A 238,101-nucleotide genomic window follows, 5' to 3' on the forward strand; every position below is an offset into this window, starting at 1 on the left:
TAAGTTTCTTTCTGTTGCCGATATTACTTTATTTTTATACAGTTCTTCTACTAGTTTATTATTCGTTTTAATAAGATTATTTGTTGGGCCCTTATTTATACGTTGATATGTCATAATGTCCGATAAAATAATTAATAATATCCTAGCAAAATTTGAAGGAAGGGGTTCTATGCGATGACGTGATTTCATGGCATATTTTGCATTGGTTCAAAGCAAGTCATGATAGATCCGATCTTTTCACTAGCATTTAAAACCATGCAAAGGAATTCGTGAAAGATCCGATCTTTTCATCAGCATTTAAATCATTTGTACAGATCACTATAAACAAACAAGTCGATTTGTTCATCCCTAGAAGTAGCGACATCAAAACAAAAGAGTATACATTTCCAAAATTTTTGTTATAAAAGTACAAAATTACAAATTAAATGTAGGTTCACGAACTAGAAATTCTTAAAGAAGTGCTGTGGGAGTCCATGTCGAAATCTGAACTGGTGATGAGAAGATAATAGAAAAGCTTTTGTAAGATGAAACAAAATCAGTGGCTGAGAGTGGACGAAGTAAACTCTGTTGGGGTGCAGCGGCGGTGATTAAATTGAAAATTTGGGTGTAAACTTTATGCTGATAAATTAGTTCTAGTTATTTCATGAATTAGTTTGAATTAATAAAGAGTTTGGTTTGTCATGAAAATCATATTTCAATACAGAATTTTCCATTTTCCAAACAAGAGATGAAAATGTCATGCCAAAGGGTTGGTGAAAATGACATGTTATAGCATTGGTCAAAATGTCATGCTTAGGATCCGACAATGAATGTCATCTTATGATCCGAAAATGAGTGTCATCTTATGGTGGTCACGCTCATATAAAACTCATGAGTGAAAATGCTAAAAAGATGACATGCCGGATCACTTGCGCTCATGATTCAATAGCATACTTGGCATCGAACATTTTGCTGGGATACCATTGGGAAAACTGTTTCTCAGCAATATATCTCTGATTTTTTTTCGCATGGAATTTCGTGTCGCTTGTAGTTAATACTCTATGCAATAAATTCTGCGCAGTGTTGAAGATTTGGCGTGTTTAGAGTAGTAGTTCATAATTCGTCCTGAAGCTGACGGCTTTTGATACCAGTCGATTTCCAATCGTCCATTATTTCTGTAGATAATAGTATCTAAATACGGTATACATCCATTGCATTCGTCGTCTATCGTGAATTTTATATTTTTGTGGAAGTTGTTTAATGTCACTAGTGTATTCGGTATTGCATCATTCTCAAGTATCACAAAAAGGTCGTCAACATATTTCGTTATTACTACTGGTTTTGTCGTAAATTTTCCCGTACAGGTGTCAAGAAATCTCTCCAAAACACATCAGCTATTATAGGAGAAGCTGGAGAACCCATTGGCAGTCCTTTTTTTCTGCTTATAAACCTTCTCATCATATTTAAAATATCGGCTGTCCTTAATGCAAAACATAAGAATACTGAGAAATATGCCTTTCGCCATATCTGTGTATTCTTTTACATTTTCCCATCTCTCCTCTATTGTTTTTATACCTAAGTCGACCGGAATAATCGGGAACATGCTTACGAAGTCAAATGATATCATCTTTTCGTTATCCTTGATTTGAATGTTACTTAGTTTGTTTTTGAATGTTACGGAATCTTTTACATTGTACTTTGGGTCTTTCGTTAAATGCTTTAATATGTTTACCAAGTACTTACATAATTTTATTGATGGGGAGTTTATTGAGGAATATATCGAACGTAAAGGGTAATCCGCTTTATGGATTTTTGACAATCCATACCGTCTAGGTGTTATTGCCACGTCAATTTTAAGTTTCTTTCTGTTGCCGATATTACTTTATTTTTATACAGTTCTTCTACTAGTTTATTATTTGTTTTAATAAGATTATTTGTTGGGCCCTTATTTATACGTTGATATGTCATAATGTCCGATAAAATATGCATCATCCTCTGTTTGTAGTCTTCTTTATACATAGCTACCGTAACATTGCCTTTGTCAGCATTCATAATCATAATAGCGCTACGTGCCATATGGCGAACGCAACCATCGACTTATTGAAATCAAAATTTGGCGATAAGTTGATTTCGAGAAGTGGACCTGTCAATTGGCCTCCAAGGTCGTGCGATTTGACACCTCTCGATTATTTCCTGTGGGGCTACGTGAAGTCACTGGTTTATGCTGATAAACCAGCAACAATTGATGCCTTGGAGGCCAGCATTGTTCGTGTTATTAGTGACATACGGCCAGCAGTGCTCGAAAAAGTGGCCAAAAATTGGACGTCCAGAATGCACTTCGTCAAGAAAAGCCGCGGTGCCCATATGCCCGAAATCATTTTCAAATGTTAATGTCAAGTATTGATCTTTCGAATAAAAAAAATTTTTGATTACAATTTAATTTTTTGTGTTATTTTTTACAATTTTAAGTTCTATCGGGCTTAAAAAAACACCCTATATTTTGTAAGTTTTTTTTCGACACTAATATATTAAATATATATGAAATAATGAATATATATCAAAAAATATAGAAAACATACGACGGACCTTGTAAAAATTTCATATTTTGAGTACTTTAAGCTGTTATTACATCATCGGGGGAAGCCATAGGATCTTCATGTGGCATACCGGATATGCATAGGGTGTCTACTATATGGTCCAGTATTCAAATATATAATATAAAGTTCATAGCGCCCATGATTCGGTCATAACCTAAAAATCATCATGAAAATTGCATTTACAATATTGCCCAAAAAACTCACAATACTCTAAAAAAGTTAAGAAGGATAAACACAATTTAATATACAAAATTGAATGTGACGGCAACAGTAAAGAAAAATGTGGGAAAATGTAATGTAAATGTACCAAAAACAAATTAAAAACACGAATATCTTCGCACAAATTGGACATTAAACAGAACATGGCAAAAACAACAACCCCCTGGCAAACTTAGACAAAGTTAAAATTCTCCAAACAGAGAGCAATTACAATAGAAGAATGATGTTAGAAATTCTTCACATAAATAACCTGCCAACAACAAAGAGAATAAATTTCAAAAGTGATACAGAAAATGCAACGTTTTGCTACCGTAATTTAACACAGAGGAGAATGTGCAACCAGCAAGGAAAGGATCATAGTCGGGCGGGGCCGACTATATGATACCCTACACCACTGTGAATATGTAAAATATAGGAGATATATATCAATTTGAACTGTTTCTATATAATATGGAACACTTATTACTAGACAAAATTCCGTCACACATTCTAAATGTCATCAAGATTGGACACATCGGGCGAAAATATATATGGGAGCTATATCCAAATCTGAACCGATTTCGATGTAATTTGACACATTTATTTTTATACCGAATTCAGTCACACATTTCACATTTCATTGAAATCAAACATATATAGCGTGTTTGGTGCAGCAAATACATGAAATCGGTCGAAAATATATATGGGAGCTATTTCCAAATCTGAACCGATTTCGAAGTAGTTTGGTACATTTGTTTTTTGATCGAGTTCAGTCACACATTCCAAATTTTATCAAAATCAAACGTATATAGCCTGTTTGGTGCAGCAAATACGTCAAATCGGTCGAAAATATATATGGGAGCTATATCCAAATCTGAACCGATTTTGATGTAGTTTGGCACATTTATTTTTAGACCGAATTCAGTCACACGTTCTAAATTTCATAAAAATAGGACGTATGTAGCGTGTTTGGTGCACCAATACGTTAAATCGGTCGAAAACATATATGTGCGCTATATTTCACCAAAAGCAATAGCGTTCTTCCCAAGGGTTAAAAAAAATATATTACTAAATTTTCAGCTGAATCGGACAAAAAATGCGACCTGTACGTTGCGAACAAAAGTACATGGACAGACTGACGGACGGACATGCATAAATCGACTCAGAAAGTGATTATATGTAAGTTAACACAGACTCTGTCGTCTCACCCTAATTTTCCCGACGGACTATGGTGAACGATCAGAATACGCTGACTGCAATGTCAGCGAAAGATATAATAATTGTTTGTCAATATCCAACAGAATGCAATGCAATACTCCACACGAATAGCAGTATCAGTATTGCATCATCCAACATAATGCAACACAACACTTCACACGAGGCGCAATGTCAGCAATAAATGTAGTCTTTCTTAAATGTCTTTTTAGATTAAGTTAGTTTAGTTTGATAAGAGAACTCAAATAAAGTGGTTTGACAACACCTACCACAACGCATCTTTCGTTAATTGGCGCCCAACAAAAAGGGGAAAACGGATAAATTAAAAAACTTTTCTGTTGCTTTTCGGGACAAAAAATAAATAAAAAGTGCAATGCGCAAAAATGCAATCAAAAAAATATTTTTGTCATCTTACTGGACAAAGTAACAATTACAAAATAAATTAAATACAAGATTTATTTTTTTTGCCTTACGGAACAAAAAAATAAAAGTGCAAAGCGCAAAAGACAAGTTAGCAAAAAATATTTCTGTCACCTTTAGGGACAAAAAGAAAAATAAATAGTGCAAAAAGCCAAATTAGCAAAAAACAATTACAAAAAAAAAAATTAAATTAATAAAAATTATATTTTTGTTGCCTTACGGGATAAAAAGTAAATAAAAAGTGCAAAGCAGAAAGAGGCAGTCCAAAAAAATATTTTGTCATCTTACGGGACAAAGCAAAAATGACTAAATAAACTAATTCAACAAATTATATTTTTGTTGCCTTACTTACGGAACAAAAAAATAAAAGTGCAAATGCAAAAAGACAAGTTAACAAAAAATATTGTTGTTACCTTATGGAACAAAAAATAAATAGGGCAAAAAGACAAATTAACAAAAAAAATTGTGTCGCCTTACGGTCAAAGAAAACTTACAAGAACCGAGTATTTTGACACACACTGTAAAATTGCAGAGCGCGAAAGGAAAAATAATAAAATAAATATTTGTCGCCTTACAATTACAAATATTTTAAATCGAAATATTCCAAGTCACCAGAGCTTCGAAATAGCCTGGGCAGCGAGTTATAACGACAAACAAAAGAAAATTCAAGACACCAGAGCTTCGAAATAGCCTGGGCAGCGAGGAGAAGGAAATCAGTCAGTCTATCAACCGAACTACCAGGCTGTCAACTCGTCCAGTCATCTACTCAGTTATATAATGTACCTAGAACATTATACTGTACGTAGAGTGATAAGTTTTATGTAGTTTTATGTATTCTGGAAAAAAAAGGTAGATTTCTAAAAAACATTTCAGTAGTCAGGGAAATGTCGACAGCAGATCCAATAAGACACATGTAGATTCGGTCATTCATGCACCATTCGTTGTTCAAAAGCAGACATTCGAAAATGAATTGAGACAGATTGAAAACAGATTTATTGATTTAACACCAGAGGTTGAAACTTATAAAGAAATATCCATTGTACAGGGAGTACAGTGTGACGAATAGTTAGATATTATTAAGTCGTTACCGGACTTTGATGGCAGGCATGAAACTCACGTTTCATGGCATCAGCCAGCCTACACGGCCTACAGAATTTTCGAAAAAGACGATTCAGCTCGTTTTAGGCAATCAACAAAATTCACAAATCAGTACAGTGATATGGTCAAACATCGAAGAGACCAAATAGTGGTACAGCAAGATTTACTGGGACGAAGCACCAGAGTGTCAATCTTCTGACCAACAAGGATCAAAAGTCAGACCAAGACTATGAAACTCTTGCGGATAATGAAGCAAGTGACGTTGACGGGGCGGACGAATTTGATCAGATAATTTTTTTAGAAATAGCTACCTGCTACCGTTCATAGAGAGGACTGTAGTGGGGAAGACAATAAAACTCTTAATAGACACGGGGGCTTTAAAGAATTATATAAACCTATGGTTGGTTGGTTGGTTCCCGTAGATAATCAATTCATAGTGAATTCACGGTTTCATTACAATTGGCAAAAATTGTGTCATTAACATATTCGACACCAATAGCTCTTTCTATATTCTTCCATCACTGTCAACATTCGACGTAATAATTGGCCTGGATCTGCTCACGCAGATCAGAGCTACATTGGACTTTAGTAATAAAGAAATAAAAACTAAATCAGGAAAAGGAAAAATTCCTAAGATGTGCAAATGTAAATCTCGCAAAAATTGAGGACGTTCAGGTACCTCAGGTAATATCGGAAAAATTTAAGGAAATGATGCGAAAACTGTCGGGAGTTTTTGCAAACCCCGACGACTCATTTCCATACAATACCAATATCGTGGCCACAATTCGTACGACTACGACTGACCCAACGTATTCCAAGCTCTACCCATACCCAATGGGTGTGGCGGACTTCGTTAATTCTGAAATAAAAGAATTGTTAAAAAATGGAATAATAAGGCCTTACAGTTCTGCTTACAATAATCCTATCTGGGTTGTTGATAAGAAGGGAAAAGACGAGCAGCAAAACATAAAAAACGTTTGGTCATCGACTTCAGAAAACTGAATAGTGTTACAGCCGATGATAAGTATGCGAATCCGGAGGTGAGAGTTATACTATCAAACCTTGGTAAATCAAGGTACTTTACAACACTCGATCTCAAATCGGGATTCCATCAGATTTCTCTCTCAGAACAGGATTCATTATCGGTATTAAAATGGAAAATACGAATTTTGTAGACTCCCTTTTGGCCTGAAAAATTCTCCTAGCTTTTTTCAAAGAGCCACTGATGATGTTTTGAGAGAACAAATGGGGAAGACATGTTATGTTTATGTGGACGATGTTATAATTTTTTCCGAAAATGAAGAAGACCACGTTAGACACATTTCGTGGGTCTTGACTAGATTACTTGAAGCCAGCATGAGAGTTTCTCGTGAAAAAATCTCACTTTTATAAGGAAATGTTGAATATCTTGGCTTCATCGAATCTAGTGACGGCATCAAAACGTGCCCAGAAAAATCTTGAAGCCAACATGAGAGTTTTTCGTGAAAAGTCTCACTTTTATAAGGAAAGTGTTGAATATATTGGCTTCATCGAATCTAGTGACGGCATCAAAACGTGGCCAGAAAAAGTTGAGGCGATTTGCAATTAGGAGCAACCCTCTACACTCAATAATATTAGGTAATTTTTAGGCCTGACTAGTTATTACAGATGCTTTTGAAGGACTTTATCTCAATAGCAAAACCTCTGACTGACATTTCAAAAGGGGGAAAGTTGAAATGAATCTTTGTCTCTAAAGATGTCTTGCTATTTACTATCAAAAAACCATTTGATTTCGACAATGATACTATCCATCCGGGAAATGATAACATTAACGGACTATTCCAACAGTAAAATCAATCCCATTACAGACGGCAAAGTGATTATTTGGAAGGATTTTGATTACTTGAGACATACAACAAACTTAATATTCCCCCTTATTACGGTTGCATTCAAATGTCGTAGGCGTAGTCGTAGTTAGCATTTTGTATATGATGACAAATTATATACTACGAACATTTTTTTATTTTACAGTATCATAGATTCTTAAAATATCGAAAGAAACAAATTCATCATTCCCTGGACGGCGTTGAAATGCGAGGAAAGAGTCGTGACCGATTTTGTTAACGGCTGCATATAAAAATAAAAACAAATCAATTTCAAAAGAATTTTTTGGCAATGATTTTACTTCTTTAATTCATTTTCGTATGACAACTTTCTTGTTTTTATCAGATGACAAACTAATTTTGTATGAGAAAAAAATTGTCGTTGTCGTAAATTTTTCGTGATACCATAAAATAACCCTACGACAACGACTACGCCAATTACTACAAAAACGTCTACGCCGAACAATTATTTTGATTGCAAAAACTGTAGGGTTGGTTTTTCTTCTGGATTAAAAGCTTAAACATGATCTACTAAAAATTCTATTAATTTTTTTATTAAAAGAATTCTTTAAAATGTGATATTTTAGCTTTTAAGGACGAATATATTCATTATACCAATCAGTCGTTTCGACACGTCAACTTGCAATTTTGGTTACGACTACGCCAATCGTAATAAGGCTGATTGTATTCTGAGATAGCAGATGAAACCGAACGACTAACCAAACATTTCCCTTTATCACACATGATTAAACTATTAAATTCCGAAATGCGGATAAGAGTCCTTTTAACAACTTTAGAAGTTCACCACAGACATGCAAGGATCAACGATGTGACTTTGATGACTTAGAGGGATTAAAATTTTAACAACAGGAAATCACAAAGGCTATGAACAGACAGATATCAATAAACATAAAAACACTGGAATAAATTGACTGAAACAGTGAACAAAATTATTTCAATGACAATTCCTAAACAAACTAGCACGGATCACTTGTATGAGACCCTACTTGCCAGTAATTTAATAATAATTAATGAAATCGAGTTATTAATATTGCCAGTTACCTTAGCAAAAATAGGAATAATAAACCTTATACTTTTAGACTCGGAGGATTTGAAAAATGTAATTGAAATAGACAATATGAACTTAACTATTACAGATTTATTGGAGGTATCCATTGTTAAAGTCCTTTTAGAAAATAAGCAATTTAATTTTATTATAAAATACCCTAAGCCTAGTTTAGAATGTAAGAAAATCATTATTTTTCCTGTTCAACACAATGGAACAACAATGCACCTCCCTGACAACAATGTTGCAGATTGCGAAACCCAAATTTTGGAAATAGTAGCACTACTCTAACATCATAATTTTGCCAAGAACTATTAAAAACAACATGCGCCCAACTGCTTTATTCAGGCGTCCAAACCCATTGCAGCACACGACCTAGTCACCTTGAGTCTTTGGTAATTATTGATGACGGTGCCATGATTCTTAACGAGAACACAACGGTAATTAACAACTACCAGGCTTCTACAACCACAGTTTGTGGCACATTTCTAATTACCATTGAAGACGAAGTTATTATTATAATGAAAAAACCTATGTCAGCCTCAATAGTGATTCTCAATATCACGGGTCATTAAGACATTCTAAGTCTACCTTATCTCCAACGATAAAGCATAGAGAATCGACAGCATATCAACAACGTAAAAGAAGAGGCACTGATAGGTCCTGCAATTTCAGTGCTAGCAACTTCAACATTAATATTTGGTCTTTTCATGGTTCTAAAATCGACATTGAAGCTGTCATCGAGAGCAACAAGAGGTCCGAGCACGGCCCTCACTTAAGTGTGGGAGGAGTTAACACAGTCTCCGTCATCTCACCCTAATATTCTTGGCGGACTATGGTGAATGCAATGTCAGCGAAAGATATAATAATTGTTTGTCAATATCCAACAGAATGCAATGCAATACTCCACACGTGTAGCAGTACCAGCATTGCATCATCCAACATAATGCAACACAACACTCCACACGAGGCGCAGTGTCAGCAATAAATGTAGTCTTTATTAAATGTCTTTTTAGATTAAGTTAGTTTAGTGCGATAAGAGAACTCAAATAATGAGGTTTGACAACACCTACCACAACGCATCTTTCGTTAATTTGTATATCCCCAAAAGGAACTATGGGTCTATTTCGTTTCCTTTTGTATGTTACATACAAATGAACAAAGCCATAATACCCCTTGCCACAGTGTAGTGTAGGGTATAATAAGTAATTCAACTCAGTGCAATATTTACAACCGACGATGATGGTGAACTTTATCATAGTTTTAAGTTAATTTGAACTCAAGTTACTTGTAAGCAAACTTCTGTGGTTATTTATTTGTTGGTAGCCTTTTTCAATATTCTTTGTTGAATAATTTGCTGTGATTCAAGTTAAAACTTTTTTTTAATATCCATGTATGTTTGTAGATTTTCCCTGAGGAAGCAATTTAATGAATTGCGAAATATTGGAAAAACAAAATAAAAACAACAACCAAACGGACCTCAAGCTTGTATTTTTATTGCCAATAGAAAGGTCGAAGAAATCATCTAAATGTATCAAAGTGGGCGGCAATGTATTAGTTAGATACACTGAATGCTGATTGACATCATCTGGCATCACCTCGGCAATTTCCCTCTGTGGAGACCGTAGAGTGTTGATGCCAACGGGCGGCGGAAATTATTTGTAAATGTAGTAGAAAACGACAACGATCCTCTGCGATCACTGCAATCCTTGATTGCAAGAACCTCTGCGTTCACTTGTCGTGCAGAATTGAAAGCGAAAGCACAGAGGCCTCTGTCGCCCCCACAAATTATAAAAGTAATTTTGTTGTTGTGTTAGAAAGAACATACTTGAACTCAATAAAGGCAAGTATGATTTTATACAAAATAATTGATACCTCTTTGTTTTTATTTATCTCTTTTCAATTTTCCCCACCACCGCTCTACATAAACAGGGTAAATAAATATATAAGTATTCAAAAACAAAAATGTGCATAAAGATAGATTAAAGAGGATCGACAGCGTGGTCTTCGCGTGGTGCAGATTAATATGCATCACTGCAAGGCCCTCACCGAAGCCGAAATTGACGTCGCTTTCGTTTTTCTTTATTCTTCACCTCCAATGGGGAGAAGGTAAGAACATGTATTGTAGCCAAGAAAAGTTGAAATCTTATTCAACTCCACAATTGCAGTGATGGTGATACGACTGTAGTGAGACTAGAAGAAAATACAAGAAGGGCCAATGTGAGAGGTGAGTCCCTATTTGATTTTATTTTAGCTAATAATCTGCGAGTATGTAATAGGGGAAATACGGCAACCTTCCACAATAGGTTAAGGGAAGAGGTAATTGACCTCACCCTTACAAATATGGAGAATACGTCTATAGCGGACTGGAGGGTAACGGAGGTGTGTTCCTTCTCGGACCACGATATACTTTCAAATCTGCTTTAAAAGTAAACGGCAGCCGCCTCATCGGAATTCAAGGAGTGCCAACTGGGAGAACTATAGCTCTCTCGTTTCCCCGAGGTTGTGTGAACTCTCATAACTCCACGCAACGGAGGAAATCGATAGACAAGTTGAAAATCTCACATCTGTTCTCCGGGATTGCCATGGGAAGTCTTGCCCATTAACTAATCCTGGTAGGAGAGCTGCCTGTTTGGTAGAACAATGATTTGGCCAAACTTGGAAGAACAACAGGAAAGCATAAAATGAAGCTAATAAGACGATACCGATTGGGATAATCACAAAGGATCTCTGGAGCCTTAAGGGCTTGTCACCTACTCAGCAAAATGTTAGATGCCAAAGGTTCTATTCAAGCATGGGTGCAAGTGAAATTGAATATCATTTTTAGCACTTTCACTCATTCTTTTTACAAGAGCGTGAACCCCAAAGATGCAATTCATTTTTAGATCCTAAGCATGTCATCTACACTAACTCGGTGAAATGGAATCTTCACCAAACCTTTGGCATGGCGTCTATACCAACCCTTTGGCATGGCATCTTAACCAATTCCCCAGAATAGCATTTTCACTGAACCTTTGACATATCATTTTCACCAACACTTTGGCATGACATTTTCACGTCTTGTTGGGGAAAAATGAAAATGCTATATTGAAATTGAAACAAAAAGTTGTACGAACGTGGGATAAAACGAACGTGTTTCTCATTGCAATTCGCTTATCATCGTTTTTCATATTATCGTTTTGGATTTAACTTGTTCAATTTCTAGAGTTTTATCGAACTTAAAGCCATTAGAAATATAACAAGTTAAATGAAAAACGATCATATTGTTATTCAAAACGACATCTAAGCTCAAACAGATTAAATCAAAGTGTTTTTCTTTTGCATTAAAAACTATATATGTGAAACGTATGGATAAGCAGTGCATAACAAAAATATAACAAAAACATATGAATTAGAGAGGAAAGTGCTACTGAGATTTAGCAAAAAATACCAAGAAATTTTAAGATAAAATTAAATAAAAATGCCTAAAAAAACTGGTCAACGAGTGCGATAAATGCTCCAAAATTTTCCATGTAATATGCACAAAAATAAAAAGCAATTCGAACATCTGGTGAGAAATACCGATGATTAGTATTTTTGTCATTTTCGCAAAATCCAAGTATTAAACAGCAACTTCAACGTATGGAAGAGGAACTTAACAAAATTGATCGAATGACAGATTCCATAGAATTTATGCCATCAAAATTCGAAGACATTTTTAAAAGCGTTAAGATTAATGCAAGGAAAATTGAAACAATACAAAAAGAAAATTCAAAGCTAAAATCTGAAGTGAAACAATTGAAAGAAACTGTAAAGATGTTGAACGATCATCGAGTTAAAAATGATTGTGTGATTAATGGTTTATGTGAAGATGGGAACAAAAATGCAGTAGAAACTGTATTAGACTTTCAGAGTCTGTTTGTGTGCAACTGAGTGAGGAATAAATAGATGATGCTCAGTATGGTTTTCGGCGTGGGCGTAGCACTACAATGCATTTGTTGTACCTAACAGACTTAATCAGGGATGTTTTCAATGGCTCTGAAGTGGGTATGTTAGTTGGCCTTGACGTGTCCAAGGCGGTTGATTCGATTGATCATGCCCTTCTGTTGGATAAGTTGAAGCTTAAATTTGGGTTCTCTGTTTCTCCATGCAAGTTGGTGGGCACGTACTTATCTGGAAGATCTCAATTTGTACACTCCGTTTCATTACAATAGCACTGTTTAATTACGAATTAAATTCACTTTTCAAATTGTAAGGTTTCATTTCTTCAGTTAGAACTTGACCATTTACCAGAAGTGCAACTTTGTGTTTTCGCACAAAGTGCGTGATGTCAAATTCTAATGAGAAGGTACTAAAAATTGGCGTCACTTTGCAGTGTCCATCGTTTTGTTTTTATTCTCTCTTGCTAAATAAAGAGTGGTCATTCGATCTTCGTCGATTAAAGATATAAGTTGGATTTTCGTCCACCACAAATTTGGATATTCGTCCACAACAACTTTGTAAACAAAAGGTACAGATATTGTTTATACGAACAATATTTCTTAAATAAAGGATTAATCATTTTCATTATAACGAAGTTGATACTGCTGTTGTTTTGTTTTCTTTGGTCCTAGTCAAGCCGGATAGATTTGGTTTTGTGAAGCAACAACAATTTGGTGTTTCGTTTTTTTGCAAAGGCGCTCTGACTCCGTCAGCTAACAACAAATTCATAAAGAAGCATCATCATTCCTTATAATAATTATCTTCAACATCTTCATTATTTTATGCACCCTACAATAGGTTAAACATTATTAAAAATTTGTGGATTTTTATCCATTTATTTAAATTTTTGGAAAGTTTTGATTATTCGTTTGTGTTTCTCTTGAGAAATAATTTGTTTGTGTATTATTCGATACACATATCCGAAATTTAGTGCACTGAGAGAAATTTTTAAGGCTTTCAGTACACAGTGAAAAATAAAATTTTCCGTTTCTTGTCAATTTTGTTCTTTTTATTGTATTTTTCGGTACAATAAAATAAAAATAGTAAAAATATTTTTCGATACACTGAGGAAAATTTTGTGATTTTTCGGTACACTTGGAAGAGAATATTTTGTAGTTTTTTGGATTTTGGTGTATTTTTCGATACATTAAATTAAAGTTGGGTATTTTTCGATGCCGATTTTCTCAATTGTTGGATTATTTAAATTTTTTGGTATTTTTGAGAAGTTTCCACTATTTTTCGTTTTACATTGGTAATGGTACGTTTGATTGTATATTTCGGTACATTAAAATAAAAAAATAGAGATACACTTTTTACAAACACTTTGAATTTGGCAGATTTTAAGGAAAATCAACCTAGATTTTCGACGTTGGCTTGCTAAACTTTAGTTCACAAGTTAATATTTTATATCATTTTCGTGCATTGTGATTCTGTTTCTTGAAGTCAGGTTGTTTTGGTCAATTTTGGAAAGGAAATTTTTCGATTTCATTCAAATTTTATTTCGATTTTCATCGTAATGTCGGTTACTCCTCTAGACTTTTTCATCCGAGCTACAGATGCTCTCATTACGTTTGATTCCAACTACACTTCTCTCCGAGATAAAGATCTGGATATCTATATTCTTGATGATAATGTTGAAAAAAGTAAAAGAGATGTTTGACGAATGTCTTAATTTCTTTAAAACTGCTGATAAACCCGATCCCAATGGCATTACATCAGCAAGTGTAAATATCAGGTAGCTTTCAAGGCGTATATAAATACAATTGCAATAATCAATCGGAAAATTGATGAACATAGAGCTAGGTCGATGAATTCTTCTCCCACTTCTGGCGTAAGATTTTCTGTTCCTGAAGGTTTGAATATAACTAGATCATCAGCTGAAGTATCCGCTGCATACAATGATGTTTTCCATAGTTTAAACCTTCCACCATGTGATATTGACATTTTCAATGGCGATTTTCTTTCATGGCCTAAGTTTAGGGATCTTTTTTCTGAATTGTTTATTGACAACAAGCGCTTGAGTGACATAGAAAGGCCATGTCACTTATTGAAAAAAACTAGTGGCGAAGCAAAAGATATTGTTTCAAAATTCCCTTTGATGAATAGGAGTTTTATTTTGGCTTGGAATGCTTTGAAAAAGACGTACGACAATGTACGAATTCTGGTAAATAACCAATTAAAGTTATTGTTCGACCTTCCGGTCCTTAATATAGAATCATATTCAGGATTGAAACAATTACAAAGGGGTATAAATAGTTGCATTTCGACGAAAGATTGGGATCCGATTCTTGTTTTCATTTGCATCCAAAGATTACCCACAAACACTGTTCAATTGTGGGAGCAAAATATTCAAAAAAAATCGGTCCTGTCTTCATGGAAAATTTAGATTCCTTTCTTACAGAAAGGATTCAGACACTTACTTGTCTTCGGGATGTCGGGGGAATCGAATCCACGACGAGGCGTGAACATTCTAAAGTAAGTCGGTTTTCCAAACTAAGCCCTTCCAATTCCTCAATCACCTCTTCAGGTAGTGTTTAGCTGACGGGGTGGGGGTGCTTACAATTTTGATTCAACAATTTTGACTTTAATTTCTATAATCTTCTTAGTTTTGTTTATATAAATGTGTTCACTTCAATTTTTCTTGTGTTGGTATTTTTACTCTTTTGGTTATTTAGTTACCCAATTGTTGTTATGTTCCTTTTGTGAAATAAAGATTTGGTTGATTTTGTTTTGTTGTGTTTTATTTCGAATTTCAGTTCACAACTTTTTTATACTATTTTTAGTTATGTTTACAAAATTATGTTCTTTTTGGTTTTTCACAAATCAAGGGTTTTGTTGTTGTCGTTTTTATTTACACGTTAAATTCACAATTCAGTATGTTAAATTTAGATTAGGTTTGTCAAATTATTTCCAAATTCACATTGATTGGTTTTAGTTTAATAATGATTTAAAATATTTGGTTGAATTATAACTTCCACTTGTTTTCTTTTTTTGTTATAATTGATGATGTCTGCTGCTGATCTTTTTATTTGCAAATCTCACGATTGACTAATAACTTCTTGTTTATCCCTATTATGTGGAAGGGTAAACGAAGAAGTTGAGAAAAAATGACAACAACAACATTAATGTCTATTGATGTGCAGCGACATTAATGTGTATGTATGTCTGTATGTTTATTGAGTTAAAGAGCGCAACATGTTGGGAGAAAAGAAACAAGTGGAAGTTAGAAATAGGAGGAATGCAAAAATTTAGTACATAAAGAAATTCAAGTTCAAGGTCGGTTATGCAGATCAGCTGTTCTCCGCTTTACTGCAAACTGACGTAAATCGCAAATTATTAAAATGAATTTAAATGATAATACAAATTTAATATATTTGAAAAATTAAATATATGGTTCAATCGAATATTGAACATGCCGCCCCGTCGTGATGACTCATCATATGTGTTCATTCAATAGCACCCACGAAGACATAGCCAAGGGCGGTTGGTTGTGCAAAGACACCAGTCACATCCGTTTCGACACATCCGTTGCGAAAGACCTGTCTTGAGGCTGCCTTAGATTTGGTTGGTTTTGTAGGCGATGGTTGTCGGTGAGATTTGCTTGACTTTGGTTGTGAAGCTGCCTTTGATGTTGTTGGTCGTATTGGCGATAGTGATGAGGATGAAGATCGGGCTTTAACATTTTGTCGAGGTCTGCTTGATCTTGAAGCTGACTTTGAAGTTTTTGGACGTGTTGGTGATGGCGAAGAAGGTCGAATTTTCGATTGTTGTTGTGGGCTCGACGATGAGGATCGTGCTGGTGTTTGCTGTCGTTGTTGTCTAGTTGACGAGGTTGAACGAACCTTTGGCTGCTGTTGGATTCTATTGGATGATGGGGATCGTCCTCTTGGTGCCTGTTGACGAGGTTGTGGACTGGCGATTGATGGAGATCGTGCTCTCAATGTTTGTTGAGGTTTTGTTGACGACTGAGATCGTGCTCTTGATGGTCGTTGACGGTGTTGAGATTTTTCTAATGACCGAGACCGGTTTGGTGGTGGTTGCTCTCGCTTTGGTACAGATGCGGACCGATTTGGTACTGGTTGCTGACGCTGTTGCGAAGGAGGTGGTAGACGTGTGTTTTTAATTTGAGAAGTGTCGTGCAGCAAGAAATTGTGTCTGCCGCCACAAATGTTGCATCTAGCTTTGGCTGTGCAATTTGGCCGGTTATGAGAACACGCCAAACAATTTAAACAATAAAAGTGTTGGCAGGCTACCTCGTACCGCTCGTCTGGAGTAAGGCTGAGAAATTCTTCGCATATTTTGATCAGATGATCCTCCATACATAAACCACAACCAAGGTCGTGGTCGATAGTAACTTTTGCGAGCTGGGTTTTTTGGTGGCATATCTGCAAAGAGCAAGAGGTAATAAAATTTGGTTTTTATTTTAAGATATATGAAGTGATGGAATGTTAAAGAGTTATTCAGAGAAGAGCGGGATAAGATTGATTATTGGTCGTCGAATAACTCCGTTCGAGGTCCTAAGGTGAACTACTCGGATGTTTTGGTCTGATCCTGGACATAGTTTAATGATTCGGCCTAACTTCCACTCATTTTGAGGTGTTCTGTCGTCCATAATTATTACTAGGTCATTGAGTTGTACATTATTTTGCTGTCTTTTCCATTTATAGCGACGCTGTAGTTATTTTAAATATTCATTCTTCCACCGTTGACATAACATTTGAGAAAGAATTTTTAAACGTTTCCAACGATTGGCGATTGTTATGCTTTCTTCGGATATGTCGGGCTCAGCTGGAGTTAGCAAGGGCGAATCGATGAGGAAATGTCCAGGCGTGAGCGGTGAAAGGTCGTTTGGGTCGTCACTGTTTGGACATAGCGGCCTAGAATTAAGGCAAGACTCGATACGTGTCAGTTCTGTGGAGAATTCCTCAAACGTAAATGTCATATTAGGTACCATTTTCTTTAGGTGCATTTTGAATGACTTTACGTCTGCCTCCCAAAGTCCCCCATATGTGGGGCTCCTGGAGGAATGAATGTCCAATTTAGATTTTGGTAGGAGTACTGATGGGTAAGGTCATTTTTAATCTGGCGCAACAACTATAATCGGTCTTTTTTGAGCAGTTCCGCTGCACCGGTAAAATTGGTCCCATTGTCAGAGAAAATTTTTGCAGGACAGCCACGTCGTCCTATAAACCTCGTAAAGGCAGCTAGGAATGCTTGTGTGCTAAGGTCACTTGTGACTTCCAAATGCACGGCTTTGGTCGAGAAACATGCGAATATACAGACATAGCCCTTTGTGATGAGGCATGCACGTCCTGTATAGTTTCTTATGCTAAAAGGTCCTGCAACGTCAACTCCAGTGTTCAAAAAAGGTGTAGTGAACTGGGTACGCTCTGGAGGCAAAGACGACATTATTTGATTTTGTGTATGTTTTTTATATAGGATGCAGGGTTTACATCGATTTACGACCATTTTTACAAGAGGTTTTAGTCTGAAAATCCAGTACTCAGATCGTAGGATACGTATCATTAACTGGTTTCCTCCATGTAATGTGGGTTTGTGCGTATGTTCTATCAATATACGTGAAAATTGGGAATTATGGGCTAGCAAAATTGGATGTCTTTTATTATGCGTTAACATTGGAGAATTTGAAAGTCGTCCGTTTGCTCTCATGATTCCTTTATCGTCAATGAAAGGATTGAAAGGAAGAAGTGGACTGCTAGGAGGTAGCTTTTTCCTTTCGGCTAATAGACGATATTCTACTGAGAAATAGTGGGACTGAGTAAGTAATATCGCCTCTGATTTGCCAATATTTACTTCCTCTGGCAGAACATCATCAATTAGTTTGTTCGGTTGAGGTCCGATTCGATGGATGATTCGTATAGTTCTGGCGACACATCCGTTGCGAAAGACCTGCTTGAATAGATTCGCCCCCAATTCTATGTTAACTGTTGAGTTGCACTGGGGTGTGGGATCGACAAGACTGTCTTCCGGAAAATCAGTTGTTGGATTCTCTTTGATGGGACCAGCGTAGGGTTTTTAGGCAGGTCATTAGTCACCATTGCGTCTACCTCTTTTATCCATTTCTTGCATGGAAGTCTATGTCCAATGAACAACCTGGCAAAGCGGGCATTTTGATTTCAAGGTTGAGTTTAGACTGCAACCCGATTCGAGAAAATGGGGAATTGAAATTGATACTGGATCTACATATATGCCATACACCTACTTGGTCAGGTATGGCAATACGTATTTGTGCTGTTGGTATGAATACGGACCAAGCAATAGGCACATATGGTCTTGGTTGCATTACAAAATCGCTGTTCTTTAGCATCGGTCTTGAGGCTGCCTTAGATTTGGTTGGTTTTGTAGGCGATGGTTGTCGGTGAGATTTGCTTGACTTTGGTTGTGAAGCTGCCTTTGATGTTGTTGGTCGTATTGGCGATAGTGATGAGGATGAAGATCGGGCTTTAACATTTTGTCGAGGTCTGCTTGATCTTGAAGCTGACTTTGAAGTTTTTGGACGTGGTGGTGATGGCGAAGAAGGTCGAATATTCGATCGTTGTTGTTGGCTCGACGATGAGGATCGTGCTGGTGTTTGCTGTCGTTGTTATCTAGTTGACGAGGTTGAACGAACCTTTGGCTGCTGTTGGATTCTATTGGATGATGGGGATCATCCTCTTGGTGCCTGTTGACGAGGTTGTGGACTGGCGATTGATGGAGATCGTGCTCTCAATGTTTGTTGACGACTGAGATCGTGCTCTTGATGATCGTTGACGGTGTTGAGATTTTTTAAATGACCGAGACCGGTTTGGTGGTGGTTGCTCCTGCTTTGGAGGTACAGATGCGGATCAATTTGGTACTGGTTGCTGACGCTGTTGCGAAGGAGGTGGTAGAAGTGTGTTTTTAATTTGAGAAGTGCAGCAAGAAATTGTGTCTGCCGCCACAAATGTTGCATCTAGCTTTGGCCGGTTATGAGAACACGCCAAACAATTTAAACAATAAAAATGTTGGCAGGCTACCTCGTATTGCTCGTCTGGAGTAAGTCTGAGAAATTCTTCGCATGTTTTGATCGGATGATCCTCCATACATAAACCACAACCAAGGTCGTGGTCGATAGTAACTTTTGCGAGCTGGGTTTTTGGTGGCATATCTGCAAAGAGCAAGAGTTAATAAAATTTGGTTTTTATTTTAAGATATATGAGGTGATGGAATGTCAAAGAATTATACAGAGATGAGCGGGATAAGCTTGATTATTGGTCGTCGAATAACTCCGTTCGAGGTCCTAAGGTCAACTACTCGGATGTTTTGGTCTGATCCTGGACATAGTTTAATAATTCGGCCTAACTTCCACTCATTTTGAGGTGTTCTATCGTCCATTATTATTACTAGGTCATTGAGTTGTACATTATTTTGCTGTCTTTTCCATTTATAGCGACGGTGTAGTTCTTTTAAATATTCATTCTTCCACCGTTGGCATAACATTTGAGAAAGAATTTTTAAACGTTTCCAACGATTGGCGATTGTTATGCTCTCTTCGGATATGTCGGGCTCAGCTGGAGTTAGCAAGGGCGAACCGAGGAGGAAATGTCCAGGCGTGAGCGGTGAAAGGTCGTTTGGGTCGTCACTATTTGGACATAGCGGCCTAGAATTAAGGCAAGACTCGATACGTGTCAGTAATGTAGAGAATTCCTCAAAAGTAAATGTCATATTAGGTACCATTTTCTTTAGGTGCATTTTGAATGACTTTACGCCTGCCCCCCAAAGTCCCCCATATGTGGGGCTCCTGGAGGAATGAATGTCCAATTTAGATTTTGGTAGGAGTACTGATGGGTAAGGTCATTTTTAATCTGGCGGAACAACTCTAATCGGTCTTTTTTGAGCAGTTCCGCTGCACCGGTAAAATTGGTCCCATTGTCAGAGAACATTTTTGCAGGACAGCCACGTCGTCCTATAAACCTCGTAAAGGCAGCTAGGAATGCTTGTGTGCTAAGGTGACTTGTGACTTCCAAATGCACGGCTTTGGTCGAGAAAAATACGAATATGATGAGGCATGCACGTCCTGTATAGTTTCTTATGCTAAAAGGTCCTGCAACGTCAACTCCAGTGTTTAAAAAAGGTCTAGTGAACTGGGTACGCTCTGGAGGCAAAGACGACATTATATGATTTTGTGTATGTCTTTTATATAGGATGCAGGGTTAACATCGATTTACGACCATTTTTACAAGAGGTTTTAGTCTGAAAATCCAGTACTCAGATCGTAGGATACGTATCATTAACTGGTTTCCTCCATGTAGTGTGAGTTTGTGCGTATGTTCTATCAATAAACGTGAAAGTTGGGCATGATGGGGTAGCAAAATTGGATGTATTTCATTATGCGTTAACATTGGAGAATTTGAAAGTCGTCCGTTTGCTCTCATGATTCCTTTATCGTCAATGAAAGGATTGAAAGGAAGAAGTGGACTGCTAGGAGGTAGCTTTTTCCTTTCGGCTAATAGACGATATTCTACTGAGAAATAGTGGGACTGAGTAAGTAATATCGCCTTTGATTTGCCAATATTTACTTCCTCTGGCAGAACATAATCAATGGGTTTGTTCGGTTGAGGTCCGATTCTATGGATGATTCGCATAGTTCTGGCGACATACGCGAAAGAACGATATGCTTTTGACAAGGTCGAAAAGTTTATTAAGGGATCAGACTTTATGAGGTCCTTAATCGAAGGGACTGCTAATGATTTTATTGGTTTTTGTTCCAACAAAGTATCAGTGATTTTTTGAGATTGAGGCCAGTAATTCTCTGGTTTTCGAAGCCATGAAGGTCCATGCCACCATAAATGATTGTTTTGAAGGTCGTCAGAAGAACATCCTCTAGTTGCTATGTCAGCTGGATTGTGTGTTGAGTCCACGTGGCGCCAATTTGATGTTACGACCTTATCTATAATGTCAGACACTCGATTCCCGACGAATGTGTTCCATGCACATGGTAGTTTTCGAAGCCACGCTAGGACGATTGTCGAATCTGTCCAAAAGTACATGTCATGTTGTGGGAGATTAAGATTTGGTATAATTGAAGATGGTAATTTTGCCAGAAGGACAGCTCCGCAAAGTTCCAATCGATGTAGAGAAATTTTCTTTACTGGAGCAACACGGGTTTTTGCAACGAGGAGATGGGTTTGTATGACGTCAGCTTCTTCGAGTCGAATATATAGGGTCGCAGCGTACGCTTTCTCCGAAGAGTCGCAAAATCGGTGAATGTCGATTTTACATGACGGAGTATATTGTATCCAACGTGGGATCCTTTGATGTTGAATGTCTGGGCAATTTCTGAGAAAATTTTCCCAAGCAAGTGATGTTAAAGGTTTAAGTCCATCATCCCATCCGCTCTTGTCGAGCCATATCTACTGCATAATAAGTTTGGCAGCTACGATAATAGGCGCTAGCCATCCACAGGGGTCGAAAAACCGCGCTATTACAGAAAGAACTTCCCTTTTAGTAAAAGACGACTTCTGCGTAATGTCAGGTTGAGGAAAGGAAAATGAATCGCTACTGATATTCCATTTGATGCCCAATGTCTTTGTTGCAACATTTTCAGATAGCTGCAGGCAATCGCCCGACAAAAGCTTTTCAGGTGAGATATCATTGATTATAATCGGATTGTTGGAGGCCCACTTTCTAAGTTCAAATCCCGCTGAGGTCAATGCTTTATTCAATTGATTTCTTGAAGTGATTGCTTCTTCCACAGTATGTCCTCCTGCCAGGATATCATCCACATACATGTTGTTTCTTAATGTCTGAGAAGCCAAAGTCCTTGATGTCTTCAGCTAGCTGAAGCACAGTCTTGATTGCCAGGAAAGGGGCGCAATTAACTCCAAATGTTTATAAAACCTCCATTTTAAAGTCTGGAGTATAAGGTCCTGTTGAAGAATTGGTCCTGGGAATAAAATTCATTCAGGCTCTTTTTGTTATCAGAGGGAGATGAGGCGTTAAAAACCACTCTGAGTTTGGTGGTCACGCGGTCTGGTTTTATTACCGCATGATGTGGGAGGTAATAATTAGGTCCATTATTGATGTCTTCTTTCGAAATTTTCTTCATGTGCCCCAAGTCCAGGTACTCCATGATAGTTTTATCGTATAAATCCTTGACATCTGGTTTTGAACTAAGTATTTTCTCCATGCGAAGGTATTGTGCCATTGCCCAATTGGTAGGAGTACTGATGGGTAAGGTCATTTTTAATCTGGCGGAACAACTCTAATCGGTCTTTTTTGAGCAGTTCCGCTGCACCGGTAAAATTGGTCCCATTGCCAGAGAACATTTTTGCAGGACAGCCACGTCGTCCTATAAACCTCGTAAAGGCAGCTAGGAATGCTTGTGTGCTAAGGTGACTTGTGACTTCCAAATGCACGGCTTTGGTCGAGAAAAATACGAATATGATGAGGCATGCACGTCCTGTATAGTTTCTTATGCTAAAAGGTCCTGCAAAGTCAACTCCAGTGTTCAAAAAAGGTCTAGTGAACTGGGTACGCTCTGGAGGCAAAGACGACATTATATGATTTTGTGTATGTTTTTTATATAGGATGCAGGGTTAACATCGATTTTCTACCATTTTTACAAGAGGTTTTAGTCTGAAAATCCAGTACTCAGATCGTAGGATACGTATCATTAACTGGTTTCCTCCATGTAATGTGAGTTTGTGCGTATGTTCTATCAATAAACGTGAAAGTTGGGCATGATGGGGTAGCAAAATTTGATGTATTTCATTATGCGTTAACATTGGAGAATTTGAAAGTCGTCCGTTTGCTCTCATGATTCCTTTATCGTCAATGAAAGGATTGAAAGGAAGAAGTGGACTGCTAGGAGGTAGCTTTTTCCTTTCGGCTAATAGACGATATTCTACTGAGAAATAGTGGGACTGAGTAAGTAATATCGCCTTTGATTTGCCAATATTTACTTCCTCTGGCAGAACATAATCAATAGGTTTGTTCGGTTGAGGTCCGATTCTATGGATGATTCGCATAGTTCTGGCGACATATGCGAAAGAACGATATGCTTTTGACAAGGTCGAAAAGTTTATTAAGGGATCAGACTTTATGAGGTCCTTAATCGAAGGGACTGCTAATGATTTTATTGGTTTTTGTTCCAACAAAGTATCAGTGATTTTTTGAGATTGAGGCCAGTAATTCTCTGGTTTTCGAAGCCATGAAGGTCCATGCCACCATAAATGATTTTTTTGAAGGTCGTTAGAAGAACATTCTCTAGTTGCTATGTCAGCTGGATTTTGTCTTGAGTCCACGTGGCGCCAATTTGATGTTACGACCTTATCTATAATGTCAGACACTCGATTCCCGACGAATGTGTTCCATGCACATGGTAGTTTTCGAAGCCACGCTAGGACGATTGTCGAATCTGTCCAAAAGTACATGTCATGTTGTGGGAGATTAAGATTTGGTATAATTGAAGATGGTAATTTTGCCAGAAGGACAGCTCCGCAAATTTCCAATCGATGTAGAGAAATTTTCTTTACTAGAGCAACACGGGTTTTTGCAACGAGGAGATGGGTTTGTATGACGTCAGCTTCTTCGAGTCCAATATATAGGGTCGCAGCGTACGCTTTCTCCGAAGAGTCGCAAAATCCGTGAATGTCGATTTTACATGACGGAGTATATTGTATCCAACGTGGGATCCTTTGATGTTGAATGTCTGGGCAATTTCTGAGAAAATTTTCCCAAGCAAGTGATGTTAAAGGTTTAAGTCCATCATCCCATCCGCTCTTGTCGAGCCATATCTACTGCATAATAAGTTTGGCAGCTACGATAATAGGCGCTAGCCATCCACAGGGGTCGAAAAACCGCGCTATTACAGAAAGAACTTCCCTTTTAGTAAAAGACGACTTCTGCGTAATGTCAGGTTGAGGAAAGGAAAATGAATCGCTACTGATATTCCATTTGATGCCCAATGTCTTTGTTGCAACATTTTCAGATAGCTGCAGGCAATCGTCCGACAAAAGCTTTTCAGGTGAGATATCATTGATTATAATCGGATTGTTGGAGGCCCACTTTCTAAGTTCAAATCCCGCTGAGGTCAATGCTTTATTCAATTGATTTCTTGAAGTGATTGTTTCTTCCACAGTATGTCCTCCTGCCAGGATATCACCCACATACATGTTGTTTTTTAATGTCTGAGAAGCCAAAGTCCTTGATGTCTTCAGCTAGCTGAAGCAAAGTCTTGATTGCCAAGAAAGGGGCGCAATTAACTCCAAATGTTTGTAAAACCTCCATTTTAAAGTCTGGAGTATAAGGTCCTGTTGGAGAATTGGTCCTGGGAATAAAATTCATTCAGGCTCTTTTTGTTATCAGAGGGAGATGAGGCTTTAAAAACCACTCTGAGTTTGGGGGTCACGCGGTCTGGTTTTATTACCGCATGATGTGGGAGGTAATAATTAGGTCCATTATTGATGTCTTCTTTCGAAATTTTCTTCATGTGCCCCAAGTCCAGGTACTCCATGATAGTTTTATCGTATAAATCCTTGACATCTGGTTTTGAACTAAGTATTTTCTCCATGCGAAGGTATTGGGCCATTGCTATGTTCCTAGAATGTCCAATATTTTCCTCGGTACTGAAGGGTAGATTTTCAGGTTTTGACAGAAAATGTCTTCTTTGGAGCGCAAAGTCTCACTTGGCGTTTCCTCCACCTCCCAAAATTGTGTCAGCAGATGATCAAGAACAACGGCGTTGAATTGTGAGACATGGCTAGGTGAAGGTGACTGGGTGGACCGCTCTACAGGTCCTCCCACAATCCACCCAAACACAGTTTTTTGAGTCAATAGGGAACCATGTGAACGCATCGGAACCGCAAAGTCGAAGATATTTGAACAAATGTCGAGACCAATGAGGATGTCAACTGGTCTGCTTTTGTGGAAGTATGGATCGGTAAGCGGATGAATTAGGTCATCATAGTTGTCTATATCCAAATGTCGAGGTTGTAAGCTGAATGACAAAGTTTTCAGAACCGGGGCCCAAACGTCAAGTTTGAATTCAGGTTCTAACCGCGAGCGTATGGTGAAAATACGAGCTTGAGTCGAAGTTTCCATCATAGCTGGGTTGAGACCTGAGACATATACTAGGTTACGTTTGGTTGGAAGTCGAAGTCTATTTTTCAGTTTCTCAGAAATGAAGGTCGATTGCGAGCTGGAATCGATGATTGCGCGGGCTTCGAATCTCTGACCATTCGATTCAACTTCCACTAAAGCCGTGAAAAGCAAGATCTCTTCGGATTTCGACTGAGGTCTATTCTCATCGCGAAGAGCAAGTGAAGTGAGATTTTTGGGTTCGATATTAGGTGTGGACTGTAAGGTTGTTGTTAAGGCTTGAGTACTTGTGCTAGGTCGTACGTCAAGCGATGTTTCAAAAGGAGTTTGTGGTTCACTTCCTTTGTTCAAGAGTGTGTGATGCCTAAGGTTGCAATGTCTACAATTGAATTTACTTTTGCACTCGCTAACTCCGTGGTCAGTTAGTAGGCAATTGTAACATGTATTTGTCACTTTGACGACATGAATACTATCATTTATATCAATGGTGGGCAAATTGCGAGAGACTCATGTATTTTTTACACTTTTGTGTATGAGGCCGAGCATTTCTGCCCAACAGTGATTTATATTTTTAATGGGAAATTTGGGTCAGTTTCTTAACAGATGAGGCTTTTGGCAATATTGACATTTCATATTAATTGATTTTGAATGTCTGTTGGAAGCTGGTGTCAAGTTATTCTTCGAATTATGTTCAACCTTCGTTTGAAATGAGTTGATTCTCTTATCCTTTTGAGATCTGTGATTTTCTTTATTAAGTTGAGCTGATTGCGAGGTCGAAGGTTGAATGTTTCCAACAGATTCTAAAGTCTTGAATCGTTGCGTAAGGAACTTATCGAAGTCTTTCCATTTTGGGATTGTTGAACTATCGCTTAATGTATTTTCGTGGTAACTTTTGTGAACATAGATAAATGAGAATTGGATCCCATGTTGCAATATCAATGTCCAAAGTCTTCAATGTTTCCAAACAACCATTTACAGACCTTTGCAATGACTTTAGTGATGAACTCGAATCAACAGTTACCGTAGGTAGACTGAACAAAGTCTTCAACTGCTCATTCACTTGCATGCGCTTATTCTCATACCGGTCGGTTAGATTTTTCCACGCTAGTTCGAAGCCGTCATGTGTGAGTGGAATATGTGCTATAATGTCCCTTGCTTCACCGCCCGTTTTCTGTTTCAAATGATATAACTTTTCAACCTTGCTAATCAACGAATTTTCCACATAGATAGCAGAAAAAAGGTCTCTAAATGTCGCCCACGTCTTGTAGCTACCATAGAAAACATCGGTATCGCACGGGGGAAGCTTTATTGAACGACGTACGGAATTGTCCTGTACAGTCGTTTCAAGTGGCTCTGTTGCCTTATTGGTAAGAGCATCTATTTCTGCATTTATTATTCCAAACGTGGATTTGTATACCGAAATAGCCGTTCTGTAATGTGTTCTAAAGAGATACAATTTGAGTTGCGATATTTAGTTTATCGGCGAATTTCGTATGCAAACTCTGAGAAAATTCGTGCTTAAACTTCAAAGAAGTCGACAAAAATCGCTTTAGAAATGTTCAAATATTAAGGTCACAGCGAAAAAACGAACTCCAAATTGTTGTATAATAATGATTTTTGAAAGGAACAGCAATTTACAGATGAGAATACAAAACGTTAAAATTTGTTTCAAATGTCGATGATATTGTTTGATTGTCAGCGATTTCCAAAATGTAATGTCGATAAATCCGACCAAATTCGTAGAAATTGACCAAAATCCTAAAATGTCTATGTGAATCGCTTCGGCAACTGTATAAAAGCTTTCAACTTTGTTTTTGTGTATTGCAGAAATGTTTAACTCCGATCAAATAAAAATATTGCAAAAAAGTCAAAAAATTACGAAAATATTCGAAAAACGCCAAAAAGACGACAATTATTTACAACGTGTAAGTCAGGTACGTATTTTTCCAAAATGCTTTTATGACGTAGATGATTGACAAATAGCAAGAAATACACAATATAATATTAAAGCACTGCAAAGTTCTTCGAAAATGTTGTATTCGTTATGATGGTTAACGCAAAATAACAAAAAATGTCGACGTAAATTTGATGTCAAAAATCCAATTTATTTGTTATTCTATGATCAGCCGCAAATAAGGTGTAAAAACATGGTCGTACATTTCTTATATTCATGTCCTGAACTTTCCCAAAAAAATGTCCAAATAATTTAAGATGGCAACCCTACGCGTTCCCAGAGATGTGAAGTCCAATTTTGAAGTTTCTCTCTCTCTTTCTCTTTATTAGTACATAACATAGATGTGTAAATATATGTTCTTGTACTTACTGCTTTTCTGTTCTTATTTACTTGCAATTTTATGTTAGGTCGTTGCCTCCAGTTATTGGTTTCCGATATTTGAAAGAGAAGAAAAATATAAAGTCGTTGCCTATGTTCAAGGTTAAATTTTGAACATCAGAATCTGGGTCCGTTAGGATAGCGGTAATTTTCTCAACTTTTTCTTATTGTTGAAGAAAACAATTTGAAAATACACTTTTAAAAGAAGTTAATGTCGTTCTTTTCAAGTTCAATAGAGCACAGATGATAGAAAAAAGTTATGCACTATTTTGTTTTATTCAAATGTTGTTGTTTTTGTGAAGTCTTATTTTTTCCACGGAATGTCACTGGCACACTTTAGAATAATGCACGGTTTTATTTTTTACACGATTCGGATCGTGGGGACCAAATAGTTTAGCTAAGGGGGTGGGGATGCTTACAATTTTGATTCAACAATTTTGACTTTAATTTCTATAATTTTCTTAGTTTTGTTTATCTAAATTTGTTCACTTCAATTTTTCTTGTGTTGGTATTTTTACTCTTTTGGTTATTTAGTTACCCAATTGTTGTTGTTCCTTTTTTGAAATAAAGATTTGGTTGATTTTGTTTTGTTGTGTTTTATTTCGAATTTCAGTTCACAACTTTTTTATACTATTTTTAGTTATGTTTACAAAATTATATTCTTTTTGGTTTTTCACAAATCAAGGGTTTTGTTGTTGTCGTTTTTATTTACATGTTAAATTCACAATTCAGTTTGTTAAATTTAGATTTGGTTTGTTTTAATAAATGTCAAATTATTTCCAAATTCACATTGATTGGTTTTGGTTTAATAATGATTTAAAATATTTGGTTGAATTATAACTTCCACTTTTTTTCTTTTTTGTTATAATTGATGATGTCTGCTGCTGATCTTTTTATTTGCAAATCTCACGATTGACTACCCAGTGGGAAAATGGAGAATATATTACATTGATAATAAATAATTTATAGCTTTATATGATTTACATTATAGAATTTGTCAAAAATAATCGAGAATAGAATGCAATTTGAGCAAAAATTAATTATAACACCGTTGTTATAGGATGCATTATATTATTTATCCCAATTGAAGCGAAATGGTAATTTCATTTGACGAAATTTACAGATTGATTACCGTCTATATTCCAGAATCTGTATATGATGGAATGTGTAGTTTTATACTTTGTTTTTTTCTTGATTTTGTGTCCCGTTATTTTCGGACGACTTTATGTCGCGTCATTGTTAACTTTGTAAATTTGTTTAGTTTTGTTTCATTCGTGTGACAGTAAAGATGTACGTTTTTTAAATGTATTCAAAGCGACATTGGAGGCGTTTAATACCAAATAAAAAGAAACGTTGTGCAAGTACATACATCAAATGAAACCAAGTAAAATTGTTTAACATTTGCAAATTAAATACTTTTATAACATAAATATTAATATAAATTATTTTTTACAGAAGTGTCAAAGTGCGAAGGATATGACGAGAAAGAATACATAAAGGAGATTAGAAAGACATTCCATCTGACTAAATTAAGACAGTTTAATAGTTGGTTTACTTTTAAGAAATCCGCTCAATTTCAATTGTCAATTCCATTGCTCAAACGTCAAGTGAAAGCCAATAGATTTCGGATGAGTTTTCATTTGACGTATACGCAAAGGAATTATCAGTTGAAATCCACTCGATTTTGTTTTTGTATTCTAAGGATAGGTGCATGTATTTACTAACCTTTGTTTATTACTAATAAAAAAATAATAAAAAATTTAATTAAAATATATATTTTTTAAATAAAAAATATATAAATTTAATCTATTATGGGGGAATAAATTAAATAAATAATCAATTATATAATGTATTCTTGAAATAGTGTCCAAACATGTATTATATTGAATGCATTATATTATGAATCACTTAGGCAAACAAAAGGAATGCATTATTTTCCTAGGACATGCACCGTGTTAACAATAATGTGTTCTGGAATCAATAAATCATAGTGTTTATGCATTACCTCCTCGTTTGCCATTGCTTCCATTTTCCCACTGGGTAATAACTTCTTGTCTATCCCTATTATGTGGAAGGGTAAACGAAGAAGTTGAGAAAAAATGACATCAACAACAATAAAGTCTATGGATGGTCATCGACATTAATGTGTATGTATGTCTGTATGTTTATTGAGTTAAAGAGCGCAACATGTTGGGAGAAAAGAAACAAGTAATAGGAGGAATGCAAAAATTTGGTACATAAAGAAATTCAAGTTCAAGGTCGGTTATGCAGATCAGCTGTTCTCCGCTTTACTGCAAACTGACGTAAATCGCAAATTATTAAAATGAATTTAAATGATAATAATATAATTGTTCCACAAACATCCCATACGGGACAAGGGAGACTTCTCTCATATCAATGAGTGCACCCCGATTCATATTAGCTCAATGATAAGGGACCTACTGTTTATTGCCGAGTCCGAACGGCGTGTCTAAGACACCACTTGTAGAGAAGTTTTTCAAGGCTGAAATACTCAGGAAATGTCGCCAACATTACTGAGGGGTATTTTGCCACCGTCGAAAAACGTTTGATGTTGACTGGCCGGGGAATCGAACCCACGACCTTCAGCGTGCAAGGCGGGTGTGCATACCATTGCACCACGGTGATAATACAAATTAAATATATTTGAAAAAATAAATATATGGTTCAATCGAATATTGAACAGGTCGGTTTTGTATTCTCTGTCCCAACCTTGTTCGCCCTTTAAGATTTTGTCCCATGTTTATAAGATTGTCTATCGATAGTCGTTTTTCGGCACTTCGACGCCACAATTGTTGTCTAAATTGTTTAACTTCTGGTCATGAAGCATATAAATGCCACAGTAAACATAACTGTTCAAAATGTAACAGGCGACATCACACGCTGTTACATCGTGAAAATTCTTTCCATATGGGTTCTCCTAAATCGACTTCGTCAAATTTTAATTCAAGTACGCAAAATGTATCAGGTCAAAACCCAGACCTCTCTTCTTCTTCGTCTGGTAACATTTCAACAAATAGGCAAGTGTTCCACGTTGCAGCAAATAGGAAAGTCCTATTAGGAACGGCTGTGGTGAATATCGTTCACCAGGGAGTTTTACACCCAGTTCGTGCCCTTATCGACCCAGCTTCCGAAGCTTCTTTCATTACTGAGGAGTTGCAACAACGGATTGGTATTTCTACCACATCCACAGCGGTAACCATAGCAGGGGTTAATCAGACCGTTTCAATGAGATCAAACAAGAAGTGTTCATTCAGTATTGGTTCCACAATCGGTGATGAATTTCGCATAGACCTTAATGCTTTGGTAGTTCCAGCATTTCCAACAATTTGCCTTCCACTTCCATTGGTACTGGATTATATTCGCGTCTTCCAAATATTCGTTTGGCTGACCCTCAGTTATTTGACTGTAGACCAGTAAAAATTTTGATAGGTGCTGATCTATATCCTTTTGCAAGGAATTAAGTTTAATATTTTGGGTTCTTTGGTTGCTCAAAATACAGTTTTCGGTTGGATTATTACTGGTCCACTTTCCCCAAATCTAAGAGTTTACGCTAAGCACGAGGAATATCAAAGTTCTAAAAGTATTTCTTGCAGGAGAAGAAATATATGAAGTTATTTTCTCACATTTTCAGTTGAAGCATTCGCCCTTTCTGGAATTTATTGTTATTGACTACGTCAAATTACTTTGCTACAAATCTTGAATCTCCTTGACTATCTTTTACCAATTTCAAAACTGAAAACATTCATGCTGTTATACAAATACTATCTCCTAGAGGTGGAATAGTATTTGAATGAAATTTTCAAAAGGACATACAGTTATTATCGGACCACGATTTTCAAATGGACGATTTCGTGGTTCTTTTGATCGAACAATTCTCGCACTTCGTGTAAATGAGTCGTTTAATATAAAACGTTTTTTTCGGGCGTTAACCGTGGTATTCAATTCGTGCAAAAGTAACACGGTGTTGTAGGACGACGAAGAAATTAGTTAATCATTCTAATTAAAATGAATTAATTGTTCGTGATGAACATAAATTGGTTTCTTTCTTTTTTCATATAGTAGAAAAATTGTATAAGAGAACCTACTCTCAGCTATTACTAGTCTGGCGAGTAAAAATGTATGAATATTTATAAACCACATGTAGTTGGAAGCAGATTTGTTGGTCGATAGCGCCCTTCAGGCGAAATAAAACGAAGAATTTCCTATCCGGGATATTTAACAATTCTTCGTTTTTGATTTTAATTTAGCTGGTCGGTAGCGCCCTTCTGGCGAAATAAAACGAAGACGCTTTTCCGGGAGATTTAAAAAATTTTCGTTTCTTTCAGTTACAAGAAAATGTTATTGAATCGAATCGCTCCTATCCAGGAGGTTGAACAACGCTTCGGTACTAAGTAGTAGTGGATGTGGCGCCAATGGAAATTGGCATGAGTCCTCCGGACCACATGGGCTTTCCGAGCCATTTATATTATAAGAAATGTACAAAAAGGAAAGAAATTCCTAAAATGCTCACTATTGACGGTTCCGCCGTTTAATGTAAAATATTCGTAAATATGTACTCATAACTAAAGAACTAGAAATTAAGTTGAAACATCGCTGGATATTCCAAGGTGGCCGGCAATGTTTAATTACGAATTAAATTCTCTTTTCAAATTGTAATGTTTCATTTCTTCCGTTAGAACTTGACCATTTAGCAGAAATGCAACTTTGTGTTTTCGCACAAAGTGAATGATGTCAAATTCTAATGAGAATGTACTAAAAATTGGCGTCACTTTGCAGTGTCCATCGTTTTGTTTTTATTCTCTCTTGCTAAATAAAGAGTGGTCATTCGATCTTCGTCGATTAAAGATATAAGTTGGATTTTCGTCCACCACAAATTTGGATATTCGTCCACAACAACTTTGTAAACAAAAGGTACAGATATTGTTTATACGAACAATACTTCTTAAATAAAGGATTAATCATTATTCATCTTCTTTTGTTTTCTTTTTGGTTTTTTTCTTTTATTGCCTCCGCAAACAAGCACATTTCAAAAATTTTTTGTTACTTCATTTTAGATGGAATTAGGATATGTTTGTATATCTTGTTTTGTACACTTATGAAGCATCTTTCCACAAAAAGTGTTGCTTCGATAAAGTCTCGTTATATTTTTTCATAATTTTCTTTCAAAAAGCCCAAAATTTGTACGGTTTGAAGTGTTTCTCCGAAATAGCACATACTTTAATAATTTGAGTACGACTTCAAATTTTGAATATTATTGTTCAGATTCTTTAAAATTGGAACGAATAAAAGCGATTCTATGTTTAAAACGCTAAAATTAGTTAAACGATGCTGTATGGTCACGGACCATACTTTATAAAAACAATGGGAAGAATTTAGTTTCTCACTGTCTTGTCTTCAAAAATAAGTTTTTGGTTAGCGGTTCGCCAAAGAGTATATATGTACCTACAAAATACATACATACGCCCGCAACTGCTCTCATAAATTCTAGTTGCAATTCCAGTAACATTGGAAAACATAAGTCGGGCTTATAAGCATTCGCGGCAACAAGTCTCGCTCTTGTCTTTTACCGGTATTCAAAGCGTCCGTATCCCCCGCAGTGACAAAAGTACAAGTTTGAACAAAATCACAAGTTACACAAAAATAAAAATTGTAACATACATTAAAATCATTAAAACATAGAATTTGTTAAAACCTAACAAATTGTTAAACACGCACAAATTGTTAAAAAACACAAAGTGAACATAATTTACAAATTGTTAAAGATCTAAACATAAAAGTTCACAAAGCACACATATACATATGTACATACAAACACACAATTACATTAAAAACCTACCAAAATTGAATTGAATATACTTACCACCTAGTTAAAATAATACATAATATAAAAAAGCTAAAAATACTTACCTAAATATTGCACCCCCTATATTGCCTAAAATTCACCTAAACCTAAACTTAACCTACAAGAAGAAATTTGCCTAAAGTTCATTGTAAAAACTTAAACTAATTGTTTGCACATACCCCCGTGAGTTCCTAGTTAATTACCTACCGAAAAACTATTGTACAAACACATTGAATTACACCTACAAATACATAACATAAAAATTAAAAATAACACTTATCAATCTAAAAGGCTAAAAAAAGGTTTGTAGCGAAACATTTGGTCCATGCGACCGAGATAAAGTGTTTTTTAAAATATTTAAAAAAATTCACAAAAAGAAAAATATTACCAAAAATAATTTTTTAAAATACATTAATAAAGTGGCTAACAGTAGAATTGCAACCTACAGCTCATTCGAGTGAACACAACCGTTGAACGAACCAGCAGTGAAAATATAAGCTGTGTTCCAGAACTAAAAAGTTTTTAAAATTTTTACGACTTTTACACATTTTACTCGAAAAAGCGTTCCCGTACACAAAAAAGTTGTAAAATGTTCACTTCTCTTTAAACAAAAATGGCGCAGAATGACGCTCTCTTTAAAAACTTTTTACACGACAAATTTGGGCGAGTAAAAAAATAGTAACATGGTTGCCGGCGTCTGATTGGCTGATACACCGACTTTGACATTTGTTCCAGTTTTTTTGACGTATTTTCCATTTTTCCGTTCCCGAACTATTTCAAAAAACTTGTGTGTGAGAACAATTTTTTTGCAGTTCTCTCTTTTACGAGTTTTACCATTAAAAAGTACGGGAACGAAGCTATAAACAAACAAGCAGAAACAGTGTTAATTAGACGGGACAGTGAAAAGGTGAAAAAACCCTAAAAGTTAATGACAGAAAAATAAATAAATAAAAAGTGAAGACAACAACAACAAAAAGTGAAAAATTGCCATTCCAATACATAAACCAACAAGCAGTAAAAAAACGAAAAAAGAATATTTTATTGGAAAGGACAAAAAATTGCAACAAAAACAAACCGGTGAGATATATTGAGAGAAAAAAGAAGAAGAATCAAGTGGAAATAAATACAGTGGCACACACACAAAATTGAACAAATTAGAAACAACATTTACTTCAAAAAATAATTTAAAATATATAAAAAAGTGAACAGTGGAAGTGGTGCATAAAATTTAAGACAAAGTAACAAAAATATACAAGTCTATACACGACAAAAAGGTGGTACAACAACAAATAGTGCACAACATACATTCAGTACAATAAATAACATTGAACAGTGGAACCGTGCTAAAACTAATGCGCCAAAATAATTTTTTTTTTTTTTTTTTTTTTTTTTGAAACAACAAATTAACACATACGCATAAAACAAATCAGTGAACATTGGAACAAATACAGTGGGTTATCAAACAAAAGAACAAACGTTTATATTTTTCCCAAACCCAACTACAACAACAAATATTTAATAAAAAAATTACAACATTTTTACAAAAACAAAATAAACAAAAAATCGGTACGGGTCGCTAAACCACAAACCATTACAACAACAATATCGCAGAACAACAATCACAAGATCAACAGTCAAGCAGGAAGAAGAAGACTAGCCACTGGATCAAACCGAAAGAGGGGTAACCACACAGACACAAAAAAACACATATCCCTATATTACAAAACAGACAAAGTGAGTACTCATGCTTTTTTGTTTATTGGCGTGATTCAAAGGATACAGGGTGCGGCAAAATACGACACCGACTCTGTAAACCCCTTGATGACGCGTCTAAATTATGGATAATTTGACGCATTGACCCAAATACCGAATTTCAAGCAATTTTTTTTGGAAAAAAGGACAGACATTGACCCTTTTTCAATCACGGGGGAACACACATACAAATTCAATTTCACACACACACACAAAACCTTGAATTCTCTCTCTTTTTCGTGAAATCTTGGAATCTCGCTTTAAATTTGGAAAAGAAAGACACATATGCAAAAGAGAGGAACTCTTGTGGAAAAATTTTAAAGTTTTTGTCTCTTTTTGGAAATTGCTTGCCTTTTTGTGGGAAATTGGAAATCCTTACTCTTTTTCCGTCTGTCCGAATACAGGGGGCACTTTAAATATCGAACCGCAACAGCAAATCTCACACATACAACTACAAATCCTTAAATATTTTGCTCTTTGGGAAAAAATTTGGAGTTTTTGCAAAATCTGAGGAAATTTTACGCGCACTATTATACAAACTATATTTTTTGCGGGAATTTTGTACTAACTTTAAAGGAAATAGACACACATACATACAAAAGGGAAGTCTTTGCACCAAACCTTTGATTTTGCTTTGGAAATTTTTGCGATTTTTTTTTTACTTTCACTTTTTCCGTCTGTCCGAATACAGTGGAAACTTTGGAAACTGACCCGTCATTACTGAATTTGGTGCGTAACAAAGTTGTGAGCCATTTTGGGTGTGGAACTTACTCTTTTTGGAAAAATCTACATAAATTTGGAAATTTGCCATCTCATTTTGTGGAATTTATTACCTTACATACAAGAACAAAGTTTGCATGACAATTTTAGCGCTATTTTTGGCATAATAGCTGTACAACGACAACTTTTTTCTCTCTCTTTTTTGGAATATTTTACAAAATTACATACACCAATACATAAGCGTACATCTGAAATCTATGGCGCATTTTTTGGCGACATAATTTCACAAATTGATAATCTCACGAAAACATATAAGCTTTTTTTGGAAAATTAAAAATCCTTGTTTTGAACTCTTGCAATCCAATATTGGGAATACTCTCGAAAAATTCATAACCAAACCAAATTTCGGCAATTTGGCCCAAATTTGAGGCGTCATTTTGATGACACAACAACATCTTCATGAATTTACATAAAATTAAAGCATATTGTGTTGGAAGAATTACAAGAACTTACAATACAAACGCAAGATAAACTTCTATTTGATAATTAACGCGCATTTTTTGGCGTCATTTATACAAAAACAAACATAACCTTACGAATCTTTTTTGCGGAATTTTTTGGGAAACATTTTGCCTTTATTTACACATAAACCTATAAGGAAAATACTTTACATAACCGCCATATTATATTACCCTATATACAACAACCGATAACTTTTGGAGAAGCGTGGCGTCATTGTAATACACAACAAGCCTAAACAATTGGAGGTTAGATAACCTCAATATTTGAAACTCAACCTTTATGAACATTTTTATCCCATATTTACCAAATTTTTAAAAATTTACGTTGCTCATTTAACCACCTAAAATATTTCTTTTCTGGAACTCTGTGATTTATCCCCAATATATTTTCAATTGTGAAATATTTTGCTGGGATTAGTTGAGTACATGTATTGTCTCAACAAAAACCTTTACCCTGCGTTTACAAAAGACAGGACAGTTGACTCTATGTATTGATTGTCAAAAATCCAAAACTTGCCTCTGTGACGTAGGCGTCCAGACAACTGCAAAAACAGTTGTAAAATTATGAATGAAAACCATAGATTTCCTTTTGTTTTCCGTTCACATATTTTGTTTTTGTACATATTCTTTTGTTTTCAACACATTTAAATTATCATCTCACTTCTTTTTCACAAAAATTTCAAAAATTTTTTAACCCTGCTGTCTGTGAAAAACTGATAGACAGCCGACCAATGTATGTATGTGTTAGTAAATCAGAGTTGTATTTGAAGACAAACTGTCTGGTGTAAACGCCTAGTTAAAACTTTGGAACAATCTAATTTTGGATAATATACTGCCTCAAATAAAATCCTCCTGTAAGTGGAATATTAAGTGATTTTATAAAATTTTGATAAATTTTGCGGCTGAAAATTGACACGTTGCTGAACTCATGAAGTGACAACCCAACAAACATTTTTGGAACAATCTCTTGTGGAAAAAATTTATTTAAATTTTTACATTTTTTTGCTCATTTGAACTTCTTATCGTGTTGTGGAACATCAAGAGTTGCCTTTTTGTCGTATTTTGCACATTTCTGACTCAATTTGGAAAAATTTATTCAACCTTTTTTGGAACAAGTGCATACATTTCTATTGCTTTTCTCGCCTCTAATCTTTATGCTCGTTTGGAAGAATTTATCTTGTCGAAGTTAAATTTTTTTGGCGGTTTTAAGAGATATTTGATTACAAATATTTCTTTTTCCCTCACAAAAACCTCGTTAGTGATTCTAAAACCATTTAAGATCATTTTGACTCCTCAAATTATTCGTCGTTGATTTTATAATTTGGAAAATAACATCCGAAATTTTGAAAAATCAAAATTTTGTTGGATTTGTTGTAAAACCAAAAGGAACAAATTTGTCCTCGTCATTGGGCGACTTTGTCAAATTCTTGTTAAGCAAAAATCTGTTTGAAAGTTGGACCCTTCACTTATCAAAATGGACAAATCTTTATGCGAATTGCGTGAATGATCTTAGTGATTACACGTCAATTTTAGCAATCGCGAACCAAATAGACGACATACATTCACTGGAGTCATCACGAGTGAAACTGGATGCGGTGTTCGATCAAGTCAAACGAGCTTATGAGGAGTGTCGAGACTATGTTCCTGAAGCCGAGGAAAAACCGATCGATAAAAATAAATTAAGGAAACATTATTTGGAAGCCATAGACGTCTACAAAAAGGCAATTGGTGCACTTAACGGACAAATACAAACGGTGAAACTAAGTGAGAAGGAGGAAAGAGCCAAAAGAGAATCTCTAATGGAACAAAAAGCTAGCGGAGAGCCCAATTTAACCCAGATTTCGAGATTGCCACCATGTGATACGGAATGTTTTAAAGGAGGATACGCTGGCTGGCCAACTTTCAGAGAATTATTCACAGCAATCTTCATAACAAGTTCGAAATTGAGCAACGTGGAGAAACTTTTCCATCTTAAACAAAAGACAACAGGCGAAGCTCGAGAAATCATCAATCAGGTGCCCTTAACAAACGATGGGTTTGAGCTCGCCTGGAAACTTTTGACAGATCGATACGAAAATCGGAGGATGCAAGTGAACGAGCAGCTTAAAGTACTCTTTAATCTCCCAAATGTTACCACAGATTCCAGTTTCACGATCCAAAAATTACAGAGGACAGTCAGTACATGCGTTTAAACTCTGGAGACTCTAAAAATTAATGTTTCTGGCTGGGATCCTCTTCTGATTTATCTTTGCTCCAATAAATTACCCAGATCCTTTTTAGAGGAATTTGAAAATTCTTTGGAAGATTGTAAAACCCTGCCATCTTGGGAAGATTTTAATAAGTTTCTCACGCATAAGTTCAAGACTATGGAATCGGTGGGGAATATCAACCCAAGCTTTTCAAAATTCAATCAAGGAAAACCAGATCCAAATAAGAAGATGAGATACACCAACAGTTTCCAGACAAGTACTTTCAGAAACCTCAAAATCAAAGCGCTGTGGGAAAAAATAAAACTAATTTCTCTCAACAATCCAAACAACAGTACCAAAATACTTGCCAACTTTGCAAGTCAAATCATTTTATTCGAGATTGTCAACAATTTTTGGCTAAGAACGTGAATGAGAGAATTCATGTGGTCAAAAACGCTCATTTATGTTATAACTGCCTATCTGCCAATCATGGAGTAAAAGAATGCAAGAGTCGTTTTGGCTGTAGGAATTGCAGTCAACGACATCATACGATGCTACATAAGGGTACAGAAAACCGAACCGCAACACAACCCGTAGAACGAGATGAAGTACGCCCTAGTACGAGTGCTTCAGCTCTCACTACGTTCATACAGTCCACATCGAATGAAGAATCACAAAATATTACTACTTTGACTCTCCAGGATAATGGAAATAACAAGCAAAATTCAGGAGAAACATTACTTTTTACAGCGGTTGTACAAATTGAAGCAAATGGCCAATTTTATGACGCCAGAGCAATAATTGACTCTGGGTCTCAGTCTACATTTATTACAGAAAAGCTCAAAAATCGATTAAGTTTGCCAACAAGAAAGAACCTTGTACACGTCTCAGGCATAAATCAACTTGTTGCAGAAACATCAAATAGATCTTGCGTTTTTACTTTACGATCACGAGTCGAACCCAGCTTTAAATTGGAAGTTTGGGCACCCGTGTTAAAATCGTTACCATCTAATTTGCCGCCATATACTTTGGATAAGACTCAACTTAGAGATGCCACGAATATGGAGTTAGCAGATCCTAAATTCTATATCAGTCAACCAGTCGATCTGTTAATTGGAATGGATATAGGACCACTTATCTTTACAATTGGAGCTCCGATGAAATCAATTGGTACTCTATTAGCCCAAAAAACAGTTTATGGATGGATTATTGGCGGACCATTGTTAGATGAATCACAGAAACAACGGCAAATTACACTTTGCAATACAGTTTCCTTGGAAAAAATATTGACACGATTTTGGGAGGTGGAAGAAACCTCAAAACAGGTTTTGAGGTCAGAGGATGATGTCTTTTGCGAACAAAATTACATGGAAACCACTCGAAGAAATCCAGAGGGTCGATACGTGGTTACACTACCCTTTAAAAAATGCGAAGAGCTTGGAGATTCGAGGAATATAGCACTGGCGCAATTCTACAGGATGGAAAGAAAGCTAATGAAAACTCCTGAAATCAAGGATCTCTATGATAAAACGATCCTGGAATTTCTTGAATTAGGACATATGAGGAAGATTTCTGCACAGGATATTAGCAAAACTCCGGACTATTACCTACCTCATCATGCGGCTATCAGACCCGAGAAGATAACGTCGAAACTCAGGGTGGTTTTCAATGCCTCAAGCCCAACATCAAACAAAAAGAGCCTGAATGATAACTTATTTGCTGGTCCAATATTACAACAGGATATTGTGTTACAAGTACTGAAATGGAGATTTTTCAGATATGTCTTTAATGCCGATGTGACAAAAATGTACCGGCAAATATTATTGAACCCCAAGCAAACCCAATTTCAAAGGATTCTATTTAGAAAATCTCTCAATGATCTTGTTGAAGACTACGAATTACTGACGGTCACTTTTGGAGTGAATTGCGCACCTTTTCTAGCTCTGCGAACTCTAATACAATTGACAGAAGACATAAAGGATACCCACCCTCTAGCATCGAAAATAATATTGGAAAATTTATATGTCGATGATGTGTTTGCCGGAGGGCACACGTTACAAGATACAATAAACTCTCGAAAAGAACTCATTTCTGCGATGGAATCTGCAGGATTCGAGCTAATGAAATGGACATCAAATGATCCACAGATTATTAATTATTACCAGCGGAAAAATTACTTTCCGTAAACTTACTCGATATTTCTGAGGATGCCTCTACAAAATCCTTAGGAATACGTTGGAATATCTCAGGAGATTTCTTCACATTCAACCCTCCAGACATGGAAAATAAGGATTCTTACACAAAAAGAGAAGTACTTTCAACGATCGCGAAATTATTCGATCCATGTGGTTGGCTCGCGCCTATTGTAGTGGTAGCGAAGCTAGTCATGCAACAAGTATGGCTAGATAAAATAACCTGGGATGATATTCTAAAACCCCTTACAATGCTAAATTGGAAAAACTTCGTCAAAAATAGTTGCGAGATAGAACACTTGAAAATACCAAGATGGATTCATTTCTCACCAGACACAAACATCGAGATACATGGATTTTGCGACGCCTCAGAGAGTGCCTACGCAGCCGCCTTGTACATAAGAGTTGAAAAATCGAATAACGAAATTGAAAGTTTTTTGCTAACGGCCAAAACTAGAGTTGCGCCTATTAAAAAAATCTCTCTTCCACGGCTGGAACTATGCGGAGCCGTTTTACTGTCGAAGTTGACCCATACAATCTTAAAAAATCTTCAAATCTCAAACTGTTCATTACACTATTGGACTGATTCTACAATAGTCCTTGCCTGGCTCAAGAAACCGTCGTGCCATTGGTCAACTTTCGTCGGAAATAGAATATCAGAGATTTTAGATAATGTGGGGAACAAAAATTGGCATCATATTGACTCAGAGGATAACCCAGCAGACATTGCTAGTCGCGGGTGCTCGCCTAATGAACGAAATAGTCATCAGTTATGGTGGCATGGCCCACACTGGTTGAAATTACAGTAATTCAGTTGGCCACTAAAGGAAGTTAATGAAGAAACTAATATAGAAGCAAAAACTGTAAAAATTCTTGCAATTAACATCGTTGAAGATCCCTTGAAGAATTTTTCCTCTCTATCAAAACTTTATCGAACATATGCTTATGCTCTGAGATTTTGGCGGAATACCGGTGAAAATAGACGGCATCTTCGAGTTTCATCGATGGAGCTTACAGCAGAGGAAATTCAAAGCGGAAAACGAGCCGCCATTATACGAACCCAGAAATTTTACTTTCCCGATGAGTACGATGTTTTACAAAAACGCTCTCGAATATCATCAGGCAGTTCTTTGCTAACCTTGAACCCTTTTCTAGACGCAAAAGGCATTATGCGTGCAAATGGTAGGCTCGAACAATCGCCGGCTCTCACCTACAATGAGCGGCATCCTATTATTCTGCCCTACAATGCGAAGTTGACACATTTGCTTTTGAATTTTCACACAAAGTAACGTTACACGGTGGAAATCAGTTACTAACACGTATTCTGAGATCTGAATTCTGGATATTCAGACTAAAGCCGTTGATAAAAAAGGTTATCAACCACTGCAAACCATGTACATTGTACAAAAAACATGCTCAAAAGCAAATAATGGCATCTCTGCGCCCCGAAAGGACGTTATTGTCAGGCCCATTTAACACAACAGGGGTTGATTTCGCTGAACCATTCAACATCAAAAACTTCACTGGTAGAGCTTGTTTGATCACCAAAGGCTACGTCTGTGTCTGTTTCGCGACAAAAGCTATGCACCTCGAAGCCACCAGCGATTTATCAACTCAGTCATTCTTAGCAGCATTTTCGCGATTAATTGGGCGCGGCTGCCCATCATGTATTTACTCAGACAATGTTGGCATTTTGTGGGAGCTGCGGAAATTTTGAAAAAGGAAAGACTCGTTTTTTTTTCAAGACTCTACAAAACTCTGTTATTCATCAAAACATACAACAAAATCTTAATTGGAAATTCATTCCTCCTGGAGCTCCCCATATGGGCGGTCTTTGGGAGGCAGGTGTCAAATCCTTTAAAACCCATTTGCGTAAATCAATTCCGAAAATGAACTTTACATTTGAGGAACTTTCTACTATTTTAATACGGATTGAAGCATGTCTGAATTCTAGACCCCTCAGTTCTGCTAGCGAAGATCCAAACGATCTATCCCCACTAACACCCGGTCACTTTTTGATTGGCACGCCAATTCTTGCTCCACCCGAACCTGATTTCTCAGATTGCGACATAAACTTAGCAAATAGATGGAAAAAGCTTAAGATTATTTCACACAGTTTTTGTCAGAGATGGAAATTAGAGTACTTGAGGGAATTACACCGTAGAACTAAATGGAAATATCAGCAAGATAACTTAAAAGAGGGGGACTTAATAGTCATTAAAGACGACAGACTGGCTCCCAATGAATGGAAAATGGGAAGGGTAGAGAAAACTTATCATGGTGTTGACTCAAACGTTCGAGTTGTTGATTTACGTACAAGTGGAGGGACAGTTACTAGACCCATCAAAGAACGAAATATGGAAGTCAACAACCGAGCCCCAAGACCAGCCCAGCCACGATCCCATTCACCAGATCGCCGACGCCAGCAGCAGCCTTCAAGGAGCAGATCGTCACAGCGCCAACACCGCCCCAGTTTTTGGCAATATGCCTGCGGTCTTTGCCAAGACGACCACGCCATCAGTTCATGCCGTAGATTCTTAGGCCTATCTCCCCAGCAGCGTTACGAGACGATAGAGAGAAGAGGTTATTGCAGAAACTGTTTGGCGAGAAGCCATTTGGCTCCGGATTGTCAATCACTCATCGGTTGTCGCAATTGTAATGGCCGTCACCACACTCTGCTCCACGATGCCCCACAAATAGAGGAGCCTCTACCACTACTATTGGACGTCCAAACCAGATTCACTTGGGATTTGGTTTTTGTTCCCACCGCCATGATACGCGTGATGGGCACTGGCATGGAGACGTACGCCACCCTCAGATCGCTAATAAACCAAGCTTCGGTGATGTCTAGGATATCATTCTCGTTCTTTAGAAGACTTGGCTTAAGGTCCTTCCTGCATAAGGAGCGCAGGTTCACCACGTTCAAAATCATGGGCCGAAATACAAATGATACGTGGGCTTTAAAAGTGAATGCTCTTATCACGAATGAGCTCTCTTACCGGCCGTACGATGACCCAATAATTGAAGACCCAGCCCTGGACATTCCTAGCAACCGGCTGGCTGATGTGGACCCCAGAGGCAATACCCCAATAGAGATTGAGCTTGGTGGCGATACTTACTCAACATTAAGGCGGGAAGGTCGATTATTTACTGGTCTAGGGGATGTCTATGCATACGAGACAGCTGTGGGCTTTGTAGTGTCAGGGCCTATCAAAAACCTGCCGAGAAATTAAACAATGTATGTAAACACTGTGTCACTGTGGGGGGAGAATGTATGGTCACGGACCATACTTTATAAAAACAATGGGAAGACTTTTGTTTCTCACTGTCTTGTCTTCAAAAATAAGTTTTTGGTTAGCGGTTCGCAAAAGTGTATATATGTACCTACAAAATACATACATACGCCCGCAACTGCTCTCATAAATTCTAGTTGCAATTCCAGTAACATTGGAAAACATAAGTCGGGCTTATAAGCATTCGCGGCAACAAGTCTCGCTCTTGTCTTTTACCGGTATTCAAAGCGTCCGTATCCCCCGCAGTGACAAAAGTACAAGTTTGAACAAAATCACAAGTTACACAAAAATAAAAATTGTAACATACATTAAAATCATTAAAACATAGAATTTGTTAAAACCCCACAAATTGTTAAACACGCACAAATTGTTAAAAAACACAAAGTGAACATAATTTACAAATTGTTAAAGATCTAAACATAAAAGTTCACAAAGCACACATATATGTACATACAAACACACAATTACATTAAAAACCTACCAAAATTAAATTGAATATACTTACCACCTAGTTAAAATAATAAATAATATAAATAAGTTAAAAGCTAAAAATACTTACCTAAATATTGCCCCCCCTATATTGCCTAAAATTCACCTAAACCTAAACTTAACCTACAAGAAGAAATTTGCCTAAAGTTCATTGTAAAAACTTAAACTAATTGTTTGCACATACCCCCGTGAGTTCCTAGTTAATTACCCACCTAAAACCTATTGTACAAACACATTGAATTACACCTACAAATACATCACATAAAAATTAAAAATAACACTTATCAATCTAAAAGGCTAAAAAAGGTTTGTAGCGAAACAGATGCCTTTAATACTGGGGAAATAAGACGTTATGAAGGCTGCGGCCTTTATTTGTCTATAATATTTTAAAAATTTGTAAGTTGACAATTTTTTGTTAAATTTATAAAGAATTAATGAAAAACTAATGTTAGAAGGTTGATGGTGCAAAATAAACTTGAACTTCTACTGAAATTTGGGTACAGTTCTTCGTGAAACTTCGAATTCCTATGACACCTACTCCATAATAGGGACCAATGTTGGCATTAAGATAAGTTGATCGTTAAAATATCAGGCGATTTTTATTGCTTTGGCCTAAGCCAATATACTATAAAAAAACCACATCCTTCCTATACACAGAAAGAAAATAGGTTGGATTTTTGAGGCAACTATAATAAATAATATATGGAAAAACAAGTAGTCGTTTCCCGAAGCAAATAATGATTATTTGCAGGTTTCCGGTGACTAAACCTATTACTTCTTGCATCTCCGGAATGAGAAGAACTAAATAGACCATCAATATTGCGGAGTTGATCGCCTCATGCAATTGAAAGGTACAAAATATTGCTGCACTAAATTTACGAATATTTCCAGTTTATGTCTGCTCCATAAATTCAAACTATTTTCTTCCTGTGTATAGGAAGGATGTGGTTTTTTCTTTATAGTATGTTGGCTCAGACCCAAAGCAATAAAAATTACATAATATTTTAACTATCAACTTATCGTAATGCCAACATTGGACCCCATTATGGAGTAGGAATCATAGGAATTTGAAGTTTCACGAAGAACTGTACCCAAATTTCAGTAGAAGTTCAAATTTATTTTGCACCATCTCTCTTCTATCATTAGTTTTACATTAATTCTTTATAAACCTAACAAGAAACTGTCAATTTATGCTAATTTTTTAACGTATTATAGACACTTAAAGGCCAAAGCCTTCGAAACGTTTTATTATTTTTATTTTTTATTCATACATTGTAATGCCAATAAGTAAAATAGACCCAAGGTAGCATCACCATTAATACAAGAATTAAGCTTATACACATGACCAGATAATAAAATCATTCACTATTCCGTATAATTCAAATAATTTAACAAAAATCTATATAGCAAATTCAAAGTATAAAGAAAAAAAATCAAAAACCTATGAATGTTTTGGCTCCCCAGCCAATAAAAATTAAAAAAATGAAATAAATATTGACAACTATACCCTCTACTGTGGCAATCAAAATGTTACTATTCAAATGAATGTGGATGACGAAGATACAATAAATAACGTTGCTTGAAAGTATGAGGCGAATTAGCAAAATTACGCAGGCTAATCGGAAGACTATTCCACAACCTAGCTACTCCTTAATATGAAAGATATCGTTTGACCAATTTTAGCGTTTTAAACTTGACAGTACAAATTTTGGGCTTTTTGAAAGAAAATTATGTAAAAATATAACGGGACTTTATCGAAGCAGCTCTTTTTCTGGAAAGATACTTCATAAATGTGCGAAACAAGATATACAAACGTATCCGCAGATATTCGACTAATGTCGACTAAAATGAATTAACAAATAAAAAGTTGAAATGTGCTATGGAGTGTATCTCATAATGGTGTTTGGCCTGAGTGTCGTAGTGTTCGGTGTGGAGTTCCCCAGGGCTCTGTCCTGGGACCCTTACTTTTCATTATGTTTATTGATGATATTGTTCGCTCTGTTTCTTTGGAGAGATGTAAATTATTTTTGTATGCAGATGATGTGCATGTGTTTTTTAAGTGCGGTAGCCTTTCTCACCTAGAGGCATTGGTGAACGCAAATCTTAACTCGTTGTCCCAGCGGATTGATTCTAATGGGCTTGTAATAAATTGGTCTAAAACTAAAGCAGCAGTTTTTAATAAGACGTTAATTCTGTTTTAAGGATCTCGGTTAATTCGATGGATGTTGAGCTTGTTGATTGCATAAAATGTCTGGGTGTTGTTATTGACAGTAGATTGGATTTCAATGTGCATATTGATATGCTCGTATCTCGTGTGAGGTTCCAGCTTCGGAAATTGTACAGCCTTAGTGTATATTTGCCTTTGGATATTAGGGGGAGAGTGGCTCAGTCGCTTTTGATGACCCATGTTAACTATTGTTTTGAAATTATATCTGGTGCATCTTCTGGCCAAGTCGAACGAATTTCTAGAATTATTATTGGGACCATGTAACTCTGTATGTTGTTGATTTTCTTGGATTGTCCTTTGAAAATTATATAAATTTTTGCCTTCTTCAGTGTCATTATACTATAATGAGGAATATTTATATCCCACTACGTAGTGACTTTGTAATGTTAAGGCCTTTGCGTAACCCTCAATTATTGTACCCCAGATTTTCGTCCCGAACTGCTTAGAAATCATTTGTTGTTTTGGTTGCTAGATTATGTAACCAGTTGCCGCTAGAGCTTCGATGCTTTTAATGGTTTGACAGGAGAATATAGAGCAAAGTGCTTTGAGTACTTGCGGAATAACTCGTTATGATTTTATGAGTTGTGTTTTTACTTAATTATGGGTTATATTTTTAAAATTGTATTTGTTTTTGTGGGCTGGGGAGCCGTATTTGCATTGTTAAATTTGCCTTACATTTATTTTTATATTCACTTTGTGTTGTAGTGCTATACTTGTTCCATGTTTGTGGAGCGAATTATAGGGAATGATTATTTCTTCCTGATCCCTTCTCTTGCTCTACTTTTCTAAGTATTGGCTTAGGAAGGTACAGTGGTGTTGGGATAGTCTCAGGATGCCTATTTTGTTAAATTTATATTTTTTATATATATGATAGGTAATTAATTTTAGTTTTTAATTTCTATTTTTTTTTTTACTAATTTTATTTGAATTATATATTGTTAACTAGCAGACCCCGGTCCGCGTTGCTGGCCCGTCGTAATGAGTTTTAATTCAAAAGTAGGTATTTTCTACCTCACTTCTTCGGTCCATTGTCAATCCGAGAAGGATTTTAAATTTATCAACAGATTTTGTCTGTAACCTATCTCTTCTCCTACGGACTTTGTCGGATTTTTCGCCAATTTGTGCCTTTTAGGATTTATTATCGATTTATTATCCTAAAGCGATCTAATAATAAAAGTTAAAAAAATCATTAAATCGAATTCTCCTGTTTATTTTGACCTATATGTTTTAGCTTTTCATGGCTGATGGACCGTTGAACCTCACCATTTAAGTACATTTGTAAATATTGTTACGGAATTAGATTTAACTAATCTCCGTGTAGACGTTGTTTTATTCCCCGATACGATTTGTACCAAATAAAACAGGGTTCGTTTTAGATTACGTTTCTACAATGCTTTATTTACTTTATTACACTTATTCGGAACTGACTGTTATAGCTAAGTACACAGCTTTACTTTACTTCTTTACTAGTCGATGTTTACACTTCGGTATAAAATTCACAACTGCTCATTGTTTGGCCGGAATCTCATATTTATACCCAAAATCTCCTTGGTCTAGAATTATCTAGAAATCTGGCAACATCTCGAATCTGTGCAACGAACACACAGACGCACATTCGCAATAAGCGAACAACCACATTCACATACATACATGGGTGAAATACGAGTGACGTAATTACAACAACAAATTTAAGAAATAAGGAAGTAACAAACTAACAATAAGTACATGATTGTTGCAAAACAAAACAAACGCACATTAATAAAAGGTAAAGTAACATCCGGAATAATGAAGAGAGTTCTACATGGTAGTTGTTGTTGCTTAAATAAAGTAACTGCGTAATAAAACTTTACGTTACAATTCAAATTTTTAAATTAACGGAAATTAAACTAAACTAACTTAAACCTATCAGTTACATTCGTAACATTGCCTCCCGCTTAAGCCTGTTCGTCCCGAATAGGCACAGTTCCCTCTCTGTGGTATGGGCATTGGTAACACACTGCCTCCCGCTTAAGCCTGTTCCTCATGACCTGGCACAGTTCTCGTTCCATAGCGGGCCAACCGTTCTAGATGTACCACCTTCATCTTTGATCTAGGGCTGTCGCTCTTCTGTATGCGATACACGACGTCATTTATTTTTGTGACTACCTTGTAGGGGCCTTCCCAGTGCGTTTGTAATTTGGGGCATAGTCCTATTTTCCGTTGTGGGTTGAACAATAGTACCAGTTGCCCTTCTTGGAACCCATCAGTATTTGCCGCTCGATCGTACCTCGCCTTCATGCGATTGCTGACCATTTTTATCCGATGGCGTACTGCATCGTGGACTTCACTGAAAGAGTTTTGACTGTTTTCATCGTTATCAATTTCGGGGTTTGGTGTGGCACCGAAGATCAGGTCACCAGGCAGCTTCAATTCATTCCCGAACAAAATTTTGGCTGGGGTTCGAGATGTGGAGTCATGATTGGCCGACCTATAGGCTAGTAGGAATTTTGGAATATGCTCATCCCAGTCTCTTTGGCCGCTATCTACCACCTTTCGTAGATGCTCTTCCAGGGTGCGATTAAATCTTTCCACCATGCCATCTGATTGTGGATGCAGGGGCGTCGTCCTCGTTTTCTTGATTCCGTAGGTGTCACACATTTCTTTGAAGATCGCTGACTCAAAATTTCTTCCTTGATCGGAATGAACCTCGGATGGGACACCATAGCGACAAATCCAATTCTTGCTGAACACATCCACTATTGTCTTGGCTTCCTGGTTGGGAATGGCATAAACCTCTGGCCATTTGCTGAAGTAATCCATGACCACTAAGACATACCGGTTCCCAGAGTCGCTTATTGGAAACGGTCCAGCCACATCCATTGCGATTCTTTCAAATGGAGCTCCTGAATTATACTGTTGCATGTGGCCTCGACTCTTCCGGGTTGGACCTTTAGCTCTTATACACCTCTCACAGTTGGCAATCCAGTCTGCGATGGATTTCTGACAGCCGACCCAGTAGAACCTCTGCTTTATCTTTTCAGCAGTCTTTGTCACACCAAGGTGTCCCCCACTTGGCCCATCGTGAAACTCTGACAAGACATCTTTTATTTTGGAGTCTGGTACGACAATCAAGTTGCGGTGAGTTTTTCCATCGTCGCTCTCCCACTTACGATGTAGGCACCCATCTATTAGAAGTAGACTGTTCCACTGGGCCCAATAAGATTTCAAAAGTGGGTTTTCGGGCGCTATTTCTTTGCGACTAGGGCGTTCGCCCGTTTCCATAGCAGAAATTATTTTGCCTAGGGTGCGATCTTTTCTTTGTTCCGCCGACCAATCCTCGCCGGATTCAACCTGCAGTAGCCGGACATCGATGATACTTGCTTTGGCTTCAGCCTTCGAGCAATGTCTACATTCAATTCTGCATGGCCGACGAGACAGGGCATCAGCATTACCGTGTTTTCCACCTTTTCTGTGCTCGATACTTAGGTCATAACTCTGAAGCCTCTCGATCCAGCGGGCCAATTGACCTTCCGGGTTCTTAAACTGGAGCAGCCATCGCAGAGCGGAATGATCGGTTCTTAGCAGGAAGGGCTGTCCATACAGGTATTTGTGATAGTGTTTGATACTCTCCACAACTGCCAGCAGCTCTCTTCTCGTCACACAGTAATTCCTCTCAGGCTTTGACAATGTTCGGCTGTAGTACCCGATGACTTTCTCTTGGTCGTCTATTTCCTGGGAAAGGACACCACCGATCCCGTATGCACTGGCGTCAGTGTCCAACACAAACTTACCGCCGGGTACAGGATACGCCAAAAGAGGGGCTGTGCAGAGCATGTCTTTGAGTTTTTGGAATGCCTCTTCCTGATCGTTGCTCCACAGAAATTTCTGCCCTTTTTGAGTCAATCGGTGTAAGCTTGCGGCAATGCTGGCAAAATTGGGGACAAACCGACGGTAATAGGTACAGAGACCCAGAAAACTTCGCAGCTCATGGAGGTTTTGAGGCTGCGGCCAGTCTCTGACGGCTTTAATCTTCTCGCTATCCGTCGATATGCCCTCCGTCGTCACATGGTGCCCCAGGAACTTCACCTCTCGCTAGAAGAGGTTACACTTCTTCGGGTTAAGTTTTAGACCCGAAGACGATAGCTGCTGGAGTACATTCCTTAAATTCGTGAGGTGTTCGTCGAAGGTCTGTCCCATGACTATGATGTCATCCAAGTATATAAGGCACGACTTCCACTGCAACCCTTTCAGCACCCGCTCCATCAGCCTTTCAAAGGTGGCCGGAGCGTTGCAGAGCCCGAATGGCATGACATTAAATTGCCAGAGACCGCCGTTAACGCCAAACGCTGTCTTTTCCTTATCTTTTTCGGCTATCTCTACCTGCCAGTAACCACTCTGCAGATCGAGGGTAGAGAACCATGACGTCCCGGCTAAGGTGTCTAGTGTGTCATCAATTCTTGGGAGCGGGTAGCTATCTTTCTTGGTGACATCATTTAGTTTTCTGTAATCCACACAAAATCTGGTACTTCCATCTTTCTTCTTGACCAGTACTACTGGGGAACACCAGGGACTCGACGATGGTTCGATCACACCACTCTCCTCCATTTCGCTTATCAACTTCTGGACTTCGTCCCTTTTCGCCAGTGGAACACTTCTTGGGGCTTGTTTTATTGGTCTTGCGTCTGCCGTGTTTATTTCATGTTTCACCACCGATGTTCTTCCTTGATGCCCTTTTGTAGACGCAAAGGTAGAGGCATGTTTCCATAACAGCTGCTTGGCCTTGTTCTTCTCGGAAGGTGATAAGTTGTGTGTCCACTCTTTGATGTAACAATCGAGGTGCTTCTTCTCCATGGCTGCCGATTTTTCGGTGTTACTTTCCAAATTGATTACAGCTTCAGCCGGTGTACATTGTCCAACATCGGAAAATTGACAAATTTGTTCTTGTTTGTCTGACAGATTCAAAACTCTAACTGGAATCAATCCATCATCGTTGCTTTTCACCAGGGCATTCGCTATTAAGATGTTACTATTTTTGTTTTCTGCTGGTCCCACCACCCAAAATTTTCCGACTCCACAATCTCCATCCATTGGTACCCATATCAATGTTTCGGCACAAGGCGGTATGATCTCTGGATGCTCCGTAGTCAGACGTCTAATAGGTGTGTTTTCCTCGTAACCCATATTTAATGGAATTTCCACATTGGACCATGTCATCACACGTTCTTTCATATCCAGATTAAGACCAAAGGCAATCATAAAATCTGCGCCTATTATAACTTCGTCTACGATATCAGCAACTATAAACTCGTAATCGACCGATTTATTGGCAATAGTAAGTCTCACGGTTATCTTTCCATGTACTGCCGCAGGCTCCCCTGTTGCTGTGCGCAGTCTGACTCCATTTAGTGGCGTTATCTTTCCCTTGGCCAGATCTGATCTGATGATGGACTTTGATGCGCCTGTATCCAAGGTCAGAATTCGCTTGTCTCCATTGATATAACCAGTTGTTGTAAGGTTGTGGTTTTTCTGTTGTACTATCGCTATGGAGATTGTGGGGCCGTTGTCGATGGGAGCCAGTTCACGCCCCGCTGGACTGGCTCGATTTAGTTTAACGGTGACTCAGTTGCAGAACGTTGAGCCACTCTTTTACTTTCTTTTGACGGGGATGGTGACGATGACCTCGATCGCTTGCGCTTCTCTCTACATTCACGCGCAAAATGACCCAGTTTGTCGCAATTGTGACACCTGCCCTTGGCCTGAGTTGGTGCTGCCGTATACCTTCCTTTTAATACCCGCTTCATTGCTGCCTCGATCTCGTTAACACGATATTTGGGTTCATCGAACTCGGTATCCAGTTTGCGGACCTTGTGAGTCTGGGGATTGGTGATTATTCTTGCCGTCTCTTGTGTAAGGGCGTACGACACGGTTTCAGCAAATGACGATTTTGGTGACGCATACGTTGCACGTTTGATCTCGGCGTCACGTATACCATTCACAAATGTTTCGATTTTCATACGGTCCAACAATGGATGGTTTTCTCCTGGATACGTCATTAGCACCAAACGTTCTACTTCCGTTGCGAAGTCCTGTAAGGTCTCATTTGGCTTCTGTACTCTTCCCCTTAATTCCATTAGGTAGATGTTTTGCTTATGCTCGCCACCGTACTTGCGTTCAAGAGCAGCCATTATATCTCCATAACTGTTTCTAGAAGCGGCGGGAATACTCTGTAATACGTCAGCAGCATCACCCTTCAATGCCATAAGGAGTGATACCGCCTTTTCGTTGTCGTTCCAAGAATCTCTAGCAGCCACTGTCTCGAACTGTAATTTGAACACATTGAAAGAGGTTGAGCCGTCGAACACAGGAGGCTTGATTTTTAACGTGCTATGAATAGCTCTCACTGGGCCACCTTTGATTTCCAGTTCCGACATTTTCTTTTCTATGCCCAGAATCTTCTCATCTTGAGCCAGAAATTTCTCGTCAACAGACAAAATCTTTTTATCCAACTCTTTAATTTGTACCTCCACGTTTTCTACTCTCTTTTCAATCACCATCGTGATGTTCTCGAGTTTCTCGTTAATAGTTCTAGAATTTGCCTCTAATTTCTCTTCCATGCCCTTAGCGATTTTTCTAGAGTTCTCTTCTAACTTTTCCTCTAATTTTCTGGAATATTCTTCACTCTTTCTGGAATTTTCTTCCATTTTAGCATCTAATTTCTCCATCATTTTACTGGAATTTTCTTCATTCTTTCTAGACATCTCTTCTAACATCTTACTGTTGTCAGATTTCATTTCCAGCATCATCATAGCCAGCATTGATTTCAAATCGTCACCCCTGGCAGCTACCGACGAAATTTCCTCAACGCTGGATTCGCCCTTTGCCGATAACTCGACTTCCTCCTTACCGTCGAACTCATATTCATCGATGTTCATTCCACGGCGCTCGAACTCTTCCAACAAGCGTTTTTGTAGTTCGGCCTTGTTGCCAGTAGAACACAACTCCAACTTACTTAGCTCCTTCTTCAAGTCTTCCACTCGTAGATCCTTAAACTTCATTGTAGGATGATCGTAATCTCACTGCTGACACCAATTGTTACGGAAATAGATTTAACTAATCTCCGTGTAGACGTTGTTTTATTCCCCGATACGATTTGTACCAAATAAAACAGGGTTCGTTTTAGATTACGTTTCTACAATGCTTTATTTACTTTATTACACTTATTCGGAACTGACTGTTATAGCTAAGTACACAGCTTTACTTTACTTCTTTACTAGTCGATGTTTACACTTCGGTATAAAATTCACAACTGCTCATTGTTTGGCCGGAATCTCATATTTATACCCAAAATCTCCTTGGTCTAGAATTATCTAGAAATCTGGCAACATCTCGAATCTGTGCAACGAACACACAGACGCACATTCGCAATAAGCGAACAACCACATTCACATACATACATGGGTGAAATACGAGTGACGTAATTACAACAACAAATTTAAGAAATAAGGAAGTAACAAACTAACAATAAGTACATGATTGTTGCAAAACAAAACAAACGCACATTAATAAAAGGTAAAGTAACATCCGGAATAATGAAGAGAGTTCTACATGGTAGTTGTTGTTGCTTAAATAAAGTAACTGCGTAATAAAACTTTACGTTACAATTCAAATTTTTAAATTAACGGAAATTAAACTAAACTAACTTAAACCTATCAGTTACATTCGTAACAATATATAGTTTTTCTTGATCGGGGGACAACCACCGTTGTATCGAAAACTAATTTGCAACCTGATGCACTCATAAGTTTAACAAATACACCGATTATAAAATAATAGGCCCCGAAATTCGCCTACAAATATATAGCATTTTGGACAACGGGACATTCCTGAATATTTTCTGAAAATTAGGTTCAGTAGTTTTGGAAAAATAATGTTTTGAAAAGAGTGGGCGTGGTCATCAGTTTTCAAGATATAACATATTAAAAAAAGTGGGCCTGGTCCGGTCCTAGGGTGCACACAACTTCATTGCCTACCAAAATGTATGCTGAAACCGATATAATCATAAGTTTAGCTTATACATATAACGTTTAACAGAAAGGCATGGGGAAGGTACCCCACATAACAACGGCAAACATTGAGCTTTTGCTGCAAATTTTATGGAAATCCCTTCTGTAGTATTGGAGTTATGACATACTAAAAAAAGCAGGCTTGGTCGGGCCTATATGCCACAAAGAAGTACCTAGATTGTAGATTAATCCGTAAATTTTTATTCCGATACATACATAATTTTTGCAAATATAACGTTTTTTTTTTTTTTAAATATCGCATAGGGGAGGTACCCCGCCCCCTCTGGAATTCAATCAAATATGTAACCTGTTTTCGGGGGCGTGGTAAACTTTTCTTTCCAAAAAACCTAAGTTGGGTTATGACAGCATTTGATTTTTATTCATAAAGGTAAGGCGTTTTTTTAAATATGCCCTCATCAAAATTCAAGAAAATATGCCTGTACATTCCCTGACATTTTCACGAATATCGGTTCAGTAGTTTTGTAGATGTAACATATTTTAAAAAGTGGGTATGGTCAAGTCTGTGGTTCCTAAAAAAGTAGGTAAGGTCGGAGACACAACCACAATTGTCTCGCAAATTAACTTCCAAATAGATACATTCGTAATTATTGTAAATATAAAATGTTTAAAAAAAGTAGGGTACAGGGGATGTTCCCCGCCCTTTCCGAAATTCAACTGAATTTGTAGCCTATTTTAAGCGGGGACCATCTCTGTACATTCCCTGGCAATTACAGGAAAATCGGTTCAGTAGTTTTTGTAGAAATGATAAAAATAGAAAATTGAAAAAATTGGGCGTAAAAGTGGGGATGGTCAAATTTTCTTTGCATAAAAACCCAGGTCGAAAATCGGTCCGGCCGTTCTCAACTGATGCCATTACCAACGAATGATATTTGATTTTTATTTATAAAGATTTAAAAGTTTAGACAAATCGCGATTTTCTTGAAAATCCCCTGTAGATATAACCTAATTAGAAAGTGAGCGTGGTCGGATCTTAAGTCACAAAATAAGTACGTATGGTTGGAGACACAATCGCCATTGACTCGCAAATAAATTCCCAAACCGATACATTAATATTTGTTGCAAATATTGAATTTTTACAAAAATAGGGCGTAGGGGAGGTACCCGCCCGATCCGAAAGTCAAAAAATATGTAGCCTATTTCAACCGGGGGCCATCACTTTACGTTCCCTGCAAATTTCAGGAAAATCTATTGAGTAGTTCCGTAGATATAACATATTTAAAAAAGTGGGCGGAAAAGTGGGCGTGGCCAATTTTTCTTTGCATAAAAACCTAAACTGGACTATGACTAACATTTCCACAAAAAATTATCCAAATCGCTCTATCCGTTTTCAACTGATTCAATTACCAACAAACGACAATTGAGTTTTATATATAAAGACTAGCAGACCCCGGTCCGCGTTGCTGGCCCGTCGAAATGAGTTTTAATTCAAAAGTAGGTATTTTCTACCTCACTTCTTCGGTCCATTGTCAAACCGAGAAGGATTTTAAATTTATCAACAGATTTTGTCTGTAACCTATCTCTTCTCCTACGGACTTTGTCGGATTTTTCGCCAATTTGTGCCTTTTAGGATTTATTATCGATTTATTATCCTAAAGCGATCTAATAATAAAAGTTAAAAAAATCATTAAATCGAATTCTCCTGTTTATTTTGACCTATATGTTTTAGCTTTTCATGGCTGATGGACCGTTGAACCTCACCATTTAAGTACATTTGTAAATATATAGTTTTTCTTGATCGGGGGACAACCACCGTTGTATCGAAAACTAATTTGCAACCTGATGCACTCATAAGTTTAACAAATACACCGATTATAAAATAATAGGCCCCGAAATTCGTCTACAAATATATAGCATTTTGGACAACGGGACATTCCTGAATATTTTCTGAAAATTAGGTTCAGTAGTTTTGGAAAAATAATGTTTTGAAAAGAGTGGGCGTGGTCATCAGTTTTCAAGATATAACATATTAAAAAAAGTGGGCCTGGTCCGGTCCTAGGGTGCACACAACTTCATTGCCTACCAAAATGTATGCTGAAACCGATATAATCATAAGTTTAGCTTATACATATAACGTTTAACAGAAAGGCATGGGGAAGGTACCCCACATAACAACGGCAAACATTGAGCTTTTGCCGCAAATTTTATGGAAATCCCTTCTGTAGTATTGGAGTTATGACATACTAAAAAAAGCAGGCTTGGTCGGGCATATACGCCACAAAGAAGTACCTAGATTGTAGATTAATCCGTAAATTTTTATTCCGATACATACATAATTTTTGCAAATATAACGTTTTTTTTTTAAATATCGCATAGGGGAGGTACCCCGCCCCCTCTGGAATTCAATAAAATATGTAACCTGTTTTCGGGGGCGTGGTAAACTTTTCTTTCCAAAAAACCTAAGTTGGGTTATGACAGCATTTGATTTTTATTCATAAAGGTAAGGCGTTTTTTTAAATATGCCCTCATCAAAATTCAAGAAAATATGCCTGTACATTCCCTGACATTTTCATGAATATCGGTTCAGTAGTTTTGTAGATGTAACATATTTTAAAAAGTGGGTATGGTCAAGTCTGTGGTTCCTAAAAAAGTAGGTAAGGTCGGAGACACAACCACAATTGTCTCGCAAATTAACTTCCAAATAGATACATTCGTAATTATTGTAAATATAAAATGTTTAAAAAAGTAGGGTACAGGGGATGTTCCCCGCCCTTTCCGAAATTCAACTGAATTTGTAGCCTATTTTAAGCGGGGACCATCTCTGTACATTCCCTGGCAATTACAGGAAAATCGGTTCAGTACTTTTTGTAGAAATGATAAAAATAGAAAATTGAAAAAATTGGGCGTAAAAGTGGGGATGGTCAAATTTTCTTTGCATAAAAACCCAGGTCGAAAATCGGTCCGGCCGTTCTCAACTGATGCCATTACCAACGAATGATATTTGATTTTTATTTATAAAGATTTAAAAGTTTAGACAAATCGCGATTTTCTTGAAAATCCCCTGTAGATATAACCTAATTAGAAAGTGAGCGTGGTCGGATCTTAAGTCACAAAATAAGTACGTAAGGTTGGAGACACAATCGCCATTGACTCGCAAATAAATTCCCAAACCGATACATTAATATTTGTTGCAAATATTGAATTTTTACAAAAATAGGGCGTAGGGGAGGTACCCGCCCGATCCGAAAGTCAAAAAATATGTAGCCTATTTCAACCGGGGGCCATCACTTTACGTTCCCTGCAAATTTCAGGAAAATCTATTGAGTAGTTCCGTAGATATAACATATTTAAAAAAGTGGGCGGAAAAGTGGGCGTGGCCAATTTTTCTTTGCATAAAAACCTAAACTGGACTATGACTAACATTTCCACAAAAAATTATCCAAATCGCTCTAGCCGTTTTCAACTGATTCAATTACCAACAAACGACAATTGAGTTTTATATATAAAGACTAGCAGACCCCGGTCCGCGTTGCTGGCCCGTCGAAATGAGTTTTAATTCAAAAGTAGGTATTTTCTACCTCACTTCTTCGGTCCATTGTCAAACCGAGAAGGATTTTAAATTTATCAACAGATTTTGTCTGTAACCTATCTCTTCTCCTACGGACTTTGTCGGATTTTTCGCCAATTTGTGCCTTTTAGGATTTATTATCGATTTATTATCCTAAAGCGATCTAATAATAAAAGTTAAAAAAATCATTAAATCGAATTCTCCTGTTTATTTTGACCGATATGTTTTAGCTTTTCATGGCTGATGGACCGTTGAACCTCACCATTTAAGTACATTTGTAAATATATAGTTTTTCTTGATCGGGGGACAACCACCGTTGTATCGAAAACTAATTTGCAACCTGATGCACTCATAAGTTTAACAAATACACCGATTATAAAATAATAGGCCCCGAAATTCGTCTACAAATATATAGCATTTTGGACAACGGGACATTCCTGAATATTTTCTGAAAATTAGGTTCAGTAGTTTTGGAAAAATAATGTTTTGAAAAGAGTGGGCGTGGTCATCAGTTTTCAAGATATAACATATTAAAAAAAGTGGGCCTGGTCCGGTCCTAGGGTGCACACAACTTCATTGCCTACCAAAATGTATGCTGAAACCGATATAATCATAAGTTTAGCTTATACATATAACGTTTAACAGAAAGGCATGGGGAAGGTACCCCATATAACAACGGCAAACATTGAGCTTTTGCTGCAAATTTTATGGAAATCCCTCCTGTAGTATTGGAGTTAAGACATACTAAAAAAAGCAGGCTTGGTCGGGCATATACGCCACAAAGAAGTACCTAGATTGTAGATTAATCCGTAAATTTTTATTCCGATACATACATAATTTTTGCAAATATAACGTTTTTTTTTTTAAATATCGCATAGGGGAGGTACCCCGCCCCCTCTGGAATTCAATAAAATATGTAACCTGTTTTCGGGGGCGTGGTAAACTTTTCTTTCCAAAAAACCTAAGTTGGGTTATGACAGCATTTGATTTTTATTCATAAAGGTAAGACGTTTTTTTAAATATGCCCTCATCAAAATTCAAGAAAATATGCCTGTACATTCCCTGACATTTTCACGAATATCGGTTCAGTAGTTTTGTAGATGTAACATATTTTAAAAAGTGGGTATGGTCAAGTCTGTGGTTCCTAAAAAAGTAGGTAAGGTCGGAGACACAACCACAATTGTCTCGCAAATTAACTTCCAAATAGATACATTCGTAATTATTGTAAATATAAAATGTTTAAAAAAGTAGGGTACAGGGGATGTTCCCCGCCCTTTCCGAAATTCAACTGAATTTGTAGCCTATTTTAAGCGGGGACCATCTCTGTACATTCCCTGGCAATTACAGGAAAATCGGTTCAGTAGTTTTTGTAGAAATGATAAAAATAGAAAATTGAAAAAATTGGGCGTAAAAGTGGGGATGGTCAAATTTTCTTTGCATAAAAACCCAGGTCGAAAATCGGTCCGGCCGTTCTCAACTGATGCCATTACCAACGAATGATATTTGATTTTTATTTATAAAGATTTAAAAGTTTAGACAAATCGCGATTTTCTTGAAAATCCCCTGTAGATATAACCTAATTAGAAAGTGAGCGTGGTCGGATCTTAAGTCACAAAATAAGTACGTATGGTTGGAGACACAATCGCCATTGACTCGCAAATAAATTCCCAAACCGATACATTAATATTTGTTGCAAATATTGAATTTTTACAAAAATAGGGCGTAGGGGAGGTACCCGCCCGATCCGAAAGTCAAAAAATATGTAGCCTATTTCAACCGGGGGCCATCACTTTACGTTCCCTGCAAATTTCAGGAAAATCTATTGAGTAGTTCCGTAGATATAACATATTTAAAAAAGTGGGCGGAAAAGTGGGCGTGGCCAATTTTTCTTTGCATAAAAACCTAAACTGGAATATGACTAACATTTCCACAAAAAATTATCCAAATCGCTCTATCCGTTTTCAACTGATTCAATTACCAACAAACGACAATTGAGTTTTATATATAAAGACTAGCAGACCCCGGTCCGCGTTGCTGGCCCGTCGAAATGAGTTTTAATTCAAAAGTAGGTATTTTCTACCTCACTTCTTCGGTCCATTGTCAAACCGAGAAGGATTTTAAATTTATCAACAGATTTTGTCTGTAACCTATCTCTTCTCCTACGGACTTTGTCGGATTTTTCGCCAATTTGTGCCTTTTAGGATTTATTATCGATTTATTATCCTAAAGCGATCTAATAATAAAAGTTAAAAAAATCATTAAATCGAATTCTCCTGTTTATTTTGACCTATATGTTTTAGCTTTTCATGGCTGATGGACCGTTGAACCTCACCATTTAAGTACATTTGTAAATATATAGTTTTTCTTGATCGGGGGACAACCACCGTTGTATCGAAAACTAATTTGCAACCTGATGCACTCATAAGTTTAACAAATACACCGATTATAAAATAATAGGCCCCGAAATTCGTCTACAAATATATAGCATTTTGGACAACGGGACATTCCTGAATATTTTCTGAAAATTAGGTTCAGTAGTTTTGGAAAAATAATGTTTTGAAAAGAGTGGGCGTGGTCATCAGTTTTCAAGATATAACATATTAAAAAAAGTGGGCCTGGTCCGGTCCTAGGGTGCACACAACTTCATTGCCTACCAAAATGTATGCTGAAACCGATATAATCATAAGTTTAGCTTATACATATAACGTTTAACAGAAAGGCATGGGGAAGGTACTCCATATAACAACGGCAAACATTGAGCTTTTGCTGCAAATTTTATGGAAATCCCTTCTGTAGTATTGGAGTTAAGACATACTAAAAAAAGCAGGCTTGGTCGGGCATATACGCCACAAAGAAGTACCTAGATTGTAGATTAATCCGTAAATTTTTATTCCGATACATACATAATTTTTGCAAATATAACGGTTTTTTTTTAAATATCGCATAGGGGAGGTACCCCGCCCCCTCTGGAATTCAATAAAATATGTAACCTGTTTTCGGGGGCGTGGTAAACTTTTCTTTCCAAAAAACCTAAGTTGGGTTATGACAGCATTTGATTTTTATTCATAAAGGTAAGGCGTTTTTTTAAATATGCCCTCATCAAAATTCAAGAAAATATGCCTGTACATTCCCTGACATTTTCACGAATATCGGTTCAGTAGTTTTGTAGATGTAACATATTTTAAAAAGTGGGTATGGTCAAGTCTGTGGTTCCTAAAAAAGTAGGTAAGGTCGGAGACACAACCACAATTGTCTCGCAAATTAACTTCCAAATAGATACATTCGTAATTATTGTAAATATAAAATGTTTAAAAAAGTAGGGTACAGGGGATGTTCCCCGCCCTTTCCGAAATTCAACTGAATTTGTAGCCTATTTTAAGCGGGGACCATCTCTGTACATTCCCTGGCAATTACAGGAAAATCGGTTCAGTAGTTTTTGTAGAAATGATAAAAATAGAAAATTGAAAAAATTGGGCGTAAAAGTGGGGATGGTCAAATTTTCTTTGCATAAAAACCCAGGTCGAAAATCGGTCCGGCCGTTCTCAACTGATGCCATTACCAACGAATGATATTTGATTTTTATTTATAAAGATTTAAAAGTTTAGACAAATCGCGATTTTCTTGAAAATCCCCTGTAGATATAACCTAATTAGAAAGTGAGCGTGGTCGGATCTTAAGTCACAAAATAAGTACGTATGGTTGGAGACACAATCGCCATTGACTCGCAAATAAATTCCCAAACCGATACATTAATATTTGTTGCAAATATTGAATTTTTACAAAAATAGGGCGTAGGGGAGGTACCCGCCCGATCCGAAAGTCAAAAAATATGTAGCCTATTTCAACCGGGGGCCATCACTTTACGTTCCCTGCTAATTTCAGGAAAATCTATTGAGTAGTTCCGTAGATATAACATATTTAAAAAAGTGGGCGAAAAAGTGGGCGTGGCCAATTTTTCTTTGCATAAAAACCTAAACTGGACTATGACTAACATTTCCACAAAAAATTATCCAAATCGCTCTATCCGTTTTCAACTGATTCAATTACCAACAAACGACAATTGAGTTTTATATATAAAGATACTAGCTGACCCGGTCCGCGTTGCTGGCCCGTTGTTTGGGTTCTCCGTGTAACCTTTAGTTATCTGTCCAGCATTGATACAGCCATAATTAGGCATCCCTCTAGAAACTTCATAATATAAATCAATGTTTTGACATAAATTCCATGTAATGGTATCCCCAAATGTAAGATATAAAATTTCTTTTATTATACCCTTCACCATAAATTGACAGTTTAAAGCACTTTGTGACCCACATATAATGATCGGTGCACGTCAATTAACATTGCTATATATTGGATTGTTGGTCTCGGTTGGGGTCGTAAATATTACTGCAGAGAATTGTCAGTATAGGTCCACGTTTTGATATAGCTCCCATAGAACGGCACCGGCTGATTTTCACTATTCTTTAGGATTTAACATCATTATCACACCGAAATGGCTGTAATCTGGTTTTGATATAATTTAAAGAAGAGAGCATAAATATTCGGATCGACCGAAAGACACGCCTTTTTTTTGCGCTCGGTATGCAACCGTTATAGGTGCACGTTTTGATATATCTCCCATAAAACAGTACCTCCCGATTTTCGATAGTTCGGTGATAAAGCCACTGTGGGGGGTCGTAAACAGTCTTGCAGAGGATTTTCAGTATACCTCCTCGTTTTGATATAGCTCCCATAGAACGATGGCGCCTGATTTTCTCTATTTTTGGCGGATTTAACCTCATTCAGCCCGATCGAACGTAACGACATTTTTCTTCGCGCTCAATATGCCATAGTGGTAAAATACCCCTCAGCGAAATGTATGTTCCTTCGGTATATGTATGGCACAATTTATATAATTCATAAAAAATTTACTTCTATAAACTGTAGAAGTTATTATCGAGATTTTGCTGTATTTAAAAATGTATCTTTATCTAGCTATTTTAAGGATTGAAATCAATGATCATGAAGTTTCACTTCCTAAATTTTGAGATTTTATCCGTAATTGTAATATTTTTAAAAATCGGACACTATCGCGGTATTCTGATTCTAATGATGATATTGTATTGTATATCAATAATTTTGTCTGATGTCCAATCATTTTTCTGGAATTTCGATCAAGTGACATCTCAAGTTATCGGGATTTCACTGTATTCCAAAATGTGGAGCTGATCGCGCTATCCCACTTATTGTTTAGTGTTCAGCGTTTTTAGGCACACTTACAAAATTATGTATATTATCTGAAATAATAAATGTTTGAACATTTTGTGATGACCATTATATTTCACTTCCGCGTAGACCATTCAGGGTCAAGGCGGTAATTACAATAGTATTGTAAACAATACGTTCAAAAATATCATGGACATGAACCTCGGGCCGTATTAAAATAGCTCACAACCGCGTTATGCCACTTGTTCAAGCTAGTGTTTATATCATTTTTGTGTCACGCTTACTTAAATTATGTATATTAATTGAAATAATACATTTTTGATAACTTTGTGATGACCGCGATTTCAGATTTTATTAAAAACATTGTTGGGGAGGACCACCGGTCTCTACTCTTAGTCGTATAAAAACAGCTTACGACCGTTCTAATTAATTGAAATAATACATTTTTGAAACTTTTGGGAAGACCGCGATATTTCACTTCCGCGACGACCATTCAGGGTCAAGACAGTAATTACCATAGCATTGCAAACAATTTGTAAACAATATATTAAAAAGTATCTTGAATTTCGCGGTTTTCCTAAAAAAATTGTGGGGAGGACCACCGGTCACTACACTTAGCGGGTTAAATAAATAGATTACGACCTATTCTCAGACCTAAAAACTCCACATACAAAATTTTATAAGATTTCCCAATCGATTTTTCGGAATTGCTATATGGTGACATCTCAAGTTATCGGGATTTTATTGTATTCCAAAATATGGCGTTGACCGCGTTATCCCACATATAGAAGCCAGTGTTATAGCGATTTTATAGTCACGCTTACTAAAATTTCGTATACTATCTGAAATAGTACATTTTTGAATAATTTAGGATGACCGCGATATTTCACTTCCGCGACGACCATTCAAGAAAATATATAGCCTATTTTCACCACCGGTGTTCCCAGTGCATTATCGGAAATTTTCCAGAAAATCTATTCAGCCGTTCTTGAGTCTTTTCGTTTTTGAATAATTTGGGATGACCGCGATATTTCACTTCCGCGACGACCATTCAAGAAAATATATAGCCTATTTTCACCACAAGTGTTCCTAGTACATTATCTGAAATTTCCAAGAAAATCTGTTCAGCCGTTTTTGAGTCTATTCGGAACATACAAACAAACATACTAACATACACACATTGCCTTTTATATATTAGACTAGCTGACCCGGTCCGCGTTTGGGTTCTCCGTGTAAAACTTAGTTATCTATCCAGTATTGATACAGCCATAATTAGGCATCCCTCTAGAAACTTCATAATATAAATCAATGTTTGGCTTAAATCTAGTTTAGTAAAAACTCTCCGATTTTTTCGAAATTTTTTCCATAGGTAGATATTTTTACGCTGATTACGGGAATGTAAAATTTTCTTGGGGGACGGACCCGGTTACCCGGTTATTCGACCCGAAAGTCCGGGTACCCGGTACCCGATAGACCCGGTTCTACTGAACCGATTCTTACAAAATGGGTATCGTTGGAAAGCTTATGAAAATACCTATCCAACAAGTGGTCATATGATGGGGTTATCTCCAGGGGTTCAGAAGTTATAACCAAAATACCTCTTTTTGGACCCGGGTTTTTCCATAAAACCCTCAAAAAGTCGAAAAAGGGCCCATTATGGGTGCTCAATTAATTCACGTAATTTTATAGCTCATACTTCAACCTTTCCAAAATGGTGCCATTTGTTATAATACCTTCACTGGGTCCAGAGATATTGACCTTAGAATGAGAGAAAAATTTAAAATTTAGAAGAAAATGTTGTTCCCATTCCCTAGATTTGAACCTGTCCATAGGAGAAAGTCTTAAATCCCCGGCCGAAGGCCGGCTACTTAGAGAAAATTTATAATTAAAAAGAAAATGTTGTTCCCATTCCCTAGATTTGAACCTGTCCATAGGAGAAAGTCTTAAATCCCCGGCCGAAGGCCGGCTACTTAGAGAAAATTTATAATTTAAAAGAAAATGTTGTTCCCATTCCCTAGATTTGAACCTGTCCATAGGAGAAAGTCTTAAATCCCCGGCCGAAGGCCGGCTACTTGAGAAAATTTATAATTAAAAAGAAAATGTTGTTCCCATTCCCTAGATTTGAACCTGTCCCTGGGAGAAAGTCTTAAATCCCCGGCCGAAGGCCGGCTACTTAGAAAAAAATTTACTTAAAAAAAGTGATGAAAGTGGTGGGTACGATGGTTCTAAGGTCAATATCTCTGGACCCAGTGAAGGTATTATAACAAATGGCACCATTTTGGAAAGGTTGAAGTATGAGCTATAAAATTACGTGAATTAATTGAGCACCCATAATGGGCCCTTTTTCGACTTTTTGAGGGTTTTATGGAAAAACCCGGGTCCAAAAAGAGGTATTTTGGTTATAACTTTTGAACCCCTGGAGATAACCCCATCATATGACCACTTGTTAGATAGGTAGTTTCATAAGCTTTCCAACGATACCCATTTTGTAAGAATCGGTTCAGTAGAACCGGGTCTATCGGGTACCGGGTACCCGGACTTTCGGGTCGAATAACCGGGTAACCGGGTCCGTCCCCCAAGAAAATTTTATATTCCAGTAATCAGCGTAAAAATACCTACCTCTGGAAAAAATTTCAAAAAAATCGGAGAGTTTTTACTAAACTAGATTTGTTCCCAATGTTTTGACATAAACTCCATGTAATGGTATCCCCCAAATTTAAGATATAAAATCTCTTTTATTATACCCTTCACCATAAATCGACAGTTTAAAGCACTTTGTGAACCACATATAATGGTCGGTGCACGTCAATTAACATTGCTATATATTGGATTGTTGGTCTCGGTTGGAGTCGTAATTATTACTGCAGAGAATTGTCAGTATAGGTCCACGTTTTGATATAGCTCCCATAAAACAGTACCTCCCGATTTTCGATAGTTCAGAGATATAGCCACTGTTGGGGGTCGTAAACAGTCTTGCAGAGAATTTTCAGTATACGTCCTCGTTTTGATGTAGCTCCCATAGAACGGTGGCGCCTGATTTTCGGTCGAACTTAACGTCTTTTTTCTTTCATAATTTTTTCAAAAATCGAACACGATCGCGGTATTCTGATTCCAATGATGATATTGTATTGTATATCAATAACTTTGTCTAATTTCCAATCGATCTTTCTGGAATTTCGATCTAGTGACATCTCAAGTTATCGGGATTTTACTGTATTCCAAAATGTGGAGTTGATCGCGCTATCCCACTTATTGTTTAGTGTTCATCGTTTATAGCGTTTTTTATGCACGCTGAAATAATAAATGTTTGCAAATTTTGTGATGGCCGCGATATTTCACTTTTCGCGATATTTCACTTCCGCGAAGACCATTCAGGGTCAAGACAGTAATTACAGTAGTATTGCAAACAAATTTGTAAACAAAACGTTCAAAAATATCATGGACTTCAGATTAAAAAAAAAAATGAAGGAGAACCTCCGGTTACTATGCTTAGCCGTATTAAAATAGCTCACGACCGCGCTATCCCACTTGTTCAACCTAGTGTTTATATCATTTTTGTGTCACGCTTACTAAAATTATATATATTAATTGAAATACAGTTGAACCTCGATTATCCGGGAACCTCCATTATCCGTGATAGAAAAGAAAATTTGGACTTTGTTCCATTTCCTCTATTTTTCTTTATAAACTTCATTACCCTGCATTAAAAGAACACATTCCAATTAATTTTATTAAGCAAACAAAAGGTAAACAAACAAAAACTGGAAATTCTCCCGTATTAAACAATTTGTGTATTTATGGTATCACAACCATGGCACAAAGTCAGTAATAAATTTTTAAAAACTTTGTGATGACCGCGGTCATTCAGGGAAAACAATCTGTAAACAATACGTTCAAAAATATCAAAGATTTCAGATTTTCTTGAAAACATTGTGGGGGAGGACCACCGGTCACTACTCTTAGCCGTATAAAAACAGCTTACGACAGTTCTAATTAATTGAAATAATACATTTTTGAAAATTTAGGGATGACCGCGATATTTCACTTCCGCGGCGATCACTCAGGGTCAAGACTGTAATTACCATAGCATTGCAAACAATTTGTAAACAATATATTAAAACGTATCTTGAATTTCGGTTTTTTTTTAATTTTGGGGAGGACCACCGGTCACTACACTTAGCGGGATAAAAAAATAGATTACGACCTATTCTCAGACCTAAAAATTCCACATACAAAATTTCATAAGATTTCCCAATCGATTTTTCGGAATTTCTATATAGTGACATCTCAAGTTATCGGGATTTTACTGTATTCCAAAATATGGCGTTGACCGCGTTATCCCACATATTGAAGTCAGTGTTATAGCGGCTTTGTAGTCACGCTTACTAAAATTAGGTATATTATCTGAAATAATACATTTTTGAATAATTTGGGATGACCGCGATATTTCACTTCCGCGACGACCACTCAAAAAAATATATAGCCTATTTTCACCACCGGTGTTCCCAGTACATTATCTGAAATTTTCAAGAAAATCTATTCAGCTGTTTTTGAGTCTATTCGGAACATACAAACAAACAAACATACTAACATACACACATTGCCTTTTATATATTAGATAAGATATTGGCCATATTGGCTTGTTCATATTACATAGTAAATAAATGAAATGAAAATGAAGTACAAATTAATGGATTAGGGATAGGTAAATCGATTTTCGATTAATCGACTTTTGCAGTCAAAAATCGTAGTCGACTTTTGTCTGGAGGGAAAATCGCATAATCTATTATCTTGTGATCGATTTTCGAGTTTGCCCATAGATTATTGACTTGCCGGTTTTACAGCTTTGGTGATTTTCTGCGGTTATGAAAAAGTCGAAAATCGAGTTTTAATTAAAGGCACTAAATCTGTTTATGTAAATGACTTTTTAAGCAAAGAGTCATTAGAACTTTTTAATTATGCCAAGACATTAAATACTCTCTGATATCAGTTCATCTATAGTAATGCAAACAACATTTATGTGGAGAAAAGCGCTATAAACTAGCCAAAAGTAAAACGTAGAAAATAGGAGGTAGGCGACTTGTTGATAGAAGTAACCACTCGAAATGCCCATGACAGAAGTTCTATGAGACTTTTATCACTGGAACAAGAAGATGATACTGGTGATAATTAAAATGTTAGTTTCTAGTACTAACCTACGGCAAGATGATATCCAGACTTGGAAAGGTTGTCCGTGTTACCCGAGTCACACACAAATCACACTCAAATCACAACAGCTTCCATGGGCCAGAAAAATTAAATCGATTTAATAACATGCTTCACGGGGGCAGGGGAACACGTACATTCGGATCACTGAAACTATTCCTAAATTTCGGATGAAATAAATCACGCACGCACTGTGAAGTTGCCACGGATGGTTCGTCAAAGTTTCTACCGATCACCAAATAATAATGGAGACACGGAACAATTTAAAGTTTACAAAGATTATTTATTTTTGTTTTCAATTGGTCGTTTCGTTTACACATAAAATTCATAAGCGTTAGAATAAACTCAAAGTTGACTACTTTAGGTTATCCGCACTTCTCACTGAACTGCCGCTCTTTTTTCTAATTTGTTTATAAACAAAATGACAAAGATGTTTAAAGAATAAGGAAAAAGAGACGTAGTTGACAGATTACATCAGTGACGACATGCAAAAGATTTACGTTCACAGGCAAGGGAATGGTATTATTAAGAGCGTGTTTACACATAATATTAAATTATTAATTAAATCAAATAACTTTAAAAGTAAGAAAAAAAAAATAAAATGGAATTCAAAGTATTTTACATGTTCAATTCAATATACACCCAACAGGGGTAGAGTTAGTTAAATATATTATATGCGTATATGTTGATACTCTAATAACAATTAATAACCATCGCCCTCCTGGGGCAGCAAAGTACGTATTTCATGGAAATATTTCATAATAAACACCCCATCCGGGACAGTAATGTAAGATTCGTAAATTACCGGAAAAAGGCGCTCACTCTCTCATGTTTCTCATAGAAGTCCTCTACCATTCTCGTGCTCTCATGGTTAGTTTCGATTGGGCCAAAAAACGCTAAACCGAAAATCGTATTTTGCACATACGGTATCTCCTTATTCTCTTGCGACAAACCAAGATAAATGTATTTGGATTAATCTCTCCCAAAGACAACTGAACAACTTGCTGGAATTTAGAATGACGTATCGGCGACGTCCTCAATGTCGTGCCTTTTCCAGAGAGCTCCTGGTACACCGTGGGCTTGCGGCGGGTAAGATGTACACCAGCTTTCAACTTAAGCTTGAGAGTGAGGGTCCTGACCTCACTGTGTCGGTCTGTTACTTGGATCTCGTATTGCGGGACGTTTAGGTTTACGTCAAAGGGCAGACCGACATCAGGAACGAGGTAGCTATCGGGGCTATTTGGATCCAACAGCATCCTCAAGATGCGTTTTTTTTTCGTCGACTCCAGGACGGTGAAGATGAGCTAAAGCCGTCATTTGAAGGCATTGGTACTTTTTTATGTCCAGTGCGTGGTGTAGAGTGTGATGACCATACCAACATATTTTACAAGCTGAGTTGCTTCGGCCGTCCTTTATCTGATGCGATATTCCCAAGCAATTTTCACAGGCACCACTATCCCTAATAAATGTTATCCTGGCGTTGGGGTGCATAGTCAAAAACACCGGCACAAACGGAAGGAATGCCGAGTTTCGCATATTGGGCACCGGTATTCTTCCAAGTAGTGGTACGAGTAAATTTTTCCTGATAAAAATAAAGCTAAAACAAATAGGCAAAGATTATACATAGTCGGACGGGGACGACCATGTGATACCCTTCACCACTGTCCCTGGGAATTAGCTTTCAGCAAATCAAAATTCCTTTATGGAACAAATAAGCTTATTGTTAGAAATAACTCAGTCGATTCTGCCACCTTATCACATAAAGCTTGGGACCTACATAAATTTTCTTTGATTATCAGGTTCTTTTTTGGAATATACCTAATGTAAATAAATATATAAGCCGCTGCAAATATACCCAATTACAATGCAATTTGCCATATCTGACCGTGAAATTTTCGACAGACGGACACTGCTCCAATTTTATTAAACACTACAAACGCTATATGAATTTTTAAAGGGAACATTGTGAGTGTATTGAAAAAAGTGAACTTCTACCATACATATGCTTGGAAATGCACACGATTTTGTGATTGATTGGAAATGCACACGACTTTGTGTATTTCGAACATAGTTCATTGTAGATATACAAAAATATATTTTAGCCAGTAAAAACAAATAATAATGGAAAGAAATTCAAATAATTTTCATGCAAACAAATTTACGACTCCCAAAAGTATTCATATTCAACTAAACGTCAGGAGGGGTGGGTGCCTTCACCAAAATTAATATTTCAAAAGGAAAACTTTAAAAATTAAAAAAGCTTTAAAAGGTGGCGAAGCGACCCCATGCTGCAATACAAATATGCATAAAAAATTCAATTGGACAATTAATATCCTTGGGCTCCACGTAATTTGCAATAATGCTGGAAATTTCTCTATCATGATAGAGACAAATTGTAGCATAGAAGGAAAATGTTGTATTCTACTCAAAACCTGATATATATTAGCCAGTAGGCCCGTTACCCAGGTCGGAGGTTCTTTTTCCATATGTAGGTTACTTTCCTAGTATATGCCCTCCAGGAAGTAAAATATGAACCAAATTTAAATTTCTTATATTTTTCATACAAAAATAAAGGTCCATTTAACCCACTAGAAAATATGATATCATCATCCAAATTTGTAGGCGTGTTCTTCGACCTAAATCGTGAAAAATTTCGTGACTATTGATCTATAATTGCGACCTCTAGCGTGCTTCTGATTACACTACAAACAAATAACTGGATATATTAGGCTGTAACTCTGTTATCTGAGCACGTAAATCAACCTAATTAGCATCAATGGAAACGTCAATAAATGGCCTTCCAAATGTTATTTACGTTGGCGGAATGTATCTTCCAGGAATACATATATAAGCTGTATATTAAAAGTTTCACAATTTTCACACAAAAGTTGTGGTTAATATAACGCTCTAAATATTATCTGATGACTATCTCAAATTGCAAGCTTCTTCTTTGTCATATATTTTTACCTTAGTTAAAATTTTGAGACGATCGGACTATTATTGCGACCTACAGAGCAGCTACAAAATCGGATAAAAGTTATGTTTTTGGTCCATTCCATTTCACGATCACCACCAATAATAGTTGTCTATTCTGGTCTGAACCCGACCTCCATGCAAAATTTCGTGAAGATCGGTCCATAATTGCTGCCTGGAGTTTGATTACAATTTTTAATGGACAGACACAAATCTCAAAATCGCTTAATCTCGTCGAGATATGAAGATTGGTATACCTTATTGGGGGTCTAGGACCGATATTTCGCGGTGTTACCTGAATTTTTCCCAAAACAAACTTATAATATCCTTTCCACATAGTAGGGTAGGGTATAATTAGTAGTAAGTTTGAGGCAATAGTGATGGTAGAGGAGGAAGGATTGACGTCTTATTACTCCTGCTGCTGTTTTTAGGTCCACAACCCTAACGCACCCATCTGGGCCAGGATATAATTTTATCACGCGCCCTAAACGCCAGTCGTTAGGACTTCCCAGCTCCTGGGACAGTACAACGAGATCGTTTTCCTTCAAGTTTTCTGAGGGACGTTTCCATTTATTTCTTTTGTGGAGCTCCTTTAAATAGTCGGACTTCCATCTGCGAACGAAATTGCTACCATTGTCCGAAAATATGTTGTTGGGACACAGTCGTCATTTGACTGCGAAACGAACAGAACGTGTCAGCTCCGCTCAGTGACTGCTTTTTGAAGTGAATATTAATCAAACATGAGTTCTACAACAACTAAATCAGCTATGTTTGAAGTTGATAAAACCAAAATCTTCAAAAATATCACAATCGGTCCTAAATTCTTGCTAATGACAAGAATCAATAGCGACGAAACTTTACTAAACGTGTCTCCGTTTTTAATAAAAAAAGTTATTGATAATGTATGTGGTGAACAAAAAACGCAACACAAGCAACAAAACTGATACAATTGATATCTCTCTCTGATGAGATAAAAGTAGAAGTCAAATAACATAACCGGCTAAACTGTAGCAAAGGTGTCATATACAATAATGATCTCCGTGGAATCTCTGAGTGACGTAGGGGATGAATGATACCAAGCAACGGTCTTGACCGGCTTTAACATGGCAAAGCCCAGGATTTATCTTGGTCTCTCTTTCATCTCAAGTGGACACTGACCTCCCCGTGGTGTCACCTGGGGAACTGCCTTTAACACCCGTTAAAGGTAGTGAGCTAACATGTGCCGCGCGTTCACCCATAAGAACGTTAAAAACTTGGGTTTGGGCGTCGGGTTAGTAACCCTCCCCTAGAAAAAACATCCTACTATGAAAAAACGAAAGAAAAGAAAAACAAACCCCTCTAAAGTTGACGAACCCCGCAAACGTTTTAAGGACCATGATCTGCGAATCTGCACCTGGAATGTTCGCACTCTTTATAGAGAAGGTGCAGTCTTCGCATTGGCAGACGTACTTGAAAAGTACAAGGCCGATATTACTGCCATACAGGAAATACGATGGATTGGGAAAGGCGTCACAACAACACCTAAAGGTGACCCACTGTATTATAGCTGCCATGACGTAAAGCATGAGTTTGGTTGCGGATTCGTAGTTAGTCGGAGACTAAAACATCTAGTATCCAGCTTCACCCCAGTGAATGAAAGACTTGCTGCAATTCGAATAAAAGCTAAATTCTTCAACATCAGCTTTATTTGCGCTCATGCTCCCACTGAAGAAAAGGACGAACAGACCAAAGATATATTTTACGAGCGCTTAGAAGAAACATATGACCGTTGCCCTTCCCATGACATTAAAATCATTCTAGGCGATTTTAATGCCAAAATTGGAAAGGAGAATATCTTTGGCCCAACAGTCGGGAAATTCAGTCTCCACAGTGAAACATCTGACAATGGTATGAGACTGATAGACTTTGCAGCTGCAAAAAACATGGTAGTTAGCAGTACCAGATTTAATCATCTCGATATTCATAAGGGCGCCTGGCTGTCTCCAGATCAGAAAACAAGAAACCAAATTGATCATGTTGTGATAGATGGAAGACATTCATCGAGCGTGTTGGATGTACGATCGTTCCGAGGCGCAAACATTGATTCGGACCACTACCTTGTTGCAGCAAAGGTACGTACCCGTCTAAACGTTGCAAATAAAGCACGAACAGACTCAACGCGGAAGTTGGACATCGATAGGCTGCAAACACAACAGATAGCCACAGCATATTCCACTCAACTAGCCCAATTGCTTAACGCGAGCACTCCTTGTCCCGATAACATAACAACACTATGGCAACATATTGCCCACTCCATGCAAACAGCCGCAAAATCCATACTTGGATTCCAGAGACCTCCACAAAGGAATTCATGGTATGACCAGGAGTGTCGTGCTGCTACCGAAGAGAAAAATGTGGCATATAGAGCTACTTTGCAATCAGTAGCAACGCGTAGCGCCTGAGAGAGATATCGGGAGAAAAGGAGAGAAGAGAAACGTCTTTTCCGCAAGAAAAAGAGAGAAATGGAAAAGCGGGAGTGTGAAAAAATCGAGATGTACAGGAGCCAGAATGAAGTCCGAAAATTTTACCAAAGAGTGAAACATCAAACAGATGGCTTTGGTACAGGCACATCCTCCTGTAGAGACCAGCAAGGTAATCTGGTAACAGATACAGATAGCGTGCTCAGGATATGGAAGGAACATTTCTCCAATGTGCTGGTATCCAATAGTAGCGAAGTCGATGATACCACAGATCCAATCCCAGAAGATGGTATAGAATGTATACCGCCCGGTCAAGATGAGGTAAAAACAGCAATCAACCGGCTGAAGAATAATAAAGCAGCAGGAGCCGATGGCTTACCAGCCGAGCTGTTTAAAACCGGAGGCGACGCGCTGATAAGGTGTATGCATCAGCTAGTTAGCACCATCTGGCAGGAAGAACGCGTACCCGACGATTGGAACCTGAGCATCCTATGTCCCGTCCACAAGAAAGGAGATAAGACTGTATGCTCAAACTATAGGGGCGTAAGTCTTCTCCCTATTGCCTATAAGATAGTGTCAGGGATATTGTGCGAACGACTAAAGCCAATGGTCAACGAAATAATTGGACCATACCAATGTGGCTTTAGACCTGGCAAGTCCACCATTGACCAGATATTTACCCTGCGGCAAATCCTAAAGAAGACCCAAGAGATGCAGATCGACATATTTCACCTTTTTGTCGATTATAAAGCAGCATTCGACAAAGGTATTCCACGCAATGTCTGAATTTGGTATCCCCGCAAAGCTCATCCGGCTTTGTAAGATGACTTTAACTGATACTAGGTCCTCAGTTAATATTGGAAAGAACCTCTCCGAAGAATTTTGTACCAAAAGAGGTTTCAGACAAGGAGACAGCCTTTCGTGTGACCTATTCAACATTTTGCTGGAAAAGGTAATACGAGATGCAAATGTCAAAAGAAATGGCACAATTTACACCAATAGCCACATGTTACTTGCCTATGCTGATGACATAGACATCATGGGACGATCAGTAAAGGAAGTAACTGATACCTTTATGAAGGTCGAAGCAGAATCTGCGAAAGTGGGTGTGGCGGTAAACGGCGAAAAGACCAAATTGATAGTGTCGACGCGCAAAGCGTCCATAGAGCTTGGACCAACTGTGGAAGTTGGTACCTACAATTTTGAGGTAGTTAAAGACTTCGTCTACCTCGGCACTGCCATAAACACAACAAACAACATCAGTTGTGAAATAAGAAGAAGAATTGTATTGGCCAACAGATGCTACTATGGTCTAAGTAAGCAATTTAAAAACAAAGCCACATCTCGTCAAACAAAAATAACACTATACAAAACGCTGATACTACCCGTGCTAATGTATGGCTCCGAAGCATGGGTACTTGCGCAAGCAGATAAGGCAGTGCTTGGTGTGTTTAAGAGGAAAATTCTTCGAAAGATCTACGGGCCGATTTGCGTTGACGGTGAATATCGACGCCGTATGAACCACGAGCTATATAAGCTATACAAAGACATGAATATAGTTAAACGTATCGAGATGCAACGATTGTGTAGGTTAGGCCATATCATGAGAATGAGAGATGATGAACCCGCTAAAAAGGCGTATGAATACATGCCCCATGGCGGTGCACGCAGAATCGGCAGGCCTAAGCTTCGATGGAGCAAACAAGTGGATGAAGAAATGGAAAGGCGCGGTATTCCAAAAAGTCAAGCGAAAAACAGAGAGGAATGGAGATCTTTTCTTAGTTCGGTCTATGGAACAAATGTTCTGTAATGGGCCAACTAAGTAAGTTAGGAATCTCTGAGAGTCAAATATTAAGTGAACTTAAACCCCAAAACATAATTGAAGTTAGGAAAATCTTAAAAAAGGGTGATGAAGGATTGGTTGAGACTGGTCTCATCATATTAACATTCTCTTCAATTAACTTACCTGACAATATAAACATAGGTTATGAAAAGGCTTACATACGTCCCTACATACCTATGCCTATGCGATGTCGCCATTGTTTCCAATACGGTCACATCACAAATTTATGCAAAAACAATAAACTCTGTGTAAACTGTGGTGAAGAAGAACACTTAAACGATGATGAATTATGCCAAAAAACAACTAAATGTATTAATTGTAGTGAAAAGAATGGGAGTGATACCAACCACTCCGTTCTCAATACAAAATGTCCAGTGTTTCTCAAATACAAAGAGATACAAACAATAAAAACTATGGAAAAAGTGGATAACAAAACAGCAATTGAAAAATATAAGCAACGTCATCCCAATGACAATACTCTCACTAGAGAAGTACGCAGAATTGTAAAATATGACGATCTAACAACGAAAAAGACAAACAACAAAATAACAGAAACAACAGAACAAAAGAAAATAAGTGAACTTCCAACAACATCAAAATAGTATCGACAGTTACCATTCTCCCTAAGAACATATCCAATCGCACTAGAATTGTATTTGTATTTTTAAAATGAGTTTCTTGCAAAGATATGATGTTAGGTTTATGCATTTTAATGAGATTCTGAAGCTCGTTGTAGTTGTTGGTATAACCTTTAATATTCCACTGAATAATTTTTATAGCCATAATATAAATAAAGAGGAAAAGGATATCTTTATTTATATTATGGCTATAAAAATTATTCAGTGGAATATTAAAGGTTATACCAACAACTACAACGAGCTTCAGAATCTCATTAAAATGCATAAACATAACATCATATCTTTGCAAGAAACTCATTTTAAAAATACAATAAATGTTCCAGTCCCTGTTAATTTTTGTATTTATCACACAAAAAATTCAGCAGTATTGATCCATAATTCTATACAGCACGAATATATTGGTTGTGATGAAAATATGGATTTATGGATACTTATTTAAACCCTTCAAAATCATTCAATATTAATGATCTTGAAAATCTTTATACTTTGAACAATCCTATGGTTATCACCGGAGATATGAATGGTTGGCATCCCCTATAGGGATCTACAACTAGTAATGGTAGAGGGAAAATTTTGTATAAATTCATTACTCAATCAAATTTAATGATTTTAAATAATTGTTCTCCAACACATTTTTAACTCATAAAACCTTCACACATATTGACCTTACTGTAGTCTCTCCATTTTTGTCAATGCATGCAACATGGAAAATTGAAAGCGACCTTTATGGCAGCGATCATTTCCCCATAATAAAAACTCTATTTACTGATAACTATGGAAAAAACGTGCATTACATCAAAACCCTTTTCAATACTAAAATAGCTGACTGGGATCACTATAAAAATCTTTCAGATAAAATAAACTCAGAAAAACCATACAGTAACAACATTAATAAGGAAACGTCTAATATTAAAAAAAAAAATATTCTGCAGCCTGCTAACGAGTCTATTCCTCAATACAAAATTCCGACTAACAAAAACGTTGTCCCATGGTCGAACAAAAAACTGGAAGATCTTAAACGACAAAGAAATCGTCTTTTAAATATATTTAAAAGAAATATCACTAACGAAAATCTCATAAATTATCGCAAAATCAATGCTCTCTACAGAAGAGAACTGAAAGTTTCGAAGAAGTTATCTGTTCAAAAATTTACTTCATCTATCAATAATGCGAGTCCATCAGGCAAAATTTGGAACAGTATCCGCAGATTCTGTGGAATTAACACTAAAACGTCTATACACTGCATTTCTGATACTAACGGCAATAAAATCTTAAATCATACGGATATAGCAAATCAGTTTTGTAAGCTTTGGTCTAATCTATTCCAACTGAATTTCAATCGTCTAAGAAAAAATATATACAAAGCCCCACATTTCTTGTGCCTAATAAAAATGCCTGTGATCTTGAGAAAAACAATAGCATTTTCGAATTTAATATGGCCTTAAACCAACTTAAAGGCAAATCCCCAGGAATCGATAGGATAAATTATCAAATGATTAAGAATCTTGGGCCCGACTGTAAATATCGTTTATTTTCTCTTTATAATAACATTCTGAATTCATTCATCCCTCAAGTTTATAAAAACAGTCTCATCATTCCAATCGCAAAGCCCAACACTGATAAAACGTCTGTTTCCTCATATCGAAAATTATTGCTAAACGCCTTTGGTGGTTTATTTCTGCTAATAATCTTCTAAGTCACTTCCAGTTCGGATTTAAAAAAAGGCAAATCAATCTCTGATCCCCTCTTACTTTTAGACTATCACATTAACATTTCCCTGAATAGTAACGAAGCACATCTCAATAATATCCTTTGATTTTTCAAGAGCTTTTGACAAGGTTGGCATTCACGCCATTCATAGTCAACTTGAGGAATGGGGAATAGGACCAAAGATGCACAATTACATCAGGAACTATATGATTAATAGAAAAATAAGGGTATGAGTTAACTTTTCGCTTTCGCAAACAGAAAACCTCTATAATGGCATACCTCAAGGCTCTCCATTGTCGGTAGTTCTCTTCTTAATATCTTACAATAAGCTGTCAAAACTTTTGGAATCACATAAGAACATCAAATTTGTATCTTATGCTGACGATTTCGTTATTCTGAAAAACTTGCGTAACAAAAATCATTCGACAGTTAGCCTAGGTAGTCTTTTTTCTGAAATCATAATTGGTGTCATTTTTCGGGAGCACAACTATCGTTAGATAAATGTAAACATCTCGATATTTGTCGTAAACGAGGTTGCTCCCCCGAACTAATTTGTAATAATATCACAATCCCCATAGTAGAATCTTTAAAAATCCTTGGCATAATATTCAACAATAAATACCATTGGAGTTCTCATATTGAACATTTAGTAACTTCTCTTCACAGTAAACTTAAAATAATTAAGTGCCTTTCTTATAACAAATTTCAATGCAATTCATATACTTTAATTTCCATAATTAATTCCCTCATCATAGCTAAAATCAATTACGGAATCTTTTTATATGGATATACCTCAAAGTCTACTCTGAATAGGATTAAAACAGTATTAAACTCAGCTGTGCGCACTGCTCTAGGTGCCCATAGCACAACTAGAATAGCTAATATGCTTTTCGAAGCTGGCCTATTGACGATTGAAAATTATAGGGACCTCTCCTCCGCAAAACTCGCTAAAACAATACTACTTAATGACAAATCTCCTGTTATTGAATTATTAAACAAATGTGTTAAAAGGAAAAAATTCTCAAAATCGATACAGCATTAAAGCGTATTAAAAATTATTGCGATTCTCACAATATTCCATATAACCGCAAAATTACAGATAACACCAACCACTTTTGGAATTTTAATTCCTTTCCAATCGACACTTCCCTTCGAAAATATCGCAAGGAAACCACAATTTCTGAAATTTATTTAAATGAGTTTCACAATATACAAGAAAAGTACAAACAACATCAATTCATATTTACCGATGGATCTAAATCCCACAATTCCGTATATACTACCATCTTTTCTTACCAGAATATACTACCATCTTTTCTGCCGAAATAATTGCAATTTATGAAGCAATTAAATATACTAAGAATTTTCAAGGAAAATTTGTCATTGTATCCGACTCCTTATCAGCTTTAGACAGCATCCCTAATCCTAATTATAACAATACATACGCATTAATTAATTAACCATCAAAAGCATCTACTATTATGGATCCCAGGACACTGCAATATCAGAGGAAATGAGTTCGCTGATATGGCTGCAAAGGAAGCATTCAATTTTCCACTCATAACCACAGATAACTTATCTTTTTCAGACATCAAGAAATTTATCAATAAAGATTTTCACAACCAGGGACTTTCCATTTGGAATAATTGCTTATTGTCAAGAAATGATCAGATAAAAATCATTCGTCTAAGGTTAGGTCATAATGGTGTAACACACGACTGTGTTATTGACAAAGGCTTCATAAAAGAATGTAAATTTTGTAAATCTACCACTTTTGAAATGAACCATTTATTGTTCAATTGCCAATATATAAAACATTATACCAACTCATTCTTTCCCAATAATAACTTGCTAAACATATTACGAAATCCTCAAAACGAATCTGATAAAATAAATATCATTACGTTCTTAAAAACAAGTAACCTTTACAGTTCCATATAAAATATAATTTTATAATGATCTTTATAACATATTGTTTATTACAAAAACTTGTATTATATGTACATATATTGAAATCCTTTACCTATAAATTATGTAATTTATACAATCTAAATTTAAAAAACACATGTCAAAAAGAAAAACACTTTCAATTTACAATTTTCTACTCATATAAATTTGAAATGTAATGTATATAACATCCCTTAGCTTAAGGCCTAAGTAGCCAGAGCTTCCCCATTATATTTGTAATTTTAATTATAAATATCAATAAATAAATAAATAAAATTTTGATGGGACAACTACGACGGGAAACAAATCTGGTTAAAGCGTCATGAACGCAGGGGTAGACAGATCGCTCACGGCTTCTAAATGAATCGCTTTTGTATCGAAACAAATAAAAAGAAAGATGTATCCCTTATCGATCCGACAACCAGGCCCAGAGAAAGTTTTCAGGTCAAAAGGACCTGCGTAGTCAACTCCAGTGTTGGCAAAGGGGCGAGTTAACGTTGTATTTCGGGCGGCAGAGCTGCCATCAATTATTCTTGCATCTTTTTCCGGGCCAAACCACATTTTACACAATTGTTGATATGGAACTTTACTAGTTTTTCCCCCCGAATAATCCAACATTCCAACTGAATAGTGGCCATCGTCAACTGAGGACCACCATGATTTGTCATATTAATTTTTAATTTAACAATTTAATTTGCGTTTTATTTTGCATTAAAAAGCTTATGGGCCAATAAACTAGTACAATATTCTTCAAAAAACTAAAATAATCTTAAGACTTACAAAAGGTTTAACTTACAATTATAAAAACCACATTATAGAAATGTACATTAAATCTTAACTTCTGACAGAGGGACTACTCTCAAATGCCCCTTAAGGGGGAAGGTAACTAAATCTATATTAATTAAATAATGCAAGCCGAAATATTAGAAAATGCTAGAATCATTTATAAACTATTTCAATAAATTAATTTAAACTGAATTAAAAAAATATATATGTAAAATAACATTGTAGAACTGTACATTAAATCATTGCTTCTGAAAGAGGGACTACTCTCAAATGCCCCTTAAGGGGGGTAAGTGCTAAATTTCTATTTAAAGCAATAAAGCAAGATGAAAAATGTAAATTGAAAAATACTGGAAGCATTTATAAACCATTTCAATAGTATAAAACGTTTGAATTTAATGATTATCAGTTCGGAAGGAAGCAATTAGCTTATACTGAAACGAACGTGGTGTTAAATTGAAACGTTTTAAGTGACTGGGGAGTATATTATATAAACGAGACACTCTAACAATAAAAGATCTGTCCATATGAACCTCTAACCGCGGTAATATTAGACTTGTTATCCTGGGTGAGCGTGAAAAACTGAAATTCTCAACAATGGACATCGCAACCTGTACACTTTGTAAAACATCAAAAGACATCTAAGATCAACAAATTTTTTTAAAGGACAGCCTAAGAAAGTTTCAGTGAAAGACGATATATGTGCATTACATCAAAACCCTTTTCAATACTAAAATAGCTGACTGGGATCACTATAAAAATCTTTCAGATAAAATAAACTCAGAAAAACCATACAGTAACAACATTAATAAGGAAACGTCTAATATTAAAAAAAAATATTCTGCAGCCTGCTAACGAGTCTATTCCTCAATACAAAATTCCGACTAACAAAAACGTTGTCCCATGGTCGAACAAAAAACTGGAAGATCTTAAACGACAAAGAAATCGTCTTTTAAATATATTTAAAAGAAATATCACTAACGAAAATCTCATAAATTATCGCAAAATCAATGCTCTCTACAGAAGAGAACTGAAAGTTTCGAAGAAGTTATCTGTTCAAAAATTTACTTCATCTATCAATAATGCGAGTCCATCAGGCAAAATTTGGAACAGTATCCGCAGATTCTGTGGAATTAACACTAAAACGTCTATACACTGCATTTCTGATACTAACGGAAATAAAATCTTAAATCATACGGATATAGCAAATCAGTTTTGTAAGCTTTGGTCTAATCTATCAGAAGACAAAAATTTTCCAACTGAATTTCAATCGTCTAAGATAAAATACATACAAAGCCCCACATTTCTTGTGCCTAATAAAAATGCATGTGATCTTGAGAAAAAAAATAGCATTTTCGAATTTAATATGGCCTTAAACCAACTTAAAGGCAAAACCCCAGGAATCGATAGGATAAATTATCAAATGATTAAGAATCTTGGGCCCGACTGTAAATATCGTTTATTTTCTCTTTATAATAACATTCTGAATTCATTCATCCCTCAAGTTTATAAAAACAGTCTCATCATTCCAATCGCAATGCCCAACACTGATAAAACGTCTGTTTCCTCATATCGAAAATTATTGCTAAACGCCTTTGGTGGTTTATTTCTGCTAATAATCTTCTAAGTCACTTCCAGTTCGGATTTAAAAAAAGGCAAATCAATCTCTGATCCCCTCTTACTTTTAGACTATCACATTAACATTTCCCTGAATAGTAACGAAGCACATCTCAATAATACTTACTTACTTACTTAGCTGGCCCATTACAGAACATTTGTTCTATAGGCCGAACTAAGAAGAGATCTCCATTCCTCTCTATTTGTTGCTTTGCTCTCTGGAATACCGCGCCTTTTCATCTCAACATCCACTTGTTTGCGCCATCTATTCCTTGGCCTGCCAATTCTGCGTGCACCGCCATGTGGCATGTATTCATACGCCTTTTTAGCGGGTTCATCATCGCTCATTCTTATGATATGGCCTAGCCAACGCAATCGCTGCATCTCGATACGTTTAACAATATTCATGTCGTTGTATAGCAGATACAGCTCGTGGTTCATGCGACGTCGATATTCACCGTCAACGCAGATTGGTCCGTAGATCTTTCGAAGAATTTTTCTCTCAAACACACCAAGCACTGCCATGTCTGCTTGCGCAAGTACCCAGGCTTCGGAGCCATACATCAGCACGGGTAGTATCAGTGTTTTGTAGAGCGTTATTTTTGTTTGACGAGATGTGGCTTTGTTTTTAAACTGCTTACTTAATCCAAAGTAGCATCTGTTGGCCAATACAATTCTTCTTTTTATTTCACAACTGATGTCGTTTGTTGTGTTGACGGAGGTGCCGAGGTAGACGAAGTCTTTTACTACCTCAATATTATAGGAACCAACTTCCACAGTCGGTCCGAGCTCAATGGACGCATTGCGCGTCGACACCATCAACTTGGTCTTCTCACCGTTTACCGCCAGACCCACTTTAGCAGATTCTCCTTCGACCTTTATAAAGGTATCAGTTACTTCTTTTACTGATCGACCCATGATGTCTATATCATCAGCATAAGCAAGTAACATGTGACTATTGGTGTAGATTGTGCCACTTCTTTTGACGTTTGCCTCTCGTATAACCTTTTCTAGCAGGATGTTGAAGAGGTCACACGAAAGGCTGTCTCCTTGTCTGAAACCTCTTTTGGTACCAAACTCTTCGGAGAGGTTCTTTCCTATTTTAACTGAGGACCTCGTGTCAGTTAAAGTCATTTTACAAAGCCGGATGAGCTTTGCGGGAATACCAAATTCAGACATGGCTTGGAATACCTTTGAGCGCAGCGGACTGTCGAAGGCTGCTTTATAATCGACAAAAAGGTGGTAGGTGTCGATCTGCATCTCTTGGGTCTTCTCCAGGATTTGCCGCAGGGTAAATATCTGGTCAATGGTGGACTTGCCAGGTCTAAAGCCGCATTGGTATGGTCCAATAATCTCGTTGACCATTGGCTTTAGTCGTTCGCACAATATCCCTGACACGATCTTGTAGGCAATAGGGAGTAGACTTATGCCCCTATAGTTAGAGCATACAGTCTTATCTCCCTTCTTGTGGACGGGGCACAGGATACTCAGGTTCCAATCGTCGGGTACTCGTTCTTCCTGCCAGATGGTGCTAACTAGCTGATGAATACACCTTATCAGCGTGTCGCCTCCGGTTTTGAACAGCTCGGCTGGTAAGCCATCGGCCCCTGCTGCCTTATTATTCTTCAGCCGATTTATTGCTGTCTTTACCTCATCTTGGCTGGGCAGTATACATTCAATACCATCTTCTGGGATTGGGACTGTGGTATCTTCGTCTTCTTCGCTGCTATTGGATACCAACAGATTTGAAAAATGTTCTTTCCATATCCTGAGTATACTATCTGTATCAGTTACCAAATTACCTTGCTGGTCTCTACAGGAGGATGTGCCTGTACCAAAGCCATCAGTTTGATGCTTGACTCTTTGGTAGAATTTTCGGACTTCATTCTGGCTCCTGTACATCTCGATTTTTTCACACTCCCGCTTTTCCATCTCTCTCTTTTTCCTGCGGAAAAGACGTTTCTCCTCTCTCCTTTTCTCCCTGTATCTCTCTCGTGCGCTACGCGTTGCTACGGATTGTAAAGTAGCCTTATATGCCGCATTTTTCTCTTCGGTGGCACCACGACACTCCTCATCATACCATGGATTCCTTGGTGGAGGTCTCTGGTATCCAAGTATGGATTTTGCGGCTGTTTGCATGGAGTGGGCAATGCTTTGCCATTGCGCTGATATGTTATCGGGATGAGGAGGGCTTTGATTAAGCAATTGGGCTAGTTGAGTGGAATATGCTGTGGCTATCTGTTGTGATTGCAGCTTACCGATGTCTAACTTTCGTGTTGTGTCTGCTCGTACTTTGTTTGCTACGTTTAAGCGGGTGCGTACCTTTGCTGCAACAAGGTAGTGGTCCGAATCAATGTTTGCGCCTCGGAACGATCGTACATCCAACACGCTCGATGAATGTCTTCCATCTATCACAACATGATCAATTTGGTTTCTTGTTTTCTGATCTGGAGACAGCCAGGTGCCCTTATGAATATCGAGATGATTAAATCTGGTACTGCTAACTACCATGTTTTTTGCAGCTGCAAAGTCTATCAGTCTCATACCATTGTCAGATGTTTCACTGTGGAGACTGAATTTCCCGACTGTTGGGCCAAAGATATTCTCCTTTCCAATTTTGGCATTAAAATCGCCTAGAATGATTTTAATGTCATGGGCAGGGCAACGGTCATATGTTTCTTCTAAGCACTCGTAAAATATATCTTTGGTCTGTTCGTCCTTTTCTTCAGTGGGAGCATGAGCGCAAATAAAGCTGATGTTGAAGAATTTAGCTTTTATTCGAATTGCAGCAAGTCTTTCATTCACTGGAGTGAAGCTGGATACAAGATGTTTTAGTCTCCGACTAACTACGAATCCACAACCAAACTCATGCTTTACGTCATGGCAGCTATAATACAGTGCGTCACCTTTAGGTGTTGTTGTGACGCCTTTCCCAATCCATCGTATTTCCTGTATGGCAGTAATATCGGTCTTGTACTTTTCAAGTACGTCTGCCAATGCGAAGACTGCACCTTCTCTATAAAGAGTGCGAACATTCCAGGTGCAGATTCGCAGATCATGGTCCTTAAAACGTTTGCGGGGTTCGTCAACTTTAGAGGGGTTTGTTTTTCTTTTCTTTCGTTTTTTCATAGTAGGCTGTTTTTTCTAGGGGAGGGTTACTAACCCGACGCCCAAACCCAAGTTTTTAACGTTCTTATGGGTGAACGCGCGGCACATGTTAGCTCACTACCTTTAACGGGTGTTAAAAGCAGTTCCCCAGGTGACACCACGGGGAGGTCAGTGTCCACTTGGGATGAAAGAGGGACCAAGATAAATCCTGGGCTTTGCCATGTTAAAATCATCTCAATAATATCCTTTGATTTTTCAAGAGCTTTTGACAAGGTTGGCATTCACGCCATTCATAGTCAACTTGAGGAATGGGGAATAGGACCAAAGATGCACAATTACATCAGGAACTATATGATTAATAGAAAAATAAGGGTATGAGTTAACTTTTCGCTTTCGCAAACAGAAAACCTCTATAATGGCATACCTCAAGGCTCTCCATTGTCGGTAGTTCTCTTCTTAATATCTTACAATAAGCTGTCAAAACTTTTGGAATCACATAAGAACATCAAATTTGTATCTTATGCTGACGATTTCGTTATTCTGAAAAACTTGCGTAACAAAAATCATTCGACAGTAAGCCTAGGTAGTCTTTTTTCTGAAATCATAATTGGTGTCATTTTTCGGGAGCACAACTATCGTTAGATAAATGTAAACATCTCGATATTTGTCGTAAACGAGGTTGCTCCCCCGAACTAATTTGTAATAATATCACAATCCCCATAGTAGAATCTTTAAAAATCCTTGGCATAATATTCAACAATAAATACCATTGGAGTTCTCATATTGAACATTTAGTAACTTCTCTTCACAGTAAACTTAAAATAATTAAGTGCCTTTCTTATAACAAATTTCAATGCAATTCATATACTTTAATTTCCATAATTAATTCCCTCATCATAGCTAAAATCAATTACGGAATCTTTTTATATGGATATACCTCAAAGTCTACTCTGAATAGGATTAAAACAGTATTAAACTCTGCTGTGCGCACTGCTCTAGGTGCCCATAGCACAACTAGAATAGCTAATATGCTTTTCGAAGCTGGCCTATTGACGATTGAAAATTATAGGGACCTCTCCTCCGCAAAACTCGCTAAAACAATACTACTTAATGACAAATCTCCTGTTATTGAATTATTAAACAAATGTGTTAAAAGGAAAAAATTCTCAAAATCGATACAGCATTAAAGCGTATTAAAAATTATTGCGATTCTCACAATATTCCATATAACCGCAAAATTACAGATAACACCAACCACTTTTGGAATTTTAATTCCTTTCCAATCGACACTTCCCTTCGAAAATATCGCAAGGAAACCACAATTTCTGAAATTTATTTAAATGAGTTTCACAATATACAAGAAAAGTACAAACAACATCAATTCATATTTACCGATGGATCTACATCCCACAATTCCGTATATACTACCATCTTTTCTTACCAGAACATACTACCATATTATCTTTTCTGCCGAAATAATTGCAATTTATGAAGCAATTAAATATACTAAGAATTTTCAAGGAAAATTTGTCATTGTATCCGACTCCTTATCAGCTTTAGACAGCATCCCTAATCCTAATTATAACAATACATACGCATTAATTAATTAACCATCAAAAGCATCTACTATTATGGATCCCAGGACACTGCAATATCAGAGGAAATGAGTTCGCTGATATGGCTGCAAAGGAAGCATTCAATTTTCCACTCATAACCACAGATAACTTATCTTTTTCAGACATCAAGAAATTTATCAATAAAGATTTTCACAACCAGGGACTTTCCATTTGGAATAATTGCTTATTGTCAAGAAATGATCAGATAAAAATCATTCGTCTAAGGTTAGGTCATAATGGTGTAACACACGACTGTGTTATTGACAAAGGCTTCATAAAAGAATGTAAATTTTGTAAATCTACCACTTTTGAAATGAACCATTTATTGTTCAATTGCCAATATATAAAACATTATACCAACTCATTCTTTCCCAATAATAACTTGCTAAACATATTACGAAATCCTCAAAACGAATCTGATAAAATAAATATCATTACGTTCTTAAAAACAAGTAACCTTTACAGTTCCATATAAAATATAATTTTATAATGATCTTTATAACATATTGTTTATTACAAAAACTTGTATTATATGTACATATATTGAAATCCTTTACCTATAAATTATGTAATTTATACAATCTAAATTTAAAAAACACATGTCAAAAAGAAAAACACTTTCAATTTACAATTTTCTACTCATATAAATTTGAAATGTAATGTATATAACATCCCTTAGCTTAAGGCCTAAGTAGCCAGAGCTTCCCCATTATATTTGTAATTTTAATTATAAATATCAATAAATAAATAAATAAAATTTTGTTGGGACAACTACGACGGGAAACAAATCTGGTTAAAGCGGTCATGAACGCAGGGGTAGACAGATCGCTCACGGCTTCTAAATGAATCGCTTTTGTATCGAAACAAATAAAAAGAAAGATGTATCCCTTATCGATCCGACAACCAGGCCCAGAGAAAGTTTTCAGGTCAAAAGGACCTGCGTAGTCAACTCCAGTGTTGGCAAAGGGGCGAGTTAACGTTGTATTTCGGGCGGCAGAGCTGCCATCAATTATTCTTGCATCTTTTTCCGGGCCAAACCACATTTTACACAATTGTTGATATGGAACTTTACTAGTTTTTCCCCCCGAATAATCCAACATTCCAACTGAATAGTGGCCATCGTCAACTGAGGACCACCATGATTTGTCATATTAATTTTTAATTTAACAATTTAATTTGCGTTTTATTTTGCATTAAAAAGCTTATGGGCCAATAAACTAGTACAATATTCTTCAAAAAACTAAAATAATCTTAAGACTTACAAAAGGTTTAACTTACAATTATAAAAACCACATTATAGAAATGTACATTAAATCTTAACTTCTGACAGAGGGACTACTCTCAAATGCCCCTTAAGGGGGAAGGTAACTAAATCTATATTAATTAAATAATGCAAGCCGAAATATTAGAAAATGCTAGAATCATTTATAAACTATTTCAATAAATTAATTTAAACTGAATTAAAAAAATATATATGTAAAATAACATTATAGAACTGTACATTAAATCATTGCTTCTGAAAGAGGGACTACTCTCAAATGCCCCTTAAGGGGGGTAAGTGCTAAATTTCTATTTAAAGCAATAAAGCAAGATGAAAAATGTAAATTGAAAAATACTGGAAGCATTTATAAACCATTTCAATAGTATAAAACGTTTGAATTTAATGATTATCAGTTCGGAAGGAAGCAATTAGCTTATACTGAAACGAACGTGGTGTTAAATTGAAACGTTTTAAGTGACTGGGGAGTATATTATATAAACGAGACACTCTAACAATAAAAGATCTGTCCATATGAACCTCTAACCGCGGTAATATTAGACTTGTTATCCTGGGTGAGCGTGAAAAACTGAAATTCTCAACAATGGACATCGCAACCTGTACACTTTGTAAAACATCAAAAGACATCTAAGATCAACAAATTTTTTGAAAGGACAGCCTAAGAAAGTTTCAGTGAAAGACGATATATGTGCATTACATCAAAACCCTTTTCAATACTAAAATAGCTGACTGGGATCACTATAAAAATCTTTCAGATAAAATAAACTCAGAAAAACCATACAGTAACAACATTAATAAGGAAACGTCTAATATTAAAAAAAAATATTCTGCAGCCTGCTAACGAGTCTATTCCTCAATACAAAATTCCGACTAACAAAAACGTTGTCCCATGGTCGAACAAAAAACTGGAAGATCTTAAACGACAAAGAAATCGTCTTTTAAATATATTTAAAAGAAATATCACTAACGAAAATCTCATAAATTATCGCAAAATCAATGCTCTCTACAGAAGAGAACTGAAAGTTTCGAAGAAGTTATCTGTTCAAAAATTTACTTCATCTATCAATAATGCGAGTCCATCAGGCAAAATTTGGAACAGTATCCGCAGATTCTGTGGAATTAACACTAAAACGTCTATACACTGCATTTCTGATACTAACGGAAATAAAATCTTAAATCATACGGATATAGCAAATCAGTTTTGTAAGCTTTGGTCTAATCTATCAGAAGACAAAAATTTTCCAACTGAATTTCAATCGTCTAAGATAAAATACATACAAAGCCCCACATTTCTTGTGCCTAATAAAAATGCATGTGATCTTGAGAAAAACAATAGCATTTTCGAATTTAATATGGCCTTAAACCAACTTAAAGGCAAAACCCCAGGAATCGATAGGATAAATTATCAAATGATTAAGAATCTTGGGCCCGACTGTAAATATCGTTTATTTTCTCTTTATAATAACATTCTGAATTCATTCATCCCTCAAGTTTATAAAAACAGTCTCATCATTCCAATCGCAAAGCCCAACACTGATAAAACGTCTGTTTCCTCATATCGAAAATTATTGCTAAACGCCTTTGGTGGTTTATTTCTGCTAATAATCTTCTAAGTCACTTCCAGTTCGGATTTAAAAAAAGGCAAATCAATCTCTGATCCCCTCTTACTTTTAGACTATCACATTAACATTTCCCTGAATAGTAACGAAGCACATCTCAATAATATCCTTTGATTTTTCAAGAGCTTTTGACAAGGTTGGCATTCACGCCATTCATAGTCAACTTGAGGAATGGGGAATAGGACCAAAGATGCACAATTACATCAGGAACTATATGATTAATAGAAAAATAAGGGTATGAGTTAACTTTTCGCTTTCGCAAACAGAAAACCTCTATAATGGCATACCTCAAGGCTCTCCATTGTCGGTAGTTCTCTTCTTAATATCTTACAATAAGCTGTCAAAACTTTTGGAATCACATAAGAACATCAAATTTGTATCTTATGCTGACGATTTCGTTATTCTGAAAAACTTGCGTAACAAAAATCATTCGACAGTTAGCCTAGGTAGTCTTTTTTCTGAAATCATAATTGGTGTCATTTTTCGGGAGCACAACTATCGTTAGATAAATGTAAACATCTCGATATTTGTCGTAAACGAGGTTGCTCCCCCGAACTAATTTGTAATAATATCACAATCCCCATAGTAGAATCTTTAAAAATCCTTGGCATAATATTCAACAATAAATACCATTGGAGTTCTCATATTGAACATTTAGTAACTTCTCTTCACAGTAAACTTAAAATAATTAAGTGCCTTTCTTATAACAAATTTCAATGCAATTCATATACTTTAATTTCCATAATTAATTCCCTCATCATAGCTAAAATCAATTACGGAATCTTTTTATATGGATATACCTCAAAGTCTACTCTGAATAGGATTAAAACAGTATTAAACTCTGCTGTGCGCACTGCTCTAGGTGCCCATAGCACAACTAGAATAGCTAATATGCTTTTCGAAGCTGGCCTATTGACGATTGAAAATTATAGGGACCTCTCCTCCGCAAAACTCGCTAAAACAATACTACTTAATGACAAATCTCCTGTTATTGAATTATTAAACAAATGTGTTAAAAGGAAAAAATTCTCAAAATCGATACAGCATTAAAGCGTATTAAAAATTATTGCGATTCTCACAATATTCCATATAACCGCAAAATTACAGATAACACCAACCACTTTTGGAATTTTAATTCCTTTCCAATCGACACTTCCCTTCGAAAATATCGCAAGGAAACCACAATTTCTGAAATTTATTTAAATGAGTTTCACAATATACAAGAAAAGTACAAACAACATCAATTCATATTTACCGATGGATCTAAATCCCACAATTCCGTATATACTACCATCTTTTCTTACCAGAATATACTACCATCTTTTCTGCCGAAATAATTGCAATTTATGAAGCAATTAAATATACTAAGAATTTTCAAGGAAAATTTGTCATTGTATCCGACTCCTTATCAGCTTTAGACAGCATCCCTAATCCTAATTATAACAGTACATACGCATTAATTAATTAACCATCAAAAGCATCTACTATTATGGATCCCAGGACACTGCAATATCAGAGGAAATGAGTTCGCTGATATGGCTGCAAAGGAAGCATTCAATTTTCCACTCATAACCACAGATAACTTATCTTTTTCAGACATCAAGAAATTTATCAATAAAGATTTTCACAACCAGGGACTTTCCATTTGGAATAATTGCTTATTGTCAAGAAATGATCAGATAAAAATCATTCGTCTAAGGTTAGGTCATAATGGTGTAACACACGACTGTGTTATTGACAAAGGCTTCATAAAAGAATGTAAATTTTGTAAATCTACCACTTTTGAAATGAACCATTTATTGTTCAATTGCCAATATATAAAACATTATACCAACTCATTCTTTCCCAATAATAACTTGCTAAACATATTACGAAATCCTCAAAACGAATCTGATAAAATAAATATCATTACGTTCTTAAAAACAAGTAACCTTTACAGTTCCATATAAAATATAATTTTATAATGATCTTTATAACATATTGTTTATTACATAAACTTGTATTATATGTACATATATTGAAATCCTTTACCTATAAATTATGTAATTTATACAATCTAAATTTAAAAAACACATGTCAAAAAGAAAAACACTTTCAATTTACAATTTTCTACTCATATAAATTTGAAATGTAATGTATATAACATCCCTTAGCTTAAGGCCTAAGTAGCCAGAGCTTCCCCATTATATTTGTAATTTTAATTATAAATATCAATAAATAAATAAATAAAATTTTGTTGGGACAACTACGACGGGAAACAAATCTGGTTAAAGCGGTCATGAACGCAGGGGTAGACAGATCGCTCACGGCTTCTAAATGAATCGCTTTTGTATCGAAACAAATAAAAAGAAAGATGTATCCCTTATCGATCCGACAACCAGGCCCAGAGAAAGTTTTCAGGTCAAAAGGACCTGCGTAGTCAACTCCAGTGTTGGCAAAGGGGCGAGTTAACGTTGTATTTCGGGCGGCAGAGCTGCCATCAATTATTCTTGCATCTTTTTCCGGGCCAAACCACATTTTACACAATTGTTGATATGGAACTTTACTAGTTTTTCCCCCCGAATAATCCAACATTCCAACTGAATAGTGGCCATCGTCAACTGAGGACCACCATGATTTGTCATATTAATTTTTAATTTAACAATTTAATTTGCGTTTTATTTTGCATTAAAAAGCTTATGGGCCAATAAACTAGTACAATATTCTTCAAAAAACTAAAATAATCTTAAGACTTACAAAAGGTTTAACTTACAATTATAAAAACCACATTATAGAAATGTACATTAAATCTTAACTTCTGACAGAGGGACTACTCTCAAATGCCCCTTAAGGGGGAAGGTAACTAAATCTATATTAATTAAATAATGCAAGCCGAAATATTAGAAAATGCTAGAATCATTTATAAACCATTTCAATAAATTAATTTAAACTGAATTAAAAAAATATATATGTAAAATAACATTATAGAACTGTACATTAAATCATTGCTTCTGAAAGAGGGACTACTCTCAAATGCCCCTTAAGGGGGGTAAGTGCTAAATTTCTATTTAAAGCAATAAAGCAAGATGAAAAATGTAAATTGAAAAATACTGGAAGCATTTATAAACCATTTCAATAGTATAAAACGTTTGAATTTAATGATTATCAGTTCGGAAGGAAGCAATTAGCTTATACTGAAACGAACGTGGTGATAAATTGAAACGTTTTAAGTGACTGGGGAGTATATTATATAAACGAGACACTCTAACAATAAAAGATCTGTCCATATGAACCTCTAACCGCGGTAATATTAGACTTGTTATCCTGGGTGAGCGTGAAAAACTGAAATTCTCAACAATGGACATCGCAACCTGTACACTTTGTAAAACATCAAAAGACATCTAAGATCAACAAATTTTTTGAAAGGACAGCCTAAGAAAGTTTCAGTGAAAGACGATATATGTGCATTACATCAAAACCCTTTTCAATACTAAAATAGCTGACTGGGATCACTATAAAAATCTTTCAGATAAAATAAACTCAGAAAAACCATACAGTAACAACATTAATAAGGAAACGTCTAATATTAAAAAAAAATATTCTGCAGCCTGCTAACGAGTCTATTCCTCAATACAAAATTCCGACTAACAAAAACGTTGTCCCATGGTCGAACAAAAAACTGGAAGATCTTAAACGACAAAGAAATCGTCTTTTAAATATATTTAAAAGAAATATCACTAACGAAAATCTCATAAATTATCGCAAAATCAATGCTCTCTACAGAAGAGAACTGAAAGTTTCGAAGAAGTTATCTGTTCAAAAATTTACTTCATCTATCAATAATGCGAGTCCATCAGGCAAAATTTGGAACAGTATCCGCAGATTCTGTGGAATTAACACTAAAACGTCTATACACTGCATTTCTGATACTAACGGAAATAAAATCTTAAATCATACGGATATAGCAAATCAGTTTTGTAAGCTTTGGTCTAATCTATCAGAAGACAAAAATTTTCCAACTGAATTTCAATCGTCTAAGATAAAATACATACAAAGCCCCACATTTCTTGTGCCTAATAAAAATGCATGTGATCTTGAGAAAAACAATAGCATTTTCGAATTTAATATGGCCTTAAACCAACTTAAAGGCAAAACCCCAGGAATCGATAGGATAAATTATCAAATGATTAAGAATCTTGGGCCCGACTGTAAATATCGTTTATTTTCTCTTTATAATAACATTCTGAATTCATTCATCCCTCAAGTTTATAAAAACAGTCTCATCATTCCAATCGCAAAGCCCAACACTGATAAAACGTCTGTTTCCTCATATCGAAAATTATTGCTAAACGCCTTTGGTGGTTTATTTCTGCTAATAATCTTCTAAGTCACTTCCAGTTCGGATTTAAAAAAAGGCAAATCAATCTCTGATCCCCTCTTACTTTTAGACTATCACATTAACATTTCCCTGAATAGTAACGAAGCACATCTCAATAATATCCTTTGATTTTTCAAGAGCTTTTGACAAGGTTGGCATTCACGCCATTCATAGTCAACTTGAGGAATGGGGAATAGGACCAAAGATGCACAATTACATCAGGAACTATATGATTAATAGAAAAATAAGGGTATGAGTTAACTTTTCGCTTTCGCAAACAGAAAACCTCTATAATGGCATACCTCAAGGCTCTCCATTGTCGGTAGTTCTCTTCTTAATATCTTACAATAAGCTGTCAAAACTTTTGGAATCACATAAGAACATCAAATTTGTATCTTATGCTGACGATTTCGTTATTCTGAAAAACTTGCGTAACAAAAATCATTCGACAGTTAGCCTAGGTAGTCTTTTTTCTGAAATCATAATTGGTGTCATTTTTCGGGAGCACAACTATCGTTAGATAAATGTAAACATCTCGATATTTGTCGTAAACGAGGTTGCTCCCCCGAACTAATTTGTAATAATATCACAATCCCCATAGTAGAATCTTTAAAAATCCTTGGCATAATATTCAACAATAAATACCATTGGAGTTCTCATATTGAACATTTAGTAACTTCTCTTCACAGTAAACTTAAAATAATTAAGTGCCTTTCTTATAACAAATTTCAATGCAATTCATATACTTTAATTTCCATAATTAATTCCCTCATCATAGCTAAAATCAATTACGGAATCTTTTTATATGGATATACCTCAAAGTCTACTCTGAATAGGATTAAAACAGTATTAAACTCTGCTGTGCGCACTGCTCTAGGTGCCCATAGCACAACTAGAATAGCTAATATGCTTTTCGAAGCTGACCTATTGACGATTGAAAATTATAGGGACCTCTCCTCCGCAAAACTCGCTAAAACAATACTACTTAATGACAAATCTCCTGTTATTGAATTATTAAACAAATGTGTTAAAAGGAAAAAATTCTCAAAATCGATACAGCATTAAAGCGTATTAAAAATTATTGCGATTCTCACAATATTCCATATAACCGCAAAATTACAGATAACACCAACCACTTTTGGAATTTTAATTCCTTTCCAATCGACACTTCCCTTCGAAAATATCGCAAGGAAACCACAATTTCTGAAATTTATTTAAATGAGTTTCACAATATACAAGAAAAGTACAAACAACATCAATTCATATTTACCGATGGATCTAAATCCCACAATTCCGTATATACTACCATCTTTTCTTACCAGAATATACTACCATCTTTTCTGCCGAAATAATTGCAATTTATGAAGCAATTAAATATACTAAGAATTTTCAAGGAAAATTTGTCATTGTATCCGACTCCTTATCAGCTTTAGACAGCATCCCTAATCCTAATTATAACAATACATACGCATTAATTAATTAACCATCAAAAGCATCTACTATTATGGATCCCAGGACACTGCAATATCAGAGGAAATGAGTTCGCTGATATGGCTGCAAAGGAAGCATTCAATTTTCCACTCATAACCACAGATAACTTATCTTTTTCAGACATCAAGAAATTTATCAATAAAGATTTTCACAACCAGGGACTTTCCATTTGGAATAATTGCTTATTGTCAAGAAATGATCAGATAAAAATCATTCGTCTAAGGTTAGGTCATAATGGTGTAACACACGACTGTGTTATTGACAAAGGCTTCATAAAAGAATGTAAATTTTGTAAATCTACCACTTTTGAAATGAACCATTTATTGTTCAATTGCCAATATATAAAACATTATACCAACTCATTCTTTCCCAATAATAACTTGCTAAACATATTACGAAATCCTCAAAACGAATCTGATAAAATAAATATCATTACGTTCTTAAAAACAAGTAACCTTTACAGTTCCATATAAAATATAATTTTATAATGATCTTTATAACATATTGTTTATTACAAAAACTTGTATTATATGTACATATATTGAAATCCTTTACCTATAAATTATGTAATTTATACAATCTAAATTTAAAAAACACATGTCAAAAAGAAAAACACTTTCAATTTACAATTTTCTACTCATATAAATTTGAAATGTAATGTATATAACATCCCTTAGCTTAAGGCCTAAGTAGCCAGAGCTTCCCCATTATATTTGTAATTTTAATTATAAATATCAATAAATAAATAAATAAAATTTTGTTGGGACAACTACGACGGGAAACAAATCTGGTTAAAGCGGTCATGAACGCAGGGGTAGACAGATCGCTCACGGCTTCTAAATGAATCGCTTTTGTATCGAAACAAATAAAAAGAAAGATGTATCCCTTATCGATCCGACAACCAGGCCCAGAGAAAGTTTTCAGGTCAAAAGGACCTGCGTAGTCAACTCCAGTGTTGGCAAAGGGGCGAGTTAACGTTGTATTTCGGGCGGCAGAGCTGCCATCAATTATTCTTGCATCTTTTTCCGGGCCAAACCACATTTTACACAATTGTTGATATGGAACTTTACTAGTTTTTCCCCCCGAATAATCCAACATTCCAACTGAATAGTGGCCATCGTCAACTGAGGACCACCATGATTTGTCATATTAATTTTTAATTTAACAATTTAATTTGCGTTTTATTTTGCATTAAAAAGCTTATGGGCCAATAAACTAGTACAATATTCTTCAAAAAACTAAAATAATCTTAAGACTTACAAAAGGTTTAACTTACAATTATAAAAACCACATTATAGAAATGTACATTAAATCTTAACTTCTGACAGAGGGACTACTCTCAAATGCCCCTTAAGGGGGAAGGTAACTAAATCTATATTAATTAAATAATGCAAGCCGAAATATTAGAAAATGCTAGAATCATTTATAAACTATTTCAATAAATTAATTTAAACTGAATTAAAAAAATATATATGTAAAATAACATTATAGAACTGTACATTAAATCATTGCTTCTGAAAGAGGGACTACTCTCAAATGCCCCTTAAGGGGGGTAAGTGCTAAATTTCTATTTAAAGCAATAAAGCAAGATGAAAAATGTAAATTGAAAAATACTGGAAGCATTTATAAACCATTTCAATAGTATAAAACGTTTGAATTTAATGATTATCAGTTCGGAAGGAAGCAATTAGCTTATACTGAAACGAACGTGGTGTTAAATTGAAACGTTTTAAGTGACTGGGGAGTATATTATATAAACGAGACACTCTAACAATAAAAGATCTGTCCATATGAACCTCTAACCGCGGTAATATTAGACTTGTTATCCTGGGTGAGCGTGAAAAACTGAAATTCTCAACAATGGACATCGCAACCTGTACACTTTGTAAAACATCAAAAGACATCTAAGATCAACAAATTTTTTGAAAGGACAGCCTAAGAAAGTTTCAGTGAAAGACGATATATGTGCATTACATCAAAACCCTTTTCAATACTAAAATAGCTGACTGGGATCACTATAAAAATCTTTCAGATAAAATAAACTCAGAAAAACCATACAGTAACAACATTAATAAGGAAACGTCTAATATTAAAAAAAATATTCTGCAGCCTGCTAACGAGTCTATTCCTCAATACAAAATTCCGACTAACAAAAACGTTGTCCCATGGTCGAACAAAAAACTGGAAGATCTTAAACGACAAAGAAATCGTCTTTTAAATATATTTAAAAGAAATATCACTAACGAAAATCTCATAAATTATCGCAAAATCAATGCTCTCTACAGAAGAGAACTGAAAGTTTCGAAGAAGTTATCTGTTCAAAAATTTACTTCATCTATCAATAATGCGAGTCCATCAGGCAAAATTTGGAACAGTATCCGCAGATTCTGTGGAATTAACACTAAAACGTCTATACACTGCATTTCTGATACTAACGGAAATAAAATCTTAAATCATACGGATATAGCAAATCAGTTTTGTAAGCTTTGGTCTAATCTATCAGAAGACAAAAATTTTCCAACTGAATTTCAATCGTCTAAGATAAAATACATACAAAGCCCCACATTTCTTGTGCCTAATAAAAATGCATGTGATCTTGAGAAAAACAATAGCATTTTCGAATTTAATATGGCCTTAAACCAACTTAAAGGCAAAACCCCAGGAATCGATAGGATAAATTATCAAATGATTAAGAATCTTGGGCCCGACTGTAAATATCGTTTATTTTCTCTTTATAATAACATTCTGAATTCATTCATCCCTCAAGTTTATAAAAACAGTCTCATCATTCCAATCGCAAAGCCCAACACTGATAAAACGTCTGTTTCCTCATATCGAAAATTATTGCTAAACGCCTTTGGTGGTTTATTTCTGCTAATAATCTTCTAAGTCACTTCCAGTTCGGATTTAAAAAAAGGCAAATCAATCTCTGATCCCCTCTTACTTTTAGACTATCACATTAACATTTCCCTGAATAGTAACGAAGCACATCTCAATAATATCCTTTGATTTTTCAAGAGCTTTTGACAAGGTTGGCATTCACGCCATTCATAGTCAACTTGAGGAATGGGGAATAGGACCAAAGATGCACAATTACATCAGGAACTATATGATTAATAGAAAAATAAGGGTATGAGTTAACTTTTCGCTTTCGCAAACAGAAAACCTCTATAATGGCATACCTCAAGGCTCTCCATTGTCGGTAGTTCTCTTCTTAATATCTTACAATAAGCTGTCAAAACTTTTGGAATCACATAAGAACATCAAATTTGTATCTTATGCTGACGATTTCGTTATTCTGAAAAACTTGCGTAACAAAAATCATTCGACAGTTAGCCTAGGTAGTCTTTTTTCTGAAATCATAATTGGTGTCATTTTTCGGGAGCACAACTATCGTTAGATAAATGTAAACATCTCGATATTTGTCGTAAACGAGGTTGCTCCCCCGAACTAATTTGTAATAATATCACAATCCCCATAGTAGAATCTTTAAAAATCCTTGGCATAATATTCAACAATAAATACCATTGGAGTTCTCATATTGAACATTTAGTAACTTCTCTTCACAGTAAACTTAAAATAATTAAGTGCCTTTCTTATAACAAATTTCAATGCAATTCATATACATTAATTTCCATAATTAATTCCCTCATCATAGCTAAAATCAATTACGGAATCTTTTTATATGGATATACCTCAAAGTCTACTCTGAATAGGATTAAAACAGTATTAAACTCTGCTGTGCGCACTGCTCTAGGTGCCCATAGCACAACTAGGATAGCTTTTCGAAGCTGGCCTATTGACGATTGAAAATTATAGGGACCTCTCCTCCGCAAAACTCGCTAAAACAATACTACTTAATGACAAATCTCCTGTTATTGAATTATTAAACAAATGTGTTAAAAGGAAAAAATTCTCAAAATCGATACAGCATTAAAGCGTATTAAAAATTATTGCGATTCTCACAATATTACATATAACCGCAAAATTACAGATAACACCAACCACTTTTGGAATTTTAATTCCTTTCCAATCGACACTACCCTTCGAAAATATCGCAAGGAAACCACAATTTCTGAAATTTATTTAAATGAGTTTCACAATATACAAGAAAAGTACAAACAACATCAATTCATATTTACCGATGGATCTAAATCCCACAATTCCGTATATACTACCATCTTTTCTTACCAGAATATACTACCATCTTTTCTGCCGAAATAATTGCAATTTATGAAGCAATTAAATATACTAAGAATTTTCAAGGAAAATTTGTCATTGTATCCGACTCTTTATCAGCTTTAGACTGCATCTCTAATCCTAATTATAACAATACATACGCATTAATTAATTAACCATCAAAAGCATCTACTATTATGGATCCCAGGACACTGCAATATCAGAGGAAATGAGTTCGCTGATATGGCTGCAAAGGAAGCATTCAATTTTCCACTCATAACCACAGATAACTTATCTTTTTCAGACATCAAGAAATTTATCAATAAAGATTTTCACAACCAGGGACTTTCCATTTGGAATAATTGCTTATTGTCAAGAAATGATCAGATAAAAATCATTCGTCTAAGGTTAGGTCATAATCGTGTAACACACGACTGTGTTATTGACAAGGACTTCATAAAAGAATGTAAATTTTGTAAATCTACCACTTTTGAAATGAACCATTTATTGTTCAATTGCCAATATATAAAACATTATACCAACTCATTCTTTCCCAATAATAACTTGCTAAACATATTACGAAATCCTCAAAACGAATCTGATAAAATAAATATTGTTACGGAATTAGATTTAACTAATGTCCGTGTAGACGTTGTTTTATTCCCCGATACGATTTGTACCAAATAAAACAGGGTTCGTTTTAGATTACGTTTCTACAATGCTTTATTTACTTTATTACACTTATTCAAAACCGACTTTAATTACAAAGCACACAGCAAGTCTCTAGTTAGCACGCAGCTCTTATTTAACCGATCTGTTCAGTTCAACGCTTAAAACACAACTCACCCAATGTTGCCATTCGTAACTCTATTTATACCCAAAATCTCCTTGGTCTAGAAATATCTAGAAATATGGCAACAACTCGAATCTGTGCAGCGAACACACAGACTCACATTCGCACTAAGCGAACATCCATACTCACATACATACAAGCACAGTAATGACGTAACTACAACAACAAACAACTACACGAAATACAAGAAGTAGGAACTAAACGATAATTACATTATTGTTGCAAAACAAAACAAACAAAAGAACATTAACAAAAGGTAATGTAACGACTAGAATGATGAAGAGAGTTCTACATGGTAGTTGTTGTTGCTTAAATAAAGTAACTGCGTAATAAAAACTTTACGTTACAATTCAAATTTTTAAATTAACGGAAATTAAACTAAACTAACTCAAACCTATCAGTTACATTCGTAACATTGCCTCCCGCTTAAGCCTGTTCGTCCCGAATAGGCACAGTTCCCTCTCGGTGGTATGGGCATTGGTAACACTGCCTCCCGCTTAAGCCTGTTCCTCTTGACTAGATGCAGTTCTCGTTCTGTAGTGGTGGCAACCGATTTAGATGTACCCTCTACTGCGTCAGCTTTGGACTCTTGCTCTTCTGGACGACGTTGCTTTCTCTCCAGGAATCGCGATGCTATACCTTCTTTCTTCGTGGTCACCTTCCTAAGTGCCACCTGGTCTTCCTCGGACTTGCCCTTCCTTGCTGTACGGCCGCTTTTCGATAGACCTTTCCTCGACGTACATCTTCTCTTTTTCCTCCTCGTCGCGAGATTTTTCCACTTTCCTACGGGCCAATTGTCAGCGGCTTCCACCTTCAGCGTACGGACATCTACAGCGATCTCGTCGGATTCTGCACTTTGGCGATGCTTGCTTTTCTCGTTGTAGCCCACATTTATCGGTATTTCCACATTGGACCAAGTCATCACACGGTGCTTTATGTCCAGGTTGATGTCGAAGGCAATCATAAAGTCCACGCCAAGTATAACTTCGTCCACAATATCGGCCACTATAAAATCGAAATTTACCGATTTCCTACCCATACTTAGCCTTTGGTAGGCCTTTCCATGCACCGGGGTCTTCTCGCCTGTGGCCGTCCGCAATTTGACTCCATTTAACGGCAATACCTTCCCTTTTACCAAATCCGGTCTAATAATGGACTTTGTTGCACCGGTGTCCAATGTCAAGGTACGCAATACACCATTGACGAAGCCTTTCACCGTTAAGTTGTGGTTCTTCTGCTGGACTATGGCTATAGAAATTGTGGGACCATCGTTTTCATCCTCTGCCAGCGGCGCCTCGTGATCGACGGAATTCATTTTATTTGATTCACCTGATATCTCTCTTTCCAGATTCTTGGCCACCGGTTGGTCGTCGCTTTTTGAAGGCGGTGAGGTAGATCTGGGCCTTGGTCGTTCCAATATGCATTCTCGTGCAATGTGTCCAGCTTTACGACAGTTATAACAAGTCTTTTTCGTTCTAGCAGCCCCTCGTTTCACACGCATCAGTGCATCTTTCAGCAGGTCGACAACGGTCTGGGAATTGCTGTCCTCAACTTGCAGCCTCCGCACGTTGTAAGCTTTCGGTTTCACCAGCATCTTCGCGGTTTCTTGGGCCAGGGCAAATGACACGGTTTCTGCAAATGTTCCTATCGGTGCCGCATACGTCGCAAATTTTATCTCTGGATCACGAATACCACTTGCAAATGTCTCAATCTTTATGCGGTCCACCAATGGATGTGTCTCTCCTGGATATGCCAACTGCGCTAACCGTTCTATATCAGCCGCAAAGTCTTGTAAAGTCTCATTTGGCTTCTGGACTCTTCCCCTCAGTTCCATTCGGTAGATCTCCTGCTTGTGTTCACTACCGTACCTACGTTCAAGAGCAGTCATTATATCTCCATAGTTGTTCCTAGAAGCGGCGGGAATACTCTGTAATACGTCAGCAGCATCACCCTTCAATGACATCTGGAGTGATACCGCTTTGTCGTTGTCGTTCCAAGAATCTCTAGCAGCCATTGTCTCGAACTGTAATTTGAACACATTGAAAGAGGTAGAGCCGTCGAACACTGGAGGCTTAATTTTTAACGCGTTATGGATAGCTCTCACTGGACCGCCTTTGATTTCCAGTTCCGACATTTTCTTCTCAAGGTTCACAAATTTCTCATCATGGGCCAGAAATTTCTCGTCAACAGACAGAATCTTTTTATCCAACTCCTTAATTTGCACCTCCATGTTCTCTACTCTCTTTTCAATCACTATCGTAATGTTCTCGAGTTTCTCGTTAATTTTTCTAGAATTCTCTTCCAACTCCTCTTTTAAGTTTCTTGAATTTTCTTCAAACATCCTAGAATTTTCTGCCATTAAGTTTTCGGTGATTTTTCTAGAGTTCTCCTCCAACTTTTCCTCTAATTTTCTGGAATTTTCTTCGCTCATTCGACAATTTTCTGCTTTCATTTCCATCATAAGTCTAGAAGTTTCTTCATTCATTCTAGACATCTCTTCTAACATTTTACTGGAATTTTCTTCAACCATTCTACAATTTTCTGCCTTCATTTCCATCACAAGTCTGGAAGTTTCTTCATTCTTTCTAGACATCTCTTCCATTTTAGCATCTAACTTCTCCATCATCATAGTCAGCATTGATTTCAAATCGTCGCCCCTGGCAGCTACCGACGAAACTTCCTCAACGCTGGATTCGCCCTTTGCCGATAACTCGACTTCCTCCTTCTCGAACTCATATTCATCGATGTTCATTCCACGGCGCTCGAACTCTTCCAACAAGCGTTTTTGTAGTTCGGCCTTGTTGCCAGTAGAACACAACTCCAACTTACTTAGCTCCTTCTTCAAGTCTTCCACTCGCAGATCCTTAAACTTCATTGTAGGATGATCGTAATCTCACTGCTGACACCAATTGTTACGGAATTAGATTTAACTAATGTCCGTGTAGACGTTGTTTTATTCCCCGATACGATTTGTACCAAATAAAACAGGGTTCGTTTTAGATTACGTTTCTACAATGCTTTATTTACTTTATTACACTTATTCAAAACCGACTTTAATTACAAAGCACACAGCAAGTCTCTAGTTAGCACGCAGCTCTTATTTAACCGATCTGTTCAGTTCAACGCTTAAAACACAACTCACCCAATGTTGCCATTCGTAACTCTATTTATACCCAAAATCTCCTTGGTCTAGAAATATCTAGAAATATGGCAACAACTCGAATCTGTGCAGCGAACACACAGACTCACATTCGCACTAAGCGAACATCCATACTCACATACATACAAGCACAGTAATGACGTAACTACAACAACAAACAACTACACGAAATACAAGAAGTAGGAACTAAACGATAATTACATTATTGTTGCAAAACAAAACAAACAAAAGAACATTAACAAATGGTAATGTAACGACTAGAATGATGAAGAGAGTTCTACATGGTAGTTGTTGTTGCTTAAATAAAGTAACTGCGTAATAAAAACTTTACGTTACAATTCAAATTTTTAAATTAACGGAAATTAAACTAAACTAACTCAAACCTATCAGTTACATTCGTAACAATATCATTACGTTCTTAAAAACAAGTAACCTTTACAGTTCCATATAAAATATAATTTTATAATGATCTTTATAACATATTGTTTATTACAAAAACTTGTATTATATGTACATATATTGAAATCCTTTACCTATAAATTATGTAATTTATACAATCTAAATTTAAAAAACACATGTCAATAAGAAAAACACTTTCAATTTACAATTTTCTACTCATATAAATTTGAAATGTAATGTATATAACATCCCTTACCCAGCAAAATGTTCGATGCCAAAGATGACATTCAATCATGGGTGCAAGTGATCTAGCATGTCATCTTTTTAGCATCTTCATCGATGAATTTTATATGAGCGTGGACCCCAAAAGATGACGTTCTTTTCTGGATCCTAAGCATGTCATTTTAACCAATGCGTTGACATGTCATTTCCACCAATGCTTTGGCATGTCATTTCCACCAATGATTTGACATGTCATTTTCACAAATGCTTTGACACGTCATTTTCACCCATGCTTTGACATGTAATTTTAACCAATGCTTTGGCATGTCATTTTCACCAACCCCTTGGCATGAAATTTTCATGTCTTGTTTGGAAAATGGAAATGTTGTATTGAAATATGGTTTTCATGAAAAACAAAACTCTTTATTAATTCAAACGAATTCATGAAATAGCTACAATTAATTTATCAGTTTAGTTTTTCAAAAGTTTACATCCAAAATTGCAATGTAATCACCACCGCTGCAACGCAAAAGTTTACTTCCTCCGTTCTCCGCAACTGAACAAAAGGTTTTTTCAATTATATTCCCATCACCAGTTCAGATTTCAACATGGACTCCAAATGCACTCCTTTAAGTATTTTTATTTCGTAAATTACTTTTATTTTATAATTTTGTTATTTTATAACAAAATTTTGGTAATTTATACTCTTTTGTTTAGTGACGGAAATATGTAGGGATCTACAACCCGGCTTGCTTTAGGGATCTCTAAGAACAAAATGTAACGAACAGGGAGGAGAGACTTTTTATGGAAAATACCATTTACGCTTAATTAATTTATTTTTAATTGTTTCTTTCCAAAAGTAGTTTTTTCTTTATTTTCAGATTCTTGTTCCTTTTCGTTTCGGACTTTTTTTTCAAATTCCAAGAAGCGAGATTTGATTGATTTCATTCTATGTCAGATTTAGAACAGACAAGGGAACTTTTAAAATAGCAATGTGTGCAGTCCGATTCTATTTTTAGCTCGATGGTTGGGACTTCATTTAATACCAATTGTTTAGAAGTTGTAGTTATTTGATATGCAGGAAATGTAAGACAACATCACGACGACAGTTCTAACAACTTTGGTCTGTTCCAGAAACTGCAAGAATCTACTTATTTTTCCTTTATGTTATCGGAAAAAATAGTAAAAATTAGTAGATTTTTGCAGTACTGGAACATACCAAAATGAAAATAAACAGGTGTGTAAATAAAAACACAAACATCATCTCTATTGGATCGATGGAATGGGTACAAATGCTGATGAAAAGATCGGATCTTTCACGACTTCCTTTGCATTGGTTCAAATCCTAATGAAAAGATCGGATCTTTCACGACTTCCTTTGAACCAATGCAAAAGATGACATGAAATCACGTCATCGCAAAGAACCCCTTCCGTCAAATTTTGCTGGGTAGCTTAAGGCCTAAGTAGCCAGAGCTTCCCCATTATATTTGTAATTTTAATTATAAATATAAATATCAATAAATAAATAAAATTTTGTTGGGACAACTACGACGGGAAACAAATCTGGTTAAAGCGGTCATGAACGCAGGGGTAGACAGATCGCTCACGGCTTCTAAATGAATCGCTTTTGTAGCGAAACAAATAAAAAGACAGATGTATCCCTTATCGATCCGACAACCAGGCCCAGAGAAAGTTTTCAGGTCAAAAGGACCTGCGTAGTCAATTCCAGTGCTGGCAAAGGGGCGAGTTAACGTTGTATTTCGGGCGGCAGAGCTGCCATCAATTATTCTTGCATCTTTTTCCGGGCCAAACCACATTTTACACAATTGATGATATGGAACTTTACTAGTTTTTCCCCCCGAATAATCCAACATTCCAACTGAATAGTGGCCATCGTCAACTGAGGACCACCATGATTTGTCATATTAATTTTTAATTTAACGATTTAATTTGCGTTTTATTTTGCAATAAAAAGCCTAAACTAGTACAATATTCTTCAGATTATAATAATTATATTATTGAAAAAAAAAACTAAAATAACCTTAAGACTTACAAAAGGTTTAACTTACAATTATAAAAACCACATTATAGAAATGTACATTAAATCTTAACTTCTGACAGAGGGACTACTCTCAAATGTCCCTTAAGGGGGAAGGTAACTAAATCTATATTAATTAAATAATGCAAGCTGAAATATTAGAAAATGCTAGAATCATTTATAAACTTTTCAATAAATTAATTTAAACTCAATTAAAAAAAATATATATGTAAAATAACATTATAGAACTGTACATTAAATCATTGCTTCTGAAAGAGGGACTACTCTCAAATGCCCCTTAAGGGGGGTAAGTGCTAAATTTCTATTTAAAGCAATAAAGCAAGATGAAAAATGTAAATTGAAAAATACTGGAAGCATTTATAAACCATTTCAATAGTATAAAACGTTTGAATTTAATGATTATCAGTTCGGAAGGAAGCAAATAGCTTATACTGAAACGAACGTGGTGTTAAATTGAAACGTTTTAAGTGACTGGGGAGTATATTATATAAACGAGACACTCTAACAATAAAAGATCTGTCCATATGAACCTCTAACCGCGGTAATATTAGACTTGTTATCCTGGTTGAGCGTGAAAAACTGAAATTCTCAACAATGGACATCGCAACCTGTACACTTTGTAAAACATCAAAAGACATCTAAGATCAACAAATTTTTTGAAAGGACAGCCTAAGAAACTTTCAGTGAAAGAAATATATATGAAATATATGTGAAGATAGGTTCACAGAACAAACATACCTAACAGCACTATTAACAGTTTTTTGAATCCTCCTCATAGTTTGAGCTTTAGATTCAGAGTAGACTTCCGGACAATATAAAATATTGGACAGTACAAGTGCATGGACTAATTTATGTTTCATATGCTGAGGAAAAACAAGATCACAATTATAAAGTCTTCTCAATGCCATATTGGTGCGAGAAACAACTCTATCAACATGCGAAGCAAAAGTTAGTTTATTATCAACAATAACTCCGAGAATCTCCATACTATCCACGAACTGTATTGGCACACCTTCATACCTCAAATCCAAAACATTAGAGTGAGACGAAAAATAAAGGGCTTTAGTTTTTGAAGTATTTACCCGCAATTTATTTCTAACCATCCAATTACTGACCAGTGACAGAGTATAATCAATTTTAGATTGCAGAACATCCATATTCGAAACTTCTCCTGTAAAAAGAAGTTGAACATCATCTGCAAACATATAAGCTGAGCAAAACTCTCCTATGCTACCCGCAATGTCATTAATAAATAGAGAAAAAAGAACTGGCCCAACCACCGAACCTTTGGGAATTCCACTTTTTACTGGCAAAATATTTGAGATAGAACCCTTGACCCAAACGCATTGTTTTCTGTCGAACAAATACGATGAAATTGGACGACATGCTGCACTTTGAAAACTAAACCTACTACGTAGTTTACTAATTAGTATTGAATGGTCAACTCTGTCAAACGCTTTCTCAAGGTCCATCGAAACTAAAACCGAAAGCAAACGATTGTTGAAGTTTTTCCTGACTGAGTCAGTTACTCCCAAGAGGAGGTGTCCTGTACTCCTATTAGAGCGAAAACCACACTGAAAGTCGCTTAATAGGTTGTTGGTTTCAACATACTTGAGTAATTGATTTTTCAAAACATGCTCCAGCACTTTTGCAAGTATGGGAAGAACGGAAATGGGACGTAAGTTCTCCAGAGAAATGCTATTTTCCTTTTTTTGATTGGAGTTATTTTAGAAATTTCCACTGCGATGGAAAAACAGAAGTCCTAATTATTGAATTCACTATATGGAGAAATGTAAGCCCTAAGTGAGGTAGAACCAATTTAAAAAATTTTAGGGGGAACCCGTCGATACCAGGTGCATTGGATTTAATTTTGGTAAAAGCAACATATAATTCATCCAAGGTTATAGTGCGAAAATTAAACTCCCCATAATCACGGTGTATTAAAAAAGAAGATACGGGCGACGGATTTTCTAACTGGTTACTTACAAAATAGCGATTTAAGTCATCAACCCCAACATTCAAACTCTCGCATATATCCGGAGTATTCACAAGCAGTCCATTTTTGCCAATCCTGCTCCACAGTGACTTTGCATTTAAGTCATTTGAAAGATAGATCGCATGTGCTTGTCTCTTGGCCTTCCGGATAACCGACTTTGCCTTGTTCCTAGCCCTACAAAAAAATTTCCACTTGAGGGCATTTTTATCAGAGAGGAAATCTCTAAAGGCCAAATCCCTTAAAGAAGTGTGGTATTTGATAATAGGTAAGTTCATCCAATCATCATCACTACAATGTACTTTTCTTCTTTTCAAATGACAGGCTGAATGAATATATGATAAGCCTGACATAAAATATCCATTTGTTCATTTACATCGGATGTTAGAAAGATGTTCGAAAAGTCGAAAGATTGTACTTTCGATATCAACTCACTCTGACAGACGTCACTGTAATCATAAAATTCATTAAACTCACCCACTCGTGAAAATGAACAACGAATAGACAAACAGATTAAAACGTGCTTAGATATGGAAGGGCATATATACTGGTTTAAAAAACTACCCTTTCCGGGATAGACAATAAAAAGTAATCGAGAAGTGATGTCGACTCATGTGAGATATCGAAGTGTGTTGGTAATGAATTGTGATAAACCAATTAATTTAATCTACCGCAAATATTTCTCAAGAAAGAAGCTGAAGGATCGCCGAACAAGTTGTTGTTGTAATCCCCCATAATCACAAGATTAGAGTAACGTACTAGCAATTCTGAGACTTCTTTTTCAAATGCCTCAATGTCACCATGTCGTAAATACACCACACCAATAAGTATGTGCTCATCACCAACGGATACATCCACAAAGATACACTCAACAAGCCCATAGTTATTTCCACTGTATACAACTCTGTAACTCAACGAATTCGAATTCCACCTCTTTGCACAGGACGGTCATTCCTTATGCAAGTATAACCCGGAATGTTAACACAATTTGTTGCAATGTAAGGTTTTAACCATGTCTCGCTTATTCCAATAATGTCCATATTACAGCCACGAAAAATGTTTTTGATTTCAGAAAATTTAACCGACGAAGAATTTATACATAGACTCTGGCTATTGAAATGGCATATATTGAGAGCATTGCCTAAATTAGAGAAGTGTGAGCGTAATAGCTCATTGTTATCGCCTAAATTGTTCATTAGAACCAAATCACAAAAAAAAAATCAGTCTAGCAAGAAATAACACATAATAAATATCGAAAATTTAAGAAAAATTTAAAAATAACAATGAAAGTATTGCAATAATAATAATATACATTAACAATCTACTCAGGAACCACGGAGGCAATGTTATTATCCACTTGACCTTGAGATAACTGCAAATACTGTTGGAAGCATACTGTTGTAGAATCGCCATTGGTAAATATTATTTTGGCTCTTGGAATATCGTCATTTCTAAGAACATACTTCTCAATTTGTCCGTTATTTCTCATCCGACGGCACTCATAAACAAGTGGCATAGCTTTGGGTGTAAGATGATCGTTGATATAAACCTTCGATTCTACATCCCCCCAACAACTTCCCGGAGCCGTATTGGCGGTCTCCGATGATAATTCGCCATAATTAGATCTCTAAGACGAATTGAATTGAACTTAACAAGAATGGAATTTCCTCCGGCGAAGTAGCAACAGTGCTGTATATCCGAATCCTGCAAAGCAACGCCACATAAGCTCCCAATCTTAATAACTGGCGTACTAACATCCAGGATACCTCTTGGCATACCATTACTTACAATGTTAGCGCGATTGAGACGTCTGCGTAACACATTATTCTCCCTGCTTAATGAATCTAACTTGTCTTTTACATTGGCTTCAGCTTGTGAAGTATTGGACATAAATGACACGACAACGTCATTGAGGCGCGAATATTCTTGCATGGCAGTATGCAATTCTGATCTCAGACCACATATATCTGACTTGCATTTGCAAACATCTACTCGAAGCACTTCCAATTGAGCTTTAAATTCTGTTCTCAACTTCCCTACACCCTCATTAATAGTTGATTCAAACATCTCTGTTGACTTTCGCCACTGTTCATCAAGCTCTTGATTTTGTAGTTGAATCTGCTTTTTCAGAGAATCACCAAATTCGGCAGGGCTCACATCAATTCTTTCCACTTCAATGCTGGAATTGGGAGCATTATTCAGGCACGAACTGGTATTTTCTGCATTTGCAATGCTACACTGAGGGCTTGGTACTCCTTCGGGAAATATGCCTTTGTGGACAGCGTGATAAGATGTCTACGGCCAACTGACAGTTCTTGTGTAAACTGTTTTGCGCTATCATATGTATAAGTATTCTTTTTTTGATGATGAGTGGCTTTAAAAAACCTCTCGACATACCCAAATGCATGCACCGCCGTTGCGAAATGATGAAGGTACCTCAAATGGTCTTCGGGATCCGCATTAACATCGTCATACACACTACCCGCAGATCAAGTTACGTGTGCTTGAGAATCCTGGACTTCGTCGACCTGAGGTATTTGTGAGGGCTTTATTTCTAGCCTTATCTCCGGGATACTAATAGTTGAGGGCCAGAATTTCTCTTCCTTTTGGAGCCAGTGTGGTCCGAACCACCACAGATCTTTCTCCTTTTACTCGAAAGGAGTCACCCACGGGGTTGCTAGATTTGCGGCGTTGTCGTGTGTCGAAACATGCTTCCAATTATCCACGACTGTCTCTTGAATCTTTGCAACCCTGTTCGCCACAAATCTTGTTCATGTGTGCGAAGGTTTTTTGAGCCATGCCAGTACTATTGTCGAATCAGACCAAAGATGCAACGTATATGTTTTAACACCTAACTGAGGTAGAAAAGTAGTCACTAAATCTGCTAGCAGATGAGCTCCACAGAGTTCCAACCGGGGCAGCGAAACCTTCTTGATCGGGGCAACTTTTGACTTAGAATATACTCGTAGAGAAAACATTTCCAATTTTCACTTTGGAATATAAGACCGCTGCATAAGGCAATTCTGACGAATCGCAAAATCCGTGAAATTGGATACTGTACTCTGGCGGATATTTGACATAATCGCTTAAAAGTTACTTCCATTTAATCAAAGGAATGGGTTTTAAGTTGTCATCCCACTATATTGCATCCAGCCACAATTGTTGCATGATTATTTTTGCTATTATGACCACTGGTACCAGCCAACTCAAAGGGTCATATAGTAGAGCAATCACCGACAAAGCTTCACTTTTGGTAAACACATTTTTGTTGCCTATCTTCTCAGTCACAAAATAAAATGTGTCTGTGACCGCGTTCTATCTTATTCCTAGATTTTTTGCAATACTTTTGTCATCGAACTCTAGGAAATCTCAATTGATAAGATGGTCTCGGGGCAGATCTTCGATAATGTCCTTACAATTGGATGTCCACTTTCGTAAATGGAATCCTGTTAAATTCAAAATACATATAAGCTGTTGTTTTGTTTACCAGGGCATCATCTACATACATATTTTCTCTCAAGATCTTTGCTCCTATGGGGAACCTGTGTTTCTCATCAAGGGCCAGTTGTAGCAATGTTCGAAGTGCCAAATAAGGGGAAGAACGATATACGTTCAGAGGAAGAACGATATACGTTTCGCTGAAATGTGGTATGTGTTGGATTGAATAGAATTTGTCTGTACATTTTCGATATGTCAGCATTGAAGACATATTTGTACATACGCCACTTCAAGATTATGAAAATTATATTCTTTTTTAGGACAGGGCCCGTTGAACAAGACCCATTGAAAACTACTCTGAGTTTCGTTGTGGCACTTTCAGGCTTGTAAACGCCATGATGGGGCAAATAAAAACAAGATTCAGAATTTTGTGGTTGAGTGTCTACTAACTCCATATGTCCTAGAGACAGATATTCTTGCATGACCTCGTCATACATTGACTTAAATTCTGGTTTCTTCGACATTGACTGTTCGTTTCGAAGAAACTGACAAAGCGCTACATATCTGTTGGGACCAAGAACAGATTTTGACGGTTTCTCAAATTTGAAAGGCAAATCTACCATATATGTCCATTCTTTTCACAGTGGATTTGTATAGGTTTTCACAAATTGTATCGTCTACAGAGACAGTTTGTTCAGTTGGGATTTCTTCCATTTCCCTGAACCGGGCTAATTGTGTATCAATCGATACTCTCGTACAGGGAGATGATCTTATTGTATGCCTTTCCACTCTGGTGTTTGTTGGGGCAGTCGGGATCCATCAAAAGACCGTCTCCTGGGCTACCAACGACCCCAGTATATCATGTTTTACTCCACCGAGAAATATATATGGGTACAAGTTTCCTCCTATGAGGATATCAATTGGAGCACTTCGATAAAATTCTGGATTAACAAAATACAAATCGGGCAATTGGTTTTTGTCTACGTGTTTAAAGGAATGTGTTGGAACGTTTCCTGTGACCTCCCGAACCAATAAAGCATCTATTTCCATCAAAAAAGTTGGATTTATACCCGAGGAGATTGTAAATATTGCTACTTTAGAACATCTTTCTAATCTTTGCCGCAATTGGTACCGTAGGTAATGTTTGTAGGTTACTTTTATATACGTTCTGAGATAAATGAATCATCTGAGCACGGGCCTATTAAGGCTCTGGCCTTGTAGGCTATCCCGTCTTTGACAATAGTTACCCATGCTGTGGCTAGCATTGTCTTGTTTGCTACTGTTGGTTGATATGTACTGATATTTTCAGTAGTTAGGACATTACTTCTGTACTGTATATTCATAGTTTGAGAAGACTGAGATACTTTTTCTGGGCTTACTACCTCCCTGCTGGGATAGACTTGCAAGAGCGTGTGGTTCTTTGAATTGCACTCAGATCATCTCTTTTGGCTAGTACAATCAACCACAATGTGACCTTGGCCAAGCAATTGAGGCAGTGTTTGTCGCGTTTTACTATGGACATCCTATTGTTGAAATCCATGCTTCAAAATTTGGTACAAAAACGTAAAATATGGTTTCCTTTGCATAAGTTACATTTATTACCGAAAGGTAAAAAAGATGAGGAGAAAGGGAAGCGAAGGGAGAGTTTAATCTGGACCCAGCCATCCGAGGATGGGAGCGACCCTGACTCCGAATCAGACAGCAGTTGCAAAATCAACACCACCGTTGTGGAGAAGCCCGTTAACGAGGAGGTCCACAAGATGGTAGAAGAGGTAAGCGAAAGCATATCTAAACTTACAACGGAGAAAAAAGTTCGGTGGACTGGAGCCCAGAGACGTAGGTACCAGAGGATCCAGGCACAGCTAAACAAAAAACAGCGGGCCGCACCAAAAGAGATCAACAATCCCTCCACTTCCTCGGAAGCGGCGAAGAGGATTAGATCTCCAGAGGAAGAAAATACCGCCAAACCAAGTAAGAAGAAAATGAGCTTCCCACCATCAAATGCCCCAAGCAATTCCTCTCAAAACCCACGCGAAGGAGACTGCCCAAAGAACCCTTCGACGGAGGGCGAAAAGGAGTGCTCGGGCACGAAGAAGGTGAGCGCGACCGCGGAATCCTCTGGAAGTACCAAGGGCTCTGATAAGAAGCCCAGGGCCTTCCAGAAGAGGAAGATGGGCGCAGAGACTGGCTCGGAGCCGCCATCTACTTACGCCAAGGTGGCCAGGAAGAACTACAGGGACGAGAGGTGCTATGCAGTGATCGATACCAGTAGAGGGTCCGGCAGATTACCTAAAGAAATATGGTCAGCGATAAAATACTGGAACACATTCTAAAGAGTGGGCCAATAAAAATAGTCAGCAGCGAGCTCAAAGGGGACCTCTTAGTATACCACTTGGGACCGCACGCAAACCCGGCCGCTCTCGAGGAAGTCATCAACAGTGTGACAACTCCTTGGGAAGGCGGAAAATTGAAGCTGGTGAGGAAGGACGAGATACCTCATCTGACTAAAGCGACGGTTTACGTCAAAGGGTATGGCTGCAAGTTCGAGACAGAACGCATGCTCGAGGTCTTTGGCAAGCAAAATGAGACCTTGGAAGTGAAGAGGTGGGAAGTCTTCCACAGGGAGGAGAAAGAGGATGGCACTCTCCTTGTGGTTGGAATTGACGACCTCTCACTATCCAGTCTTACAAAGACAAAGGGTAAGGCGTACTACATCTGTAATGCAGTCACCTTTAAAGTTGGAAGGGCACGAGTCGGGGAAGAAGAAGAGGATGCCCACCAAACCAGCAAGGAGGACAAACCACCGAGCAATTCCGAAGAGGGGGTCGAAGCCATCAGCGACTCCCAAGAAGCACGCTTACTGGATGACTCATGATTGAGGTCATCCAGATAAACCTCCATCGGAGCGAAACGGCAACTCAAGCCCTGATGGATAAAATAAACAAAGGTAAAATACACATCGGTTTAATCCAGGAACCTTGGACCGTAAAGAACAAGGTTTCCGGACTAAACCACATTAATTGCCAACTCTTTTACGCTAATACAGGAAACCGACCGAGGACCTGTATTATATGCCATAAAAACTTATGCTTTCTTTTCTCCCCAGAGTTGTCAACCTCGGACGCCACAGTGTTGAAGCAAGGGAATGGTAATATATACCTCGCATCAATCTACCTGCCGTTCGACTCGCCGACATTACCACCTTCGTCGGAGCTACAGCAACTGGTGAGGAAAATCAAGCAAACAGGTAACGAAGTACTAGTAGGTAGCGATGCTAACTCTCACCACATTTCGTGGGGTAGTACTAATACTAACAAGAGGGGTCAAGCCCTTCTAGAATTTTTGAATACTAACGACCTGATAACCCTTAACATAGGAAATACACCAACCTTTGTTAACAGAGTTAGGGAGGAAGTATTAGGTGTAACAATATGTTCAGAAAATCTAATAAACGAGGTACATGAGTGGAGAGTTTCAAAGGAACACTCCTTCTCTGACCATAGGTATATTAGGTTTAAAATATCAAGGCCACCGCCAAATCCGATAACTTTCCGAAATAAATCCAAAACTAATTGGGCTAAATTCGGAAAACAAGTTAAAGATAGACTAGGGCAAGAAGTTGAGGTTTGCCTAAGCAAAGAAGATATTGATAGGAATGTCAATAAACTAACAGAGGCTCTAGTAAGGTCTTTCGAAGAAAGTTGTCCACTTCGAGAGAGGAAATCTGCCTACGAAAAACCCTGGATGACAGGGGAAATTCGTAACAAAGGCAAAGAGGTCCGAAGACTTTACAATAGGGCAAAACGTAAAAAAGCAGCTGTATTCTGGGACAACTACCAAACAAAACTAAAAGAATACAACAAAATGACAAGAAACGCCAAACGGAACTCCTGGAAGCTTTTTTGTGAACAGGTAGATAGCGTGAATGACGTCTCTAAAATTAAAAGGTTTCTATCTAAAACTCACTCACAACCCGAGCTTCTGGTTGATGAGACGGGTAAAAAGATGGAAACAGCCGAGGAAACTCTAAGCCTTCTGATGAGAACGCACTTCCCGTCGAGTACTACGGCACATACAGTGTCACCGATGGAGATAGCTTATGCATCAGAAGAAGCACCAAAAATCAACAACTTGATGATTAAAGAAGCAATAATGAGCTTCTCACCATACAAAGCAGCGGGACCAGACCAGATTTTCCCAGCCTTACTTCAAAGGGAAGTGGACTATATTTCGTCCAATCTGGTCGAGATTTTCAATGCTTGCTTAAACTTTGCGTATACTCCATTGGCCTGGCAAGAGGCAAGGGTAGTATTCATTCCCAAGCCCGGCAAGTCAAGTTATGCAATACCAAAATCTTATCGTCCGATAAGTTTAACTTCATTCTTACTCAAAACAATGGAACGGACGGTCGACACCATGATAAAGAGTAACATCCCTAACGATATGCTCAAGTACAAACAACATGCATACGTAAAAGGTAGATCAGTGGAAACCGCATTACATGAGGTAGTACACCACATAGAGAGAACCTTCGAGATGAAATTGTATACTCTCGCAGTTTGCATCGACATCGAAGGAGCGTTCAACAACGTCAGCACCGAAACGCTAATCCAATCCTTAGACGAGTTTCAGGTAAACCGGGCCTTGAGGCACTGGATAGACCACATGCTAAGGAATAGATGGATAAGCTGCGCGCTACAAGACGTAACAAAAAGAGACAAAGTTGGTCAGGGGACGCCACAGGGAGGAATACTATCACCTCTCATATGGGTTACCACCATAAATAGTCTACTAAGGAACTTAACCGACGAAGGATTTGAACCCATCTGCTATGCAGACGACGTTATAATACTTCTTAGGGGAAAGAATCCAAATATACTCTGTAGAAGGGCCGAAACGGCTCTAAAAATAGCATACAACTGGGCTAGACCGAGAGGTCTAAATGTCAACCCGGAAAAAACAGAATTATGTCTATTCACTAGGAAAACGAAAATAGGAGCTTACGAAGAACCCGTTTTCCTAGATAAGATGATAAACATTTCTCCAACAATTAAGTACCTGGAGTAATTCTAGACAGGAAACTTAAATGGAGAGACCATATTCAGGAAAGGGCTAATAAAGCCCACAGATGTTGGTCAACCTGCAGAAGAGCTATAGGCTCAAAATGGGGTTTCAATCCTAGGATGACACACTGGTTTTACAGAAGCGTAATTAGACCGATTCTAACTTACGCTTCTGTGGTATGGTGGACAGCTACGGACAAGAAATGCAACGTAAAAGTACTGCAAAAAGTCCAAAGAACGTGCTGCTTAAGTATTAGCGGGGCAATGAGGACTACACCAACTAGGGCTTTAGAGACAATTTTATTTGTCCACCCAATAGAAATTCAGGTAAGGTATGAGGCAGCCATCGCAGCTATAAGACTTAAGTCGATGAGCGAGTGGATCGTAAGAGACCACCAAACATACCACCAAAACATATTACAGGTTACAACGGGTGAGTCAATAGATCATATTGTATCAGACCGTATACCTGAAACAATTGAATCCGCCTTGTGTGAAATTTTAATACCAGACAGGGACATGTGGATCGATGGAACCCTAGAACGGATGCCAACTGGAAGCTGTGGGTTCACAGACGGGGCCGTTCTAGGGGGGAGAACGGGTCTGGGTCTATATATCGAAGACCAGGAAACTAGAATCTCCCTTCGACTGCCGGATCATAATACGATCCTACAGGCCGAAATCCGAGCGATCACAGAGTGTCTGAACTGGTTTAAAGCTAACACAAGGCCAATCACTGTAAACATCCTAACGGACAGTAAAGCAGCAATTAAAGCAATAACAAGCAAGACGGTGAAATCAAAAACTGTCCTGCAGTGTAAAAAATCAATCAACGACTACTCCCACCATGGTTCTGTTAACATTATATGGGTGCCAGGACATAAAGGGATTAGGGGTAACGAGATAGCCAACTCCTTGGCAATGCAAGCCAGAGAGCAAGCTACGATAAGCCTAGATAATGCTAAGCCTTTAAAAGCGGCGCGTCTAGAGTTAAAAGCATGGGCAGAAAACGCCCATACATCCCTCTGGAATACTGAAGAGAAAGGGAAAAATACAAAAATCCTCTGGGGAAACCCAGACCAGGATAAAACAAAGGAACTCCTTCAAATGAGTAAAAAAGACATTAGTAGACTGACAGGCATCTTTACAGGACACCTAGGGCTACAAGCACACCTGCACAAAATCGGTTGTGCAGAAAGCAGCGAATGCAGAGCATGCGGAGAGGACGACGAAACGTTGGAACACTATCTCTGTCATTGCCCAGCCTTCGCGACGCTAAGAAACCAATTTCTAGGAAATAACACTATACCAGAACTCCACCAAATTAGGGCAAGCGAGTTCAAAAACTTAAGAGATTATGTCAATGGCACAGAATTTCTTAACTGATAAATTTATTTTCTTTTCAATAAATTAAGCAATAAAAAATTTATTCCCCTTAGGCTTCCGAAATTAGAGCGCACAACAGGCCTATACTGGCTTAAGTGTATGCCCCATACGGGCATGTGGCGATTCTTATATTCGCCCCTCTTTTCAACCTAACCTAACCTAACCTAACCTAACCTAACCTACATTTATTACTGATTACCTTGGTATGGTGAACTATATAGTTCTTTGAATTATCAAGGTTGGTATATCTTTTCTGCGGGGCAGAAGGGATCTTGAGCCTTGTGGTCTATATATATCAGAAACGCTCTCTAGCGCCTGAAATCTTTCAGTTAAAAATGTGTTAAGCTCATCCCAAAAAGCATCTCTGTCTTCTTAGCTATGGACTGCTCCCATAGGGACAATGTAAGTTTTGGCAGTTTGGAAGAGTACTGAAATACAAAAATTGGATCCCACGATCTAATGTCTATCTTGTATAGTTTTAAAACCGAGATAACATTATTTATGTCCCTTTGCAACTTTTTGAGAGCACTCGCAGACTCTAGAGAACATTGGGGTAGATTGAAAATTGTGCGTAATTGATTATTTAGAAGAATTCTTTTGTTTTCATATTGCTGTTTGAGATTTCCCCATGCTATCTCAAACCCTTCATCAGTCAGTGGAATGTGCTGTATGATTTGCTTAGCTTCCCCACTAGTCTTTTGAAGCAGGTGGTAAAATTTTTCCACTGGGCTGAGCTTTTTATTTGTTAAGTAGATGGCCGTAAACAAATCCCGAAAACAGGGCCAGTTTAAATAGTCCCCATGAAATACTTCGGTATCACATGGTGGGACAGAGATTGAAGAACTACTTTTTTGAGCAGATTTTGAAGATGCAGTTTTTAAATTGTCTTTGGCATCTCCTATAAAAGTGAGACATCTCATATAGCACTTATGAATTTCCCCTTTTGTTTTTAATTGCAGCTTTGTCTTTCTTCCCCTCTGTCCACAAACCTTCAATTTCCTGCTTTTCTGCGTCCAGGGACATATAAGTTGTTTGGCGTACGAAATTATATCTTCGCATTGAACCAAATATTCTTCCAACTTAGGGTCAGTTCAACAAATATTGAATTTTACAATAAAAATTAATAATGCGTCGCTGAGCCGACGACAGGGACAGTCTTCTACGTAGTTTATTAGAAAATTTTTCTGAAAAATGTGCGCTTTCCACAATTTAATTTGAAACAAATTGGGAAAGTAACTTTTTCATGCGTAAACTCGTACTATTTCAGATATAAAATATACCTTTTTGAAGGAATGAATTTGTTAAAGCGGGCGTAATTTAAATTATATGTATGAGACAGAAAATCAGTAAATATATTTTTAACCCACAGTGTTGCTCGTTTAATTGTGTACCAGTATGTCAGGAAACAAATTAAATTGTCCAATGTAATAAAGATACAATTTGATATATATATATATATATATATATATATATATATATATATATATATATATATATATATATATATATATATATATCTAATATATAAAAGGCAATGTTTGTTTGTATGTTCCGAATAGACTCAAAAACGGCTGAACAGATTTTCTTGGAAATTTCAGATAATGTACTAGGAACACTTGTGGTGAAAATAGGCTATATATTTTCTTGAATGGTCGTCGCGGAAGTGAAATATCGCGGTCATCCCAAATTATTCAAAAACGAAAAGACTCAAGAACGGCTGAATAGATTTTCTGGAAAATTTCCGATAATGCACTGGGAACACCGGTGGTGAAAATAGGCAATATATTTTCTTGAATGGTCGTCGCGGAAGTGAAATATCGCGGTCATCCTAAATTATTCAAAAATGTACTATTTCAGATAGTATACGAAATTTTAGTAAGCGTGACTATAAAATCGCTATAACACTGGCTTCTATATGTGGGATAACGCGGTCAACGCCATATTTTGGAATACAATAAAATCCCGATAACTTGAGATGTTACGATATAGCAATTCCGAAAAATCGGTTGGGAAATCTTATACAATTTTGTATGTGGAGTTTTTAGGTCTGAGAATAGGTCGTAATCTATTTATTTAACCCGCTAAGTGTAGTGACCGGTGGTCCTCCCCACAATTTTTTAGGAAAACCGCGAAATTCAAGATACTTTTTAATATATTGTTTACAAATTGTTTGCAATGCTATGGTAATTACTGTCTTGACCCTGAATGGTCGTCGCGGAAGTGAAATATCGCGGTCTTCCCAAAAGTTTCAAAAATGTATTATTTGAATTAATTAGAACGGTCGTAAGCTGTTTTTATACGACTAAGAGTAGAGACCGGTGGTCCTCCCCAACAATGTTTTTAATAAAATCTGAAATCGCGGTCATCACAAAGTTATCAAAAATGTATTATTTCAATTAATATACATAATTTAAGTAAGCGTGACACAAAAATGATATAAACACTAGCTTGAACAAGTGGGATAACGCGGTTGTGAGCTATTTTAATACGGCTAAGTGTAGTGACCCGAGGTTCATGTCCATGATATTTTTGAACGTATTGTTTACAATACTATTGTAATTACCGCCTTGACCCTGAATGGTCTACGCGGAAGTGAAATATAATGGTCATCACAAAATGTTCAAACATTTATTATTTCAGATAATATACATAATTTTGTAAGTGTGCCTAAAAACGCTGAACACTAAACAATAAGTGGGATAGCGCGATCAGCTCCACATTTTGGAATACAGTGAAATCCCGATAACTTGAGATGTCACTAGATCGAAATTCCAGAAAAATGATTGGACATCAGACAAAGTTATTGATATACAATACAATATCATCATTAGAATCAGAATACGCACAATTACGGATAAAATCTCAAAATTTAGGAATTGAAACTTCATGAGCATTGATTTCAATCCTTGGAATAGCTAGATAAAGATACATTTTTAAATACAGCAAAATCTCGATAATAACTTCTACAGTTTATAGAAGTAAATTTTTTATGAATTATATAAATTGTGCCATACATATACCGAAGGAACATACATTTCGCTGAGGGGTATTTTACCACTATGGCATATAGAGCGCGAAGAAAAATGTCGTTACGTTCGATCGGGCTGAATGAGGTTAAATCCACCAAAAATAGAGAAAATCAGGCGCCACCGTTCTATGGGAGCTATATCAAAACGAGGACGTATACTGAAAATCCTCTGCAAGACTGTTTACGACCCCCCACAGTCAGTGATGCCAGATTTGCCGATTTATCGGCATTTTGCCGATTTTTAGTCCAAATAAATAGAAATGCCGATTTGCCGATTTTTACCCCTAAAATGCCGATTTTTAGTTAAGGCAAATTGTTCACATACAATTTCCGTTTTGTATGAAAATTGTGGTTGCTAGAACTAATTTGGTACAATAACAAAGACAACTATATCGTCAAGAGTAGTTTGATTAATAATAACATTTTTAATATATTATAAAAACAGTTTGAATTTTCTTGATTACTAAAACGTGTACTTCAGTATATACGTCAAGGAAATTGTTCAAAAATCGAAATTTTCGAAAAGTGGGTTAGTGGAAATTGTAAAAAAATGCACAAACTTTTACATTGATTTTTGTGGTCATATTTTGAAGCGGTTTAATTTGGAAAATAAATTTAAGTGCCTAGCTTCAATAAATCAATGGCACAGAAGATTCATTTTTCGACATTATAAAGGAATACGAATGCTTTATAAACATAAACGAAAAGCAAGAATCACGCGAACTTTCACGTTTAAATTTCAGAAATTTGTTTAAAGATAAAAACGTAGAGTTGCTAGAATTTTGGAAAACAGTGTGTGAATTAATATGCGCAAATTCTGAACCATTATTTCCTATTTTGTCCAAATTTATTAAACATATTTTAGTCTTGCCACATTCTTCAGGAAATGTGGAAAGAGTTTCTATCCAAGTAAATTTAAACAAGTAAAAAAGCGTTAAGTTCGGCCGGGCCGAACTTTTCATACCCTCCACCATAAAATATTCATTCCTGTCCCCAACTTTAAGTGAGTACGTTAAAATGTCAGAAAATGTACATAAAATGCTCCATTCGGGAGGCCCTTTTTTATGGTGCCTATATCTAACTGTTGACAATTTTTGGTGGGCTAGAAATTGGGAGGTACTGTTATATAGGGGTTATAATAAAACATGGGCCTATGTTGACAGTTTTTGATGGGAGCCTTTAATGTCAAATAACTCCTAATTCGGTTAAAAAATTTAGCTAAAATCCTCAAAATATCAAAAATCGCTACATAACGTGGGAACTTCAAATGTCATTAACAGCTAGTTCGGAGGTATCTGGGCTATACGAACTTATATGAACTTAAATGAACAATTTTTGTTGCAGAATTTCGTCCAAAAAATAAAGCTAAGGTACGGAAAATCGGGCGGTTTGTTTTGGGGCTATACAAAAACATGGACCTACGTTCGGTTAAACATTTTAAGTAAAATCCTCAAAGTACCGAAAATCGGGAAGTATCGTTATATTGGGGCTATGTTGAAAATTGTTGATGCAGATGTGTGGTGACCACTACAACCTTCAAATGTCAAATTACAGTTAGTTCTGTTAAAAATTGTAGCTAAAATTGCCAAATTACTGAAAATTGGGAGGTACCGTTACATGGGAGCTATATCCGAACATGGACCAATGTTGACAATTTTTGATGGAGAGGTGTTGTGACCACTAAGAACTTCAAATGTCAAATTACTGCTAGTTCTTTTTAATATTGTAGCTAAAATCATCAAATTACTGAAAATCGGGAGGTACCGTTATATGGGGGCTTTCTTGACAATTTTTGGTGGAGAGGTGTGGTGACCACTAAGAATTTCAAATGTAAAATGTTCAAATTACAGATAATTCGGTTAATACTTGTTGGTAAAATTCTCAAAATACCTGAAATCGGGCGGTAACGTTATCTGGGGGCTATTCCAAAACATGGACCTATGTCCACTAGTTAAATAAGTTTATTGACATTTAAGAACCCTAAATGTCAATTGATAGCTAAATCGGTCTGAAAATGTAGATAAAAACGTCAAAATGCCGTAAATCGGGGGTACCGTTATATGGGGGCTATACCAAAACGTGGACCTAGGTCCACAACTTTTGTTATATAAGTTTAGTTGCACTTAAGAACCCTAAATGTCAAATTATAGCTACATCGGTCTGAAAATGTAGCTAAAAACGTCAAAATACCGTAAATCGGGGGCTACCGTTATATGGGGGCTATACCAAAACGTGGACCTATGTCCACAAGCTTTGTTAAATAAGTTTATTAACATTTAAGAACCCTAAATGTCAAATTATAGCTAAATCGGTCTGAAAATGTAGATAAAAACGTCAAAATGCCGTAAATCGGGGGTACCGTTATATGGGGGCTATACCAAAACGTGGACCTAGGTCCACAACTTTTGTTATATAAGTTTATTAACACTTAGGAACCCTAAATGTCAAATTATAGCTACATCGGTCTTATAATGTAGCTAAAAACGTCAAAATACCGTATATCGGGGGGTACCGTTATATGGGGGCTACACCAAAACGTGGACCTATGTCCACAACTTTTGTTATATAAGTTTATTGATACTTAAGAACCCTAAATGTCAAATTATAGCTAAATCGGTCTAAAAATGTAGCTAAAAACGTCAAAATACCGCAAATCGGGGGGTACCGTTATATGGGGGCTATACCAAAACGTGGACCTATGTCCACAAGTTTTGTTATATATGTTTATTGACACTTAAGAACCCTAAATGTCAAATTATAGCCAAATCGGTCTGAAAATGTAGCTAAAAACGTCAAAATACCGTAAATCGGGGGGTACCGTTATATGGGGGCTATACCAAAACGTGGACCGATATAGCCCATCATCGAACTTGACCTGCCTGCAAACAAAAGACGCATTTTCCCAAAATTTCAGCGTCCTATCTCCATTTTTGTGGATGCTAGAGTGATTACCACAGACGGACGGACGGACGGACGGACGGACGGACGGACGGACGTGCTCAGATCGACTTAGAATTTTACCCTGATCAAGAATATATATACTTTATAGGGTCGCAAATGAGTATTTCAATGCGTTACAAACGGAAAAACAAACTTAATATACCCTCCATACTATGGTGGAGGGTATAAAAACAATTAAGAACGGCGTTAAGTGCGGCCGGGCCGAACTTGTTATACCCTCCACCACAAGTTGTATTGAAGTAAAATGAAATAATTAGTTTCCTTTCGTGTATGAAGAAGACTTAATACTAAATTTCAGAAAATTCGGTAAAACAATGTGAGGCAACATTCTATGGGGGCTATTTCAAAACGTCGATCTATACCGACAAATTTCTGACGGAAAGTTGTTAGGCTCAAATACCAAATTTCCTATATTTCGGTAACTGAATGTGGCTAAAACTTAAAAATACCGAAAATCAAGAAGTACGCTTCTATGGGGGTATAGGTAGACGTGGACCTATACTGATAATACTCTTCTGGAATATTTTATAACTCTTGGAAGACGAAATAACGAATTTCAGCCATTTCTGTTGGATATTGACGTCACAATCTTCAGTATTACGAAAATTGGGAGGTACCGTTCTATGGGGGGCTATATCGAAACGTGGACCGATATATCCCATTTTCAATACCAACCATCCTGCAAGTAATAAAAACTTCTGTTCCAAATTTTGACTCTCTATCTTTAAAATTGCGAGCTGTATCTTGATTTCAACAGACGGACGTACGGACAGACGGACATGGTCAAATCGACATAGAATTTTATGCTGATCAATAATATAAATCACGAATATTGTCAATTATTTCATATTCCATTTCAGAAAAAAAGGATAAATTTTTTCGCGCTACATCAACGATTTTTGATATGTAGGTTAAGAAAAAAATTCCCTGTACGAATCTGGTCGCGAGCCAATTTTTGGTTGTTGCGGACAAAAGTTATAGCGCTTTTATTTCGCTTTTTAAGAAAGAAAATATTATAAAAACGCTAATTATTTTAATGAGCACAATTGTTACAAAAGAGTTATCTCGAAGTGACTTCAGCGAGTAGATTGCATAATACATGCAAAATGTTACACAGAATTTGCGGAATGTACACAAAATTGATAAATTATTGAATATAAGTCAACTTTTTTCAAAATTAAGGCCCATTTAGTGGTCATAAAATTACATAAAAAATTGTTGTGGATCAAAACTTCACGGCGAATCAAATGAGACTACAATCATACAGATTGGTGTTATAGTTTCGATGTTACAGCCAAAATAAGCACATATTTTGGTCAAAAAAATAATTTTTTGTTTGAAAAAATATTTTTTCACATGCATTATGTAGTAGAAAATATTGAAAAAAACCATAATAATACTTCCTTCATTTTGCTTAAATCTCCCAATAAAATAGACGGATTTTGCTTTATTGGCATTCATATTAAAGCTTTCCCATTAGGGAAGGTAATTGGGTTGATGAGGATATATCTCATAGCTTCTGAAATGGAAATAGAGATCAAACAACCCATTTTAATTTATATGCATTTTTAAATACGTGTAAATCGCGTAATTATCAAAATCATTTTGTCCGCATATGATTTTCATGTACAGCAAGACCATATCTATTAAGTTGTGTATATTTTTCGAAATATAATTTGAACTCTAACATGTAGCATCGGCTGCATCTTAGCATTAAAAACCTATAAAATATCGCTAATTTGCACAAAGTGCATAAAATTTTTGTCCGCATCCGATTTCAGTGTCCACCATGAAAATCTACATACATCGATATATATCTATTTGAAGGCGATCAATCAAGAACCGTGGATGTAGCATCACACACTATTTTTTAGGATAAAATGAATGTAGCTTCCTTATCAGTGAAGTTTTCAAATCTCTGTTTCCGCTAAAACGAAGATGCTGTACTAGTTTTTTCATTGCAGTGGAAACGATCCGCAGAAAACGCGATAAAATATGCGATATTTTCAAAAACAATTTTAGGTGATTTTTCTACTTTGGAATTTTTCGTAACTCGCGTTTTAGTAGATGGATTTTCACCAGGAATGATTTATTGGATCCGGAACTTAAAAAACTAAAATGTGCAATGGAGTACGAGGTATTCTAGAGACAATTGCAAATATTAGACCCGAAAAATATGATTTTTAGAAAAATGTTCGCACAAAATTTCCGCATTTGGATGCAGATTTCTATGAAGCTGTGCAGACTACATTCACAATATACGTATCAAATAACTCAGAATCGCAAGTACTACAATCCTATAAATGATTTTTTGAAAAACCTGTTTGCGGAATGAAATTAAAAAAAATTTCAAAAAACACTGCAAATCTGGCTTCAAAATGTTAGCATCATTTAATGGTAGAAGCAGTTCAAATTTTGAAAAGTAATACATTAGTAAGACAATTCTTATTTAGTTTGCTTCTACTTTTACTTTGACAGGAAAATCGAGAGAAGTGTCGAGAGACATGTTGACTTCAACCCATTTTTTAACATAAATATACACACAGCTTCCTCGCAAATTATCTTTTATTTTTTGCCACGTCCAAAAACATTTCATTTTATCCAAAAATATTTAATTTGTATAATATACAATCACAAGTCGCGTGTTCTAAAAGGGTAAACCTTGACTTCAGCTATGTTAAATTTTCAAAAATATTGGTGATATACTTTATAGGGTCTCCGACGAATATTTCGATGTGTTACAAACGGAATGACAAATTTAATTATACCCTCCATATGGTGGAGGGTATAAAACAAGTGCCGAAATCTATTAGTTAGGGACTCGATGGAAGCAATTCTCTTTACTAAAGACTACTTAAAATTAAATAAGTCCAACTGTTATGATGTTGTCATTAAAAATGATTTGTTACGAAACTTTAATTCAAATATTTATGAATGAAATTGAATTTTATTGTAAACCAACATTTCAAAATTGCAATACACAAACGATCACGATTTGTATAAGATTTGCTTAGCTTGACTGAATTGAAAATATATTGATCTCACGTACTGATAAATATACACTTCATATGTATATGGTAAAACCATTTATATTCATACATATTTTAAATTGTTGCCTTCTTTTATGAATTGTTAATTGTTTTGTTGTACTTAAAATGTTATTTTTTAAACTTATGCTTATTAAATAAAGCGATAATTCGAACTAAAATAAATGTTTTTTAATTTGCCGATTTTTTGCCGATTTTGAAAATTTTTTGCCGATTTTGCCGATTTTGGTACCCGAAAAGTGCCGATTTTCGACCAAACTTATCTGGCATCCCTGCCCACAGTGGCTTTATCTCCGAACTATCGAAAATCGGGAGGTACTGTTTTATGGGAGATATATCAAAACGTGCACCTATAACTGTTGCATACCGAGCGCAAATAAAAAGGCGTGTCTTTCGGTCGATCCGAATATTTATGCTCTCTTCTTTAAATTATGTATATCAAAACCAGATTACAGCCATTTCGGTGTGATAATGATGTTAAATCCTAAAGAATAGTGAAAATCAGCCGGTGCCGTTCTATGGGAGCTATATCAAAACGTGGACCTATACTGACAATTCTCTGCAGTAATATTTACGACCCCAACCGAGACCAACAATCCAATATATAGCAATGTTAATTGACGTGCACCGATCATTATATGTGGGTCACAAAGTGGTTTAAACTGTCAATTTATGGTGAAGGGTATAATAAAAGAAATTTTATATCTTACATTTGGGGGATACCATTACATGGAATTTATGTCAAAACATTGATTTATATTATGAAGTTTCTAGAGGGATGCCTAATTATGGCTGTATCAATGCTGGATAGATAACTACAGGTTACACGGAGAACCCAAACAACGCGGACCGGGTCAGCTAGTCTAATATATAAAAGGCAATGTGTGTATGTTAGTATGTTTGTTTGTTTGTATGTTCCGAATAGACTCAAAAACGGCTGAACAGATTTTCTTGGAAATTTCAGATAATGTACTAGGAACACTTGTGGTGAAAATAGGCTATATATTTTCTTGAATGGTCGTCGCGGAAGTGAAATATCGCGGTCATCCCAAATTATTCAAAAACGAAAAGACTCAAGAACGGCTGAATAGATTTTCTGGAAAATTTCCGATAATGCACTGGGAACACCGGTGGTGAAAATAGGCTATATATTTTCTTGAATGCTCGTCGCGGAAGTGAAATATCGCGGTCATCCTAAATTATTCAAAAATGTACTATTTCAGATAGTATACGAAATTTTAGTAAGCGTGACTATAAAATCGCTATAACACTGGCTTCTATATGTGGGATAACGCGGTCAACGCCATATTTTGGAATACAATAAAATCCCGATAACTTGAGATGTCACGATATAGCAATTCCGAAAAATCGATTGGGAAATCATATAAAATTTTGTATGTGGAGTTTTTAGGTCTGAGAATAGGTCGTAATCTATTTATTTAACCCGCTAAGTGTAGTGACCGGTGGTCCTCCCCAAAATTTTTTTAGGAAAACCGCGAAATTCAAGATACTTTTTAATATATTGTTTACAAATTGTTTGCAATGCTATGGTAATTACTGTCTTGACCCTGAATGGTCGTCGCGGAAGTGAAATATCGCGGTCTTCCCAAAAGTTTCAAAAATGTATTATTTTAATTAATTAGAACGGTCGTAAGCTGTTTTTATACGACTAAGAGTAGAGACCGGTGGTCCTCCCCAACAATGTTTTTAATAAAATCTGAAATCGCGGTCATCACAAAGTTATCAAAAATGTATTATTTCAATTAATATACATAATTTAAGTAAGCGTGACACAAAAATGATATAAACACTAGCTTGAACAAGTGGGATAACGCGGTTGTGAGCTATTTTAATACGGCTAAGTGTAGTGACCCGAGGTGTCCATGATATTTTTGAACGTATTGTTTACAATACTATTGTAATTACCGCCTTGACCCTGAATGGTCTACGCGGAAGTGAAATATAATGGTCATCACAAAATGTTCAAACATTTATTATTTCAGATAATATACATAATTTTGTAAGTGTGCCTAAAAACGCTGAACACTAAACAATAAGTGGGATAGCGCGATCAGCTCCACATTTTGGAATACAGTGAAATCCCGATAACTTGAGATGTCACTAGATCGAAATTCCAGAAAAATGATTGGACATCAGACAAAGTTATTGATATACAATACAATATCATCATTAGAATCAGAATACCGCGATAGTGTCCGATTTTTAAAAATATTACAATTACGGATAAAATCTCAAAATTTAGGAATTGAAACTTCATGAGCATTGATTTCAATCCTTGGAATAGCTAGATAAAGATACATTTTTAAATACAGCAAAATCTCGATAATAACTTCTACAGTTTATAGAAGTAAATTTTTTATGAATTATATAAATTGTGCCATACATATACCGAAGGAACATACATTTCGCTGAGGGGTATTTTACCACTATGGCATATAGAGCGCAAAGAAAAATGTCGTTACGTTCGATCGGGCTGAATGAGGTTAAATCCACCAAAAATAGAGAAAATCAGGCGCCACCGTTCTATGGGAGCTATATCAAAACGAGGACGTATACTGAAAATCCTCTGCAAGACTGTTTACGACCCCCCACAGTGGCTTTATCTCCGAACTATCGAAAATCGGGAGGTACTGTTTTATGGGAGATATATCAAAACGTGCACCTATAACTGTTGCATACCGAGCGCAAATAAAAAGGTGTGTCTTTCGGTCGATCCGAATATTTATGCTCTCTTCTTTAAATTATGTATATCAAAACCAGATTACAGCCATTTCGGTGTGATTACTTACTTACTTAGCTGGCCCATTACAGAACATTTGTTCTATAGGCCGAACTAAGAAGAGATCTCCATTCCTCTCTATTTGTTGCTTTGCACTCTGGAATACCGCGCCTTTTCATCTCATCATCCACTTGTTTGCGCCATCTATTCCTTGGCCTGCCAATTCTGCGTGCACCGCCATGTGGCATGTATTCATACGCCTTTTTAGCAGGTTCATCATCGCTCATTCTTATGATATGGCCTAGCCAACGCAATCGCTGCATCTCGATACGTTTAACTATATTGATGTCGTTGTATAGCAGACACAGCTCGTGGTTCATGCGACGTCGATATTCACCGTCAACGCATATTGGTCCGTAGATCTTTCGAAGAATTTTTCTCTCAAACACACCAAGCACTGCCATGTCTGCTTGCGCAAGTACCCAGGCTTCGGAGCCATACATCAGCACGGGTAGTATCAGTGTTTTGTAGAGCGTTATTTTTGTTTGACGAGATGTGGCTTTGTTTTTAAACTGCTTACTTAAACCAAAGTAGCATCTGTTGGCCAATACAATTCTTCTTTTTATTTCACAACTGATGTCGTTTGTTGTGTTTACGGAGGTGCCGAGGTAGACGAAGTCTTTTACTACCTCAATATTATAGGAACCAACTTCTACAGTCGATCCGTGCTCAATGGACGCATTGCGCGTCGACACCATCAACTTGGTCTTCTCACCGTTTACCGCCAGACCCACTTTAGCAGATTCTCCTTCGACCTTTATAAAGGTATCAGTTACTTCTTTTACTGATCGGCCCATGATGTCTATATCATCAGCATAAGCAAGTAACATGTGACTATTGGTGTAGATTGTGCCACTTCTTTTGACGTTTGCCTCTCGTATAACCTTTTCTAGCAGGATGTTGAATAGGTCACACGAAAGGCTGTCTCCTTGTCTGAAACCTCTTTTGGTACCAAACTCTTCGGAGAGGTTCTTTCCTATTTTAATTGAGGACCTCGTGTCAGTTAAAGTCATTTTACAAAGCCGGATGAGCTTTGCGGGAATACCAAATTCAGACATGGCTTGGAATACCTTTGAACGCAGCGGGCTGTCGAAGGCTGCTTTATAATCGACAAAAAGGTGGTAGGTGTCGATCTGCATCTCTTGGGTCTTCTCCAGGATTTGCCGCAGGGTAAATATCTGGTCAATGGTGGACTTGCCAGGTCTAAAGCCGCATTGGTATGGTCCAATTATCTCGTTGACCATAGGCTTTAGACGTTCGCACAATATCCCTGACTCGATCTTGTAGGCAATAGGGAGTAGACTTATGCCCCTATAGTTAGAGCATACAGTCTTATCTCCCTTCTTGTGGACGGGGCACAGGATACTCAGGTTCCAATCGTCGGGTACTCGTTCTTCCTGCCAGATGGTGCTAACTAGCTGATGAATACACCTTATCAGCGTGTCGCCTCCGGTTTTGAACAGCTCGGCTGGTAAGCCATCGGCCCCTGCTGCCTTATTATTCTTCAGCCGATTTATTGCTGTCTTTACCTCATCTTGGCTGGGCGGTATACATTCAATACCATCTTCTGGGATTGGGACTGTGGTATCTTCGTCGGCTTCGCTGCTATTGGATACCAACAGATTTGAAAAATGTTCTTTCCATATCCTGAGTACACTATCTGTATCAGTTACCAAATTACCTTGCTGGTCTCTACAGGAGGATGTGCCTGTACCAAAGCCATCAGTTTGATGCTTGACTCTTTGGTAGAATTTTCGGACTTCATTCTGGCTCCTGTACATCTCGATTTTTTCACACTCCCGCTTTTCCATCTCTCTCTTTTTCCTGCGGAAAAGACGTTTCTCCTCTCTCCTTTTCTCCCTGTATCTCTCTCGTGCGCTACGCGTTGCTACGGATTGTAAAGTAGCCTTATATGCCGCATTTTTCTCTTCGGTGGCAGCACGACACTCCTCATCATACCATGGATTCCTTGGGGGAGTTCTCTGGTATCCAAGTATGGATTTTGCGGCTGTTTGCATGTGTGGGCAATGCTTTGCCATTGCGCTGATATGTTATCGGGATGAGGAGTGCTTTGATTAAGCAATTGGGCTAGTTGAGTGGAATATGCTGTGGCTATCTGTTGTGATTGCAGCTTACCGATGTCTAACTTTCGTGTTGTGTCTGTTCGTACTTTGTTTGCTACGTTTAAGCGGGTGCGTACCTTTGCTGCAACAAGGTAGTGGTCCGAATCAATGTTTGCGCCTCGGAACGATCGTACATCCAACACGCTCGATGAATGTCTTCCATCTATCACAACATGATCAATTTGGTTTCTTGTTTTCTGATCTGGAGACAGCCAGGTGCCCTTATGAATATCGAGATGATTAAATCTGGTACTGCTAACTACCATGTTTTTTGCAGCTGCAAAGTCTATCAGCCTCATACCATTGTCAGATGTTTCAGTGTGGAGACTGAATTTCCCGACTGTTGGGCCAAAAATATTCTCCTTTCCAATTTTGGCATTAAAATCGCCTAGAATGATTTTAATGTCATGGGCAGGGCAACGGTCATATGTTTCTTCTAAGCGCTCGTAAAATATATCTTTGGTCTGTTCGTCCTTTTCTTCAGTGGGAGCATGAGCGCAAATAAAGCTTATGTTGAAGAATTTAGCTTTTATTCGAATTGAAGCAAGTCTTTCATTCACTGGGATGAAGCTGGATACCAGATGTTTTAGTCTCCGACTAACTACGAATCCACAACCAAACTCATGCTTTACGTCATGGCAGCTATAATACAGTGCGTCACCTTTAGGTGTTGTTGTGACGCCTTTCCCAATCCATCGTATTTCCTGTATGGCAGTAATATCGGTCTTGTACTTTTCAAGTACGTCTGCCAATGCGAAGACTGTACCTTCTCTATAAAGAGTGCGAACATTCCAGGTGCAGATTCGCAGATCATGGTCCTTAAAACGTTTGCGGGGTTCGTCAACTTTAGAGGGGTTTGTTTTTCTTTTCTTTCGTTTTTTCATAGTAGGCTGTTTTTTCTAGGGTAGGGTTACTAACCCGACGCCCAAACCCAAGTTTTTAACGTTCTTATGGGTGAACGCGCGGCACATGTTAGCTCACTACCTTTAACGGGTGTTAAAGGTAGTTCCCCAGGTGACACCACGGGGAGGTCAGTGCCCACTTGAGATGAAAGAGGGACCAAGATAAATCCTGGGCTTTGCCATGTTAAAACCGGTCAGGACCGTTGCTTGGTATCTTCCATCCCCTTCGGTGTGATAATGATGTTAAATCCTAAAGAATAGTGAAAATCAGCCGGTGCCGTTCTATGGGAGCTATATCAAAACGTGGACCTATACTGACAATTCTCTGCAGTAATATTTACGACCCCAACCGAGACCAACAATCCAATATATAGCAATGTTAATTGACGTGCACCGATCATTATATGTGGGTCACAAAGTGCTTTAAACTGTCTATTTATGGTGAAGGGTATAATAAAAGAAATTTCATATCTTACATTTGGGGGATACCATTACATGGAATTTATGTCAAAACATTGATTTATATTAGGAAGTTTCTAGAGGGATGCCTAATTATGGCTGTATCAATGCTGGATAGATAACTAAAGCTTACACGGAGAACCCAAACAACGGGCCAGCAACGCGGACCGGGTCAGCTAGTATATATATAAATTAAGGAAAGATGTGTTATGGTAGGTGTTGTTGAGTTCTCTTATCAAACAAAACTAACTTAATCTAAAAAGACTACATTTATTGCTGACACTGCGCCTCGTGTGGAGTATAGTATTGCATTCTGTTGGATATTGACAAACAATTGTTATATCTTTCGCTGACATTGCAGTCAGCGTATTATGATCGTTCACCATAGTCCGCCGGGAATATTAGGGTGAGACGATGGAGGCTGTGTTAAATCTCCCACACTTAAGTGAGGGCCGTCCTCGGACCTCTTGTAGCTCCCGATGACAGCTTCAATGTCGATGTTCTGTACCACCCGTTTCTGGCGCAATTTTAGAACCATGAAAAGACCAAACATTAATATTGAAGTTGCTAGCCCTGAAATAGCAGGACGTATCAGTGCCTTTTCTTTTACGTCGTTGATATGCTGTAGATTCTCTATGCTTAATCGTTGCAGATAAGGTAGACTTTGAATGTCTTGATGACCCGTGTTATTGAGAATCCCTATTGAAGCTGTCGCAGGGTTTTTCATTATAATACCTTTTTGATTTTTGTAATTGGATCCATTAATAATAACTACGTCTTCAAAGTTCTCGTTAAGAATTGTGGCACCGTCATCAATTATTACCCAAGACTCAAGGTGACTAGGTCGTGTGCTGCAATGGGCTTGGACGCCTGAATAAAGCTGTTGAGCGCATGTTGTTTCTGATAGTTCTTGGCAAAATGATGATGTTAGAGTAGCGCTACAATTTCCAACATTTGGGTTTCGCAATCTGCAACATTGTTGTCAGGGAGGTGCAGTGTTGTTCCATTGTGTTGAACTGGAAAAATAATGATTTTCTTACATTCTAAACTAGGCTTAGGGTATTTTATTGCTTATTGTAATTGCTTATTGTCTAAAAGGACTTTAATCTGTAGTAGTTGAGTTCATATATCTGTAATAGTTGAGTAAATCTGTAATAGTTGAGTTCATATAATCTATTTCCATTACACTTTGCAAATCTTTCGAATCTAAAAGTATGGAGTTTATTATTCCTATTTTCGCTAAGGTGACTGGCAATATTAATAACTCGATTTCATTAATTATTATTCAATTCCTGGCAATTAGGGTCTAATACAAGTGATCCGTGCTAGTTTGTTTAGGAATTGTCATTGAAATAATTTTGTTCACTGTTTCTGTCAATTTATTCCAGTGTTTTTACGTTTATTGATATATGTCTGTTCAAAGCGTTTGCGATTTCCTGTTGTTTAAATTTTAATCCATCTAAGTCATCAAAGTCAGGAGTTCCAGCAATTATTTAAAGGGTTGTTCCTATCACATGGCTGATCCTTGCATGTCTTCTAAAGTTGTTAAAAGGACTCCTATCCGCATTTCGAAATTTAATAGTTTAACCATGTGTGATAAAGGGAAATGTTTGGTTAGCCTTTCGGTTTCATCCGCTATCTCAGAATATAATGTTAAGTTTGTTGTATGTCCCAAGTAATCAAAATCCTTTTAAATAATCACGTTGCCATCTGTAATCGGATTGATTTTACTGTTGGAATAGTCCGTTAATGTTGTCATTTCCCGGATGGATAGTATCATTGTCAAATTCAAATGGTTTTTTGATAGTATAATAGCAAGACATCTTTGGATACAAAAATTCATTTCAACTTTTGAAATGCTTGGAGTTGATTTTCATCCAAATCAATCTTTATTTTCCCTGATTGAGAGGCGCTAGCCTTCCCATTCTCCCCTTTTGAAATGTCAGTCAGAGGTTTTGCTATTTAGATAAAGTCCTTCAAAAGGATCTGTAATAACTAATATTATTCAGTGTAGAGGGTTGCTCCTAATTGCAAATCGCCTCAACATTTTCTGGGCACCTTTTGATGCCGTCACTAGGTTCGATGAAGCCAAGTTATTCAACACTTCCCTTATAAAAGTGAGATTTTTCACGTTTTGATGCCGTCACTAGATTCGATGAAGCCAAGATATTCAACACTTTCCTTAAAAAAGTGAGACTTTTCACGAGAAACTCTCATGTTGGCTTCAAGATTTTTCTGGGCACGTTTTTAAGCCGTCACTAGATTCGATGAAGCCAAGATATTCAAGACTTTCCTTAAAAAAGTGAGACTTTTCACGAGAAACTCTCATGTTGGATCAAGTAATCTAGTCAAGACCCACGAAATGTGTCTAACGTTGTGTTCTTTATTTTCGGAAAAAATTATAACATCGTCCACATAAACATAAAATGTCTTCCCCATTTGTTCTGGGTAGAGCTTGGAATACGTTGGGTCAGTCGTACGAATTGTGGCCACGATATTGGTATTGTATGGAAGTGAGTCGTCGGGGTTTGCGAAAACTCCCGACAGTTTTTGCGTCATTTCCTTAATTTTTCCGATATTACTTTACATTTGCACATCTTAGGAATTGAATTTTTCCCTTTCCTGATTTAGTTTTTATTTCTCTATTACTAAAGTCCAATGTAGCACTTGCCTGCGTTAGCAGATCCAGGCCAATTATCACGTCGAATGTTGACAGTGGTGGGAAAATAAAGAAAGAGCTATTGGTGTCGAATATGTTAACGACACATTTTTTGTCAATTGTAGTGAAACCGTGAATTCACTACGAATTGATTAAACTGTACAGCAAAATTGAACTTTTTTTAAAATTATAAGAAACCCCGCACAGATTGTGAAAGAGGACCGAAAAAAAGAAGACACGTGCATCGGCGTTTTGAAAGTTTACGTCGAGAAATACACGCAGAGAAAAAATATTTTTCGCTTTTGTTGGAACAACAATATCTGTTTTGGTTCCAAATATGTATTTGTTTTGTTAAAACATTGTAATCCAAATCCAAAAATACCATCTTTTGTTCTGAACATAGAAAACAAAAACAACTTTCGAATTTCCGCAATATTGAAAAATCGTTAACAATACCGATTATAGGAACTATCATAATCTAATTTTGTTTACAAAAAGTATTGTCAACCCAGAAAACCTGCCCACAATTTTTTGATTTGAGTGTATATACTTCTCATATACACTTTTCGCATAACTTGGATATAAACGTCGCGTAAAATATTGCAATCATTGATGAACACAATACATGGTTTGCTGCATTGGTTGACAACAAAGACAAACAAAAAGCCACAAGCACCCACCCACAACATAAGGAATAATTAAACACCATAACAAACTACGGTATAACACCAAACCTCAAAGCACAATGAAGATAGAAGAATGAAACAAAACAGAAACAAATAAAAAAAGAGTCTCTTGATGGTATACATACACACAAAAACAAAGATAAAGGCATCATGTCATACAAACAAAACTCACCATAATTGTTTTTTTCAACACGGCATCGAATAGCGAGAGAAGAGAAAAAAATTTTGAAAAAAAGAGAGAACTATTGTTCAGTTGACACAAACTATTTTTGGATTTAACAAAAACGGTTGTTGGATTCATAATACTACATAGGGAATCCAAAAATATGTTAACAATACATATTTTGCTCTTGGAATATTGTTGGATCAAACATATTTTTTTCTCTGCGTGTAACCTAAATAGGTGTGGCAAGTTCCGCCCATTTCTATAGGTTTTGAAATATTCGACATCAGATTCCTTGGAATCCTTGCATTTTAGGTATTAAGTGTCTTTGGCAATATTACTGACAACAATGCGAGGTATCTTTCTATGAAAAAAATTAAAACTTATGCTAGTCACTAAAGGGGTCTTTTTGGTCCATTTTTTCAAAAACGTGTAAAAACTCCTTTAAAATGAGATCGTATCAGATCAAAATATTCTACAAAATTATTTGTCATAAAATTTTATTATATGTCCCCGAATACACCAAAACTCTATATCGTACCTTTATCTGAGTTTATTAAGTTTTGTCCCACAAAACTTCATTCTAGATAGAAGACGTCAAAGACAAAAATATTCTCCATCAAATTTCAATATGAGTCGCCGAATAAATGAAATATGTATTTACAATATATATCAAAGATACCTCGCATTGTTGTCAGTAATATTGCCAAAGACACTTAATAACTAAAATGCAAGTATTCCAAGGAATCTGATGTCGAATATTTCAAAACCTGTAGAAGTGGGCGGAACTTGCCACACCTATTTAGGGTGCTTCTCGACGTAAACTTTCAAAACGCCGATACACGTTTCTTCTTTTTTTGGTCCTTTTTCATAATCTGGCCGAATTATCTTGTATTTTTTTTTATGTTGTACAGTGTTATCTACGGGAACCATATGTTTCAAACCTTTTATAGGCTTAATGTAATAATGTCTATTAAGAGTTGTATTGTCTTCCTCACCACAGTCCTCTCTATGAACAGTAGCAGGTAGCTATTTCTAAAAAATTTATCTGATCAAATTCGTCCGTCCCGTCAACGTCACTTGCTTCATTATCCCAAGAGTTTCATAGTCTTGGTCTGACTTTTGATCATTGTTGGTCTGAAGATTGACTCTCTGGTGCTTCGTCCCAGTAAATCTTGCTGTACCACTATTGGGTCTCCCTGATGTTTAACCATATGGAGACGGAATATCATTGTACTGATTCATGAATTTTGTCGATTGTCTAAAACGAGCCGAATCATCTTTTCCGAAAATTCTGTAGACCGTGTAGGCTGCCTCTTGCCATGAAACGTAAGTTTCATGCCTGCCATTAAAGTCCGGTAACGACTTAATAATATCTAACGATTCGTCACACTGCACTCCCTGTACAATGGATATTTCTTTATAAGTTTCGACCTCTGGTGTTGAATCAATAAATCTGTTTCCAATCTGTCTTAATTCATTTTCGAATGTCTGCCTTCGAACAGCTAATGCTGCTTGAATGACCGAATCTACATGTGTCTTATTAGATCTGCTGTCGGCATTTCCCTGACTACTGAAATGTTTTTTTTTCATAAATCTACCGCTTTGTCCACAATAGTCATTAATTTTCAAGAAAAAGAAAGAAAAAAGAAATCTTCAGTCACCTTCACAAAGTATGGCACACACTTAGATGTAGTCACTTGATTAGATTTAAAAATAAATTTTACATAAAACTTATCACTCCACTTACAATATAATAATAATAAGACAAAAATATTCTCCATCAAATTTCAATATGAGTCGCCGAATAAATGAAATATGTATTTACAATATATATCAAGAAAATATATACATCAAGTTTGCTAACAAAACACCCAAATATTTTTTGAATAAATTAGTTTTGTTCTTTTTTCGGGTTGATGCATGAAAGTAACATGAAATTTAGTTTAAGACGAAAGTTGTTAAAAGAAGAAATATTCTACACAAAATTTCACTATAAGTCCCAGAATAAACTGTATATCTAAGTAATACACTTTGTTAAGAAAATTACGTTACAACTAGATATCATAGGTAGAAATTATTTGTTAAACTTTTAGACTGAGTCATACTGAGTCAAAATCTCCTAAAATACTTCACTTTTTGGGGATTGTGTCAAAAAAAGAAATATTCCAAATCAAATTTCATTATGAGTCTCTAAACAAATGAAATTTGTAGCTATAATATTTAACATCTCCCGAAGCTTTTGCTTTATATATTTGATTTAGGACATTTTCTATCGTTTTTATTCACATTTTCGTTATCTGCGGTCACAAAATATATTTTATTGATGTTTTTCATAATAAATTCTTTCAGAAGATTATGTGTGCTCGATCCAAACTGATTTTGAAATGTCTATGGTAAATATATATATATATATATATATATATATATATATATATAGGGAAAATATTGAGAACCCAGATCGGACATTGTAAAATCACGTATTTTAGTACTATAAACTAAAATAAAGTCATCGGGATAAGTCGTAGGTTCCCGATATTGTATGTGAAAATTCTGACAAAATTGACTGAATTAACCCTTGAAATCGAAGTAACTAGTCATATCTTAACTAAATTTGTTATCATGGTTCATTATACACACATGTATGTCAGTTTCAGTCAATTTTATCAGAGCAAGTGTAGCTGTCATCATTATAGTATTTAGACCATGCCAAAATTATGGATGTTAGGACTCAAATAAATTAAGCAAAAGCTTCGGGAGATGTTAAATATTATAGCTACAAATTTCATTTGTTTAGAGACTCATAATGAAATTTGATTTAGAATATTTCTTCTTTTGACACAATCCCCAAAAAGTGAAGTATATTAGGAGATTTTGACTCAGTATGGAATAAATTTTAATTATGAGTCTAAAAGGTTAACAAATAATTTCTACCTATAATATCTAGTTTTGTAACGCCATTTTCTTAACAAAGTGTTTTACTTAGATATATAGTTTATTCTGGGACTTAGAGTGAAATTTTGTGTAGAATATTTCTTCTTTTAACAACTTTTGTCTTAAACTAAATTTCATGTTACTTTCATGCATCAACCCGAAAAAGAACAAAACTAATTTATTCAAAAAATATTTGGGTGTTTTGTTAGCAAACTTGATGTATATATTTTCTTGGTATATATTGTAAATACATATTTCATTTATTCGGCGACTTATATTGAAATTTGATGGAGAATATTTTTGTCTTTGACGTCTTCTATCTAGAATGAAGTTTTGTGGAACAAAACTTAATAAACTCAGATAAAGTACAACATTAACCCAAAAACGGGATTTTACTTTTGGCAGATTCCTGGCGTTTAGGTACGATTTAGAGTTTTGGTGTATTCGGGGACCTATAGTAAAATTTTATGACAAATAATTTTGTAGAACATTTTGATCTGATACGATCTCATTTTAAAGGAGTTTTTAAACGTTTTTGAAAAATGGACCAAAAAGACCCCTTTAGTGACTAGCATGAGGGTTAATTTTTTTTTTCATAAAAAGATACCTCGCATTGTTGTCAGTAATATTGCCAAAGACACTTAATAACTAAAATGCAAGTATTCCAAGGAATCTGATGTCGAATATTTCAAAACCTGTAGAAATGGGCGGAACTTGCCACACCTATTTAGGGTGCTTCTCGACGTAAACTTTCAAAACGCCGATACACGTTTCTTCTTTTTTTGGTCCTCTTTCATAATCTGGCCGAATTATCTTGTATTTTTTTTGTTGTACAGTGTTATCTACGGGAACCATATGTTTCAAACCTTTTATAGGCTTAATGTAATAATGTCTATTAAGAGTTGTATTGTCTTCCTCACCACAGTCCTCTCTATGAACAGTAGCAGGTAGCTATTTCTAAAAAATTTATCTGATCAAATTCGTCCGTCCCGTCAACGTCACTTGCTTCATTATCCCAAGAGTTTCATAGTCTTGGTCTGACTTTTGATCATTGTTGGTCTGAAGATTGACTCTCTGGTGCTTCGTCCCAGTAAATCTTGCTGTACCACTATTGGGTCTCCCTGATGTTTGACCATATGGAGACGGAATATCATTGTACTGATTCATGAATTTTGTCGATTGTCTAAAACGAGCCGAATCATCTTTTCCGAAAATTCTGTAGACCGTGTAGGCTGCCTCTTGCCATGAAACGTAAGTTTCATGCCTGCCATTAAAGTCCGGTAACAACTTAATAATATCTAACGATTCGTCACACTGCACTCCCTGTACAATGGATATTTCTTTATAAGTTTCGACCTCTGGTGTTGAATCAATAAATCTGTTTCCAATCTGTCTCAATTCATTTTCGAATGTCTGCCTTCGAACAGCTAATGCTGCTTGAATGACCGAATCTACATGTGTCTTATTAGATCTGCTGTCGGCATTTCCCTGACTACTGAAATGTTTTTTTTTTTTCATAAATCTACCGCTTTGTCCACAATAGTCATTAATTTTCAAGAAAAAGAAAGAAAAAAGAAATCTTCAGTCACCTTCACAAAGTATGGCACACACTTAGATATAGTCACTTGATTAGATTTAAAAATTAATTTTACATAAAACTTATCACTCCACTTACAATATAATATTCTAGGTACATTATATAACTGAGTATATGACTGGACGGGTTGACAGGCTGGTAGTTCGATTGATAGACTGGCTGGTGTCCTTCTCCTCGCTGCCCAGGCTATTTCGAAGCTCTGGTGACTTTAATTCTCTTCTGTTTGTCCTTATACCTCGCTGCCCAGGCTATTTCGAAGCTCTGGTGACTTGGAATATTTCGATTAAAATATTTGAATTTGTAAAGCGAGGGTGTTTGTCAGTTCTCCTACCGGGCGCGTCCCCACCGGCGGATAGGGGGAGGTGGATGGTCGTGCTACTCTATCATTTACGAGACTCTATCACTTGTGACATGACCCGTCTAGGGTGGAGTGTCACGACCACCTACCTCTGGAACCTCTGAGGTTCCCGCGGACAAAAAACTGACTACGGGGGTGTTCCCCTAAAACAAAAAAACAAACATGGAGGACAAAGAAGGAATAAAAGTTACGGTGCAGGGCCTAAATAACCCAGTACCGGCGGGGAATAGTGATCTGCCTGCGAGTCACACCTCGTCGTCATCAAGCGATCGTGAGCAAACATCTCCATCAGATGTGGGTGCCTTGGCATCTGTGGTCGACGGTACTGCTACAAGCACGCAACCGAAAGGTAAAAAAGATGAGGAGAAGGGGAAGCGAAAGGAGAGTTTAATCTGGACCCAGCCATCCGAGGATGGGAGCGACCCTGACTCCGAATCAGACAGCAGTTGCAAAATCAACACCACCGTTATGGAGAAGCCCGTTAACGAAGAGGGCCATAAGATGGTAGAAGAGGTAAGCGAGAGCATATCTACACTTACAACGGAGAAAAAAGTTCGGTGGACTGGAGCCCAGAGACGTAGGTACAAGAGGATCCAGGCACAGCTAAACAAAAAACAGCGGGCCGCACCAAAAGAGATCAACAATCCCTCCACTTCTTCGGAAGCGGCGAAGAGGATCAGATCTCCAGAGAAAGAAAATACCGCCAAACCAAGTTAGAAGAAAATGAGCTTCCCACCATCAAATGCCCTAAGCAATTCCTCTCAAAACCCACGCGAAGGAGACTGCCCAAAGAACCCTTCGACGGAGGGCGAAAAGGAGTGCTCGGGCACGAAGAAGGTGACCGCGACCGCAGAATCCTCTGGAAGTACCAAGGGCTCTGATAAGAAGCCCAGGGTCTTCCAGAAGAGGAAGATGGGCGCAGAGACTGGCTCGGAGCCGCCATCTACTTACGCCAAGGTGGCCAGGAAGAACTATGCAGTGATCGATACCAGTAGAGGGTCCGGCAGATTACCTAAAGAACATCAGCAGGCCATCGAAAATATGGTCAGCGATAAAATACTGGAACACATTCTAAAGAGTGGGCCAATAAAAATAATCAGCAGCGAGCTCAAAGGGGACCTCCTAGTATACCACTTGGGACCGCACGCGAACCCGGCCGCTCTCGAGGAAGTCATCAACAGTGTGACAACTCCTTGGGAAGGCGGCATAATGAAACTGGTTAGGAAGGACGAGATACCTCATCTGAATAAAGCCACGGTTTACGTCATAGGGTATGGCAGCAAGTTTGAGACAGAACGCATGCTCGAGGTCTTTGGCAAGCAAAATGAGACCTTGGAAGTGAAGAGGTGGGAAGTCTTCCACAGGAAGGAGAAAGAGGATGACACTCTCCTTGTGGTTGGAATTGACGACCCCTCACTATCCAGTCTAACAAAGACAAAGGGCAAGGCGTACTACATCTGTAATGCAGTAACCTTTAAAGTTGGAAGGGCACGAGTCGGAGAAGAAGAAGAGAATGCCCACCAAACCAGCAAGGAGGACAAACCACCGAGCAATACCGAAGAGGGGGTCGAAGCCATCAGCGACTCCCAAGAAGCACGCTTGCTGGATGACTCATGATTGAGGTCATCCAGATAAACCTCCATCGGAGCGAAACGGCAACTCAAGCCCTGATGGATAAAATAAACAAAGGTAATATACACATCGGTTTAATCCAGGAACCTTGGACCGTAAAGAACAAGGTTTCCGGACTAAACCACATTAATTACCAACTCTTTTACGCTAATACAGGAAACCGACCGAGGACCTGTATTATATGCCATAAAAACTTATGCTTTCTTTACTCCCCAGAGTTGTCAACTTCGGACGCCACAGTGTTGAAGCAAGGGAATGGTAATATATACCTAGCATCAATTTACCTGCCGTTCGACTCGCCGACATTACCACCTTCGTCGGAGCTACAGCAACTGGTGAGGAAAATCAAGCAAACAGGTAACGAAGTACTAGTAGGTAGCGATGCTAACTCTCACCACATTTCGTGGGGTAGTACTAATACTAACAAGAGGGGTCAAGCCCTTCTAGAATTTTTGAATACTAACGACCTGATAACCCTTAACATAGGAAATACACCAACCTTTGTTAACAGAGTTAGGGAGGAAGTATTAGATGTAAAAAAATCGGAAAATAAGTTAAAGATAGACTAGGGCAAGAAGTTGAGGTTTGCCTAAGCAAAGCAGATATAGATAGAAATGTCAGTAAACTAACAGAGGCTCTAGTAAGGTCTTTCGAAGAAAGTTGTCCACTTCGAGAGGGGAAATCTGCCTACGAAAAACCCTGGATGACAGTGGAAATTCGTAAAAAAGGCAAAGAGGTCGGAAGACTTTACAATAGGGCAAAACGTAAAAAAGCAGCTGTATTCTGGGACAGCTACCAAACAAAACTAAAAGAATACAACAAAATGACAAGAAACGCGAAACGGAACTCCTGGAAGCTTTTTTGTGAACAGGAAGATAGCGTGAATGACGTCTCTAAAATTAAAAAGTTTCTATCTAAAACTCACTCACAACCCGAGCTTATGGTTGATGAGACGGGTAAAAAGATGGAAACAACCGAGGAAACTCTTAGCCTTCTGATGAGAACGCACTTCCCGTCGAGTATTACGGCACACACAGTGTCACCGATGGAGATAGCTTATGCATCAGAAGAAGCACCAAAAATCAACAACTTGATGATTAAAGAAGCAATAATGAGCTTCTCACCATACAAAGCAGCGGGACCAGACCAGATTTTCCCAGCCTTACTTCAAAGGGAAGTGGACTATATTTCGTCCAATCTGGTCGAGATTTTCAATGCTTGCTTGGCCTGGCAAGAGGCAAGGGTAGTATTCATTCCCAAGCCCGGCAAGTCAAGTTATGCAACACCAAAATCTTATCGTCCGATAAGTTTAACTTCATTCTTACTCAAAACAATGGAACGGACGGTCGACACCATGATAAATAGTAACATCCCTAACGATATGCTCAAGTACAAACAACATGCATACGTAAAAGGTAGATCAGTGGAAACCGCATTACATGAGGTAGTACACCACATAGAGAGAACCTTCGAGATGAAGTTGTATACTCTCGCAGTTTGCATCGACATCGAAGGAGCGTTCAACAACTTCAGCACCGAAACGCTAATCCACTCCTTAGACGAGTTTCAGGTAAACCGGGCCTTGAGGCACTGGGTAGACCACATGCTAAGGAATAGATGGATAAGCTGAGCGCTACAAGACGTAACAAAAAGAGACAAAGTTGGTCAGGGGACGCCACAGGGAGGAATACTATCATCTCTCCTATGGGTTACCACCATAAATAGTCTACTAAGGATCTTAACCGACGAAGGATTTGAACCCATCTGCTATGCAGACGACGTTATAATACTCCTTAGGGGAAAGAATCCAAATATACCCTGTAGAAGGGCCGAACCGGCTCTAAAAATAGCATACAACTGGCCTAGACCGAGAGGTCTAAATGTCAACCCGGAAAAAAACAGAATTATGTCTATTCACTAGGACAACGAAAATAGGAGCTTACGAAGAACCCGTTTTCCTAGATAAGATAATAAACATTTCTCCAACAATTAAGTACCTGGAAGTAATTCTAGACAGGAAACTTAAATGGAGGGACCATATTCAGGAAAGGGCTAATAAAGCCCACAGATGTTGGTCAACCTGCAGAAGAGCTATATGCTCAAAATGGGGTTTCAATCCTAGGATGACACACTGGTTATACAGAAGCGTAATTAGACCGATTCTAACTTACGCTTCTGTGGTATGGTGGACAGCTACGGACAAGAAATGCAACGTAAAAGTACTACAAAAAGTCCAAAGAACGTGCTGCTTAAGTATTAGAGGGGCAATGAGGTCTACACCAACTAGGGCTTTAGAGACAATTTTATTTTTCCACCCAATAGAAATTCAGGTAAGGTATGAGGCAGCCATCGCAGCTATAAGACTTAAGTCGATGAGCGAGTGGATCGTAAGAGACCACCAAACATACCACCAAAGCATATTACAGGTTACAACGGGTGAGTCAATAGATCATATTGTATCAGACCGTATACCTGAAACAATTGAATCCGCCTTGTGTGAAATTTTAATACCAGACAGGGACATGTGGATCGATGGAACCCTGGGACGGATGCCAACTGGAAGCTGTGGTTTCACAGATGGGACCGTTCTAGGGGGGAGAACGGGTCTGGGTCTATATATCGAAGACCAGGAAACTAGAATCTCCCTTCGACTGCCGGATCATAATACGATCCTACAGGCCGAAATCCGAGCGATCACAGAGTGTCTGAACTGGTTTAAAGCTAACACAAGGCCAATCACTGTGAACATCCTAACGGACAGTAAAGCAGCAATTAAAGCAATAACAAGCAAGACGGTGAAATCAAAAACTGTCCTGCAGTGTAAAAAATCAATCAACGACTAGTCCCACCATGGTTCTGTTAACATTATATGGGTACCAGGACATAAAGGGATTAGGGGACAACTCCTTGGCAAGGCAAGCCAGAGAGCAATCTACGATAAGCCTAGATAACGCTAAGCCTTTGAAAGCGGCGCGTCTAGAGTTAAAAGCATGGGCAGAAAACGCCCATACATCCCTCTGGAATACTGAAGAGAAAGGGAAAAATACAAAAATCCTCTGGGGAAACCCAGACGAGGATAAAACAAAGGAACTCCTTCAAATGAGTAAAAAATACATTAGTAGACTGACAGGCATCCTTACAGGACACCTAGGGCTACAAGCACACCTGCACAAAATCGGTTGTGCAGAAAGCAGCGAATGCAGAGCATGCGGAGAGGACGACGAAACGTTGGAACACTATCTCTGTCATTGCGCAGCCTTCGCGACGCTAAGAAACCAATTTCTAGGAAATAACACTATACCAGAACTCCACCAAATTAGGGCAAGCGAGTTCAAAAACTTAAGATATTATGTCAATGGCACAGAATTTCTTAACTGATAAATTTATTTTCTTTGGCGTTTTTTATTGTTGGACTGCAGAATTTTACATCTTTGTGTTTATTTCAGCTTGAGTCCATATTTTGTTGTAATTCAATTGTTTGAATAACAACAAAATATTTTAAAGTGGATATGAAATTGATTAGTTGCGGGCGAAGGGTAGGGAATACTATAGTTTCAGTTGTCACCAAACAACTTCATCAGTTCCCTTTTTCGCCGACTCTGTATCGATAAACAGGTCAATAAAGCCATCTAGCAAATTAAATAAAATGAGAAATTTGCTGTATGGCCCTTAAGCTGTTTACCCTACAATTTGAGTCGAACTAAAGAATTTCATATCCACCACTGTTTTTATGTCGTCTTTGCTTCGCAAAGAATACGAACATAGAAATGTTGCTTCAATAAGCGGGGGTAAAAACAACAAGAAAGTTGTTTTTGCATTACGCATTGGTCAACAAGGCCGTGCTGATGCCTATTATTGTTGTTGACGTTTTTTTATTGTTGGACTGCAGAATTTTACATCTTTGTGTTTATTTCAGCTTGAGTCCATATTTTGTTGTAATTCAATTGTTCGAATAACAACAAAATATTTTAAAGTGGATATGAAATTGATTAGTGGCGGGCGAAGGGTAGGGAATACTGTAGTTTCAGTTGTCACCAAACAACTTCATCAGTTCCCTTATTTTCTTATTTATTTCTTTTAATAAATTAAGCAATAAAAAATGTATTCCCCTTAGGCTTCCGAAATTAGAGCGCACAACAGGCCTATACTGGCTTAAGTGTATGCCCCATACGGGCATGTGGCGATTCTTATATTCGTCCCTCTTTTCAACCTAACCTAACCTAACCTAACCTAAGGCGACAAATATATATTTTATTATTTTTCCTTTTGTGCTTTGCAATTTTACAGTGAGTGTCAAAATACTCGGGTCTGGTTTTTTTTTCTTTGTCCCGTAAGGCGACAAAAATGTATTTTGTTAATTTGTCTTTTTGCACTATTTATTTTTCTTTTTGTCCCGTAAGATGACAAAGGCGACAAAAATGTTTTTTATTAATTTGACTTTTTGCACTTTTTTTCTATTTGTCCCGTAAGATGACAAAAATATTTTTTATATTGTCTCTTTGCACTTTTTATTTTTTTGTCCCGTAAGGTAACAGAAATATAATGTTATTAATTTGCTTACAATTTTTACTTTCTTTACTCCCCCTGCCCAGGCTATTTCGAAGCTCTGGTGACTTGGAATATTTCGATTAAAATATTTGAATTTGTAAGGCGAGGGTGTTTGTCAGTTCTCCTACCGGGCGCGTCCCCACCGGCGGATAGGGGGAGGTGGATGGTCGTGCTACTCTATCATTTACGAGACTCTATCACTTGTGACATGACCCGTCTAGGGTGGAGTGGCACGACCACCTACCTCTGGAACCTCTGAGGTTCCCGCGGACAAAAAACTGACTACGGGGGTGTTCCCCTAAAACAAAAAAACAAACATGGAGGACAAAGAAGGAATAAAAGTTACGGTGCAGGGCCTAAATAACCCAGTACCGGCGGGGAATAGTGATCTGCCTGCGAGTCACACCTCGTCGTCATCAAGCGATCGTGAGCAAACATCTCCATCAGATGTGGGTGCCTTGGCATCTGTGGTCGACGGTACTGCTACAAGCACGCAACCGAAAGGTAAAAAAGATGAGGAGAAGGGGAAGCGAAAGGAGAGTTTAATCTGGACCCAGCCATCCGAGGATGGGAGCGAACTTGACTCCGAATCAGACAGCAGTTGCAAAATCAACACCACCGTTATGGAGAAGCCCGTTAACGAAGAGGGCCATAAGATGGTAGAAGAGGTAAGCGAGAGCATATCTAAACTTACAACGGAGAAAAAAGTTCGGTGGACTGGAGCCCAGAGACGTAGGTACCAGAGGATCCAGGCACAGCTAAACAAAAAACAGCGGGCCGCACCAAAAGAGATCAACAATCCCTCCACTTCTTCGGAAGCGGCGAAGAGGATCAGATCTCCAGAGAAAGAAAATACCGCCAAACCAAGTTAGAAGAAAATGAGCTTCCCACCATCAAATGCCCTAAGCAATTCCTCTCAAAACCCACGCGAAGGAGACTGCCCAAAGAACCCTTCGACGGAGGGCGAAAAGGAGTGCTCGGGCACGAAGAAGGTGACCGCGACCGCAGAATCCTCTGGAAGTACCAAGGGCTCTGATAAGAAGCCCAGGGTCTTCCAGAAGAGGAAGATGGGCGCAGAGACTGGCTCGGAGCCGCCATCTACTTACGCCAATTTGGCCAGGAAGAACTATGCAGTGATCGATACCAGTAGAGGGTCCGGCAGATTACCTAAAGAACATCAGCAGGCCATCGAAAATATGGTCAGCGATAAAATACTGGAACACATTCTAAAGAGTGGGCCAATAAAAATAATCAGCAGCGAGCTCAAATGGGACCTCCTAGTATACCACTTGGGACCGCACGCGAACCCGGCCGCTCTCGAGGAAGTCATCAACAGTGTGACAACTCCTTGGGAAGGCGGCATAATGAAACTGGTTAGGAAGGACGAGATACCTCATCTGAATAATGCCACGGTTTACGTCATAGGGTATGGCAGCAAGTTTGAGACAGAACGCATGCTCGAGGTCTTTGGCAAGCAAAATGAGACCTTGGAAGTGAAGAGGTGGGAAGTCTTCCACAGGAAGGAGAAAGAGGATGACACTCTCCTTGTGGTTGGAATTGACGACCCCTCACTATCCAGTCTAACAAAGACAAAGGGCAAGGCGTACTACATCTGTAATGCAGTAACCTTTAAAGTTGGAAGGGCACGAGTCGGAGAAGAAGAAGAGAATGCCCACCAAACCAGCAAGGAGGACAAACCACCGAGCAATACCGAAGAGGGGGTCGAAGCCATCAGCGACTCCCAAGAAGCACGCTTGCTGGATGACTCATGATTGAGGTCATCCAGATAAACCTCCATCGGAGCGAAACGGCAACTCAAGCCCTGATGGATAAAATAAACAAAGGTAATATACACATCGGTTTAATCCAGGAACCTTGGACCGTAAAGAACAAGGTTTCCGGACTAAACCACATTAATTACCAACTCTTTTACGCTAATACAGGAAACCGACCGAGGACCTGTATTATATGCCATAAAAACTTATGCTTTCTTTACTCCCCAGAGTTGTCAACTTCGGACGCCACAGTGTTGAAGCAAGGGAATGGTAATATATACCTAGCATCAATTTACCTGCCGTTCGACTCGCCGACATTACCACCTTCGTCGGAGCTACAGCAACTGGTGAGGAAAATCAAGCAAACAGGTAACGAAGTACTAGTAGGTAGCGATGCTAACTCTCACCACATTTCGTGGGGTAGTACTAATACTAACAAGCCCTTCTAGAATTTTTGAATACTAACGACCTGATAACCCTTAACATAGGAAATACACCAACCTTTGTTAACAGAGTTAGGGAGGAAGTATTAGATGTAAAAAAATCGGAAATTAAGTTAAAGATAGACTAGGGCAAGAAGTTGAGGTTTGCCTAAGCAAAGCAGATATAGATAGAAATGTCAGTAAACTAACAGAGGCTCTGGTAAGGTCTTTCGAAGAAAGTTGTCCACTTCGAGAGGGGAAATCTGCCTACGAAAAACCCTGGATGACAGTGGAAATTCGTAAAAAAGGCAAAGAGGTCGGAAGACTTTACAATAGGGCAAAACGTAAAAAAGCAGCTGTATTCTGGGACAGCTACCAAACAAAACTAAAAGAATACAACAAAATGACAAGAAACGCGAAACGGAACTCCTGGAAGCTTTTTTGTGAACAGGAAGATAGCGTGAATGACGTCTCTAAAATTAAAAAGTTTCTATCTAAAACTCACTCACAACCCGAGCTTATGGTTGATGAGACGGGTAAAAAGATGGAAACAACCGAGGAAACTCTTAGCCTTCTGATGAGAACGCACTTCCCGTCGAGTATTACGGCACACACAGTGTCACCGATGGAGATTGCTTATGCATCAGAAGAAGCACCAAAAATCAACAACTTGATGATTAAAGAAGCAATAATGAGCTTCTCACCATACAAAGCAGCGGGACCAGACCAGATTTTCCCAGCCTTACTTCAAAGGGAAGTGGACTATATTTCGTCCAATCTGGTCGAGATTTTCAATGCTTGCTTGGCCTGGCAAGAGGCAAGGGTAGTATTCATTCCCAAGCCCGGCAAGTCAAGTTATGCAACACCAAAATCTTATCGTCCGATAAGTTTAACTTCATTCTTACTCAAAACAATGGAACGGACGGTCGACACCATGATAAATAGTAACATCCCTAACGATATGCTCAAGTACAAACAACATGCTTACGTAAAAGGTAGATCTGTGGAAACCGCATTACATGAGGTAGTACACCACATAGAGAGAACCTTCGAGATGAAGTTGTATACTCTCGCAGTTTGCATCGACATCGAAGGAGCGTTCAACAACTTCAGCACCGAAACGCTAATCCACTCCTTAGACGAGTTTCAGGTAAACCGGGCCTTGAGGCACTGGGTAGACCACATGCTAAGGAATAGATGGATAAGCTGAGCGCTACAAGACGTAACAAAAAGAGACAAAGTTGGTCAGGGGACGCCACAGGGAGGAATACTATCATCTCTCCTATGGGTTACCACCATAAATAGTCTACTAAGGATCTTAACCGACGAAGGATTTGAACCCATCTGCTATGCAGACGACGTTATAATACTCCTTAGGGGAAAGAATCCAAATATACCCTGTAGAAGGGCCGAACCGGCTCTAAAAATAGCATACAACTGGCCTAGACCGAGAGGTCTAAATGTCAACCCGGAAAAAAACAGAATTATGTCTATTCACTAGGACAACGAAAATAGGAGCTTACGAAGAACCCGTTTTCCTAGATAAGATGATAAACATTTCTCCAACAATTAAGTACCTGGAAGTAATTCTAGACAGGAAACTTAAATGGAGGGAACATATTCAGGAAAGGGCTAATAAAGCCCACAGATGTTGGTCAACCTGCAGAAGAGCTATATGCTCAAAATGGGGTTTCAATCCTAGGATGACACACTGGTTATACAGAAGCGTAATTAGACCGATTCTAACTTACGCTTCTGTGGTATGGTGGACAGCTACGGACAAGAAATGCAACGTAAAAGTACTACAAAAAGTCCAAAGAACGTGCTGCTTAAGTATTAGAGGGGCAATGAGGTCTACACCAACTAGGGCTTTAGAGACAATTTTATTTTTCCACCCAATCGAAATTCAGGTAAGGTATGAGGCAGCCATCGCAGCTATAAGACTTAAGTCGATGAGCGAGTGGATCGTAAGAGACCACCAAACATACCACCAAAGCATATTACAGGTTACAACGGGTGAGTCAATAGATCATATTGTATCAGACCGTATACCTGAAACAATTGAATCCGCCTTGTGTGAAATTTTAATACCAGACAGGGACATGTGGATCGATGGAACCCTGGAACGGATGCCAACTGGAAGCTGTGGTTTCACAGATGGGACCGTTCTAGGGGGGAGAACGGGTCTGGGTCTATATATCGAAGACCAGGAAACTAGAATCTCCCTTCGACTGCCGGATCATAATACGATCCTACAGGCCGAAATCCGAGCGATCACAGAGTGTCTGAACTGGTTTAAAGCTAACACAAGGCCAATCACTGTGAACATCCTAACGGACAGTAAAGCAGCAATTAAAGCAATAACAAGCAAGACGGTGAAATCAAAAACTGTCCTGCAGTGTAAAAAATCAATCAACGACTAGTCCCACCATGGTTCTGTTAACATTATATGGGTACCAGGACATAAAGGGATTAGGGGACAACTCCTTGGCAAGGCAAGCCAGAGAGCAAGCTACGATAAGCCTAGATAACGCTAAGCCTTTGAAAGCGGCGCGTCTAGAGTTAAAAGCATGGGCAGAAAACGCCCATACATCCCTCTGGAATACTGAAGAGAAAGGGTAAAATACAAAAATCCTCTGGGGAAACCCAGACGAGGATAAAACAAAGGAACTCCTTCAAATGAGTAAAAAATACATTAGTAGACTGACAGGCATCCTTACAGGACACCTAGGGCTACAAGCACACCTGCACAAAATCGGTTGTGCAGAAAGCAGCGAATGCAGAGCATGCGGAGAGGACGACGAAACGTTGGAACACTATCTCTGTCATTGCCCAGCCTTCGCGACGCTAAGAAACCAATTTCTAGGAAATAACACTATACCAGAACTCCACCAAATTAGGGCAAGCGAGTTCAAAAACTTAAGATATTATGTCAATGGCACAGAATTTCTTAACTGATAAATTTATTTTCTTTGGCGTTTTTTATTGTTGGACTGCAGAATTTTACATCTTTGTGTTTATTTCAGCTTGAGTCCATATTTTGTTGTAATTCAATTGTTCGAATAACAACAAAATATTTTAAAGTGGATATGAAATTGATTAGTGGCGGGCGAAGGGTAGGGAATACTGTAGTTTCAGTTGTCACCAAACAACTTCATCAGTTCCCTTTTTCGCCGACTCTGCATCGATAAACAGGTCAATAAAGCCATCTAGCAAATTAAATAAAATGAGAAATTTGCTGTATGGCCCTAAAGCTGTTTACCCTACAATTTGAGTCGAACTAAAGAATTTCATATCCACCACTGTTTTTATGTCGTCTTTGCTTCGCAAAGAATACGAACATAGAAATGTTGCTTCAATAAGCGGGGGTAAAAACAACAATAAAGTTGTTTTTGCATTACGCATTGGTCAACAAGGCCGTGCTGATGCCTATTATTGTTGTTGACGTTTTTTTATTGTTGGACTGCAGAATTTTACATCTTTGTGTTTATTTCAGCTTGAGTCCATATTTTGTTGTAATTCAATTGTTCGAATAACAACAAAATATTTTAAAGTGGATATGAAATTGATTAGTGGCGGGCGAAGGGTAGGGAATACTGTAGTTTCAGTTGTCACCAAACAACTTCATCAGTTCCCTTATTTTCTTATTTATTTCTTTTAATAAATTAAGCAATAAAAAATGTATTCCCCTTAGGCTTCCGAAATTAGAGCGCACAACAGGCCTATACTGGCTTAAGTGTATGCCCCATACGGGCATGTGGCGATTCTTATATTCGTCCCTCTTTTCAACCTAACCTAACCTAACCTAACCTAAGGCGACAAATATATATTTTATTATTTTTCCTTTTGTGCTTTGCAATTTTACAGTGAGTGTCAAAATACTCGGGTCTGGTTTTTTTTTCTTTGTCCCGTAAGGCGACAAAAATGTATTTTGTTAATTTGTCTTTTTGCACTATTTATTTTTCTTTTTGTCCCGTAAGATGACAAAGGCGACAAAAATGTTTTTTATTAATTTGACTTTTTGCACTTTTTTTCTATTTGTCCCGTAAGATGACAAAAATATTTTTTATATTGTCTCTTTGCACTTTTTATTTTTTTGTCCCGTAAGGTAACAGAAATATAATGTTATTAATTTGCTTACAATTTTTACTTTCTTTACTCCCCCTGCCCAGGCTATTTCGAAGCTCTGGTGACTTGGAATATTTCGATTAAAATATTTGAATTTGTAAGGCGAGGGTGTTTGTCAGTTCTCCTACCGGGCGCGTCCCCACCGGCGGATAGGGGGAGGTGGATGGTCGTGCTACTCTATCATTTACGAGACTCTATCACTTGTGACATGACCCGTCTAGGGTGGAGTGGCACGACCACCTACCTCTGGAACCTCTGAGGTTCCCGCGGACAAAAAACTGACTACGGGGGTGTTCCCCTAAAACAAAAAAACAAACATGGAGGACAAAGAAGGAATAAAAGTTACGGTGCAGGGCCTAAATAACCCAGTACCGGCGGGGAATAGTGATCTGCCTGCGAGTCACACCTCGTCGTCATCAAGCGATCGTGAGCAAACATCTCCATCAGATGTGGGTGCCTTGGCATCTGTGGTCGACGGTACTGCTACAAGCACGCAACCGAAAGGTAAAAAAGATGAGGAGAAGGGGAAGCGAAAGGAGAGTTTAATCTGGACCCAGCCATCCGAGGATGGGAGCGACCCTGACTCCGAATCAGACAGCAGTTGCAAAATCAACACCACCGTTATGGAGAAGCCCGTTAACGAAGAGGGCCATAAGATGGTAGAAGAGGTAAGCGAGAGCATATCTACACTTACAACGGAGAAAAAAGTTCGGTGGACTGGAGCCCAGAGACGTAGGTACAAGAGGATCCAGGCACGGCGAAACAAAAAACAGCGGGCCGCACCAAAAGAGATCAACAATCCCTCCACTTCTTCGGAAGCGGCGAAGAGGATCAGATCTCCAGAGAAAGAAAATACCGCCAAACCAAGTTAGAAGAAAATGAGCTTCCCACCATCAAATGCCCTAAGCAATTCCTCTCAAAACCCACGCGAAGGAGACTGCCCAAAGAACCCTTCGACGGAGGGCGAAAAGGAGTGCTCGGGCACGAAGAAGGTGACCGCGACCGCAGAATCCTCTGGAAGTACCAAGGGCTCTGATAAGAAGCCCAGGGTCTTCCAGAAGAGGAAGATGGGCGCAGAGACTGGCTCGGAGCCGCCATCTACTTACGCCAATTTGGCCAGGAAGAACTATGCAGTGATCGATACCAGTAGAGGGTCCGGCAGATTACCTAAAGAACATCAGCAGGCCATCGAAAATATGGTCAGCGATAAAATACTGGAACACATTCTAAAGAGTGGGCCAATAAAAATAATCAGCAGCGAGCTCAAAGGGGACCTCCTAGTATACCACTTGGGACCGCACGCGAACCCGGCCGCTCTCGAGGAAGTCATCAACAGTGTGACAACTCCTTGGGAAGGCGGCATAATGAAACTGGTTAGGAAGGACGAGATACCTCATCTGAATAATGCCACGGTTTACGTCATAGGGTATGGCAGCAAGTTTGAGACAGAACGCATGCTCGAGGTCTTTGGCAAGCAAAATGAGACCTTGGAAGTGAAGAGGTGGGAAGTCTTCCACAGGAAGGAGAAAGAGGATGACACTCTCCTTGTGGTTGGAATTGACGACCCCTCACTATCCAGTCTAACAAAGACAAAGGGCAAGGCGTACTACATCTGTAATGCAGTAACCTTTAAAGTTGGAAGGGCACGAGTCGGAGAAGAAGAAGAGAATGCCCACCAAACCAGCAAGGAGGACAAACCACCGAGCAATACCGAAGAGGGGGTCGAAGCCATCAGCGACTCCCAAGAAGCACGCTTGCTGGATGACTCATGATTGAGGTCATCCAGATAAACCTCCATCGGAGCGAAACGGCAACTCAAGCCCTGATGGATAAAATAAACAAAGGTAATATACACATCGGTTTAATCCAGGAACCTTGGACCGTAAAGAACAAGGTTTCCGGACTAAACCACATTAATTACCAACTCTTTTACGCTAATACAGGAAACCGACCGAGGACCTGTATTATATGCCATAAAAACTTATGCTTTCTTTACTCCCCAGAGTTGTCAACTTCGGACGCCACAGTGTTGAAGCAAGGGAATGGTAATATATACCTAGCATCAATTTACCTGCCGTTCGACTCGCCGACATTACCACCTTCGTCGGAGCTACAGCAACTGGTGAGGAAAATCAAGCAAACAGGTAACGAAGTACTAGTAGGTAGCGATGCTAACTCTCACCACATTTCGTGGGGTAGTACTAATACTAACAAGAGGGGTCAAGCCCTTCTAGAATTTTTGAATACTAACGACCTGATAACCCTTAACATAGGAAATACACCAACCTTTGTTAACAGAGTTAGGGAGGAAGTATTAGATGTAAAAAAATCGGAAAATAAGTTAAAGATAGACTAGGGCAAGAAGTTGAGGTTTGCCTAAGCAAAGCAGATATAGATAGAAATGTCAGTAAACTAACAGAGGCTCTAGTAAGGTCTTTCGAAGAAAGTTGTCCACTTCGAGAGGGGAAATCTGCCTACGAAAAACCCTGGATGACAGTGGAAATTCGTAAAAAAGGCAAAGAGGTCGGAAGACTTTACAATAGGGCAAAACGTAAAAAAGCAGCTGTATTCTGGGACAGCTACCAAACAAAACTAAAAGAATACAACAAAATGACAAGAAACGCGAAACGGAACTCCTGGAAGCTTTTTTGTGAACAGGAAGATAGCGTGAATGACGTCTCTAAAATTAAAAAGTTTCTATCTAAAACTCACTCACAACCCGAGCTTATGGTTGATGAGACGGGTAAAAAGATGGAAACAACCGAGGAAACTCTTAGCCTTCTGATGAGAACGCACTTCCCGTCGAGTATTACGGCACACACAGTGTCACCGATGGAGATAGCTTATGCATCAGAAGAAGCACCAAAAATCAACAACTTGATGATTAAAGAAGCAATAATGAGCTTCTCACCATACAAAGCAGCGGGACCAGACCAGATTTTCCCAGCCTTACTTCAAAGGGAAGTGGACTATATTTCGTCCAATCTGGTCGAGATTTTCAATGCTTGCTTGGCCTGGCAAGAGGCAAGGGTAGTATTCATTCCCAAGCCCGGCAAGTCAAGTTATGCAACACCAAAATCTTATCGTCCGATAAGTTTAACTTCATTCTTACTCAAAACAATGGAACGGACGGTCGACACCATGATAAATAGTAACATCCCTAACGATATGCTCAAGTACAAACAACATGCATACGTAAAAGGTAGATCAGTGGAAACCGCATTACATGAGGTAGTACACCACATAGAGAGAACCTTCGAGATGAAGTTGTATACTCTCGCAGTTTGCATCGACATCGAAGGAGCGTTCAACAACTTCAGCACCGAAACGCTAATCCACTCCTTAGACGAGTTTCAGGTAAACCGGGCCTTGAGGCACTGGGTAGACCACATGCTAAGGAATAGATGGATAAGCTGAGCGCTACAAGACGTAACAAAAAGAGACAAAGTTGGTCAGGGGACGCCACAGGGAGGAATACTATCATCTCTCCTATGGGTTACCACCATAAATAGTCTACTAAGGATCTTAACCGACGAAGGATTTGAACCCATCTGCTATGCAGACGACGCTGGTTATACAGAAGCGTAATTAGACCGATTCTAACTTACGCTTCTGTGGTATGGTGGACAGCTACGGACAAGAAATGCAACGTAAAAGTACTACAAAAAGTCCAAAGAACGTGCTGCTTAAGTATTAGAGGGGCAATGAGGTCTACACCAACTAGGGCTTTAGAGACAATTTTATTTTTCCACCCAATAGAAATTCAGGTAAGGTATGAGGCAGCCATCGCAGCTATAAGACTTAAGTCGATGAGCGAGTGGATCGTAAGAGACCACCAAACATACCACCAAAGCATATTACAGGTTACAACGGGTGAGTCAATAGATCATATTGTATCAGACCGTATACCTGAAACAATTGAATCCGCCTTGTGTGAAATTTTAATACCAGACAGGGACAGGTGGATCGATGGAACCCTCGAACGGATGCCAACTGGAAGCTGTGGTTTCACAGATGGGACCGTTCTAGGGGGGAGAACGGGTCTGGGTCTATATATCGAAGACCAGGAAACTAGAATCTCCCTTCGACTGCCGGATCATAATACGATCCTACAGGCCGAAATCCGAGCGATCACAGAGTGTCTGAACTGGTTTAAAGCTAACACAAGGCCAATCACTGTGAACATCCTAACGGACAGTAAAGCAGCAATTAAAGCAATAACAAGCAAGACGGTGAAATCAAAAACTGTCCTGCAGTGTAAAAAATCAATCAACGGCTAGTCCCACCATGGTTCTGTTAACATTATATGGGTACCAGGACATAAAGGGATTAGGGGACAACTCCTTGGCAAGGCAAGCCAGAGAGCAAGCTACGATAAGCCTAGATAACGCTAAGCCTTTGAAAGCGGCGCGTCTAGAGTTAAAAGCATGGGCAGAAAACGCCCATACATCCCTCTGGAATACTGAAGAGAAAGGGAAAAATACAAAAATCCTCTGGGGAAACCCAGACGAGGATAAAACAAAGGAACTCCTTCAAATGAGTAAAAAATACATTAGTAGACTGACAGGCATCCTTACAGGACACCTAGGGCTACAAGCACACCTGCACAAAATCGGTTGTGCAGAAAGCAGCGAATGCAGAGCATGCGGAGAGGACGACGAAACGTTGGAACACTATCTCTGTCATTGCGCAGCCTTCGCGACGCTAAGAAACCAATTTCTAGGAAATAACACTATACCAGAACTCCACCAAATTAGGGCAAGCGAGTTCAAAAACTTAAGATATTATGTCAATGGCACAGAATTTCTTAACTGATAAATTTATTTTCTTTGGCGTTTTTTATTGTTGGACTGCAGAATTTTACATCTTTGTGTTTATTTCAGCTTGAGTCCATATTTTGTTGTAATTCAATTGTTTGAATAACAACAAAATATTTTAAAGTGGATATGAAATTGATTAGTTGCGGGCGAAGGGTAGGGAATACTATAGTTTCAGTTGTCACCAAACAACTTCATCAGTTCCCTTTTTCGCCGACTCTGTATCGATAAACAGGTCAATAAAGCCATCTAGCAAATTAAATAAAATGAGAAATTTGCTGTATGGCCCTAAAGCTGTTTACCCTACAATTTGAGTCGAACTAAAGAATTTCATATCCACCACTGTTTTTATGTCGTCTTTGCTTCGCAAAGAATACGAACATAGAAATGTTGCTTCAATAAGCGGGGGTAAAAACAACAAGAAAGTTGTTTTTGCATTACGCATTGGTCAACAAGGCCGTGCTGATGCCTATTATTGTTGTTGACGTTTTTTTTATTGTTGGACTGCAGAATTTTACATCTTTGTGTTTATTTCAGCTTGAGTCCATATTTTGTTGTAATTCAATTGTTCGAATAACAACAAAATATTTTAAAGTGGATATGAAATTGATTAGTGGCGGGCGAAGGGTAGGGAATACTATAGTTTCAGTTGTCACCAAACAACTTCATCAGTTCCCTTATTTTCTTATTTATTTCTTTTAATAAATTAAGCAATAAAAAATGTATTCCCCTTAGGCTTCCGAAATTAGAGCGCACAACAGGCCTATACTGGCTTAAGTGTATGCCCCATACGGGCATGTGGCGATTCTTATATTCGTCCCTCTTTTCAACCTAACCTAACCTAACCTAAGGCGACAAATATATATTTTATTATTTTTCCTTTTGTGCTTTGCAATTTTACAGTGAGTGTCAAAATACTCGGGTCTGGTTTGTTTTCTTTGTCCCGTAAGGCGACAAAAATGTATTTTGTTAATTTGTCTTTTTGCACTATTTATTTTTCTTTTTGTCCCGTAAGATGACAAAGGCGACAAAAATGTTTTTTATTAAGTTGAATTTTTGCACTTTTTTTCTATTTGTCCCGTAAGATGACAAAAATATTTTTTATATTGTCTCTTTGCACTTTTTATTTTTTTGTCCCGTAAGGTAACAGAAATATAATGTTATTAATTTGCTTACAATTTTTACTTTCTTTACTCCCCAGAGTTGTCAACTTCGGACGCCACAGTGTTGAAGCAAGGGAATGGTAATATATACCTAGCATCAATTTACCTGCCGTTCGACTCGCCGACATTACCACCTTCGTCGGAGCTACAGCAACTGGTGAGGAAAATCAAGCAAACAGGTAACGAAGTACTAGTAGGTAGCGATGCTAACTCTCACCACATTTCGTGGGGTAGTACTAATACTAACAAGAGGGGTCAAGCCCTTCTAGAATTTTTGAATAGTAACGACCTGATAACCCTTAACATAGGAAATACACCAACCTTTGTTAACAGAGTTAGGGAGGAAGTATTAGATGTAAAAAAATTCGGAAAACAAGTTAAAGATAGACTAGGGCAAGAAGTTGAGGTTTGCCTAAACAAAGCAGATATAGATGGAAATGTCAGTAAACTAACAGAGACTCTAGTAAGGTCTTTCGAAGAAAGTGGTCCACTTCGAGAGGGGAAATCTGCCTACGAAAAACCCTGGATGACAGTGGAAATTCGTAACAAAGGCAAAGAGGTCCGAAGACTTTACAATAGGGCAAAACGTAAAAAAGCAGCTGTATTCTGGGACAGCTACCAAACAAAACTAAAAGAATACAACAAAATGACAAGAAACACCAAACGGAACTCCTGGAAGCTTTTTTTGTGAACAGGTAGATAGCGTGAATGACGTCTCTAAAATTAAAAAGTTTCTAAACTCACTCACAACCCGAGCTTATGGTCGATGAGACGGGTAAAAAGATGGAAACAACCGAGGAAACTCTTAGCCTTCTGATGAGAACGCACTTCCCGTCGAGTATTACGGCACACACAGTGTCACCGATGGAGATAGCTTATGCATCAGAAGAAGCACCAAAAATCAACAACTTGATGATTAAAGAAGCAATAATGAGCTTCTCACCATACAAAGCAGCGGGACCAGACCAGATTTTCCCAGCCTTACTTCAAAGGGAAGTGGACTACAGTCGACTCCGCTTTACTGTAAGTCGCTTTACTGGAAAATATCGGATAACTGTAATTGAGTTTCTGCACCTTCAAAATTTTTAGGTCAATTTCTCACATTTTACTCCGCATTACTGGAACTCCGCATAATTGAAAATATCGGATAACTGAAATGATCTTTGAAGTCAATTATTGCAATTTCTATTGCAATTTCTATTGAAATTCCCTACGGGGAACCTGTAACCCCTATAGGGCGCGTCCCCAGGTGGCGGATAGGGGAATGCTTCCCAGATATGGGTGGTAAGACGGAAATCAAATACGTCTCGTGGACCAACAGGTGGCTGAGTCTGTCTTCAGGTGAAGCGGCAGCAAACAGCGTCTGAACTCCATGAGGAGCGGCTGAAAAATGGATGGAAAACTATAAACCCTTCAGAAGGCAACGGGAAACCACTGAAGTAATTTTCCCTTGAAAACCATACAATATGAACAACACAAACCAAAACACACGGCCCTCAGTCTCCGGCCAAACGAGGGTGCTAAGAATCCCCGGAGGTAAAAACAACCAAAAACTAAACATTGGAACGTGGAACGTCCGAAGTTTATACGAAGTCGGTAAATTAAACAACACAATCAATGAAATGAATCGACTTAATATTGATATACTAGGTGTGAGTGAAACCTGGTGGACAGAATGCGGCGATTTTCAGTCCCAAAATGTAGTAGTATATCACTCAGGAAACATGGAAGGGATACACAGGAGAGGTGTAGGCATTATTGTCAAAAGAAACATTGCAGACTGTGTAATTGGATCTATCCCAATGTCTGAAAGGACTATGATGATAAAAATATCAGCAAAACCCTTGAATTTAAATATAATCCAAGTATATGCCCCTACATGTGATGGAAATAATGACGAGGTTGAACATTTCTATGAAGAAATAAGTCAATTATTAAACATGACGAAATCACATGAAATAACAATAGTTCAAGGCGACTTCAATGCCAAAGTGGGGAATGATGAAGTAAATGGTATAACTGGAAGATATGGACTTGGCGAAAGAAATGAGAGAGGAGACAGGTTAATTCAATTTTGTCAAGAGTTTAAGATGACCATCACCAATACAACATTTCGATTACATCCCAGAAGGCTTTATACATGGAGATCACCATTAGATAGCAGAAGGAATATCATTCGAAATCAAATTGACTACATTTTGATTAACAGCCGATTTAGATCTTGTGTGACCAAATGCTCAACGTACCCAGGAGCTGATGTACCATCCGACCACAATCTGCTGATGCTGAATATACGGTTGAAAATTGCACGAATTAAAAAAGGGAAGAAAAAATATAACAAGATAAATACTGAGATACTCAATAACCCATCAACCAGGAACGAAGTGAAGGTGCAAATGAATAATAAACTCGAAGCTATCGATACAAACAATGTAGAAAATATATGGAATAATATCAAGGACACGATGTACGAAATAACAAAAAATTATCTTGGAAAATGTACGAGAAGAACACAGCAAGAATGGATGAACGACGAAATTATGGAGCTTCGTGTGGAACGAAGGAAATATAAAAACGTTGACTACGAACGTTACTGGGAAATCAACAAGGAAATCCGTACCGCTACCAGAGCAGCAAAAAAATGCACTACTAAATCAAAAATGTAGAGAAATTGAATATCTGCAAAACATTCATGACGATTATAACCTACATAAAAAACTAAAAGAATCCGCAGGAGTGTATAGGAAGGCATCACCAGCAGTACTAACGGATGACAACAACCAGCCCATTTTCGAGACATCACACATAAAGGATCAATGGAAAAACTATATTGAACAATTATTCACTGACGACCAACGATCAAGATATGACCAGGACATAAATACTTTTATAACAGGAAATCCAATCACTAAATCCGAAGTGGAATATGCGATTCAATCACTAAAGGACAAGAAATCAACCGGACCTGATGAAATTCCTTCTGAAATCTTAAAACTTATAGATGAAGACAACATATCACTCATTGTACAACTTTTCAATCATGTGTATGATACTGGTCAATATCCAAACGATTGGTTGAACTCAACTTTCATTGCGATACCGAAGAAATCGAACGCAAAAAAGTGTTCTGACTACAGGCTTATTAGCCTTATGTGCCACATATTAAAAATGTTTTTGAGAATAATTCACAAAAGAATATACGCCAAATGTGAAAGCGCTATGGGAGAGTCACAGTTCGGCTTCAAGGAAGGTATGGGTACCAGAGAAGCCCTATTATCCCTTCAAGTACTGGTACAGAAATGCCGGGAAGTCCAAAAAGATGTTTATATATGTTTCATCGATTATGCAAAGGCATTTGATACCGTCCAACACGACAAATTAATCGATATACTGAGGGGAATAGAAATACCGGAAAAAGAGATCAGATGCATACGAAATTTATACTGGCACCAAAAGGCAAGAATTGAAGTAAATGGAGATCTGACAGATGAAATTCCCATATCAAAAGGAGTCAGGCAAGGGTGCATATTATCCCCGCTCCTCTTTAATATATACTCCCAAAAAATATTTCAAGAGTCAATTGAAGGCGAACGGATCGGGATAAGAGTTCTGGGTAAAATTATAAATAACATACGTTACGCTGATGATACCATAATTATTGCTAGCAGTATAACTGGACTACAACAGCTCCTAGACAAGCTCACTCTCGTAAGCGAAAAATATGGCATCAAAATAAATATAAAAAAGACAAAATACATGGTTGTAAGTCGAAAAGATGTAAGTTCTGAAACGCCACTAATTATTAAGAACGAAAATATCGAACGTGTAAAATCTTTTATATACCTTGGCGTTTTAATTAACGATCAATGGAACATATCAAACGAAATTAAGCGTCGAGTGGAGATGGCCAGAAACGCCTTTTTTAAATACAAAAACACACTTACCAACCACGAAATAAGTCTCGCAACCAAGATTAGATTTGTAAAATGCTATATTTGGTCTATATTACTATATGCTGTAGAAACTTGGACCATCAAAAGTGCAGATCAAAAAAAAATTGAAGCTTTTGAAATATGGGTCTATCGAAGAATTCTAAAGGTGCCCTATACATCGCACACTTCAAACCAAGAAATTCTAAGACGAATGCATCTCGACAGACAACTCTTCCACACTGTGAAATCAAGAAAAACCGCATACCTTGGACACTTGATGAGGAATGATAAATACAAGTTTATGCAATGTATTATTAAATGTACCATAGAAGGACAACGACCAAGAGGCAGAAGAGAGATATACTGGCTAAGTAACATCCAAGAGTGGACAGGATACAGATGTGAAACAAATCTGCTACATGCTGCTAAAAACCGAGAGCTGTCAATAATTTCATAATATAAAATATTAAAACATATTCAAATGTAATACTATAACATTGTATGGTCGCTTAATATCCGAAAAACGGATCCGCAAATAAAGAAGAAGATTGAAATTACTCCGCTTTACTGAAAAAACAAATATTGCCATCTATTTTTCAATAACTCGATAATGCCATCTAGTTTACATAATAACAACTGCTCAATTTCATTAGAAGAAAAGATAATGACGGAACATGTAATAATTGATATCGATTATTCACATTTAGATAACTTGATTTTTCTAATTCCTGTTTCTTGGATAAGTGAAACAAAAACAAAATAATCAAAAACATTAAAGGAACATTCTATTCAATTTTTTCAAAGAAATCAGACATGTCCAGTAAATATAAGTGTTTGTCTTTTAAAGAAAAGATGGCAATTTTAGAAAAACTGAAATCAGGTGTTCCTAGAAGAGTCGAATTGTAAAAAATAAACAAAGTATCACCAATATAATGGATCAAAACAGAAATGTTTTAATGAAACGACAAAGGACAGGATCGCATAAAAATGTTGAAGATGCTTTACTAATTTGGTTTAAAGATATGCGATCAAAACAGGCCACAATAACTGGGCCATTGTTGTTGGAGAAAGCAAATGATTTTGCAAAAAAGTTCAATGTGGATTTTAAACCATCGAACGGTTTGCTCGAACGGTGGAAGAAGCGCGAAAATATTCATTTCCAAAACATTCATGGTGAAAAAAGTTCCGCTGATACCGAAGAAGCTAAAAATTGGGTAGACAAAATTCTCCCAAAATACCTTGCAGAATATTCAGCTGACAACATATATAATGCTGACGAGTCAGCATTCTACAAACTTGTTCCAAGTGGAACCTTAGCCCATAGGAATGAAGCACCATCAGGACAAAAGATGTCTGAAGATAGAGTAACAGTTTTGTTCATAACGAATTCAACTGGCAATGACAAACAAATTTATTGTGTAGGAAAATCCAAAAGACCAAGATGTTTTAGGAACAACACAATTCCAGTAAATTATTATTCTAAATCCAAAAAGATATGGACAAAATGTTTAAAGAAAATCATAAGAAAATTGCTCTTTTTGTTGACAACGCATCGTGTCACCAAATAATGGATGATGTAGTTTTAAGTAATATAACTATAATTTTTTTTCCACCAAATATAACTTCCCTAATTCAACCTCTTGACCAATGAATAATACGATCTTTTAAATCGCACTACCGAAAACGGTTAGTTTCTAAGCAAATCTTGCATTTAGAATGTGGTCTACCCCCACAAGATTTTTCAAAAAAAATTGATTTGTTAGAAGCCCTAAATATGATCAAATTGTCATGGAATAGCGTTACGTCAGAATGTATTGCAAATTGTTTCAAAAAAGCTGGATTTTCTCTGACTGAAGTCTCAGATACAAACCAAGACATTGAAATTATGGATGATGAATTTGGAATTGATATGGACGAACTTATTACTGCAGATGAAAATGAGCCCTGTTGTGAAAGCTTGAGTGATGATTGCATTGTAGAGTATATAACAATGAATACAACAGAAAATAATGAAGAAGATGCTCATGAAAATATTGAAATTGAAGAAAACATATCGGCAAAACATAGTTTAAGAGAAGCTTTTGCTGCCATAAATGTTTTAATTGATAATTTTCGAGATAATCCTGAGGCACGACAAAAGATGCACGACCTTGAAAACGTAATGTGTCAATTAAATATAAAACGGATGACACAGAAAAATATAGAAGATTATTTCCAATGTAACAAATAAGTTATTTTTCCTATAATATATTTTACATTCTAAAAGACTGAATTCCAAATATATTATTTTTAAGTTTGTTTTTATTTTTACTTAAATGAAAAGACTGAAGTTCTTTTAAGTTATGTATCAAAATATTTTTGTCATTGTTAGGCAGAATGTCTATTAATTTAATTTTATATGATCTCTTCGCAAATAAAATTTGTTTAACATAATAAAAATGTGTTTGTGTCTTTTTTTCTAATTTTTACAAAGGGTATACGATTGGATTGCGGAATTTTTTTTATTTATGTATGCGAAATTCGGATAACTGAAAAAATGTTCAATTATGCGAAGTTCGGATAACTGGAAAATTTTTCAGTTATCCGAACTCCGCTTAAGCGCAAACTTCTGATAACTGAAACAAATATGCTAATTTTTGTCCGTTTCAGTAAAGCGGAGTCGACTGTATATTTCGTCCAATCTGGTCGAGATTTTCAATGCTTGCTTGGCCTGGCAAGAGGCAAGGGTAGTATTCATTCCCAAGCCCGGCAAGCCAAGTTATGCAATACCAAAATCTTATCGTCCGATAAGTTTAACTTCATTCTTACTCAAAACAATGGAACGGACGGTCGACACCATGATAAAGAGTAACATCCCTAACGATATGCTCAAGTACAAACAACATGCATACGTAAAAGGTAGATCAGAGAGAACCTTCGAGATGAAGTTGTATACTCTCGCAGTTTGCATTGACATCGAAGGAGCGTTCAACAACTTCAGCACCGAAACGCTAATCCACTCCTTAGACGAGTTTCAGGTAAACCGGGCCTTGAGGCACTGGGTAGACCACATGCTAAGGAATAGATGGATAAGCTGTGCGCTACAAGACGTAACAAAAAGAGACAAAGTTGGTCAGGGGACGCCACAGGGAGGAATACTATCATCTCTCCTATGGGTTACCACCATAAATAGTCTACTAAGGATCTTAACCGACGAAGGATTTGAACCCATCTGCTATGCAGACGACGTTATAATACTCCCTAGGGGAAAGAATCCAAATATACCCTGTAGAAGGGCCGAAACGGCTCTAAAAATAGCATACAACTGGCCTAGACCGAGAGGTCTAAATGTCAACCCGAAAAAAAGAATTATGTCTATTCACTAGGACAACGAAAATAGGAGCTTACGAAGAACCCGTTTTCCTAGATAAGATGATAAACATTTCTCCAACAATTATGTACCTGGAAGTAATTCTAGACAGGAAACTTAAATGGAGAGACCATATTCAGGAAAGGGTTATAAAGCCCACAGATGTTGGTCAACCTGCAGAAGAGCTATAGGCTCAAAATGGGGTTTCAATCCTAGGATGACACACTGGTTATACAGAAGCGTAATTAGACCGATTCTAACTTACGCTTCTGTGGTATGGTGGACAGCTACGGACAAGAAATGCAACGTAAAAGTACTGCAAAAAGTCCAAAGAACGTGCTGCTTAAGTATTAGAGGGGCAATGAGGTCTACACCAACTAGGGCTTTAGAGACAATTTTTTTTGTCCACCCAATAGAAATTCAGGTAAGGTATGAGGCAGCCATCGCAGCTATAAGACTTAAGTCGATGAGCGAGTGGATCGTAAGAGACCACCAAACATACCACCAAAGCATATTACAGGTTACAACGGGTGAGTCAATAGATCATATTGTATCAGACCGTATACCTGAAACAATTGAATCCGCCTTGTGTGAAATTTTAATACCAGACAGGGACATGTGGATCGATGGAAACCTGGAACGGATGCCAACTGGAAGCTGTGGTTTCACAGATGGGAGCGTTCTAGGGGGGAGAACGGGTCTGGGTCTATATATCGAAGACCAGGAAACTAGAATCTCCCTTCGACTGCCGGATCATAATACGATCCTACAGGCCGAAATCCGAGCGATCACAGAGTGTCTGAACTGGTTTAAAGCTAACACAAGGCCAATCACTGTGAACATCCTAACGGACAGTAAAGCAGCAATTAAAGCAATAACAAGCAAGACGGTGAAATCAAAAACTGTCCTGCAGTGTAAAAAATCAATCAACGACTAGTCCCACCATGGTTCTGTTAACATTATATGGGTACCAGGACACAAAGGGATTAGGGGCCAACTCCTTGGCAAGGCAAGCCAGAGAGCAAGCTACGATAAGCCTAGATAATGCTAATCCTTTGAAAGCGGCGCGTCTAGAGTTAAAAGCATGGGCAGAAAACGCCCATACATCCCTCTGGAATACTGAAGAGAAAGGGAAAAATACAAAAATCCTCTGGGGAAACCCAGACGAGGATAAAACAAAGGAACTCCTTCAAATGAGTAAAAACTACATTAGTAGACTGACAGGCATCCTTACAGGACACCTAGGGCTACAAGCACACCTGCACAACATCGGTTGTGCAGAAAGCAGCGAATGCAGAGCATGCGGAGAGGACGACGAAACGTTGGAACACTATCTCTGTCATTGCCCAGCCTTCGCGACGCTAAGAAACCAATTTCTAGGAAATAACACTATACCAGAACTCCACCAAATTATGGCAAGCGAGTTCAAAAACTTAAGATATTATGTCAATGGCACAGAATTTCTTAACTGATAAATTTATTTTCTTTTAATAAATTAAGCAATAAAAAATTTATTCCCCTTAGGCTTCCGAAATTAGAGCGCACCACAGGCCTATACTGGCTTAAGTGTATGCCCCATACGGGCATGTGGCGATTCTTATATTCGTCCCTCTTTTCAACCTAACCTAACCTAAGGCGACAAATATATATTTTATTATTTTTCCTTTTGTGCTTTGCAATTTTACAGTGAGTGTCAAAATACTCGGGTCTGGTTTGTTTTCTTTGTCCCGTAAGGCGACAAAAATGTATTTTGTTAGTTTGTCTTTTTGCACTACTTATTTTTCTTTTTGTCCCGTAAGATGACAAAGGCAACAAAAATGTTTTTTATTAATTTGACTTTTTGCACTTTTTTTTCTATATGTCCCGTAAGATGACAAAAATATTTTTTATATTGTCTCTTTGCACTTTTTATTTTTTTGTCCCGTAAGGTAAGAGAAATATAATGTTATTAATTTGCTTACAATTTTTACTTTGTCTCGTAGGATGGCAAAACTATTTTTTTAGATTGACTTTTTGCACTTTTGTTCTTTTTCCCGTAAGGCAACAAAAACAAAAATATAATTTTTATTAATTTGTTTTCCCTTGTTGGGCGCCAATTAACGAAAGAATGTGTTGTGGTAGGTGTTGTCCAACCTCTTTATTTGAGTTCTCTTATCAAACTAAACTAATTTAATCTAAACAGACATTTAATAAAGACTACATTTATTGCTGACACTGCGCCTCGTGTGGAGTGTTGTGTTGCATTATGTTGGATGATGCAATGCTGATACTGCTACTCGTGTGGAGTATAGCATTGCATTCTGTTGGATATTGACAAACAATTATTATATCTTTCGCTGACATTGCAGTCAGCGTATTATCATCGTTCACTATAGTCCGTCGGTAATATTAGGGTGAGACGATGGAGACTGTGTTAACTTATATATCTCCAATATTTTGGAAAATTTAACATGGCTGAAGCCAAGGTTTACCCTTTTAGAACACGCGATTTGTGATTGTATATTATATAAATTAAATATTTTTGGATAAAATGAAATGTTTTTGGACGTGGCAAAAAATATTGGCCTTAAAAGATAATTTGCATGGAAGCTGTGGCTATATTTACGTTAAAAAATGGGTAACAATGGGTTGAAGCCAACATGTCTTTTTTTGTTTTCTCTCGATTTGTGAGTAAACCACACTTCTCTCGATTTTCCTGTCAAAGTAAAAATAGAAGAAAGCTAAATAAGGATCAACTCACTAATGTATTGCTTTTCAAAATTTGAACTGCTTCTACCATTAAATGATGCTGACATTTTGAAGCCAGATTTGCAGTGTTTTTTGAAATTTTCTGCTAATTTCATTCCGCAAACAGGTTTTTCAAAAAATCATATATAGGATTGTAGTACTTGCGATTCTGAGTCATTTGATATGTATATTGTGAATGTAGTCTGCACAGCTTCATAGAAATCTGCAGCCAAAAGCGGAAATTTTGTGCGAACATTTTTCTAAAAATCATATTTTTCAGGTCTAATACAGTCGACTCCGCTTTACTGTAAGTCGCTTTATTGGAAAATATCGGATAACTGTAATTGAGTTTCTGCACCTTTAAATTTTTAGGTCAATTTCTCACATTTTACTCCGCATTACTGGAACTCCGCATAACTGAAAATATCGGATAACTGAAATGATCTTTGAAGTCAATTATTGCAATTTCTATTTTTCAATAACTCGATAATGCCATCTAGTTTACATAATAACAACTGCTCAAATTCATTAGAAGAAAAGATAATGACGGAACATGTAATAATTGATATCGATTATTCACATTTAGATAACTTGATTTTTCTAATTCCTGTTTCTTGGATAAGTGAAACAAAAACAAAATAATCAAAAACATTAAAGGAACATTCTATTCAATTTTTTCAAAGAAATCAGACATGTCCAGTAAATATAAGTGTTTGTCTTTTAAAGAAAAGATGGCAATTTTAGAAAAACTGAAATCAGGTGTTCCTCGAAGAGTCGAATTGTAAAACATAAACAAAGTATCACCAATATAATGGATCAAAACAGAAATGTTTTAATGAAACGACAAAGGACAGGATCGCATAAAAATGTTGAAGATGCTTTACTAATTTGGTTTAAATATATGCGATCAAAACAGGCCACAATAACTTGGCCATTGTTGTTGGAGAAAGCAAATGATTTTGCAAAAAAGTTCAATGTGGATTTTAAACCATCGAACGGTTGGCTCGAATGGTGGAAGAAGCGCGAAAATATTCATTTCAAAAACATTCATGGTGAAAAAAGTTCCGCTGATACCGAAGAAGCTAAAAATTGGGTAGACAAAATTCTCCCAAAATACCTTGCAGAATATTCAGCTGACAACATATATAATGCTGACGAGTCAGCATTCTACAAACTTGTTCCAAGTGGAACCTTAGCTAACAGGAATGAAGCACCATCAGGACAAAAGATGTCTAAAGATAGAGTAACAGTTTTGTTCATAACGAATTCAACTGGCAATGACAAACAATGGGATTACCAAAGCAGGACTATAGGAAAAGTTTGGGGTTTCAATTAACTGACATAATTTCGCATATACATTTATCTAATGAAGTTCGATATATATACCAGTTACCAAGCTTTGCCTTCGTCTGCCACAAAAACAACATCCTAATACACCTGAAGATCGGATTTACCACCCGTGAAACGTAGTGTAATGGTTGGATGCGTGGGACTTCGGTAGACTCCTAATTTTTCAATGTATCTCTAAAGGCCTAACAGCTCAACTCGAAAGAGAATTAATTAAATATCACTATAAATGGCCTTCGCCTTAATAAGGCAAAAATAAAAAATAATTTCAGCATGAGCCAGGCTGGGATTCGAACCTGGGTCTCCGACAACTGAGTGTCAAGGTTGCCGGCGTCTTAGCGTTCTAAGTCACCATCAACTTGTCAAAACTTTAGTAGACAATAATTGATGATCAAAAAATAAAATCTTCTGATATAGAAGAGCAATTACTAATGATGTAGGAATAAAACTTACCATAGTATTTGTGAACATTGAAAAATGGGATTACCAAAGCAGGACTATAGGAAAAGTTTGGGGTTTCAATTAACTGACATAATTTCGCATATACATTTATCTAATGAAGTTCGATATATATACCAGTTACCAAGCTTTGCCTTCGTCTGCCACAAAAACAACATCCTAATACACCTGAAGATCGGATTTACCACCCGTGAAACGTAGTGTAATGGTTGGATGCGTGGGACTTCGGTAGACTCCTAATTTTTCAATGTATCTCTAAAGGCCTAACAGCTCAACTCGAAAGAGAATTAATTAAATATCACTATAAATGGCCTTCGCCTTAATAAGGCAAAAATAAAAAATAATTTCAGCATGAGCCAGGCTGGGATTCGAACCTGGGTCTCCGACAACTGAGTGTCAAGGTTGCCGGCGTCTTAGCGTTCTAAGTCACCATCAACTTGTCAAAACTTTAGTAGACAATAATTGATGATCAAAAAATAAAATCTTCTGATATAGAAGAGCAATTACTAATGATGTAGGAATAAAACTTACCATAGTATTTGTGAACATTGAAAAATGGGATTACCAAAGCAGGACTATAGGAAAAGTTTGGGGTTTCAATTAACTGACATAATTTCGCATATACATTTATCTAATGAAGTTCGATATATATACCAGTTACCAAGCTTTGCCTTCGTCTGCCACAAAAACAACATCCTAATACACCTGAAGATCGGATTTACCACCCGTGAAACGTAGTGTAATGGTTGGATGCGTGGGACTTCGGTAGACTCCTAATTTTTCAATGTATCTCTAAAGGCCTAACAGCTCAACTCGAAAGAGAATTAATTAAATACAAACAAATTTATTGTGTAGGAAAATCCAAAAGACCAAGATGTTTTAGGAACAACACAATTCCAGTAAATTATTATTCTAAATCCAAAAAGATATGGACAAAATGTTTAAAGAAAATCATAAGAAAATTGCTCTTTTTGTTGACAACGCATCGTGTCACCACATAATGGATGATGTAGTTTTAAGTAATATAACTATAATTTTTTTTCCACCAAATATAACTTCCCTAATTCAACCTCTTGACCAATGAATAATACGATCTTTTAAATCGCACTACCGAAAACGGTTAGTTTCTAAGCAAATCTTGCATTTAGAATGTGGTCTACCCCCACAAGATTTTTCAAAAAAAATTGATTTGTTAGAAGCCGTAAATATGATCAAATTGTCATGGAATAGCGTTACGTCAGAATGTATTGCAAATTGTTTCAAAAAAGCTGGATTTTCTCTGACTGAAGTCTCAGATACAAACCAAGACATTGAAATTATGGATGATGAATTTGGAATTGATATGGACGAACTTATTACTGCAGATGAAAATGAGCCCTGTTGTGAAAGCTTGAGTGATGATTGCATTGTAGAGTATATAACAATGAATACAACAGAAAATAATGAAGAAGATGCTCATATTGAAATTGAAGAAAACATATCGGCAAAACATAGTTTAAGAGAAGCTTTTGCTGCCATAAATGTTTTAATTGATAATTTTCGAGATAATCCTGAGGCACGACAAAAGATGCACGACCTTGAAAACGTAATGTGTCAATTAAATATAAAACGGATGACACAGAAAAATATAGAAGATTATTTCCAATGTAACAAATAAGTTATTTTTCCTATAATATATTTTACATTCTAAAAGACTGAATTCCAAATATATTATTTTTAAGTTTGTTTTTATTTTTACTTAAATGAAAAGACTGAAGTTCCTTTAAGTTATGTATCAAAATATTTTTGTCATTGTTAGACAGAATGTCTATTAATTTAATTTTATATGATCTCTTCACAAATAAAATTTGTTTAACATAATAAAAATGTGTTTGTGTCTTTTTTTCTAATTATTACAAAGGGTATACGATTGGATTGCGGAATTTTTTTATTTATGTATGCGAAATTCGGATAACTGAAAAAATGTTCACTTATGCGAAGTTCGGATAACTGGAAAATTTTTCAGTTATCCGAACTCCGCTTAAGCGCAAACTTCGGATAACTGAAACAAATATGCTAATTTTTGTCCGTTTCAGTAAAGCGGAGTCGACTGTATTTGCAATTGTCTCTAGAATACCTCGTACTCCATTGCACATTTTAGTTTTTTTACGTTCCGGATCCAATAAATCATTCCTCGTGAAATCTACTAAAACGCGAGTTACAAGAAATTCCAAAGTAGAAAAATCACCTAAAATTATTTTTGAAAATATCGCGTATTTTATCGCGTTTTCTGCGGATCGTTTCCACTGCAATGATAAAACTAGTGCATCTTCGTTTTAACTGCAACAGAGATTTGAAAACTTCACTGATAAGGAAGCTACAGTCATTTTATCCCAAAAAATAGTGTGTGATGCTACATCCACGGTTCTTTATTGATCGCCTTGAAATAGATATATATCGATGTCGATTTTCATGGTGGACACTGTATGATCATTGCGCAAATTTATCGATATTTTATAGGTTTTTTAATGCTAAGATGCCGCCAATGCTACATCTTAGCCTCCAAATTAAATTTCACCAAAGCATATTACAGGTTACAACGGGTGAGTCAATAGATCATATTGTATCAGACCGTATACCTGAAACAATTGAATCCGCCTTGTGTGAAATTTTAATACCAGACAGGGACATGTGAATCGATGGAACCCTGGAACGGATGCCAACTGGAAGCTGTGGTTTCACAGATGGGACCGTTCTAGGGGGGAGAACGGGTCTGGGTCTATATATCGAAGACCAGGAAACTAGAATCTACCTTCGACTGCCGGATCATAATACGATCCTACAGGCCGAAATCCGAGCGATCACAGAGTGTCTGAACTGGTTTAAAGCTAACACAAGGCCAATCACTGTGCCTTAGGCTTCCGAAATTAGAGCGCACCACAGGCCTATACTGGCTTAAATGTATGCCCCATACGGGCATGTGGCGATTCTTATATTCGTCCCTCTTTTCAACCTAACCTAACCTAAGGCGACAAATATATATTTTATTATTTTTCCTTTTGTGCTTTGCAATTTTACAGTGAGTGTCAAAATACTCGGGTCTGGTTTGTTTTCTTTGTCCCGTAAGGCGACAAAAATGTATTTTGTTAGTTTGTCTTTTTGCACTATTTATTTTTCTTTTTGTACCGTAAGATGACAAAGGCGACAAAAATGTTTTTTATTAATTTGACTTTTTGCACTTTTTTTTCTATTTGTCCCGTAAGATGACAAAAATATTTTTTATATTGTCTCTTTGCACTTTTTATTTTTTTGTCCCTTAAGGTAAGAGAAATATAATGTTATTAATTTGCTTACAATTTTTACTTTGTCTCGTAGGATGGCAAAACTATTTTTTTAGATTGACTTTTTGCACTTTTGTTCTTTTTCCCGTAAGGCAACAAAAACAAAAATATAATTTTTATTAATTTGTTTTCCCTTGTTGGGCGCCAATTAACGAAAGAATGTGTTGTGGTAGGTGTTGTCCAACCTCTTTATTTGAGTTCTCTTATCAAACTAAACTAATTTAATCTAAACAGACATTTAATAAAGACTACATTTATTGCTGACACTGCGCCTCGTGTGGAGTGTTGTGTTGCATTCTGTTGGATATTGACAAACAATTATTATATCTTTCGCTGACATTGCAGTCAGCGTATTATGATCGTTCACTATAGTCCGTCGGTAATATTAGGGTGAGACGATGGAGACTGTGTTAACTTATATATCTCCAATATTTTGGAAAATTTAACATGGCTGAAGCCAAGGTTTACCCCTTTTAGAACACGCGATTTGTGATTGTATATTATACAAATTAAATATTTTTGGATAAAATTAAATGTTTTTGGACGTGGCAAAAAATATTGGCCTTAAAAGATAATTTGCATGGAAGCTGTGGCTATATTTACGTTAAAAAATGGGTAACAATGGGTTGAAGCCAACATGTCTTTTTTGCTTTCTCTCGATTTGTGAGTAAACCACACTTCTCTCGATTTTCCTGTCAAAGTAAAAGTAGAAGAAAGCTAAATAAGGATCATCTCACTAATGTATTGCTTTTCAAAATTTGAACTGCTTCTACCATTAAATGATGCTGACATTTTGAAGCCAGATTTGCAGTGTTTTTTGAAATTTTCTGCTAATTTCATTCCGCAAACAGGTTTTTCAAAAAATCATATATAGGATTGTAGTACTTGCGATTCTGAGTTATTTGATATGTATATTGTGAATGTAGTCTGCACAGCTTCATAGAAATCTGCAGCCAAAAGCGGAAATTTTGTGCGAACATTTTTCTAAAAATCATATTTTTCAGGTCTAATACAGTCGACTCCGCTTTACTGTAAGTCGCTTTACTGGAAAATATCGGATAACTGTAATTGAGTTTCTGCACCTTTAAATTTTTAGGTCAATTTCTCACATTTTACTCCGCATTACTGGAACTCCGCATAACTGAAAATATCGGATAACTGAAATGATCTTTGAAGTCAATTATTGCAATTTCTATTGAAATTACTCCGCTTTACTGAAAAAACAAATATTGCCATCTATTTTTCAATAACTCGATAATGCCATCTAGTTTACATAATAACAACTGCTCAAATTCATTAGAAGTAAAGATAATGACGGAACATGTAATAATTGATATCGATTATTCACATTTAGATAACTTGATTTTTTTAATTCCTGTTTCTTGGATAAGTGAAACAAAAACAAAATAATCAAAAACATTAAAGGAACATTCTATTCAATTTTTTCAAAGAAATCAGACATGTCCAGTAAATATAAGTGTTTGTCTTTTAAAGAAAAGATGGCAATTTTAGAAAAACTGAAATCAGGTGTTCCTAGAAGAGTCGAATTGTAAAACATAAACAAAGTATCACCAATATAATGGATCAAAACAGAAATGTTTTAATGAAACGACAAAGGACAGGATCGCATAAAAATGTTGAAGATGCTTTACTAATTTGGTTTAAAGATATGCGATCAAAACAGGCCACAATAACTGGGCCATTGTTGTTGGAGAAAGCAAATGATTTTGCAAAAAAGTTCAATGTGGATTTTAAATCATCGAACGGTTGGCTCGAACGGTGGAAGAAGCGCGAAAATATTCATTTCAAAAACATTCATGGTGAAAAAAGTTCCGCTGATACCGAAGAAGCTAAAAATTGGGTAGACAAAATTCTCCCAAAATACCTTGCAGAATATTCAGCTGACAACATATATAATGCTGACGAGTCAGCATTCTACAAACTTGTTCCAAGTGGAACCTTAGCCCATAGGAATGAAGCACCATCAGGACAAAAGATGTCTAAAGATAGAGTAACAGTTTTGTTCATAACGAATTCAACTGGCAATGACAAACAAATTTATTGTGTAGGAAAATCCAAAAGACCAAGATGTTTTAGGAACAACACAATTCCAGTAAATTATTATTCTAAATCCAAAAAGATATGGACAAAATGTTTAAAGAAAATCATAAGAAAATTGCTCTTTTTGTTGACAACGCATCGTGTCCCCAAATAATGGATGATGTAGTTTTAAGTAATATAACTATAATTTTTTTTCCACCAAATATAACTTCCCTAATTCAACCTCTTGACCAATGAATAATACGATCTTTTAAATCGCACTACCGAAAACGGTTAGTTTCTAAGCAAATCTTGCATTTAGAATGTGGTCTACCCCCACAAGATTTTTCAAAAAAAATTGATTTGTTAGAAGCCCTAAATATGATCAAATTGTCATGGAATAGCGTTACGTCAGAATGTATTGCAAATTGTTTCAAAAAAGCTGGATTTTCTCTGACTGAAGTCTCAGATACAAACCAAGACATTTAAATTATGGATGATGAATTTGGAATTGATATGGACGAACTTATTACTGCAGATGAAAATGAGCCCTGTTGTGAAAGCTTGAGTGATGATTGCATTGTAGAGTATATAACAATGAATACAACAGAAAATAATGAAGAAGATGCTCATGAAAATATTGAAATTGAAGAAAACATATCGGCAAAACATAGTTTAAGAGAAGCTTTTGCTGCCATAAATGTTTTAATTGATAATTTTCGAGATAATCCTGAGGCACGACAAAAGATGCACGACCTTGAAAACGTAATGTGTCAATTAAATATAAAACGGATGACACAGAAAAATATAGAAGATTATTTCCAATGTAACAAATAAGTTATTTTTCCTATAATATATTTTACATTCTAAAAGACTGAATTCCAAATATATTATTTTTAAGTTTGTTTTTATTTTTACTTAAATGAAAAGACTGAAGCTCCTTTATATTATGTATCAAAATATTTTTGTCATTGTTAGACAGAATGTCTATTAATTTAATTTTATATGATCTCTTCACAAATAAAATTTGTTTAACATAATAAAAATGTGTTTGTGTCTTTTTTTCTAATTTTTACAAAGGGTATACGATTGGATTGCGGAATTTTTTTATTTATGTATGCGAAATTCGGGTAACTGGAAAATTGTTTAGTTATCCGAACTCCGCTTAAGCGCAAACTTCGGATAACTGAAACAAATATCCTAATTTTTGTCCGTTTCAGTAAAGCGGAGTCGACTGTATTTGCAATTGTCTCTAGAATACCTCGTACTCCATTGCACATTTTAGTTTTTTTACGTTCCGGATCCAATAAATCATTCCTCGTGAAAATTCATCTACTAAAACGCGAGTTACAAGAAATTCCAAAGTAGAAAAATCACCTAAAATTATTTTTGAAAATATCGCGTATTTTATCGCGTTTTCTGCGGATCGTTTCCACTGCAATGATAAAACTAGTGCAGCATCTTCGTTTTAGCTGCAACAGAGATTTGAAAACTTCACTGATAAGGAAGCTACAGTCATTTTATCCCAAAAAATAGTGTGTGATGCTACATCCACGGTTCTTTATTGATCGCCTTGAAATAGATATATATCGATGTCGATTTTCATGGTGGACACTGAAATCGGATGCGGACAAAAATTGTATGCACTTTGCGCAAATTAGCGATAGTTTATAGGTTTTTTAATGCTAAGATGCAGCCGATGCTACATCTTAGCCTCCAAATTAAATTTCGAAATATATATGCAAATTAAAAAAATGTGGTCTTGCTGTACATGAGAATCACATGCGGGCAAAATGATTTTGATAACTACGCGATTTACACATATTATTAAATTCATATAAATTAAAATGGGTTATTTGACCTCTATTTCCATTTCAGAAGCCTTAAGATATATCCTCAACAACCCAATTACCCTAATGGTAAAGCTTTAATATGAATGTCAATAAAGCAAAATCCGTCTATTTTATTGGGAGATTTAAGCAAATGAAGGAAGTATTCGTTTAGATTTTTACAATATTTTCTACTACATAATGCACGTAAAAAAATATTTTTTCAAACAAAAAATTATTTTTTTGACCAAAATATGTGCTTGTTTTGGTTGTAACATCGAAACTATAACACCAATCTGTATGATTGTAGTCTCATTTGATTCGCCGTGAAGTTTTGATCCACAACAATTTTTTTATGTAATTTTATGAACACTAAATGGGCCTTAATTTTGGAAAAACGTTGACTTACATTCAATAATTTATCAGTTTTATGTACATTCCGCGAATTCGGTGTAACATTTTGCAGGTATTATGCAATCTACTGGTTGAAGTCACTGCGAGAGAACTTTTTTGTAACAATTGTGCTCATTAAAATAATTAGCGTTTTTATAATATTTTCTATCTTAAAAAGCGAAATAAAACCGCCATAACTTTTGTCCGTAACAACAAAAAATTGGCTCGCGACCAGATTCGTACTGGGAATTTTTTTCTTAACCTACATATGAAAAATCGTTGATGTATCTAATATATAAAAGGCAATGTGTGTATGTTAGTATGTTTGTTTGTTTGTATGTTCCGAATAGACTCAAAAACGGCTGAACAGATTTTCTTGGAAATTTCAGATAATGTACTAGGAACACTTGTGGTGAAAATAGGCTATATATTTTCTTGAATGGTCGTCGCGGAAGTGAAATATCGCGGTCATCCCAAATTATTCAAAAACGAAAAGACTCAAGAACGGCTGAATAGATTTTCTGGAAAATTTCCGATAATGCACTGGGAACACCGGTGGCGAAAATAGGCTATATATTTTCTTGAATGGTCGACGCGGAAGTGAAATATCGCGGTCATCCTAAATTATTCAAAAATGTACTATTTCAGATAGTATACGAAATTTTAGTAAGCGTGACTATAAAATCGCTATAACACTGGCTTCTATATGTGGGATAACGCGGTCAACGCCATATTTTGGAATACAATAAAATCCCGATAACTTGAGATGTCACGATATAGCAATTCCGAAAAATCGATTGGGAAATCTTATAAAATTTTGTATGTGGAGTTTTTAGGTCTGAGAATAGGTCGTAATCTATTTATTTAACCCGCTAAGTGTAGTGACCGGTGGTCCTCCCCACAATTTTTTTAGGAAAACCGCGAAATTCTAGATACTTTTTAATATATTGTTTACAAATTGTTTGCAATGCTATGGTAATTACTGACTTGACCCTGAATGGTCGTCGCGGAAGTGAAATATCGCGGTCTTTCCAAAAGTTTCAAAAATGTATTATTTGAATTAATTAGAACGGTCGTAAGCTGTTTTTATACGACTAAGAGTAGAGACCGGTGGTCCTCCCCAACAATGTTTTTAATAAAATCTGAAATCGCGGTCATCACAAAGCTATCAAAAATGTATTATTTCAATTAATATACATAATTTAAGTAAGCGTGACCCGAGGTTCATGTCCATGATATTTTTGAACGTATTGTTTACAATACTATTGTAATTACCGCCTTGACCCTGAATGGTCTACGCGGAAGTGAAATATAATGGCCATCACAAAATGTTCAAACATTTATTATTTCAGATAATATACATAATTTTGTAAGTGTGCCTAAAAACGCTGAACACTAAACAATAAGTGGGATAGCGCGATCAGCTCCACATTTTGGAATACAGTGAAATCCCGATAACTTGAGATGTCACTAGATCGAAATTCCAGAAAAATGATTGGACATCAGACAAAGTTATTGATATACAATACAATATCATCATTAGAATCAGAATACCGCGATAGTGTCCGATTTTTAAAAATATTACAATTACGGATAAAATCTCAAAATTTAGGAATTGAAACTTCATGAGCATTGATTTCAATCCTTGGAATAGCTAGATAAAGATACATTTTTAAATACAGCAAAATCTCGATAATAACTTCTACAGTTTATAGAAGTAAATTTTTTATGAATTATATAAATTGTGCCATACATATACCGAAGGAACACACATTTCGCTGAGGGGTATTTTACCACTATGGCATATAGAGCGCGAAGAAAAATGTCGTTACGTTCGATCGCGCTGAATGAGGTTAAATCCACCAAAAATAGAGAAAATCAGGCGCCACCGTTCTATGGGAGCTATATCAAAACGAGGACGTATACTGAAAATCTTCTGCAAGACTGTTTACGACACCCCACAGTGGCTTTATCTCCGAACTATCGAAAATCGGGAGGTACTGTTTTATGGGAGATATATCAAAACGTGCACCTATAACGGTTGCATACCGAGCGCAAAAAAAAGGCGTGTCTTTCAGTCGATCCGAATATTTATGCTCTCTTCTTTAAATTATATCAAAACCAGATTACAGCCATTTCGGTGTGATAATGATGTTAAATCCTAAAGAATAGTGAAAATCAGCCGGTGCCGTTCTATGGGAGCTATATCAAAACGTGGACCTATACTGACAATTCTCTGCAGTAATATTTACGATCCCAACCGAGACCAACAATCCAATATATAGCAATGTTAATTGACGTGCACCGATCATTATATGTGGGTCACAAAGTGCTTTAAACTGTCAATTTATGGTGAAGGGTATAATAAAAGAAATTTTATATCTTACATTTGGGGATACCATTACATGGAATTTATGTCAAAACATTGATTTATATTATGAAGTTTCTAGAGGGATGCCTAATTATGGCTGTATCAATGCTGGATAGATAACTAAAGGTTACACGGAGAACCCAAACAACGGGCCAGCAACGCGGACCGGGTCAGCTAGTCTTATATATAAAAGACAATGTGTGTATGTTAGTATGTTCCGAATAGACTCAAAAACGGCTGAATAGATTTTCTTAAAAATTTCAGATAATGTACTGGGAACACCGGTGGTGAAAATAGGCTATATATTTTTTTGAATGGTCGTCGCGGAAGTGAAATATCGCGGTCATCCCAAATTATTCAAAAATGTATTATTTCAGATAATATACCTAATTTTAGTAAGCGTGACTACAAAACCGCTATAACACTGGCTTCAATATGTGGGATAACGCTGTCAACGCCATATTTTGGAATACAGTAAAATCCCGATAACTTGAGATGTCACTATATAGAAATTCCGAAAAATCGATTGGGAAATCTTATGAAATTTTGTATGTGGAGTTTTTAGGTCTGAGAATAGGTCGTAATCTATTTTTTTATCCCGCTAAGTGTAGTGACCGGTGGTGCACCCCACAATTTTTTTGAGAAAACCGCGAAATTCAAGATACGTTTTAATATATTGTTTACAAATTGTTTGCAATGCTATGGTAATTACAGTCTTGACCCTGAATGGTCGTCGCGGAAGTGAAATATCGCGGTCACCCCAAAAATGTATTATTTCAATTAATTAGAACTGTCGTAAGCTGATTTTTTACGGCTAAGAGTAGCTACCGGTGGTCCTCCCCCCACAATGTTTTTAAGAAAATCTGAAATCTTTGATATTTTTGAACGTATTGTTTACAGATTGTTTTCCCTGAATGATCGCCGTCATCACAATAAATTATTCAAAAATGTACTATTTCAGATAGTATACGAAATTTTAGTAAGCGTGACTATAAAATCGCTATAACACTGGCTTCTATATGTGGGATAACGCGGTCAACGCCATATTTTGGAATACAATAAAATCCCGATAACTTGAGATGTCACGATATAGCAATTCCGAAAAATCGATTGGGAAATCTTATAAAATTTTGTATGTGGAGTTTTTAGGTCTGAGAATAGGTCGTAATCTATTTATTTAACCCGCTAAGTGTAGTGACCGGTGGTCCTCCCCACAATTTTTTTAGGAAAACCGCGAAATTCAAGATACTTTTTAATATATTGTTTACAAATTGTTTGCAATGCTATGGTAATTACTGTCTTGACCCTGAATGGTCGTCGCGGAAGTGAAATATCGCGGTCTTCCCAAAAGTTCCAAAAATGTATTATTTCAATTAATTAGAACGGTCGTAAGCTGATTTTATACGACTAAGAGTAGAGACCGGTGGTCCTCCCCAACAATGTTTTTAATAAAATCTGAAATCGCGGTCATCACAAAGTTATCAAAAATGTATTATTTCAATTAATATACATAATTTAAGTAAGCGTGACACAAAAATGATATAAACACTAGCTTGAACAAGTGGGATAACGCGGTTGTGAGCTATTTTAATACGGCTAAGTGTAGTGACCCGAGGTTCATGTCCATGATATTTTTGAACGTATTGTTTACAATACTATTGTAATTACCGCCTTGACCCTGAATGGTCTACGCGGAAGTTAAATATAATGGCCATCACAAAATGTTCAAACATTTATTATTTCAGATAATATACATAATTTTGTAAGTGTGCCTAAAAACGCTGAACACTAAACAATAAGTGGGATAGCGCGATCAGCTCCACATTTTGGAATACAGTGAAATCCCGATAACTTGAGATGTCACTAGATCGAAATTCCAGAAAAATGATTGGACATCAGACAAAGTTATTGATATACAATACAATATCATCATTAGAATCAGAATACCGCGATAGTGTCCGATTTTTAAAAATATTACAATTGTGGGAAGTGAAACTTCATGAGCATTGATTTCAATCCTTGGAATAGCTAGATAAAGATACATTTTTAAATACAGCAAAATCTCGATAATAACTTCTACAGTTTATAGAAGTAAATTGTTTATGAATTATATAAATTGTGCCATACATATACCGAAGGAACATACATTTCGCTGAGGGGTATTTTACCACTATGGCATATAGAGCGCGAAGAAAAATGTCGTTACGTTCGATCGGGCTGAATGAGGTTAAATCCACCAAAAATAGAGAAAATCAGGCGCCACCGTTCTATGGGAGCTATATCAAAACGAGGACGTATACTGAAAATCCTCTGCAAGACTGTTTACGACCCCCCACAGTGGCTTTATCTCCGAACTATCGAAAATCGGGAGGTACTGTTTTATGGGAGATATATCAAAACGTGCACCTATAACTGTTGCATACCGAGCGCAAATAAAAAGGCGTGTCTTTCGGTCGATCCGAATATTTATGCTCTCTTCTTTAAATTATGTATATCAAAACCAGATTACAGCTATTTCGGTGTGATAATGATGTTAAATCCTAAAGAATAGTGAAAATCAGCCGGTGCCGTTCTATGGGAGCTATATCAAAACGTGGACCTATACTGACAATTCTCTGCAGTAATATTTACGACCCCAACCGAGACCAACAATCCAATATATAGCAATGTTAATTGACGTGCACCGATCATTATATGTGGGTCACAAAGTGGTTTAAACTGTCAATTTATGGTGAAGGGTATAATAAAAGAAATTTTATATCTTACATTTGGGGGATACCATTACATGGAATTTATGTCAAAACATTGATTTATATTATGAAGTTTTTAGAGGGATGCCTAATTATGGCTGTATCAATGCTGGATAGATAACTAAAGGTTACACGGAGAACCCAAACAACGGGCCAGCAACGCGGACCGGGTCAGCTAGTCTTATATATAAAAGACAATGTGTGTATGTTAGTATGTTTGTATGTTCCGAATAGACTCAAAAACGGCTGAATAGATTTTCTTAAAATTTTCAGATAATGTACTGGGAACACCGGTGGTGAAAATAGGCTATATATTTTTTTGAATGGTCGTCGCGGAAGTGAAATATCGCGGTCATCCCAAATTATTCAAAAATGTATTATTTCAGATAATATACCTAATTTTAGTAAGCGTGACTACAAAACCGCTATAACACTGGCTTCAATATGTGGGATAACGCTGTCAACGCCATATTTTGGAATACAGTAAAATCCCGATAACTTGAGATGTCACTATATAGAAATTCCGAAAAATCGATTGGGAAATCTTAAGAAATTTTGTATGTGGAGTTTTTAGGTCTGAGAATAGGTCGTAATCTATTTTTTTATCCCGCTAAGTGTAGTGACCGGTGGTGCACCCCACAATTTTTTTGAGAAAACCGCGAAATTCAAGATACGTTTTAATATATTGTTTACAAATTGTTTGCAATGCTATGGTAATTACAGTCTTGACCCTGAATGGTCGTCGCGGAAGTGAAATATCGCGGTCATCCCAAAAATGTATTATTTCAATTAATTAGAACTGTCGTAAGCTGATTTTTTACGGCTAAGAGTAGTTACCGGTGGTCCTCCCCCCACAATGTTTTTAAGAAAATCTGAAATCTTTGATATTTTTGAACGTATTGTTTACAGATTGTTTTCCCTGAATGATCGCGGTCATCACAATAAATTATTCAAAAATGTACTATTTCAGATAGTATACGAAATTTTAGTAAGCGTGACTATAAAATCGCTATAACACTGGCTTCTATATGTGGGATAACGCGGTCAACGCCATATTTTGGAATACAATAAAATCCCGATAACTTGAGATGTCACGATATAGCAATTCCGAAAAATCGATTGGGAAATCTTATAAAATTTTGTATGTGGAGTTTAGGTCATCACAAAGTTTTCAAAAATGTATTATTTCAATTAATATACATAATTTTAGTAAGCGTGACACAAAAATGATATAAACACTAGCTTGAACAAGTGGGATAGCGCGGTCGTGAGCTATTTTAATACGGCTAAGTGACCGGAGGTTCTCCTTCAATTTTTTTTTTTTTAAATCTGAAGTTTATAGATTGTTTGCAATACTAATGTAATTACTGTCTTGACCCTGAATGGTCCTCGCAGAAGTGAAATATCGCGAAAAGTGAAATATCGCGGTCATCACAACATTTGCAAACATTTATTATTTCAGATAATATACATAATTTTGTAAACGTGCCTAAAAACGCTATAAAGGCTGAACACTAAATAATAGGTGGGATATACATTTTGGAATACAGTAAAATCCCGATAACTTGAGATGTCACAAGATCGAAATTCCAGAAAGATCGATTGGAAATCAGACAAAGTTATTGATATACAATACAATATCATCATTGGAATCAGAATACCGCGATCGTGTTCGATTTTTGAAAATATTATAATTACGGATAAAATCTCAAAATGTGGGAAGTGAAACTTCATGAGCATTGATTTCAATCCTTGGAATAGCTAGATAAAGATACATTTTTTAAATACAGCAGAGTCTCGATAATAACAACTACAATTTATAGAAGTATTTTTTATGAATTATATAAATGTTGCCATACATATCCCGACGGAACATACATTTCGCTGAGGGGTATTTTACCACTATTGCATATAGAGCGCGAAGAAAAAAGGCGTTACGTTCGATCGGGTTGAATGAGGTTAAATCCACCAAAAATAACGAAAATCAGGCGCCACCGTTCTATGGGAGCTATATCAAAACGTAGACCTATACTGACAATTCTCTGCAGTAATACCAACAACCCAATATTTAGCAATGTTAATTGACGTGCACCGACCATTATATGTGTGTCACAAAGTGCTTTAAACTGTCGATTTATGGTGAAGGGTATAATAAAAGAGATGTTATATCTTAAATTTGGGGGATACCATTACATGGAATTTATGTCAAAACATTGACTTATATTATGAAGTTTCTAGAAGAATGCCTAATTATGGATGTATCAATACTGGATAGATAACTAAAGTTTACATGGAGAACCCAAACAACGGGCCAGCAACGCGGACCGGGTCAGCTAGTCTTCTAATATATAAAAGGCAATGTGTGTATGTTAGTATGTTTGTTTGTTTGTATGTTCCGAATAGACTCAAAAACGGCTGAACAGATTTTCTTGGTAATTTAAGATAATGTACTAGGAACACTTGTGGTGAAAATAGGCTATATATTTTCTTGAATGGTCGTCGCGGAAGTGAAATATCGCGGTCATCCCAAATTATTCAAAAACGAAAAGACTCAAGAACGGCTGAATAGATTTTCTGGAAAATTTCCGATAATGCACTGGGAACACCGGTGGTGAAAATAGGCTATATATTTTCTTGAATAGTCGTCGCGGAAGTGAAATATCGCGGTCATCCTAAATTATTCAAAAATGTACTATTTCAGATAGTATACGAAATTTTAGTAAGCGTGACTATAAAATCGCTATAACACTGGCTTCTATATGTGGGATAACGCGGTCAACGCCATATTTTGGAATACAATAAAATCCCGATAACTTGAGATGTCACGATATAGCAATTCCGAAAAATCGATTGCGAAATCTTATAAAATTTTGTATGTGGAGTTTTTAGGTCTGAGAATAGGTCGTAATCTATTTATTTAACCCGCTAAGTGTAGTGACCGGTGGTCCTCCCACAATTTTTTTAGGAAAACAGCGAAATTCAAGATACTTTTTAATATATTGTTTACAAATTGTTTGCAATGCTATGGTAATTACTGTCTTGACCCTGAATGGTCGTCGCGGAAGTGAAATATCGCGGTCTTCCCAAAAGTTTCAAAAATGTATTATTTCAATTAATTAGAACGGTCGTAAGCTGTTTTTATACGACTAAGAGTAGAGACCGGTGGTCCTCCCCAACAATGTTTTTAATAAAATCTGAAATCGCGGTCATCACAAAGTTATCAAAAATGTATTATTTCAATTAATATACATAATTTAAGTAAGCGTGACACAAAAATGATATAAACACTAGCTGGGACAAGTGGGATAACGCGGTTGTGAGCTATTTTAATACGGCTAAGTGTAGTGACCCGAGGTTCATGTCCATGATATTTTTGAACGTATTGTTTACAATACTATTGTAATTACCGCCTTGACCCTGAATGGTCTACGCGGAAGTGAAATATAATGGTCATCACAAAATGTTCAAACATTTATTATTTCAGATAATATACATAATTTTGTAAGTGTGCCTAAAAACGCTGAACACTAAACAATAAGTGGGATAGCGCGATCAGCTCCACATTTTGGAATACAGTGAAATCCCGATAACTTGAGATGTCACTAGATCGAAATTCCAGAAAGATCGATTGAAAATCAGACACAGTTATTGATATACAATACAATATCATCATTGGAATCAGAATACCGCGATCGTGTTCGATTTTTGAAACTATTATAATTACGGATAAAATCTCAAAATGTGGGATGTGAAACTTCATGAGCATTGATTTCAATCATTGGAATAGCTAGTTAAAGATACATTTTCTAAATACAGCAAAATCTCGATAATAACTTCTACAGTTTATAGAAGTAAATTTTTTATGAATTATATAAATTGTGCCATACATATACCGAAGGAACATACATTTCGCTGAGGGGTATTTTACCACTATGGCATATAGAGCGCGAAGAAAAATGTCGTTACGTTCGATCGGGCTGAATGAGGTTAAATCCACCAAAAATAGAGAAAATCAGGCGCCACCGTTCTATGGGAGATATATCAAAACGTGCACCTATAACTGTTGCATACCGAGCGCAAATAAAAAGGCGTGTCTTTCGGTCGATCCGAATATTTATGCTCTCTTCTTTAAATTATATCAAAACCAGATTACAGCCATTTCGGTGTGATAATGATGTTAAATCCTAAAGAATAGTGAAAATCAGCCGGTGCCGTTCTATGGGAGCTATATCAAAACGTGGACCTATACTGACAATTCTCTGCAGTAATATTTACGACCCCAACCGAGACCAACAATCCAATATATAGCAATGTTAATTGACGTGCACCGATCATTATATGTGGGTCACAAAGTGCTTTAAACTGTCTATTTATGGTGAAGGGTATAATAAAAGAAATTTTATATCTTACATTTGGGGATACCATTACATGGAATTTATGTCAAAACATTGATTTATATTATGAAGTTTCTAGTTATGTTTCTAATTATGGCTGTATCAATGCTGGATAGATAACTAAAGGTTACACGGAGAACCCAAACAACGGGCCAGCAACGCGGACCGGGTCAGCTAGTCTATTATATAAAAGGCAATGTGTGTATGTTAGTATGTTCCGAATAGACTCAAAAACGGCTGAATAGATTTTCTTGAAAATTTCAGATAATGTACTGGGAACACCGGTGGTGAAAATAGGCTATATATTTTTTTTGAATGGTCGTCGCGGAAGTGAAATATCGCGGTCATCCCAAATTATTCAAAAATGTATTATTTCAGATAATATACCTAATTTTAGTAAGCGTGACTACAAAACCGCTATAACACTGGCTTCAATATGTGGGATAACGCGGTCAACGCCATATTTTGGAATACAGTAAAATCCCGATGACTTGAGATGTCGCGGAAGTGAAAATCGCGGTCATCCCAAAATTTTCAAAAAATTATTATTTCAATTAATTAGAACTGTCGTAAGCTGTTTTTATAGTGACCGGTGGTCCTCCCCCACAAAATTTTTAAGAAAATCTGAAATCTTTGATATTTTTGAACGTATTGTTTACAGATTGTTTTCCCTGAATGATCGCGGTCATCACAATGATTTCAAAAATGTATTATTTCAACTAATATACATAATTTTAGTAAGCGTGGCACAAAAATTATATGTATAAACACTTGAACAAGTGGGATAGCGCGGTCGTGAGCTATTTTAATACGGCAAAGTGTAGTGACCGGAGGTTCTCCTTAATTTTTTTTTTTTTTTTTTTTTTAAATCGGAAGTCCATTGTACAGTTTTGTAGATAGACTGTACGTACACAGTTTTGTAGATAGACTGTACGTACCCCTAGCATTTATGGCTGCATTGTGGGAATTCACTTTAAAGTAGAGTGTCTAGGTACCGCGTGCATTCTAGTGTGCGTTGAAGTAGTTGTTATGTACTCTAATATATAAGTGTATTGGTATTTGTAGTTTTAGTGATAGTTTTAGGAAATGAGTAAATAAATCTGTTGCCTTAGAACATCCAACGAGAAAAGATCGAGAGTTTTATTTCGTCCTACATCCCCCTAACATTTGGTGACCCCTAGATAGAACGCGCGCCGGTTTTTATAGAAAAGTATAGTGTAGTGAAACAAAAATTATTTTGTGGAAAAAAAAAAAGATATATACATAAGTATTTATAGAAAAGTGAAGTGCAGTGCAGTAGTGAAGTTACAAATTATTTGTTATAAAATATATACATAGATAGCGAAAAAAAATTGTTAAAAGTAAAAAAGAGCTGAAAATAAAAAGAATATAGAAAAATTCTATGAAAGTGAAATAACCTCATATAAGAAATAAAAAATAAATTAAATATAATATAATAAAAAAACAACAAAGAAGAATCCCGCGCCGCGTAATAAAAAAAATCTTAAAAACAGCAAATAGAAGTAGCAGATTAAAGTCGGTAAGTCCATTTTTTTGTTAATTATCTTATTGTTGTTAGGAAGCGATCCAAGAAAGCTTAGTTCACTCGCTGAAAAAATGGAGAGTTTAAAGACAATAGACAGACAACAAGTTTTAGGCCGTGACTTGACACTATTGTATAATGAATTGCAAGTTTTGTTAAAAAAAAACTATATGGGGAGAAAGTGTAGGACAGCGAGTGGACGAAATTTGTAAGTCTTTCTTGGAATTTAGTGCCGAGTTTGAGGAAAATGACAAGGGACTCCAATCACCATCCCATGTATTGAGTAAGAACGATTACTTTACAGGTTCGTTCGTAACTCAAGTAAAGGATGTGATTGAAAAATTTGCGATACAATATCGGGAAATTAGTGGGAAGTTAGAAGAATTTAGGAATTTAAGAGCTTCCACATTAACGTTAAACCAATTTCCTGGCGCAAGTGCTCCTCCTGCGTATTCTGATACGAAGCGTTCATCTCTAATGCCGTCAGGTTCGAGTAAGGGCATGGAGAATAAAGAAAACGAGGGAGAGAAAAATGCATCGCCCGAAAAACAAAAGAATTCTAATTTCCGTCTGGTGTCACATTTTCAGTACACCTTAGGTGATTTAAATGGTATTTTGAATGAGGCCTTGAAAAATGAGATTCCACAAGAAGAAATTCGTGAAAATTTTAACAAGGCCGTAGCGGTTTATTTTAAATATTTTAATCAGTTTAGTGACGACGAGTTAACCGAACTCTTTTTTAATTTAAAAGACAGGTTCATGGCGATTCCTAGGAAAGAGAAAAAACCAATGTCTCTTCCATTTAAGCTTCCAACGACTGAAATTCCGGTATTTAATGGAAAAATGGAAGAATGGGAATCGTTTAGGGAATTATTCGAGCAGCTTGTACTCGATCAGCCAATAACGAAAACACAAAAAATGTGTATGTTAAAGGCGAAAGTAAGTGGCGAGGCAAGTAGAAAAATATCTAAATTGCCCGCGAAAGAAGAATATTTTGAAACAGCATGGAATATATTGAAGGATCATTACTCTAACAAAAGAGCTACTACTTCGATATATTTCAGATCGATCATAGATGCTCCTTACGTGTCATACAATTCACACAGTGTGAAAAAATTTGTAGATACGGTAGGGGAAAGTTTACAGGCGTTAGAAGCCCACACGACTTGATGCAGAAGAAATGTATCAAGGATTCGTGTGCTATTTACTGCAGAGAAAACTGGATGAACACTTAAGAATCCAGTTTGAGCAGTCTGTAGGAGCACAGAAACAGCTTCAAAAGTTGACGATCTAATGAAGTTTCTGAAACAAATGCAGTACTCATTAGAAGCGAGTCAACAATTTACTGGGTATTACGGTAAACAAAAATCCGTAGACTCAACAAATAAATGGGGGGATATGTCAAAGACGCAGTCACAAAATGTGAAAGAGGGGCGTTTTGACAGAAAGACGAAAGGGCAATACGTACCAAAGGAAAAATGTCCTCTTGGGTGCCTAGTGGCGCATGTGCTAAACAAATGTTCCAATTTTCGTGTCCTTCCCGTGGATAAAAAGTGGGACATTGTTTTTTCTACAACAACATTTGTTCTCGATGCCTAGCTAGTGGGCATTACAAAAAAATATGCACTAGTTCTATAAATTGTAGAAGTTGTCAAGGCGAACACAACTCCTTTATACACAAGGAAAAAGTTTGCTCTAAAAGTGCGGTCGTTAACAATAGGCATAGGGAGAATACATGCGTATTGTTAGCAACGGCTACTGTCTTGATAAAGGACAAAGAAAATAAATGGAGAACTTGTAGAGCGTTATTAGACAGTGGCTCTCAAGTTTGTCTGATGACGGAAACGTTAAAAGACAAATTAGGATTAACTGGAACTAGATCTCAAATTGAAATTGAAGGTTTATCCAGGAATAAGTCCCTTTGCCAAGAAAAGGTAGAGGTAAAAATGAAGTCAACGACTTCAAAGTATAATACCAATATGGAAGTATTAGTTATACCCACCATATTGTCAAATGTGCCAGAGACAAAAGTCATTGCGGAAAAAGTTCCGCAAGAAATGGTACTAGCAGACCCCAATTACAACATACCAAATGGAATAGATATGTTGTTGGGGGCTGAAATATTTTATGACGTACTGGTGGATGGAAAGACTAAATCGGGGACTAGTATCCTGAAAAATACAAAATAAGGATGGTTAGTTAGTGGTCCTGCGATTATCGACACATCTACCAAGGACATAAAGGTCGTAGCAACAATTCAGACGTCATGCGACGAGGAATTGCGAAAGTTTTGGGAGATTGAGGAGATCCCCAAAAAGGTAAAACTTACATCAGAAGAAAAAAGATGTGAGGAATTGTTTGAGAATGGCGTTAAAAGAACTCCAGATGGCAAATTTGAAGTTCGACTGCCATTCAAGCAAAGCACGGACATATTAGGCGACTCTAAAATAGTAGCAAGGAGAAGGTTCATGGCATTGGAGAGGAAGCTCAATAAAAATAGTGAGCTTAAGATGCAATACCATGAATTCCTTAAGAAATATTTAGAGTTGGGACACATGAGCCTGGTGAGGAATCTACGTGATGTAGAAGGTGGTTATTATTTACCTCATCATTGCGTCCTCAGACCAGAGAGCTCAACAACAAAATTAAGGGTAGTTTTTGACGCTTCGTGTAAGACGTCAAAAGGGTCGTCGTTAAATGGCGTGCTCCATACAGGGCCTAGAATACAAGACGAGCTGTTTAGTATTCTGCTCAGATTTAGAAAGCACAGGTATGTGTTTTCTGCCGATATAGAAAAAATGTATCGGCAAATATGGGTTGCAGATGCGGACAAGAAATTCCAATTAATATACTGGAGGTTTAATGCGAATAATGAAATTAAAACATATGCATTAAATACAGTTACCTACGGAACTGCATCTGCTCTATATTTAGCGGTAAAATGTCTGCAAAGAATAGCCGATATAAAGGAAAGGTCGCATCCATTAGAGTCACTGGCGATAAGAAGTGATTTCTACATGGATGATCTCATGACTGGTGGAGATAGTCTTCATCATGTGATACAAATGAGAAAAAATATTGAAAGAATATTGGATAAGTTTGGCATGCCACTAAGAAAATGGTGTGCAAATAATAATGCAATTTTAGAAGGAGTAGAGAAAAAGAATATCGAGGAGATACTCGATATTGAAAATGGAGAACCATCGGTGAAGACACTAGGAGTCAGATGGTCTCCAGAAAGTGATGTATTTTCTTTTAAGTACAAGGCCACAGAAGATACAAGAATTTCGAAACGATCCATATTGAGTGAGATCGCGAAGTTATTTGATCCTTTAGGGCTCGTTGGTCCAGTCATAGTGACTGCGAAGATTTTGCTCCAAGACTTGTGGAAGCAGAAAATAGACTGGGATGATGAAGTTCCCCAGATTATATGTTCCACCTGGACGAAAATTCGGAAGGAGTTACTAGAACTCGAGAAAGTAAAAGTTAAGCGTCACATAATCTGCCAGGATCCAGAAAGAGTAGAACTGGTAGGGTTTTCTGATGCTTCTATGAGAGCATATGGTGCTGTGGTCTATTTGAGATCTGTAGACAGAGAAGGGAAAATTTCGGTGCGGTTGGTAGCTTCCAAATCGAGGGTAGCACCAACAAAAATAGTTACGCTACCAAGATTGGAACTGTGTGTTTCCGTATTACTGGTAGACCTAATGACAAAGGTTAAGGAAGCCTTAAAAATGGAAGTTGACGGAGTTTACTATTACACCGATTCAGCAATAGTTCTAAGCTGGATTAAAATTGATCCAGGTAGGCTGCAGATATTTGTCTCCAATAGAGTGAATGAAATTCAAACCAAAAGTATGGTAGAAAATTGGAGACATGTATCGTCGGAAAAGAATCCGGCAGACTTATTGTCGAGAGGGTTATTTCCAAAAGAAATAATTGGAAACTCACTCTGGTATGAAGGTCCTGGGTTTTTGAGGGAGGACTCCTTAATAGTGGGAGAACCGGAACCTTTAATAGATATACCGGAGATTAAAAAGGCGGCTAAAGTTTACTTGGGGGTAAAAAGGACACCTGTGTGGGAAATGATAAACCACCGCAATAAATTTTCATTTTTAAGAAATGTGATGGCCTGAGTGTTGAAGTTTATCAACATAGCAAGAAAGGGTTCCGCGAAGTCGTATGTGGCATATAGAAATGAGGCGCTTCAATTAATAGTGAAAGATATTCAGAAGGACTACTTTTCCCACGAAATATCTTGCTTAGATAAAGAAGATAAAATTGCGAAATCTTCAAAGATAAGGACATTGTGTCCATTTGTGGATGAAGCAGGAATTTTTAGGGTAGGTGGAAGACTACGAAATAGTAATTTATCTTTTGAGGCCAAACATCCCATGTTGCTGCCATACAAGAATAAGGTAGTGAAATTAATGATGGACGAATTAGATCATGAAAAGCTACATATCGGACCTCAGGGATTACTAGCCATATTTAGGCAACAATTTTGGCCACTTCGTGGTAAGCAGCTGGCCAAAAAAGTGGTGAGCAAATGCTACAGATGTTTTAGGGCAGAGCCTAGGAATTTACATCAATTGATGGGGAATCTGCCTGAGGATCGAGTTATTAGAACCCGACCATTTTTAAACACAGGGATCGACTTTTTAGGACCACTGACGATACATCACAAGATTAGAGGAAAGCGAACGGACAAAGCATATGTATGTGTGTCCGTGTGCTTTGCTACAAAAGCCGTTCATTTAGAGGTAGTATCCGACTTGACAACGGCAGCGTTCATTGGGGCATTGAAAAGGTTTGTCGCCAGAAGAGGTTGTCCACTAAATATTTATTCAGACAACGGAACAAATTTTGTTGGGGCTGCAAATAGTTTGCATGAAGTGTATAAGTTGTTTAAGAGTAGCAATCTTACAAAAGATATTGACAGGTTTTGCACACAAAGGGATATTGAGTGGGTTAATATTCCGGCTAGGTCTCCGCATGTAGGAGGTCTGTGGGAAAGCTGCGTCAAGTCGGTAAAACGGCATTTGCATAGAGTAGCAGTGGGAACCATGACATTTGAAGAAATGTGCACGCTCATGGCACAGATAGAGTCCGTTTTGAATTCTCGTCCGTTAATACCATTGTCAGACGACCCGAATGATTTCAATGTTTTGACGCCGGCCCATTTCCTGATAGGAGAAGACTGTTCAACGTTCATGGACGCAGATACGAATAGAAGCTATCAAGGGTTGCGGGGACATTGGAAAGACGTGCAGGCTAGAACAGAGGAATTTTGGAAAAGGTGGTCCGATGAATACTTGTGCGAGCTCCAAAGAAGGTATAAGTGGGCTGACAAATGGGAAAACATAAAACCGGGAACCCTAGTTTTATTAAAGGAAGATAACCTTCCACCCCTGTCCTGGAGGCGCGGCAGGGTAATCCGAACTATAATGGGTTCGGATGGATTGTGCCGTATGATAGACGTAAGGACAAGCAATGGAGAAACGAAAAGATCGGTTCACAATGTTTGTCCTTTTCCTATCGACGACAATGATATTGATCATGATAAAGCGGGCGCAGTCAAAACGACTCCCGTAATAAAAAATAATGGTGGCTCGGTCGAATCGGCCACATCAGTTAAAGATAAGAGTAGAAAATTTAAATCAAAAAATGCATTCTTATATATTTTATTTATGCTTATAACAAGTAAACCTATTAAAGGTCAGGTAAATGTAATCAATTTTGAGGATAGGGCTGGCGTATTTTTCGAGGAAGTGGCTGCTGTTGGCCTAACGAAGACGTCGTGGAACATTGTGGCGCATGTGAACATGGCTGAGTATATGTCTGGGATAAAAGCGTTAGACGAAGCAGTGGAAAAATTCAACGATGATGTGTTAAGAATACCCGAAATGAAGCAGTTAAAGTTCATTCAGCGGTTGCAAGAAGCCCATGACCGCATGAGGAATCAACATGACGTTATAATGTCGTCAGCTCCAGTTCAAAGAATTAGAAGGTCAGCGTTGCCGTATGTTGGTAGCCTATTTCGCTCGCTATTTGGCTTGATGGACGAAGAACATGCTGATGATCTGGTGAAGAGAATCACAATGGTCGAAGATAACCAAAAATCCTTGGTAGAGTTGTTAAACAATCAGACATATCTCCAGGACATTACGACCAGAATAATAAAAGAGCAGAATCAGGCGGTGTTTACAAACATTGCAAAATTAGATTAATCCCTTAGAGAGCTGAGTAAAGAAATCGACATGATCAAGAGAAGAGAGAGCGTGGTTCTGAAGGCGACGGAAGTGTTGTCGGCTATTCAAGATGTGGAGATCGTACAAAGAGATCTTATTGAGGCAATGGTTAATATTCGCGGTGGCTTTCTTCATGAAATTCTTCCCGTGAAAGTCTTCAAGCAGCAGATCCAGGTCATAAAATCATCTATTGGAAGAAGGTTACACCTGCCAACCGAGTCGCCGATCGAGGTGGCAAAAATTGCTGATGTGTCGACCAGAAAAACTGAAGAATATATGTTGTTCAATATCCGTCTACCTCTGATAAACACTGATCAATTTACTGCTTATGCAATCCAGTCCTATCCAATCGTACAGGATGGGTTGTCTGTCCAGTTAAAGGCTCACAGCAATTACCTATTGATAGATGAAAGGAAAACAACATTCTACGACCTCACAGAAGACGACTTTGCCAGATGTCAGAAAATGGAAAAAATGATCATATGCCAGCAATTGCATCCCATCTATAATACAAGAGAAGCCATTGATTCTGAAGTTAGGTTGTTTTTAAGGCCAAAGCAAATGCCAGAGAGTTGTGACTTCGCCATTACAAAGTTTCGCAACTTCTGGAAGCAGCTTCGAACACCAAATGTGTGGGTATTCTCAGTTACGAGCGGTACCGTCACAGAAGTCAAATGTGGTGGTAAACGACAAAATACTAGAATCCGAAATCAAGGATTACTAAGAATGCAGCCGGGTTGTACGCTAGAGACGGAGGAGATGAAGTTGTGGGCGCACGAGAATTACCGCAGTGAAGTCAACTACGTTTTTCCGCAATTCAACATTTCCGCATCCTTGCCACCTCTCACCTATTTACATCTGAAGAATGAAATCGAAGTCTACAAGTTGCCAGACATTCCACAAGCTAAACGATTTCTGGGTTTTCCCGTTCATCTAGACACGCATCACCTAACGCACCTCAACTTTACAGCGTGCCTTTTCATCATTGGAATTATCGTTGCGCTGTACTTGGTTATCCGAAGGTTGTATCATCTGTCCAGCCGTTATCTGCCGGTGTCTATCGCCCTTCCTCAAATTAGATAGGGTAGTTTTATATAAAAAATTTATGAATGTCTGATAAGATAATTATGTTTTGATATCTGTATATTATTCTGAATAGCTAAAAGAAATATATATATATCGAAAACGGAAGTGTAAAAGATACTATAAACATATAAAAAATAAAAAAAAAAACTTCAAATAATAAAAATTTATTGTAACGTTTGTAATATAGAGAATGAAAAAGATCGCTAAAATTAGAATGAATATTAGCAATTAAGAATTTTGATAAAGTCACTTTCGTATTGAAAATTTCATTTGTCATAGTTTTTAAAATAATGTAGTTACTCACAATATTATGTTGCTTTGAATTGTTTAAAAATAATATATTGACAACTAAAATAATTGTTTTCAAGTACTGCATTGCATATTTACAAGATATAATCCCTTACTTTTAAGTTGTTGAAAGATTACAATCTTCCAAGGCTGGGAGCATGTACAGTTTTGTAGATAGACTGTACGTACACAGGAAAACAGCCACGGTTGTTTATTTCTCAATGTCATTATGTTTGCTAGAAGACTTATCTAGAATACGTAAATGTTGGTTACATGTGTAGTCTGTTTGCGTCGGTCATAAATATTGTATTGATGATAAGGAAATGTCTCGCCCAACTAGTTGTTTTAAGGATAAAAGGTTTTTTATTACCCGCATGCAGTGTGTACGCGGGGGTGCATTTATTACCCCTAGCATTTATGACTGCATTGTGGGAATTCACTTTAAAGTAGAGTGTCTAGGTACAGCGTGCATTATAGTGTGCGTTGAAGTAGTTGTTATGTACTCTAATATATAAGTGTATTGGTATTTGTAGTTTTAGTGATAGTTTTAAGAAATGAGTAAATAAATCAGTTGCCTTAGAACATCCAACGAGAAAAGATCGAGAGTTTTATTTCGTCCTACATTCCCCCTAACATCCATGATATTTTTGAACGTATTGTTTACAGATTGTTTGCTATACTACTGTAATTACTGTCTTGACCCTGAATGGAAGTGAAATATCGCTGTCATCACAAAATTTGCAAACATTTATTATTTCAGATAATATACATAATTTTGTAAGCATGCCTAAAAAACGCTATAAACGCTGAACACTAAACAATAAGTGGGACAGCGCGATCAACTCCACATTTTGGAATACAGTAAAATCCGGATAACTTGAGATGTCACAAGAACGAAATTCCAGAAAGATCCATTGGAAATCAGACAAAGTTATTGATATACAATACAATATCATCATTGGAATCAGAATACCGCGATCGTGTTCGATTTTTGAAAATATTATAATTACGGATAAAATCTCAAAATGTGGGAAGTGAAACTTCATGAGCATTGATTCCAGTCCTTGGAATATCTAGGTAAAGATACATTTTTTAAATACAGCAAAATCTCGATAATAGCAGCTACAATTTATAGAAGTAATTTTTTTATGAATTATATAAATGTTGCCATACATATCCCGAAGGAACATACATTTCGCTGAGGGGTATTTTACCACTATTGCATATAGAGCGCGAAGAAAAAAAGCGTTACGTTCGAGAGGCCTGCATGAGGTTAAATCCACCAAAAATAGCGAAAATCAGGCGCCACCGTTCTATGGAAGCTATATCAAAACGAGGACGTAAACTGAACAGTGGCTATATCTCTGAACTATCGAAAATCGGGAGGTACTGTTTTATGGGAGCTATATCAAAACGTGAACCTATTACTGTTACATACCAAGCGCAAATAAAAAGGCGTGTCTTTCGGTCGATACGAATATTTATGCTCTCCTCTATAAAATATATTAAAATCAGATTTCAGCCATTTCGGTATGATAATGATGTTAAATCCTCAAAATTAGCGAAAATCGGCAGGTACCGTTCTATGGGAGCTATATCAAAACGTGGACCTATACCAACAATTCTTTGCAGTAATAATTACGACCCCAACCGAGACCAACAATCCAATATATAGCAATGTCAATTGGCGTGCACCGACCATTATATGTGGGTCACAAAGTGCTTTAAACTGTCGATTTATGGTGAAGGGTATAATAAAAGAGATTTTATATCTTAAATTTGGGGGATACCATTATATGGAATTTATGTCAAAACATTGATTTATATTATGAAGTTTCTAGAGGGATGCCTAATTATGGGTGTATCAATACTGGATAGATAACTAAAGTTTACACGGAGAACCCAAACAACGGGCCAGCAACGCGGACCGGGTCAGCTAGTATCTATATATATAAAAGAGCTCAGTGAGTGAGTAAGTGACTGAGTGACTGACATATCATCGCCCAGACGAAACCGCTGCAGCTAGAATCTTGAAATTTTGGGTGTGGGTTGTTGTTGTTGTGTAGGCGTGAGATAAGGCTGGGTTTCTGGAAATTCGACCTAGAAGGGTACGAAAAGTACTAAAAGGTACCAAATATTGTACCCTTTATATTAGGCAAACGGGAAGAGCTAGAATTCTGAAATTTGGAATGAAGGTAACTGATTGAGAGTTAGAAAGATGTACCATAGGGTTTTTGGAAATTCGACCTATAAGTGTACGAAAAGTACTAAACTTTACAAAATTTGGTACAAATTGTATATTTTGAACGCATATAGCTAGAATCATGGAATTTGGTATGAAAATCAAGGTTGAGAAGTGGTGCTTCAAAAAGGAGATGGTTTGGAAAATTCATACTTATGTGTACGAAAAGTACTAAATGGTACTAAATTTGGTACAATGGGGATTTAGTGAACGGATAGAGCTGGGATCTCGAAATTTGGAATTAAGATTACTGGTAGAGTGTAGGATTGATGTAGTTTTGGAAATTCGTACTTATGGGAACGAAAAGTACTAAATGGTACTAAATTTGGTACAATTTGGATTTGGGTGAACGGATAGAGCTGGAATCCTAAAATTTGGAATTGAGATTACTGTTGGAGTGTACGATTGGGGAAGTTTAGAAATTCGTACTTATGTGTATGAAAAGTACTAAATGGTACTAAATTTGGTACAATGGGGATTTGGGTGAACGGATAGAGCTGGAATCCTGAAATTTGGAATTAAGATTACTGTTAAAGTGAAGGATTGAGGTAGTTTTGGAAAATCTTACTTGTGGATACGAAGAGTACGAAATAATAATATGTTTGGTAAAATTATGAATTGGACGAACTGAAACAGCTGGAATTTTGAAATTTAGAATTACGATTACTGTAATTATTTTGTATTAATGTTAGTGTATACGTACCATATGTATACGAAAAGTACTTAATGGTGCTGTAATTTGTATTTTTTGGAGTTAAAGTGAGTATTGGTGTGCAACGTTGATCTCCCTGTTAATGTGCAAGGGCGAGATACGACTGATCTTTTTGAGAATCGTACAGTACTTAAATAAAAATAAATTAAAATTGGTATTAGTGCAACAACATTTTCAGTGCTAGCAATTTCCATATTATATATTGTTTATATTTTTTATATCCTTTACGCATACGAAGTTGCGGGCACTTTGCTGGTGTATATATATATCTAATATATAAAAGGCAATGTGTGTATGTTAGTATGTTTGTTTGTTTGTATGTTCCGAATAGACTCAAAAACGGCTGAACAGATTTTCTTGGAAATTTCAGATAATGTACTAGGAACACTTGTGGTGAAAATAGGCTATATATTTTCTTGAATGGTCGTCGCGGAAGTGAAATATCGCGGTCATCCCAAATTATTCAAAAACGAAAAGACTCAAGAACGGCTGAATAGATTTTCTGGAAAATTTCCGATAATGCACTGGGAACACCGGTGGCGAAAATAGGCTATATATTTTCTTGAATGGTCGTCGCGGAAGTGAAATATCGCGGTCATCCTAAATTATTCAAAAATGTACTATTTCAGATAGTATACGAAATTTTAGTAAGCGTGACTATAAAATCGCTATAACACTGGCTTCTATATGTGGGATAACGCGGTCAACGCCATATTTTGGAATACAATAAAATCCCGATAACTTGAGATGTCACGATATAGCAATTCCGAAAAATCGATTGGGAAATCTTATAAAATTTTGTATGTGGAGTTTTTAGGTCTGAGAATAGGTCGTAATCTATTTATTTAACCCGCTAAGTGTAGTGACCGGTGGTCCTCCCCACAATTTTTTTAGGAAAACCGCGAAATTCTAGATACTTTTTAATATATTGTTTACAAATTGTTTGCAATGCTATGGTAATTACTGACTTGACCCTGAATGGTCGTCGCGGAAGTGAAATATCGCGGTCTTCCCAAAAGTTTCAAAAATGTATTATTTGAATTAATTAGAACGGTCGTAAGCTGTTTTTATACGACTAAGAGTAGAGACCGGTGGTCCTCCCCAACAATGTTTTTAATAAAATCTGAAATCGCGGTCATCACAAAGCTATCAAAAATGTATTATTTCAATTAATATACATAATTTAAGTAAGCGTGACCCGAGGTTCATGTCCATGATATTTTTGAACGTATTGTTTACAATACTATTGTAATTACCGCCTTGACCCTGAATGGTCTACGCGGAAGTGAAATATAATGGCCATCACAAAATGATCAAACATTTATTATTTCAGATAATATACATAATTTTGTAAGTGTGCCTAAAAACGCTGAACACTAAACAATAAGTGGGATAGCGCGATCAGCTCCACATTTTGGAATACAGTGAAATCCCGATAACTTGAGATGTCACTAGATCGAAATTCCAGAAAAATGATTGGACATCAGACAAAGTTATTGATATACAATACAATATCATCATTAGAATCAGAATACCGCGATAGTGTCCGATTTTTAAAAATATTACAATTACGGATAAAATCTCAAAATTTAGGAATTGAAACTTCATGAGCATTGATTTCAATCCTTGGAATAGCTAGATAAAGATACATTTTTAAATACAGCAAAATCTCGATAATAACTTCTACAGTTTATAGAAGTAAATTTTTTATGAATTATATAAATTGTGCCATACATATACCGAAGGAACACACATTTCGCTGAGGGGTATTTTACCACTATGGCATATAGAGCGCGAAGAAAAATGTCGTTACGTTCGATCGGGCTGAATGAGGTTAAATCCACCAAAAATAGAGAAAATCAGGCGCCACCGTTCTATGGGAGCTATATCAAAACGAGGACGTATACTGAAAATCTTCTGCAAGACTGTTTACGACCCCCCACAGTGGCTTTATCTCCGAACTATCGAAAATCGGGAGGTACTGTTTTATGGGAGATATATCAAAACGTGCACCTATAACGGTTGCATACCGAGCGCAAAAAAAAGGCGTGTCTTTCGGTCGATCCGAATATTTATGCTCTCTTCTTTAAATTATATCAAAACCAGATTACAGCCATTTCGGTGTGATAATGATGTTAAATCCTAAAGAATAGTGAAAATCAGCCGGTGCCGTTCTATGGGAGCTATATCAAAACGTGGACCTATACTGACAATTCTCTGCAGTAATATTTACGACCCCAACCGAGACCAACAATCCAATATATAGCAATGTTAATTGACGTGCACCGATCATTATATGTGGGTCACAAAGTGCTTTAAACTGTCAATTTATGGTGAAGGGTATAATAAAAGAAATTTTATATCTTACATTTGGGGATACCATTACATGGAATTTATGTCAAAACATTGATTTATATTATGAAGTTTCTAGAGGGATGCCTAATTATGGCTGTATCAATGCTGGATAGATAACTAAAGGTTACACGGAGAACCCAAACAACGGGCCAGCAACGCGGACCGGGTCAGCTAGTCTAATATATAAAAGGCAATGTGTGTATGTTAGTATGTTTGTTTGTATGTTCCGAATAGACTCAAAAACGGCTGAACAGATTTTCTTGGAAATTTCAGATAATGTACTAGGAACACTTGTGGTGAAAATAGGCTATATATTTTCTTGAATGGTCGTCGCGGAAGTGAAATATCGCGGTCATCCCAAATTATTCAAAAACGAAAAGACTCAAGAACGGCTGAATAGATTTTCTGGAAAATTTCCGATAATGCACTGGGAACACCGGTGGTGAAAATAGGCTATATATTTTCTTGAATGGTCGTCGCGGAAGTGAAATATCGCGGTCATCCTAAATTATTCAAAAATGTACTATTTCAGATAGTATACGAAATTTTAGTAAGCGTGACTATAAAATCGCTATAACACTGGCTTCTATATGTGGGATAACGCGGTCAACGCCATATTTTGGAATACAATAAAATCCCGATAACTTGAGATGTTACGATATAGCAATTCCGAAAAATCGGTTGGGAAATCTTATACAATTTTGTATGTGGAGTTTTTAGGTCTGAGAATAGGTCGTAATCTATTTATTTAACCCGCTAAGTGTAGTGACCGGAAGTCCTCCCCACAATTTTTTTAGGAAAACCGCGAAATTCAAGATACTTTTTAATATATTGTTTACAAATTGTTTGCAATGCTATGGTAATTACTGTCTTGACCCTGAATGGTCGTCGCGGAAGTGAAATATCGCGGTCTTCCCAAAAGTTTCAAAAATGTATTATTTCAATTAATTAGAACGGTCGTAAGCTGTTTTTATACGACTAAGAGTAGAGACCGGTGGTCCTCCCCAACAATGTTTTTAATAAAATCTGAAATCGCGGTCATCACAAAGTTATCAAAAATGTATTATTTCAATTAATATACATAATTTAAGTAAGCGTGACACAAAAATGATATAAACACTAGCTTGAACAAGTGGGATAACGCGGTTGTGAGCTATTTTAATACGGCTAAGTGTAGTGACCCGAGGTTCATGTCCATGATATTTTTGAACGTATTGTTTACAATACTATTGTAATTACCGCCTTGACCCTGAATGGTCTACGCGGAAGTGAAATATAATGGTCATCACAAAATGTTCAAACATTTATTATTTCAGATAATATACATAATTTTGTAAGTGTGCCTAAAAACGCTGAACACTAAACAATAAGTGGGATAGCGCGATCAGCTCCACATTTTGGAATACAGTGAAATCCCGATAACTTGAGATGTCACTAGATCGAAATTCCAGAAAAATGATTGGACATCAGACAAAGTTATTGATATACAATACAATATCATCATTAGAATCAGAATACCGCGATAGTGTCCGATTTTTAAAAATATTACAATTACGGATAAAATCTCAAAATTTAGGAATTGAAACTTCATGAGCATTGATTTCAATCCTTGGAATAGCTAGATAAAGATACATTTTTAAATACAGCAAAATCTCGATAATAACTTCTACAGTTTATAGAAGTAAATTTTTTATGAATTATATAAATTGTGTCATACATATACCGAAGGAACATACATTTCGCTGAGGGGTATTTTACCACTATGGCATATAGAGCGCGAAGAAAAATGTCGTTACGTTCGATCGGGCTGAATGAGGTTAAATCCACCAAAAATAGAGAAAATCAGGCGCCACCGTTCTATGGGAGCTATATCAAAACGAGGACGTATACTGAAAATCCTCTGCAAGACTGTTTACGACCCCCCACAGTGGCTTTATCTCCGAACTATCGAAAATCGGGAGGTACTGTTTTATGGGAGATATATCAAAACGTGCACCTATAACTGTTGCATACCGAGCGCAAATAAAAAGGCGTGTCTTTCGGTCGATCCGAATATTTATGCTCTCTTCTTTAAATTATGTATATCAAAACCAGATTACAGCCATTTCGGTGTGATAATGATGTTAAATCCTAAAGAATAGTGAAAATCAGCCGGTGCCGTTCTATGGGAGCTATATGAAAACGTGGACCTATACTGACAATTCTCTGCAGTAATATTTACGACCCCAACCGAGACCAACAATCCAATATATAGCAATGTTAATTGACGTGCACCGATCATTATATGTGGGTCACAAAGTGGTTTAAACTGTCAATTTATGGTGAAGGGTATAATAAAAGAAATTTTATATCTTACATTTGGGTGATAAAAAAAAATTTTGCTTAAGCTAACGTTTCTTATTCTTTAGTTTTTATTTGGTTTCTTATTACATTTTATTATTTTGATTATTTTGTCTGCTTGGCATTATTGCAGTCAAGTGTCTCACTGTGGGAATTCATTGTACTTGAAGACTGGTGTCAGATGAACGCCAGTTCATCGACATGCTGGCGTGAGTTTGAAAATGATGTGTTAATACCTCCGCCCTAAATACCGAGCGTCCTCGTTCGGTTAAAAATATGTGAAATTCTTTTTATCCCAGGTGATCTTATGTTTTATCCAATATTTTAATGGTTGAGTTGTGAATTTTTAAAACATAGGTGCCAGAAAGGTTTCTAGGTTCTTGATTAATGATAACTGTGCCATTGAATTGATTTAAAAGAATTACTCCCGGTGTTAATTCTTCTATTGTAGGGATATTCCTATTATCAACGACACTGCAGTTGGATTGTTTGCTATTTATTAAATTTGCCAAAAAAAGAATTAGAACGAATCTATGATAATACCTGCTATCATAGATTCGTTCTAATTCTTTTCTTTTACAAATGGTAATATCGTTATAGGTTTTACAATTTTTTCTGATACCAAAAATTATTTTATTACAAATTATTACATATTCGAAATCTATTCTATCAACTAGTTTGCCAAATTTGACTGGTTTTATTAATAGTTTATTACATGGAGTAGTTTCTGTAGTGGGAATACTAATAATGTAAACAATTGAATTTTTATTTGAAGCAATCTTTATCTCTGCGAATTCGAAAACTTGCTCTACATTCACAAACGGAATTAGTTCGTCAATTATTATGTCTTTTACAATATTCACTTCATCTGAAGACAGAATAAATGAGTTTACAACTCCTATTTTTGCCCAGTGTTTGGCGTATTGAACATTTACAATTTCGGTTTTTAAGAGGTCAATTCTCATTTTAAATGTTTCAATCGTTTGATTTTTGTGCGTTTCATTGAAGTTTTCCACTTTCAAAATATTGTTAGTAGTTGCAACTAATTCATTTATTTTTTCCAAGGATAGCTTATTAACAACGATCTGTCTATCGTTATTGGCCAATAGTTCGTCAAATTTTTTCTTAAGTATCTCAAAGTCGTCATGATCGGGGTTTCTCGCGATCCATTTCCATGCCGTTCCTATGAAATTCAGGGATCTGTTGGTCCTAGGTTTTAGTCTGTCCAAGTAGGCCTGTAATTCAGTCAATTCGTAAATAATGAAAGGTCGGAGGTGATGGCTGCTACTAACATTCCTATCTACTGTCATTTTCATACTATCAATTAATGACTGATATTTGTCGATATCGATGATGTGATTCAATTTAAAGGTTCCAGTTTGTAATTTAGTCATTCTAGCGTCCAGTGTCACAATTTGTGCATTAGTGTAATCGAATATCTGTACGTCTCCCATTGTCAATGTAAAAAATGTCATGAAATCAAAAAAATCAAAAAATATTGTCAGTTACTAATGTTATTTTTGTGAACAATTTTCCCAGATTCTGTCAGGACAGTAGAAGTTTTGTTTTCCTTTATTGTCTCTTCCCTATAAGTTTTGCTCAGTTTAGTCCCAAGCCTATTATTTTCCTTTACAACAATTTTGTGTCCTGGTTCGTATGTTTTTGGTGGGGTCTTTTTCTTATTATGGCAGTTCATATCCTCTGCCTGTTTTTCTGTAAGTTTCTGTAAAATTTCCTGCCGTTCTTTCTAAATGTCCTTGGGGTCTGTACTAATTCTCCTACCAAAAAAGCTTCAACCGGTTTCCTATTTATAGTGGAATGGATTGAATTATTATACTCATAAACTGATCTATGTAACAGCTCTGAGAATGTGTTATGAGTGTTTTCAGCTTTCAAACAACGCATTATCTCTGACAGGGTTGAGTGAAATCTTTCAATGTGTCCGTTTACACTACTACTATAGGGTGGAATTTTAAATACCTTGACATTATATTGATTTTCAAGCATAAAGATTATTTATTTGAATTGAAGGATTTCTCATTATCAATTACAATTATCTTTGGCATACCGAAAGACAAAAGAATTTCTCTGAGTGGTTCTTTAACGTCAACCGCTGCTCTGGAATTAAGTACCTTTACTTGGGCGTATTTGGAAAATTTATCGATGGCGGTAAGTATTGGTTTCTTTTCCGTTAAATAGGACTTTCTCCTTCAGATGACAAAATAATCTGGTTTTTGAAGGCATTTATTGGCACGTCAGTAAATTGAATGGAGTTGTGAGAAGAGCTTTCATCACTATGTTGTGTGGAAGTCATAGAGTTCACTTGTAAAATATGATTTTGATTAGAGATTTTGTTATAATGGTCGGTATCTGTCTTAGAACAGTCTTGTGAAACTTCTGGGGACCTGGATAACGCGTCGGCAACGACATTAGTTTTCCCAGGTTTGTACAGAAGTTCATATTTATAATCTTCTAGGAAGGCTTTCCATCTTTTCAATTTATAGTTCGAATTTTTATTATTTAATGAATATGTAAGCTGTAAGTGGTCTGTGTAAATTTTCATTTTGGATGAACCATACAGGTAATTCCGGAGCTCCTTTAAAGCCCAAACAATTGCGAGCATTTCTTTTTCATTAGTCGCATAATGTTCTTCAGCTTTCTGAAGTGTACGGGACAAAAAAATAATAGGTCGGTCATCTTGAGACAGAACTGCGCCAAGGACGTAGTTAGAAGCGTCAGTGGTCATGTGAAATTCTTTATTAAAGTCCGGATAAGCTAACAGGACATCCTCTGACATAAGAGATTTTTTCAATTTATTAAATGCGTCAATTGCTTCCTCAGTAAGAGTTATTGTAATTTTACTGGAAGCGAATTTTGAGGCTCTGCAATCTTAACATAATCCCGAATAAATCTTTTGTAAAAGTTGGGCATTCCAAGGAAAGATCTTAGATCCTTTAACGTTTTAGGAATGGGGTAATCGTTAATGGCTTCTGGGTTCGTTTTTATTCCGCGATCAGAAACAATGAAACCCAAAAATTCGACTTCTCGTTTTAAGAATTCACATTTGTCAAGCTGAACCTTCATATTCGCTTTTTCTAATATCCTATTTTTTGATTGGGGTCACTAAATAGGTTTCTATGTTTCTAAACTAAATTATCGAGTTGCACTCTTTGTTCGTCAGTCATGTGTTGTTCCTGATATTAATTGTATTCATTGACTGGGACGTGAGCTATTTTATTCGTATTTTAATTCTGTTATCCACTATCATTTACTTTTTTGCCACTATCATGTAATTTTTTGCAAAAGGAAAAGATTTTGCTTTGGCAATTTTTTATCGGAAAGCTTTATAAAGGTATGATGTGTAATCTTTGTCTGTCCAGCGATGGAGGATGCGAAAAAATGTTTTTTATTTGGGATAAAATTTTTTACTAAATGAGATTGGACATAATTCTTATTAGACCCGGTATCAATCAAAATTCTTAAAATTTGTCCTGAAATCGTACTACTTTCGAAATAAAAAAATGTATTTCAGAAAATTTCCTTAAACTTCGGACTACGTCCGGGACCTTGTCCAGGTCCGAAAGGTCATTTCCATACCTCTATTACTTGATCTGTGCCTGAAATGTCCGCAATAGGACTGAGATATTGTCTAATGGCAATTTGACACTGTTCGGCACAGATACGAGCGATAGTTTCCTGTAACTGTCTATTTTGTTCTTCCGTATTAGGAATATTAATAACCGGGGGTCTAATTAAGTTTGCGGCCGGATTAGACATGGTGGGTTCAACGAAAAAAAATCTATGTTCACTTCGCAAAATTTAACGTTAATACTTCAAAAGATTGCTTCAAAAGATTTTTTCCTTCAGGTTATTTTTCTCACTTAGTTAATACGTTTTCAGAATTAAGATTGATTCAAAAGATTTTTCTCTTCAGATTATATTTCTCACTTAATTAATACGTTTTCAAAATTATTTTTTCTTTTATGGTTAATTATTTCTTAAAAAAATAATTAAAATTTTCTCACTTAATTAATATGTTTTCAAAAAAAAAAAAATTATAAGTAATTATTTCAATATTTCTTTACACTTTCTTATTCAAATAATTCACTTGAAAAATTTCAATAGTTAAATGAATTAAATTGTTCCCACTTAAATAAATTCGTTTTCAAACTTATTTTTTCTTTTTATAGTTAATTATTTCATTATTTCTTTAAACTTTCTTCACTTGAAAATTTTCAATAGTTAAATATCTCTTAGTAAATTAATTAAATTTTTCTCATTTAATTTATACGTTTTCAAAATTCTTTTATCTTTCTGTAGTTAATTAACTCATTATTTCTTTAATTTTTCGTATGTAAATAAATCACTTGCACAATTTCAATTTTTTTTAATTCCTTAACACTTAATACTCGCACCACAACCAATGTGGAGGTCCACATTTTTTCCATTTCCCTCTGTACTTTGGAGTGGACACGGCACGGCAGCCTGTCCTCGACTTGGTCTGCTGGTTGTTTGAAGTGGATCCTATGGGGTCCTTAATTGCCGATGGGCGTATGCTGGTTCTTGCCAAAGATTTTCGGAGCTTATGAGGTCCTTGAAGCCTGTGGGGTTCTTATTTATCGATAGGCGTATGGGGTTCTTGCCAAAGATTTTCATAGCTTATGAGGTCCTTGATGAAGCCTGTGGGGTTCTTATTTATCGATGGGCGTATGAGGTCCTTGCCAAAGATATTCGGAGCTTAATGAAGCCTGTGGGGTTCTTATTTATCGATGGGCGTAAGGGGTCCTTAGATGTCTGTGGAGCCTATGGGGTCCTTTTTGACATCTTTCGGAGCCTTTGGGCTCCTTTTTTGTTGGGCGCCAGTTAAGCGGTTTATAATTAAATAGAACCGTTTTACTTGAGTTTGATTAATCAACTGAACTTTATTTCCAAAAAATTATTTTACAAAACTTTCATTTTGCTTAGATTAACATTTCTTAATTAACAATTCATTATTTCCACAAAGAAGGTAACAAACATTTTGCTTAAGCTAACGTTTCTTATTCTTTAGTTTATTCTTTAGTTTTTATTTGGTTTCTTATTACATTTTATTATTTTGATTATTTTGTCTGCTTGGCATTATTGCAGTCAAGTGTCTCACTGTGGGAATTCATTGTACTTGAAGACTGGTGTCGACATGCTGGCGTGAGTTTGAAAATGATGTGTCAATATATATATATATATATATATATATATATATATATATATATATATATATATATATATATATATATATATATATCTAATATATAAAAGGCAATGTGTGTATGTTAGTATGTTTGTTTGTTTGTATGTTCCGAATAGACTCAAAAACGGCTGAACAGATTTTCTTGGAAATTTCAGATAATGTACTAGGAACACTTGTGGTGAAAATAGGCTATATATTTTCTTGAATGGTCGTCGCGGAAGTGAAATATCGCGGTCATCCCAAATTATTCAAAAACGAAAAGACTCAAGAACGGCTGAATAGATTTTCTGGAAAATTTCCGATAATGCACTGGGAACACCGGTGGCGAAAATAGGCTATATATTTTCTTGAATGGTCGTCGCGGAAGTGAAATATCGCGGTCATCCTAAATTATTCAAAAATGTACTATTTCAGATAGTATACGAAATTTTAGTAAGCGTGACTATAAAATCGCTATAACACTGGCTTCTATATGTGGGATAACGCGGTCAACGCCATATTTTGGAATACAATAAAATCCCGATAACTTGAGATGTCACGATATAGCAATTCCGAAAAATCGATTGGGAAATCTTATAAAATTTTGTATGTGGAGTTTTTAGGTCTGAGAATAGGTCGTAATCTATTTATTTAACCCGCTAAGTGTAGTGACCGGTGGTCCTCCCCACAATTTTTTTAGGAAAACCGCGAAATTCTAGATACTTTTTAATATATTGTTTACAAATTGTTTGCAATGCTATGGTAATTACTGACTTGACCCTGAATGGTCGTCGCGGAAGTGAAATATCGCGGTCTTCCCAAAAGTTTCAAAAATGTATTATTTGAATTAATTAGAACGGTCGTAAGCTGTTTTTATACGACTAAGAGTAGAGACCGGTGGTCCTCCCCAACAATGTTTTTAATAAAATCTGAAATCGCGGTCATCACAAAGCTATCAAAAATGTATTATTTCAATTAATATACATAATTTAAGTAAGCGTGACCCGAGGTTCATGTCCATGATATTTTTGAACGTATTGTTTACAATACTATTGTAATTACCGCCTTGACCCTGAATGGTCTACGCGGAAGTGAAATATAATGGCCATCACAAAATGTTCAAACATTTATTATTTCAGATAATATACATAATTTTGTAAGTGTGCCTAAAAACGCTGAACACTAAACAATAAGTGGGATAGCGCGATCAGCTCCACATTTTGGAATACAGTGAAATCCCGATAACTTGAGATGTCACTAGATCGAAATTCCAGAAAAATGATTGGACATCAGACAAAGTTATTGATATACAATAGAATATCATCATTAGAATCAGAATACCGCGATAGTGTCCGATTTTTAAAAATATTACAATTACGGATAAAATCTCAAAATTTAGGAATTGAAACTTCATGAGCATTGATTTCAATCCTTGGAATAGCTAGATAAAGATACATTTTTAAATACAGCAAAATCTCGATAATAACTTCTACAGTTTATAGAAGTAAATTTGTTATGAATTATATAAATTGTGCCATACATATACCGAAGGAACACACATTTCGCTGAGGGGTATTTTACCACTATGGCATATAGAGCGCGAAGAAAAATGTCGTTACGTTCGATCGGGCTGAATGAGGTTAAATCCACCAAAAATAGAGAAAATCAGGCGCCACCGTTCTATGGGAGCTATATCAAAACGAGGACGTATACTGAAAATCTTCTGCAAGACTGTTTACGACCCCCCACAGTGGCTTTATCTCCGAACTATCGAAAATCGGGAGGTACTGTTTTATGGGAGATATATCAAAACGTGCACCTATAACGGTTGCATACCGAGCGCAAAAAAAAGGCGTGTCTTTCGGTCGATCCGAATATTTATGCTCTCTTCTTTAAATTATATCAAAACCAGATTACAGCCATTTCGGTGTGATAATGATGTTAAATCCTAAAGAATAGTGAAAATCAGCCGGTGCCGTTCTATGGGAGCTATATCAAAACGTGGACCTATACTGACAATTCTCTGCAGTAATATTTACGACCCCAACCGAGACCAACAATCCAATATATAGCAATGTTAATTGACGTGCACCGATCATTATATGTGGGTCACAAAGTGCTTTAAACTGTCAATTTATGGTGAAGGGTATAATAAAAGAAATTTTATATCTTACATTTGGGGATACCATTACATGGAATTTATGTCAAAACATTGATTTATATTATGAAGTTTCTAGAGGGATGCCTAATTATGGCTGTATCAATGCTGGATAGATAACTAAAGGTTACACGGAGAACCCAAACAACGGGCCAGCAACGCGGACCGGGTCAGCTAGTATATATATATATCTAATATATAAAAGGCAATGTGTGTATGTTAGTATGTTTGTTTGTTTGTATGTTCCGAATAGACTCAAAAACGGCTGAACAGATTTTCTTGGAAATTTCAGATAATGTACTAGGAACACTTGTGGTGAAAATAGGCTATATACTTTCTTGAATGGTCGTCGCGGAAGTGAAATATCGCGGTCATCCCAAATTATTCAAAAACGAAAAGACTCAAGAACGGCTGAATAGATTTTCTGGAAAATTTCCGATAATGCACTGGGAACACCGGTGGTGAAAATAGGCTATATATTTTCTTGAATGGTCGTCGCGGAAGTGAAATATCGCGGTCATCCTAAATTATTGAAAAATGTACTATTTCAGATAGTATACGAAATTTTAGTAAGCGTGACTATAAAATCGCTATAACACTGGCTTCTATATGTGGGATAACGCGGTCAACGCCATATTTTGGAATACAATAAAATCCCGATAACTTGAGATGTCACGATATAGCAATTCCGAAAAATCGATTGGGAAATCTTATAAAATTTTGTATGTGGAGTTTTTAGGTCTGAGAATAGGTCGTAATCTATTAATTTAACCCGCTAAGTGTAGTGACCGGTGGTCCTCCCCACAATTTTTTTAGGAAAACCGCGAAATTCAAGATACTTTTTAATATATTGTTTGCAATGTCTTGACCCTGAATGGTCGTCGCGGAAGTGAAATATCGCGGTCTTCCCAAAAGTTTCAAAAATGTATTATTTCAATTAATTAGAACGGTCGTAAGCTGTTTTTATACGACTAAGAGTAGAGACCGGTGGTCCTCCCCAACAATGTTTTTAATAAAATCTGAAATCGCGGTCATCACAAAGTTATCAAAAATTTATTATTTCAATTAATATACATAATTTAAGTAAGCGTGACACAAAAATGATATAAACACTAGCTTGAACAAGTGGGATAACGCGGTTGTGAGCTATTTTAATACGGCTAAGTGTAGTGACCCGAGGTTCATGTCCATGATATTTTTGAACGTATTGTTTACAATACTATTGTAATTACCGCTTTGACCCTGAATGGTCTACGCGGAAGTGAAATATAATGGTCATCACAAAATGTTCAAACATTTATTATTTCAGATAATATACATAATTTTGTAAGTGTGCCTAAAAACGCTGAACACTAAACAATAAGTGGGATAGCGCGATCAGCTCCACATTTTGGAATACAGTGAAATCCCGATAACTTGAGGTGTCACTAGATCGAAATTCCAGAAAAATGATTGGACATCAGACAAAGTTATTGATATACAATACAATATCATCATTAGAATCAAAATACCGCGATAGTGTCCGATTTTTAAAAATATTACAATTACGGATAAAATCTCAAAATTTAGGAATTGAAACTTCATGAGCATTGATTTCAATCCTTGGAATAGCTAGATAAAGATACATTTTTAAATACAGCAAAATCTCGATAATAACTTCTACAGTTTATAGAAGTAAATTGTTTATGAATTATATAAATTGTGCCATACATATACCGAAGGAACATACATTTCGCTGAGGGGTATTTTACCACTATGGCATATAGAGCGCGAAGAAAAATGTCGTTACGTTCGATCGGGCTAAATGAGGTTAAATCCACAAAAAATAGAGAAAATCAGGCGCCACCGTTCTATGGGAGCTATATCAAAACGAGGACGTATACTGAAAATCCTCTGCAAGACTGTTTACGACCCCCCACAGTGGCTTTATCTCCGAACTATCGAAAATCGGGAGGTACTGTTTTATGGGAGATATATCAAAACGTGCACCTATAACTGTTGCATACCGAGCGCAAATAAAAAGGCGTGTCTTTCGGTCGATCCGAATTTTTATGCTCTCTTCCTTAAATTATGTATATCAAAACCAGATTACAGCCTTTTCGGTGCGATAATGATGTTAAATCCTAAAGAATAGTGAAAATCAGCCGGTGCCGTTCTATGGGAGCTATATCAAAACGTGGACCTATACTGACAATTCTCTGCAGTAATATTTACGACCCCAACCGAGACCAACAATCCAATATATAGCAATGTTAATTGACGTGCACCGATCATTATATGTGGGTCACAAAGTGCTTTAAACTGTCAATTTATGGTGAAGGGTATAATAAAAGAAATTTTATATCTTACATTTGGGGGATACCATTACATGGAATTTATGTCAAAACATTGATTTATATTATGAAGTTTCTAGAGGGATGCCTAATTATGGCTGTATCAATGCTGGACAGATAACTAAAGGTTACACGGAGAACCCAAACAACGGGCCAGCAACGCGGACCGGGTCAGCTAGTATATATATAATCCACCCATAATTAGGCATCCCTCTAGAAACTTCATAATATAAATCAATTTTTTGACATAAATTCCATGTAATGGTATCCCCCAAATTTAAGATATAAAATCTCTTTTATTATTCCGTTCACCATAAATCGACAGTTTAAAGCACTTTGTGACCCACATATAATGGTCGGAGCACGTCAATTAGCATTGCTATATATTGGATTGTTGGTCTCGGTTGGGGTCGTAATTATTACTGCAGAGAATTCTTAGTATAGGTCCACGTTTTGATATAGCTCCCATAGAACGGTACCGGCTGATTTTCGCTATTTTTGAGGATTTAACATCATTATCACACCGAAATGGCTGAAATCTGGTTTTAATATATTTTAAAGAGGAAAGCATAAATATTCGGATCGACCGAAAGACACACCTTTTTATTTGCGCTCGGTATGTAACAGTTATAGGTTCACGTTTTGATATAGCTCCCATAAAACAGTACCTCCCGATTTTCGATAGTTCAGAGATATAGCCACTGTTGGGGGTCGTAAACAGTCTTGCAGAGAATTTTCAGTATACGTCCTCGTTTTGATATAGCTCCCATAGAACGGTGGCGCCTGATTTTCGCTATTTTTGGTGGATTTAATCTCATCCAGCCCGGTCGAACGTAACGCCTTTTTTCTTCGCGCTCTATATGCAATAGTGGTAAAATACCCCTCAGCGAAATGTATGTTCCTTCGGGATATGTATGGCAACATTTATATAATTCATAAAAAAATTACTTCTATAAATTGTAGTTGTTATTATCGAGATTTTGCTGTGTTTAGAAAATGTATCTTTATCTAGCTATTCCAATGATTGAAATCAATGCTCATGAAGTTTCACTTCCCACATTTTGAGATTTTATCCGTAATTATAATAGTTTCAAAAATCGAACACGATCGCGGTATTCTGATTCCAATGATGATATTGTATTGTATATCAATAACTGTGTCTGATTTCCAATCGATCTTTCTGGAATTTCGATCTTGTGACATCTCAAGTTATCCGGATTTTACTGTATTCCAAAATGTAGAGTTGATCGCGCTATCCCACTTATTGTTTAGTGTTCAGCGTTTATAGCGTTTTTAGGCACGCTTACAAAATAATGTATATTATCTGAAATAATAAATCTTTGCAAGTTTTGTGATGACCGCGATATTTCACTTTTGGCGATATTTCACTTCCGCGTAGACCATTCAGGGTCAAGACAGTAATTACAGTAGTATTGCAATCTGTAAACAATACGTTCAAAACTATCATGGACTTCAGATTTTTTAAAATAGTTCACGAACGCGCTATCCCACTTGTTCAAGCGAGTTTTTTTTATCATTTTTGTGTCACGCTTACTAAAATTATGTATATTAATTGAAATAATACATTTTTGAAAACTTTGTGATGACCGCGATCATTCAGGGAAAACAATCTGTAAACAATACGTTCAAAAATATGAAAGATTTCAGATTTTCTTAAAAACATTGAGGGGGAAGACCACCGGTCACTACTCTTAGCCGTATAAAAACAGCTTACGGCAGTTCTAATTAATTGAAATAATACATTTTTGAAAATTTTGGGTTGACCGCGATATTTCACTTCCGCGACGACCATTCACGGTCAACACTGTAATTACCATAGCATTGCAAACAATTTGTAAACAATATATTAAAACGTACCTTGAATTTCGCGGTTTTCCTAAAAAAATTGTGGGGAGGACCACCGGTCACTACACTTTGCGGGATAAAAAAATATATTACGACCTATTCTCAGACCTAAAAACTCCACATACAAAATTTCATAAGATTTCCCAATCGATTTTTCGGAGTTTCTATATAGTGACATCTCAATTTATCGGGATTTTACTGTATTCCAAAATATGGCGTTGACCGCGTTATCCCACATATTGAAGCCAGTGTTATAGCGGTTTCGTAGTCACGCTTACTAAAATTAGGTATATTATCTGAAATAATACATTTTTGAATTATTTGGGATGACCGCGATATTTCACTTCCGCGACGACCATTCAAAAAAATATATAGCCTATTTTCACCACCGGTGTTCCCAGTACATTATTTGAAATTTTCAAGAAAATCTATTCAGCCGTTTTTGAGTCTATTCGGAACATACAAACAAACAAACAAACATACTAACATACACACATTGCCTTTTATATATTAGACTAGCTGACCCGGTCCGCGTTGCTGGCCCGTTGTTTGGGTTCTCCGTGTAACCTTTAGTTATCTGTCCAGCATTGATACAGCCATAATTAGGCATCCCTCTAGAAACTTCATAATATAAATCAATGTTTTGACATAAATTCCATGTAATGGTATCCCCAAATGTAAGATATAAAATTTCTTTTATTATACCCTTCACCATAAATTGACAGTTTAAAGCACTTTGTGACCCACATATAATGATCGGTGCACGTCAATTAACATTGCTATATATTGGATTGTTGGTCTCGGTTGGGGTCGTAAATATTACTGCAGAGAATTGTCAGTATAGGTCCACGTTTTGATATAGCTCCCATAGAACGGCACCGGCTGATTTTCACTATTCTTTAGGATTTAACATCATTATCACACCGAAATGGCTGTAATCTGGTTTTGATATAATTTAAAGAAGAGAGCATAAATATTCGGATCGACCGAAAGACACGCCTTTTTTTGGGCTCGGTATGCAACCGTTATAGGTGCACGTTTTGATATATCTCCCATAAAACAGTACCTCCCGATTTTCGATAGTTCGGAGATAAAGCCACTGTGGGGGGTCGTAAACAGTCTTGCAGAGGATTTTCAGTATACCTCCTCTATTTGATATAGCTCCCATAGAACGATGGCGCCTGATTTTCTCTATTTTTGGCGGATTTAACCTCATTCAGCCCGATCGAACGTAACGACATTTTTCTTCGCGCTCAATATGCCATAGTGGTAAAATACCCCTCAGCGAAATGTATGTTCCTTCGGTATATGTATGGCACAATTTATATAATTCATAAAAAATTTACTTCTATAAACTGTAGAAGTTATTATCGAGATTTTGCTGTATTTAAAAATGTATCTTTATCTAGCTATTTTAAGGATTGAAATCAATGATCATGAAGTTTCACTTCCTAAATTTTGAGATTTTATCCGTAATTGCAATATTTTTAAAAATCGGACACTATCGCGGTATTCTGATTCTAATGATGATATTGTATTGTATATCAATAACTTTGTCTGATGTCCAATCATTTTTCTGGAATTTCGATCTAGTGACATCTCAAGTTATCGGGATTTCACTGTATTCCAAAATGTGGAGCTGATCGCGCTATCCCACTTATTGTTTAGTGTTCAGCGTTTTTAGGCACACTTACAAAATTATGTATATTATCTGAAATAATAAATGTTTGAACATTTTGTGATGACCATTATATTTCACTTCCGCGTAGACCATTCAGGGTCAAGGCGGTAATTACAATAGTATTGTAAACAATACGTTCAAAAATATCATGGACATGAACCTCGGGCCGTATTAAAATAGCTCACAACCGCGTTATCCCACTTGTTCAAGCTAGTGTTTATATCATTTTTGTGTCACGCTTACTTAAATTATGTATATTAATTGAAATAATACATTTTTGATAACTTTGTGATGACCGCGATTTCAGATTTTATTAAAAACATTGTTGGGGAGGACCACCGGTCTCTACTCTTAGTCGTATAAAAACAGCTTACGACCGTTCTAATTAATTGAAATAATACATTTTTGAAACTTTTGGGAAGACCGCGATATTTCACTTCCGCGACGACCATTCAGGGTCAAGACAGTAATTACCATAGCATTGCAAACAATTTGTAAACAATATATTAAAAAGTATCTTGAATTTCGCGGTTTTCCTAAAAAAATTGTGGGGAGGACCACCGGTCACTACACTTAGCGGGTTAAATAAATAGATTACGACCTATTCTCAGACCTAAAAACTCCACATACAAAATTTTATAAGATTTCCCAATCGATTTTTCGGAATTGCTATATGGTGACATCTCAAGTTATCGGGATTTTATTGTATTCCAAAATATGGCGTTGACCGCGTTATCCCACATATAGAAGCCAGTGTTATAGCGATTTTATAGTCACGCTTACTAAAATTTCGTATACTATCTGAAATAGTACATTTTTGAATAATTTAGGATGACCGCGATATTTCACTTCCGCGACGACCATTCAAGAAAATATATAGCCTATTTTCGCCACCGGTGTTCCCAGTGCATTATCGGAAATTTTCCAGAAAATCTATTCAGCCGTTCTTGAGTCTTTTCGTTTTTGAATAATTTGGGATGACCGCGATATTTCACTTCCGCGACGACCATTCAAGAAAATATATAGCCTATTTTCACCACAAGTGTTCCTAGTACATTATCTGAAATTTCCAAGAAAATCTGTTCAGCCGTTTTTGAGTCTATTCGGAACATACAAACAAACAAACATACTAACATACACACATTGCCTTTTATATATTAGATAAGGAATAAAATTCCAACCATGAAAACAGCTAATTTTTTATATAATACAGTATTTTATCGCAGGAATAATTTATTTTCACAAGGGCCAGTAGTTAAATCAATAAAAATTTATTTTAATATTTTCAATTTTTTTTCATACATCCAATGGTTGATACATGCAGTGCTGCCATACTCACAAATATACTTAGCTACAAAGGGAATATGTTTTCTCTCAATGTTCATCTGAGTAATGCAGCAAAGGGAAGACTCTCTCCGAGAGATGTAATGCCAAACTTCACCCAAAATTATTGTAACAACAAACCACCAAATCAAAAAGCTTTAATGCTTTCTGTGAGAGACAGAAAGTGCTTGCGTATGGGACAGCCAGCGGCTAAATATTGTTTTTTATTTTGTTTAAAAGCATACAGCATACATACTCATACAGTGTTCTGTTTCGACCAAAAATGTATTCTTCAAAAAACACAACAAATTTTCAAAATGGGTACTCTAAAAATATGTTGTAGATCTCAAAATGATCGCAGTAATTCTTTGTTGTTAATATCCCGTACGGGGACAATATGAATTTTAGCTTATGAGGTTTCAATAAACTTTCCCAGCAATATCTGCTTTAACTACTGTGCTGATCTTCCTTGCTTTTCTCTTTATGTAAGAGCACATCAATAAGGGACAGAACGAAATAGTTTGCGATATCACAACAACAACACTTTCTATTCAGCAATCTCTATTCAATCAGAGTACGTGTGTGTGTATATTTCTGAGCCACCAATTCTTGTTCGCTTTTGTTATTGTTTCTAATACAAGCAATAAACATAACCTACCCCAACAATAAGTTCTTGACTAGCGGTATTATTTTCCTTCGCAAAATGATGATTTTTTAGTGAAATTTTGCAACATCGCATTTAATATAAAACCAATAACAAAGGAATGGATGGAGGGACAGGTTATGGTTGGTACAGGGATAGAATAGTTTATAAAACGTTCGCTCGATATCTGCCTGATTCAGTAGTCGCTAATTTGTTCAGAGGTTCGATAGGACCTTATGTTAGTTTCTAGTACTAACCTACGGCAAGTTGATATCCAGGCGTGGAAAGGTTGTCCCGTGTTACCCGAGTCACACACAAATCACACTCAAATCACAACAGCCTCAATGGGAAATATAAAGGAAACGGTTTGAATAAATTAGTCGCCCCACAGGGGCAGAACCAAAATTAAATCGATTGGATTACACGCCTCACGGGGGCAGGGGAACACGTATGTTCAGATCACTGAAACTATTTCTAATTTCGGATGGAATAAAACACGCACGCACTGTGTCAAAGTTGCCACGGATGGTTCGTCAAAGTTTCTACCGATCGCCAAATAATAAAGGAGACATGGAACAATTTAATGTTTACAAAGATTATTTATTTTTGTTTTCAATTGGTCGTTTCGTTTACACATAAAATTCATAAGCGATAGAATAAACTCAGAGTTGACTACTTTAGGTTATCCGCACTTCTCATTGATTTAGACTGAACTGCCGCTCTTTTTTTCTAATTTGTTTATAAACAAAATGACAAAGATGTTTAAAGAATAAAGAGAAAGAGACGGAGTTGACAGATTACATCAGTGATGACATGCAAAAGATTTACGTACACAGGCATGGGAATGGTATTATTAAGAGCGTTTTTACAGCTAAAATTTAATTATTAATTAAATCAACTAACTTCAATCATAAAATAAACCCTGTGCACATTACCAGATAATAATATTCAAACCGATTTCCTATCAACAGAGAATACACAAAATTAAATGAACTGTTTTCTATATTCGTTTTTTATTTTATCAATTAAAACTCTATAATGATGAAAAAATAAAAATATTGAAAATATTGAAATTTCTCAAATAATAATGGATACGTGTTTAATATGATTTCTGTAAACGTCAGAAGCATTTCTACTTTGAATAAATTTAACAAATTCAAGTCAGCTCTCACACAGTGTCCGGTTTTACCGGATATTATTGCAATTCAAGAAACATGGTTTCAAAAGCACATAGCTCACATACACATAGCCCAGAAAGTCTGCGTTCAACTTACTACTTTTCAAAAATGATACTAAAACATTATATAAACTGTTAAATGAGAAGAGTTTTTCTTTTATAAATATTTTACTCGCACTCTTTAGTAGGTGAATAAAAAGAAAAATTCCAGAAAATTACTATTACGAAGATAGCGGTATAAAAGTGTTACAACTGCTAAATCAGAGCCCCAAAAAGTCTTCGTTCACTTTGCATGTTGTAATAGTACCGTTAGTTTTTTTTTAAAATTGTTTTGCGGTTTTCTCCCATTTTTAATCAATATTGTCACAACTGATTATTCTGTGAGGTTGTTTACACACTTAACATAAAGAAGTAAATTATTTCAAGAATGGAAAACAAGGGCAAAGTAATTAGGATTGATAAAAGGAAAATTCTAGGTAAATTATGGAACAAGCTTTCGAATTATTGGTAATAATTAGACGGCGGAATCCTATGCAAATGCATATATGGTTAGGGTGGTTGTAGAGAAAATCTGATTAGACAGAAACTCGTTTTATCACAAAATAAAACGAATCGTGCATATTTTGACATATTTTTACATAACTGCATAAAATGAACATATGCAAAACCATATGCAAAAATATATTCAATGATTTGTGGTCTAAATATCCCACCGAAATGGTTGAAATTTGGTATTTAGTTAGGGGTATGCAACTTTACAACTGAAATCTGTCCGCATAGGTCCACGTCTTCATATAGCCCCTCATAGAACGGTACCTACCGATAGTCGGTATTTTAAAAGTTGTAGCGTCAATATCCCACCGAAATGACTGAAAATTAGTATTTAGTCTTCGTTGAGGGTATAAAACATTCCACATGAAATTTGTCGGCACAAGTCCACGTCTTCATGTAGCCCCATAGAATGGTACCTCTCTATTTTCGGTATTTTGAAGGTTGTGGCCTCAATATCCCACCGAAATGAATGAAATTTGGCATTCTGTCTTCGTTGTGGGTATAAAACTTTTCAACTGAAATTTATCGGTATAGTTTCACGTCTTCATATAGCCCTCATAGAACGGTACCTCAGGATTTCTGGTATTTTTAAGGTTGTGCCCTCAATATCCTTCCCAAATGGCTGAAATTTGGTATTAAGTCTTCCTTGGGGGTATAAAACATTCCACCTGAAATTTATCGGTATACGTTCACGTCGTCATATAGCTCCCATAGAACGGTACCTCCGGATTTCTGACCAAAATTTGGAAGTTCATGTTAGCGAAAATGTCTTTTTTAGCTATGATCTAAACCTAATTTCAGACGTATATTACTGATAATTGTCATTACTATTTTTAATTAAAATGACTCTTGTTTTTAGCACTTTTTCGACAATATATTAGATTTAATATATGTGCAAAACAATTGATATATTAATAATCGCATATATTTTTGAGCGTATCATTTATAAAATAACTCACAACTACAGTGAATGTTATGTAATTTATTGATATCACTTCGGTAAGACCAAAAAAGAGAACACAATCGGAAAACCTTAGAAATATCTTAACATTTATTTTTTTACATGGAATGTTGAGGTCCTTCCCTTTGTTTCCTACTTCACACAATTTTCCAGATCGATTTTATTGAGTAATTTATGGAAAGAAAATGGTGTTAGTAGAGAATTGATTTACGCGGAGTGAGGGTTTGATATCATGGCTTTATTCACTAGTATTTTTTATATTTACTGGTAGAATTTTGGGAGTTATATAAATAAAAAAAAAACGCCGAGACACGTGTCTTCTTTGTCTTTTATCACGCTGCGGTGTCAGAAAATGGTCAATATTTCATTTTCGGATATTCAGGTGTCCAATCGTTGTTATTGTCATAAAGAAACCAATTGAATATATCTTATCACAAAGAATTTCTGAAGGCCGATAGTGGTTTTCTTGATAGAGAACTAATGCTGAGAAATAGTGCGTCTATCCCTCATGAAAATCTAGCACCCAATGCCGCCCAATCGTGCATCTGTCAATAGACTAATCTTGGCTCCCAATCGTCGGACTTCTATTATAGAAAATCTGGTTTCCTATCTTGGATCTTCTCATAAATTGATCAGGAACAAAGAAAACTCTGACAACCAGTATTTAATTATTTTAAAATGAAAGTCTGGAGCCCAATAAAAGGTCTATACATGTATACATTCTTTTCGCGAAAATCCATAAACACAATTTTTCCAATCTAGATTTTTTATACTCTCAGCCTTTAGCCAAAATGTGCTTCATCGAAATAATGGTTTAATGACCAAAGTGTGTTTGGAGGAGATCTCTTTCAGAAAACTTGGAGTCGACTAAGCTATGTCCGTTCGTCTGGGTGGCTGCCTGTAGAGCACGGTAGCTCTCGAACAGATCAACCGATTCGGTCCAAAATTTGGCCTTCGTGATATTTTGTCCAAATTTTGGGTCATATCGATCCACATTTTCGGTAACCTTCCACAGATTATTTCAAAAATATTTTGAGATGTGCAGTTTAATTAGTAATTATACCAGTGTAAGCTTATGACCTCAGTAGTCATGGCTTCACTTCCTTTATGCTAATTTAGTTATAAGTAAAAAATATGAAATAAATACATCTTCTAATATATAAAAGGCAATGTGTGTATGTTAGTATGTTTGTTTGTTTGTATGTTCCGAATAGACTCAAAAACGGCTGAACAGATTTTCTTGGAAATTTCAGATAATGTACTAGGAACACTTGTGGTGAAAATAGGCTATATATTTTCTTGAATGGTCGTCGCGGAAGTGAAATATCGCGTCATCCCAAATTATTCAAAAACGAAAAGACTCAAGAACGGCTGAATAGATTTTCTGGAAAATTTCCGATAATGCACTGGGAACACCGGTGGTGAAAATAGGCTATATATTTTCTTGAATGGTCGTCGCGGAAGTGAAATATCGCGGTCATCCTAAATTATTGAAAAATGTACTATTTCAGATAGTATACGAAATTTTAGTAAGCGTGACTATAAAATCGCTATAACACTGGCTTCTATATGTGGGATAACGCGGTCAACGCCATATTTTGGAATACAATAAAATCCCGATAACTTGAGATGTCACGATATAGCAATTCCGAAAAATCGATTGGGAAATCTTATAAAATTTTGTATGTGGAGTTTTTAGGTCTGAGAATAGGTCGTAATCTATTAATTTAACCCGCTAAGTGTAGTGACCGGTGGTCCTCGATTGGGAAATCTTATAAAATTTTGTATGTGGAGTTTTTAGGTCTGAGAATAGGTCGTAATCTATTAATTTAACCCGCTAAGTGTAGTGACCGGTGGTCCTCCCCACAATTTTTTTAGGAAAACCGCGAAATTCAAGATACTTTTTAATATATTGTTTACAAATTGTTTGCAATGCTATGGTAATTACTGTCTTGACCCTGAATGGTCGTCGCGGAAGTGAAATATCGCGGTCTTCCCAAAAGTTTCAAAAATGTATTATTTCAATTAATTAGAACGGTCGTAAGCTGTTTTTATACGACTAAGAGTAGAGACCGGTGGTCCTCCCCAACAATCTTTATATATAAAACTCAATTGTCGTTTGTTGGTAATTGAATCAGTTGAAAACGGCTAGAGCGATTTGGATAATTTTTTGTGGAAATGTTAGTCATAGTCCAGTTTAGGTTTTTATGCAAAGAAAAATTGGCCACGCCCACTTTTCCGCCCACTTTTTTTAAATATGTTATATCTACGGAACTACTCAATAGATTTTCCTGAAATTTGCAGGGAACGTAAAGTGATGGCCCCCGGTTGAAATAGGCTACATATTTTTTGACTTTCGGATCGGGCGGGTACCTCCCCTACGCCCTATTTTTGTAAAAATTCAATATTTGCAACAAATATTAATGTATCGGTTTGGGAATTTATTTGCGAGTCAATGGCGATTGTGTCTCCAACCTTACGTACTTATTTTGTGACTTAAGATCCGACCACGCTCACTTTCTAATTAGGTTATATCTACAGGGGATTTTCAAGAAAATCGCGATTTGTCTAAACTTTTAAATCTTTATAAATAAAAATCAAATATCATTCGTTGGTAATGGCATCAGTTGAGAACGGCCGGACCGATTTTCGACCTGGGTTTTTATGCAAAGAAAATTTGACCATCCCCACTTTTACGCCCAATTTTTTCAATTTTCTATTTTTATCATTTCTACAAAAACTACTGAACCGATTTTCCTGTAATTGCCAGGGAATGTACAGAGATGGTCCCCGCTTAAAATAGGCTACAAATTCAGTTGAATTTCGGAAAGGGCGGGGAACATCCCCTGTACCCTACTTTTTTAAACATTTTATATTTACAATAATTACGAATGTATCTATTTGGAAGTTAATTTGCGAGACAATTGTGGTTGTGTCTCCGACCTTACCTACTTTTTTAGGAACCACAGACTTGACCATACCCACTTTTTAAAATATGTTACATCTACAAAACTACTGAACCGATATTCGTGAAAATGTTAGGGAATGTACAGGCATATTTTCTTGAATTTTGATGAGGGCATATTTAAAAAAACGCCTTACCTTTATGAATAAAAATCAAATGCTGTCATAACCCAACTTAGGTTTTTTGGAAAGAAAAGTTTACCACGCCCCCGAAAACAGGTTACATATTTTATTGAATTCCAGAGGGGGCGGAGTACCTCCACTATGCGATATTTAAAAAAAACGTTATATTTGCAAAAATTATGTATGTATCGGAATAAAAATTTACGGATTAATCTACAATCTAGGTACTTCTTTGTGGCATATAGGCCCGACCAAGCCTGCTTTTTTTAGTATGTCATAACTCCAATACTACAGAAGGGATTTCCATAAAATTTGCAGCAAAAGCTCAATGTTTGCCGTTGTTATGTGGGGTACCTTCCTGTTAAACGTTATATGTATAAGCTAAACTTATGATTATATCGGTTTCAGCATACATTTTGGTAGGCAATGAAGTTGTGTGCACCCTAGGACCGGACCAGGCCCACTTTTTTAATATGTTATATCTTGAAAACTGATGACCACGCCCACTCTTTTCAAAACATTATTTTTCCAAAACTACTGAACCTAATTTTCAGAAAATATTCAGGAATGTCCCGTTGTCCAAAATGCTATATATTTGTAGACGAATTTCGGGGCCTATTATTTTATAATCGGTGTATTTGTTAAACTTATGAGTGCATCAGGTTGCAAATTAGTTTTCGATACAACGGTGGTTGTCCCCCGATCAAGAAAAACTATATATTTACAAATGTACTTAAATGGTGAGGTTCAACGGTCCATCAGCCATGAAAAGCTAAAACATATAGGTCAAAATAAACAGGAGAATTCGATTTAATGATTTTTTTAACTTTTATTATTAGATCGCTTTAGGATAATAAATCGATAATAAATCCTAAAAGGCACAAATTGGCGAAAAATCCGACAAAGTCCGTAGGAGAAGAGATAGGTTACAGACAAAATCTGTTGATAAATTTAAAATCCTTCTCGGTTTGACAATGGACCGAAGAAGTGAGGTAGAAAATACCTACTTTTGAATTAAAACTCATTACGACGGGCCAGCAACGCGGACCGGGGTCTGCTAGTGTTTTTAATAAAATCTGAAATCGCGGTCATCACAAAGTTATCAAAAATGTATTATTTCAATTAATATACATAATTTAAGTAAGCGTGACACAAAAATGATATAAACACTAGCTTGAACAAGTGGGATAACGCGGTTGTGAGCTATTTTAATACGGCTAAGTGTAGTGACCCGAGGTTCATGTCCATGATATTTTTGAACGTATTGTTTACAATACTATTGTAATTACCGCCTTGACCCTGAATGGTCTACGCGGAAGTGAAATATAATGGTCATCACAAAATGTTCAAACATTTATTATTTCAGATAATATACATAATTTTGTAAGTGTGCCTAAAAACGCTGAACAGTAAACAATAAGTGGGATAGCGCGATCAGCTCCACATTTTGGAATACAGTGAAATCCCGATAACTTGAGATGTCACTAGATCGAAATTCCAGAAAGATCGATTGAAAATCAGACACAGTTATTGATATACAATACAATATCATCATTAGAATCAGAATACCGCGATAGTGTCCGATTTTTAAAAATATTACAATTACGGATAAAATCTCAAAATTTAAGAATTGAAACTTCATGAGCATTGATTTCAATCCTTGGAATAGCTAGATAAAGATACATTTTTAAATACAGCAAAATCTCGATAATAACTTCTACAGTTTATAGAAGTAAATTTTTTATGAATTATATAAATTGTGCCATACATATACCGAAGGAACATACATTTCGCTGAGGGGTATTTTACCACTATGGCATATAGAGCGCGAAGAAAAATGTCGTTACGTTCGATCGGGCTAAATGAGGTTAAATCCACCAAAAATAGAGAAAATCAGGCGCCACCGTTCTATGGGAGCTATATCAAAACGAGGACGTATACTGAAAATCCTCTGCAAGACTGTTTACGACCCCTCACAGTGACTTTATCTCCGAACTATCGAAAATCGGGAGGTACTGTCTTATGGGAGATATATCAAAACGTGCACCTATAACTGTTGCATACCGAGCGCAAATAAAAAGCGTGTCTTTCGGTCGATCCGAATATTTATGCTCTCTTCTTTAAATTATGTATATCAAAACCAGATTACAGCCATTTCGGTGTGATAATGATGTTAAATCCTAAAGAATAGTGAAAATCAGCCGGTGCCGTTCTATGGGAGCTATATCAAAACGTGGACCTATACTGACAATTCTCTGCAGTAATATTTACGACCCCAACCGAGACCAACAATCCAATATATAGCAATGTTAATTGACGTGCACCGATCATTATATGTGGGTCACAAAGTGCTTTAAACTGTCAATTTATGGTGAAGGGTATAATAAAAGAAATTTTATATCTTACATTTGGGGGATACCATTACATGGAATTTATGTCAAAATTATGGCTGTATCAATGCTGGATAGATAACTAAAGGTTACACGGAGAACCCAAACAACGGGCCAGCAACGCGGCCCTCTCTGGAAACACTTTGCTTTTATGCAACAAGTGTTCTTGGACCCCTATTACTACAGTACAAGTTTTTTTCAGAGGCAAATACCTTCTTCCAGAGAAAATGGCCCGAAAGCTTTAAAGAACACCTACGGCCACCATGTGTAGTGGCTGATGCGCACGGCAACTTTCGAACCGAATACTGCATTGGTCCAAACTTTGTATATCGAAATATTTCTGCGAGCCTTGTATAAAGTTCGAAGATGGCGCTTTTCGGTCTACTCCTTCTGGTACATCCCCTCAAATTTCAAGAATTTTATCTAATGTGGTATGCGCGATTTTTCTTGAACGGAGCAACAGATTTGGTCAAAACTTTGCAAGTCGAAATATGGGCATAATGATCCAAAATCTCAATACTATACTGTGACGACCTAAAATATCTTTTAAAAGGAATGACGCTCAAAATAAGACCTACTTCCAAAATGAACCATGTCGGTCCGGTCCATTTCTTCAGGTACCACCTCTGCAACACTTGTGATCAATGATACAAATCCATATTTGGTTGGCAAGTTCATACGTTCGAAAATTGCTATAATACTCTGAAAAACTCATAATACATAGTTTCTGGGTCAAACGATTAAAATTGTTGAGATTTTGAAGAAGAAGAATCTGTTTTCGACTAGTTTTCTGATTTCGTTTGTCGTCACAAAGTCCTTTGCTGAAGAAGGAAAACGGAATATTCCCAAAATAAAATTATTGTGGGTTTCTATGATGTTTTCGTCTGGTTTTATTCAACGAGTAATTGACAGATAAATAATCACTTAAGATGAAGTTTAATATAATTTCGAAATATTGGAAATAATATGCAATAAATAAAATGTAAACATTGACATCAAGCTCGATAATCTTGATTTTATTAAAATTCGAAATGTCAAAAAATAAAAATAAAAATACGACAGAAAATGTCTCATGGACATTTACTAATTTGTAGCAAGACATCAGTTTCAAATAATCTCAACGGACGACACTGTGGTGGAACAGAAATTATATCATAAAAAATGGTTGATAATAAAGAATTTGTAATTGTTATGATGTTCAAAATAGTTCATTACAAAAACGTGTTATAGAAAATATACAAAAATTTAAAACCATAAAGATTAAGCAACGATTTTATCTTTTATTGTTGAATAGCTTTTATAAAAAATGTCAAAAACAAAAGATCGCAAGAATGTTTTTCTATATGTCGTTTCAAAGCCAAAGTATATACGTATTATTCTGAACTCAGCAACACTTACAGTCAGTCTAAAATTACGATTAAAATCTTAAAAACCGCTTAAATCTTAACAACAACTATGCGGAAAATTGCTCAAAAAGGCTAACTTCTTCATTATTTTTATATTTTTAAATATGTTGGACAATAAGTATACCAATGTAGTAAAATAATTCTCTGTAATACTTCCTCCAAATACTTTACATATTTCTTGAAAATTTTAAACAGTTAAAAATGACTGACCCTGAATACGTCGGTGATCAACGTTAATTGCTTTGCCCATGTTTTCCATTCTTGAAATAATTTACTTTTTTAAGTTAAGTGTGCAAACAAGCTCACAGACTGATCAGTTGTAACAATATTGATTAAAAATGGGAGAAAACTCCAAAAAATTTCAAAAAACAATCGGTACTATTACAACTTACAAAGTGAACGCAGACTTTTGGGGCTCTAATTTAGAAGTTGTAACACTTTCATACCGTTATCTTCATAATAGTAATGTATTTTCTGGAATTTTTCTTTTTATTCTTGTACTAAAGAGTGAGAGTAAAATATTTATGAAAGAAAAACTGTTCTCATTTACCCAATTATATAATGTTTTAGTATCATTTTTGAAAAGTAGTAAGGTGAACGCAGACTTTCTGGGCTATGTGTATGTACATATATAGTATCCAGAATAAAACGCTAAACATTGTTACCGTAGAGATGGATACGGAGGCACTTCACCTAACTTATTTCTATTTTCAGTAGAAATTTTGTGGAATGTATTCAGATATCCTTATATGAATTTGTATACCCTCCACCATAGTATGGAGGGTATATTAAGTTTATCATTCCGTTTGTAACACATCGAACTAATCATTTGCGACCCTATAAAGTATATATATTGTTGATCAGGATAAAATTCTAAGACGATCTAGCAATGTCTGTCCGTCCGTCTGTTGTAATCACTATAGCGTCCGCAATAATTGAGATAGAGTGCTGAAATTTTGCACCCGTCCGTATTTTTTCCATAGGCAGGTCAAGTTCGAAGATGTGCTATATCGGTCCACTCTTTGGTATAGCCCCCATATAACGGTACCTCCGAATTTGAGGTATTTTGACGTTCTTCGCCACATTTGCAGACCGAATTAGCTATAATTTGGCACTTAGTGATCAACAAACTTATATCCCAAAGGATATGGTCATAGGTTCATGTTTTGGTATAGTCCCCATATAACGGTTCCTCCCGATTTTCGGTATTTTGAGAATTTTAGCCACAATTTTTAACCGAACTATCTTCAATTTGACATTTGAGGTTCTCAGTGGCCATGAAACATCTCCACGAAACATCGTCAACATAGGTCCATGTTTTGGTATAGCCCCCATATATCGGTACCTCCCGATTTTTGGTATTTTGAGAATTTTAGCTACAATTTTTAACCGAACTAGCTGTAATTTGTCACTTGAGGTTCTCAGTGGTCTTGAAATATCTCCACCAAACATCGTTAACATATGTCCATGTTTTGGTATAGCCCCCATATAACGATACCTCCCGATTTTCGGTATTTTGAGAATTTTAGCCACAATTTGTAACCGAACTATCTGCAATTTGACATTTGAGGTTCTCAGTGGTCGTGAACCATCTTCACCAAACATCGTCAACATAGGTCCATGTTTTGGTACGACCCCCTTATAACCGCACCTCCCGATTTTCGGTATTTTGAGCATTTTAGTTACAATTTTTAACCGAACTAGCTGTACTTTGACATTTGAAATTCTCAGTGGCCACAAAACATCTCCACCAAACATCGTCAACATAGGTCCATGTTTTGGTATAGCCCCCATATAACGGTATCTCCCGATTTTCGGTATTTTGAGAATTTTAGCTGCAAGTTTTAGCCGAACTAGCTGTAATTTGCCATTTGAGGTTCTCAGTAGTCATGAAACATCTCCACCAAACATCGTCAACATAGGTCCATGTTTTGGTATAGCCCCCATATAACGATACCTCCCGATTTTCGGTATTTTGAGAATTTTAGCTACAGTTTTTAACCGAAATAGCTGTAATTTGACATTTGAAATTCTCAGTGGTCATAAAACATCTCCACCAAACATCGTCAACATAGGTCCATGTTTTGGTATAGCCCCCATATAACGGTATCTCCCGATTTTCGGTATTTTGAGAGCTGCAAGTTTTAACCGAACTAGCTGCAATGATCGTTATTTCGTTTTTAGCTACAATTTTGTCTATTCAAAAATAATCGTCAATATAGGTCCTTGATTTGGTATATCCCCCCATATAACTGCACCTCCCGATTTTCCGGAATTTTTGGTGGTCACGAAATTTCTTCACTAAAATTCGTCAACATGGGTCCATTTTTGAGGGTTTACATTGTTTTGATGAAACTACCCTCAATTTGACTCTTGAAGTTCCCTGTAGCTATAAAACTTTTCCGCCAAAAAATTTAAAGATAGGTTGACTCTTTGATATAGCCCCGTAGGTGGTACCGTTCACCTAGCTGAACACATTTTTTTTAGATTAGATTGGATAACACTGTGCAACAAAACGGAGGTGAAAGTCGGGGGCACGGAAAATTCCTCTTGGGGAAGAAAGGCCTTGGTGAGTATATTATGAACCCCGAAGGACAGATCCGCCGTGAGTCGAACTTCCGCGTTATGGCGTGATGAAATTTTTGTTAGAGACCCTGTGGGCCATCAGGAATTAGCGTTATATCTTTATTCACTGTTGCTTAAGTGCTCTACAAAAACAACAAACAAAGATATAATGCTAATTCATGATTGCTTACAGGGTCTCTTGCAAAAACTTCATCACGCCATAACGCGGAAATTCGACTTACGGCGCATCTGTCCTTCGGGTTTTCAATACACACACCAAGGGCTTTCATCTCCAAAAGGAATTATCTCTGCCCCAACATTTGTGTTCACAGTGTAATTTAAGCAATAGTGGGAGGCAGTAGGAGTCTTGTCGAAAAGTTGTTCCATCTAAAATTGTGAAAGGACTCTAATTATTCCATTTTTATTAAGACTATTTTATGGTGGAGGGTATAAAAAGTTCGGCCCGTCCGAACGTCCGACTTTTTACTTGTTAATTAATTAAATTTCCTTTAAAATTTACAACGTTATATCGATAAATTATGGAAAACCATAATTTACCTAGAATTTTCCTTTTATCAATGCTAATTTCTTTGCCCTTGTTTTCCATTCTTGAAATAATTTACTTTTTTAAGTTAAGTGTGTAAACAACCTCACAGAATAATCAGTTGTGACAATATTGATTAAAAATGGGATAAAACTCCAATAAATTTCAAAAAAAAAAAAAAAACTAACGGTACTATTACAACATACAAAGTGAACGCAGTCTTTTTGGGGCTCTAATTTAGCAGTTGTAACACTTTTATACCGTTATCTTCATAATAGTAATTTTCTGGAATTTTTCTTTTTATTCACCTACTAAAGAGTGCGAGTAAAATATTTATAAAAGAAAAACTCTTCTCATTTACCCGTTTATATAATGTTTTAGTATCATTTTTGAAACGCAGACTTTCTGGGCTATGTGTATGTATATAGTATACCAAAATACAACGCTATACATTGTTGCGGTAGTGATGGATACGGAGGCACTTCACCTAACTTATTTCTATTTTCAGTAGAAATTTTGTGCAATGTATTCAGATATCTTTATATGAATTTTTAATTAATTAAATTCCCTTAAAATTTACAACGTTTTATCGATATTATAATATTTCGGTAGGTTTTCCATAATTTACCTAGAATTTTCCTTTTATCAACGCTAATTTCTTTGCCCTTGTTTTCCATTCTTGAAATAATTTACTTTTTTATGTTAAGTGTGCAAACAAACTCACAGAATGATCAGTTGTGACAATATTGATTAAAACTGGGAGAAAACTCCAATAAATTTAAAAAAAAAATAACGGTACTATTATAACATACAAAGTGAACGCAGACTTTTTGGGGCTCTAATTTAGCACTTGTAACACTATTATACAGTTATCTTCATAATAGTAATGTATTTTCTGGACTTTTTCTTTTTAGTCTTGTACTAAAGAGTGCGAGTAAAATATTTATGAAAGAAAATATATTAATATGACACCAACTATTAAGAATGTTGTAAAAAGAAACACATCGCTGGAAGAGATAAAGGTGCCGTATGAAACAATTCTAGCGCCTTGAGAGAATTATAAGTTACAATCTCTACGCAATTATAAAAATGAACTATAGGCAAGAAGGAGGAAGCAGGGAAGTAATGCGAAATTAGAGTATAATCTTAAGAACGTTCGTCACATAATAAAGATAGCCAGCAAAACCTGCTTGAATTCCTATATTAGCTGGAATCTAGAAAAATTCGAACAAAATCCACGAAAATTTGGGAATTTTTTTTAAATTAATGCTTGGGGAAAAATGTTAGAAAATGTATACAGTTAAAAACGATGCTGATGAATTATTGGACGATGACAGAGTTAAATGCAGTTTATTTAACGAATCTCAGGCAAAGCGTTGATTCTGTCTAAAGACGCTATTATTGAGCATCTCGCCATTATATTTTACAAAATAATAAATACGGCAATATATCCTGGTGTGCTAAATATTTCCAAGATCGTGCAATTACCAACATTTAAAGGTTCATGTAAAACATGTGACTTTAGACCAATAACTTTGCTGTCATTGGTAGACATAGTATTTGGAAAACTGATACACAAACAGCTATCAACTTTTCTTGAGAATACCGAACAAATGTACCCATTCGAATTTGGTTTTCGTAAAGGTAGTGGTATTCAAGAAGCTGTAGAAAATATTGTTAACTATCAGCCCTATTCTGAACATTCCCATGGGAACTGTTTCCCATGGGAGCGAAATTTCCCATTCCCACGTTTTCCATATTCTCAACGACGTGGGAACATCAAATCATGGGAATTGAATTTTCGAAATTCGAAATTAGTTACACCAAATTATGATAGCATACTTTTAGGGGGCTGTAATTTTGTTTTGTAATACAAAATGTCTATTTGCATTGAATTCGCGGTTTTTGAATTAGATTAGCAAAAGCACAACTTACTTAATTCAACAACCGTGCATTGATTTATGGATTTTTTAAGTGAATGGAGTCAACGATGTGTGATGTTGTTCTAATAAGCACATTTTCTTCAGATTGTGCGAATTGGTGTAAGCATTTTTTAATTAGTAGGCAAACATAATTTTTATGTAAAACGTAATAGGAACTTTTTAAGTTTGTAACGAATTTAAAAATTGTATGTTGATACCGAGTAATTTTAGTTAGGGGTTTAACGAGTATATCGCTAGTTTTACTTATTCCTAATGATCGCTAGAACTCGTATTTTGCATATTTTTAAAAAAATTCAAAAAGATAAGTTCGGATATTTTGCTCGATTATTACATATTTTTGCTTGTTGTTACATATCGTCACCATAAATATCCGAAGACGTATCTCAAAAAATAATAATAATAAAATACGTTTGTGATTGAATCTAAAACTAAAACACATGCCCTTGCAAATTTTCAAGCTTCTACGTTCAAAAATAACGATCCTATTCAAGAAAAGGCATTTCGGAAAATGGAATAGCATTGCAATAATTTGGCATATATGTATGTACGTTTGTGTGATCGTTGTCGTGTCGTTGAGGAGACTAACACGTTTTCAATAGAACGTTGGTCGTCTGATTTAAAAAACCCGAAAGTTATATTACGAAAATGAATAAAAGTTGTAAAGATTGTATATTATGGTTATTTTCCAATATATTTTAATAATTATTGCCAAAAATTCTTTTGAAATTGATTTGTTTTTATTGTTGTTCTGCGTTAATAGAATCAACCATGACTCTTTTTCTCGTATTTCAATACATATGGTCTGTTCCAGAACTGCAAAAATCTACTAATTTTTACTACTTTTTTTGTTTTGTTCGATAACATAAAGGAAAATTTTTTATCGGTGTAAAACATGTTAGATTCTTGCAGGTTTTTGTAGCATATAAGAATATGCAAAATCCGAAGTCTACTAATGACATATTTTACAGTACATTTTGTATGCTTTTATTAAGCAAACACATGGCGATTATAAATATTTGCAATAATTTTGTCGTGTAGATGTCTTAAAATATGAAATTTCATAAAAATATGAAATTTCTTGAATTTTTTTTTTTCAAACTCCCACACTGT

General features: G+C 36.6%; 1 protein-coding gene and 1 long non-coding RNA gene across 12 annotated transcripts; one reads left to right on the forward strand and one right to left on the reverse strand.

Moving 5' to 3' along the window:
* Positions 1-15,118: 15,118 nt before the first annotated feature.
* On the reverse strand, positions 15,119-170,861 carry LOC141401404 (uncharacterized). Of its 11 annotated transcripts, XM_073981642.1 has the most exons (4): positions 170,671-170,861; positions 27,799-28,723; positions 18,619-19,542; positions 15,119-16,780 (listed from the first exon to the last, which is right to left on the reverse strand). In XM_073981642.1, exons 3-4 carry the CDS (start codon positions 18,721-18,723, stop codon positions 15,842-15,844), a joined length of 1,044 nt encoding a protein of 347 aa, XP_073837743.1. In that variant the 5' UTR covers positions 18,724-19,542; positions 27,799-28,723; positions 170,671-170,861; the 3' UTR covers positions 15,119-15,841. The 11 variants fall into 11 exon arrangements, with proteins under 11 accessions (XP_073837743.1, XP_073837744.1, XP_073837750.1 ...); XM_073981643.1 differs by lacking the exon at positions 27,799-28,723; XM_073981649.1 differs by lacking the exon at positions 18,619-19,542 and having other exon boundaries at positions 170,671-170,860.
* Positions 34,014-45,101, forward strand: LOC141401406 (uncharacterized). Its single transcript, XR_012412348.1, has 2 exons — positions 34,014-35,404; positions 43,376-45,101. It is a non-coding gene; the product is annotated as an uncharacterized lncRNA (long non-coding RNA).
* Positions 170,862-238,101: the final 67,240 nt, after the last annotated feature.

Source organism: Musca autumnalis, unplaced genomic scaffold, assembly GCF_047663935.1.
Source record: "Musca autumnalis isolate F117 unplaced genomic scaffold, ASM4766393v1 scaffold_4, whole genome shotgun sequence".
NCBI classification, from domain to species: domain Eukaryota; kingdom Metazoa; phylum Arthropoda; class Insecta; order Diptera; family Muscidae; genus Musca; species Musca autumnalis.

Bases quoted from the DNA above. Each gene is read 5' to 3' on its own strand.
- LOC141401404 (XM_073981643.1), bottom strand. From the start codon at position 18,723: ATGCTAAAGAACAGCGATTTTGTAATGCAACCAAGACCATATGTGCCT. The intron at 16,781-18,618 runs GTAGGTGTATGG...TGCTCTTTGCAG, and splicing joins GTATTGCCATACCTGACCAA to ATATGCCACCAAAAAACCCA.